General features: G+C 39.8%; 1 protein-coding gene across 2 annotated transcripts; it reads right to left on the bottom strand.

The window, feature by feature from the left end:
• Window positions 1-157,132: 157,132 nt before the first annotated feature.
• Window positions 157,133-288,148, bottom strand: gzl (godzilla E3 ubiquitin protein ligase). 2 transcript variants are annotated; one of them, XM_067158249.2, is made up of 9 exons: window positions 288,040-288,148; window positions 198,301-198,456; window positions 194,964-195,178; window positions 192,716-192,911; window positions 180,874-181,085; window positions 179,554-179,728; window positions 178,412-178,605; window positions 172,457-172,670; window positions 157,133-162,642 (listed from the first exon to the last, which is right to left on the bottom strand). In XM_067158249.2, exons 3-9 carry the CDS (start codon window positions 195,162-195,164, stop codon window positions 162,446-162,448), a joined length of 1,389 nt encoding a protein of 462 aa, XP_067014350.2. In that variant the 5' UTR covers window positions 195,165-195,178; window positions 198,301-198,456; window positions 288,040-288,148; the 3' UTR covers window positions 157,133-162,445. The 2 variants fall into 2 exon arrangements, with proteins under 2 accessions (XP_067014350.2, XP_067014351.2); XM_067158250.2 differs by lacking the exon at window positions 288,040-288,148 and adding an exon at window positions 287,855-287,983.
• Between the last annotated feature and the right edge of the window lie 210 nt (window positions 288,149-288,358).

Below are 288,358 nucleotides of genomic sequence, written 5' to 3'. Positions count from 1 at the left end.
TTTAAATGACGAAAAGTGTAGAAAATGCGCATTTTAGAATCGCTGGGGGAGAATTAAAGATCGTTGCCGCAAGCTTGAAGCATGAAAGCGAACACCGCCACTTCATCATATTGCGGCACGAGGCCTACATCACGATCAGTTGATTGTAGGGTAGTTCGAAATCATCGCACAGTGACATACGAATAGGCCTCGAAATCGGAACAAGAGCGTTACCCTGCTTTGCTGTTGTGGTTAAGCGTAAATTAGAATAAAAACGATGGACATAAATATTTATGGCAGGAAACCTTAAAATCATAGGGACCTATAATAGGTTACAACCTCATTCTGTTCATATTTTTAAAATTATTGCATCCTCATGAGTACTGTGTTCCTTTCTTCTGTTTACCCTCCCGGGTTGGTTTTTCCCACGGACTCAGCGACGGATCCCACCTCTACCACCTCAACGACAGTGTTCTGGAGCGTGAGACATTGGGTCGGGGGATACAACTGTGAGGGAGGGCTGTACCTGCTATGCTGAACAGGGGCCTTGTGGGGGGGGAGAAGGAAGCGGTCATGGCCTTAAGTTAGGTACCATCCCGGCATTTGCCTGGAGGAAAAGTGGGAAACCACGGAAAATCACTTCGAGGATGGCTGAGGTGGGAGTCGAACCCACTTCTACTCAGTTGAACTCCCCAGGCTGATAGAATCCCGTTACAGCCCTCGTGCCCCTTTTCAAATTTCGTGGCGGAGCTGGGAATCGAACCCGGGCTTCCAGGGGTGGCAGCTGCTCACGCTAACCAGTGCACCACAGAGGCGGCCCATGAATACTTTACCACAATAATCGTTTAGTGTAATTATTTATTATAATATGTTTCTCCCATTACCATAACATACTGGGATTACTAGCTGAAAGGTAAGCTTGAAAGTTGTCCATTATGAAGTGTGGCATAGTAAACCAAGGCAACAGACATCTACAATAAAGGCTGTATACATTTCAAAAATAGCAGTAAAATGCTGTATTTATCATACTTGGTGTACGTTTGAACGAAATAAGTGAGTTTTTGTGGTTACGTTTTCTTGGTGGTGGGCGCTCCATTTCCTTTATTTGTAAATGTGAATGAAAATTAAATAGGGCTGGAAATGTACAGAGCATAAGCAACTGAATTGAGTGGGATACCATTTATCGCTTTTCGCCCTCACAACGCATTGTTCGGTTAATTCCTTGTTCTTTAAATGAAATCTGAAACAAAATTCGACGAATAATTACCGTGGCTATCCGTACTTTCGCTAAGTAAACAATAAAATGGATTTAATAACAAACAGAAATTACAAAAATGAATCTCGGCTATAATTCAGTAATACTTACTTAAAGTACGATATATCCTGGGTTTTATTACTCCGATCAGTACAACCATACGCTGAGCTTACGGCTGGCATTCTTGAAAGCGAGAATCTATGTTTTCACTTCTTAAAACTTAGGGAATTAAATTGGCATGCACGATCTCCCTGTCACCTCAACATATGCTCTCGCGCCAATTCGCTTTGTTTTGACAACCGTTAACATGGCTGCCCCTTATCAACTTGCTTCAAGCAGGGAGCGCTGATGTCAGGTATACAGCCCCTCTATGTTATTCTAGCTCGTTGGCATTTACCCTAAAATAGCAGTGGGCAGGCCATGTTGCTCGGAGAACTGATGGTAGGTGGACAAAGCTTGTGCTTGAGTGGTGTCCGAAAGATCATCTCAGACCAAGGGGAAGACCACCGGACAGATGGGATAAAGACATCCGGAAGATTCCTGGGATCAATTGGCAGAACATCGCTCAAGACCGTCCCAGTTGGAGAGGCCTCACGAAAACCTACCTTGCTTCGGACTTAAAGAGGCCACATCGTAAAAACGATTGAATATGGCTGATAGTGATAGTGATAGTGACTACCTGTCAAACCAGAGAGTATAAACTTCCTCTGATCACGGAAGAACACTAGGCCTATTCCTTACTAGATACTCTGATTCTCTAACGTTTCCCAGCTTCCAAATATATTCAACAGATGGCAGAGTGTTCTCAATAACTTACATGCTGCTGAGAGAAAAAAGTCTACGTACAAACAGAACCAGGGACAGAACCCATCCTGAAATACGCCTTAGATGTTATATGGGAATACCTATCGAGCTACACCACAAAGAGTAAAGGCCTTGTATGTTAAAAAACTTCTCTGCGTGACAAAAAAACGCTCCTTCGTAAGCAACCTATGAGCTCACAAAACAACCGTTGTACCTATATAGAAGAACTGCGATTAAAAATTCCATACCAAGCTTTACATCAAGAACTGCATGATAAACAAAGCATATGGACATATGTTTACCAAGCAGAAGACATGATGACGTCACATTGTATGAATTCCAATTATGAACTACTACTCTTTAATTCATAGTCACCTACAATATTTGAATGTAATCTGGATGCGCTGTAAGAAGTCCGACTTGAATGAGCTAATGGTAGTACAAAATAGAGCTGTTAGAAATATACTTAATCTTCCCTACTTAACTCCAATAAAATATCTATACCTAAGTGCTAAAATACCACCCCTAAGCATGAGTGCAGAATTCAATACAGCTGTACTCATGTATAAAATTAAACATAAATTTATACAACACAACACTACATATACTCTGAATTCTGACAACCATCCATATAGTACTAGGCATGCAAATGACTTTGCCTTATACAATGTTTGCTCTTATAAATATGGTATAAACAGCTTGAAGTTCTCTGCGATCCAGTTATTTAATAACATCCCTGTGGAGATAAAAACAGCACCAACTTTGCCAAAATTCAAACAAAGAGTCAAACATTATTTTTGGGAAAGGTACAGTGCTGTTTAAATCAAAATATCAGATGTCATTTAAGGCATTCTCCCAAACAATCTTGCAAACTGTCCGGAACAATTCTTGTACCTCTACAACTTTTATGTTATGTAAATGTAAATACTCTGTAATCTGTTCTTGTACCTCTGCAACTCTGTGTTATGTATATATACTGTAAATACTCTGTAACTCTGTGTTATGTATATATACTGTAAATACTCTGTAACTCTGTGTTATGTATATATACTGCAAATACTCTGTAATCAATTCCTGTACGTCTGCAACTTTTGTGTTATGTAATTGTAAATAATCTGAAATCTATTCTTGTACTTCAGCAACTCTTATGTAAATGAAAATACTCCATAATTCATTCTTGTACCTTTGCAACTTTCATGTTACGTAAATGTAAATACAGTCAGAAATAATTCTCTGTAATCCTCATATTGATGATGTACATATTTTATATATTGTATGTGTTTATATGTTCAACCATTTACTAATTATCTTATATACACAAACTATATTTTGATGTGTAAGTGCCCGCCAGTATGTAATGTCCTGTACAATTCCTATGTATGAGCCTGCAGGCTCGTTGGGATTAATTGAAATGAATGAATGAATGAATGAATGAATGAATGAACTGCGGCATACCACAAAGCGCTTCTTATTAAATGCTCACGAAACCATAGAAAAGGGGAGGAAAAACAATGTGATTACGACAGGAATATCAAGACGAGTTATCTGACTTATATGTTGCGAATGCTGCGGCGTAGCACAGGTCCTCTGGTTTTATTTAAGTACTTCCCATCGCCAATAGCAACCGATATTATTAACGCAAAACCAACCAAATTCCCTCTACACAAGAGCGTTGTAATGGCATACTTATTCGAGTTGAAATGTAGAAGTCAATTTCGCATCTGAGACAAAGACGTACTAAAAATGAATATCTCATTCAGCGAGCTGACAACAGACATTCCCGCACAAAATGGCTCGTTCTAGCAACAAAGCTTATTTTCTCGATAAGAAATCACCACTTTCAACGGATAACGATCACTTTGGAGTATGATGACATTTTTCTGTTTGCATGTTGAATCATATTCAGCATGTGCAGCAGTGTCCACAGTGATGGACATCCCAGTAAATTCTGTTAAAAAAGAGGAACAAATCCAATTTCACCAGGGCCAATGACAGGGGTGCAACGAATATGATACCTACGGGCCCGCCGGCTAAAATAAAAAATCAGGCCCACTCGATTAAAATGTTAAAGGTGTGAATAATTTACATTAAATTACAACAGGTACGAGGGGCGTTCAATATATAATGCAACACATTTTATTTCTCAGCCAATTTTTAAAGAAATTGAATTTTGTTTGGGACATCTTTTTATATTCTAGCTTTGTCTCGTAGAGTTTCATTAAACAAACCAACCAACCAACCAACCAACCAACCAACCAACCAACCAACCAACCAACCAACCAACCAACCAACCAACCAACCAACCAACCAACCAACCAACCAACCAACCAACCAACCAACCAACCAACCAACCAACCAACCAACCAACCAACCAACCAACCAACCAACCAACCAACCAACCAACCAACCAACCAACCAACCAACCAACCAACCAACCAACCAACCAACCAACCAACCAACCAACCAACCAACCAACCAACCAACCAACCAACCAACCAACCAACCAACCAACCAACCAACCAACCAACCAACCAACCAACCAACCAACCAACCAACCAACCAACCAACCAACCAACCAACCAACCAACCAACCAACCAACCAACCAACCAACCAACCAACCAACCAACCAACCAACCAACCAACCAACCAACCAACCAACCAACCAACCAACCAACCAACCAACCAACCAACCAACCAACCAACCAACCAACCAACCAACCAACCAACCAACCAACCAACCAACCAACCAACCAACCAACCAACCAACCAACCAACCAACCAACCAACCAACCAACCAACCAACCAACCAACCAACCAACCAACCAACCAACCAACCAACCAACCAACCAACCAACCAACCAACCAACCAACCAACCAACCAACCAACCAACCAACCAACCAACCAACCAACCAACCAACCAACCAACCAACCAACCAACCAACCAACCAACCAACCAACCAACCAACCAACCAACCAACCAACCAACCAACCAACCAACCAACCAACCAACCAACCAACCAACCAACCAACCAACCAACCAACCAACCAACCAACCAACCGACCGACCGACCGACCGACCGACCGACCGACCGACCGACCGACCGACCGACCGACCGACCGACCGACCGACCGACCGACCGACCGACCGACCGACCGACCGACCGACCGACCGACCGACCGACCGACCGACCGACCGACCGACCGACCGACCGACCGACCGACCGACCGACCGACCGACCGACCGACCGACCGACCGACCGACCGACCGACCGACCGACCGACCGACTACTTTTAAACACATCACTCAAACACATTCGTCTACTGATGCCATTCCACGCCATCTCTCCACTGACAGCTCGGAACATACCACTTAGACGAGCAGTTCGTCTCCTTTCTTCCATGTCTTCCCAGCTCAAACTTTGCAACATTTTTGTAACGCTACTCTTTTGTCGGAAATCACTCAGAACAAATCGAGCTGCTTTTCTTAGGAAAGATCACAATATGAAGATAAAGTTGGAATTCAAGAGGACAAACTGGGGCAAATATTCGTTTATAGGAGGGGGAGTTAGGGATTGGAATAACTTACCAAGGGAGATGTTCAATAAATTTCCAATTTCTTTGAAATAATTTAGGACAGGGCTAGGAAAACAACAGATAGGGAATCTGCCACCTGGGCGACTATCCTAAATTCAGATCAGTATTGATTGATTGATATCGAAGGTCATCGGCCCCGGAAACAAAATTACGAACAACAAAAAGTACCGAGGTTAGTGGGATATAGTGGTCGGGGGGGGGGGGGTACATGCATGTACACTGGAAGAAAAGTTACAAAGTGGTAATTTCTTTTATGCTCTCCGGGCGAATTTCCACAGAGAGGTAAAGGTTTTACCTATTTAAGTGCGGTAATAACAGTTTTTGATATGTTGATTCAGTACTAGACTGCAATCAATCAATCAATAGTGATCTTTCCTACTTTTAAAGACGCCACTCAAACTTATTCCTCTACTAATGTCATTCCACGCCATCTCTCCGCTGACAGCTGGGAACATATCACTTAGTCGAGCAGCTCGTCTTCTTTCTCCCAATTCTTCCCAGGCCAAAGTTTGCAACATTTTTGTAACGCTACTCTTTTGTCGGAAATCACTCAGAACAAATCGAGCTGCTTTTCTTTGGATTTTTCCAGTTCTTGAATCAGGTAATCCTGGCGAGGGTCCCATACACTGGGACCATACTCTAGTGGGTGTCTTACCAGAGACTTATATGCTCTCCCCTTTACATCCTTACTACAACCCCTGAACACCCTCATAACCATGTGCAGAGATCGGTACCCTTTATTTACAATCCCATTTATGTGATTACTCCAATGAAGGTCTTTCCTTATATTAACACCTAGATACTTACAATGATCCCCAAAAGGAACTTTCACCCCATCAACGCAGTAATTAAAACTGAGAAGACTTTTTCCTATTTATGAAACTCACAACTTGACTTTTAACCCCGTTTATCAACATACCGTTGCCTCTGCCCATCTCACAACATTATCGAGGTCACGTTGCAGTTGCTCACAAGCTTGCAACTTATTTATTACTCTGTACAGAATAACATCATCTGCAGAAAGCCTTACCTCTCATTCCACTTCTTTACTCTACTCATATCATATAAGAAAACATAAAGGTCCAATAATGCTGCCCCGAGGAATTCCCCTCTTAATTATTACAGGATCAGATAATGCTAATACTCTAATTCTCTGAGTTCTATTTTCTAGAAATATAGCAACCCATTCAGTCACTCTTTTGTCTAGTCCAATTGCACTCATTTTTGCCAGTAGTCTCCCATGATCAACCCTATCAATACCGTTTAAGTCTACGCTCAGCCTCCACTGAGACGAGCTGAGAGGAGCTTATAAGTAAATAGTCTAAAATGACCAGGATTAGTTTAGGTAGCAGCCCTGCCCAGGGATTGGCGCCCCTGCCTATGTGAGTCCCAGAGCACACTGACCCGGTGTGTAACATCTGGTAAGGGTCCCAGCTCAGAGTTACGAGCGAAGACCTCAACGGAATCTACAGCGGAGATGATGGACTTCAGAACGGTGGAGATTGCGGAAGAGGCAGCCCAGTACTTAGGGAATAGTATGAGTACACTATCCAACAGCAGCGTCTATTTCCCAGGTGAGGGGCGGCTGCAAGGGTGTCCGTTCCCCATGTAAGGGGTAGCCTAGAACAAACTCTGGGGCTTACAACCTCAGTTTTAACTCTGAGGAGCAGGCTGTTCCTGCCCTCCCACCTAACTTCAACTTAAAGCATGATGGAAACGTCTTCAGGAAAAACTACTCCAGGGGGTGCCCATAAATGGAAATCCCCCACTGCCAAGAGCAGTGTAATCAGAGAGCCTAGAACATCATGTAGGGAAGAGTCGGAGCTTCCCAGAACTTCAGTGCAGAAGATTCGAACCAAGAAAAAACACCTTTTGGGAACAGTGAACATTAACACTCTTCTACAGGCCGGAAAATTAAAACAACTTACCAGTATTATAAAGGAACGGGATATCTGCATATTAGCGGTACAAGAGACGAGATTTCTGGACGAAAATTCATTCGAGTCAGACGGTTACAGAATGTATAAAGGAAAACCTGCAATAAGAAACAATTCTAACATACCAATTCTAGGAACGGCTTTTGTAGTCAAAAGGAGCATTACTGAGTCCGTCATAAACTTCACGTCACCAACAGAGAGGCTCTCAATTCTCTCCTTTAGATCTGGCAACAAAGCTTACACAATCATCAACGCACATGCCCCTATAAATGAAGATAACAGGAAACGTCCAGAAAAGGTGGATGAATTTTTGGAAACTCTTGAAGATATAACTTCCAAAATTTCACAACATAATGTAAAGGTTTTGGTCGGAGACTTCAACGCTCAGATAGGCAAAGAAAATAAACATAGACAAGTCGTGGGAGATTAACCAGCGCACAGAAGAACGAACAGAAATGGCGAAAGACTGGTTGACTACTGTAGACAATTCAACCTGAAACTCATATCCACATATTTCAAAGCTCTCCCAAAAAAGAAGAAAACCTGGGTCTCTCCTAATACAATGTTGGGTGAATTTCAGATTGACCGTGTTGCAATAACAACACGAAACCAGAAAGAAATCCTAAGTGTCAAAGTAAGGAAGAGCCTGAACATTGATTCAGATCACAATCTCTCTGAGATAAAATTAAGATTCCAGCCGAATAGATCTAAACCGAGACAGCAAAAGAAGCCCAAGATCAATATAGAGACTCTGGAACAGAATAAATTGGAATACCAACAGAACCTCTCCAAACTAAGGATGACCAACTGGGATGAAATCAGAGATTCCATGAATAAAGCTGCTGAAGGTTTGGGGAATCCTCCAAGGAAGCGGAAACATAGATGGTGGAACGAAAAATGTGACGATGCATTAGAAAGTAGACTAAAGGCCTGGAAGAAATGACATTCGAACAGCAACAGCGAGAACTTGGAAGACTTCAAGGAAGCAAGGAAGAGAACAGCTAAGAACAGAGAAGAGAAAATATGACAGGAATGGGATAGAGAAGATAGAAGAGGAATTTAAAAGCAACAACACCAGGGAATTCTACAAAACATTCAAAGAAGACCTAAAGGGATACACACCACCAAATCTGTGCTTCAGGCGAACAGACTGTAGCATAGCAACAAATGATAAACAAAACTGCCAGCTCTTGGCTAACTACTTCCAAACGCTGCTCAACTGTGAAGAACCGCATGAAACTATCCAAGTTCCAAACCACCAAGTCTAGATGAGATAAAATGTATAATAAGATAGCTTAAAACAACAAAGCACTTGGGTGGCATTGTGGCAGAAATGTGGAAGATTATAGAAGAAGTGGCTGCAGAAAGAATACATCACCTCATAAAAGAGATTTGGAAAACTGAAAGGATTCGAAACGATTGTAAATGTGCGCTTATCCACCCACTCCACAAGAAAGGTAGCCGAATGGGTATTAATAAGTACAGAGGTATCTCTTTACTTTCAGTCGCGTACAAAATATTCTTCAAAGTGCTACTGAACAGGGTTGAAGAGCAAATAGACTCCCTCACTGGAGAATACCAAGCTTGTTTCAGGAAAGGGAGGTCATGTACAGAACAGATATTCAACCTCAAGGGTATTCTAAGGACTAGCGCACTAGCGCATTGAGGGGCCAGAACACAGTGGTAATCTTCGTCGATTTCCAAAAAGCATATGACTCAATTGATAGACAGACATTATTCAATGTCCTAGAAGAGTTTGGAATCGACAGGAAAATGAGAGAAATAATAAAACAAGCCCTGACAGACACCATCTCAAAAATTAAATTCGCTGGAGAAATCTCTGATCCATTCCAAATAAAGACAGGAGTCAGACAAGGAGATGGATGATCACCCATCCTGTTTAACATTGTATTGGAGAAAGTCATAAGAACTTGGGCAAACTCTCTGAAAGTAGAAGGCATACAGGGAATTCATCTTGGGTGCAAGGGACAAAACTTGGAAATTAAATGCCTGGCTTTTCCTGATGATCTTGCTCTCTTAGCTCAAAACAGAGAGGATGCCCAAAGGATGCTGGAGCTTCTTCATGATATTGCGAAGAAAACAGGTCTCAAAGTCTCCTACGAAAAGACGAAGTACATGGAGTACCGACATCAGGGAGAGAAAAGCATGGAAGTGAAGTGCGGAAAGGTTAGAAGAGTAGAAAAATTTAAGTATTTGGGAGAACTGATCCAACCCAATGGACTAGACAAGGAGGCAAACAAGGAAAGAGCTAGAAAATTGGAACTGACCTACAGACTGACACAGAACAGGTACAATAAACGGGCAATATCCTACAAAGCCAAAATTAAACACTACAACGCTGTTGTAAAACCAGAGGGGCTGTACGGTTCAGAATGCCTTATATTAAATAAAAAAGGGGAACTTAAAGAAATTTAGAAGAAGGAAAGAAAAATTCTGAGGAAAATTCTTGGACCTCAGAAAACGACGGATGGTACGGGGAGGAAAAGGAGAAATGAGGGTCTCTACAAGTATTCCGAAAAGATCACGGAAACAATGCGAAAACGAAGACGGAAAATTTACGGACATCTCGTCAGAATGAATGACAACCGCCTGACTAAAAGGATATTTAAATATATAATTGGATTGAGAAGAACAACGAAATGGGTGGAGGAGGTTAAGAAGGACGCAGAAGAAATTAAAATAACACCAGAATTGATCCTCAACAGAAAGAAGTTCAGAACTCGAGTGGATGACCACAAATTTCATGAAGAGCAGCGGAAGAACAGGCCCAAATTAGTAATATCTGAGGAGCAGAGAAAAATAAGGAGTGAACGAATGAAGAAGTTCTGGGAAGAGAAAAGAAGAAGACTGGCCATAAAGCATTAAGTTTCACGCGGTCCACAGTTGGCCAAATTCGGAAGCAAGAAAAAGAAGAAGAAGAAGAAGACCAGGATTAGTGTTGAATCCACTGTTTTTGGAGTCGCAAGGCTGATTGGTGAAAATTTCAAGGCCAGTTGAAGTCGTGTATATCATATCTATAGCACGAAGGGTAAATGCATATAATTATCACTTACTATTATTTTGAAAGCATCCAATACTTCCACTCAGTTCGAGCTTCCACAAGGACAAAGTTTTACTCCAAAATTAATTAATCGAAAACTTGAAATCAAACACATCTAAATAACTCTAAAGCTACGTAATAAATTGTAAAACATCAATCAACATCTCAAAAAGGAATGCTATAAAAATTCACTTCACACACAACTAACTGGTAATAGAAATCTTAAAGGTATTCTTTCAAAAACTATCCGGGCAGCGCCGGGTACTACGGCTGGTAACTTATAAAAATGATTATACTTAATAATTATTGCTGGAAAATTCATCGTAAGCCAAAAATTACGATATACAGTATACGACTATATAATTCTTAGTAATATTACGTATTTTACATACTATGCGAAGAATGTAATAATTTTTTATATAATATAAACAACAATAAATTTATTTAGTAACTTTTTTTTTCATTTTCAGCGTATGAGGGCGACAGGAACTTAGCTACAACAATAAACTGTGTAAAATATATATGCGAAGGATGTTGATTACGTCCTTAATTATTTAATGAATAACTATACTTACTGTCAAAATTAGAAAACAGTAGACTTCGTAAATTATCTAGCCGGGCTGAGGCGCTGGCCCTCTTACCCCAACTTGGAAGGTTCGATCCTGGCTCAGTCTGGTGGTTTCTGAAGGTGCTCAAATACGTCAGCCTCGTGTTGATAGATTTACTGGCACGTAAAAGAACTCCTGCGAGACAACATTCCGGCACCTCGGAGTCCCCGAAAACCGTAAAAGTAGTTAGTGGAACGTAAAGCAAATAACATTGTTATTATTGTTATTATTATTATTAATACTATTATTATTTATTTATTTATTTATTTATTTATTTATTTATTTATTTATTTATTTATTTATTTATTTATTTATTTATTTATCCTCCAGGGTTGTTTTTTTCCCTCGGACTCAGTGAAGGATCCCACCTCTACCACCTCAAGGGCAATGTCGTGGAGCGTGAGAGTTTGGGTCGGGGGACACAACTGGAAAGGATGAGCAGTACCTCGCCCGGGCAGCCTTATCTGCTCCGCTGAATAGAGGCCTTATGGAGGATGGGAAGGTCGGAGGGGATAGACAAGGAAGAGGAAAGGAAGCTGCCGTGGCCTTACCATCCTGACATTTGCCTGGAGGAGATGTAGGAAAGCACGGGAACCACTTCGAGGATGGCTCAGGTGGCAATCGAACCCACCTCTACTCAGTTGACCTCCCGAGGCTGAGTGGACCCCGTTCCAGTCCTCGTACTAATTTTCAAATTTCAAGGCAGAGCCGGGAATCGTAACCGGGCCTCCGGGGTGGCAGCTAATCACACTAACAGCTACACCATAGAGGCGGACATTATTATTATTATTATTATTATTATTATTATTATTATTATTATTATTATTATTATTATTATTATTATTAGCCCGCCTGGTGGCCATGATCGTTAAGGCACTGAAGTCTAAACGGACTGACACCGAGGTTAGCCGGTTCGAGTCCCGTTGGTCGAAAAATTTTCACCATCAGAATGTTGGCCGGCAGGGTAGGGGAGGTGGTGGTATACAATTTCTAATCACTAGATTGCGTGACAGAAGCCTGGATTAAATTCCAAACCTCTCCGCAGTGCTCATATGGAGTGATGGCATATGACGCTGTTGATGGTGATTTGTCCGTCGGATGGGGACGTTAAGCCTTGAGCAGATCCCTTGGTGCTATTCGACAGGAGGAGGCTATGTGCCGGCACCGGGTTTCACCCTCTCCCTACTATCATATATCACGTCATTCATTTCATCTCATTAACTCATCTGATGAGGTTGACGTCAGGAAGGGCATCCGGTCATAAAGAAAACCCGCCACGACAGATTCATCTCACCTCATGCCCGACCCTGTAAGGAAACGGTACAAAGGTTGGGTAAACATTATTATTATTATTATTATTATTATTATTATTATTATTATTATTATTATTATTATTATTATTATTATTATTATTATTATTATTAAATTATCTAAAGCAACAATGACAATTTAGTTGTAAAATATGGAGTACTGGTATTTTCAACAATTGTATTATCTCATACCTTAACGATAAATTAAATAAAAGGAATATATGCACGTTTGTTAATATTGAATGCACTAACACTAGTACATATTTATTTCACTGATATTTACTACATTTTTTAATTACATAAATATATATTCCCTAGTCATCCATCAGAAAATAATGCCTTCAATACTTTGCCATTTCTACACGGGTCTTCATTAAGATGATCTGGGTTTAATAACTGACAGTTATGTAGAAATAATTGATTAACTTGAGAAATGGATACGGCAAGTTTTCAAACAGTGCGGTCCATGTGGTATACAATTTCTAATCGATACATTCTGCGAGGTCAAAATATTTGTCGGCCTGGCTCAGCAGAGTCCTAACAACTACTCTTGACAATACCTATAATGAAACATAATGACTAAACACTCCCAAACATATCGCTCTCAATCTCCTGATTGACAAGAGTGAAGGAAGGCGAGACAGCGTTAACATTCAACATGTTAGCTCTTGTGTTCTTCCACTTTCTGCTACTTGATTGTGGTAGTACGACTGCTAGTGTTCGTATTTGTAAGTATTGGCAACTGTTTTACGCATCACTGAATGGTATCATATTCTAAAGGCTAAACCTTGTCGTTGTCGTCCAGGGTTGGGGCGTAAAGTTAGAACCTGTACGAACTGCGAGGGCTCCTGCAACTCCTCGCAAAAAATAAAACTATTACTCTATATATCTAATGCAGTGACGAATTTCGCATAGATGCGATTGGTGCGTTACAAAATATTAATTTTTTCATATTTTAATGGAAGTTATTTATATAAAATTCAAACGCACTGTTGTCGATACTCAGAGATGGATGAAACCAAATACAGTAGAAACAATACGCGACACTCAGAGAGATATCGAGGGACAGCTATTAGAGCTCTCTCTAGCAGACGGACCTGAAAACTACTGATTCTGTCATAAGAGCACGCGTATTTGTGTGTGAAGTTTTTGGTGTTATTTATGCGTTTTCAGTGAGTTGACATAATTAAATAGTAGCGTGTGTCGTTCCTTGATATCTCCTCTCAACATGAGGGGAAAGGTATGTTCTGTGTTTGGCTGCAGTAACTATAAAGTAGAGAAGAATGCGCGGTCTTTCTTTCGCTACCCTCGTGACAAGAAAATGTAAGTAATATTGTGTTTGCATATATGTTCTTCCAGTGACAAAGAGATTTTTATAGCACTTCATAATCTTCTGACCTGCTCGACCAATATTTTATTGTATAGTGCAGCAGTTAACCTTCAATACCGATGTGTTGTTGTAGGTGTGATCTGTGGGTTTTGAAATGTCACAGAAGTGATTTGGATAAGGTGTACAAGAAAGAAGGGACGTTACGCTTATATAAGAATTATAAGATCTGTTCAGATCATGGGTGAAAGAAATGTACACATTTTGTTGAAGCAATATGATGATGCAAATTTGCTTTACCCTAATGTAATAGCAAGTATTGCTTATAGGGAAGTTTTGAATGTTTTGGAGGTTAATTTTATAGATTTTCTTTCTGTTAGTAGGCTTCATGTTAAGAGGAAAATTGTCCCGCTTTTAAATGTTAATTCATTGCATCATGTGTGTAAGGAATGTGACGATATTTTTATTGACAAGTGTCTTCATGTAATGATAAAATGTTTTTTAAATGAGAAAAAAAGACAAATCTAACTGTAAAAGTTCAGGCAGGAATGACAAGCCATCTTTAAATAATAACCTGTTAAATAATATATTCTTCATTCATTTATCCAGAATTGCTTTAGCAACTTCGAAGTTAATATCTCAATAACACTTTCTTTCTAGACGTAATTTATTTATCCATTTTCGTATATGCATTTCCATTGATATTTGAATTTAGCGCTACTTTTCAGGTCAAGTCACTAGGAGCGCCACCGTCGAAGTGTCTCCCATTTTAACAAGGCTAAATCCGTAAGTGTCGCGTATTGTCTCTACTGTATTTGATGAAATGAGCGTTCTCCGGCTACTGACTGCTACTAATTGCCGAACTACTCCAGAGATGGCACCACCAGCATTGGACCCTTGTTTTTGTTTTTTTAATTTTTGCTAATTGCTTTACGTCGCACCGACACAGATAGGTTTTATGGCGACAATGGGACAGGAAAGGGCTAGGAGTGGGAAGGAAGCGGTCGTGGCCTTAATTAAGGTACAGCCCCAGGATTTGCCTAGTGTGAAAATGGGAAACCCTTGTTGTTTGTTGATCTCATTCGTGGGGTTGGAATGCGGAACGAGCAGCCACATCCATCAAGGAGGAGGTGCAAGGTGGAACCCTGTACTGTAAGCAAATACAGTAGAGACAATACGTGACACTTCCGGATTTAGCCTTGTTAAAATGGGAGACAAGTCGCAAGTGGCGCTCCTAGTGGCATGACCTGAAAATTCGCGCTAAATTCAAATATCAATGGAAATGTATATGCGGAAATGGATACATAAATTACGTCTAGAAAGAAAGTGTTACTAAGATATTAACTTCAAAATTGCTAAAACATTTGTGGATAAATGAATGAAGAATTATTTAACAGGTTATTATTTAAAGACTGAAATTAGACATATAATCAAGATGTAAAATGGACTGCTGTGAAAGGGCTTGATCTTTCATTTATGCATTACTTTTTTAGCTTTAGAGTTCCTGCCTGAACATTCACGGCTAGATTTTTCTATTTTCTCATTTAAAAGCATTGTATCATCATATTAAAACACTTGTCAACAAAAATATCGGCACATTCCTTACACACATTATTCAGTGAATTTACATTTAAGAGCTGGACAATTTTCCTTTTAACTTGAAGCCTACTAACAGAAAGAAAATCTATAAATTTAGCCTCAAAAAATTCAAACTTTCCCTATAAGTAATACTTGCCATAATGCCATTACATTAGGGTAAAGCAAATTTGCATCATCATATTGTTTCACAAAATATGTACATTTCTTAAATCACCCATATTTTGTTCAGTGCTTGACAACGCATTACGGCATTCCAAATGGGGTAACTTGGAACACAACCAGCCACACTCATATGCATATGTATTAAATCAAACCCACAGATCACGCCTACAGCAACACATCGGTATTGAAGTTTAACTGTTGCACTATAAAATAAAATATGCGTATTATATTTTAAGCCAGTTAAAATATGGGTCGAGCAGGTCAGAAGATTATGAAGTACTTAAAAATATCTTTGTCACTGGAAGAATATATATGCACACACAATATTACTTACATTTTCTTGTCACAAGGGGAACGGAAGAAAGACCGCGCATTCTTCTCTACTTCATAGTTACTGCAGCCAAACACAGCACATACATTTCCCCTCATGTTGAGAGGAGATATCAAGGAATGATACACGCTACTATTTAATTATGTCAACTCACTGAAAACGCATAAATAATACCAAAAACTTCACACACAAATACACGTGCTCTTACGACAGAATCAGTAGTTCTCAGGTCAATCCGCTAGAGAGATCTAATCGCTGCCCCTCGATATCTCGCTGAGTGTCGCGTATTGTCTCTACTGTATTTGATAACGTCAATGCGTTCTAGATTTAATTCGCCTCTTTCGGCACTGTATACTGTACTAAAGTTCTTTTTTTAAAGCTGTTGATATGAGTAGAACATTTCTTTCCGATTAATTTGATGTATGTTGCGCATATATTGTTTACGAAACGTCCGTATATACGAACGTTGGGATTTCTTGCACATACCGCCGACATCCGTATATATGGACGCTGGGAGCGAAAGGGTTAAAATCCTTTCAGTCTGTCGAACACACAAGTTAAATAAAAGCATAATTTTTCAATATACCTGTGAAAATACTTATTATTAAACAAAGAATGGCATGTTTCCTTCCACAAGAACATCCTCAGGTTCTACTAAACGACATGAATCATGCGTATACAGTATGTCCCAGGAGGAATGTTCACTACTCAGGGATATGACAGAAACGATCAATTGAAGCAGGAAAAATCAACTTCATATGCCTTTTCCAAATGCTTTCCAAGATAGAATTCATTTAATGTACATTTTTCTTTGAAAGCACGTGTGTGTCTTACTCACTCAACGTCTTTGACATTTTATTCTAGCCCAACCCTCGTTCTTGTTTTCAGCCTCTTTGCTCGGAATGTCTTTCTGCCATTAAACCAGCCCGTTGAACGCGCAGTTGTCCATGGTGTGTTGTCAATGAAATAGTATGGCCTCAGCTACTGTGTGCAGACATTTCAATTTGACGCCATCTGGCTGTCTGCTCGTCAATTTCGACGTTCCGTTTTACTCTAGGCCTACTAGATGGCAGACAGAGTAAACCGGATCTCTCTTGGGCGTCTGTGACTGAGGTTTTAATGAATTTTGTCGGGTAAACACCAAATGTGTCACCAGAGATCTTTTACATGCCGACATCGTACGACATGGAGTGTCGAATGGACATTTTTCCGCCTTTCAAAAATCCGACTACCTCTGCCGTGTTTGATCTTAATAATCCGGAGTCCGGTACACTACCACCGATCCACAGAGGCAGCTAGTGAAGTAGTGCGAGGGATGGTGAGTGTATCCGAGAGAAACATGGGTTAACTGTGTTTGTACATGAGCTGGTTAAAATGATACAAATCTACACTAATGAAAAATATGCAGATGTAATGTATGTTTACGGCTCCTGCTGCTGTCGAGGAATACCGTGGGCATATTCCGATACGTCGAATTCCTGATCGCAGAGTGTTTACCAGAGTTTTCAGCACATTCCGTGATCATATATTCCTATTTTTCTTCTGAAAGTGTAGTACAACAACCTGTGCAGGAACAAGCAGCACATTGTTGAAATGGTGCAGCGTAGTCCTGCTACTGGCGCACAGTGACTTTCTGCACCTATCAATGTCCCACGAACAAGTGAATGGCGAAAATTACATGCGGAAAATTTGTACCAATTCCAAAGTGTCAAAGAGGTTATGTGAGTCTCTCATATAAACCCAGACTGAACGTGTTCGACCTTGCAAACATGAGTCGCCAGTCTGAATCTCAGCTGTTAACAAGGTGAGACAGTTATCAATGCAACACCGTATTTTCGTATGTAAAAGTTTTGCTTTGATTTTAATGGTCGTGCGAATAGTTATTACTCTTGCTATTGGTGTGCAGAAAATCCTAATGGTGTTTATGAAGTCCCTCATTATGACGAGAAGATTGATGTTTGGTGTGCTGTTGGTGCAAGACGAATAATTGGGCCTATTTTTTCGAGACGACTGTAAATGCAGAGAGGTACTAATATGACATTTTGATGCCGCTCTTCCATCAGTAAATGGAAGAAGAAAAATCGCGTGGGTGGTTGTAACAAGATTCAGCCCCTGCTCATACAACAATCTCGGAAGTGTTTGCATACAGAGTGATTAGTGCTAGTATATCCCCCCCCCCCGCACTAGTTCACAAGATCTAACAGTGTGTGAGTTTTACTTGTGGGGTAAGTTGAAAGAATAATTGTAACGAACAAATCCTCACACATTGGAGGAACTGAAAGGAAACATTACAGTGGTAGAACTCACTCACGTCAGTCAGAATGTGGTTACCAGATACAATGCCTGTATAACCCAGGAAGAACGACACTTCCAGCATCTTTTATAAGGCAAGACTGTGCCAAGGATCATATAAAAGAAATAGATCCGTCACTCCTGTATAATAAAGTTGGCTGAGAAAACAGGTCATGGAAGCTACAGTGGCCACTTTCTCTCCGCCAACATAAGGAAATAAATCCCACGATAGTACCTCGTAGTAAACACGATGATGATAGTTGTTACTTTGTTAAAATTTTAATTGTGATAGAGATAATGATTGTATTTCGGTAGGAAAGTTGTATCTAAAGCTTCTCTCGTGTCTTTTACTTGAAAAATTGCAATTACCGTATTTGTATGTTGGCAATACTGTTATAACGCTAGCTTGTATCGTTGTTTCACCGTTCGCATTTTAATGTAAATTTACATCTATTAAGTGATAAATGCAACATTGATTACTGAAAATGTTAATGCAATTCATATAAAACCCCAAAACGCCCATACTTGCCTAAATCACGATCTAACATAACCTCATTCTTTCGTTCGTTCGTTGAACCCTTCCCACGACTTTTATGTATGGGAATGGAAAACACGAGAAGGAAAGGATGAAAGTAAAACACAGCATAATGCACACAGTTTATATTTTGAATTTATTTATTCCAAACAGCAGGTAAGAAGCACAATCACACAGACGTTTACTCGCAACAGCTAGGTAGTTCAATGTGAAGTACGTTCATGATCATAATACTATTTCTTCACACTAAGAACGCGCATAATTATAATTTCACAACATACTCTCAAAAAACTGGATAAAAAATCTCGTCCAATGCGAAAGAATCTCAACAAATTTTCGTCTAACAAGCACTATTACATACCGTACGACCAAGGTCCCTTCGCGCGCAACGATAACGGTGTTGTGTTTTGAATTTGCTGTACCACGCAACTGAATGTGTAATGCCAACCTCTGCCTTCTAAATTAACCCTCTAAAAGACAATTTTAGTTTTCATTAGTTGGCGGAGATCGATTGGCCCATCTCAGAACTGCTTCGGACGCTCCCTATGAAGTGTCACCCCCCTGGACTGTGCACACGCTTAAAGCTGCGCAGCCACACACGTCATAGCTGCCGTTGCGTAGTGTTCAAACACCGTGCGTTCGGTCTGAGGTAATATGAGAGACCCTGTATGTGTACGCATCTAGCCCAAACACAAATATACATTAACTGTGTTCTATCTCGGAAACAATTCGGAATAGGGCATATGTCCATATTGTACACTTTGGATGGCATGTATGGCGGTGATCGTCCAGTAGATTTGCCTCGAATTCTGTAAAGAAATAATACTCACCGCTCACGTAGAAACTTACCTCCGGGATGGTAATTCCATTTTCCTGGAATTGTAGGGCCAATTGGGGATTCAAACAACTACTACGGGTCAAGTTACTCTACACCCAGACTGATTTAAAACAATTAATAAAATTTATTGACAATAAAAAATGAAATCAAACATAATTAAACTCAACCAAAATTGAAATGAATTTAATCCCGCTCAAAAGAGCGCAAATACTGTAGAATAATAATGATTCTGAAATTAAAAGGTATCCTTAATCTCTCTAAGGTAGGCCTTCGGTGTTAGCTGAGAAGTACTATTAAATTTCTTGGGTTAGTTCTCAGTGCTTCGCAATATATTTACTATGTGCGAGGTACCGAAGTTGCGTTGCACACTCCCCTGGGTTGTTTGTTCTCTCCTACCAACAACAACTTCCGGTGACTCAATCGAACTGACAGGTTTATTTTGTGGTACAGGCTCTGTTTGTTTTATCGCCAGCCGTGTGGAGTTTTGTTTGTCCACCATTAATTTGACTAGGGTAGATATATTTTCTCCCTGAGTCTGGATTCCTTGAATCCTATAATCTATGACCTCACTCACTTCATTTCTGATGGACCCTTCATTGAATACCATTTCCCTTTCCGTGGTTTTCATTTTCGCTGGTAATTATTCTATTTTGGAAGGTAGGTCCTGAGTAATTTTTAAAGTATCAGCTTTTAAGGTCGAAATTTCCTTACTTAATTCTTCCTTATCAGCTGTACGGGTGTCTACTATTTCCTTAAAATTTTCCTCTAATTTTGTGGAAAGTTTAGTTATTTCTTTCCTAGTTTCCACCTCTACGGCTCCTGTTTTATACTCTGCCGCTTCGATACCTTTTGAAAACTCTGTTTCCTGTTCTTGAATCAGGGATATAGTTTCCTTTACGTTTTCATTAAATAGCCTATTGTTATCAATCAATTGTTCTTGCATTTGATATTGAACATTTTCCTGCCTCCGAATTTCATACCTACTTTCTTCCCTGTTACTATTACACGCCTCCATTAATTTATCTTGTTTAGCCTGCAATTCTTTCTTGAGCTCTATTTGACTCCAAAAAACTTTTCTTCTAACCGTTCCTCGCATTGTTTAAGTTTAGATGTTACTTGTTCACGGATAGCCTTCATATCGTCCGTAACTTAAATAAGCATGTAGTCTAACCTAACCTGTGTTTGGATAGTTAACACTTTTGCAAGAGTAGCTTGACTAGCTTCTATCTTATTTGTCAACTCAGCTTGACTCGCTTCGAATTCGCTTGACAACTCGGTCTAGTTTATTTGTCAACTCAGCTTGATTCGTTTCTAGTTTATTAGCACTGACACTTAAATCACTAATTGTTTGGATCAGTCGATCCTATTGTTCTTGAATAATTGACAATTATTCCAGAGAGACAAACGAGGACTTAAGAATACAGCAATATACAACCGAAATTACTCAAGACATTGCAACATTCACTGAAAAAATGTATCCCTTAAATTAGGATAGTTAGCAAAATGCATTTAGCAATGATTATCACAACACAATGCCAAACAATAACTTCACAGGGTTGATACTGCACCCGCCACCTACAAGTATCTAAAATATATTTGTTGTTGTTCTTGTTGTTGTGTGTTCTTGTTTTCAGTCTGGGTCTACGAAAGAAAATCTATCACTATTGGCTTGCCCACAAATATACACCACGCTTGGTGTGTTTAATAACGAGGAAAATCGCAACACGTTCGGGCGCCAAGAAAAACCTGATTACTCACCTCCTTTTGATGGCCTGTGTGGCGGTGGTCGTCCTGTAGATTTGTCTCAGATTCTGTAAAGAAATAATACCCACCGCGTACGTAGAAACTTACCTCAGGGAATGGTACTTCCATGTTCCTCAATTTTTAGAGCCGATGGGGGATCCAGACAACAACTACGGGCCAAGCTAATCTACAATAACGTAGCCCATACCGATTTAAATCCAATTAATAAAATGTATTGACGATAACAAATTATATCAAACAAAATTAAACTCAACCAAAATAGGGAAATTGAAATGAACTTAATCCCGTTCAAAAGAGCGCAAATACTATAGATTAATAGTGCTTCTGAAATAAAAAAGTATCCTGAGATTTAAGCCAAATTCAAAAGAAAAAGCATCACCTAACCGTATTCAAAAATTCAACTTCAATTTAATAATTAATTACACTCAAAGAAACGATAATGAGATTAATTCCAAATGTTTGAAGAGTCTTAACACCAATTAATTCTTAAGACCAAACATCATCAATGAAACTAGTTCATTACAGTAGTAATCTAATTAATTTCAAATAGTTAGGTAACATACCATTGCAGACTGTTAACCGATGAGAAACCATTTCGCCCATGAACACACACTCTTATCTGATTTAGTGTTATTTTACTCACACACTGTTATCAAATAGCTTGTTGTTGCCTTTCATGTCTGTCTTTAAATTTAATGCAATGAGCAATTAAAACAATTCATCAGCCATTAAAATATAAAGTTGCTCATTGTCACAGTCATTGGACACTTAAAAATTTACGAGTACTTTCGGTTCTGCTAATGATCAGCTGAACTCGCCTTTCTACACGTGTAGAAATTATACCGCTGATTACTCTAAGTAACCCTTCTGATATACAACCTATTACGTTATGTACTGTTGTGGGAGGTTACCGCACTCTTAACCAAAAACCTTGCGGCATTTATTTTGATATTAAGTTCATTTATCAAGGTCGGTTGAATGACATGACATAATTTCTCAGTTACATTTAATGCTTGTGATGATTTATTTTATGATGTCTTTTACTAAGTTAAAGAGAAATGTTGCAATCTAATAACGATAACCACCGGGTTGTCCTTTCTTAGTGTAGCTAAATTAAAGGATCAAATCGCCCTAAAATTTATACACAAATATACACAACGCTGTCAAACAGTGTTGATAAAAATAGAATAAACAAAACACATCATCCTGAAATACAATATCTACACTGAATTTACAGCATAATTTGACATTCACGCACCTTCCTGCATTGCTTCGAACAGAATTATCAGCGCCCTCTTAACTATCACCGTGTCAGATACAACAATGTCGGTTCGTTAACTGGCATCTTTAGTGACTCTCTTCTTTATCTCACTAAATTTATCAGTAGCACATATCTCCACCATTATTTCATGAGTATGTTAATCTCGGTCACGTAATTACATATTCACTCTATGATCAACGATAAATAGCAAAATTTACCACGTCAAACACAACACAAATTAAATAACAGTTTATAATATTGTTACCCGCCTGATTACAATTTACTTTTACATATTAATTCACATTGAGGTTCTACTGTCGGCAATCAATCCATAAATTATAATTCTCCAATAATTTTAATACATTCGTTTCAAAATGTCATCATTTAATCAACATCATATTACTCCTATCTCATTGCTAACTTGCTTATTGATCTCATTGGTCCATTTTGTTTTTACGATAATATCTACGAACACCTTCGTCTCTGAAATAACGACTTCATCTGTCATTCCTTTTTGTACCTTGTGATCCCTGTTAATTACTGGTGTATTCAACACCTCTCATTACGTTCATTTCATACTTATCCACATACATTTGAGCTCCGGTTGATGGAGCAAATTATTTTAAATTAACATGTCGACTTCTTATACCTTAAAGACGATTATCACTTATTTTCATCACGACATGGCCCTTCCGGTATCTTCTCTCGAATTTCACCTATTAATTACACTAGGGATATAATTTTTAATCGTGATCGTATAGGCCCCTACATCTCACTTATTTCCTCTCCTGCAAGTTAACAGTGGAGTCCATATTTACCAATACGGCATTACTATTTCTATTATCAAATTATAATTGCCTACACAATAGGTTCTTGCTTCTACATCTCAAACTCGCGGATAATTACACATCTTTCCTTATAAATTTCGACATAGGATCGAAGATTACGGTTAAGCCACTCAGCTAGAAAGGGTTGTGGGTAATAGGCTGACGTTGTTTCATGTGAGATGGATAGATCACAACAGAATTTGAGAAATAAATTACAGATGAATGCCTTGGCATTATCAGAGACTATATTATTGACAAGGACCAAAAGAAGCAATGATAGTGTTAAGGCAAGAAATAGTGGACTGAGCGGTGGCCAGCCTATGGTAGAAAACAGATATGAAAATCGTGTGAAACCATCTACGGACACAAGGATAAATTTGTTCCCATTCCCCTTAGACTAAGGGAAGGGTGCATTGGGAGAGATGCTTGATGAGATGACAATAGTCTTACCTTAGTAGACAATGTGGGCTTACTAAACAAGCAAGATTTACAAGCTTTAATCATCTCCCTAATCTCACTATCCATACTCTTTCAGATAAATATTTCCCTAATTTTCTCTCTAGTTTTGAAAATGCCCAAATGTCCAGATATTCCCCAGAAGAGGCTAATTATACACTGTAAGTACACTTACTCTTAATAATAATGTCAATGGCTTTACGTCCCACTAACGACTTTTTACGCTTTTATGAGACGCCGAGGTGCAGGAGTTCTCTTTTGCATGCCAGTAAATCTACTGACACGAGACTGACGTATTTGAGCACCTTCAAATACCACCGGAATGAGCCAGGATTGAACCTGCCACATTGGGGTCAGAAGGCCAGCGCCTCAACCGTCTGAGCCACTCAGCTTGGCACAGTTACTTTTGCCTCACTTGAATTGAAAATTTGCCGTCCTGTTTTTCATTCAAGCAATATGTTGGCAATATGGTCGTTGGTCTAGTATGGCGTGGAAAAGAAATTGCCCATGAATTTGGCCGTACGGTTAGGGTCGCGTAGCTCTGAGCTTGCATTCGGGTTATAGTGGGTTCGAACACCACTATCGGAAGCCCTGAATATGGCTTCCTGCGTTTTCCCATTTTCACACCAGGCAAATGCTGTGGCTGTGCCTTAATTAAATCCACGGTCGCTTCCTTCCAACTGCTAGCCCTTTCTTATTCCATCGTCACCGTAAAACCTATCTGCGTCGGTGCAACGTAAATTAAATTTGTAAATTTAAAAAATGGAAATGAATTACCTTTGCGAGAGGGGAGAAAGTAGAAATGATCTCCGCAGAGTGGCGCAATCTAACGGGGACATTTGGAACTGTTTCTCGGTAGGGGACTTGCTAGTCTCATGCAACTCCCTGAGACCGATACTGGCGAGCATGCTATAGATGCGAGCTGAAGAGAAGACTAGCGGGACGTGAGGTGGGACACGGGGGAGCAGCTTTCTCTCTCAGTCGTCTCGGCTATGGCTCTTCCTAAAAGTATCGTCAGCCAGCCAGCAGCCAGTCTCCCTTTGATGATACAAGTGGCCAGTTGAACAGTTCGGGAGTGTTGATCTTGTCTGTGTGTTGTAAGTGTTGAACAGGGTTTTATATATTGAGGCAAGTGACTTAGGGACACAAGAATTGATGACGCTAATTTAGGTCTACAGTCTATTGTTTTAAATGTTATTTTATTTCGTAGTTTTGTGTATCATCAAGAAAAGTGACATAGGGACACAAGGAGTGATGAAGCTAATTTAGGTCTACAGTCTATTGTTTTAAATGTTACTTTATTTCATAGTTTTGTGTATAAAAAGTGACATAGGCACACAAGGATTGATGAAGCTAATTTAGGCCTACAGTCTATTGTCATAAATATTATTTTATTTCATAATTGTCCGACTCGTTGGCTGAATGGTCAGCATACTGGCCTTCGGTTCAGAGGGTCCTGGGTTCGATTCCCGGTCGGGTCGGGGATTTTAACCTTCATTGGTTAATTCCAATCGCCCGGGGCCTGGGTGTTTGTGCTGTCCCCTACATCCCTGCAACTCACACACCACACATAACACTATCCTCCACCACAATTACACGCAGTTACCTCACATGGCAGATGCCGCCCACCCTCATCGGAGGGTCTGCCTTACAAGGGCTGCACTCGGCTAGAAATAGCCACACGAAATTAATAATTTCATAATTTTGTGTATCATCAAGTAAAGTGACACAGAGACACAAGAATAGATGAAGCTAATTTAGGCCTACAGTCTATTGTTTTAAATGTTATTTTATTTCATAGTTTTGTCTATCAAGAAAAGTGACATAGTGACAAAAGGATTGATGCAGCTTTTAGTCCTACAGTATTTTAAAATATTTTGTTATTCAATAAAATTCTATAAAATTGAGGTCTTTAGTAAACTAACTCGTCGAATAATGAATAAATTCCCTCTTCGCTCACCCTTTTCAGACTGTACAGCATTGGCTTTCTGAGCTTAAGTTGGTGGGTTCGATCTCGGCTAAGTGCAATAGTATTTGGAGGTGCTTAACTACGTCAGCGTCGTGTCCACAACTTTATCGACAAGTAAAATAACCCTTCGGCACAGAATTCGTGACGCACAAGCGAGAACATTGTTATACAGAACAGTAGAATAGAATACTCCCATCCCAAAGTTCCGGATCGCCTGGAACTCGGGACAGAGTAATCATTTATTGCTATTTTTGATATGTATGTTCTTGTATCTATCGCTACATTAAACATTATAGTTACTTCTAATCACTATTTTGACCCAATCTCTAAATTGCAGTTTTTAAATGTTTATTTATATTTATTTATTTTTGTCCTAGACATTAACTGTGTTATATTGTCTAGGACAACATATATCTTACCGGTATTCCTATTATTAATTAGTGTAAGTTTTTTAAGAGTCCGAACAGATTTCTCCTTAGCTTACAATAGACATTATACATTAACTGAATGGCTGAATGATTGAATGACTGCATGTCTGGATGAGTTGCATAATGGGATCGTAATCATAAAATTGTTATACGCGCTTCAGTCTGGTTCATTATTATTATTATTATTATTATTATTATTATTATTATTATTATTATTATTTTCTTCACGTAACGAACACGCCGGGACATGTTTGTGAGAGAGAATGCATTCGTAACTCGGCACACTGACGAACGAAAACTGACCTGCTTGTATCTCGCTTCATGTAACTTACTACATTTGAAATATAGGAAATAAATATCTTCTTCTAGTACTGTAACCGTCATCAGACGTTGGCGATCACTTTGTAAAAAGATGTAAAAAATATTATTATAATTAATACAGTATATATATATATATATATATATATATTAAAATAAAATATTAACAGAAGCTCTTTCGATTTGCACCTTGAGGATGGACTCTGCCCGTGATAAAATCTAATGTTGAAGATGGCATAAATTCCCAGTGTCAGTGGAAAATAACCTAGATTACTATTAGTCTGCCTTGTCTTAATATTTCGCTGGTCAGATGTAGTCTGTTAATAGATGAATAATGTTACACAAAAATACATCGAGTGCCTTGCAGGAAGAGACCACCTGAGAACACTGCGACTGCGAGGCGAACGTTTTCAGAAACGCAAGTACATACACAAGCTTGGTGACGAGAAGCCAGGGCAAGGGGAGAAGCGAGGGCTAACGCATTCCCGGCCACATTCCTTACGAAACTCTTCTCTTGAGCTCCCATCTATACCTGATGCTATGCAGGCTTAGGCTCGTCCCTGCTGGGGTACATTGCGCCGCGCTGTCCGCTAGGGAGTTGCAAGTAGGAAAGCCGACCCCCTGAGTTTGATTCGAAGCCAGCAGCTTTTGTTGGTCCGTTACGAAGCATTAGTACAGCGAACGACAGAAGATGGTTGATGTTAACATCTTTTCGAATACATGTTAGGTTTATTAAACTAAAACATTAGAAGAAAATACTACAAATGAAGTGCAAAATTATTGGGAGTTGTGCAACCGTGCAGCAACAGTACCACGCACCGTCCATGCTGAGACCACATTCTCTGATCCACGAATGTGTCGCAATACCCCACCGGGCGATTCGCCCTGCACGACGAGGCCTAGCCAAAACCCAGTTTAGAGCCTGATTGTCGGTCTCTAATTGGAAGGTAACATGTTCAAGATACAGGCGGAATTCTTCCAAGACAAACAGGACCACCACCCCTTCTAACTCGTATAATGAGTACTTGGCTTCTCGAGCCGATACTGTTCTAGAATCATAGGCAATCGGCCGCCTTCATTTTCCAGGGTGAAATGACCGAGAAAAAGGGATAAAATAAAATGAAAGTGGAGCGAGGACGGGATGAAGATAGAACTAAACGAAATTATTTCTAACAAAATGACAGCAAGACATGGTGCTGAGGCTTCTTGTTGTGCCAAGATAGTCTGGGAGCACTTACAGGTGCTGTGGCTGTGGTTCTAACTCCACAATTGGAGAGATTAAAAAATATATCAGTTGGTTACTTATATGAAGGATCTAGATAAAAACTTCATGCCCCTGAGGAGGAAAGAATTTTTTACAATTAGCATTCGCTTTGGCCGAGCATGTAAATCTGCCTCACTAGTTGAGCAAGGAAAACAAAACTAGTTTTATAATGATTATTATGTAAATACTAAGGAGATTGAAGGCAACACAGTATGCATTATTTGTTGTGAGTCATTTGATGAAGACTGGGTGCAATGTACGAAATGAGAAGACCGAACGCGTGTTGTATGAGTAGACCAAGGAAATATTTTGTACTTTATTTGTGATTATTGCAAAAATTAAACTAAACTTGAAGTTAGTGGATGTCAGTTCCAATTAATCTGTATTTTCGAGTTCACTGTGTAGTTGTTTGACGTTAGTAATTTATAAGACATATAGAGAGGTGTGAAAATTATGAGACTCAACACTAAGTTTTCCATATTTCCACTGTCGCATTACGTATTACTAGCCTGTCGGAAAAAATCTGTGTGCAGCGAAGCTCTTTTACGTTTTACATGCTGTCTGTTTAAAAGTAAATTCCAATGTTGAGTGTTTTTTAAATTTACCTTTTGAGCATAATTAGATAAAAATGGAATTACATCAAGTTGTTCTGAAATGTTTTGCTTTACTTGAGAGCTGGTAATTCGCTGTGCTTTGTACCATTTACTACCTGAACACTTGGAAACTGATGTTGTAGGATTAGCAACATACCAAACAGAAATGTTAAATCTGAAAATTATACGAATAATACAGTATTTCACAAAGTTTAATAAGTTGGATGAATATTTGACTGAAAGATAGGGAGTTCCATGAAACAAATTAGAAAGACAAGTGATTGCATAAACTAAAATAAGGCAATTCAATTTTTTGTCTTCTCCTTTGAGTCTAATAATTTTCACACCTCTGTATATCTTAGAAAATAGTAACTGGGCGGTACTGGAAGAATATTTTTCTAGTCCTTGCAAATTAAGTTTTTTTAAGGCACTTATGATAAGATTTTATGAAAATCATATGCTGCCATTGCAAAAGCATTTAATGAACTACAAGATTACTGTATTAAAATCTCATACCATATAACATTTTATTTTTTATAAGAGGAAAGTTAAAGTGAGCGGTACTGCAGGACTCCCCCAGAATATATTCGTTATTTTTATTAATACTTGTCTGAAGAATGCCTAAGCAAATTGTGGGGTTGTACCTTGATTAATGCCACGGCCGCTTCCTTCCCATTCCTAGACCTTTCCTGTCCCATCGTCGCCATAAGACCTAGCTGTGTTGGAGCGACAAAAAGCAAAATAGTAAAAAAGAAGGTTATACATTTATTTAATAACTGTCGTGAACATTGTTTTTATTCTCAGTTTGACAGGATTTTTTTAAAGTACTGGTACATCCTATCAATGTTTCTTTCAGCATTGGGTGATAAATGCTATGCTGGCACAGAAATTCTATCGTCATCTCATCGCTGTTCCTGCAACGCATATGGTTTCGTCGACTTGTGTACTCCAAGAGAGAGCGATAATCAGCCTGATGAAGAGAAAACGGATGACGGAGAAGATGGAACAGTTAATGATCCTTCGGTGCTCATTGCTGAAAACGGTAATAACGTGTTCACTTTAACTGACATGACGGGCGCATATCCACTAGACGCAACGATTCTCAACCTTTGTGATGGGGGGGGGGTTGAGGGCGCCCCCATGGGGAGGCGTGGTGAGCAATGAAAATCGCACACGAATTTACAAAACAGTAAAAAGTTGTGAGAAAGAAAATAATTTTCTACAAAAACTTATCCTCGTCACCGCTGAATCGTACACGTAGAAAAATGTTTTTACTATAATGATCATACTTTATAGTAACGTTGGGACAAGGAGTTTTTGCTTACGGGCTGTATAATTGAATGTATTAAAAATGATAAAAGTACAAGAATTTTTATCATGAATTATAGTAAAAAATTATTGCATTTTTGTAATTTTTACACACCTTTTTCTACGAATATAAGAAATGAATTGGTTCATAAAGAAAGGGATTCAGTCCATTTTAGCTCAGGAAATCAAGGAAAACTATCTGGACAACTTACTATCATAATAGAAATATAAATATTGTTACTATCAAATAGAGAATGCATATTAGGATTCCTGCGAAAATATTTCAGGACTTTATCATCAGTAGTTGAATTATGCAGATGTTTTAAATCTTGTGGACTGATGACCTTTCTTTAAGAAATAAGTTTACAACTGAGCAGCTTTATCTAATCACTCAAATTTCCGTACAGCCTTTTTTGTTCACAGAAAAGTTTTAGAATATATAATATAACAAAGTTCTTAGTCTCAGGATGAAAAAATGTACTGAAACGAGAAGAAATCTTTCGTGTCCTGCTCTAATAATCGTCTTCATTATCATCTCCTCCCCTCACAGTATGCCAAGAAGTCAACTCCGTGAAGTACTCCTGATACTCATCAGGTATACACTACCGCTCATTAATTTCAATACACCCTGCTATTTGAGATTTAAAAAACAAATCAAACGTTATTTCTCACAAAAGATAATTATATTAACTTACACATATATAATACAATCACAATCATTATATTTTACTTTCATCAAAGTCTCCTCCTTTGGATTTAATGACTGCCTCACAAACTCGAGGCAAGCGGTCAATCAGTTTCTGTAGGTATCGTGAATCTATATGATTCCACACATCCTTATCAATATTCCAGAGATATTCCTTGTTGGATATATTAACTTCCATGATACGTATGTCCACTTCATCCCGACCATTTTAATGGGATTACAATCGGGCCTTTGGGACGGCCATACCATATCTTTCAGTACTTTCTGTTTTTCCTTTGATGCAATGTAGTTCGTACAGTAAGCCGACCGATGTTTTGGGTCATTATCCTGTTGTAAGGTGAACCCTTTCCCTATTAAGCGCAATCCACTTGGTACTGCATGATACTGAAGTATGCGGTGGTACTGCTTCTGATCCACACATCCTTCTATTTTCATAATGTCGCCAACTCTATCTCCAGCAAAACATCCCCAAACCATAATAGAACCTCCGCCGTGTTTAACTGTAGGTATAACACACTGCTGGGCTACCCTTTCCCCTACAAATCGGCGAACAAATATTCTCCTTCTGGTTCCAAAAATCTCGAACTTCGATTCATCGGTGAATAACACCTTCGTCCACTTTTCCAATGTCCAATTACGATGTTTACTAGACCATTCAAGTCTCTTCTGTTTATTTATGGGCCTTAGAAGGGATTTTCTTGCTATGACACATCCTTTCAAGCCGGCTTCAATCAGTCTCCTTTTTACTGTTGCAACATATATTTTTGTCGTATTCATTTTTACCAATTCTGCACGAATTTGGGGCGCTGTTTGGAATCTATTCCCCTTACTGGTAATTCTGATATATTTATCATCACTTTTAGTTCTTTTACGAGGTCGTCCTGGTCGTGGTATGTCCTTATTGCTACCTGTTGTCTTCTGGCGGTGAAGGGTGTATAGGGTGTATTGCACTCTCCTATAGACTCACTACACTGTTTCGCAATTTGGCGAAGAGATAAACCTACTTGACGAAGTGCTACAATTGCAGCACGTTTTTCTATGGATATCTCCACTCGTGGAGCCATACTAGCGATGTGCATACTTCAACTGTCACGAAGGAACTGACATGCAGGAACCACATGTTATGTATCGTAGCAATGTTTGCCGTTCGCTGCAGATATCACATCACTACAGGGAACAACTCAGATGCACCGTCGGCAAATAGGTAAACAAACATATCCGATAGGTACACAACGTTTATGTACACAACATTGGTTGTTGGGTACTATTGTATCTCGATGATCACAAACAAAAATCATGTCATGTGTACAACTGTTGTACTATTCCTTTGCTTCCTCAACCGCACCCACGGTATTAGACCTTATCTACAGAGAACGAGATGTCAATTATTATTGGGTGCATTGAAATTAATGAGCGGTAGTGTATACTTGACCAGTTTATTCAAATCACCAATTTTCCTCTTGTTAATAGGTATCCTTCCTGCTCGGTACGCAGAGTTTATTGGCAAAAATGATGGCACTCGACTGGAGCTACCTAGTCTGAAAGTGTTTATGCTCAAGCCATCAATGAATGATAGTTTCATAGGTTCTGTATAACGAAAAATAATAGAATACTTCAGTATACAATAATGATTCAGTTACACAGTCAAATAACCTCAAAAATAACACATAAAACAAGATAGTAGCGCGCTGTTAATCGTAAAACACCTAGCGCCTCTATGGGTATTTCATAAAAGTAGGGCTTCAGTCCGGATCGATGCCCTTCCTTTACAAAGCGCTAACTTTCCAATCGCAATATCACAGTGAAGGAGAGGCTGGGCTGATGACCATTCAAGATAGAAATTTAATGTTAGATCAATTTCGAAAAATGTAATTCATGCCCTTTATGAACCAACTCAAAAGTAATAAAATGATAAACAATGAAAATAAAGTAATAAACCAACTGATACATATGAATGTATAAAAATCTACAAGATATAATTTTAATATTTTTATTTTCAAATTCATTGTGCGGTTTCCATGAACATATCTATGTGAATCTGCGTTTCTACGATGGTGTACATCAATTCAAAATACCGAGCACGGCTAGATGTTGAAAGCGATCTGAGGTGTACTCTATCACAGTTGGAACCAAACATTTAAAAACGTGTGAAAAAAAAACAGTGCCAGCGCTTTCATTAATCAATAATTCTGTTCTTACAAAATCAAATCAAATGATGTAGTTTGAAATGTTAATTGCAGTGAGTGTAGAATCATCCGTAATATATTTACAGACATTCGTTTTATTTTCTTGTTGTATTTCTGTGTAAAGTGATTGCAAAATAATTATTACTTAAAATATGTAATATTACGTATTAAGCAATAACAATAATAATTATAAAACACTTTTTTGAGATACTAACCCTAACAGAAAAGTAGAACTTTTAAAAATCAATAATTATTTATGGGGACGCTCCACTAGAGCTAAGCAATGAGCGAGTCTTGAGCATTTCTTCCACTGCTCGGCTATAGTCCTCGGCGTATAAGGTTAGTCAATGAAAAACAAATATCGCCACCCTTTTCTCTTTTAATGGCTCATCACTGCTGACAACTCGACTAGTTACATGTTAAAATCACCAGACAAAAGAAACTAACATCATTGTAAGCATCAGTGATGGAGGTTGTCTTACCCAAGTAAACCATACAAGTTAAGAAGAAATAAAATAGCATATTCACAATCAGGGGCGTAACGAATGGACAAAATATAAAGTCGAGCCCCCTCAAATAAAATGAAAAACCTATGGATAACTTAATATAAATTTAATTACAGCAGGTAAAAATGATAGTCAAGTTATATGAACAAAGGGATTACTTGTTATTGTAAGATACTTATCAAATCATGTTTAACGGGTTTTATTTCACTGCCTCCGTCATTTAACTGCTAAGCCGCTGAACTGCCAAAGATGCGCCCCATATATGTTCAAGTAGTTGGTTTCATTTTTCAGTAACTACAGAACTATACTCTGTAACCGATACCGAAGTCTTGGCCATGTGCTTAATAAATAATTCGATTAAAATACAGAAAAATTGATGATCAAATTAATGTTTGAACAATATCAAACAGTTCAACTGATAAACCTATCATTAACTTCACGCAAAGAAAGCTCGTTCGAAACTGAGTTGATTGATTGTTTCTACAACAAATATTTATGCAATCAAACAGTCACTACTGATCTGCATTTAGGGTAGTCGCCCAGGTGGCAGATTCGTTATCTGTTGTTCCCATAGCATATTCTTAAATGATCGCAAAGAAATTGGAAATTTATTGAACATTTCCCTTAGTAAGTTATTACAATCCCTAACTCCCCTACCTATAAACGAAAATTGGTCCCAATTTGTCCTACTGAATTCCAACTTTATCTTCATATTGTGATATTTCCTACTTTTGAAGACATCACTCAAACATATTCGTCTACTAATGTCATTCCACTGACAGCTCGGAACATACCACTTAGTCGAGCAGTTCGTCTCCTTTCTCCCAAGTCTCCCCAGCCAACTTTGCAACATTTTTCTAACGCTACTCTTTTGTCGGAAATCACCTAGAACAAATCGAGCTGCATTCCTTTGGATTTTTTCCAGTCCTTGAATCAAGTAATCCTCTGGTGAGGGTCCCATACACTGGAACCATACTCTAGTTGGAGTCTTAATAGAGAATTATATGCCCTCTCCTTACTACAACCCCTAAATGCCCTCATACCCGTGTGCAGAGTTCTGTATCCTTTATTAAAAATCATGTTTATGTGATCACCCCAATGAATATCTTTCCTTATATTAACACCTAGGTTACTTACAATGATCTCCAAAAGGAACGTTCAACCCATCAACGCACTAATTAAAACTCAGAGGACTTTTCCTATTTGTGAAAGTCATAACCTGACTTTCAACTCCATTTATCATCATACCATTGCCTGCTGTCCATCCTTCATCATTAGCGAGGTAATTTTGCAGTTGCTCACAATCTTGTAACTTATTTATTACTCTGTACAGAATAACATCATCTGCAAAAAGCATTATCTCTGATTCCACTTCTTTACACATATCATTGATATATATAAGAAAACATAAAGGTCCAATAATACTGCCTTGAAGAATTTCCCTCTTAATCATTACAGGGTCATATAAAGCTTCGCCTACTCTAATTCTCCGAGTTCTATTTTCTAGAAACATAGCCACCCATTCAGTCATTCTTTTTTCCAGTCCAATAGCACTCATTTTTTCCAGTAGTCTCCCGTATCAACTCTATCAAATGCCTTAAATAGGTCAATCGCAATAAAGCCCATTTGACCTGAATCCAGCATATCTGCTATAGCTTGCTGAAAACCTACAAGTTGAACTTCAGTGGAATAACCTTTCCTAAACCCAAACTGTCTTCTGTCAAACCAGTTATTAATTTCGCAAACATGTTTAATAAAATAAGAAATAATGCTTTCCCAAAGCTTACATGCAATGTATGTCAAACTGAGTGGCCTGTAATTTTCAGCTTCATGTCTATCACCATTTCCTTTATACACAGGGGCTACTGTAGCAACTCTCCATTCATTTGGTATACTCCTTCATGCAAACAATAATCAAATAAGTACCGGTACATTAGATATGGTACTGTATCCCAACCCATTGTCTTTATTATATCCCCAGAAATCTTATAAATTCCAGCCACTTTTCTAGTTTTTAAATTTTGTATCTTACTGTAAATGTCTTTGTTATCACAGGTACATTTTAATACTTCTTTAGTATTAGTCACCTCCTCTATCTGGACATTATCCTTGTAACCAACAATCTTTATATACTCCTGACTGAATACTTCTGCCTTTTGAAGATCTTCACATACAAACTCCCCTGTTCATTAATGATTCCTGTAATGTCCTTGGAACCTGTTTCTACTTTAAAGTACCTATTCATACCCTTCCATTTTTCACTAAAATGTGTAGGACCACCCATTATGTTTGCCATCAAGTTATCCTTAGCTGACTTCTTTCATAGATTCAATTCCCTAGTAAGTTCCTTCAATTTTCCCTTACTTCCACAGGCATTTCTAACTCTATTTTTTTTCCAACCTGCGCTTCCTTCTTAGTCTCTTTACATCTCTGTTATAATATAATGGATCTCTACCATTCCTTACCACCTTTAAGTTTACAAACCTATCTTCACATTCCTCAACAATAGCTTCAAACCCAACCCAGAGTCTGTTTACATTTTTATTGACCGTTTTGCACCGGTCATAATTACTTTTTAAAAACTTCTCATGCCTGCTTTATCAGCCATATGGTACTGCCTAATAGTCCTACTTTTAAGACCTTCCTTTCTATCAAATTTATTTTTAAGTACGACACAAACAACTTCATGATCACTAATACCATCTATTACTTCAGGTTCTCTATAGAGCTCATCTGGTTTTATCAGCACCACATCCAGGATATTTTTCCCTCTAGTTGGTTCCATCACTTTCTGAATCAGCTGTCCTTCCCATATTAACTTATTTGCCATTTGTTGGTCATGCTTCCTGTCGTTCGCATTTCCTTCCCAATTGACATCTGGTAGATTGAGGTCAGCTGCTACTATCACATTCCGTTCCATATCGTTTCCAACATAGCTGATTATCTTATCAAATCATTCTGAATCAGTGCCAGCGCTTCCCTTTCCCGGTCTGTACATTCCAAAGACATCAAGTTGCCTATTATCTTTAGAGATGAGCCTTACACCTAGAATTTCATGTTTTTCACCTTTAACTTTTTCGTAGCTTACAAATTCTTCTTTCACCGGCATGAATACTCCCCCTCCCACCATTCCTATCCTATCTCTACGATAAACACTCCAGTTCCGTGATAAAACTTCTGCATCCATTATATCATTTCTCAACCATGATTCAACTGCTATTACAATATCTGGTAAATATGTATCTATTAAATTGCTTAATTCTATTCCTTTCTTTACAATACTTCTACAGTTCAACACTAACAATTTTATGTCAACCCTGCTTGATTTCCAGTTCCCTGTTCCCTTATCACCGCTCCCTAGGCCACCCCGTTTCCCTGAATGTACCTCCCTATTACGCTTCCAAACAAATTGCCTAACTTATACGTACCACTGCGGTTTATGTGAAGGCCATCTGAGCGCAGATCCTTATCTCCTACCCACCCATTAGGATCTAGAAATTTCACTCCCAGTTTCCCACATACCCACTCCGAAGTCTCATTTAAATCCCCAATCACCCTCCAGTCAGTATTCCTCCTACACAGTATTCCACTAATAACAATGTACGCTTACTTAAACTTCACCCGTGCTGCATTTACCAGATTCCATACATCTCCAACTATCGTATATTGGTACTTATATCAGCTTGCCTTACGTTGTTGGTACCAACGTGAAACACTACCACCTTCTGTTTCCTCTCCTGCCTCTCTTCTACTTTCCTCAACAACTGCCTCAACCTAATTCCTGGATAGCACTCTACCCTGGTTCCCTTTTCTCCACACACTTTCCCCGTACCGGCAAGTAGGGCCCCTAAAATGTAACATTATATAATCGTACGTTTCGAGAACCCAGTACATTCACTTCATCAGCAAAAAATACATCCCAAAATCTTGAGGAATTGATCATCACATCGTACAACATATTATAAACACCTTACCAATAAAATAAAAACTATTACTATAATTATTTCATCTATACACATAAAATCATCATGACCGTGTGTGTGTGACTATATTGACGAAATTATCGTTCGCTTCAGGTGTAGTAATGACCATCAGCATATTTTTTTACCTTTGGTGTTTGTTTGTTTGTTTGTTTGTTTGTTTGTTTGTTTGTTTGTTTGTTTGTTTGTTTGAGTTCTTAAAACTTGAAAACTACAGAATATAATTCTACCAAACTTCATATTTAGAATCCACCAGTCCTTCGGTAGGTTTTGGGTCGATAATTTTACTGAACCCCTGAATTTACTGGAGGTTTATACGGAACCGAAACCAAACTGAATGGAATCTACCTGCCTGACCCAGCTTAACAAAGGAAAAAATAGGTTAATATTCATTCGATTGTTAAATATGCTACAATTGTTGTTGACAATTGCTGCATATATACCAGTATTGACATGCTTCCTGGCAACCAGAAGCAACTTCAGTAATGTCCGAATTTAATAATTTTAATATTTTAAAATAAAATATTCAAAATTTCCCGCCTTTTTAACAGTATATCACTGTTTCCCTTATAAATTCCAAGTTTATAAGAATTTTCGTACTTTTCCTTTTATAAAGTGTGTATCAAATCTCCAGCTGCAAAATGAACCTCAATCATTAACGTAGTCTGTGATTTGGAATTTTTGTCGCGTTTTTATTCCGAGCACCAGAAAATATTAATAGCTTTTTAAATAAAAATATTATATAAAATCGATTTTAAATCCTATTGATCTGAATGAGGTAAATATTGTAGTACAACATTATGGGAGGAAACTCTGAAAACATCATAATTATCCGTGAATCAGTAAGAGAGTTATGAAGGAAACCGAGATATATTGTTAAACAGGCGGGAAATGTTGAACATTTTATTATAAAATGTTATAATTAGAATTTTGAAATCATTGAAGTTGCTTCTGATTGCTCTTAAGCATGCCAATCCTGGGGTATGTGCAGCATTTGTCAACAACGTTTGTAGCATATATAACAATCGAATGAATATTGGTCTATTTTCCCCGTATTGAGCTAGGTCTCCCCCCTTTTAATGGAAATCTATTTCTAAAATTTTCTTTCTCATTTGCATCATTTCTATACGAGGATTAATAAGGGAGATACCATTAACAAACTGTTAAATAAGGCTATCATGCCATTTCAAGGTGGATTAAAGCCATTTTACCCTTTTCGGTTGAGCAGATATTAAGAGAGGTTATCGTAAAAGTTTTTTTGTATGATTTTTCAGCCACAGCGCCACTGCTAGTTTCAGATGAACTACAACATGTAACCGAGAAATAGGAAGAATTACGTACAACTTCGGACCAGGATCTGTATCGTTCAATAAACTCTATGACCGTCCTCATTCTGTCTTTATCGTACTTCACTTTATTGCCACATGCTTTCGTAGAAGAATATCAGTTTAACATGCCGTATTATACGTTTGAATACAGGCATGTCACTTCGCATAAATTCATGAAGGAATAGTGAAATCGATTGCCATTTCCTGTGCGAAGAACGGGTACATATGCTAATCTTTTAAGGCGACATTCCGGAGATAAAATCGAAATTTTTGTCATTTTGGTGAATTTTTATGATTGAAATTGAAAGGACTTTCTTTTCTCTTGTCACAAAGTTACTCCGCTGAATTCAAACAATTTAACTCTGCAATAATGCTTTGTTTGCCAATTGTAATTTTACATTTAAATCCCATTTTCTCCCATAATATTCTGTCAAATGTAACAAAATTTGTATGGTATAGGTTCGTTCGTTCGTAATCTGTTTACCCTCCAGGGTCGGTTTTTCCCTCGGACTTAGCGAGGGATCCCACCTCTACCGCCTCAAGGGCAGTGTCCTGGAGATTCAGACTCTGGGTCGGGGGATACAACTGGGGAGGATGGCCAGTACCTCGCCTAGGCGGCCTCACCCGCTAAGCTGAACAGGGGCCTTGTGTGGGGACGGGGAGATTGGAAGGGATAGACAGGGAAGAGGGAAGGAAGCGGCCGTGGTCTTAAGTTAGGTACCATCCCGGTATTTGCCTGGAGGAGAAGTGGGAAACCACGGAAAACCACTTCCACGATGGCTGAGGAGGGAATCGAACCCCCCTCTATTCAGTTGACCTCCCGAGGCTGAGTGGACCCCGTTCCAGCCCTCGTACCACTTTTCAAATTTCGTGGTAGAGCCTGGAATCGAACCCGGGCCTCTGGGGGTGGCAGCTAATCACACTAAATGGTATAGGTATCACAGCTATATTAAGAACCTGCGTATGGAATTCTTGATTGCAGAATTTTTTCAAGTAGTATGGATTTTTAAGGGGCTGCCTGGCCGAGGCGGTAAAGGCGTGCTCGGTTCGCCCGGAAGGACGTGGGTTCGAATCCCCGTCAGGAAGTCGTAAAATTTAAGAAACGAGATTTCCACTTCCGAAGGTGCATATGGCCCTGAGGTTTACTCAGCCTACACAAAAAATGAGTACCAGGTTAATTCCTGGGGGCAAAGGCGGTCGGGCGTAGAGCTAACCACTCTACCATATCAGTGCCGCGGTTAACAATAGTGGAAGCCTTTACTTTCCACTCCTCCAAGGGGCTTCATGGCCTGTACGGAGGTGTCTTTGTCTTTTTATGGATTTTTAAGCCCAAAATTTTAGAACGTAAAAGTTACACAAACTTTAGTACGATATATTTCCTTATGTAAATTATGTGCAGAAAAATCGATACCTTCATACCACTACCGAAGAAGCCTAACTCGTCTCAGTGCGATGATTATCGTATGATAAGTTTGATGTCTCACGTGCTCAAAATATTCTTGCGAATCATTCACACTAGAATATACAAAAAATGTGAATCCCACATGGATCAGAATCAGTTCGGTTTCCGAAAGGGCGTTGGTACACGTGAGGCACTCTTCTCGTTAAATGTGTTGTTACAGAGGTGCAGAGATATGAATGTTGATGTCTATGCCTGTTTTATAGACTATAAAAAAGCTTTTGATTGTGTCAGGCACAATAAGTTGATAGAGATTCTGAGATCAACAGGTATTGACTCCGGTGACTTACGTATAATCAGTAACCTGTACTGGGATCAGTTTGCAAATGTCAAAACTGATCAAGGAACTTCAGAAACTGCTTCGATCAGGAAGGGCGTCCGCCAGGGTTGTGTACTGTCACCTCTGTTGTTTAACATTTACTCAGAGGCAATCTTTAAAGAAACATTGGAAGACTATGGTGGGATCAAAATTAACGGGAAAATCATCAACAACATCAGATATGCAGATGATACTGTTGTCATAGCTGATGACATGCCTGCCCTTCAGTGCATGATAAACTCCTTAGTTCAGCACAGTGAAGAGTTTGGATTATATGTTAACCCCTCAAACGAAACTGATGGTGTTCTCTAAGAAGACAATTCGGACAAATCTCACAATAAAAGATAAAATAGTTGAGCAAGTGTCTTCTCTCAAATATCTGGGTACCATCTTGGATGACCAATGTAACTCCAAACGGGAGATAATATCTAGAATTGAGCAGGCCAGGAAACAATTCATTACCATGAAGAAATTCTTTGTGAGGTCAGATCTCAGTCTCCAATTCGTATGATCCGCTGCTATATATTTTCTGTTCTCCTATATGGATGTGAAAGCTGGACTCTGGATCCAATCATAGAAAAACGTATTGATGCCTTCGAAATGTTCCTGTATCGCCGTCTCTTGCGGATATCCTGGGTAATGAAAATCCGAGGTCCTTCGTCGGATGAAAAAGCAAAAAGAACTACTGCTCACCATAAAACAGAGGAAAACGCAATATCTAGGACATATCATGAGAGGTGAGAGGTATCAGTTATTACAGCTTATTATCGAAGGGAAGATACAGGGGAAGAGATCTGTTTGGAGAAGAAGAAATTCATGGCTGAGAGACCTTCGAAGATGGCACTGCTGTACTTCAGAAATGGCATTCCATTCTGCGCTGTCAAGATCAGAGCTAGTTACGTGGATCCCCAACCTCCGCTCGGAGACGGCGTCTTAGAGAAGAAGAAGTGCTTATAAAAGAAGTGCTCTCTACCTAATTAGGAATTTACATTAATAGGTATGTTAAATAAATTTCATGAAAAAATGGAATAAATTGCAAAAAATGTATTTTGGAATAACTACGGTATTAATTGTATATGAAAGAAATGTTCGTGATATCTCTATATTCCCGCAAAGTTTCGTGAAAATCCATGCATTAGGTAAAATTATCTTTTTATGTCCGGAGTGTCGCCTTAGTAAAAACCATATGATTCCCACTAGCGGGATTACAATTAAAAATCTTCATCTGTTAGTTGTAAATAAAAACTGTTGTCATATGTTACTTTAAAATTATATAGATCACGTCTCTTCAATGAAATACAGTAATAAATTTACAGGGTCGAAAGTGAAAAAAAATGGTTTCAAATATCGCAAAATTCTTATATAAAGCGTCAAAGTGACCCAGAACACAGATATAAGAAGCACACCACAGAATAGAAGTGTATCTCTCCTGTCTCCAGTGAGGTACGAAAGGAGGAGGGAGGTTAATGATCCCAAATACAGTAGAGACCGCGACACTTACGGATTTAGCCTTGTTAAAATGGGAGACAATTTGACGGTGGCGCTCCTAGTGACTTGACCTGAAAATTCGCGCTAAATTCAAATATCAATGGAAATGCATATACGACAATGGATAAATAAATTACGTCTAGAAAGAAAGTGTTATTGAGATATTAACTTCGAAGTTGCTAAAGCAATTCTGGATAAATGAAAGAAGAATTATTTAAAAGGTTATTATTTAAAGACTGAAATTAGACGTATAAATTAGATATGAAATGGACTGCTGTGAAATGGCTTGATCTTTCATTTGTGCATTATTTTTTGCTTTAGCATTCCTGCCTGAACTTTTACGGTTAGATTTGTCATTTTTCTCACATTAAGACACTTGTCAATAAAAATATCGGCACATCCCTTACACACATGATGCACTGAATTAACATTTAAAAGCAGGACAATTTTCCTCTTAATTCTTATATAAGCGTAACGTCCCTTCTTTCTTGTACACCTTATCCAAATCACTTCTGTGACGTTTCAAAACCCACAGATCACACCTACAACAACATATCGGCATTGAAGGTTAACTGCTGCACTATACAATAAAATATGCATAATATATTTTAAACCAGTTAAAATATGGGTCGAGCAGGTCAGAAGATTATGAAGTACTATAAAAATCTCTTTGTCACTGGAAGAATATATATGCAAACACAATATTACTTACATTTTCTTGTCACGAGGGAAACGGAAGAAAAACCGCGCATTCTTCTCTACTTCATAGTTACTGCAGCCAAACACAGCACATACCTTTCCCCTCATGTTGAGAGGAGATATCAAGGAATGACACCCGCTACTATTTAATTATGTCAACTCACTGAAAACGCATAAATAAAACTAAAAACTTCACACACAAATACACGTGCTCTTATGACAGAATAAGTACTTCTCAGGTCCATCCGCTAGAAAGAGCTCTAATAGCTGTCCCTCGATATCTCGCTGAGTGTCGCGTATTGTCTCTACTGTATTTGATGATCTTCAGCTTGACCCAGGAGCTCGTTGGATAAGGGTGACGGGGGAGGAGGAGGAGGAGGGAGAGGAAGAAGAAGTTGCGTAACATAGTGTCGTCGTGAGACCTATAAGTCATTCCATGTCAAGAAAACAGTATTACTCTTATGACAACGGGGTTGCCACATGGAACGTCTATGCCTAACAGCAGCACTGGAAAACCGTGGCACGTAAATTTGTGACACTCAGTATTTAGGTTTAAGATAAAAGGGGGAAGAAAATAGACTGAAAATGATTATTATGAAGTCAAGCGGACTGGGAGGCTAGGAGCTTATTTTGGTATTCACATAATTAAGGGAAAATGGGAGCACATAAATTTATGAAACTCAGTTCTCAACTTCAAGACAAAAGGGGGAAGAAAGAAGCTGCAAATTAAGGACAGTTCAGGTACTTTTGTTTCTTCCACAGGCTCATCCATGAAGTAAATATTAATGTTAAAGAAAGAAGTCGCACACGTAGGCTAACTGATCACATAACACTCACTCACCACAAGACAAGTACGCACTGATATAGGGACTAAAAACATACGCATCATATAAACAGGGGACTGCTCTACAACAGTACTAAGCTGCCAGGATTCATACTCTAATGGTTTACGTGTTACATGTACCAGAGCGACACAGAAGGGAATTGAAGGAAGGCAACAAGGCGATGGCTGTTTCTGTCATTGTGCTTCCTCCCCGGGAATGTATTTATGAAATAGAAAAACTTTAGTTGTTATTTTTATAACTCACGGGGGGAGGGGGGTGGAAATGCCTCATACTTTAAAATGTATTATGAAAGAAAGAAAAAAGGGTATTATAATATTCCTTAATCATGAGGAATTAGGGGAGTCTAAGAGGGGGTGTGTTTACTCCTTGTAGGTCCATACGAACAATACTGTTTGTTAAAGCTATAGGCTGAACGACTTTTTTTTTTTTTGCTAGTTGTTTTACGTCGCACCGACACAGGTAGGTCTTATGGCGACGATGGAACAGGAAAGGGCCAGGAGTGGGAAGGAAGCGGCCGTGGCCTTAATTAAGGTACAGCCCCAGCATTTGCCTTGTGTGAAAATGGGAAACCACGGAAAACCATTTTCAGGGCTGCCGACAGTGGGGTTCGAACCTACTATCTCCCGAATACTGGATACTGGCCGCACTTAAGCGACTGCAGCTATCGAGCTCGGTGGCTGAACGACTTGCGTGGTGTCTGTAATGATGCCAGCGCAAAGGATTTCTAAGGAAAAGGGTATAGAGTGTAGTTGCGTTTAAAGACAAAATACCGGGCGAGCTGGCCGTGCGGTTAGGGGCGCGCATTTGTGAGCTTGCATCCGGGAGATAGTAGGTTCGAACCCCAGTGTCGGCAGCCCTGAGGATGGTTTTCCGTGGTTTCCCATTTTCACACCAGGCAAATGCTGGAGCTGTACCTTAATTAAGGCCACGGCCGCTTCCTTCCCACTCCTAGCACTTTCCTATCCCATCGTCGCCATAAGACATATCTTTGTCGGTGCGACGTAAAATAACCAGCAAAAAAGTAAAGAAAAAATACGAGGGTTGATGCATAAGTCATGGCATGACACTCAAGGTAGATGGGCACAGAAAGAGATGGCGACGGGATTGTATTTGTGTAGTTGTGAGTTAGGCTACATAAAGAGGAACTGCCGCCATACCCACAAGATCTATCTCCGTGCGATTTCGACCTCATCCCCAAAGTGAAAGAACCATTGCGTGGGAGGGGCATGAGAGGGCATTTCTAACGTTGTGAAACATGAGACTGAGGTGACTGGTATCAGACGTCTACCGCATTGTCGGCAACGTGTTGTAGATAATCTAGGGTATTCTCTTCTCTTCATACAATTTGCGCAAGAAAGAGACGCTATCGGTCCATGGACTGGTTTGATGCCTCCCTATCCTGTGCTAACCTTTTCATTTCTACCTACAACATCTGTCTGTCATATTCAGTACCATTATAATGTTCACTTTGAATGTGTATTCTGTCTTCTGTTTCAGAACTGATCAAGTCTTGCGTTCCTGGTACCCATGTTCGAACAAGGACGATTCGGTGTGTCTGTTCCGAAAATCATCAGTATGAGCATTGCATTCCTATTAGAGCTCAACTTCAGGTTGTGTCGAAAGGTACCGTACATTGTGTTCATTTTAGTCTTAAAGATGTTTTCTTTCTTTCACACTCGAAACAGTAGCGCTCATAAAATTACAATAATATCGAAAGGAAATGTCCACTTTATTCAGTACCAATCAGATTCTTAAAATCTCTCTTATTATTATGAGGGTCATTCAAAAAGAAATGAGCGGAGGATTTAAAATGGAAACCATTCAAAGGATCGTAATGCAATTGTCTGCAGAAGAAGATGCGGTGACTGTTAGAGCGCTGAGTCCTAAACTCGCCACTGGAGGGACATGGATGCATACCAAGTGTCGACAGAGCGAGCATGTGCATGTGTAGATTGTCTACTACACCCAGTCGTGCTAAAAACAGTGAAATGGAGGCTTCAAAAGAAGGGCAAAGGGGTGTAGGGCGTTTCCTGACAGCAGGAGTGAGGTCAACGAAACTTCATCGAAGAAGAGCACAAATATACGGAAAACATGGGATGCCCTCATTATGCAAGACCGGCGAGTTACGGTAGCAGCCATTGCAACAGAGGTCGGAGTGAGCGCCGGAAGTGTTCACGCCATCATTAAGGACAGATTGAAATTTCGCTAAAAGTGCGCTCAGTGGGTGCCTCGGAGTATTCAACCAATACAGGAAGCATGTCGAATGGACCTCTCTCTCTTGAACATCTGCTGCGCTATGCCAAGGAAGGGAATGAGCTCCTGTGATGGGTGGTCGTTGGAGACGAGACATGGTGTCATTACTTCGAACGCGAGTCAAAACGACAAAGTCTCTAGTGGAAGCATGCAGGGTCGTCGCCCCACCTACTGAAAAAATCTAATGCGAGGTAAAGAAGGCTCTGAGAGGAAAACGATTTACCTCGGACACTGCAGTACGTTCGGAACAGGTTCACAACGCAGCCACAGGAATTTTATGAGACGGCAATTCACCGCCTTGTGTCTCAGTGGGCCAAGTGCCTCAAGAGTGCTGGGCAATACTTTTGAGATAACGGTACAAGTTTTCATTTTATAGCTTCCATTTCTTTTTAAATGACCCTTATACTGTATTATTAAATTTTACAAATCGCAAATTTTTGGTACATGCTTTATTTTTGCGAACACTACAAATTTTATTCACCTAATATTTACGTTGATCCGTTTTGGCAGTATTTTTCTCTACATTTCAACATTGGATTAAAGATTTTTCTGGCCAGCCTTTTATATGAGTCTATTCCAATACATCACAACAGTTTAATAGACACTGTAATTAACTGTACGATGTTAAATCTAGTTACAATTTTATTTGGTACAAGTGTGAGAAAACTATTTTTATTTCTAAATTTGTCTAAATGAACACTTACATTTTAGTGCAATGAACAAATAGTATGGAATTCTTTTAATGTGCAGTGTCTGATGTTTCTTAAAAAAAGGTTCTGAACTGCTAGGGCCAGGATTTTGATGACCTAAAAATGTTTAAATATATCTATAAAATTACCATGAAAATCCAGTAATATGATCCGAAAACTAAATAATGATATAAATTTTCATTGATACTTCACAATCAATTTACTAATCGAGTTGGTATAGCCTATGTATGTTACAGACATTATAATAAGAGTTTGGGCTTTTGCCAAATCAAGAAAACAGGGTGAAATTCTTTACATTTTGCTCTACGTCTTTAGAAGGAAATCTCGACTGCTCACGAGGAGGACTTCTCCAATTGGTGGTGTCTCTCCTGGAATGTGGACATATCAAAAGAAGTGGTGAACAAAGTTTCTTTAGCCCCCAGATTGACAAAGCGTTGTAGAGATTCTCAATGTCTCTGTATTCATCCTCACTTAAAGTTGCGATAATATCCAATTTCAAACGTGCAAATGCTTCAACATCCTCAAACATGTACGAAAATGACTCAGAATTATGAAATGGTCTAATAAATTCCATAAAATGACCAAATAATGACGTATAATTTCAAAAATAACCTAGACACAAAATGGCAAAAAAATTACCCCAAAAGGCCTATAGCTCATTCCATGTTAAGAAAACTGTATTGCTCTTGTTGACATACAAGGAGTGAACACCCCCCCCCCCCCCCTCTGAGACACCCAGAATTCCTCGTAATTAAGAAATATTATAGTGTACTTAATATTGCATTAGAAAGAAAGAAAATGGATGAGGCATATTTTTGCCCTGAGTTATTAAAATAACTACTGAAGCTTTTCTATTTCATAATAAAACATTCGTAGGGAGGAAGCACAGTGGTGAGAACAGCCATCGCTTTGTTGTCCTCCTTTATTTTCCTTCCGAATTGCGCTGGTACATGTAACGCGTAATCCGTTACGCTATGACTTGCCGCCAGCTTATCTCTGTTAAAGATATGTCATCTATTTATTTATTGTGTGTTCTAATATTCTTGTACTTACAACAGTTGTTACTAAGGATTTTAATGGTGTGCAGCGATGCATCACGGCATGACTTGTACTGATACCGAAATTCGCTATGATTTTTATCTCTCTCGTTTTGTTAGGGGCTGCCTGGCCGAGGCGGTAAAGGCGTGCTCGGTTCGCCCGGAAGGACGTGGGTTCGAATCCCCGTCAGGAAGTCGTAAAATTTAAGAACGAGATTTCCACTTCCGGAGGTGCATATGGACCTGAGGTTCACTCAGCCTACACCAAAAATGAGTACCAGGTTAATTCCTGGGGGCAAACGTGGCCGGGCGTAGAGCTAACCATCCTACCACAACACGTGCCGAGGTTAACAATGGTGGAAGCCTTTACCTTCCACTCCTCCAAGGGCCTTCATGGCCTGTACGGAGGTGACTTTGCTTTGCTAGCCTCGTTTTGTTATTTAGCTTTTGTCTCTTGAATGCATTTTATTTTTGCACACATTTTAAGCACTTTTCTCATAAGCGCATTTAATTGTTACCGTTCTTTTTGTGGGGGCGATATGATGGTGCAGTAGTACTCGGCGTTTCCTAAGCAAATTTATTAAGTGCAATTAACTGCCTTGCCCACCCCGAGCCTATTAAAATTATCTGTTGTCTACTTTCTCCCAGTTTGTCTTGAGCTTCAATACGGAGGTTTTTGTATGTGTAGTAGTTTACCCATGTTGCCGTAAAAGCATTCCTATCTACGAAATGTCACTGTAATGTTTGTCCCAAATGGAACATAATAATTCCTTTTTACACAAATGGAGTGAAAAATCTGCGGTAAATTAAGAAATACCGTCGTTACTAGAGAAATATGTATACGTACTTACGGGCTGTAGACAGGACTCCCTTATGTTGTATTTCGCTGCTCGTGCCGTCTTTTGTTTCTTTCTTGAGGTCCAGGGCTAGGACTGACAAATGGGAATGTTATGTCTGTGAATTCTCATTCTCTTTGTCCATATGACTAGCGCGGGCAGTTCAAACAGCAACATAGCATGATCCCTGGACCAATAAATATCACCGCCGTTTCAATCTGTATATACCGCCTGCTCGGTGCCACGAGAATTGCGTTTACAGCGACATTGCAGATGGCAGCATTTACCGCACCCAGAGCACATGTTGGTTAAATGAGAGTTGGTCCGTGACACCAATATAAAATGAAAAATAATCCTTAACATGTTAATAATTGAGAAGGTAATGCACATAAATAAACTTACATTTCACATTTGAGCTTGGCTTAAGATGTATGTATGTTTAGTCATCAGCCCGAAGGCTGGTCGGATCCTCAACAGTTCCACCATGAGCTGTCATAGATGGCCTAGGCATCACTGAAGAGGCGTACTAGGGAAATGAGGAGTGAAGTCGTTTCCCGGTGCTTTCCTCACCGAGCCAGAAGTTGCTATTACATATCAGTCTGCCAAGCCCAATGAAATGCATGCACCAACCGACCCTATGAGCAACAGTTTCACACCATTCATAGCAGGGACTGGCTGCTTAAGGAATGGCATTACTAGCATCACTCATACCTTAGTCACTTTCATATTGTCAAAGCCAAGGATAAGATAGAGACAGATCAATGAAAGCAACAAAATTGCTCTAGCCCATACCAGAAGACATAGTGCACTGTAAACACTAGGTCCTGCCAGCAAAGGCATAGGCTTAAGATATAGAAACGTAAAATATATAAAATCTTACCAGTTACTGTAGATATAGTATAGGATCACCCCATGCTGCATGGTTGGCCCTACATAAAAAATTCAGAATTTTCTCAGCCCGAGTAACGGAGCACCTTTTCAGTCCTTTTCTTACTGTTATTTACCAGCAGTGGACGCAAAAATATTTCTATCACTATTTCGCTGACCCTTCGTACATGATTAGTTTTCATAATACGTTTTACAGCACACAATGCAGTGCGTCTATTTGTCATGTCATTAAATCCACCGCTCAATCTCACTGAACTAAATTGAGCTTCTTTTGTGTCTTCAGAAAATTATCTAGTTAGAACATAAAATAACCGATTTTGTAACAGATAAGACACGCATTCCACTATAGATTTCACAGTTAGCGAGGCAGCATCTGCCGTCTCATTAGTCAGACACTTCAGTTTTTCACGTTTTGATGCCAAGCGAATTATTTTAACGTACTCGATGAAATCATCATTCAACCATTGTAAGTATTTTATCTGCTGGTGAATAGAAATGTACACAATTTGGATTGTTTTGCCGAAAGGCATTACAGTAATAATTTCTGAACTAAAAGTGATAGATCGGAGCTTCTAAACCTTTAACGGGGAAGTAGGCAGCAGGACTAGAGAACTTATTTGAAAGTCGGATTACAAGAAAACACAATAGTTTATTCGCGAGAGCAGAAGATTTTACTATATCTGTGCCACATACACCTTCAAAATTGACCACGCAAACGAACTTGTTACTGGTTCGGTCGTAGAGGAGTCGTACCTAATTAGCCATTAATCGGCGATCACTGTTACACTTCTCTCTGTTGGTCTGAGAGTTTTCTGTACATTCAGCTCTAAGTCCTTCCTTCACTAATTGGGAAATCCCGACAAACACTATCAACATTTTTCCATTTAGCTACCTGTCCAGAGTACTTTGTGACGGATCTGACACTAGACCAGGAGTCCTGGCACATTCGTGACCGTTTTGGATATTGTTCCCCACGCCACATAATATCGCATGATTTGTTCTGACTGCCCGGATTTTGTCTTGCGAAAATTATGGATTTGATTTTTTTAACGGGTTTTTACCTTCATATTTGGCTGCTTCCTTTACTTTATTCAGACGATCAATTTCTGGGTTGTCTTCGAATTGTCTCTGTAGTCTTTTAACTTCATTATGGTTAGTCATCAGTTGTTATCGCAGTCTCAGAATTCTTGGTCGGAACTTCTAATGTCTGATTTTCTGATCACTGCTGTCATTCTTATTCGTTGGAATATTGACTTGGATTGATACATCGTTGTTCAAATAAATTTCGTACTCGTCATCCAATGTATTTCCTGCGGTTGAAGAGCTTGTTTCATCACAGATTTCTTCCAAAGAAATATCTTTTCGCTGTCTGGGTTTTCGTGGAGCTATTTTTATGGTTTGAAAGTAATGGGGATAATTCGAAGACCGGCTAGGCACGCTCTCTGGCTTCAATATATTTTCCTTTTAGTTTAATATTTTATCTCCATCTCTAAAATTCAAGCTACAAACACAAGAATAATTGACTTGAATCCATTGATTACCCTTGGTTGATCCTTGCCTTGATATATCGTTAAGCCAATTTTTCCAAAGTGCTTTACTTGGGGCGCGGGGGGGGGGGGGGATAACAGGAATCCTCGCACCTGAAGAATTTCCATTTTCTGCTTTGATATACAGAGCGGAACACAACAATTCATCATTTTACAACCAGAGATACACACATAAATGGAACACACTGGAACACCATAACGTGGTTACGGAGATAAGTTGGGAGCGTTAGCTGGCGCCCCTAGCGGAGGTTCGCGACACTAAGAACTCACGCTGAGAAGCATGTTAACCGCATAGCATAGAGCAGGCAGTATATAGGACAGAGACGGTGGTGATAAATGTATTACTTTTTGTTGAAAGGAAAATAGCATTGTGAAAGGAAATTAGCATGATCCGTGGAACAATCATGTATCATTTAATGGATGAGTTAGGGCACAAAACGAATGAGTAATATGAAGAAAACGACACCTAATTAATGCAAACAACTTGAGTGAGCAAAGACATCACACACGAAAATGTCAGACAAACGAAACACATACAGAAGCACTGCGACGTAGCAGAAAAAAAAATAATTGTAAGGTAGTAAAGTATGTATCCATATCATTCTCCGCAAGTAAAATATTTCCTTATTTACCGCAGATTTTCGACTTTACTTGTGTGAAAGCAATTATTAGGTTCCATTTGGGACAAATATTACAGTGACATTTCGTAGATAGGTATGCACTACGTAACCTAAAAACATAAATACCCCGCCCATTACAAACCCCTGTACCTTAGATTTTAAGAGTATTGGAGCTTTGGTCTTTCATTCTCGTATAATACACATGCTACCGTTTTCCCGTGATGCTGATGAACAGAGCCGTTCGATATGACAGCCCTGTTGTCGTAAAAACAATACTATTTTCTTAACTTGGAATGAGCTATAGTGCAGTACAGAATATAAACTGCTGATCTTTTGTCGTCTTCTTTTCTCATTAATTTCTTTAAACTCACACAAATGTTCCTAATATGCAGATGTGTTTTCATCGTTGTTATCTTCAACGTATTTAATGACAACGTCTAGATGGTCTTTAATTTCACCAAGTTTTGGCTTATCACCTGCTTGAACCTGGTCATATTCATCTGTTCCTGAGCTTTCTACAGCGATCACACTTCGATTGATCTCCTCCTCCTCTTTACGCTGTAATTGCATTATGTATAGTTATTAAGCGGTTGTCCGGATTAAGCCAAGTCCTGACTAATGGGGTCTGGATTCATAAGGTTCTGCTGCTGGTGAACTGTCAACCTTTTCTTCTCTGTTGAATTCACTCAGACACCACAAAAAATTATAATTATGTAACTATTTTTTTCAATGTTGATGTCTATTCAACCCCCGCCCCCCCCCCCCAAACCTGGGTACATTTTTTTACTATACATTTTTGTGCCCCGGCCCCAACCCCTCCAACGACTTCTAATTCCCATTCGCCACTACAATATACCACATTTTGCAAACTCTATCTATTATGGAAAAATATTTCATTCATTCATTCATTTATTTCAATTAATTCCAACGAGCCTGCAGGCTCATACATAGGAATTGTACAGGACATTACATACTGGCGGGCACTTACACATCAAAATATAGTTTGTGTATATAAGATAATTAGTAAATGGTTGAACATATAAACACATACAACATATAAAATATGTACATCATCAATATGAGGATTACAGAGAATTATTTCTGACTGTATTTACATTTACGTAACATGAAAGTTGCAAAGGTACAAGAATGGATTATGGAGTATTTTCATTTACATAAGAGTTGCTGAAGTACAAGAATAGATTTCAGATTATTTACAATTACATAACACAAAAGTTGCAGACGTACAGGAATTGATTACAGAGTATTTACAGTATATATACATAACACAGAGTTGCAGAGGTACAAGAACAGATTACAGAGTATTTACATTTACATAACATAAAAGTTGTAGGGGAGAAGAATAGTTCCGGACAATTTGCAAGATTGTTTGGGAGAATGCCTTAAATGACAACTGATATTTTGATTTAAACAGCACTGTACCTTTCCCAAAAATAATGCTTGACTCTTTGTTTGAATTTTGCCAAAGTTGGTGCTGTTTTTATCTCCACAGGGATGTTATTAAATAACTGGATCGCAGAGAACTTCAAGCTGTTTATACCATATTTATAAGAGCAAACATTGTATAAGGCAAAGTCATTTGCATGCCTAGTACTATATGGATGGTTGTCAGAATTCAGAGTATATGTAGTGTTGTGTTGTATAAATTTATGTTTTATTTTATACATGAGTACAGCTGTATTGAATTCTGCACTCATGCTTAGGGGTGGTATTTTAGCACTTAGGTATAGATATTTTATTGGTGTTAAGTAGGGAAGATTAAGTATATTTCTAACAGCTCTATTTTGTACTACCATTAGCTCATTCAAGTCGGACTTCTTACAGCGCATCCAGATTACATTCAAACCGCAGAGAACTCGACTTTGTCCTTTTCATAACTCTGTAATTCTAAATATACGTCTCAGCGAGTCAACACTGGTTACTGGAGGCTGTTACTGGTGTCGAGAGTGCCACCCTCGCTAGCCGAGTGGTAAGGAAGAAGTTTAGGAGTTTGATATAAAGAACACATGAATGCAGTGAAACACACAAGATATTCGGCTATGTGCGAACAAATCGCCGGCTTAGGGCCAGTATTATAATGAAGGTTTAAACTGAAGATTGTGTTAAACTGTAACTTGAGTTTAAACCGATGTTGAGTCTTACAATGGCCGGCCTAAGTTAAACTAAGGTGAAGAAGGAAACATACGTTCTAGTTAGCAGTGACTTGCATGAAAAGATGACTAACGATAATGTTTTGTTTACTTCTTGTAGGTAATATGGCGGATGAAAACAATAAATGTTGTCCTAATATTACTTGTAAGAAAATAGAAATGCTTGTGCAATTAGTACAGGAATATTTATATAGTCCGTGAAACAGTGGCCTTATGTATTTCTCTGAAATCTCTCATTGTAATAAACATACTACCGGAGGCATAAAACCGCAATGCTATTAGTAGCTGACTGAGGGGTTCTACAGCATGATTTATGAAATAGAAGGAAGTTATTTTATTTTCTAAAATTTACATTTTTGATATTCGAACAGTTCAAAAAGTCATTTTTACATTCTTACCTTTTCGTTTCATGTTTGATTCTAGCACCAATTTGCTGATATAGGGTTATGACAGTCTGTTTTGTAAGGCTAAACCTATTTAAAAACTCTATTTCATTCCATATATGAAAGTGACGTGCCCTTGCTCGAAAAACTCGTGGTGCCCGTGGTCGTTCAATGATTTGAACCACCTCTTCATCATCGGTTAGTATTTCTTCAAACACCTCAAAAATATCTTCGAGGTCCATTCGTTCGGCCATGTTATAAGGTTATGTATTCTTAAACTTCAGTTTAAATGGTAGATGAGTGGCAGTAAAATTAATCTCTAGTTAAACTTAAGATTAAGTTTTATAATACGTGACTAACAGATAAACTGAACCAACAGTTTAAACCTCTGTTATAATAGCGGGCCTTTTATTTCTAAAACCTCGTATCTCGCAATGCTCTTTCTACCCATTATTTCCCTTCATTGTGTTCACTTCCCTATGCTAGTGTGTAAAGGAAATTGAACCTTAAATGCATTCTACTGTAGGAGTGCCTAAATACGTGATGCAAACAACATCCCTACTATACGGTATGGCAAGGTCCGTTTTACTTTACACATCGGCATAGGAAATTGTTCTGATGGACTGCATATCCATATGTGGCCGGGAGGCGTGGCCAGCCTTAAGGAAAATAATGCGTGGGAAGAGCATCGGGGCATACGAGGTTTTAGAAGTAAGCCGTCGAAATACAGTCAAGACAATACGCGACGGATTTAGCCTTGTTAAAATGGGAGACAAGTCGCAAGTGGCGCTCCTAGTGGCTAGACTTGAAAATTCGCGCTAAATTCAAATATCAATGGAAATGTATATACGGAAATGGATAAATAAATTACGCCTAGAAAGAAAGTGTCACTAAGATATTAACTTCAAAGTTGGTAAAGCAACTCTGGATAAATGAAGAATTATTTAACAGGTTATTATTTGTGTCTGTCTGTTAGGTCATCAGCCCAGAGGCTGGTTGGATCCTCAAATAACACCACCAAAGGTTATGCGGTTATAAGGAAACACCAAAACCCAATGGCAGCACCAAAATGAGGCATACTAGGCAAGATGAGGAGTGAGGTAGTTTGCCATTGCTTTCCTCACTGGGTCAGAAAGTACTATTGCAGCACCACTGACCCTGTGAGCAGCACCTTTCATAACACTCATACGCACTGGTCGTTCTCCGAATGTCATTACTCAGCACTACCCATACCCCAGCAGCTACCATATTGTCACAGCCATAGATGTTGACTGGGACTTCGGTGGAAGCTACACCTTACTCTGGCCTGTGCCAAGAGATGGATGCAAAAGTACTGTATCCATCAAGAAATGACAGCAGGCAGGGTTATTATTTAAAGACTGAAATTAGACATATAATCAAGATGTGAAATGAACTGCTGTGAAAGGGCTTGAGCTTTCATTTATGCATTACTTTTTTGGCTTTAGAATTCCTGCCTGAACGGTCACGGCTAGATTTTCTTTTTTTCTCATTTAAAAGCATTGTATCATAATATCAAAACACTTGTCAAATAAATATCAGCTCATTCCTTACACACATTATACAATGAATTTACATTTAAGAGCTGGACAATTTTCTTTTTAATTTGCAGCCTACTAACAGAAAGAAAATCTATAAATTTAACCTCAAAAACATTCAAACTTTCCGTATAAGCAATACTTGCCATAATGCCATTGCGTTAGGGTAAAGCAAATTTGCATCATAATATTATTTCACAAAATAAGTACATTTCTTAAATCACCCATATTTTCTTCAGTGATTGACAACGCATTACGGCATTCCAAATGGGGTAACTTGGAACACAACCAGCCACACTCATATGCATATGTATTTTCCTGAATTAAATCAAACCCACAGATCACGCCTACAGCAACACATCGGTATTGAAGGTTAACTGCTGCACAATACAATAAAACATGCGTATTATATTTTAAGCCAGTTAAAATATGGGTCGAGCAGGTCAGAAGATTATGAAGTACTATAAAAATCTCTTTGTCACTGGAAGAATATATATGCAAACACAATATTACTTACATTTTCTTGTCACGAGGGAAACTGAAGAAAGACCGCGCATTCTTCTCTACTTCATAGTTACTGCAGCCAAACACAGCACATACCTTTTCCCTCATGTTGAGAGGAGATATCAAAGAATGACACACGCTACTATTTAATTATGTCAACTCACTGAAAACGCATAAATAACACCAAAAACTTCACACACAAATACACGTGCTCTTATGACAGAATCAGTAGTTCTCAGGTCAATCCGCTAGAGAGAGCTCTAATAGCTGTCCCTCGATATCTCGCAGTGTCGCGTATTGTCTCTGCTGTATTTGGTGCGAACATACAGTGGAACCTCGATATCTCAAATCCCCTCGGGAGCTACATTTTATTTCGAATTATCGAAATGTCGAGATATAGAGAATACCGTTTTTGAGCATGCATAACATAGTATCTACGGGCTTATACTGAATACATTATTTTTTCAGTACTTAAAATATACAAACAAACTCTATTTTACGGCATCACTTTATAATTAATCTTATTCTTCTTCTTCTTGCGTTCCGGCCTTCTAAGGACCACGTTACAATTTCAATTGCTCCTCCTTAGTTGTTCTTTCCTTTTCTTCCAGTATTCTTTCATTGTTTCACTGTGTTTCTTTTTCCTGTCTTCAGACCTCTTTGTGCCTGTTTTCTTTTCCTTCCTCCCTTGGAATCCTTCCATTTGTAAGACTTTCTTCCTAAAAATCTTTATTTCCAACAATTCTTCTTCTCGTATGTTGTTCCTTTCCAGGTCTTTCTTGACTTCTTGAATCCAGGTGGTAGTTGATTTCCTTTCCCAAAGGTACTTGAAGATTCGTTTAGTTAGTTTATTGTCATCCATTCTGTAAATGTGTCCAAGAAATAGCAATCTCCTTTTTCTTATTGTTTCTGATATGTTTTCTACGTTCTGGTAAATTTCATTGTTACTTCTTAATTTCCAAAACTCTGCAATTCTTAGAGGACCTAATATTTTCCTTATAATTCTTCTTTCTAATATTTCTAATTTATCAAGCTTGTAGTTCAGTGCTAGACATTCGCTGGCATAAAGGCATTCTGGTTTCACTACTGTGTTGTAGTGCTTTATTTTAAGTTTTCTTCATAAGCACCTTTTGTTGTAAGTATTCTTAGTTATACCGTACGCTCTTTCCATCTTTTGTATCCTCTCCTCTATAGCAGAATTTTCTAAACCATTTTCTTGAATTGTCTCACCCAAATATTTGAATTTCCTTACCTTTTCTATTTGACCAATATCCGTTACTAAAAACTTTGGGGCACTTTTTATATTATAGTAAATTTTTAGAAGAAAGGATACAGAACACACAGTAGTGAAACAAGAAACATACCTCAATTAACACCTTTGGAAGACATCCATTAGTCTATTCTGTTTGTTACTGTTAAACTTTCCTACCTTCACGAGCAAATTTCTCGTCAATACCACGCAGCCGAGATTCGTAAATGGAGCTTGTCATCCACGACTTCGGGGGGGTTGCTTTCTCACGTGACCTATAATAATTAATTCACATTCGAGAAAACAGCGAGGCTTCCCCGATTTCTCGATCATTAGGAGTTTTAAGTTTTTCGGTACCCGTCATATTAGCTCCCAGCATCACTGTGAACCTTTCTTTATTTGCTAACTGCTCCTCACAAACCACAAATGACCGAGCTCGTTAGCTGCAGTCGCTTAATTGCGGCCAGTATCCAGTATTCGGGAGATAGTAGGTTCGAACCCCACTGTCGGCAGCCCTGAAAATGGTTTTCCGTGGTTTCCCATTTTCACACCAGGCAAATGCTGGGGCTGTACCTTAATTAAGGCCACGGCCGTTTCCTTCCCACTCCTAGCCCTTTCCTGTCCCATTGTCGCCATAAGACCTATCTGTGTCGGCGCGACGTAAAGCAAATATCAAAAAAAAAAAACCACAAATGCCATATTGCACAGTTAATGTTGTACAAAATTCGAGTTACAAAGTATTTTTTGCTTCAAGTGAGAAACCTAGAAATTTGTGTAATCGCATTTCGACTAATAGAGAAGAATGGGACAAACGGCCAGGAAATTTAAGTTACTTCGAGATACTGAAAATTCGAGTAATGAAGGTTCGAGATATCGATGTTCGACTGCATTATGCATATATAACAAGTTTAGAAAACAATTAAGAAATTAAAATGAAGGTCCACATTTTAAATTCCATTGTGTTGAATGTGACGATGACACGACACTGTTCTGGGATTGACTTACTCGTGCATCACTAACATTTAATTAAATTTTATTTTTTTAGAAATATCTGAAGCCATCTTTGTTTTTTTGTTGTTTTTTTTTTTTTTTTTTTTGCTTAACGTCGCACCGACACAGATATGTCTTATGGCGACGATGGGATAGGAAAAGTCTAGGAAGTGGAAGGAAGCGGCCGTGGCCTTAATTAAGGTACAGCCCCGGCATTTGCCTGGTGTGAAAATGGGAAACCACGGAAAACCATCTTCAGGGCTGCCGACAGTGGGGCTCGAACCCACTATCTCCCGATTACTGGATACTGGCCGCACTTAAGCGACTGCAGCTATCGAGCTCGGTCCATCTTTGTTTACTTTCGACTCGGTTAATTTATAACTATTAGACTCTTCAGTCTGCTGAAACTAATTTTGAATACATTTTTTCCAAATTGTAACATTATGTCTACTATAGTGTTTTTTGTTTGTTTGTAAAATTCAGGATCCTTATAGTCACACACAGTACGTGTTGTGATGTCCTTGTGGCAAAAAAAAAAAAAAATCGAACACCAACTTGTTTATTTCTTTGTTGCAGGTCGTATTGTTGGCGGTCAAAATGCGACCATCAGCTCATACCCTTACATGCTTGCTTTTGAATTCGATGGTAGACTTCGCTGCGGCGCTACCGTCGTCGCAGCCCAGTGGGCCATCACGGCTGCACATTGCTTCGATGGTGGCTATCTCCCATTTACGTATATAATGAAGGTAGTTCCAATTCACCATCATCTCTATATTTTAATATGGGGCATTTTGTAATGGTGGGTAACGTTACTGAAGCTAAAAATGTTTTTAAGGAGAGTAGTTTTGACTGAATTGTGTATTTTGACAGGTAAATATCCTTCTTAGTCCGCCCCTGTGGTGTAGTGGTTAGTGGGATTAGCTGCCACCACCGGAGATCCGGGTTCGATTCCCGGCTCTGCTACGGAATTTGAAAAGTGGTACGAGGGCTGGAACGGGGCGCACTCAGCCTCGGGAGGTCAAATGAGTAGAGGTGGGTTCGATTCCCACCTCAACTATCCTCGAAGTTGTCTTCCGTGGTTTCCCACTTCACCTCCAGGCAAATGCCGGGATGGTACCTAACTCAAGGCCACGGCCACTTCCTTCCCTCTTCCTTGTCTATCCCATACCTCCGCAAGACCCCTGCTCAGCATAACAGGTGAGGCCGCCTGGGTGAGGCACTGGTCATTCTCCCCAGTTGTATCCCCCGACCCAATGTCTCACGATCCAGGACGCTGCCCTTGAGTGGGATCCCTCGCTGAGTCCGCAGGAAAACTAACCCTGGAGCGTAAACAGATTAAGAAAGAAAAAATATCCTTTTTATCTACCATCATATTCTTCTTCTTCTCCTTCTTTTACTACCGCTTCTCCCTCATCTGTGGGTTCGTGGGTGCGAACTGCGTCGAACATGTGGATTTGGCCCTGTTTTACGGCCGGATGCCCTTTCTGACGCCAACCCTATACGGAGGGATGTAATCACTATTGCATGTTACTGTGGTGGTTGGTGGTGTGGTATGTTGTCTGGATATGATGAGGGGATTGTTGGGACGGACACATACACCCAGTCCCCGAGCCATAAGAATTAATCAGAAGCCATTAAAATCTCCTATCCGGCCGGGAATCGAACCCGGGACCCTCTGAACCGAAGGCCACGACGCTGACCATTCAGCCAACGAGTCGGACCCATCATCACCATCTTCATCATCTAATAAAACCAATGTTGCTACATGAACCACATGCCAGTTCATCGACGAAGTTCCTGTTGTAATGATTAGCCAAGTTTCACACTGTTTTATACTTTCTGGGCATTTTAAAATATCTTTATGTAAATGAAGAAAAAATTAAAATTTCAAAGAAAATAAATATCAGCCCTAAATTATAAAAATAAAATCAAACATGTATCATTACAAAATCCTTTCTTTTGTTTGCTTAATACAATATTATGATCTGTGGCTAAGGGTCGTTGGGCATGCATGGTGTATACTCAAGGTGCCTCAGAAACAAAATGTTTGGGAAATCCTGCCGTACACTATTATAACAACTGTTCATAAAATCAGGCTGCATTTACTTTTCTGGGAAGCCTCCGTGGCTCAGGCGGCAGCGCATCGGCCTCTCATCGCTGGGTTCTGTGGCTCAAATCCCGGTCACTCGATGTGACATTTGTGCTGGACAAAGCGGAGGCGGGACAGGATTTTCTCCGGGTACTCCGGTTTTCCTTGTCATCTTTCATTCCAGCAACATTCTCCATTATCATTTCATTTTATCTGTCAGTCATAAATCATTGCCCCAGAGGAGTGCGACAAGACCTCCTCGGCAGCCGGCACAATTATTATCCTCGCCGCAAGATGGGGACTTCATTCATTCCATCCCTGACCGGGTTAATGACTGGAAAACAGGTTGTAGGTGTTTATTTACTTTTCTGTTACGAGGAAACAAGTGGAAGTTTGTATCTGCATATTACAAACTGTATTTTGTGGAGACAGCTTTAACAATTGACCTGTTTTCCCATTCGTAAGATTCTACTCGTCGTCGTCCGGCCCCGTGGCTAAATGGATAGCGTGCTGGCCTTTCGCCACAGAGGTCCCGAGTTCGATTCCTGGCAGGGTCGGGAATTTTAACCATAGTTTAGATAATTTCTCTGGCACGGGGGCTGGATGTATGTGTTGTACTCATCATCATTTCATCCTCATCACGACGCGCAGGTCACGTACGGTTGTCAAATAGAAAGACCTGCACCTGGCGAGCCGAACTTGTCCTCGGACACTCCCGGCACTAAAAGCCATACGCTATTCCACTTTACACGTCATCAAAGAAGCACTAAAATAGTTTGTTGACGATTTATCCAGGAGCGAGGAATAGTCGGATTTGGGAAATGGTAAGGATTAGGCCTGGACTTCATCGTGTGTCTATGTTGAAGGGACTAGGCCTTTTATGTGGCATGAAATCCTTTTCAAGGCACTGTTTACTACGTGTTAATGAACTTGACCATGTTAAATGGTGTATAAAATATTAACTCTAAGACATAGTGTTGAAATAAGCAAGCAGTGTGTAAACTATAGTGGATAAGTTACTATAAGGTAGATGAACAGGTGTAAGTGAGGAAGAGAGATGGAAAGATTTGGGAAAGGGAGGGGGTGGGGAGGGGAGAATAAAAGGTGGAAGGATGGGGTGTGACAGACCCATCCCAAGGTAAAAAGAACAAGCAAGTACGCTCATAGAGATACTGGAGAGTCAAAGATGGGAGCAGGCAATGTGTATGTAAGACGACTCGGATTAGTAGGCAGGTCAGTAGATAAGAGCGCGACGAGTCGCATGACGGTCTGGTATCCGCTTCTGCGGTTCGCCACGCAAAGAATGGGAGGGAAGCACATTGCCAACGAGGTTTGGTGGGGATGACATCTGACCCACGGGTGTGGCTGATAGTGGTATCATGGGCGGAAGGGGCTCTTTTTTTCCTTTTTGTTAGTTAGTTGTAGTTAGTAGAACAATAGTTTTCGTTAAGGGTGGCGCAGCTCATGGTCTGGTATTCCGCCTGAGCGGCGCCACCAAATTAGTTAGAGTATGCAGTTAAGTAGTTTTAAGAGATATATAGTAGATACTGTTTTGTTTAATTTTTTTGTTTCTGTGTGTTTCGCTGTCTTTATTGCCTGTAAGCCGATGGTGTATACTGTAACGTTCCAGACGTTACAGTGTAATTATGTTAATTTTATTATGTGTAATTAATTCAGGAATTTAACGTCATGATATTTATTTTGGTATGTAATTGTATTATAATTCATGTTTAATCATTTGCTCACTATCATTTCATTACTTTGTAACTACGACCTGTAAACGAGGGCTGAATATCCTAATATTCACTTAGATTCTTGCGACAGTTGGTTAAAATTAACTTGCAGTAGATTTCAGTTATCTTGCCACATCACCGAGGAGGAAGGGAGGACAGATTTAGACACCAAGTTCTGGGAAAAGCGAGCACGTGTTCACGCGTCCTAACGTAAGCTACCGTATTTCGACCAGAATTATTCGAACTGTTCACCGCCTATATTTTCAAAGGAGCGTCATGTTGCCATGGATACTGATTGAAAGGACGAATAGAAGAACAGTTGATATCTAGAGTGGGGAGAGAAGTGTCATCTGATTGGACCACGTGTAGCGGCCTGTAATTAGCGCGAGAGAAAGTTATAAAAGGGCGTGTTGGAGCTCCTGGAGGGTCTCTCTACAACGTCTTATTCGCTTCTGCGAGTCTCTTTACATTATTCTACGATCTTCTACGAGACTTCTACATTATGTTCTACTTGATTCTGCGTCTCGATACTTAGAAATTCTGAATGAGGTGTGTATAGCCACTCTCATGAGGAAGTACGTACAGCACGGCTACAAGACCGGTTTGAACCAGTCTAAGTCAATAGATAGTTTTAATCTAGATAGAAATGAAACTTCAGAGAACATTATCAGTAAAGTTGGAAGGATTCTTAATTGAGTATCCTCTCCATATAACCCAAGGTGGTTCTTCTAACTGTGACATAGGGCTTATCTCCAATCTATGGGATAAAGCATAATAGGGAGTGTTAGTTTTGAAGTCATCTTCCAATTAGTGGTGGGTGCAATTTGTAAGGCAGGAATGGTACTGAGCTGCAGATGAAGAGATATCAAAGACGACCGGTGATGTTCCAGCTACAAGGAGGGAAGCTTTCCAAGGACCAGCAGAACAAGACGACATGGTGAGCAAGCGAGTTAAAGATATTGCAAGTTTTCGCGAAGTAGAGTCATTCAATTTTTTATTAAATTCATTTTCTATTTTAAATTCAGTTCTCGTTAAACCGTCGTCATTTATATTAAATATAATAAATAGTATTTTTCTAGTTCATTGTAATCAATCTGCCTTAATTAGCCTTTTGATTTCTAATTCTCCTACTTAATGATTAGTGCACTGTCACCCTACCCCTGTGATAAGAGTCTGTCCAAGCTTGATTATAAATTTTATCTTTAAGTCCTCAACTTAAAGATTGGCGCCCTTTGCTTGCTTGGTTGCATTTCTCATTTGATGATTGTTCTCCGAGAGGGGAAGTCACATAAATGCCGCTCCAACGTGTGGCGAGAAAATCATTAAGTACGGAGCAGTTAATAACAGTAACAATATCAGAATTCGTATTGTGGGCAAAATTTGGATATCCACGTTTCATTAAGAGTGTTTGATTGTGGGAAGGGTCATGGCTGATCAGACGAAAGAAGAGAGGATGTTGCGCAGTGGACGGGCGATAAAAGGCAATAATGTATTGAGTTCAGAGGAAGAGTTGTGTAGTCTTGTAGAGGAAATTGAAGATAGAAGTGTACGTAGTATGGAGAGTGAAGGCAAACAGAAAGAAGTCAGTATGGAGTCAGATGATAGTAGGATGGGGGGCGAAGCGGAAGTAAACACTAACAATGAAAGTAATAATAATGATCAGTTAATGGGAATGATGCAGTTAATGTTAAGTAAGATAGAGGACAGTAAATCTGAAATAAAAAATGAATTGGAACAAATTAAAACAGATGCAGAACAAACTAAATCTGAGCTTAAAAGTGAATTGGAACAAATTAAAACAGATGTAGAACAAAATAACACTAAAATTGAGAGTATTAAATATGAACTTAAAGAACAGTTAGAGCAAACTAAAGCTGAATTAAGTAGGGAGATGAGGGAAAATAAGGAGGAAGCGAATCGGAGAATGGACGAACACAGTAGGCAGTTACGCGATCTGGTGGTAAAAAATGAACATTTTAATAAGCGATTAGAGGACCAGGAAAGTGAATATGTACGGCAAGGGAAAAAGGTAGAAGAAAAGTTTGCGGAACAGAGAAGTGAATTCCTGGAATTAATGGGGAAGGAAAACAACTCTACTAGGGAGGAAGTAATGAGGCAGGTCACTAGTATTGATAAGAGAGTTGAGACTCAAAGAGGGGAAATACGGATATTTAAAGACCACGTCCAACAAGAGATTGACACGGTAAAGCTTAGAATAGAAGATGAGACCCGGGCAAGTGAAGAAAGGTTTGCGATAGCTGAAGAGAATAAGATTGAAATTAGGACATTGAAAGAGAAGCAGGTTAATTTGGAGAGAGAAATTGATAGGAGAGACAGAGATGTAGAATGCCGGATGGAGAAAGCAGAAAATAAGTTAAAACAGGTGGCAAAGGATAAACAGGTTTTCACGGGAAGGCAATGTCTAGGAAATAGCTACATTAGGGAAATTGAACTACCTAAATTTAATGGGAAACAAACAAACCCGCTAGATTTCCTTAAGATGATAGAGAAACGGTTTGAAAAGCGTCTAGAGGAAGGGTCTATGGACTGGGAAGACGTTATGGAAAATATTGACCATGCTTTTGTAGGAGAAACTCGATCTTGGTTCATGGTATATAGGCAGACGATGACGAACCTGAAAGAATTCAGAAATAAATTTAGAGAGAAATTCTGGAATGAAGCGATACAAGCTAGGGAGAGAGAAAGGGTGGTATTTGGGAGGTACAAACAGCATGAGGGAGTTACTATGACCGAGTACTTCTTGGCACATGTCATGATTTGTCAGAACTTAGATGGTATAACCGAAGGGTCTGATGTAGTAAGACTACTTTTGAGACATTTTCCGGACAGGGTGAGAGAAGCGGCCTGTATGCAAAAAGTTGGAACTATTCAGGAGATGGAGAACCTACTAGGCAGTTTTGATGCTTTAGGTAACCTTAGGAGTAGAACGGAGAATATTCAGAACTTTAGTCATCACAACGGAATGAGACATAACGGTAGTACACAGAATCACGAAACTCGCAATCAGTTCAGACCTCAGCAGAACAGCAGGAGCGGAGCATCTGAATATAGGACAGGAAATTCCCAACGGAGGCCAGAGCAATGTACTAATGAGTCCAACGTCAATACACAAAGGGAACCTTTAAACTAACGAGAGGCTGTAATGTTAGGTCAGAATTCCAGCCTAGTAAGAAGGTAGCGAAGTGTCTTGCCATGAAAGTGTTACCATATGACCTCGATGTTAGAGACGATTTGTTGTATGAACCCGAGCAGAATAATGGAGATGCAAGTAATAAAGTAGTCAATCCCGTGGTTAAATTGAAAGTTTGGGGGGCGTGGGTTAAAGTTTTGATTGATTCTGGTAGCCAAATATCATGTATTAGTTCTCAGTGGTATGAGTCATTAGTGAAACAGGGTATTCAGTTGGAGGAAATGCCTGTTAAGTCTACTTTCATCATTACGGCTGTTGGAAAGAGGTCTAAGCAAATTTGTAAACAAGTAGCTGTCCCGATCTGTATTAATAATTTTATTAGCGTTCAGATATGTTTGGTAATTCCGCATTTAATATTTGATCTTATCTTGGGATCTGACTGGTTAACGTTAAAATTGGCTCAGTTAAATTACAATGATCTAGTGCTAAATTTGAGGTGGAATAATGAGGATATTAAGGTCAAGTTTGAGGAGGAAATTCAGAGGAAAACGGAAGTTAGTACAGTGTGGAGAATGAAAGAGGTTTCTAAAGTAAATGAAGAGGCTAGTGAGGGCCTGAAGTTGTGTCAGTTGTGGATTCATGAGGATAAAATATGTGGCTTGAAAGAAGCCGTAAGTAGAAATGAGTTGAATGAAGTCCAGAAGGACAAGTTATTTGAAGTGTTATGTGAACACGTGGAGATTTTCTCCGAGAAACCTGGTGTTACCCATCTGTATGAACATTCTTTTTCTGTGCTGGATAAGACTCCATTCAGCGGACCGCGATATCCGATACCACACAAATATGCAAAAGCCGTAGAGGATCAAATTCAAGCTATGTTAGCAGACGATTGGATTGAATTATCAAACAGTCAATATGTTAATCCCTTAATTGTTGTGCCTAAGTCTGATGGATCAATACGTTTGTGTATTGATGGCAGGGAGATGAACAGACGCATTGGTGCTGATCAGTTGAGATCACAAACCATTGAAGAGTTGATACAGAATTTTCAGGGTAAGAGTTGGTTTTCTACTTTAGATCTTAGGAGTAGTTTTTGGCAGATACCTTTAAGATCAGAAGATAGGCCTCTTACTGCTTTCAGCTATAAGCATAGTTTGTACCAATTTAGGCGTGTTCCTTTTGGGACCCGTACGAGTTCGGCAGCTCTTATTCGCGCACTTAGTATTGCCTTGGGAGATGATACTGGAGATTATGCTACTATTTATATCGATGATTTGGTTATAGGATCTAGTACCTTTGAAGAGCACTTGGACCACTTGGAGAGGGTTTTTTCTAAATTAGAGTATGCTGGTTTTACTCTGAAACTTGACAAATGTGTTTTCAGTAGACGAGAGGTGACTTTTTTGGGGCACCGTGTATCGGCAATGGGAGTGACGCCTGAGAGCACAAGAATTGAAAAAATATTGAATACTACGACACCTAGAAATATTAAGGAGCTCAGATCGTATATTGGTGTATGTAATTTTTTCAGACGATTTGTAGTGAGATTTGGTAACTTACTAGAGCCATTTAGAGAACTATTGAAAGCTGGCAGTAAGTGGGAATGGACACAAGATCATGATATAGCTTTCCTAAAATTAAAAGAAGGATTCAGGCAGGCGGTTGTTTTGAGATACCCCATGCCCGATAGGAAGTATGTGTTGCTGACGGACGCATCTCACTGTGGTATCGCTGGTGCATTATGTCAAGTAGATGATGATGGTAATTTAGGGATTGTGTCTTTAGCTTCCAGAGGTTTAAGTGCTGCTGAAAAGCGTTATACTATAACGGAACTTGAATTCTTAGCCATCGTATACTCCCTCAGTAAATTTAGGATGTATGTTTTAGGTACCGAATTTGAAATTAGGACGGATCATCATGCTCTTTCTTTTGTATCCAAGTGTAAATTATCATCTAACAGAGTTAGTAGATGGATACTCGCCCTACAAGAGTATGATTTTAAGGTAACTCACATTAAGGGAAAGAATAATGTCCTTGCTGATTTATTGTCACGTGATCCGAAGTTGTGCGAAGAAGGTAGCCTTCTAGAGCCACGTGAGGGCATTATTATATGTACATGTTTGTCTAAGGAAAATGAAACTGCTCTAAATAGACTACGTAACCTATTGGTTGAACAGTCGGTAGACGAAGAATGTCGGGAACCTTTGTCTGTACTTCAGGGAGGAGAGCAGCTCACCGTGTCGCATGGTAGACACACGTACAAACTGGTTAACGGGTTTCTAGCCAGGAAATGTGGCGAGGATCTCTGGGGGATTTGTGTACCCAAAGCGCTACGTGTGGAATTGATTTGGTTTATCCACAAGGAATTAGGACATTTTGGAGCTAATAAAGTTCTGTATGAGATCCGACAGAATTTTATATGGGACAAGATGGGAAGAGATATAAGAAAAATTCTTTCCACTTGCGATCTGTGTCAGCGTAGCAAAGTTCCTAACCGCTATTTAGAAGGACCTCGTCAGGCAGTAATCTCAGAAAGACCTGGTGACTTGGTGTGTACTGATTTATTTGGACCTGTGGTAAAGGGACAGTTCGGCTTCCAATATATTTTAGTCATTATTGATGCCTTCTCGAAATTGGTCAGATTATACGGTATGAGAAAAGCCACTGGAAAATCTTGTAGTCGTATAATCAAAGAGAAGTATATCCCTGAATTAGGTACTCCTCTTAGAATATTATCAGACAGTGGACCGCAATTTATTTCGAGAAAATGGAAGTCCATAATTAGAGAGCTAGGTATTACACAGGTTCATTCATCTATTAGATACCCTCAGGGTAATATGTGTGAGCGCGTTATGAAAGAGTTATCTCGCATGTTTAGATGCTTAGTGTTCGATAAGCATACAGCCTGGGTGGCTCATTTATCCCGCATAGAGACATGGATCAATGCTGTTCAACATGAAAGCACGAGATTGACGCCGTCACAAGTTCATTTTGGTTGTAAGCCTCAGAATGAACTAGTGAGAGTGTTAGGTTTGCCTGAGGAACCACCTCGTAATGCTGAATTTTACGTCCGACTGGCACGGGAGAACCTGATTAAATCTGGAGATAAACGTAAAAGGCAACAGAAACGTAAGGTACTGGATAACTTTGAGGTAGGTGATATGGTTTTGGTGAGAGTCCCCATGGTGTCAAACAGTGAGGATAAGGTAACGAAGAAATTTTTTCTTTTATATCAAGGCCCGTATAAAGTACATAGAAAACTTGGACCCTGTGCTTACAAGTTAGCGGATGGCGAGAGCGTAATGAATGGTTCATACAACATTAGTAGTTTAAGGAGATACCTGTCGTGTGAGGTGGCTGAACCGGATTGTGAGATATAGGTCAGTAACTCGGGGAAGTTGCTACTTGTTATGTCAGACTACGAGCGGTATGTGTTTACGTCTCAATTGTGGTGGTATTTCCTAGTTGTGTTTGTAAACAAGGGAGATGTTTTGTGTGACGGTAGATTTACGCTCGTTCATTAACGATAGATCATCTGTTTTCCGTATGTGAGGCCATGAAATTTTATATATATTTGTTTTCTGAGATGTTACATAAGGCTAATTAAAGCTGACGACGGCAAATAATTAATTTTCCCGTATGTGCATTTCTAACTTGCAATAGTTTTACCGTGAGCTTAAATCACGTGTGTATTTGTGTGAAGTGTATTGCATCCTGCTTCAAGATAAGGTTGAAACATTCGAAAGAGTGATAAAAGTGTAAATTGTTTGTATCATATGTTTTCAATTTTTTAATGTAAAAGATTGGAAGAGAACGTGTTACTGCTATCTAGCAAAGAATGTCGGAGAGATGGGGAGGAAAAGGACGGATAGACACTCGGCAGAGTTCGTAATCTGAATTGTATATATTATGTTATATTCTCTAGAATAATCTTGTTTTTTCTTACAAAAGTGAAAAGTTGCTCATGATGGGCATAATTTAGCATCTAAACCTCAAGATGAACTGAAATAACAGACAGTCGCAATGGGAAGCAGTCTAAGCGAGATATGGAAAGAGTGAGATATAATTAATTGTATGAAAATACTGTCGCTCGTTATGGGCAGGTAATAGAGGTATTTCAAGTCAATGTGGGAGTAAGTGTGTGAGTTCTCAACTCATGTAATATTTGTTAAGAACTCATGGGGGCGTATGTAACGTTCCAGACGTTACAGTGTAATTATGTTAATTTTATTATGTGTAATTAATTCAGGAATTTAACGTCATGATATTTATTTTGGTATGTAATTGTATTATAATTCATGTTTAATCATTTGCTCACTATCATTTCATTACTTTGTAACTACGACCTGTAAACGAGGGCTGAATATCCTAATATTCACTTAGATTCTTGCGACAGTTGGTTAAAATTAACTTGCAGTAGATTTCAGTTATCTTGCCACATCACCGAGGAGGAAGGGAGGACAGATTTAGACACCAAGTTCTGGGAAAAGCGAGCACGTGTTCACGCGTCCTAACGTAAGCTACCGTATTTCGACCAGAATTATTCGAACTGTTCACCGCCTATATTTTCAAAGGAGCGTCATGTTGCCATGGATACTGATTGAAAGGACGAATAGAAGAACAGTTGATATCTAGAGTGGGGAGAGAAGTGTCATCTGATTGGACCACGTGTAGCGGCCTGTAATTAGCGCGAGAGAAAGTTATAAAAGGGCGTGTTGGAGCTCCTGGAGGGTCTCTCTACAACGTCTTATTCGCTTCTGCGAGTCTCTTTACATTATTCTACGATCTTCTACGAGACTTCTACATTATGTTCTACTTGATTCTGCGTCTCGATACTTAGAAATTCTGAATGAGGTGTGTATAGCCACTCTCATGAGGAAGTACGTACAGCACGGCTACAAGACCGGTTTGAACCAGTCTAAGTCAATAGATAGTTTTAATCTAGATAGAAATGAAACTTCAGAGAACATTATCAGTAAAGTTGGAAGGATTCTTAATTGAGTATCCTCTCCATATAACCCAAGGTGGTTCTTCTAACTGTGACATAGGGCTTATCTCCAATCTATGGGATAAAGCATAATAGGGAGTGTTAGTTTTGAAGTCATCTTCCAATTAGTGGTGGGTGCAATTTGTAAGGCAGGAATGGTACTGAGCTGCAGATGAAGAGATATCAAAGACGACCGGTGATGTTCCAGCTACAAGGAGGGAAGCTTTCCAAGGACCAGCAGAACAAGACGACATGGTGAGCAAGCGAGTTAAAGATATTGCAAGTTTTCGCGAAGTAGAGTCATTCAATTTTTTATTAAATTCATTTTCTATTTTAAATTCAGTTCTCGTTAAACCGTCGTCATTTATATTAAATATAATAAATAGTATTTTTCTAGTTCATTGTAATCAATCTGCCTTAATTAGCCTTTTGATTTCTAATTCTCCTACTTAATGATTAGTGCACTGTCACCCTACCCCTGTGATAAGAGTCTGTCCAAGCTTGATTATAAATTTTATCTTTAAGTCCTCAACTTAAAGATTGGCGCCCTTTGCTTGCTTGGTTGCATTTCTCATTTGATGATTGTTCTCCGAGAGGGGAAGTCACAATACTAGGGTGGGCAATAAAGAGATGTTCTATTCTATTCTAATGAACTTGACCATTTTCGGTTCCTGCTAGATCCGTATTGACTGTTAATGATTTATCATCCTGTGAGAAACAGGGCTAATAAAGATCCGCCTGTCAATACAATTGATTATGCAATCAGTAGCGGCGATTGGGAATTAAAAGTGCGGGGGCAAAAAAATATTCAGGCAACAAACCGTACCAGGGTTTGTGGGATATAGCGGACGGCATCAAAACCGAAAAAAAAAAAAGTTACAAAATGGTAAGATGCTCTCTGAGCGAATTTCAACAGAAAGGTAAAGGTTGACAGTTTTCCAACTACAGTGCGGCAGTAATTTTTTTTGAGATTTTTGATTCATGATGATGATGATGATGATAATGATGATGCTTGTTGTTTAAAAGGGCCTAACATCGAGGTCATCGACCCCTAATGGTACGAAATGAGACGAAATGGAATGACAAATTAAAAGTCCAAAAGCCTCCACTGACCAGAATTCAAAACGTGAGGGCAAAGAATGAATGGATGGATATGAATTTGAAACCATCAGTGGATCCGACCCGCAATGTTTCGCATTCACAGAAACTGACGTGAAACAATAATATTACTGACCGAGGGACCGCGTCTAGAGCATAATACTAAATCGATAACGCTTTTAGTCTAAAGGGGTCCAAAATCCAAGTCATCGGCCTCTTATAATGGTACTTATGGTTAGGAAAGTAGAACCATGGTATTTGTCATGTTGTGGTACTAATCAAAAGTAGCTCGCGGCATTTCACACACACACAGTATGGTACTACTCACATTCACACAGGGAATACAGACCTATGGTGTTTCGCACACTGCCGCGCTATTTACAGGTAACGCAAACCTATGACGTTCCTCACAAAAGTGGACTAACCACAGGGACCCGCAATATCCCGGGGTGTTGCCCACATAGTGGGTACTAAGCATAGGCAAGGCAGAACCATGGTGTCGCTCATCCCACGGTGTTGCTCATGTAGGGGTACGAATCACAGGTACTGTAGATGCTGACAGCGTACTCCATTGGTACTAATCACAAAACCTATTTGGTACCTAACATGGTGGTACTACACGCAAGGAAAAGCGACCCATGGTGTTCCTCGGGTGGTGGTACTAAGCACAAGTAGTCTCATAGTTCTAATATGATTATCTCTTGGTTGCCCCTTTTAGTCGCCTCTTACGACAGGCAGGGGATACCGTGGGTGCATTCTTCGTCTGCGTCGCCACCCACAGGGAGTTGTGTGTTTGGTCCGCGAGAGGTACTTTATTTCCCTCAAGTCCGCCGGCAAGCCGGTTAGGACCACCCTATCCGCCACCTGGGACGCGCCACGTGGGAGTATCACCTCTCCCCCTGCTACGCCAGCGTGGGATTTTTGATTCAGTACTATACAATAAAACTTTCACCAAAGGAACAATATTCTGCATTTATTACAATTACGAAGTTAAAATCAATTAGTATTTCACTACCCACTAAGAAACTAAGACACTAAAGAGACTGACAAAAAGACGAATACGCGAGGTAAGCGGGAGAAACATACCTCAGTGTCCGCTGCAACCCCTGCCTCACAGCACATGTGAAGTCTCCACTACTTGCTGTGACGCTATACAGATCGGTTAGCCACAACGAACAGCATTAATATGTGCGTATTTCCGCTAATGAAATAATGAAAATCCACAGTCTGTTTCCAGTCAAAAATTCAAATTTCCCACCACTAGAGGTCAATGACCCCGTGGGAAAATGCTGACTCAGCAATCAGTGTTTTAGAATACACCTTGGTCTACTACTGTTCATATATAAGACACATTTTTCCCACCTTGTCAATATATTTAATGCATTTAATTGTTATGTATAACCTCAAATTCCTAACCTTGACTTCATTAACATAACAGTCGAACCTCGATATCTCGAACCTCCATTACTCGAATTTTCAGTATCTCGAAGCACTCATCAGATCTTAGCTCGCCGTGAAGCACACTGGACGTGAGTGCAGGCAAGCAAGCCGGCACTCCAAGGCGCACCAGTATTGTTCTAATTTTTCTAATAACCCTAGCATAGTTGCAGATCTGCAGTGACAAGTGTGTTCCAACAACACCGCACAGAGGGACATCGCCAGGCGGAATAAGAAGACAGCCCCTTGCACCAAGTAAGGCTTGGCTTTTAATCCCCCTCTCCAAGCGGAGACTTGGCACCAGGGAACACTGGCTGCTGGGCAAAGGGACGAACCTATGGCCCAGAGCCCAGACGCTAGTGGACCCGAGCCGACCCGGCAGTGACAAGTCGGACTGATCCCCATAATAATAAACAATGGCAAGGAAATGGTTATGGCTGCATGACACATCTTCCTAACTAACACAACCTCTGGACTTTTTCAGCCCGCATCCTTACATGTGCTATCAAAAGATGTCAGGTTTTACACGTAGGCTCTTTCTGCTTATGTGGTTTTTCCCTGACCCTTCAATACCATACTTCAACACCACCTTACCAAACACAAACTCTTGCCGTGGTAGCGAGTCTAACTCGGAAACCGGCAGATACTCCTTGTATCACTTTCCACTCTTCCCTGCTATCTCTTTTTTCTTAGAAATTAATAGCATGTCGGAGGCCATGTAGACTGAGTCGATGGTCACGGCGGGGGAGCGGGCTACGGGCCCCCCCACCGTAAAAAAAAAGCCGTGAAGCACGAAGGTCGTTTTGTGTGTGACGTCATGAACAGCGAGTTAGTCACTTGTGTTCTCTCGTGTGTACGGTGGTGCTACGAGTGAAGGATGGCCCCCTCCAGCACGGCAACAGTAGTAGTAGGTAAAGAGATTGAGGTTCCTATGGACGATGAATCCATGGATAACTCTTCTCTAGAACATGCTAATAAGGATCAATCCAAGTTCAACAAAGTGCTCAACTTGGTAAAGTGGCTCAGGCGACAAACGTGCAGGAGTATTACAATCAGTGTCATTATGGCCTATACATAGTGTTCATAGAATCTTCTAATGATAAAAACGTCGGTCAGTTGCAACCCATGGCATTAGGCAGACATTTCTACGAGAATGACTTATGTGTAAAATCCATATCACATAAGGGCAGAAATCGTATACAGTGTCGTAGGTACGGCATCGTAACTGACGTAAAACCTTCAATTATTATGTTTAATATATTTTAATTATAGTTTATTTAATGCTAAATTATCTTTTATTAAGTGTTAAACAGGACTAGTATATGACTCCTCTGTAGATATGTAGTATAGAATTGGATAACCTCAAATACGTATTGTTTAACCTCAAAATCCATATGGTCGAAAGGGGTAGAAAATTCCATAATGTTCGTATGTTAGACTTATTGTGCTATATTTGGTATAGGTGAAAGGTTCTGGAAACTTACAGTAAGGTTTTATTATCCAGATACATGTAGAGACATTACGAATGTTGTAGATATTTCCATGTACATTTTGAAATACGGAAGGAAATTTCGAGTACCCATTCGACTAGCTAGTCGATCGATGTTTCGAGTGTGTTTCATTAGATCGTTGTAAGAACTCTTCCAGAAGTCGATCTTTCTAGATGGTCGATCGAATGGTATAAATATCGAGCTGTCAGTCAGTGAAGGCAGTTCTCAGTTCTAAGTTCGCAGATCTTGGTTCTTGGGACTCAGGCAAGTGATGGACTGGGAGTGACTGTTGGGCTCCGAAGTGGAGTCTGAGTACTGGACTCAAGTGAGTCAGGCGGCAGATTCAAGAGAGTGTATGTTATAGTGCGCGCGTCAGTGTTGTTGATATCTGTTCTTGTCAGAATCGACTTCAGGGTACTCCGGTATTGGGTGTTGTGTATAGTATCATTTGCTAGTGTGTATAATTGTGTGTTGTGACGTACAGTATAAATAAAGTAATTTATGCAAGGAAGTGAACGTGTTCTCGTGTGATATTTATCTATATATATATAAAATAGCTTGTCCTGACTGACTGACTGACTGACTGACTGACTGACTGACTGACTGACTGACTGATTCATCATCGCCGAGCCAAAACTACTGGACGTAACGAAATGAAATTTTGGGGATACATTCATATTAAGATGTAGGTGCTTGCTAAGAGAGGATTTTTGGATATTCCGTTGCTAAGGGGGTGAAAAGGGGGGGTAAAGTTTTAAAATGAGTGCACCTATATCTCAAAACTTTACAAGTTTACAAATGTAAAAATTGGTATTTAGAATCTTCATTGAAAATAAGGAAACACGTATTTTTTTGTTTTCAGAAAATCCCAATAGGAGGGGTGAAAAATGGTGAAAATGGGGGAAAATGTGTTGAATGCCTTTAATCAGGATACCGGTACTTATATCTCAGAAACTGAAGATATTATAGACCTGAAAATTGGTACTTTTGATCTCTTTTAAAAATAAAGAAACACGTATATTTTTGTTTTTGGAAAATCTAATTAATGGGAGGGTGAAAAGGGGGTGAATTTTTAAAATTAGTGAATCTATATCTCCAAACTTTTAAAGTTTGCAGATGTAAAAATTGGTATTTAGAATCTTCATTAAAAATAAAGAAACACGTATTTTTTTGTTTTCGGAAAATCGCAATAGGAGGTGTGAAAAGGGGTGAAAAAGGGGTTGAATGCCTTTAATGAGGCTACTTATATTTCAGAAACTGAAGATATTATAGACCTGAAAATTGGTGTTTGGGATCTCCTTTAAAAATAAAGAAACACGTATATTCTTGTTTTTGGAAAATCCAATTAATGGGGGGGTAGTGAAAAGGGGGTTATTTTTTAAAATGAGTGTATCTATATCTCAAAACTTTTAAAGTTTATAGATGTAAAAATTGGTATTTAGAATCTCCTTTAAAAATAAAGAAATACGTATTCTTTTGTTTTCGGAAAATCCCAATAGGAAGGGTGTAAAAGGGTGAATAATGGGTTGAATGCCTTTCATGAGGATACTTATATTTCAGAACCTGAAGATATTACAGACCTGAAAATTGGTATTTTGGATCTACTTTAAAAGTAAAGAAACAGGTATTTTTTCGTTTTTGGAAAATCCAAATATTGGGGGGTGAAAAAGGGGGTGAATTTTTTAAAATGAGTGTGTCTACATCTTAAAACTTTAAAATTTACAGATGTAAAAATTGGTGGTTAGAATCTCCTCTAAAAATAAAGGAACACGTATTTTTTTTGTTTCCAGTAAGTCCTAATAGGAGGGGTTAAAAAGGGTGAAAAATGGCTTGAATGCCTTTAATGAGGATACACATATCTCAGAAACGAAAGATACTACAGAACTGATAATTCGCATATGGGATCTCCTTTAAAAATAAAGAAACACGTATTTTTTATTTTTTGGAAAAGCCAATTAATGGCGGTTAAACAGGAGTGACAAATTTGGATGAATTTTTTGAAAGACTATATCTACAGAATATCTTGGAATCGTAAAATGTTACAGACGTAAACAGTGGGTGTAAATCTCCTGTAAATGTAAAGAAATATAGGTTATTTGTTTTTGGAAACTCTACTTAAGGGGAACCCAAAAGGGGTGAAATTTTAAAATGAGAATTTTTACGGATATCTAAAAAACTTAACATGTTACAGAAGTGAAAATGGTATTTTTTTATCTCTATTAAACATAAAGAAAAGTGTATTTTTAGTTTTCGGAAATACCACTTGGGTGGAGGGCGGGGGGGGGGGTAAAAGTGACTGAAAATGGTGATGAATTCTTTTAATTAGGCTACTGATATCTCAAAAATGAAGATGTCACAGACGTGAAATTTGATATTTGCAATCTGCTTTAAAAGTAAAGAAACACGTATTCTCGGAAAATCCAATGAAGGGGGGGGGGGGTGAAAGAATTGAAACATTAGTTGACTTAATTGTATGAGAATACGTACATCTAATACTAAAGTTGTTACAGACGTGAAAATTCGTATTTGGATCTCCTTTAAAAACAAAGGAAAAGGCGTTTTGGTGGGGAAACCATCTTGGAGGGCGGGAGTGTAAAGGAGTTTAATTCCTTTCATGAGGACACATAAATCAAAAACTGAAGAAGTTAGAGTCGTGATAATTGGTATTTAGAAGATCCTTTACTATTAAAGAAACACGTATTTTTTGGCGGGAATATTCACTTAGTGGGGGTGGGGGGGGGAGTAGTGTGAAATGAAGTGAAAAAATAAATTATTTTTATGGGGATACTTATATCTCAAAACTGAAGGTAACAGACGTGAACATTGGTGTTTAGAATCTCCCTTAAACATAAAGAAACAAGCATCCTTTTAATTTTTTTCGGGGAGGGGGGGTGGCTGTAAATAAACTTAACGGCGGTGGGGTGTAGAAGGAGGTGAGACCAATTGATTTTACTGTTATTAATGTACTTATAAGGATCCTCCGTTGCTCAGGCGGCAGCGCGCCGGCCTCTCACAGCTGGGTTCCGTGGTTCAAATCCCGGTCACTCCATGTGGCATTCGTGCTGGACAAAACGGAGGCGGGACAGGTTTTTCTCCGGATACTCCGGTTTTCCCTGTCATCAGCCATTCCAGCAACACATAATAATAACAATAATAATAATAATAATAATAATCCGGACCGTCGTCAAATTGCGGACCGCGATGGAAACGGCTCCTGGACGGGTAATGACTAAGAATGCAGTCCGGTCGCGGGTTCAGTGCCGCCAAGGCACCCAGTATGACAGCACGCCGGATCTCCTGAAGGATTATATCCGTATTAAAATATTATAGGAAAAGATGGTAAAGATTTACGGACCCAACTGACCTGGAGGAATACCTGAGCCTAACCCGGGAAGTACGAAATCGATTGCTGGAAAGGAAGATTTAAAAATGGGAGGACACGTGCCGTAAAATAATAGATCGGGAATTTTGGTGGATTCTCGCAGAGAACGAGTCAGATCGCGAATTTCGGCGGATTATATATCTAAAACAATAAGCATTCAATTATAAATTTCAGTATAATACCGTAGCGAAGCACGGGTATCTTGCTAGTTTATCTATATATATAAAGTAACTTGTCCTGACTGACTGACTGATTCATCATCGCCGAGCCAAAACTACTTGACATAAAGAAATGAAATTTTGAGGATACATTCATAATAAGATGTAGGTGCTCGTTAAGAGAGGATTTTTGGATATTCCGTCTCTAAGGGGGTGAAATTTTAAAATGAGTGTATCTATATCTCAACACTTTAAAGGTTTACAGATGTAAAAATTGGTATTTAGAATCTTCTTTAAAAATAAGGAAACACGTATTTTTTTGTTTTCGGAAAATTCCAATGTGAGGGGTGAAAAAGGGTGAAATATTGGTTGAATGCCTTTAATGAGGATACCGGTATTATATCTCAGAAACTGAAGATATTACAGACCTGAAAATTGGTACTTTTGATCTCTTTTAAAAATAAAGAAAAACGTATTTTTTTGTTTTTGGAAAATCCAATTAATGGGAGAGTGAAATGGGGGGTGAATTTTTAAAATTAGTGTATCTATATCTCAAAACTTTGAAAGTTTACAGATGTAAAAATTGGTATTTAGAATCTTCATTGAAAATAAAGAAACACGTATTTCTTTTGTTTTCCGAAAATCGCAATAGGAAGGGTGAAAAGGGGTGCAAAATTGTTTGAGTGAATTTAATGAGGATACTTATATCTCAGAAAATGAAGATATTACAGACCTGAAAATTGGCGTTTGAGATCTCCTTTAAAAATAAAGAAACGCGTATTTTTTGGTTTTTGGAAAATCCAATTAATGGGGGTGAAAAGGGGTGAATTTTTAAAATGAGTATATCTATATATCAAAACTTCTAAAGTTTATAGATATAATAATTTGTATTTAGAATCTCCTTAAAAAATAAAGAAACATGTATTTTTTGTTTTCGGAAATACCACTTGGGTGGAGGGGGTAGATAATAATGACTGAAAATGGTGTTGAATTATTTTAATTAGGCTACTGATATCTCAAAAATGAAGATGTTACAGGCGTGAAATGTGATATTTGGAATCTGCTTTACAAGTAAAGAAACACGTATTCTCGGAAAATAAAATGAAGGGGGGGGGGTTAAAGAATAGAAAAATTAATTGACTTATTTGTATGAGAATACATAAGCTAATAAAAACTAAAATTGTTACAGACGTGAAAATTGGTATTTGGATCTCCTTTAAAAACAAAGGAAAACGCGTTTTTGGGGGGAAACCATATTGGGGTGCGGGGGGGGGGGGCGGAGTGAAAAGGAATTGAATTCCTTTCGTGAGGACACATAAATCTAAGAAGTTAGAGTCGTGATATTTGGTATTTAGAAGACCCTTTACTATTAAAGAAACAAGTATTTTTTGCCGGAAAATTCACTTAGGGGGGAGGGGGAGGAGTTTGAAAGGAAGTGAAAAAAGTGAATTATTTTTATGGGTATACTTATATCTCAAAACTGAAGGTAATAGACGTGACCACATTGGTGTTTGGAATCTCCTTTAAACATAAAGAAGCACGCCATCTTTCCATTCTTTTTTTTTGGGGGGGGGGTAAATAAACTTAACGGCGGTGGGGTGTAAAAGGAGGGGAGACCAATTGATTTTACTGTTCGCAATGTACTTACAAGGAGCCTCCGTTGCTCAGGCGGCAGCGCGCCGGCCTCTCACAGCTGGGTTCCGTGGTTTAAATCCCGGTCACTCCATGTGACATTCGTGCTGGACAAAAAGGAGGCGGGACAGGTTTTTCTCCGGATACTCCGGTTTTCCCTGCCATCATTCATTCCAGCAACACTGTCCAATATCAGTTCATTTCATTTGTCATTTATTAATCATTGCCCCAGAGAAGTGCGAGAGGCTTCGGCAGCCGGAACAATTCCTATTGTCGCCGTTAGACGGGGGCTTTATTCATTCCATTCCTGACCCTGTCGAATGACTGGAAACAGGCTGTAGATTTTCGATGTACTTATTCTGATCATAAACCGATCATTTCTAACCTTTCCTGGGTTCGTTTTCAAGAACCATCTTTTCCTTCGGAGAATGTTCTTAGATTACAGTAGATTCTCCTGGCATATAAATAAAAATTTAAACTAATTTGAAATAAACGTTTGGAAAGAGATTGACCGTCCGTTCGCCTCTATAATAAGGTCAATAATGCACGGAAGTATGTCATTCGTATCGCCAGCAATCCCGCACATTTGCCTACGCGCGACAATGGTGCTGGTCACATTGTCAACAATGACAATGGCAGCGGATGTAAGTTACCGCCAAGTAGCGGTCTTGCATCTTGCTGTGGGGTCCAGAACATCTATAATAATAATAATAATAATAATAATAATAATAATAATAATAATAATAATAATAATAATAATAATAATAATAATAATAATAATAATAATAATAATAATAATAATGTTCTGGACCGTCGTCAAATGTGCGGACCGCACTGGAAACGGGTCCTGGACAGCTAATGACTAAGAATGCAGTCCGGCCGCGGGTTCAGTACCGCCAAGGCATCCAAGACGACACCACGCCGGATCACCTGAAGGATTTGATCCGTATTTAAAATGCTTATAGGAAAAGATGGCAATGATTTAGGGACCCAACTGACCGGGTAGAATACCTGGACCTAGCCCGGGAAGTACGAAACCGATTGCTGAAAAGAATGATTGAAAAATGGGAGGAAACTTGCCGTAATCTATTAGAAAACGAGTCAGATCTCGAATTTTGGCGGATTCTCGCAGAAAACGAGTCAGATCGCGAATTTCGGCGTATTATATATCTAAAACAATAAGCATTCAATTACAAATTTCAGTATAATACCGTTGCGAAGCACGGGTATATTGCTAGTGTCAAATAAAATCGCAACGTAGAACGATAACCGGTGTCTTTTCAATCAGCCGCACAGGCAAATGCCTTCCTGCGCAACCCTATTCTTGAAACTCTTAAAGTGAAGGCTTATATTCCATCCACCAACGTCTTACGTGTCGGACAAATACGGGGAGTTGAAAATAATTTGAAAAATGAAGAAATACTCCAACACCTCGAATCGACTGTCCCGATTAAGACAGTTCAAAGGCTAAATCGAAAAGTAGTACAAAATGATAAAATCGAATACCTCCCCACTGGATCTATGAAAGTCATTTTTCGTGCGCAGAACTTGCCGCACAAGTGTCCTTGTATAGAGTTTATTTAGATGTTGAACCTTTTATTTGTCGGAAATGCCAGAGATATGGCCACACCGAACGACATTGCAAGGCACAGGTCTACAGACGTGGTAAAAGCGCTCAACAACATGCTACTAACCAATGTACTGAACATTTAAAAAATGCGTGTATTGCAAACGGGACCATTTGACTGGATCTCCAGAGTGTCCAGAACACAGATATCAGTTGCAATTGAAAAAAGTAATGAGTACTGAATATATCTCTTTCGACGAAGCGAGATGTAAAGTGGCACTTCCCGTATATTATCCTCCACAAAACCCACAACATTTTCCCCTTTGTCTCAAGAAAATACCCCTCCTCCTCCTGAAAATCCCCGGAAGAGAAAATTCACACAAGTTATCATGGACTTCCCTAAGCCTACTCCTGCTCCAGGTTACGATAGAACAGGGTATATGGCTCTTCTTCGTAATGGAAACATTCCTCCGGAAAGACCCGTTTATCTGCCGGCTACTGTATCTGCCCCTTCAACACCACAACCTTCGACACCTGCTACGCAAAATGTGTGCAATAGCGATATGTAGAGCCCGGATTTTTACGCATTAATAGGTTTGAATGCAAAGTTTCTGAAGCGAGCAGCAAGCATAGTCTACCTTCATAACGATTATGCTATGGGGTTTGCATAAACATTAGGGTTACAGCCCATCGGAACTCCTATAATTTATGTTACTCTTGCTACATTATGGAAGAGCGGGTGGCCGACACTTCCAATTAACCAAATTTAGTTTGCAATCTAACCTGTTACGGCTTGAAAAATCCGGGCTTTAGTGATATGTCATCACATCAGGAACACCAACTACAAAGCAAGGAGGATCATCTCCAAAAAGAAACTCACCAAATTTTAATATTATTATTACAATCACTTGGCAATGAGCCGCAACTTACTCATGTCGTTTATCAATAATATTACGGGACTGTATAGCTAATATCCTTAAGTTTTATTATAAACGTCCTACAATGGAATCCTAGGAGTGTAATTCCTAAAAAACCATGAACTACAATAACTTCTTCAAGAAACCTTTGCTCATATTATTATGATCCGGGAAATAATATCGAGTGACAAGATGGACCAGGCTGTGCTGGTGTAGCGATATATATACATAATTCATTTTCATATCAGCCCTTATCCATCATTCGTAAGATCCTGCAAACTTACGTTGTTGGTATTACACATAATAATTTACATTTAGTTAATATATACTGTCCCCCTGATATATATATTTCGACAACACAATGGTCGTCCTTATTTACTCAACTTGATTCTTTATCACACGTTATTGTGTTTGGAGATCTTAACTGCCACCATACTGCATGGGGAAATATAAATGATACCCCGAAAGGTTCACATCTCCTTTTCGCTTCACAACAGAATTTTACGATCCTTGATGATGGATCCCCCACGAGACTCTCCCCACCAGGATCTCCTCCCAGCGCTGTGGATTTAACTTTGTGTCATGCTTACATGGCCCCCATGATTACTTGGAATACTTTATCAGACACGTATTCTATCGACCACTACCCAATTATCATTACATACGGTATTGGTAGACCACGTACGTCTATGCAATAAGCTGAACAAGCCAGTAATATACGATCTTTTAGAAACTTTGGTAACGATACTTACATCGCATACCTAAACAATTATTTTAATAGTCTTCACGGACTTACAATAACTTATTCGATGCTGCTTACAATCCTTAATAATTGTATTACTACTTTCCATCCATATAAACTAATAATCCTGTCTTCCCCCCAGCCCTTTCAAATTGTACATTGGTGGGACAAAGAGTGGCATGATCTGATTAGACAGCGTGAAATTTTATTTAAAACTTATCGTCAATCATTAAGGCAAGCGAATTATTTGAATATAAAGCGTCATACCGCTCGAACTAAAATTATATTTCATAATAAAAGAAGAGCTGCTTGGAGAGCATTCATATCGTCCTTAACCACTCATGTCCCGGAGTCCCATTTGTGGAATGTGGTACGAATGCTTACAAGAGCCTCAGAAAATCAAAAACAGCAACCTATATCTCGAGATATACTCTGTGCCTTTCTTAATTTCCTTACTCCTGATTATACAGTGTTGGATGCACTTGTGAACGGTTGGGTGTTGAGAGAGCTCTTGCATTATTGTAGTGATAAAGTGGTTAAAACCTATTGAAATATGATAGCTTAATTTTGTGTGTTTGTGATTATTTTAGTGCTATTTATATACTGGTGTTTAGTGCTTGTTGGTAGAAATTGGGAGTCGTGACATTTATTTAAATTTTATAACAAGTAATTCAGCTGGGTATCCATCTCTTGGCACAGGCCAGAGCAAAGTGTAGCTTCCATTGAAGTCCCAGTCTCATTCATGGCTGTGACAGTATGGAAACTGCTGGGGGTATTGGTGGTGTTGAGTAATGACATTTGGAGCACATCTAGTGTCGAGTGTTATGAAAGGTGTTGCTCATAGGATCAGTCGTGCTGCAGTAGCACCTTCTGGTCCGGTGAGGAAAGCAATGGCAAACTATCTCACTTCTCATCTTGCCTAGTATGCCTCATTTGGGCTCTGCCATTGGTTTTTGCGGTTTTCCTTGCATAGCCTTTGGTGGTGCTATTTGAGGATCCAACCAGCCTCTGGGCTGATGACCTAACTGACTGACTGAATTCAGCTGGTGTTCAGTAAATTAAGTTTCCCAGGATAAGTAGGCTAGCTAGGTATACCTTGTTTCAAATTTAGGTTTAGAAAATACTTTAGGATATAATATTAACTTTAAAAATATTTGTAAATATCTGTAGGTTCGTTGGTATAATAATTACAGAGGAACAGAACTGGGTACACCATTCCACAACGGTGATTTTAATGGACACTATACCCCATAAACAGTCTCCATTCTCTATTGGATGTCCACCGGTGTTTGTCCATCGGCAGCCAAGAACAGAATAATCACACGCTGGTCCTGTTTGGATGCATTTTATAGTTAAGTCGCCATAGATCACGTGGCCGCAATTAATGCATGCACCTCGACATGACGCTGCCCTTTGCCTATATGTCCATGCTTATATACTGCATCAGAGTCATGCTTGGTTGCACATCTGCTGCAGCAACACCCTCAAACGCAAACTTTTTGAATACGCCTTCTATATGAATGTATGATTAAGTTGCAGTCAATATGGACCTAAATGGTTAACCAGTATGGGGTTAAAATGATTAAAACTGTGCGTCAAGCCAGGCTGGATAGGCATTGAGTAAAACAATACCTTGCTTCCATATAACGGCCACATTTTAGCGTACACTCTGACTGACAAAGAAAAGGTCCATGGATACCACAAGAAACTCCTCCATCTGAGTGAATTTTAATTATTTGAATCAGTATTGGACTACATAACCATCTGCATAACCATAATGGTGATATTTTAACCTTTTTTTTTTTTTTTTTTTGCTAGTTGCTTTGCGTTGCACCGACACAGCTAGGTCTGATGGCGACGATGGGACAGGAAAGGGCTAGGAGTGGGAAGGAAGTGGCCATGGCCTTAATTAAGGTACAACCCCAGCATTTGCCTGGTGTGAAAATGGGAAACCACGGAAAACCATCTTCAGGGCTGCCGATAGTGGGGTTCGAACCTACTATCTCCCAAATACTGGATACTGGTCGCACTTAGCGACTGCAGCTATCGAGCTCGGTATATTTTAACTTCTAATGTGCCACACTGAACTTTTCTGTCTGTCATGTTTTTTAATCCACTTTTTTTTTTCTCACTTTGGATATTTTAAGATGTCTTGTTTCCAGATATACCAGCCTAGTCTCAGTACTCTTTATGAGTGTACTTTTTTCTTTTACAATTGGCTTTAGGTCGCACTGACACAGATAGGTCTTATGGCGACAATGGGGTAAGAAAGGGCTAGGAGTGGGAAGGAAGCGGCCATGGCCTTAATTAAGGTACAGCCCCAGCATTTGCCTGATGTGAAAATGGGAATCCACGGAAAACCATCTTCAGGGCTGCTGACAGTAGGGGGTTTGAACCCACTATCTCCCGGATGCAAGCTCACTGCTTCGTGGCCCTAAGGCCCCATTCACAATGCAAACGTAACCGTAAACTTAACGACGTAACACAACCGTAAAATTAACGTAAAATTTGTGGTATTCACAATGGAGGAACGTAACATTAACGTAAAGAGTACACAGCAGCCAATCAAAACACTGCCATGTTATTTAGTACGGAAGTCAGGTTTTGGGCTATCTCGCAGTTTTATATTTCAATACCTCGATGGAATCAAACAATGTGGTAGCAGAATTCATATTACTTCAAACATCTATTGCTTTGCTCCTGGGAGCTGTGTAGGCCTACGGTACCTGAAAAGGCGATCTAAACAACGATGCAGAAAATGGGTTCATCCCTTGAATCAAAGAAGGTTATCTCAGGGCGATTTCGGTAATCTACTGTAAGAAATGACCCTCATCAGTTCGTTTTGGACATGCGGATGAAACCTGAACAGTTTGCCTTTCTTACGATTTGCTTCCCCTTTTGTAATAAAAAAAATGTAAGGTCCCCTTTACCGACATCTATGACCTTATCTATCACCCCGATGAGATGTTTGGATCTATTTGTTTGGATGATATCGTCTTCGTAAACTAGTAGTGCGTCATAACGTTAAGAAATATACAGGGACACTGTTTTATTTATGACAGGGATTGTCTCTCGTCCGTTCGCCAGCGCTGCAAGCTTGTCTCCCGCCATTTACCGTCAGATTTCATTGCTACAGGATATTTATTTCCACCTATTATTTTTCGGTACAGCGTATTTGTAATTCTTTTTCCTTCTATCATACATAGCCTATACACAAAGATTATTTTGAAAGAGAATTACAAGTGTTTCATCGAAAGAAGTCATTATATCGTGCACAACACACAATGTTTACCTCTGCTCTGATTGGCTGGTTCTTAAAGTTAACGTAAAATTAACCGCAAGAGCTTGGAGTTTGCAATCCCTTAATTTTACGGACTCGCAGTTAAGTTTACATCGGCGCATTGTGAATGGTTCCATTAGATAAGACGGCCGCTAACTTGTAAGTAAACGTTAATTTTAAGTTTACGTTACGTTATGTTTGCATTGTGAATGGGGCTTAACCGCACGGCGAACTCGTCCGGTATATGAGTGTACAAACCATTTAGTTTTAAGTGGTTTACATCAGAATTGCATTTAATATATTCTTCTAAGAATTTAAAAAATTAATAAAGAAATCAATGTTTTAGTGAGTACCCCCTGTAGTGGGGGACACAGACGAAGAATACACCCACAGTATTCTCTGCCTGTCATAAGAGGTGACTAAAAGGGACAACTAAGAGATGATAGATCTTGAACCATGAAATTATCTGTGATTAGTACCATCACAAGAGGAACACCATGGGTCGACTTTACTTGCAATTAGTACCAATATGTAGGAACACCATAGGCCTGTGATTAGTATCATCTTGGGTGGATCGCTATGGGTTTACAGTACCTGTGAGTAGTACCACTATATGAGCAACACCATGGGTGTGCGTTGCCTATGATTAGTAGCACTATGTAGGGAACACCATAGGTCTGCGTTACCTGTGAGTAAATAATAATAATAATAATAATAATATTAGATTTACATCCCTCTAACTACCTTTTATGGTTTCTGGAGATGCCAGAATTTAGTCGCACAGGAGTTTTTTTTACATACCAGTAAATCTACCGACACGAGGCTGACGTATTTGAGCACCTTCAAATACCACCGGACTGAGCCAGGATCAAACCTGCCAAGTTGGGGTCAAAAGGCCAGTGCCTCAACCGCCTGAGCCACTCGGCCCGGCACCTGTGAGTAGTACTTTCCCTGCGATTAGTACCATTACGAGGTGCCAATGACCTGGATTTTGGACCCTGTTAGACAACAAGCAACATCAATTGAGGATTTCACTTTGGGAGCAATCCCTTGTTCAGTTTATACAATTGTTTCAAGTTATTTTATGGGAAGGTGGGGCATTGCGGGTCAGATCCACTGATTGTTTTAAGTTCATAATCATTGTTCATCGCAGTCTTTTTGAATTCTAGTCAGTCGATTGATTTTTGGATTTATTTTTAATTTTTATAATTTTTCATTCTTTATCAACAGGTTTTGAATTCTGGTCAGTGGATGAATTTTGGAATTGTAATTGGCATTACATTTCGCCTCATCTCATACCATTAGGGGCCGATGACCTAGATGTTAGGCCCCTTTAAACACCAAGCATCATCATGATTATCATTATCATCATCGTCATCATCATGTTTTACTGAGTTATAACAGTTTTCTGTGCCTGCAGATACGAGCTGGTTCGTCAAAGTTACAGGAGGGAGGTTTACTGTTCAACGTTGCCAAGGTTATTATTCATGAGAAGTACAACGAGCACGCCGGGGACTACCACTACAAGAACGATATAGCTCTCGTCAAGGTCCACAGGTCTTTCTTGAGAACGAGCAAAATTATGATTCCAGCCGAATTACCCGACTCGAACCACACAATCTACGCTGGGACGATGGTATGTAGTAAAATAACAATCACACTAACATTCCAACACATCTTATATGCTGACAAGCTAATAGCAATGCCATTAAAACTTCACAGTGATGAATTAATATTTACCATTTTATTTATTTATTTACATATTTTGTGCCCATATTGGGGTAATTAAATCAAACCAAATACATCAAAGGTCCAGTTTATCAACCTAAGTTAACATTTAACTGCATGTTAAAATAATTAAACAGAGAACATTTTAATCAACATTGGTTAAGACTAATAATCTGTTAAACTCTCAGTTAACTTAACTGCCCAGGTTCAAGGAGTTAAATTCTCTGCTAGCTTAGAATATGGCGGGTGCATTAGATGCAGAACTTTGAATATTTGGAATATGATAGGCCTTTTCCAGAAAGAGTTAGGAACAGAAGAGATGAATTTCATGCAGCTGTTTCAGTTGCTTGATCGTACATTGGCTAACATCAGCACGCACATTGAATTCACTAAACATTTTCTGCCAAGCATCACTTTCAGCTGTGAGCACGGATCCATCAATTTGCTTACTTTCTGCAACAGGTACATACTTGGATATAATTTCCAAAAGAAGAAAAATTTAAACCACACATTCTCTTCTTGGCTTTTTACATATTGGTGTATAGAGCAATAGAAAATTCACCATCAAGACAAAAAGTTCAAATAAAGCTAATAAAGGTAACTAGAATTAAAGTTAGGCTACTCCGGCGGTTGAAGCTTCCATTGGCTGGAGCACTATGACGTCACGCGATTTAGTCCGATTTGTTGAGTAACGGCACTTCCATTAGATTTAAAAACGTGAAAATGCGTTAAATTTCGTCACATGCTGAGGAGGTAAAACATCAACTATCAAATACACGACACATGATACGATAAGAAATAAAATATTGCCATGCAACTCAAAATAATTAATTTATTTCCTGATGAAATAAATATTTATATCAAATGGCATAGGAAAATATACATCATATCGACATCTTTATGGAATTATATTAAATTACTAGCAAGATACCCGTGCTTCGCTACGGTATTATACTGAAATTTATAATTGAATGCTTATTGTTTTAGATATATAATCCGCCGAAATTCGCGATCTGACTCGTTCTCTGCGAGAATCCACCAAAATTCCCGATCTATAATTTTACGGCACGTGTCCTCCCATTTTTAAATCTTCCTTTCCAGCAATCGATTTCGTACTTCCCGGGTTAGGCTCAGGTATTCCTCCAGGTCAGTTGGGTCCGTAAATCTTTACCATCTTTTCCTATAATATTTTAATACGGATATAATCCTTCAGGAGATCCGGCGTGCTGTCATACTGGGTGCCTTGGCGGCACTGAACCCGCGACCGGACTGCATTCTTAGTCATTACCCGTCCAGGAGCCGTTTCCATCGCGGTCCGCAATTTGACGACGGTCCGGATTATTATTATTATTATTATTATTACTATTATGTGTTGCTGGAATGGCTGATGACAGGGAAAACCGGAGTATCCGGAGAAAAACCTGTCCCGCCTCCGTTTTGTCCAGCACGAATGCCACATGGAGTGACCGGGATTTGAACCACGGAACCCAGCTGTGAGAGGCCAGCGCGCTGCCGCCTGAGCAACGGAGGATCCTTATAAGTACATTAATAACAGTAAAATCAATTGGTCTCACCTCCTTCTACACCCCACCGCCGTTAAGTTTATTTACAGCCACCCCCCCTCCGCGAAAAAAAATTAAAAGGATGCTTGTTTCTTTATGTTTAAGGGAGATTCTAAACACCAATGTTCACGTCTGTTACCTTCAGTTTTGAGATATAAGTATCCCCATAAAAATAATTTATTTTTTCACTTCATTTCACACTACTCCCCCCCCCCACCCCCACTAAGTGAATATTCCCGCCAAAAAATACGTGTTTCTTTAATAGTAAAGGATCTTCTAAATACCAATTATCACGACTCTAACTTCTTCAGTTTTTGATTTATGTGTCCTCATGAAAGGAATTCAACTCCTTTACACTCCCGCCCTCCAAGATGGTTTCCCCACCAAAACGCCTTTTCCTTTGTTTTTAAAGGAGATCCAAATACGAATTTTCACGTCTGTAACAACTTTAGTATTAGATGTACGTATTCTCATACAATTAAGTCAACTAATGTTTCAATTCTTTCACCCCCCCCCCCCCCCCCTTTCATTGGATTTTCCGAGAATACGTGTTTCTTTACTTTTAAAGCAGATTGCAAATATCAAATTTCACGTCTGTGACATCTTCATTTCTGAGATATCAGTAGCCTAATTAAAAGAATTCATCACCATTTTCAGTCACTTTTACCCCCCCCCCCCCCCGCCCTCCCCCCAGTGGTATTTCCGAAAACTAAAAATACACTTTTCTTTATGTTTAATAGAGATAAAAAAATACCATTTTCACTTCTGTAACATGTTAAGTTTTTTAGATATCCGTAAAAATTCTCATTTTAAAATTTCACCCCTTTTGGGTTCCCCTTAAGTAGAGTTTCCAAAAACAAATAACCTATATTTCTTTACATTTACTGGAGATTTACACCCACTGTTTACGTCTGTAACATTTTACGATTCCAAGATATTCTGTAGATATAGTCTTTCAAAAAATTCACCCCAATTTGTCACTCCTGTTTAACCGCCATTAATTGGCTTTTCCAAAAAATAAAAAATATGTGTTTCTTTATTTTTAAAGGAGATCCCATATGCGAATTATCAGTTCTGTAATATCTTTCGTTTCTGAGATATGTGTATCCTCATTAAAGGCATTCAAGCCATTTTTCACCCTTTTTAACCCCTCCTATTAGGACTTACTGGAAACAAAAAAAAATACGTGTTCCTTTATTTTTAGAGGAGATTCTAACCACCAATTTTTACATCTGTAAATTTTAAAGTTTTAAGATGTAGACACACTCATTTTAAAAAATTCACCCCCTTTTTCACCCCCCAATATTTGGATTTTCCAAAAACGAAAAAATACCTGTTTCTTTACTTTTAAAGTAGATCCAAAATACCAATTTTCAGGTCTGTAATATCTTCAGGTTCTGAAATATAAGTATCCTCATGAAAGGCATTCAACCCATTATTCACCCTTTTACACCCTTCCTATTGGGATTTTCCGAAAACAAAAGAATACATATTTCTTTATTTTTAAAGGAGATTCTAAATACCAATTTTTACATCTATAAACTTAAAAAGTTTTTAGATATAGATACACTCATTTTAAAACTTCACCCCCTTTTCACCCCCCCCATTAATTGTATTTTCCACAAACAAAAAATACGTGTTTATTTATTTTTAAAGGAGATCCCAAACACCAATTTTCAGGTCTGTAATATCTTCAGGTTCTGAAATATAAGTAGACTCATGAAATGCATTCGACCCATTATTCACCCTTTTACACCCTTCCTATTGGGATTTTCTGAAAACAAAAGAATACGTGTTTCTTTATTTTTAAAGGAGATTCTAAATACCAATTTTTACATCTATAAACTTTAAAAGTTTTGAGATATAGATACACTCATTTTAAAAAATAACCCCCTTTTCACTACCCCCCCCCCCCCATTAATTGGATTTTCCAAAAACAAGAATATACGTGTTTCTTTATTTTTAAAGGAGATCCCAAACACCAATTTTCAGGTCTATAATATCTTCAGTTTCTGAAATATAAGTAGCCTCATTAAAGGCATTCAACCCCTTTTTCACCCCTTTTCACACCTCCTATTGCGATTTTCCGAAAACAAAAAAATACGTGTTTCTTTATTTTTAATGAAGATTCTAAATACCAATTTTTACATCTGCAAACTTTAAAAGTTTGGAGATATAGATTCACTAATTTTAAAAATTCACCCCCTTTTTACCCTCCCATTAATTAGATTTTCCAAAAACAAAAATATACGTGTTTCTTTATTTTTAAAAGAGATCAAAAGTACCAATTTTCAGTCTGTAATATCTTCAGTTTCTGAGATATAAGTACCGGTATCCTGATTAAAGGCATTCAACACTTTTTCCCCCATTTTCACCATTTTTCACCCCTCCTATTGGGATTTTCTGAAAACAAAAAAATACGTGTTTCCTTATTTTCAATGAAGATTCTAAATACCAATTTTTACATTTGTAAACTTTTAAAGTTTTGAGATATAGGTGCACTCATTTTAAAACTTCACCCCCCCCCCTTTTCACCCCCTTAGCAACGGAATATCCAAAAATCCTCTCTTAGCAAGCACCTACATCTTAATATGAATGTATCCCCAAAATTTCATTTCATTATGTCCAGTAGTTTTGGCTCGGCGATGATGAATCAGTCAGTCAGTCAGGACAAGTTATTTTATATATATATATAGATTAAAACGTACGTTTCAGAAGACTTAATTACTTGATGAACCAGCCCAAAGCTTAGCCTTCTTATTGGCATATTTTCTCAGTGCTAGCTCCTTACTCTTTGCATTAAAATGCCATTACTATTATAGAAATTGATAAGTATTGGAAGGTGGGAACCTACTCATAACTTAACCTTAGTTGTGTTGAGCCAATACAGAATAAATATGAGATTTATAAGCTGTTAAAATGCCATATCCTAATAAATGTCATGGTCCTTAAGTAGAGACAAATTATTTTTTCATGGAATACAGGAAATTTTGACTTAACAATAGAAATAAGAGTTTTCATTACGTTTTTGCATCTGGATACAGTCTTACCGTGAAACACAAAGCAAAGCAAAGTCACCTCCATACAGGCCACGAAGGCCCTTGGAGGAGTGGAAGGTAAAGGCTTCCACCATTGTTAACATCGGCACGTGATGGGGTAGAGTGGTTAGCTCTACGCCCGGCCGTCTTTACCCCCAGGAATTAACCTGGTACTCATTTTTGGAGTAGGCTGAGTGAACCTCAGGGCCATACGCACCTCCGGAAGTGGAAATCTCATTTCTTAAATTTTACGACTTCCTACCGTGAAACACACCAAATGAAATTTCGAACTGGACTATGTTTTTTAACCACTCATGACTGGGATGTGTGAGGCCCCTTTTTCAAATAACCGAGATCCAGTAACAGGTCTCTTCTCGCACGACATTTTTGTCTCTTTCTTCATATTTACTGTATATCGGATCATGGATACTGTATTATTTCACGAGCTTTGAAATATATTCAGAAAAATAAGTTATTAACACATAGTAATATTAATGTTATTGGATTTTACGTCCCACTAACTATGTATTTAAGCATCTTCACCACCTGACTGAGACAGGATCGAACCTGCCAAGTTGGGCTAAGAAGGCCAGTGCTCTACCATTTGAGTTGCTACTCAGCCCGGCTGTTAGCACATAACAATAATTATAGAAAATATGATTTTCATTCAGTCATTTATATCTGACACCTTTTTACCGTACGAGCTGTAATATTGGAGATATTCAAGAGTTTATTACAAAGTGTTTCAACAACCAAGCATTGTTGACGAGGAAGTATTGTTATGCCATCACAGTAGGAACTAACTGGCTATGATGGTTGATGTCGTTATTGTCTTTATAATATGCAAAATAATAATAATGTTATTTGTGTTACATCTCACCAACAACATTTATGGTTTTCTGAGACTCGAGGTCCCATAATTTTGTCCCACGGGAGATCTTTTACTTGCCGACAATTTATAGCACCACACACGTTTCCATAATATGTTGACTGCATTTTAATCAATACAGTGGTTCTACTTCAGATACTGACAACACGAACACTGTTCATGTAGTGAACCACTATAAAATTATTATGTATCCGTGATCCGATATACAGTTACTATGTAGAAAGAGACAAAAAAGTCGGTCGGTCACTTGCTTTCTTGGCTTACGCTGCGTGAACCATCAACTATAGAAGCCAAGTGTAAGCGTACGAATTGTAGAGCATAGAAACCTCTACAAAAGTTCGCGATGGCATATACCTATTTCCAACTGGCTGGCCTCTAGAAGTGATTTCATTCTATAGTCCGCGGTAAAAAATATAACTCCTTAAAATTAAATAAATATTTCAATATTATCCTCGAGGTCCTCATCAAAATAAATTGTTTGACCTCCTCCAATATTTTATAAGGATTACAACAAGCTTTCCAGGACATTGTGTGCATGAATGGTTCAGAAGTTATGATCATTTTAGACTGTAGTGGTAATATGTGTCAGCAGGACGGGCGAGCGCTGTCTCATATCACATGATGTCACGCAGAAGACGGCCAGGGAGAGAAACAAGTGAGCACGATGCGGAAAGAGACCCCCCTGTGTTGCAAGAGTCAACACCGTGTTAGCTAATATTTCCAAAGAAATGTTCGGATAAATACATGAATATTAACATGCTGCTAAATTATTTATGCTGTGTTAACAAACAGTATGTTAGTATTCTTCTAACTAAGATTGGATAAACCGGACGTAAGTCTTCAATTAAACTGGAAATTCAGTTTTCACCATCTTCCTCCTCTCCCTAAACCTCTTCATTCTTTATGACCTGGCTGCCCTTTCTTCATCAGATATGACATCATTTTATCTTCTCTATTTGCAATTTGTTGTATTGTAATATTCAATTCTTCTAAATCATCTTGGACTTCTTTGAACCAATTATTTTTGCTTTACTTTGCCAAAAGTAGTTAAATACACTAATGTTCATAAAAAGCAGAACACCTTGAAAGACTAGAGATAGGAAGTTTATATTCACAGGACATATGTACTAATGTGTTCTGAAGAAATGATTAGCATTTGAACCATGTCAGTCCATGTCAGCGAACAACCACCGACTGGTAAAACATGCCTGCGGCTCTCGTTGTTGCTATAAACCGAAGGTAATGGATCAGTGTGACTGGAGCAGACATGCAAGATGCCTTGCAGATGTATGTGGGAACAGTACCATCAAATGAGTGGGTTTGAAAGAGGGCGCATTATTGGCATGAGAGAACGTGAGCCATCCACCCAAAAAATTGCTGCTCATGTGGGACGAATTGTGTCGGTAGTGCAATGGATGTGTGCAGAATGGTCCACAGAAAGCCGTAGAACACGACAAGATAAGTTTGGTCGCACCACCCAGACCACCCCCTGACAAGACCGACACCTCATCCGAATGGCACTGCAGGACAACCTCGTCCTCCTCGGCTCTGGCGCAACAGTAGAACAGTGTAACACATTGTACACTATCAGGAGTGACAGTCCATCGCCGTTTATTTCAGTCTGGGCTACCGGCGCATCGTCCACTTCTTTGCCTACCTTTGACTAATGTGCATAAACATGCTAGACTGCAATGGTGTATGGAACAACGTCACTGGGGACAGGAATGGCAGCAGATAGTGTTTTCGGACGAATCAAGGTTCTGTTTGTTTGAAAATGATGGCCGCATTTTGGTTCGCCGCAAACAGGGCGGAGAAGCATCACATTGACTGCATTCGCACAAGACATACAGCACCATCTCAAGGCCTTATTATTGGGTACAACCCAAAATCACAGTTGGTGCGTGTCCAGGGCACTGTGACCAGTTTGACCTACGTGAATTACCTACCCTTTCTGCACGACATCCCAGACGTCATATTTCAGCATAACAATGTGTGACCACATGTTGCCGCACGAACACGTGCCTTCTTGTTGTCACAGGATGCCAGACTGTTTCCCTGGCCCGTCCGATCACCGGACTTGTTGCCATTCGAATATGTGTGAGATATGGTGAAACGATGGGTGCAGCGCTGAGACCCAATGCCAACCACCAAAGATGAACTGTGGAACCAGATGAATGCAGCATGGATGGCTATACCCCAAGACGCAATTCGTGCCTTATACACCGGAGAGAGGGTGTTGATGAAAGAGGATAACTCCTTACCCTTTCTGTGGGAGATCACACCACTTACTAAATTTAGCCACTCTCAACTTGGTTCTTATTTTCTGGCGGGTCTAAAAGAACCAACATTTTTTATTCAATATGCTGTCATCTGGTGTTAGACGAAGCCTCTTCAAATGGTTGAGGCTTTCTTTTTCCTTTGGGTTCCCTTGTATTTAGTATGCAAGGAACTCTGGAATTAAAGAATATTCTAAGGCCATTAATACGTTGAAGAACAGCATCTCAACATAAATGGAATAGCCCTAGTCCCTTGAATTTCCTAGGACTGTGCAGCATGGTGTCCGGCATATCAACGGGAACTCGTAAGATTTCTTTCAATGTGCATCTGATCATTTTATCTGAATTTTTGAGGAATTTTACAGGAATTTGTTCAGTGGGAACTGTTTGGAACTGGTAAAGATTGTCCAGCCCTCCCATTTTCTGATATTATTGTTTCTTCTCTTATATCAGAAAGATGGGAGGACTATCCCTTAATCGACCAGCATCACCACTTGTCTACTGCGATTGAGTCCAGAAACGTTTTAACTAGTACACTACTTAGTTACATATGCAACTTTGATTTAGAGGTAGCTTCCACCTTTCAATACTTACATGTGAATATAAGAAAATAAACAACACTTAATGTACACGGTGGTCGGGAACGTGAACAGTGTATATGAGCGGTAGAGTGTATCGATATCTCGCACTGTTGTCATTTTATCAATCAGATCGCTTTGCGCGGCAGCGTTGCTACATTTGCATGGTGCGGCCCGACAGCCATACCAAGATATCAGCATCAAACACAAGCAGACCGTGGGTTTCAGCCAGTGTACTTGCTATAGCGCGATCCTGTCAGCTCTGAAATCCGTGTTCATATCATTCCTTCTTCGATGATTGCTCTAAACCCAATCTTAAGCCACGTGCAGCGATCTCACTGGCTCATACACCCGGTTCACATTGTTTCTGAATACCCTGTAAATTTCTATCTTTAGCGGCCTATACAAGGACGAACATGGTCTTTTTCAAAGTTCACGAACCAAAATCACTTGTGTGTTCGTGGCAAACATGAATTTCTGTCAAGCTGAAAAACTTCGTTCGTGGAGTTGCCAGCGATGAACCATGTTCACGCACGTGTGCAGTGGAGGGTGCGAACAAGGTCTTCCTATCAACTGTAGAAACCGGCTTTTGACCGGCTGAAGAGTTGACATGAGACCAGGCACTGGCAGTGAGTGTTCGATAAGTACAGTAGTCACGATGGCAAACAGTGCGGCCTTCATGAATCCTTGCTTATTTATAAATTTTATAGTGTTCCAGAGTCTTTCCATGTCTTTGGAAAGTGAAGTTAAGTGAATATATAGACAGATATAAGCAGATATAGGCATTTCAGGAGCTACTGAGAAAGACGCGAGGAAAGATACCTGAGGCAGATTTAGAGTTTTTAGCTGCGAGAGTTAATTCATTGAAACGAAGTTTCCATAGGGAAGTGAGGAAAGTTAAAGAGCCAAAAAGTAAAATGGGTTTGTTGCAAGAAAGTGTCCATGTACCAAAATTATGGTACTTTGGTCTTCTTTCATTTCTCACGGACCAAGAGGAAATATGAAACTCGAAATCCAACACTGATGTTCCAGTCACTGAGGAAAGGGAGCTGGATGATGACAGCCAGTACAAGGAAAGTCAACTACTGGAATCACAGATAATAATAATTTGTTGCATTTAAATATTCGTATTTATTAAATAGATTTTAACACGGATTTAAAAACTTAATACATTATGTTTCATCTTGTTCATTTTATATTGAGGATACCATTCGGTCCTTCCAGGCAACTTTTCCCCAGGCATTAAAATAACTCACATAATCCAATCTGCTCTGCTTTTTAACTTATTTCTATATTCCCCATCTGGTATTCGCAGAAAATTTTGAAAGAATTTTTTTTTTTTTTGCTAGGGGCTTTACGTTGCGCCGACACAGATAGATCTTATGGCGATGATGGGATAGGAAAGGCCTAGGAGTTGGAAGGAAGCAGCCGTGGCCTTAATTAAGGTACAGCCCAAGCATTTGCCTGGTGTGAAAATGGGAAACCACGGAAAACCATTTTCAGGGCTGCCAATAGTGGGATTCGAACCTACTATCTCCCGGATGCAAGCTCACAGCCGCGCGCCTCTACGCGCATGGCCAACTCGCCCGGTGAAAGAATTTTTGAGCACGTTTAAAAGATTTATATGTGACCACTTGTCCCTTTTTCATAATCAGTCCTTACACCACGTTCTTCTTTTCTTCCTCTTCTTCCCAAAATAACCTAACTCGTCAAGCACAATAACGATAGCAGCAACTTTGAAAACGCTCATATCCACGACAATTGTGAGACCGATTTCAACGTGCTGGGTGAACGAAACAGAAGCGAACTTGGTTCGCGAACCAATTTCAGGAACCAAGCTCGCCGAGCCATGTTCGTATGTGTATAGAGCACTTTAGGACATGTTTTGACTCTTTTTGGAAACATCTTCAGCTAAAAACATACAAAATATAACAAAAATAAATGTCAGTAACCCTAATATCATTTCAACAAGGTTTCTTTGACTTAATACAACTCACTTTTCTCTTTCTTTCAAACTCCTCAGCATAATTATTATCTACAGATAACATAACAGGTTATACCAAAATTCAACCAAGGTATAGAGGCGTTTCTCCTGCCAATTGAAATTAGACGGTGCCATTAGATTTCAAACAGATACAAATAACATATTAGAAGTATCCAAATAAGTCTGAACATACTATATCAGCATACATTACCAAGGACAAAAACACTTTACATCCAGAAGAAAAATAAGAAGAAGAAACTGCAAACATAAACAAAAGGGTCTCACCTTGCGCCCTTACTTTTTACTCTCTACATAAATGACATTAAAAATATACTTAAGAATTCTGAATTGCTTTTGTTTGCTGACGATGCAAAAAATTTTATGCAAATTAATTGTCCACTTGATTGTTTAAAACTTCAAGAAGATTTACATCATCTGGAAAAGTATTGCATACAAAATGGGTTGAAACTTAATCATAAGAAATGTAAAATAATATAGTTTTTTAAAAACAAGAAGAAAGTATCATTTCAGTACAAATTTAGTAATAACAACATTCTAACTCCTGTTTCACAAGTTAATGACCTTGGTGTTTTATTCAGTTATAACCTATCGTTTAATGAACATATTGAAAATATTTGTACGAAAGCATTTCAAAGATTGGGTTGCATTACTAGATATTCTAGAGAATTTTCAAACTTAGCTACCTATTGATTGCTGTATGTGTCTATGGTATGCCCTATACTAGAATACTGTACACCTGTTTGGCACCCTTCTCATCAGACCTCTATCCATAGATTAGATTCAGTACAACATAAATTACCGGGCGAGTTGGCCGTGCGCGTAGAGGCGTGCGGCTGTGAGCTTGCATCCGGGAGATAGTAGGTTCGAATCCCACTATCGGCAGCCCTGAAGATGGTTTTCCGTGGTTTCCCAATTTCACACCAGGCAAATGCTGGGGCTGTACCTTAATTAAGGCCACGGCCGATTCCTTCCAACTCCTCGGCCTTTCCTATCCCATCGTCGCCATAAGACCTATCTGTGTCGGTGCGACGTAAAGCCCCTAGCAAAAAAAAAAAAAACAACATAAATTTCTTCGTTTATATTAATTTAGAGCAGGATTCTCATATGATAATGTTGATTATACATCCTTACAACAGTCCTTAAATCTGCATAGCCTGTCACAACGCCGTGAATTATTGGATACACTCTTCATTTTTAAATTGCTTCATTCCTTGGTGAATTGTCCACAACTCCTTGCAAAAATTAACGTACATGTACCAGACAGACGCACAAGGTTCAAGAATACATTGTCTACAAATTGGCATAGAACTAACTACGCATTCAATGGGCCAATTGAACGAATGTCAAGATCTCTAAACAAACTGGATATTGATATTATTATTACTATTATTATTAATCGATACGGCCACCTGTGGGCCACGTTTACACAATCTTCCTTCTGTCACGCAGACTGATACCCTTCTCTTTACACTCTCGCCAAAGATTGTTGAGTCTTTGACTTCTTCTTGCTCGTTCTTCCACCGAGATGTTCCGTGGCTTCGCATGTTGCTCTTCAGACGCATCCCTCAATCCCGCAAACTTCTTCCTACATGATGTCCTTTCTTTTATATCCTCCTCCTTGATACCTATTTCTATCAAGTCATTGTGCACGTGTGTAAGCCATCCCGGTTGTTTTTTCCACCTTTCCTGCAGAAGAAGTATCCTGTTGGCCAATCTCTCAGGGTTCAATCTTTTGATATGTCCATAAAACGTCAGTCTCCATTTTCTCATCACAGTCGTGGTTCTTTCTACTGTCTTGTAGAGCACAAATTCGATCTTAATCGGAATGTGTTTGGGTCACTCGTCGACTTTCTAGGGCCTAAGATTTTTCGCAAGAATCTTCTTTCTCTTTTTTCAAGGACTGGGTCAGCCATCCTCGTCAAGGTTTCTGCTCCATAAAGGCACTCTGTTCTAACCACTGTGGATATTGATATATTTAACTGCTCATTGTCAAAATTGAGAAATCACTTAAATAATCTCCAAATTTGACTATTACTTTCCTGTGATTACTTGTAATATAACCTGTGTATATATCTGTACATATTTTTCTATTTATACTCCATTGAACTTTCTTTTTAGTGTATTTTGTTTTGTTTATTCTTCTCTACTGTTATGTAAAATGGTATTACCGTTATTAAAGTATTAATTAATTAAGCTTATTATCAGTGTTTAACAAGTTTTTAACAATTTTAAATTTCTTTAAATGCACTTTTTATTGTCTGTGTCATTTTTTGTATGTCTTTAGCTGAAGATGTCTCCAAAAGTGATGAAACTTGTTCTAAGACAGATGTGTTTATTAAGTGTTAGTTGGGGGTGAATATAAGAAAATAAACAAATGTTGAAAGGTGGAAACCACCTCTAAATAAAAGTTGAATTAGAGTCAATACAGACCAGGTCATTATGCTACTTAGGTTCCAGAATGGGTAAAAAAAAAAGAGTAAACAAACGTTAAAAATTAAATAATTGAAGTTCAACCAATTCAATACATAAAAGAAAGAAATGTAGTAATTACATTCTTATTTAAATGGGACCGGTTTCGACCCTAGTCCAGGTCATCGTCAGCCGTAAAAACATGTAGGCAAAATCACACAATGTTTATGAATATTGGAGAACGGTCAAATGGGTCAGTTTCACACTCTGTCAGGCACAAAGTCACAACACTATTAAATAATATATGAAGATCATAAATAACTTGAAGTCGCAGACGAATAGATTTGTAGAAGCAAACCGCCAGTTCCCGGTGATCAGCGCGGCACATTCAAGGTCATGTGCTGCGGTCTCGAACGCCAAAGTAGAGTGGAGAATGTCTTGAAGGTCCAATCTTTGTCTCGGTTGCGGGAAGTTAAGTACGTATATAAAAAATATACGACGCAAATCAGTATAATTGAATGAGTACTTGTGCTCCTGCTAAGTTCTTGGAAAACAGTTGACTTGAAAAAACAATTGTAAAGAGAAAAAAATGTAGTAAACAAATGCAATGTAAATTTTAATCTTATACCAGTTGTATAGTATCATTTGAAGTAATTCCACATACTGTAAATCACCGGGCGAGTTGGCCGTACGCGTAGAGGCGCGCGGCTGTGAGCTTGCATCCGGGAGATACTAGGTTCGAATCCCACTATCGGCAGCCCTGAAAAGAGTTGTCCGTGGTTTCCCATTTTCACACCAGGTAAATGCTGGGGCTGTACCTTAATTAAGGCCACGGCCGCTTCCTTCCAACTCCTAGGCCTTTCCTATCCCATCATCGGCATAAGACCTATCTGTGTCGGTGCGACGTAAAGCCCATAGCAAAAAAAAAAACATACTGTAAATCAGTTGACTATATTTGTAAGTAGTACAGGAGATATTATAAGTAGAATTTTGTAAACAATATAAATTTATTAAGAATGAGCTGTGTGTTTAATAGAAAAAATTGTTAGCATAAATTGTATAATATTGTATTTTGGAAAAATATTCTTCTCTTGTTAATTTAATATCTAGTGCTTGACAATAATGTATTTTAGTGTACCATTTGCCACCGAGGTAGACACCTCATTTGCAAATAAAGAGATTTTGATTTTGATTTGATTTGAGACCATTACAAGAAAATGTGAAAACTGGTTACAGATCACCGTACTCGGCTGGGGAAGCAACACAATAAATGGTAAAATGGTGCACCAGCTTCAAGAAGTACAGTTACCCATAGTTTCAAGACAGAAATGTCGGGACACCCTGGGGAAGGAAATAATCACACCCGAAATGATATGCGCTGGCTTCCCTGAAGGTATAGTATTATTTTTATTTTTTTTGCTACTTGTTTAATGTCACGCTGACACATCAAAGGTTTTCAGCGACACAAGGATGGGAAAGGGTCATGGCCTTAATTTACGGTACAGACTCAGCATTTGTTTGGTGTAAAAATGGGAAACCATGGGAAACAATCTTCAGGGTTGCCGACAGTGGGATTCAAACTCAGCAACTCCCGAATGCAAGCTCACAGTTACGTGACGCTAACCGCACGGCGAACTTAGTTGGTATTACTCATCTCTCAGTTACTACTCCCTACCAAACAAGTTCGCTTGGTGGTTCAGGTTGTGCAGCTGTTAGCATGCAAGAGCTGTATCTTAATCAGTCTAATTTATAACTGTTAGGTTCTTCAATCTGTCAAAACTAACTTATGACTAAAAAGAAACAACTTTCTCTCTGAAAATCAAATGATCATAAATGTGCCTTTCTGTTAATGGCTGTTACTTTCAGAAGACCACCAGCCATAAGACATAGCCTGCACAGGTGCTAGAGTTACACATTTTGTGACGCTAACTTCCATAACGCAAATTTTCAGATCATCCGCAAGCATAAGATATTTAGATCAATAAACTTAAAAACTACGTGAAAAAGAAAACATATAAAACAATTATATCAGATAAAGAAACAAGTTAGCTAAAAATAGAATTACAGTATATGAGCTTCCATAAATCATCAGGAAGTCTCGGAGGTCTTTGAATTTTGCACACCTTAAACTACTTCTCCACATAGTTGTTGTAGTAGTTAGTGTCCACACACTTGTGGGGGGGAACAGAGTGGTTTTGGAATGAAACTGGACTATGACACAGTAGCGGCGACTGCCCCCCATCCCCACGTTGTGGAGGAAACATTACAGTCTTATTCCATTTTAGCAGATGAAACTAGGAATTATTTTAAAAAACAATTTTTTTTATTTTATTACATTATTAACAAAATTATTAGCGGAAATACGTGAAGTATTTCCTTCAATGCTGCTAACCATTTTGTTTAGTGCCACAGCAAGTATTGCAGACTTTGCACGTGCTGTGAGGAAGGGTAGCAGGGGTATAATTTTTTGTCAAGATCGTGGACAATGAGGTATGATTCACCTGCTTGCCGTGCGCATCCGTCAGTCCGGTATTCTCTTTTTCTTGTGTCTGTTAGTTTCTTAGTGTGTAGTCAAATACTAAATGATTTTCAATTGTATAATCACATAGTACTACTTAATTGTAATGCATGTGTAATATTGCTACTTTGGTGAAAGTTTTATTGTATAGTATAGAATCAAAATCTCAAAAATCTATTATTAATGCACTTAAATTGGTAAATTATCAATTATTAGCCCTCTGTTGAAATTCACTCAGAGATCATAAAAAAATATACCATTTTGTAGCTATTTTCTGTTTTGATGTACCAGATGTATGCATAAGTCTTTTCTGGTTTCCCTAAGAGATGGTGCCAGCAGTAACGTATGAATTTGACACATACCCATATGTGAGGTTGTTCGTCTGACATTCACCTACCAGCACACACAAGTTGAGTCCGTCAAACACTAGCATCTGTGTTGTTTTGTTCAGTGATCGTGTCAACGTTTGTGCCTGAAAAAGAACATTTGCGGCAACCATTGCTTTTCTTATTTAATCAAAAGAAAAAGGCTCTGGAAAGTCATAATTTGCTGGTAGAAACATATGGTGAACACGCTCCATCGATTTGAACTTGTGAGACATGGTTCCGACAATTTAAACATGGTGATTTCAATGTGAAAGCTAGTACGCGCTCTGGTAGACCACAAAAGTGTGCAGACGAGCGATTGCAGCAAAACCGTTAATGCTCAACGCTATCGCTAACAAATGATTTATTTAAATCATGTATAGATTAAAATATGGCTGGAATGGGCCAGAAGACATGGCAAAGTAATTTTGTTACAAGACAATGCACTGTCTCACACAGCAAAACCAGTGAAAGACTCCTTAAAATCGCTGGGATGGGACATACTTCCACACCCGCCGTACTCCCCGACTGGCGCCATCTGACTATCACCTCTTCGCATCAATGGGGCACGCACTCATACAGCAGCACTTCAGCAATTTCGAGGAAGTTGGAAAATAGCTCGACAAATGGTTTACCTCAAAAGACAAGCAGTTTTTCTGACATGGTATTCATAACTTACCTGAAAAATGGGCGAATTGCATAGAAGCCAAGAGCCAATATTTTGAATAAACAAAACATGAATTTTCCTTGAAAATTGTGTTTTTCCTTTACCACAAAAACTGGCAAAAACTGATGCATATGCACTCCCCCCACATCGCCCACTACATCCCATAAACCCATAATTCCTAATTCCTAATCGCCGCTACTGCTACCACAAGGAAGTGTGCTGGCACCACTGTTATTCATAATGATGAAATTGTGAAGGAGGCAAAGGTAAAATCTGCTGTTTGCAGATGATATTGTGGTGTGGGGGGCTAATAGAGAGAAAGTACAAGACAACTTGACATGTTGAGTAAGATTATTGAAAATTAGTTTGGAAAATAGTTAGACAATGATAATGACTATATGATTTTTCACGAGAGTTTAATCCTGATGTAAACAAGGCATGTCCACGCCTCAGCCAAAGAAAGAGTTGTGATTTGCTGAGCGTGTAGTATTGACCTCCGTCCCGTCAGTGTCTTGTGTTCGGACATACAGTGCTGCGCATATGACCTAAAATAGACGAGGAACAGTTTTTGAGCTGTGTGAAACTAAACAGAGGGGTCTGAAGGGAGATTCTGGATTCTGTTCACTTATTTCATTAAAAACATTCACAACGCACTGCCTATGGTCACTTCTGAGCGGTTTTCCTCTTTTGTGGTTCACTACAGGTGATGGTCCTACCTCTTGCTCCATTTCTCTCACTATGAATACCGACACTGACAGCTGCTGCAAGATGCAACACCTTATCTCCACGCTGTACAGCTTGGGACTTTCCCTCACTATGAAAAGACTTCCTGCATTACACCACGCCTTCTGCCTTCATATCTAGTTATTTAATCACTGTTTTATTAAAAAAAATATAGATATATACCGGTATATATGACAACCATATTTTAATTTAATTACGAACTCCTTCAGACTATCTAAATGTAATAAACTAAGATAAAATTAAATTAATGCGGCATACTAATTTTCTTCGAGCTCGCATACAGTCCAGTGAGTGCGACGGTTGATTCTCCAATCAACTACGTGTATGTCCACGTGCAAAGCCAAGATGCTCCGCCTATTTGTTTACATCAGGATTAAACTCTCGTGAAAAATCATATAGAGGAGAAAGGGAAGTAAAAGGAATTATAAAAATAAAGGGACAAAATCTTGAAATGGTGGGGAGCTTCAAGAACTTGGGAAGCGAACTGATACAGGATTCAGGGCTGGACATGGAGAAATGGATTCTACCAGAGTGTGAGAAACCTGGTGTGAAGGAAGTGTAAATAGGTGATCTATAAGATGTACTACTGCCCAATACTGACATATGAAGTGAGAACTGGACATTGACATAAAGGCAGGAGAATAAAATCCAGTCCAGTGAAATAAAATTGAATCACGACTTGTTAAAGTAGCTCAAGTCCAGTTTTTAGCAACTTTAAGTTAAGTATCAATACATGGTCTGCAGACCTCAATACACAATGTTATGTTAAAACAACTTTAGTTCTGGAATCCTGCAGCATAATATTGAAGATGCTTTTCGGAGATAAAGTGTTAATAGGATTTAAGAAAACAACAGTATCACTGGAAACCATGAAACGTTCTCTCCCACATTCTGAGAAGATAAGTTTCAAACCTGCAGAGTACATGGACTTCAAATACTCTGCCGATATGAAAGGTTGTGTAGTTACTTCTCCATACATGAGCATTCCTGTTTGTCATACTTTCAGACTTGCACAGCCAGGAGTACAGGCAATAATTCTTCCAAAGACTTTAGCTTACCCATAGGGTAGCGTTTCAATCAACACAAAAAAAAAAAAACCTAGCTGATATTCAACAGGTGCTACCGTACATTGCTTGTGGTAGAGAAGAAGACACATTTTACCAGGAAATTCTGCAGTGGAACAATTAAGACAGATCGGGTGCTGTTAGTGACGAAGACTAATGAAATATATTGTAGTTAGCCTTTGATGTCTTAATACTTTGCAAATGACAACATTTTATATGAACCTAATAAATACTTTTACCATTTGTCACATATCTGTAAAAAGTGTGTCTATGTCAGTTCAGTGGTATTAATATTAGAAAACAGGCGTAATGAAACTATTTACTTGTGTATGGCTTTAAACTATGTCATATACCAACAATATTCAAGAATGAATTCTTAAAAGCACTTAAGTCCATGTACTTTAAACTCCTTAATCTGTATGTAAAATTGCATTAAAATTAAAGAACTTACATCCTACATGTTACACATTACAGGTTGAATCATGAGAATAGTGCAATTTACAAGAACAAAATTAAACAGTTGATAAATAACACATTTATGTCTCTTCAAATTAGGTTCTATGGAATTACGCCCTTTCATCAAGTTATCATTCAATTTTTAATAAGTATGATATGTAAGACAAGAAAGGCCATGAGGTGGATGTCAGGAAGAAAATCGGAGTGGAAAAACTTTGCGACAGAATGGAGAAGGATAAAATTAGATGGTTTGGTCATGTTAAGAGGATGGACAGCAAAAAACTGATGAGGCACACCTAGCCTTCATCAACCTAGAGAAAGCCTTTGACACCATTCCGAGGGATGAAATTTGGAAGGCACTAAGGCAAAGAAGTGTTAATGAACAATTACACCAATTCAAAGCCTGTACAGGAAATGTTGAAATTATGTCCGTTCCTCCAACGTACAGAGTTCAGAATTTGAGACTTCAATGGGACTTAAACAAGGGTGCATTCTCAGCCCACTTCTCTTCATTATCCTAATGGATGACATTGTCAGGTGTAGAAATTCAAGCTTGGCTGTAAGTTTTTGATGCCAGTGTTGATGACATAGTACTACTGGGAGACTCAGAAAGAAACCTGCAAAAGAACTTGTTAATCTGGGAAGGAAAGCCGGAAAAGAGGAGCATTAAAATCAATGCTAAAAAGACTCACTACACCAGATCACACTGAAGGACAGTCCTGTGCATCTAGATGGTAGAATGGATGGTGAAATCACAGCTTGATCCCAAGCCTCAGGATGGCTCTTCAATGCACTGAACAGAAATTTTATCAACCCATCTGTGACTAAATCCATGAAACTTCATGCATACAAAGTGAAATACAACCTGTGACAATAAAGTTCGGTGAAGTGTCCTGTACTATCAACATAGATGAACAATGCACGACAGGGACCTTATTGTCCTTTGAAATAGTCCCCTCCCATAACTATGCACTGCTGAGATCGGTGATACATGTCCTGGAAACTTTGTAGGAAGGCTTCCTTTGGGATGGTGTTCAAAAGCCTCATCATGTTTCGTTGGATGTCAGGAACATCATCAAATCTCTTTCCTTTCAAAGCGAGATTGAGTCGTGAGAATAGGAAGAAGTCTGGAGGATTGCGATCTGGCGAGTATGGAGGATGTTCAAATTGCACCAACCCCTTCTTTTCCATGAACCATTTGACGATATTGGCTGTGTGTGGGCGAGTATTGTCATGGACAAAAAAACCATGAACCTCGTTGTACGTACTGGGGTCGTACCCTGCACAGATGTTTCATGAAACGGGTCGAAATGTCAATGTACCATGCAGCGTTCAACGTCGTTCCCTCAGGTAGAAATTCCTTGTGGAAAATGCCTTGACTATCAAAAAAGGTGATGAGCATCGTTTTGATGCGTGACTTTCGGCTCTGACCTCTTTCCAACAAGGGGATCCCGGAGAACACCATTCCATGCTTTGCTGTTTCGTTTCAGGGTCGTACCTGAGACACTAGGTTTCATCCTCAGTGACAATACAGTTGAAAAGAAATTTGGTGTCGCATACGCCGTTTCGACAAAATCCTGTGAAGCTTCTAAACGTGCCTGCCTCTGATCGTCCGTCAAGTGATGTGGCACAGGACGAGAATACGTTTTCCTCTTCCCTAACTTCTGGGTAACGATTTGTTGCATGGATTCACGGTTAATCTGCAGTTTATCCATTATCATGCGCACAGGTAATCGCTGATCATTCATGATTAATGTCCTCACCTTCTCAATGTTTTCGTCACTGACGGTGGCCGCCGGTCTTCTGCTACGGGGGTTGTCAGAAACACTTTCCCAGTCTCCTCAAAAATGGGCGAACCACTCGTACACACACTTCAAGGACAGTGCTTGATCTTCATAAACACGTACCAGCATCGCATGCGTTTCTTTCGGTGTCTTGCCGAGCTTAAAACAAAACTGTACATTGATTTTTTGGTCGTTCATGTTCCAGTTCGCAGTTCAGAACCAACCCACTAAACATGCACTGTGTCAAACAGGTCTTATACGGCACACACACGATGCTTAACTGAACAATGTTGGGAGCAGGTGGTCACAATCTGCTGCTACGCAGGTGCAGCGTTGTGTTTCGCCAGTGTTGCTGGATCAACCCTTCTGACTTCATTCACCGAACTTTATTGTTACAGGTTGTATCTCCCTACCTCGCTCTACAGCTGTGAAACTTGAATTTTGATCAGCAAACATCAGAATAGAATTCAGGCATCAGAAATGTGATTTCTCTGCAAAATAGGGGGGAAACGAGAATCAGGAACCAGACCATCAGAACTAGCCTTGACGTCTCACCTGTATTCAAGAAATTTGAACAGAGCCAGTTACGATGGTTTGCACATAGCCAAAGAATGGATGACACCTAATGGCTAAACAAGCTTTGGATGCCAGAATGCAAGGAGCATGAAAAACCCAGAAGAACATGGGAAGAAGACATGAAGGTGGCTGTAGAACCAGGGGTGGAGAGTGAAGGAGCTGGCTGGAGACAGAACTCACTGGAGGACCCTCTGGAAAACCTCGAGGCTGCAAGGTAGAAGAAGACCAACTAAGTAAGTGGATGGAAGAGGGAAGGATCATTACAAATTTCTCTTCATCAAGAAGGTACTAATTATTAGGGATTTGCTAAGATGTGCAGCATTTTAATATGTTTTAACCCCGTTCCATTCAACGATACACATTCTTCAAATTTAAACTGCATGAAAATGTACACCTCCCTTAACGTTTAGTAATCTAATGGGTGCTTATGATGCACTAGAGGATTGGCGCACTCATCACCAAATTTACGTGCAGTGTTTTAGCATGATATTCTTTTTAACCTCTTCGGGCCCCATGTAACCTATAGGTTACATAGGTTACCAATTTTTTCTTTTGGTCGCCAAGCAGTGTTGCCCACTGCTAATGATTCCAATACCATCTCAGAGAGTGCGGCACTGGCTATACTGATGTTCAGAAATTTATCTCACCAAGTAAGTACACTTTTCCAATAATAATAATAATAATAATAATAATAATAATAATAATAATAATAATAATAATAATAATAATAATAATAATAATAATAATAATAATAATAATAATAATAATAATAATAATAATAATAATAATAATAATAATAATAATAATAATAATAATAATAATAATAATAATAATAATAATAATAATAATAATAATAATAATAATAATAATAATAATAATAATAATAATAATAATAATAATAATAATAATAATAATAATAATAATAATAATAATAATAATAATAATAATAATAATAATAATAATAATAATAATAATAATAATAATAATAATAATAATAATAATAATAATAATAATAATAATAATAATAATAATAATAATAATAATAATAATAATAATAATAATAATAATAATAATAATAATAATAATAATAATAATCTAAAAAGAATAGTAATGATTCTAGCAGATCACACAAATACGTAATTCATGTATAATTTTGTACAAATCAGCAAAGCATCACGAACATCTTGTAATGATGTAATCTGTACGTTGCAGTGGATCTTAGTTAATGTAATATTTTATACGGTTCAATGTTTGTTTATTCTCTGTTGTTTTAGGCCTCAATTCCAATTCGATTCTGGAAATTGTCATTGAAAATGTGTCCGATATTTCAGACCTTCCTGACGACGACCGTCAACTTGACTAACTACAAAAGTTTTCATGCAACCCTGGAGGGGTAGGGCGGATCTCCTAGAAGGTAACGTCCATTCTCAGGCCAGGGGGATTTGGAGCAGTGAACGAGATATGTGGCGAATGTAACCTAAGCTTGGAATTCTCCCGGTATTCGCTTGAGTTCAGGAGAACGGAAAACCACGGGAAACCATTCTCACGACAGCCCCTCTTTGTTTCCCGAACACTGAGTCGTGGCTTTCTGCTCTGATGATGATGATGATGATGCTTGTTGTTTAAAGGGGCCTAACATCGAGGTCATCGGCCCCTAATGGTACAAAATGAAATAACAAAAAATTCAAATTCATCCACTGACTAAAATAAAATAAAAAATGTCATGAAGAATGAATGGATGGACATGAACCCTACAAAAAAAACAAAAACAAACAAACAAACAAACAAACAAAAACAGTGGATCAGACTCAAAAAGAAGGTAGTTAATTAGAGTATTACTGACCAAGGAACCATTTATAAAGCACAATGATGCTTGATGTCTAAAGGGGTGCTAAATTCACGTCTAAGGACCCACAGAATGGTACATGTCACGAGTAAAGTAGAACCATGGTATTTGTCATGATCAAAAGTAGCGAAGACTCACGGTGGTCCACACAAGATGCTACTACTCACAAGTATTGCAATTCATACAGGGAACGCAGACCTATGGTGTTTCTCACACAATGGCGCCACTCATAGCCAACGCAAACCGGTAAGATTCCTCACCTAGGTGTACTAGTCACAGGCGCCGGTATTCCCATGGTGTTCCTCATATAGTGGGTACCAATCACAGGCAACGCTGACCCACGGTGCCGCTCATATAGCGGTACAACTCACAGGCTACGCCCAGACCCGCGGTGTTGCTCATATGGGTACAACGCACGGGTACTGGAATCCACCAGGCCAGGCTTTTTACTGCAACTAATCACAAACCTATTTCGTACCAATTTAGTGATACTACTCGCAAGTCCATGCAACCCATGGTGTTCCCCGCATGATGGTACGAATCAAGAGTAGTTTCATGGTTCTAATTCAATCATCCCTTGGCCGCCTCTTACAACAGGCAGGAGATACCACGGGTGTATTCTACATGTGCGTCCCCCACCCGCAGGGGGTAGTGTGTTTGGTCCGCGAGAGGTATTTTATTTCCCTCAAGTCCGCCGGCAAGCCGGTTAGGACCCCCCTATCCGCCACCTGGGAGTATCACCTCTCACTCTGCTACGCTTGCGTAGCAGGTTCGTGACTTTCTGCTCTGGTACACTCGCTAATGAACTAAAAATTACAAGTTAAGATGGACGAGGAAGATTATGATACAAACAAAACGGCATTTGGAACGGCGCCCCAAAAATGGAAGGCAACAATATCTCTGCATCCTGACAGTCTCCGCAAAAAGAACGCAGATCATCTGCCGGAAATCTCTGAATGTGAAACCTTCCCACTACCGCCTACCAGGATATGACAATCCAAAATGCAAGGTCAAATGTTCCACCTGTAAGGTGTTTCTCTGTATGAACGCCAATCAGAACTGCTACAAACTTTTCTGAGTTATGATTTGTTGTATTCGGTCTGTGTACTTTTAGTGTGTTGTTAATTCATTTAACCAAAATCTGTATTAACTCTGTATGTAAGTAATTTTTTAATCTATTTATTTTGAGGTATAAATATAAAACTAACTAATTTCTTTAACATTTCTATCAATCAATTTATACTGATCTGCATTTAGGGCAGTCACCCAGGTAGCAGATTCCCTATCCATTGTTTTCCTAGCCTTTTCTTAAATGATTTCAATGACATTGGAAATTTATTGAACATCTCCCTTGGTAAGTTATTCCAATCCCTAACTCCCCTTCCTATAAATGAATATTTGCCCCAATTTGTCTTCTTGTATTCCAACTTTATCTACATATTGTGATCTTTCCTACTTTTAAAGACGAAACTCAAACTTATTCGTCTATTAATGTCATTCCAAGCCACTTCTCCGCTGACAGCTCGGAACATACCATCCATAATACCAATATAAATGGTCCATTACTGGACATTATAACTTTTCCAGCTAACTCATTCCTGGTTGCCAGAGTTTTGCCCCTGTGTGCTAGGCTGGGCTCGTCAGTTGGTACCTAGCACACCTACCAAGACGCATGGCTAGTGGGTAGAGCATATTTCCCACTTTACCCTTCTGCCGATCATCTTATCCAACCTTGCATCTTGCAATATTTCACTTTCATCCACAACCACATAAGTGGAGACAATACACTTCCCTGTCTTAATCCAGTTTGGTTTCTAAATAAATCTGTTCTTCCCACTGGAGTCTGGACTCAACTGGAAGAGTTTTTATACATTGCTATGTTAATAAAATTGTGTTAATTACATATATTATATGAAGGTTGAACAACCTGCATAAACAGAAACGCTTCAGGAAAAGGAAGAAAAAGAAGATATGAAGGTTGGAACTTTAATAGTGACAACAAGGTTGTAGAGATGCCATGCAACAGAACCTAATAATGTCGCTGATAGGACACATTAGTTACATACCTCCCTTACCTCAAAGCACATGGACTCTCCCTTCCCACATCACACGCATGTGAACTGCCAAGAGGAACACAGCCTCGTGTTAGCTGGTAGTCTAGGGTAGTGCTGTCACAATGTTTTCTAAACAGGAACTATGGATTTGGATACAGATTGAACATGCCAGAGGTCATACAGCACGATAGTGTCTTCAAGGTCTTCAAGGGGCTTGCAGGGAATCTGCACTGACTTACAAAAGAGTGGCACGGTGGGTAAAAGCCTTCAACAAGGTACGACAAAATGCAACAGACACACTCAGCCAGATCGTCTTAGTGTCAGTGAAGAAGATATAGAAATGCATGCTGTTGCCATGTTACAGGACACTGATCAATGCCATGTGATTCGTAGGTTGGCCCTAGACATCGGATTAGCATATATGACTGTGCTTCACATAATGAAGGAATGCCGGGCATGACAAATATTGCATCACGATGGGATTCACATTATTTGACAGAAATGGTTTCAATACCATGCTGCTCGTAACCACTTGGACTGCTACAAGCTTTCTCACACTGTATCATTATGCTGGATGAGACATGGGCCAAATTGTACGACCCACAACTGAAGCATCAATCAAATGAATGGCATCATTATGGGCCACCACGAAGATGGAAAATTCGTCAGAACGCTAGCTATGTGAAAGTTATGATTATTCTCAAGTACGACTATCATGGTGTTATCCTAATGCATTACATTCCTCCACGGCAGACCATGAATGCACAGTATTAATGTTCATTTTTGAACCACGACCTGCGAGCAGCTTTGAGAAAGAAGCGGCGACACTTCCTGCAGACCTCACCCATCATTTTATATGACAATATTCAGCTGCATATAGCGTAAGCTGTGGCTGATTTGTTCGGTCGATGGAGCTGGGAATTGCTGTACCATCCACCATATTCTCTGGACTTAAGCCCTCGAGACTTTGACTTTATTCTTAAGATGAAGGAACCACTTCGTGGCATTCGCTTCAGAACTGTTCCAGAGATTTGTCAGGTGGTAGACCACTCCATGTGAGCTACCAACACGACAGGCACTGCTGAATGTATCCTACGACTTCCACATCACTATAAGTTAAGAACTTCATTTTCCCGTATTGAACTGAGATTCACAATTAGAACTGAGGAAAGGTTCAATCTATTCAATACCATGTCATAAACATCTTATATGTCATACTTAGTATTGAATAGGTTGAACCTTTCCTCAATTCTAATTGTGTTCCACATCACTGGCAACACGTTGTACACAATGCTGGTGTCTATTTTGAAGGACAGTAAAACTTTGTAACATGCGTCTCTTTTGTATCAATTGTAATTTAATAGTTGCCACTATTAAAGTTCCAACCCTCATATTTTTCCTATACCTAATTTACAGCAAGAATCATATTTTTGGAAAAAAATATACCCTTCATAATAACAGAAGGCAAATCTTGCCAACTGCTCTTTTTGCATATAAATTACTTAATCAACTTTTATTCTCCTCCCAGGTGACAAGGATGCTTGCGTAGGAGATTCTGGTGGTCCCATGCTGCTGAACCACACTCTAATAGGCATCGTGTCATTCGGAAAAGGCTGCGGTCAAGCGAATCTACCGGGAGTATATACAAGAGTTTCAGCATTCCGTGACTGGATTGACAAACATATTGGAAGACCATTTTCAAACTGAAATTTGTAGAGAAAAAATAAACAAGACAGGTTTCGGAACATGAAAATGTTGACGTGTGATGTATTTAAAGTATGAGAGCAACACAAAAGGCTGTGTCATCTATACTGTCGTTGTGTTGGGCATGACATCAATCCGCGACACAACAAATGTAACTCTATTTACAATGCAATCTGATAGATAATGAATTTCTTAGGTTAGAAACATTTGATATCATCATGATCATCATCATCATTTCCCTTTATCCATCTGCACCCAGGTAGGGGCAGATATGGTTCCTCTCCACTTTCTTCGGTCTTTCCATAATTCCTCCTCCAACACTGTGTCCCAGTCCAGGTTTTTTTCTATAATCGTGTCCGTCCATCTCAGTTGTGGTCGTCCGCGGCCTCTCCTTCCTTGCATTTGCATTTCCATCACCTTTTTTGGCATTCTTTCATCACTCATACGCTTTATGTGCCCAAACCATCTTCTCTATTCTATCATTGAGTTTTTCCACTCCAATTTCTTCCTGGATTTTCTCATTCCTTATTTTGTCTCTTCTACTCTAGTGTATCATACTCCTCAAGAACTTCATTTCGGCTGCCTGTAATCAACTCTCATCCTTCTTTGTCATTGTCCAGGTCTCTGCCGTGGAAGTTGTTATGGGTACATAATACATCGTGTACATAGTTTCCTTTGCTTCCATTGGCACATCTTTGTCCCATAACATATTTCTTACACTATGATATTACCCTGCAACTAACAAAAGAACCTGCGCAAAGCTCACTTCCCCGCGCATTCTCTCCGAGTGGATGTCTGACATCGTAGGGAGTAGTGGAGGGGGTCACATGCTGTCTGGCCACCGTACTGTGCACACTGTGAAGCGCGGTTACACAAGAGTTTCGCTGTCACTTCTGTATCCGTTTTAGCGCTCTTGTTGTTTTGTCAGTTTTATTCACATTTCTTTCTTTAGTTGTAGTAATTGTAGTCCTATAATTCCTTCGCGTGTAGCGTTTACTGTATTGGTAAATGTATTTAAGTATATAGTGTTAAACAGTGTTACCTAGCGACCTTCAAGGGTCATTACTCATTACGGAGCACATTAACCAGGTGAATAAACTAAATTCTTGACTGTGTAAAAAACAGAATTAGAAGTATCGGCAGTTGCGCAACTGGTATGCCAACACACACACACATCTAAAGCCGCTCAGCAGCGAAATAACTGATGGCAGCCCAGTCTTTCAGCTATATAGTGTTGTGTACCATGTTATTCTAGTGAGAGTGTCATTTGAATGTACAGTAGTTATGGCTGCTACTTTGAAGTCTGGTAGCAAATCTGAACAGCCTGTAAGGGGACAAGCAAGAGAAATAGAATATAATGTAGCTGCTCACTTACGAGAACAGAAAACAGTTCATAAACTGAATTATAATGTAGTGGCTTCAACAAGTGAAGCAACAGGGGTTTCAAAGCCACTGGTGAAACGTATTTTAGCGGAAGGGAAGACGTCTATGGCCAAGGGTCGTTTGCATTTTTCTGCACCTGATGGCAAGAAAACAGTCTACAAGAAAAGGATCGAAACAGACGACTTCAAAAAAGATGAGATATGTCAGAAAGTAAGCGAATTTTTCGTCATGAAAAAACTGTACCTACACTGGACAAATTGAAGCGTGTATTAAAATCGGAAAAGACACATGACTGTAGCAGAGAATATTTTTGACGATTATTTTGTGTTGTTCATAATATGTCCTCTGTGTGTACGCTTATTGGAACAGCATATTTTTATTTTTAAAAATATGGTTTACAGCTTGGGTATTGTAAGTAGTTCCATTTAACTCAATGCTTAATACTTTTGGCCACTTTACATTTACTTTCGTTCTTTTAATTGCTTTGCGTTTCCGGCTTTAATGAAAGAATAACCTCAATCGAAGAGCCTGACTGCAGCTACTTGCAGTATGTGTTAACGCCAGCTTGACAGCCGGCATGCCTGTCATGCAGCTGCGTGTGTGCTTGTCCTTGATTCGTCGGGTAACATCGGGATGAACCGAAACAAGCTGCACGAACCGAAGTAGCTGAGGGTTCTTTTGTTTGTTGTCGGTTAATAGAAACTACTTCCAACTCGAATCCTCTTGTTAATCTCAACATCCAGTCGAGCATTCTCCATTAATTCACCACCCAGGTATTTGAACGTTTCCACTACTTCCAGGGCTTGTCTGCAAGTTTAATCTGACCTTTCCCTTCTTTCTTCCCTCCAGTCATAACAAGAGTTTTACTCTTTTCTACGCTTATTTTCAATCCACATTCTTCGATTTTCCCATTCACCACATCCAACTGTTCTTGAACCTTCCTGTCGTCTTCTCCCTGAATCACAATATCATCTGCAAATAACAACATGTTTGCTTCTCTTCCTCCATATGCTGCTTTTGCTGGTCTCATGATGTCATCCATTACTGTTATAAACAGGATTGGTGATAGAACACTTCCCTTTCTCAGCCCATTAGTAATTTTGAATGAACTTGTCCTGCCAACTTGTGTTTGCACTCAACTACAACATTCCTTGTACATTGCCATGATAATTTTTTTAAATCCCTGTCCAATTCCTTTTTTCACCAGACTGTCCCAAAATTTTATCCTGGGGACACTGTCCTATGCCTTTTCAGTGTCAATGAATGTCATCACCATATCATTCCCGCACTCCCATTGCTTTTCCATTAGTTGCCTCATAATGAAAATGGGCTCTATTGTTGACCTTCCACTTCTGAAACCAAACTTATTTTCCTGTATCTGATTCTCAACCCTCAACCTTATCCTACTTTCCAGTATCCTCTCCATTATCTTAGCAGGGATATTAGAGTAATTCCCCTGTAATTCTTCAATACTTTCTTATCGCCCTTCTTGAAAACTGGGATGATTATTCCTTTTTGCCAATCCTTAGGGACCTCCTTATTCTCCCAGACAATCCTGAGAACCAGATAATGTCCACTGCAGGCCTACAGCTCCAGCTGCCTTTATCATCTCCACTGAAATTTCATCTATTCCAGCAGTTTTTCCATTCTTCATCATTCTTACTGCCATTTCAATTTCATTCATTGTAACTTCTTTATCCATTTCTTCATCAACTAATTGCCTTTCCTGGTCATCCATTGAATGACTGTCATCTGTTCTTAGGTTCAGCAACTTCTGAAAATACTCTCTTCATCTATTTCTTATTTCTTCTGGATTTTTTAATATTATGCTGTCTTCATCCTTCACAAATCTTGTGTTTACTTGATCTCTCTTTTTATTTCTTAAGATACCATGCAATAATTTCTTGCTGCCCTGCATATAATCTCTCAATTTCTTTGTGAATAAGACCCAGCTTTTCCTCTTTCCTTCCTCCACTACTTTCTTGGTCACATTCTTTGCCTCCGCATATTTTCTTCTACTTTCTTCAGTCTTAGATGTTTTCCATGCTTTCCATGACATTTTCTTTTCCTTCACTTTAATTTTTACCCTATCATTCCACCAGTGCCTCTCTTTGTCTTTCACATTTCTTGATGTTTTACCATATCCCTTTCCTGCACATCCAACCAGTGCTTCCTTAAATCTTTTCCATTAATCTTCAACATTCCCCACCTCCGTCCTGGGTACCGAGGGTATTATTTCCCTTTGAAATTCTTCCTGTATGCTTTTCTCCTTCAACTTCCATACTTTAATTCTCTTCTCTCTTCTTAATGTTTTTTTTTTTTCAATCTTTCCCACTTTCAATTTTCCTATCACAACTCCATGATCTCCCCACATTTGACATGACATAAAGAAGGCAAATAATATATATATGAAATAAATTTTCATCAGATTTTCACATCCTCCTTGTGTTAATGGTTATGAATTTCATGTTTTTGGTCCGTATTGAACTGAGAATAATATATAAGTAATAATAATAACAACGTAAACGTTTCCACCTTTTCAATACTAAAATATATTCACAAAATTATAAATTACACGGTACTAGTTTTGACCCATAATAACTTCTCTTTTCACTTGTTATTCTTTAAAATAACATTTTCTTAGGATTTCGCCAAAAATTATCTTTGCTCCAATACGGCTGATGATGACCCCTAGATGGGTCGAAACTAGTACCGTGTAATTTATAATTTTGTGAATATATTTTAGTATTGAAAAGGTGGAAACGTTTACGTTGTTATTATTATTACTTATATATTATCCTCCTTGTGTGTTAGATATTGTTTTTTTGCCTCAGTGGTACTTTCTTGTTGTGTTAAATGCCACGACGAGGGAACAGTGTCCTAGGATTTACTTGCCAGCATGCCACTACAAACATGACTTGATCAAGGGAGGTGAGATAGGATAGATGAAAGTAAGGAGTCTGACACAAGTAAGCGGAAGGACTCAGCCAAGTGCCCCGAGGTCGCCAATCCACGTTCCCTTGTTGCCTCTCACGACAGCCATCTCCACGCACAACAGATGGAATGCATAATAGCAAGTAAAACATTGTTTTTAAAGTCTAAAGAGAGCCCTGAATTGGCAGAATTTATGATTGTGTTGACAATCTGGATTTTCCTCAAGAGGGAAGAAAGGTATAGTGTAAGAAGTGTGCATAGTAGGCATTAGATAGCAGACAAACGTAGTGGTTACTCCTGGTGGCAGAGATAAACATTCCTTGGAATATCACTCGAATTTCAGTGAACAAAGTACTATCAAAGTAGGGATCAAGGTATGTCATTCGAAAGCTCAAACTTTCCACCTCAAGGAGAAGTTAATTCAGACAAAAACAGCTTTGATCGTAACTGCTAGATTGCAGTACAACACATGCATGTACCGTACAAGCAGTGCTCGTTATTCCACCGTGTGCAATGCTCGCTACGGGATGAGCACTGTTCTGCACTCCACATGACAGGTTAAAGAATTGCTGTACCATCCACCATATTGCCCATAGTGATAGGCAGTCTGAGACAAGATCTCCAGATTTCTCAAATTTTCCTGAGACTAGCGCAGGCACTACTTCTGGTGAGAAATTTCGAGAGATCTTGAGAGCGTTGTCCCCGTATTGTGTGGCGAGCAGCGTATTGTAGGCCTAAAGTTAGACGGAGCTGAATGTTGTTTGCGCCGAGTATGCGAATAGCAAACCACGCACCTTCTCCATTCCGTAAATATGTGTCAACAACCGACTAGGGCGTTCATTTCTAGCGAGATCTATTTTGATGCAGTATAACATCATTATAAAGAATTCGCATCCTGGCATTGTATGCACTGGTAGGTACATGAATGAATAGGCTAAGTACAGAAACTGATGGCTACTGTAAGTACACGTACCTGGATACTAGAGGTGTGCATTATTCGAACTCGAGACGAGGCAAGATGCGCCCTGCTGCATATGCAACCACCATTACGCATGAATGGAATGTGTAATCTAAAATGCTTGAGTTTTCTCCAATTCCTTCAACAGGTAGGTGTACATCGTTATCAGACCCCACATTCAATATCATATTATGACCACTGCTTGTGTTTACCGATATTTTGGTGACAAAGGAAATAATTTCTTACAGTGTTATAGAGTATTCGCATCATATGTAAAGTTAACATAATTACCCAACACCAACAACAATATGAGTACAACAAGCTATTCCATGGAAAGGAAATATTACAAGAAGTACTACTAGCTTAACATTGTAAATCCAGCATCATCATACACAAACAATGTACAGGATACAATAGGTGTAAAAGAGGGATGGGAATGAAAGGGGGAAATTGTAGAAGACAGGTGGTCTCATGTTCTGGGGAAGGAGATTGCAGGCTAAGGGCTCTATTCAGGATCAGAATTCAGGACAGGTTACTGCAAGTAGAAAAACCAAGGGAACGTGAGAAACAGGGAACTGTTGCTGAGAAGTGTGGAAGTAGGAGAAAGGGAAAAGTCAGGAAAGGTAAATCTGGAGTAATGGATAGGAAAAGACAGGTGGAAAAGGGAGGAGGAAGTACCTTCTGCAGCTGTCAGGAAATATAGGACTGACCAGGAAGGGAGAGGATCAAATGAGGTGGGTAGGGTTGAGGCTCTGGTCATGGGGTATTACGTTGTTAGACCTGTCAGGAAAGTGTGTGGAGGAAAGGGTACCAGGGTAGAGTGTTATCCAGGAATTAGGTTAAGCAAATGTCGGAGAAATTAGAAGAGAAAGGAAAAGGGGGTAATGTTTCATGTTGGTACTAACAACGTAAGACAAGCAGGTATAAGTACCAACATAGTTCGGGATGTGTGGGATCTGGTAAATGCAGCATGAGTGAAGTTTAAGGAAACCAAAATTGTTATCAGTGGAATACTGTGTAGGAGGCATAGTGGCTGGAAGGTAATTGGGGATTTAAATGAGACTATGGAGTGGGTATGTGAGAAACTGGGAGTGAGATTTCTAGATCCTAATGGGCGGGTAGGAGATAGGGATCTGTGCTCAAATGGCCTTCACTCAAACCGCAGTGGTACATATAAGTTAGGAAATTTGTTTAGAAGAGTAATAGGGAGGTACATTCAGAGAAATGGGGTGGCCTAGGGAATGGTGAAAAGGGAACAGGGAACTGGATATCAAGTAGGGATGACATAAAAATGTTAGTGCTCAACTGCAGAAGTATTATAAAGAAAGGAATAGAATTAATTTAATAGATATCTACTTACCAGAAATTGTAATAGGAGTTGAATCAAGGCTGAGAAATGATATAATGGATACAGAAATGTTCTCACGGAACTGGAGTGTGTATCATAAGAGATAGGATAGAAATGGTAGGAGGGGGGAGTATTCATTCTGGTGAAAGAAGAATTTGTAAGCTACCAAAAAGTTAAAGTTGTCAAACATGAAATTCTAGATGTAAGGCTCATCTCTAAAGAGAATAGGCAATTTGATGTCTTTGGAGTGTACAGACCGGGAAAGTGTTGTGCAGATGCTGATTCAGAATTATTTGATAAGATAATCAGCTATGTGGGAAATGATAAGGAAAGAAACGTGATTGTAGCAGGTGATCTCAATTTACCGAATGTCAATTGGAAAGGTAATGCGAACAACAAGAAGCATGACCAACAAATGGCAAGTAAGTTAATATGGGAAGGATAGCTGATTCAGAAAGTGATGGAACCAACTAGAAGGAAGAATACGCTGGATGTGGTGCTGGTAAAACCAGATAAGCTCTATAGAGAAACAAAGTAATAGATGGTGTTAGTGATCACAAAGCTGTTTTTGTCGTAGTTTAAAAAAAAAGTGATAAAAAGGAAGGTCTTAAAAGTAGGACTATTAGGCAGTACCATATGGCTGATAAAGCAGGCATGAGACAGTTTAAAAAAAGTAATTATGATCGGTGGAAAACGGTAAATAAGAATGTAAACAGACTCTGGGGTGTGTTTAAAGAAATTGTTGAGGAATGTGAAAACAGGTTTGTACCTTTAAAGTTGGTAAGGAATGGTAAAGACCCCCCTTATTATAATAGAGAAATAAAGAGACTAAGAAGGAGGTGCAGATTGGAAAGAAATAGAGTTAGAAATGGCTGTTGAAGTAAGGAGAAATTGAAGGAACTTACTAGGAAATTGAATCCAGCAAAGAAGTCAGCTAAGAATAACATGATGGCAAGCATAATTAGCAGTCATTAAACTTTAGAGAAAAATGGAAGAGTATGTATAGGTAATTTAAGGCAGAAACCGCTTCCAAGAAGGATATTCCAGGAATCATTAATGAAGAAGGGGAGTGTGTAGGCGAGGATCTTCAAAAGGCAGAAGGATTCAGTCAGCAGTATGTAAAGATTGTTGGTTACAAGGATAATATCCAGATAGAGGAGGTGACTAACACTAAAGAAGTATTAAAATTTACCTATGACAACAATGACATTTACAGTAGGATACAAAAGTTGAAAAGTAGAAAAGCAGCTGGAATTGATAAGGTTTTGGGGGATATACAAAAGACAATGGGTTGGGATATAGTACCGTATCTGAAGTACTTATTTGATTATTGTTTGCATGAAGGAGCTATACCAAATGAATGGAGAGTTGCTATAGTAGGCCCTGTGTATAAATGAAAGGGACATAGGCATAAAGCTGAAAATTACAGGCCAGTAAGGTTGACATGTGTTGCATGTAAGCTTTGGGAAAGCATCCTTTCTGATTATATTAGACATGTTTGCAAAATTAATAACTGGTTTGACAGAAGGCAGTTTGGGTTTAGGAAAGTTTATTCCACTGAAGCTCAACTTGTAGGATTCCATCAAGATATAGCAGATATCCTGGATTCAGGAGGTCAACTGGACTGTATTGCGACTGACCTATATCTATTGACCTATATCTAAGGCATTTGATAGGGTAGATCATGGGAGAGTACTGGCAAAAATGAGTGCTATCGGAGTTGACAAAAGAGTGACTAAATGGGTGGCTATGTTTCTAGAAAATAGAACTCAGAGAATTAGAGTAGGCAAAACTTTATCTGTCCCTGTAATTAAGAGGTGAATTCCTCAAGGCAGTATTATTGGACCTTTATGTTTTCTTATGTACATCAATGATATGTATAAAGAAGTGGAATCAGAGATAAGGCTTTTTGCAGATGATGTTCTTCTCTATACAGTAATAATTAAGTTACAAGATTGTGAGCAACTGGTCGTTTCTTTTTTTGCTTTATGTCGCACCGACACAGATAGGTCTTATGGCGACAACAGGATGGGAAAGGCCTAGGAATGGTAAGGAAGCGGCCGTGGCCTTAATTAAGGTACAGCCCCAGCATTTGCCTGGTGCAAAAATGGGAAACCACGGAAAACCATCTTCAGGGCTGCCGACAGTGGGGTTCGAACCCACTATCTACCGATTACTGGATACTGGCCGCACTTAAAGGACTGCAGCTATCGAGCTCGGTCAACTGCAAAATGACCTTGATAATGCTGTGAGATGGACGGTATTCAATGGTATGATGATAAACGGGGTTAAAAGTCACGTTGTGAGTTTCACAAATGGGAAAAGTCCTCTCAGTTTTAATTAGTGCGTTGATGGGGTGAAAGTTCCCTTTGGGCATCATTGTAAGTACCTAGGTGTTAATATAAGGAAAGATCTTCATTGGTGTAATCATGTAAATATGTTTGTAAATAAAGGGTACAGATCTCTGCATATTGTTAGGAGGGTATTTAGGGGTTGTAGTAAGGATGAAAAGGAGAGGGCTTATAAGTCTCTGGTAAGACCCCAACTAGAGTATGGTTCCAGTGTACGGGATCCTCACCAGGATTACTTGATTCAAGAACTGGAAATAATCCTAAGAAAAGCAGCTCGATTTGTTTTGGGTGATTTCCAACAAAAGCGTAGGGTTACAAAAATGTTGCAAAGTTTGGGCTGGGAAGACTTGGGAGAAAGGAGACGTGCTGCTCGACTAAGTGGCATGTTCCAAGCTGTCAGTGGAGAGATGGCGTGGAATGACATCAGTAGACAAATAAGTTTGATTGGTGTCTTTAAAAGTAGGAAAGATCACAATATGAAGATAAAGTTGGAATTCAAGATGACAAATTGGGGCAAATATTCGTTTATAGGAAGGAGAGTTAGGGACTGGAATAACTTACTAAGGGAGAAGTTCAATAAATTACCAAATTCTTTGCAGTCATTTAAGGAAAGGCTAGGAAAACAACAGATAGGTAATCTGCCACCTGAGCGACTGCCCTAAATGCAGATCAATAGTGATTGATTGAACTTGTAAGACAGCTCATAATAAACTACCTTGTTCATTGAACGAAGTGCCGCACGAGCCGTTTCCGTGAAGACAGCACAAATTGAACGACAAAATAAGCTTGCACGCGAATGGGCTATGGCGTGCCATGTTAATGGTCACATGACAGCACATTCCCTCTCACACTTCTCAACTGGAGGAGAAGGCGTTATACAAAATTTGAAAGATCTGTCTCTCCGTCTCTCGTAGATACCGCTATGCATTGTGTAGCTGTTTTCTGTTCGTCTTTATAATTAACTCGTTTTTTGAACCAGGGGCCCAGCGGCCTGTTCCACGAACGAACTTTACACCTTTTCAACTTCTCACTTTTCAGTTCTTGCAAAGTGCTAAGTCTTTCTGTTCCATCATGATCTAGGTTGTACCAAATACAGATTGTACTTTTCAGTTTCTTCATAAAGTGAAAAATCTTTGCGAATGAGTGATCCTATCAAGTTTATTCCATGGGCATACTGTATAGGCCTACTACTCTATGATTTTAATACTTTATTTTTTGCGGCGAACTTGATGGTATAATTGTGGTACCATTAGTTTTAAAGTTTTTATCATGGGAAAGAAAGATTATTACAAGATGCTGGCCGTGCTGGAAGTTGTCAAGGAGAAACGGGACATCCTTTTTGGCAACTTTAAAAATAACTTCTCAAATGATGACACGCATGGAATAAACTCGATCAGCTCACTCATTCGCAAAGACTTTTCACTTTGCGAAGAAATTGAAAAGTACAACCTAGATCATGGTGGAACAGAAAGACTTTGCACTTTGGAAGAATTGAAAAGTGCAAAGTTGAAAAGCTGAAAAGTTTGTTCGTGGAACAGGCCCCAGATTTGAACGAGGAAATGCCGTAAGAGTTGTTTCTATGACATCACCTCATGAACTAGCTGCCTCTGTGGATCAGCGTTAGAGTGTCGGCCTCCGGATCCCAAGATAGCGGGTTCAAACCCGGCAGAGGTTGTCGGATTTTTGAAGGGCGGAAAAAGGTCCATTCGACACTCCATGGCGTGCGATGTCGGCATGTAAAACATCTCTGGTGACACATTTGGTGTTTGTTGTTGTTTGAGTCGTCAGTCCATAGACTGGTTTGATGCAGCTTCCATGCCACTCTATCCTGTGCTAACCTTTTCATTTCTACGTAACTACTGCATCCTACATCTGCTCTAATCTGCTTGTCATATTCATACCTTGGTCTACCCCTACCGTTCTTACCACCTACACTTCCTTCAAAAACCAACTGAACAAGTCCTGGGTGTCTTAAGATGTGTCCTATCATTCTATCTCTTCTTCTCGTCAAATTTAGCCAAATCGATCTCCTCTCACCAATTCGATTCAGTATCTCTTGTTTCATGATTCGATCTATGCATCTCACCTTCAGCATTCTTCTGTAACACCACATTTCAAAAGCTTCTATTCTCTTTCTTTCTGAGCTCGTTATCGTCCATGTTTCACTTCCATACAATGCCACACTCCACACGAAAGTCATCAAAAACATCTTTCTAATTCCGATATCAATATTTGAAGTGAGCAAATTTCTTTTCCTAAGAAAGCTCTTCCTTGCTTGTGCTAGTCTGCATTTTATGTCCTCCTTACTTCTGCCATCGTTAGTTATTTTACTACCCAAGTAACAATATTCATCTACTTCCTTTAAGACTTCATTTCCTAATCTAATATTTCCTACATCACCTGCCTTCGTTCGACTGCACTCCATTACTTTTGTTTTGGACTTATTTATTTTCATCCTGTACTCCTTACCTAAGACTTCATCCATACCATTCAGCAACTTCTCGAGATCTTCTGCAGTCTCAGATAAAATAACAATATCATCGGCAAATCTCAAGGTTTTGATTTCCTCTCCTTAGACTGTGATTCCCTTTCCAAATTTCTCTTTGATTTCCTTTACTGCCTGTTCTATGTAAACACTGAAAAGGAGAGGGGACAAACTGCAGCCTTGCCTCACTCCTTTCTGGATTGCTGCTTCTTTTTCAAAGCCCTCGATTCTTATCACTGCAGACTGATTTTTATACAGACTGTAGATAATTCTTCGTTCTCGGTATCTGATCCCTATCATCTTCAGAATCATAAATAGCTTGGTCCAATCAACATTATCGAATGCCTTTTCTAGATCTACGAATGCCATGTACATGGGCTTGTCCTTCTTGATTCGATCCTCTAAGATCAGACGTAAAATCAGTATTGCTTCACATGTGCCTACATTTCTTCTGAAGCCAAATTGATCTTCTCCCAACTCGGCTTCAACTTGTTTTTCCATTCTTCTGTAAATAATACGTGTTAAAATTTTGCAGGCATGAGATACTAAACTAATGGTGCGGTAGTTTTCACACCTGTCAGCACCGGCTTTCTTGGGAATAGGTATAACAATATTCTTCCGAAAATCGGATGGTACTTCTCCTGTCTCATACATCTTGCACACTAAATGAAATAACCTTGCCATGCTGGTTTCTCCTAAGGCAGTCAGTAATTCAGAGGGAATGTCATCAATTCCAGGTGCCTTGTTCCTGTTGAGGTCACTCACAGCTCTGTCAAACTCTGACCTCAAAATTGGGTCTCCCATTTCATCAGCATCAACAGTCTCTTCATGTTCCAGAACCAAATTATTTACATCTTTACATTGATACAACTGTTGGATATGCTCCTGCCATCTTTCTGCTTTGTCTTCTTTCCCTAGAAGTGGCTTTCCATCTGAGCTCTTAATATTCATAAACCTAGATTTCCTTTCTCCAAATGTTTCCTTGATTTTCCTGTATGCAGCATCTACCTTACCCAGGACCATACAGCCTTCGACATCCTTGCACTTCTCCTTCAGCCATTCTTCCTTAGCTACCTTGCACTTTCTATCCACTTGATTTTTTAATCGTCTGTATTCTTTTCTGCCCTCTTCATTTCTAGCATTCTTGTATTTTCGTCGTTAATCGATCAGGTTCAGTATCTCCTGAGTTATCCACTGATTCTTAGTTGATCTTTTCTTCCTTCGTAACATTTCTTCAGCAGCCCTACTGACTTCATTTTTCATGACTCTCCACTCTTCCTCTATAGTGTTTCCTTCAGCCTTTTCATTTAGTCCTTGTGCAACATGTTCCTTGAAACAATCCCTTACACTCTTTTCTTTCAACTTGTCTAGATCCCATCTTTTTGCATTCTTTCCTTTCTTCAATTTCTTCAACTTCAGATGGCATTTCATGACCAACAAGTTATGGTCAGAGTCCACGTCTGCTCCTGGGAAAGTTTTGCAATCCAACACCTGGTTTCTGAATCTCTGCCTAATCATAATGAAGTCTATTTGATACCTTCCAGTGTCTCCAGGTCTCCTCCACGTATACAGCCGTCGTTTGTGGTGTTTGAACCAAGTATTGGCAAGGACTAAATTATGATCAGTGCAGAATTCAACCAGCTGACTTCCTCTTTCGTTCCTTTGTCCCAATCCAAATTCTCCTACTGTATTACCTTCTCTTCCTTGGCCTACCACTGCATTCCAGTCTCCCATCACAATTAGATTCTCGTCACCTTTTACATATTGTATTAAATCTTCTATCTCCTCATATATTCTTTCGATTTCTTCATCATCTGCTGAACTGGTAGGCATATAGACCTGCACTATTGTGGTGGGCATTGGTTTGGTGTCTATCTTGACGACAATAATTCTTTCACTATGCTGGTCGTAGTAGCTTACCCGCTGCCCTATTTTCTTATTCATTATTAAACCAACTCCTGCATTTCCCTGTTTGATTTTGTGTTGATAATTCGGTAGTCGCCTGACCAAAAATCTTGTTCTTCCTGCCAACGTACTTCACTTATACCAACTACATCTAACTTTAGCCTATTCATCTCCCTTTTCAGGTTCTCTAACCTACCACAACGATTCAAACTTCTAACATTCCACGCTCCGACTCGCAGAATGTCAGTATCCATCTTCCTGATGATCGCCCCCTCTCGTGTAGTCCCCACCCGGAGATCCGAATGGGGGACTAGTTTACCTCTGGAATATTTTACCCGGGAGGAAGCCATCATCAGTACATCATTCATACAGAGAGAGCTGCATGTCCTTGGGAGTTAGTTACGGCTGTAGTTTCCCGTTGCTTTCAGCCGTGTAGCAGTATCAACACAGCTAAGCCATGTTGAGTATTATTACAAGGCCGTATCAGTCAATCATCTAGACTGCCGCCCGAGCAACTATCGAAAGGCTGCTACCCCCCTTTCGATGAACCATTCGTTAGTCTGGTCTCTCAACAGATACCCATCCGATACGGTTGCACCTGCGGCTCGGTTATCTGCATCATTGGGACACGCAAGCCTCCCCACCGCGGCAAGGTCACATGGTTTGCAGAGGAGGATTTGGTGTTTACCCGACAAAATTCATTAAATCTCAGCCATAGACGCCCAAGAGAGTTTCGGTTTACTCGGTCTGCCATCTAGTGGGGGCCTAGAGTAAAACGGAACATCGAAATTGACGAGCAGACAGCCAGATGGCGTCAAATTGAAATATCTGCACACGGTAGCTGAGGCCATATGATTATTATTATTATTATTATTATTATTATTACTTCATGAACTCAATCATGAACTACCTCGTCATTTCAACTAGTTCTACTGAACGGCTCGAAGCGACGTACGGTATTGAATAAATAATAATATAACAAATGCGCACATTTGTGCATTTTTAAATAGTTAGTTCTCCTTGCTGTACTCTATGAGAGATTTCACTCTTTTTGCACAACTGAGTAGATGGTATCTTGTACATGTTTTGTTGCAAAGTTCACATTTACGCTTATCACCTGGCGCATGGAATGACTTGATCACGCATATTTTATGATGGAGGCCAATGACCGCGTAACGGGTTACCATATGCCTAAGCTCATAGTTTGCCATCGTCCAAGCTCTGTTCATCATGGCTTCAGTGCTGTAAAAATCTTCCCAAATACTTGATCTCTTTTCATATCTCTCTTTTATATGTTTCTCTGATGCAATCGTGTACGGAAGTCCTAGTTTGGATTTGATATCCTCTATATAGAAAGACTCCTTTGCCAGTCAATATACCAGCCTCGTTTGTGTGAATGCTGCAGAGAGGATGGGATGGCTGTATGTAGGTAAGGTCCACCCATCGATGAAAAATGAAGATCTAATTGAATATCTGACGGACAATGGTGTGCAAGGGAAAAGAGTGTGAACAACTCGAAACAAAAGGGTACCGGTACAACAAATCCTATAAAATTGGCATACCGATCGACAACCTCCAGTTAGTAAACAAACCAGAATTTTGGCCAATGGGGATAACAATAAGACAATTTAATTTTCGAAATCAAAGGGAAACTGGATTCAGGTTTCATGGCAGACAGGAAGACCAAAATAATGAAGAAACTGGAAACTACTAACAGGAAGACTATATCGCTGCTTCTATGGAACATCGAAGGTTTGAAAAGTGCTATAAACTTAACAGAGACTTTTCTTACAGAACATATTCATACAAATGGATATTACAGCACGCACAACCTGGCACAACAGGGTCAACGAGGCAGACCCAGTGGTGGTATCACGCCATCACGGTATTCAACAAACCAGTTCGGCAAATTAACTAACTGGACCCATTCCTATCCCAGCTTAGAGTTGGGTCGTTCATGAACTAACTAGTTCATTTGAACGACTCGTTTATTTGAACTAGTTCGAGTTCGTTCAAATATTTTGAACGAGTCTTTCACGCGAGCATACAGCATATTAAAGGAGGACGAAGACGTAAGCAAGCACCATCTATTGTAAATCTTACGTACTAGCTCACGTCCAGCACGGAATACTATTTCTCTTGCGCCGCTGGTGCTGTTGCTAAGATAGCTTTACCTAGTTTAGTTCATTTGAACGAAATGCCGCGAGGGCTGCTTGTATGAAGACAGCACAAATGAACTACCTCGTTCATTTGAACGACTTCGTTCATTTGAACTAAATGCCGCGAGAGCACAAATGAACTACCTCGTTCATTTGAACGACAAAATAAGCACGCACGAAAATGGCCAATGGCGTGCCGTGTTAATGATCACATGACAGCACATTTCTCAACTGGTGATGGAGCAGGGAGAAGAGTTATAAAAAATTAGAAAGTTTACCTGTTTCTCTGTCTCTCGTAGATGACTTTTCCCCACCTAGGCAGGCTGGCGGCGCCACTGGGCACTGGGCAGCTGTTTTCTGCTCGTGCTAGGCGCTCCGCAAGACGATGAAGTACCGAGTTCACAGAATGTCGTACTAGTCGCCTAGCTTTGTAACTGAGCGTATGTTGGTTCGAGTCCGGTCCTATGCAAGATAGGTCCACGAAACACACGATGGGGTGATAATGTCGCTGGTTTACCTCTTATAACAACGATATCCCACATAATATTAACGAACAATACCGTATTCGAGGTTCCTCAGAATTCCATTACGAAAAAAATAAAATAAAAAAAAACGTGTTCTTTGTCTGGCACTTACGTAAGCGTTCTATCATACACGACAGTTGTGGGGAATAATACACGGGCACCGGTAAATAAATACTCTGTCTACACACAAAATAAACAATGTCAACAACGAAGTCACACGCATTTGGAGCGGAATAGCAAAACCTGCTAGCACATGGTAACAATTACAACACATCAGTACACATAAGTTATCTTAAGATGCGATTGACACAGAATACGCGAAAGTTTTCATCATTTCCATCATCATAAACCACATAAAAAATACGCCTTAAGAATATTTTCTCTAAACAAATACATCTTAAGCAAATAATACCGTAAACTACGCTAAGGTGAATCAGGAGTGAAAATTTGGCTATTTCCCTTCAAATAGGCCTATCAATATTTCAGTTTTGGGCTTTAAAAACTGTTCAGTTTCCCTGTATAAAAATGTAATTACTATCACCCTACCACCGTTTTTACAGCTCCAAGCCCAAATTTTAAATTTTAAAAGGAAGTGGTCATGTGTGTAACAAGTGCACTCATTCAATTGCTGTATTATAATAATAATACCGAGCTCGATAGCTGCAGTTACGTAAGTGTGGCCAGTATCCAGTATTCGGGAGATAGTAGGTTCGAACCCCACTGTCGGTAGCCCTGAAGATGGTTTTCCGTGGTTTCCCATTTTCACACAGGCAAATGCTGGGGCTGTAGCTTAATTAAGGCAACGACCGCTTCCTTCCTACTCCTTTCCTGTCCCATCGTCGCCATAAGACCTATCTATGTCGGTGCGACGTAAAGCAACTAGAATAATAATAATAATAATAATAATAATAATAATAATAATAATAAGAAGAAGAAGAAGAAGAAGAAGAAGAAGAATGTCCACCTCTGTTCTGTGGTGTGGTGCTTAACGTGATTAGCTGCCATCCCCGGAGGCCCGGATTCGATTCCCTGCTCTGTCACGAAATTTGAAGAGTGGTACGAGGGCTGGAACGGGGTCCACTCAGCCTCGGGAGGTCAGCTGAGTAGAGGTGAGTTCGATTCCCACCTCAGCTATCCTCGAAGTGGTTTTCCGTGGTCTCCCCACTTCTCCTCCAGGCAAATGCCGGGATGGTATCTAACTTAAGGCCACGGCCGCTTCCTTCCCTCCTCCTTGTCTATCCCTTTTGACCCCCCCCCCCTACTAGGCCCCTGTTCAGCATAACAGGTGAAGCCGCCTAGGCGAGGTCTAGTCCTCCTCCCCAGTTGTATCCCCCGACCAAAAGTCTCAGGCTCCGGAACTCTGCCCTGAGGCGGTAGAGGTGGGATCTCTTGCTGAGTCCGAGGGGAAAGCCAACCCTGGAGGGTAAACAGATAAATAAATAAATTTATTATTATTATTATTTTAAGTACGCTTCAGCTACCATGTACAGGCATTTTGATTTGACGTTCTGCTTTATTTCACCAGGAGGGTGATCTGGCTGACTTAAGGTAAACACCATATGTGTTACCAGAGATCTTTTACATGCCGATATCGCACGATATAGTTTCGAACGGATTTCTTTCCGCCCTTCAAACATCCGAGTACTTCTGCCGGGTTTGAACCCCCAATCTTGCGGATCGGAAGTAGACTACTGATCTACAGAGGGAGTTTTGCATTCCCATTAACCTATGTACGTATTTATTGTCACTTTGTCGCATACAAAATATTTTTCTATCATATTCCTTCGAAATTACCATACATTCTTATGATCAAGTGAATAGAGCAAAGAACTACGCTTTAACAATGATGTGATGAAGACAAATTGAAATTGTGTATCTTCTACATTTCTTCCCTGACAACGAAACTATTAATTACCGGTATGTCTGGGTTAAGAATCAGCTGACCGCATTTCAAGTTCATAATGTCAGTCACAACTCACTGTAATATGTTGTAATATTAATGGGGAATGTTTATCGATGAGGGAATTAGATTTTTCATACCAATAGAGCACATCAAAAGTTAATTGGCTTCTGATAAATTCACGTGCATACACCCAATCATCGTCAGTGGATAGGGCCTGACACATTCCACTCTGATGAGTGTAATGTCAGGCCTAAGACGAAACTCTAGTTTTATACAGCAAACGCCGTAAAGGACTTACATCTGACATTTTATTAGTTAGCTATTCAGGAACATCCCTTATTAACAGGACGTTTCATACGGTTCGTCCTCCCAGCTCTTTAACAGATAAAAAGGACAATTATCGCCTTAGTGCAATGTTTTCCCGTGTATAAAGGCAGTAAATACAGTAGCTTCTTCTCTCTCAAACAGCTGATTCATACGCCCCTTAAAACCACCGAGCTTTAAACAACGTAGGAGGTGGGGTGGGGTCAAGGCTGTATGGTTTGCCATTAAATTAAAGGAAGACGAAGACGTACGCAAGTACCATCTGTTATAAAATTTACGTACTAGTTCGCGTGCGGTACGGTAAACTACCTCTCCTCACGCCGCTTGTGCTGTTGCCAAGAGAGCTCATAATAAACTACCTCGTTCATTTGAACGACGTGCCACGAAAGCGTTTCCATGAAGACAGCACAAATGAACTACCTCGTTCATTTGAACGACTTCGTTCGTTTGAACGACTTCGTTTATTTGAACGAAATGCCGCGAGAGCACAAATGAACTACCTCGTTCATTTGAACGACAAAATGAGCTCGTTCAAAAATGGCCAATGGCGTGCCATGTTAATGGTCACGTGACAGCACATTTCTCCCCTGCTTATGAACTACCTCGTTCATTTGAACTAGTTCATTTGAACGACTCAAGGCGATGAACGGTATCGAATGAACTAGTTCAAGCAAATGAACTGACTGGACCCATCCCTACCCAGCTGCTCCCAGCGTGACGTCTGGACCGCTTGCGATAATTTACAGGTCACTCACTAGATCGCAGTAGCGGGAACAGCGGGAATCGCTAGTACCTCGAATGGTGTGCAAGTACGACAGTTCGTTGAGAAATGAAACCATAGATAGCTCTGCTAGTTTAGATTTGACATTCTTACAGATAGGTTTCTCGAAAATGAATGCATATTAAGTGATTGGAACAAAATTCGTCCATATATAAATAATAGTATATTATAATGTACTACTATAGTGTAAATCTAAATATACACAATATTGTAACAGTATGATATTCTCTGTTGCGAATGAACTGTGTACTATGCACCGGCCTTCAGTACTTTCGTTTGGGATATAGTTTGCAGTCCGATAAACTATTCCACATGCGCCTCTATACGAGGTGTAAAATAAACACATTATTTTTGGAAAGACTTGAGGTGAGAACCTTGAGTCTCATTACATTATAAAATAATAATTTTTCAAATGAATGGTTGTTAATTAGTAGTGGGATGGGAATGGGAAATTGTTTTATGTCAATAATATGTACCGAAAAGAACAAAATATTGGTACTCGACGAAGTTTTCAATAAGGCAATCAGATAGGTCTATCTGGATGGGTGAGTCGAACCAAATACCTCTATTTATTTGGTCAATCTGTCGAAGGAGCGGGTTTTCTTGGGAATCATTCATGTGCAGTAGAGATGAGCTTAACCGATATTTCAGAATATCTGTGACTTTTATCGGTGTTTCTGTCTCAAGTAGCACGAGCATTTGATCATCGGCACGGTCACTCTTTGCATGTGCAGTCTATCGCCATGCGACTCTGACCACACAGCCACGTGTTGCGCAGTATACTACGCAGACAGCTGTCTAAATTGGGTGTGGTGGAAATGGTCGTTAGTGCCGCCACGTGACGGTTTCGAGTAATTAAGTCCGCCTCCGCAGCGTAACGGTTAGTGTTATTAGCTGCCGTCCTCGGGGGCCCGGTTCGATTCCCGGTGCTGCCATGAATTTGAAATTGGCAGGAGGGCTGGTATGTGGTTGAAATGGTACATGCAGCTCACCTCCAATGGGGGTGTGCCTGGAAAGAGCTGCACCACCTCAGGATGAGGACACGAGTTTACTTTTTTTTTTACTACCGGTAAGCCTACCGATATTTACTAAAAATTCAGTATTTCCAGTGTTAACACTACCCCTTACAATACTATAGGTTGAGCTTTCTACTAGCTTAACATTACAAGTGATAATAAAGTGAAGTTAAACCATCATTACCCTACTATAACAACGAAAGAAAATATGACAAGAAATACCACCTAGTTTAACTTTCTAAATCCAGCATCATTATACACGAATTCACACGCAACTTAAGTATTTCCATTACTTAACACTACGGCTTACAATACTATAGGTTGAACTTACTACTAGCTTAACACTACAAGTGATATTAAAGTTAAAACAATAACTACCTAACAACTACAACAACAAGAGTACAACAAGCAATTCCATCGAGAGAAAATATTAGGAGAAACACTACCGTACTAGTTTAACATTCCTAATCCATCCGTAGCGTAATAGTTAGTGTTATTAGCTGCCGTCCTCGGGGGCCCGGGTTCGATTCCCGGTGCTGCCATGAATTTAGAATTGGCAGGAGGGCTGGTATGCGGTTGAAATGATACATGCAGCTCACCTCCAATGGGGGTGTGCCTGAAAAGAGCTGCACCACCTCGGTATGAGGATACTTTTTTATCCAGCAGAAAATCACAAATTCACTGTCCATCGTTTACAGCTTTTACTTTACACTAGCACTAATCATCTTCTTAAACGATTTGATACCGGAGGGGAATCTATTTTACGAAGGAAAACTTGCCCACATCGGTATGCTGGTTATTATAACACTACTGTAAGTGACCATTGCCGCCGGGATATTTCTCATTTGCGATGTACTGGTTAATAATAATTAGGTACTTCGGTATAAGACAGTGGAATGTGTAATTGTGTCTAGTTGTACGCGACAACTTGAAGACGATGTCCGAAACGCAACGGAAGTCGTGGATGTCGGTTACTTTGAAGAGATACCACATAACACAGCCCGCTGTGTTGTTTATTCAAAAGAAGTAAAATATGTCAGCAGAAATACTTCTAGGATGATCCGACGCTTAAAAACGCATGGTATAAATGAATAGGAATAGTCACAGAACACCTCCAGCCCGGTCTGAATCACAAGAAGCTACCCTACCGACAACGATTGTGAGGCATCCAGGTAGGTGTACTGTACATCCTAATAACAGTGTGATAGTACATATATCACACCCCCGAATTATATGTAGAAGTTTGAAATATTATTGTCAGTATTCGATTTATTATTATTATTATTATTATTATCAGTATTCCATTTGTATATGTTGCTATTTATATTTATAAGCTGGAAGATATCCACATATGTAGGTATGAGTAATTTGTTTTGCATGAGTGGGAAAACATTGCTTTAATAACTCTGGTAATTTGAATGAGTCATATGGCTACCCCAGTGTCTGTTGTGATGTACTTGTGTCGGGAAATTCATGAGTCATGTATATATCACAGCCTGATGAGATGAGCTTGTTGTTGTATTGGGAAAGTTTGGTGATTCATGGAATATACCCCAGAGTTTTTTATTGTCTTGGGAGTAAGAAGTAGTTCAGGGCTTGGTCTTGACAAGAGGTTCACTCATGATTGGTGGGCAAGCACCAATCCAGACGTATCATCTGAGAGGAGGGGGATGTTGATGTCTATAAAGGTTGATCATACGGCAGGAACCAGGATGATTGTATGAAACATTGTAAGAGACATTGTAAGGGTGATTGTAGAGGTGATTGTAAAGGAACGAGAAGGAAGATAACTACAACTACAACTGAGGCACTGTACGGGAAGGAAGTGGTGCTGATACACGGTACTGGAGTGACACGGCTGCAATGGACTGGACTTCAAACGTTCGTGGAGCGTAGTCTTGTTATGTTTGTGGAAAGTGGCCGATTGTGAAGAGTGCTTGCGCATTAAGTAGTGTAGCACTTGTGGCGGCCTAGCATTATATGTTGGTGAAAGCTATCTCAGACTTTCCATAAATTTATGTTGAGGATCGACAGACGTGTGTATATATCTCTACAACAAGTGTTAAAATATGTGAACACAGTAGTACAAGGTACAGTATCTGTGTGATGTGATAACTGCCGATTATGAGAATCGGTAAGTCGAATTGATATAGAGACAGTGAAGGGTATTTATCTTCATACATGTACATTGTTCATCGGACCATCTACAAATGGTAACTTAGTTCTCGCTTTCGTTTTCCCACGATTTTCATCATTATTGTTGTTGTTGTAAATATGGAGTCTTCCAGCAATATTTTATGTGTGTATTATATGTATAATGTTGTATGTTGATGAGGTGCTCATGCACGGAATTTGTTCAGAATATAGTTAGCTATTTTAGAATCAGTGTTATTGATGAACCTAGGTGCAGTTCCTACCTAATTAGTCGTTTTCAGGAGGTTAGGTAAGGCCTGCAGCAGATGTACCAGTACGCAGCATTATGTATTATCCGCGCACTTTTTAGTGATAGATTTTTGTACTCGTTGGAGAAGTAAGAAGGGTTCCGTTAATACTGCCAACTGAATGGAAATGAAATCTGAATTGAATCGATAATATGATCGATCGATATGAATTGTATAAACCTTTATTATTTAAAGCAAATAACTGTGTCTCACACACACAATATTTAATACTATATAACATTTCCCGTTGCGAAACGTGTTCCTAGCATGAATTCTATAGTTTGGCTTTGCTGTGTAAACAACAACAGTACGAGTACTTAAAGTGTACGCCAGATGGCGCACAGCGATGATAAGCGATTCTTAGTTTGTGTTTCAAAGGTTGCCAATACGAATCTCGAAGATAACCAAAGTCGACCGCTTCAGCACTAGGGTGTAAATCTATCACTAAAAAGTGCGCAGATAATACACGCCCTGGGATATAAAGTTTATCATGCTCTTATCTAAATTCGAGGGATCCATTCTGGTGAACTCTGGCGCCCATACTACGGACATTTCGGTTAATTATGCTTATTAATTTTATTAAGTTTTTGAGTAATTTTATTTATATATTTTTATTCATGATATTAATTATCAGTAGTCATCAACTTGTTACAACAGTTATTAACAAATTATACGGGTCATTCAGCTAAGAAGTCCACCTGAAATAACTCGTGAACAGTTTAAGATACTGGCATTCTGTCTTCACTTTCGTTAATGGTATTAAGTAGCGATGGGCAACGCTCTCGCTCGAGACTCTCGAGACCAAGTCTCCTGTAGTGCGAGCTGTGCGGCGTACCAGTAACTAAGAGGATAGTATATCATCAGCAGCTATTGCGAGAAATAACGTTCTCATACGGAAACGTGTGAGCCAATAAATTTTGTCAAAAGCCTGGAAAAGTGTTGCATGTTTAACTATGAACCCCTTAATACCATTAACGAAAGAGAAAACAGAATGTCAGTATCTTAAACTGTTCACGACTTATTATTAGCTGAATAACCCTGCATAATTTGTGAATAACTGTTGGTAGGATGTACACCTACTTGGATACTGGAGGCGTGCATTATTCGAACTAGACGGGGAAAGATGTGCTTTGCTAGATATGCAACCACCATTACACATGAATGGAACGTGTAATCTAAAATGTCCGAGTTTGCTCCAATTCTTTCGACACGGGTGATGGGCGACGCTCTCCAGACCGATTCTCGTGTGCTGCGAACTGGGGGACGTCCCAGAAACTACAAGCGTAAGCTTCATAGTATAGCATCAGCAGTTCTCATATGGAAACGTGTGTGACGATATTGTCAAAAGCCTAGGAAAGCACTGCTTGTTAAACTATGTGCTCCTTCATTAACGAAAGTGAGAACAGAATGTCAGTATCTTAAACTACTCACCAGTTATTTCAGGCGAACTTCTTAGCTGAATAAAACGTATGATTTGTTAACAACTGTAGATAGGATGTACATCTACCTACCTTGCAAACGTTGTCGACAGGGTAGCTTCTTATGACGCAGACCGGGCCATCCTCTGTCCACATACTTTTTTCGGCTGGGTGGTGCTCTTCTCCTCACTCTCTTCGCTGTCTCAGCCGGCCCAAGAATAATTTAATGGGCAGACGCCTAGTTGGTTGTCGCCTCCCTCCAACATGTCTTCCTGTCTCGTCAAGAATGTGGACACCGTTCATACACCTCAGGACATCCGGTTCTCACTTCGGGATAGCAACACTGCGACTAAATGTGTTCTCCGTCTCCAAGATGCCTCATCTGGGCAACCTTCGCCCGACGTTTTGGTCTTCTTTGAATACGCCCTGCATGGACCAAGGCACCATCCCTCTCTTTCAAGCTCAGCACAAAGTTCTTCCCATTCCCGACTACCTCTTACAACAAGTGGCCTCTGATCCTGCCCTCTCTGCCCGAGTTCCGACTTCCTGTCTCCCTTCGTCCACTACCACCGCCATCTCTTCTGTCCATCGGTCTTCGCCTACCCTTACTACTACTACTACGTCCACTACAGTCACTACCTCTGTTCAGCTTCTCCCGTCTTCTTCTTCCGCCACTCTCACGTTCAGTCATCCTTCTCCTATCATGTCTACCACCACCCCCTAACTACGACCCTCCCCAGTCCCCAACTGAACCTTGCTGATTCACAGGATACCGCCACTACTGCTCAGCCAGCCTCCCGCGGAGCATCTGGCGCTACCACGACCAATCAACCACCTTCAGTGCCGAGTTGTGTTCTTCGTGGCGTCGACCCGGCGATTTCTGAACAGGACATCTTTAACAATCTCATCATGGCAGGGGTTCTGGCACGGCGCGTCTTCCGTATCTTCAACGATTGCGGTCCGACGTACATGGTACGCCTTCAGCTTCCCACCAGGAAGGAGTCCGTCTTCACCGTCGCACTTATCGTGTGGAGCCTTCCCGATCCTCACCCCGCGTTGCACGTTCTCCCCCCTGTTCCCCCCTTCTTCGCTCTCGTCCAGACTCACCACCCCAGATGATTTATCCACCTGTTTCCCACCCCACATTCAGCCTCCCGCCTCTTACCATTCTCGAACTGTTCCGTCTACTTGCCACCTCCGTTACAAACCTTACAACTAACCTATATTATTTCCTTCTCCAATATTACCCGTGTCCATCTAATTATACCTTCCTCCCCCACCCCCCTCTCTACCTGTTTCTGCCCAACATGTAATCTAATAACTTTTTCATGCACTTGTCGCAACTCACTGTATTCACTTTTCTCATATGCGCGCCCGAGAAACGCCGTCAAGTCAATTAAATTCTCCTCCCGTCTCCTCTGGTATTTGTAGGGTCTTGCCCGGGAGGGGTGCTTTGCGGGTCGCTCCTGGGCCCGGCTTGTTGTCACGGTATCCTCGAGCCTCTTCCATTACAGTTTTCTTTTCCGGTATGTACGACACATACGGCTATAATGCACTTTTCTCACTTTCTTCCTTTCCATTTGGCCTAAGAGCTACTAGTTTAGCTGTGGCCCGCCCACCTCAATTGCAGGTGGGAATGAAATAACTTTTTGATGATGATGATGATGCAGACCGGGCCGGAGATGTTCTGTGGCAATTCCTCTTCCTTGATATTATGCGTTTTGAAGGGCCGGATCATTCCAGAAATATTTCTGCAGACGTGTTTACTTCTTTTGAACAAGCAACACAGCGGGCTGTGCTATGTGACATCTCTTCAAAATGAAATGAAATGGCGTATCGCTTTTAGTGCCGGGTACGTCCGAGGACATGTTCGGCTCGCCAGATGCAGGTCTTTTGATTTGACTCCCGTAGGCGACCTGCGCGTCGTGATGAGGATGAAATGATGATGAAGACGACACATACACCCAGCCCCCTTGTCAGCGAAATTAACCAATGATGGTTAAAATGCCCGACCCTGCCGGGAATCGAACATGGGAATCCTGTGACCAAAGGTCAGCACGCTAACCATTTAGCCGTGGAGCCGGACTCATCAAAATTACCGACATCCATGACTTACGTTGCGTTTCGGACATCGTCTTCAAGTTGTCGCGTACAACTAGACACAGTTACACATTGCACCGTCACATATCGAAGTACCTAATTATGACGCGAATACTCTACAGCATTGTAAGGAATTATTTCCTTCGTCACCAAAATATCGGTAAACATAAGCAGTGGTCATATGATATTGAATGTGGGGTCTGATAACGATCTACACCTACCTGTCGAAAGAATTGGACCAAACTCAAGCATTTCAGATTACACATTCCACTCCTATGTAATGGTGGTTGCATATGCAGCAAGGCGCATCTTGCCTCGTCTTGAGTTCGAATAATGCACGCCTCTTTTATCCAGGTACGTATACTTAGAGTAGCTATCAGTTTCTGTACTTAGCCTATTCATTCGTCTACCTACTAGTGCATACAATGCCAGGTTGCGTATCCTTTATATTTATGCGTCAAAATAGACCTCGGTAGAAATGAAAGCCCTAGTCGCTTGTCGACAAACATTTAACGGAATGGAGAATGCACGTGGTTTGCTATTCGCATACTCGGCACAAACAGCATTCAGATCCGACTACCTGTAGGCATACAACACGCTGCTCACCACCAAATGCGGGGACTAACCTCTCGAGATCTCTCGAAATTTCTCGCGAGAAATAGTGCCTGCGCTAGTCTCAGACTGCCCATAACTAGTATTAAGGAGCTCATGGCTCAACATGCAGTGTTTTCCTAGGCTTTTGACAAAATTTATCGACACACACGTTTCCATAAGAAAAATGCTGATGATAACTATGAAGCTTACACTCGTAGTTAATGGGACGTCGGACAGCTCGCAGTACACGAGAATCGGTCTCGAGAGCGTTGCCCATCAGCCCTGCTGAAAGAACTGGAGCAAAGTCGGCCATTTTAGATTACACGTTCCACTTATGTGTAATGGTGGTTGCATATGTAGCAAAGCACATCTTTCCCAGTCTCAAGTTCGAATAATGCACGCCTCTAGTATCCGAGTACGTGTACATCCTATCTAAAAAATAATTTTAAAAATCCACAGCCTGTTTCCAGTGATTCGACCGGGCCGGCTGCCGAAGCCTGTCGCACTCCTCTGGGGCAATGACACATGAAAAGTTAATGGCCGAGCTCGATAGCTGCAGTCGCTTAAGTGCGGCCAGTATCCAGTAATCGGGGAATAGTGGGTTCGAACCCCACTATCGACAGGCCTGAAGATGGTTTACCGTGATTTCCCATTTTCACACCGGCCAAATGCTGGGGCTGTACCTTAATTAAGACAACGGCTGCTTCCTTCCCATTCCTACGCCTTTCCTATCCCATCGTCGCCATAAGACCTATCTGTGTCGGTGCGACGTAAAGCAAATAGCAAAAAAAAGTTAATGGAGAGTGTTGCTGGAATGATAGATGACAGGGAAAACCGGAGTACCCGGAAGAAAACCTGTCCCGCCTCCGCGTTGTCCAGCACAAATCTGACATGGAGTGACCTTGATTTAAACCACGGTATCCAGCGATGAGAGGCCGGCGCGCTGCCGCTTAAGCCACAACATCCTATCTACAGTTATTCACAAATTATGCAGGGTTAGTCAGCTATGATGTCCACCCCAAATCAGTCGTGAGCAGTTTAAGATACTGCCATTCTGTTTTCTCTTTCGTTAATGTATTAAGAGATTCATAGTTGAACATGCAGTACTTCTCCAGGCTTTTGACAAAATGTATTGGCTCACACGTTTCCATATGAGAACGTTATTTCACGCAATAACTGCTGATGATATACTATCAGTTTACACTCGTAGTTACTGGGAGGTCGCACAGCTCGCAATACAGGAGAATCGGTCTCGAGATCTGTGACGTCAGTCTCGAGAGTCTCGAGCGAGAGCGTTGCCCATCACTAGCTCATAGTTCAACATGCAGTTCTTTCTAGGCTTTTGATAAAATTTATCGTCACACGTTTCCATCACTCCTGCTAAAAGAATTGGAGTAAAGTCGGGCAATTTTAGATTACACGTTCCACTTATGTGTAATGGGGGTTGCATATGTGGCAAAGCACATCTTCCCCGTTTTAAGTTCGAATACTGCGCGCCTCTAGTATCCAAGTAGGTGTACATCTTATCTACAATTATTCACAAATTATGCAGGGTTATTCAGCTAAGATGTCCACCCCAAATATGGTGTGAACAGTTTGAGATACTGACATTCTGTTTTCACTTTCGTTAATGGTATTAAGAGATTTATAGTTAAACATGCAGTACTTCTCCAGGCATTTGACAAAATGTATTGGCTCACACGTTTCCATATGAGAACGTTACTTCACGCAATAACTGCCAATGATATACCATCAAGTTTACAGTCGTAGTTACTGGTACGTCGCACAGCTTGCACTATCGGAGGACCGGTCTCGATATTCTCGCGAGTCTCGAGATCTGGGACGTCAGTCTCGAGAGTCGCGAGCGAGAGCGTTGCCCACCACTAGTACTGTAAAACACACACCGATTCACCCTTTGTTGTTACTAATAGCAAACCTATTGTGTACCTAACATAGTGGTACTACTCGCAGGTAAAGGCGATCCATGGTTTTCCCTGAGTGTCGGTACTAATCACAAGTAGTATCATGGTTCTAATACAATCATTCCTTGATCATCCCTTTTAGTCGCCTTTTACGACAGGCAGGGGCTACTGTGGGTGTACTGTTCGTCTGCGTCTCCCACCCACAGTGGGATAAAACACTTTTTGAGCTGGAGGCCTTTTTCTTGCAATACTCTCGTCCCTTGATGAAGTTCAATTGATATCTGTACACTGTTGACTTTTTTAAAATGCTATTTATTCGGGATGTCGACCTAAGAAGATCTTTTGCCCCCACTTTGCACCATGTTATGAACCTGCGTGTACGTGGAAATTGCGGAAGTGTAATGTGTTGAATGTGAGGAAAGGGACATTAGGGACGACACAAACATCCAGGTCAGGGATATTAATCATACACAATTAAAAACCCCTGACCGGGCCGGGAATCGAACCCGGGACCGCCGGGTGACAGGCGGACGCGTTGGGCCTACACACCGCTTACTTAATTATTATGTTCAGTCATAGGTTGACACATGCAAGTTGTTATTGAAGTTGAACTGTCTGTTTTCTAGTGTGTAAAGCGAATAATGAAAATGAAATCAAAAATTAAAAAAGGGTGACTGACAGGAAACATTTAAGGTAAGTTTTGACTTTACAGACTAGAAAACAGACAGTTCAACTTCAATAACAACTTACATATGTCAGCCTATGACTGAACATATTAAGTCAACAGTGTACAGATATAAATTGAACTGCATCAGGGGACAAGGAGAATATTGCAATAAAAGGCCTCCAGCTCAAAAACTGATTTAATGACCAACATCTCATATTTTTAATTAGCTTTTTTTTAAGGAAAAGCTCTTTGACAAGCACTTCATATTGTGTGCCTAATGTTTGTAGTTTATTATATACTGAGAATGACCCTATGCCGGGTCGAAACATGTCTATCTAAAATTTCATCTTAATTGGATATAATAGTGACTACTGACTAGGAGGATAATCAACACAATTTTATATAATATGTAAGAACTTGATTGTGATACTGTATGGCCCCTCACTGCATATGACAGAGTTAATTTTAACTACACCATGCTAAATGTTATTTAATAGAATATGGACTAATTTTATTAATCAACATAAAACACTTCTCAGACAACAGATAGGCAACACTTGCATTTGAAACAGATGTTGAATTCATCACAATGAGCCTTCATGCATTTCCTATCACAGGGGCTGGTGTCGCCAATGCCCAAATCTCCATTTTTGTGTGTGTTAAGAAATAGTAGGTTCTACGCAGGTGCTAATCAAACTTACCCACGGAAGAGTCGGCAGAGGCCCAGCTTGACCGGCCAGCAAACCAGAGGAAGTAAACTACGCGTCAAATGAAAACATTGCCCCACTAGCAGCATGCTGCGCTAGTACCAAAACTGAATGCATAACAATTCGAAGTGCCAGTACTTTTAAAACCATACACCCTCAGCATTTTAGAGCCAGGCCATACTGAGATACGGAACAATATTGCCCATGTGCCTGCCAAGTTCTTGTTCAAGGCCCTTTAAGTTATCGGGTAGTCTAGCAAACTGATAGACGTATCTTAAATATTATTCTTTTTTAATCGTTTACCCATTCAATACAAAAATACGTTAACATTTTATTTAACTGAACATTCACTAAAAAGCGTCCTCTTGGCTGACAGGAGAACAGGAGACCGGGGTCAATGGGGAACATCATTTTAATTTCACGTTATGTTACGTTCCATATCAGCAATGAGCTTTCCAAGGCTTTTCTACACATTAAGATTTCAACAAAGCTGCTATCTATATATTTAAAAAGTTTACTAAGAACAGGTTTAGCCAGTCCGTCTGTCTGTTCACTCCACTGGACCAACCTGCTTCATGTTTGTTTTATTCTATCCAAAATTATCTGCCGGAGTATCATCAAGCACTAATACGTCTCTATATTCAGTCAACTTCGAGTAATCCTAAAATAAAATCATTAAATGATCACTCCAATAATTGCAGGCAAAAGCTTACCCTAGCTCACAATACATTCTGTACTTAGCAGGTTGCATATCAGATGCAAGGCTTTTCAGCCATTTGCTCTATTAACCAGCGTTTCATCTTAGGTCTGACACTAGACTCATCAGAGTGGGATGTGTCAGACCCTACCCACTGACGCTGGGTGTATGCAGGTGAACTTATCAGAAGCCTATATAAGAGCCACATTCTGATAACTGCATATGGGAGATAAATCTCCACAAGGTAATTATTGCCCGCCTAGCAATTCTGAATAGAAAATTCTAAGTTCCCAAGGAGGGAATTAGATATTTTTCACCAATAGACTTCTGATAAGCTCACCTGCATACACCCAGCATCAGTGGGTAGGGTCTGACACATCCCACTCTGGCGAGTCTAATGTCAGACCTAAGACGAAACGCTGGTTAATAGAGCAAACGCCTGAAAAGCCTTACATCTGATATGTTTTTGACATGCTCTCTCTATTGGTGAAAAATATCTAATTCCCTCCATGGGAATTTACAATTTTCCATTCTTAGCATGTTGCACACAATTCAGGAGCAATATCTTTGCGTAATGATGCCGGCGAAGCTAAACAATTAAAAATGACTGACAATACACAAGCCTGCAATTCCAACTAAACGTGGAATATATATGAATACTATCTGGAGAGAAATATTGTGGGAATAAGACACACCTAGCACCCGTAGGGGTGGAGTGGAGAGGGAGTGACATCTAGATATCATCGAAAAGGACCTATATAGTTTTCGGGGTTGCTGAGATGAATAGTGACACTCCGGATGACATTTAAGTCTGAATTCAGCCACCATCGGCACGAGGGCTGATAATGGGTGAAAAAGGAAATGTCCAAATGTCCAAAAATTCACTTCATGCATAATTAACAGGTGCGCAAATCCTGAAAGTAAACGTCCGGAAATTACCCGGGCAGCAAATGGAGCAGCAAGGGTTCTCTAGTATATATGAAGATCGTTTAACCAGTGTTCCTCATCTGGTTCTCAAGGACTTTTTAAAAGGAAGAAAATGTTAATGTGTTTCAGTTATAACGAGAAGACTGTTTTAAAAAATTAGAAAATGGGACTTGAATATTACTTTTTTGTAAATATTATATTGGTTAAGTACATAACAGTGTAACTTTTTATAACTAGAAGTGAATTTTATCTGAAGATGATCCGGACGGCTTCTACACGCAAGTGCAGATTATCGACCATGGAATTAGAGGATGGTTTTTTTTTCTTTTTTGCTAGTGGCTTTACGTCGCATGGACACAGATAGGTCTTATGGCGACGATGGGATAGGAAAGGCCTAGGAGTTGGAAGGAAGCGGCCGTGGCCTTAATTAAGGTGTGAAAATGGGAAACCACGGAAAACCATCTTCAGGGTTGCCGACAGTGGGATTCGAACCCACTATCTCCCGGATGCAAGCTCACAGCCGAGCGCCTCTACGCGCACGGCCAACTCGCCCAGTAGAGGATGTTTTAGGAGAACAACCCATTGGTTCAGAATCAGATACGAGTGACAGTGCGGAGAATGGCAATGTGTATGTCATAGCTAATACATTTAGATGTGAGACGATGTCTAATTACTTGCGTCAAATAGAACAATTTTTAGGCAACCTCAGCCCTTAGAACAAAACAGTTGGGGAATGTGATGGTGTGAAGGGAATCTCTGCGCTGAGGGATGTTTCAAGATGTTTCACATCAAAATAAACTTTTTTTTTTGCTAGTTGCTTTACGTCGCACCGACACATATAGGTCTTATGGCGACGATAACTAAACTATTAAATTAAGACATATTTTCTAAAATAAGAGTTTTTTAACACATTGGAGATGTCAATCGTAGAAACTAAGGGTGCTCTACATCATTGCTGCTGACAGAGCTCCGAAAATCTACGAGCATGTTTTCACTTGACATAGATGTTGATTCCCACAGGGAATCTGAAATATTTGTCCTGAATGAGTAAATTTATAATACCAATATAAATGGTCCGTTATTGGACATTATAAATTTTCCAGCTAACTCATTCTTGGTTGCCAGCAGGCATCAATTTTTGATAATGAGACAAAGTCTCTTTGTGCATTGGCACTGCCGGTGGCTCCAGTTAGCCTACGCAGTGGCCTCCACGGTATGCACTAGCCGGCGTATTGGTAGGTGTGCTAGGTACCAACTGATGAGCCCGCCCTAGCACACGAGGGCGAAACGCTGGCAACCAAGAATGAGTTAGCTGGAAAATTTATAATGTCCAATAACGGACCATTTATATTGGTATTATAAATTTACTCATTCAGGACAAATATTTCAGATTCCCTGTGGGAATCAACATCTATGTCATCTGATGGCCAAGCAGGCATCAATTTTTGATAATGAGACAAAGTCTCTTAGTGCATTGGCACTGCCGGTAGCTCCAGTTAGCCTACGCAGTGGCCTCCACGGTATGCACTAGCCGGCGTATTGGTAGGTGTGCTAGGTACCAACTGATGAGCCCACCCTAGCACACGAGGGCGAAACGCTGGCAACCAAGAATGAGTTAGCTGGAAAATTTATAATGTCCAATAACGGACCATTTATATTGGTATTATAAATTTACTCATTCAGGACAAATATTTCAGATTCTCTGTGGGAATCAACATCTATGTCATCTGATGGCCAAGCAGGCATCAATTTTTGATAATGAGACAAAGTCTCTTAGTGCATTGGCACTGCCGGTAGCTCCAGTTAGCCTACGCAGTGGCCTCCACGGTATGCACTAGCCGGCGTATTGGTAGGTGTGCTAGGTACCAACTGATGAGCCCACCCTAGCACACGAGGGCGAAACGCTGGCAACCAAGAATGAGTTAGCTGGAAAATTTATAATGTCCAATAACGGACCATTTATATTGGTATTATAAATTTACTCATTCAGGACAAATATTTCAGATTCTCTGTGGGAATCAACATCTATGTCATCTGATGGCCAAGCAGGCATCAATTTTTGATAATGAGACAGTCTCTTAGTGCATTGGCACTGCCGGTGGCTCCAGTTAGCCTACGCAGTGGCCTCCACGGTATGCACTAGCCGGCGTATTGGTAGGTGTGCTAGGTACCAAATGATGAACCCACCCTAGCACACGAGGGCGAAACGCTGGCAACGAAGAATGAGTTAGCTGGAACATTTATAATGTACAATAACGGACCATTTATATTGGTATCATGTTTTCACTGTAGCTAAAAAATAGTAGCTGCCGTTTCAATGAGCTGCGACTTCACTAGGATACTGTTGCATGCTTCCATAAGCATGAAATGTACTAGTTACGAGCATAAGTTGAGAGCTCTTCTTTCAAGGCGTTGATAACACAGCCACGTTCCTACATAACCTAGGGCTGCATCATCGTTGATTCTCAGCTGTGAAATGAGCGGGTAAGTACGTACAGTACCTGCGAACAGGAAGAGTGTGTATTTGAGAGGCAGTCTTGTTTGTATAATTCTTGTGAATATGTAGTATGTCTAATTCAAGTGTACGAAATTTCGACAACGAATCCATAATGGATGTTCTTATGGAAGACACGAGTACTGAAAATGAGGATAATAATTACACACTAAGTAAACATGATGATTTTGGCACTTCAGGCAAGTAAATGTAGATAATGAGCTATTTTCAAATTGGTGTGAAGTGTAACATAGTTTTATACCGCTTCCTGAAGTGGGTTCTTTAACACAGTTTTATACCACTTCCTAAAAAAAAAAAAAAAAGGGGCGTTCCCCGTATACAGCTCTAATGAAACCCTGCCGCCCAACAACGAACAGTGGGAAAGCAAATTACTGGTTGTAAACGAGGATACTGGTGCCAATTGACCAATTAGGTTAGAATCTGTATTAGTGTATTTCAGTAGGTGTGTCCACAATATTAGACAAATTTCGAAATATTAACCTGACTGGCAACCATAGCAGCGTCAGATTTTTTGTTTGTAAAACTTATCATGAATTTATATTTAAAAATTGCTGCACTATTATGATAATTAAAACTCATTTTTGTGTAGAAGAAAGTGTGATTAGCGTAGCTCAAACTGAAGGAATGTGTTTTGGAAAGGGCGGAGGGGAGGGAAGAATGAGTGAAACCATCAAATTATAGTTTTAAAAATTTTTAGCAGTTAAAAAAAAGGCTTATAGCTAAAAATACTTTTGATGTTGTATATAAAATGCAGTTTTTGAAAGTTATGTGATCCTTATGTTAGCGTGAGTCTTATTCTGGGAAAGTGATGAGTTTTTGTCGTCTTCTTATGGCACTGGATTTTGTTTTGAAAAAAAAATTAAAAATATTAGTTATGCGTGTGTTGACAAAATTAATAACGTCATTGGAGTTGGCATTCCAAAGGAGAATCCTTAATTGCAACCCGATCCCTCAACATCCAGTGTTATTTTTCCTTTACATTTGTAGGGAGTAGAAGAAAAAAAAAAAAAAAAAAAAAAACACACACACACACAAGGCCGAGACAACAGCCGGGAGAATACTCCCTAGATATGCAAAGGAAAAATAACACTGGATGTTGAGGGATTGGGTTGCAAACCATCAGCCAACTTATAAATGCAGTCAAGTCCCAAACAACCCCCAAGATTCTCCTTTGGAATGCCAACTCTAATGAGGTTATAAATTTCATGACACACGCACGATATAACTATAATTTTAAACACTTTTTTCAAAACAAGATCCAGTGCCATAAGAGGACAACAACTTATCACATTCCCAGAATATCCGAGACTCACGCTAAATTTAGGATTATGGCCCACTGACGCAGTCATGGAACCGTTCCGTGCACCTCTGCTATGGACGTGAGGCAGAACCACAGAATTGTTCCGTGTTCGTGAATTATGATGCAATTTAACCGATTCCGCAATAGATGGAGATAACTGTGACTCCGTATATAGGTAAATGACATCTCTTTTCATATTCTTTGGATACATATATTGATAATTAACATTAGTTTGACGTCATTTGATATTTTCGAGTGGTTAGTCCTCGACTCAGACACAAGTAAAGAAATATGGCAGCTAGGTGGCGGCTGAAAATAAAAATAAAAGAGTGAATCTTTGGTTGAAACTGATGATAATAATATTGATGAAAGTACCAGTGAAATGAGTAGTATCAGTTCTAGTTCTGATGAAAAATTTAATGGTGCCGTAAATGAAGAGGAGGAGGGGCAAAGAGAAGATAAATGTGACGTACATGTGCCAACGGACTGGATATGGGTGAAGGTCGATAACAAAATAAAACATATTCCATATTCTGCAGTTCGTAGAAAATATGTTTTAATATGCAATGTTCTGTGTTTTATCATATTCATTTTCTTGTTGTGTTTTGAAAGTCTGAAAGTTCTCTATAATTTTTTCACGGAAAGCTGTAGACAAAAATTTCCTTTAAAATAATTCCTGCTCCACGGCATATTCATTGTGCCAACAATGTCTGCTTCAATGGGTTAAAAACTGCACGGTATATGACATCAAAGGTATTTTTAGCTATAAGCCATTTTTAACTGATAAATATTTTTTAAACCACAATTTGATAGGTTCACCCATACCTCCCCCACCCTCTCTATAACACATTTCTTTAGTTTGAGGTATGTCAATTACAGTGAAACCTCGATTCTTCATTTTTGGCGGGACCACGAAAAAAAACAAAAGTACAACACGGGAAAATGGAAAATCCGAAAATTAATTAAAACCATCAAGAACTTAGCTAAACATCACAAAAATTAAATGTGTATAATTTTAATCTTATTAACACTCCTAAAACCAACAAAACTACAGCACCAATGGGTCTTTGCCTGCCATGCGACGGTTGCTTAGCCTGAAGGCCCGCAGATTATGAGGAAACGCATAGTCAGTGTGACAAATCCTCTCGGGGAGCCGACGACCTTCGATGTCAGGCCCCTTTAAACAACAAGCATCATCACCATCATCAAATCCTCTCTGCCATTTGTCCTGGCTCTCTAGACCAGGATCGCCACATCACCTTTAGATAGCTTCTCAATTAAAGGTAATAACGCAGGCTGAATGGACCTGGAACCAGCCCTCATATCCAGGTAAGAATGCCTGACCTGACCGGGAATCGAATCCGGACCCTCCAAATGAGAGGCAGGGAAGTTAGACCGCAGGACCGGCTTCAAACATTAATCACCGGTACACGAGTTAATAAACCTCTTTATTTTATATTCGGTTTTACCGGGGAAACCTCGTCAGTTTCCCGTAAAATCTTCAATCAGTTCAGCAACTTTGATCAGCCAAACTCTTCGAAAAATCTAATAACTCCAAGCCAAACAATCGACCACAAGTAATTTTAATTCTCTGATCTAATAAAATAAGGCACATTAGATACAAAAACGCCCAACATGATGGCAAAATCCCTTCTTTCCTTAATCTTCCATTGTAATTTGGTCACCGGTATACTGTTCATAGTTTCTGGAATTTTGTGCCGCGTCCGTGTAAATTAGGCCTACATCAACTTTTAAAGGTTATGTTGAACTCGAGAACATGGTTTTGAATGTAAGTATCTATTCTCAAAAGTTCTTGAATGCATTATATTCAATTCTGCTCGTCACTAATCACAATCAAATTGGAAAGAGAAAATATATCGCCAACACTTAAGAAATTATGGTTATTCGTGACCTTCAGCTGAGCTGGTAAGCGTGCTCGCTGCAGAAGTTAGTATGAGTGGAAAATGATACAATTTGTTAAATAATAATAATAATAATAATAATAATAATAATAATAATAATAATATTATTTGCTTTACGTCCCACTAACTACTCTTTTATGGTTTTCGGAGACGCCGAGGTGCCGGATGTCTGTCCCGCAGGAGTTCTTTTACGTGCCAGTAAATCTACCAACACCAGGCTGACGCATTTGAGCACCTTCAAATTACCATCGGACTGAGCCAGGATCGAACCTGCCAAGTTGGGGTCAGAAGGCCAGCGCCTCAACTGTCTGAGCCACTCAGCCTGGCACAATTTTTAAAAAATGTAATGTGGGAAAATAAAACAACTGCTTATTTTTATGGCATTTTAATGTTAGGACCAGAACAGTAACAGGCAATCCCAAGACCTCCCATGGCTTTATGTACCGTATGTAAGGTGGAACATCTGTTCTGGTCTCTCTACATAATCGTATACGATAATATTAAAATACTAGATGTGTGTTAAGAAGCAGTTTTGATTCCTGCCTGAAAGCCCAGTGACTATACATACAATGCCATGAGGGAAGTTCAAAAACCTGTTTGGCGATACAATCGAAAAAAGTAAGGAAAAAAATAAAAAAATAAATAAACATCTATAACCCTGGACGTAATGTGGAAGTTTGACAAGTACGAACATCTGGCGAAACTCATTCAGTCTTCAAGTAGAGCTGTCGAAATGTGCTCATTCTCCTTCCAATTGTGGCCACACACTGCTTTATGATTTCCGAGGATTCTCTAAACAATACTACCCGAATGCAATGCTAAGATGGTCCCTTATCCAAGTTCACCACTGATCGCTTTTCCAGTACAGTCATCGTCATCATCATCATCATCATCATCATCATCATCATCATCATCATCGGATTGCCCTTCCAGCGAGCCAGGTAGGGTGTTTGAAAACGAGTGTCTTCCAAAGTTCCCTATTCAGAAAGATTTTGTTGTCCATGACAGATTCCCAATTCCATCATCTTCTCCCCAAGTCTTTCCTCAGTTCGTCCATTAATCTTCTTCTTGGTCTTCTACCTGTTATTCTCTTTTCCAAATAAGCACATGGTAACCTTGTGCTATGCCTTTGCTGACAGGACCTAGTGTTTACAGTGCACTGTGTCTTCTGGTATAGGCTAGAGCAATTTTGTTACTTTCATAAATCTGTCTGTCTTCTCCTGGACTTTGACAATATGGACTTTGACAATATGAAAGTGACTGAGGTATGAGTGATGCTAGTAATGCCAATCCTTATGCAGCCAGTCCCTGCTATGAATGGTGTGAAAATGTTGCTCATAGGGTCGGTTGGTGTATGCATTTCAGTTGGCTTGGCAGACTGATATGTAATAGCAACTCTGCCTCGGTGAGGAAAGCAACGGGAAACTACCTCACTCCTCATTTCCCTAGTACGCCTCTTCAGTGATGCCTAGGCCATCTATGACAGCTGATGGGCAGAGCTGTTCAGGATCCCACCAGCGGAATCGCTGACGGACTGAACATACATACAACCTTGTGTTATTCATTCGTTTAACATGCCCAAATCATTTAAGTCTAAGATGACCTAAGTCTTTCCTCCATTGATTCATTTAGACCTAGGTTAGATCGGATCTCATCATTTTTCATGTGATCAAGTCGTGTCTTTTGGAGGGCAGTTCTAAGAAATTTCATGTCACAGGCTTGAATCCTACCAATCCTTTGATGTCAGTGGGCAGGTTTCCAGAGAATATGTAAGGATGGGATTGAAATATGACTTGTACAAAATAATTTTTGTTCTTTGTGGGACTGTCTGTAGGGGATAAGTACAGTGGGGACTTTTGAGGGTCCTGGGACTGCTACGGTAGCTGTGAAAGCCCTTCAGGAACTCTGAAAAGTGGTGGCAAAAAGGGCTCTGGTCAAGACGCAGCATGTCGTTATGCTACTTAGGTTCCGAAATGGGTTTAAAAAAAATTTAAATAAATCCAATGTAAATTTTAATCTTATACCAGTTGTATAGTATTATTTGAAGTAATTCCACATACTGTATACGAGTTGACTATGTTCGTAAGTACGGAAGATATTATAAGTAGAATTTTGTAAACAATATAAATTTATTAAGGATGAGCTGCGTGTTTAATAGAAAAAATTGTTAGCATAAATTGTATAATATTGTATTCTAGGAAAATTTTCTTCTTCTCTTGTTAATTTAAAATTTAGTGCTTGGCAATAATGTATTTTAGTGTACCATTTGCCACCGAGGTAGACACCTCATTTGCAAATAGAGATTTTGATTTGATTTTTTTTATTTGACCTTCTCATCCCATAGTAGGTGTATAACGATACTGTTAAAGTTAGAGCCTTTGGTTACTCTGCTTGTTATTTCTATCTCAGCTCTATTATTACTAGCTGTTACACTTCCTAAATACAGTAAAACCTTGTTAATTCAAAGTTGTTGGGACTCAAAAATCGGACTTCGAATTAACCGCCAATTCGCAATTCAGAAATACCAACCCTTGCCGCGTTACGAAATATTCTAAGGCCCGTTACTGCATGCAGTTAACCTTAATTCACAGTTTATACCTTTCAAATGCCATGAAAAAAGAACTATTTCCAAAATGTATCCAAAAAGGTGCATTTACAGTATTCAAATAATGCACTTCCATATCTCACTGGCAAATATAAAAAAAAAAGCACGATTCAAAGACGAGGAGAAATCTATGCTGGCTCCCATGTGCAAGTGCTTTATTCATTGGAGTACTATACTGTATGCATTTTAGATGCCTTGTATTTACACAGAAATGACCCGATGCCCTTAAAATCAAACTTTCCTATGACTCTATCCTTATACGATTTCCCGCCATGGCACTTCTCTCGTACTTCAGAAATGTAAGCACTTGCCGCGTCACAAAGTATTCTAAGACCCATTAATACATGCAATCACCTCGATTCACAGTTTAAACCTTTCCAATGCCATGGAAAAACTATTTCCGACATTTATCCAACAAGGTGCATTTACAATGTTCAAATAATGCACTTGGATAAATCACTGACGAACATAACCTCACGCAACGAAAAAAAGAAAATCACACAATTCAAAGACGAGGGTAAATTATGCTGGTTCCCCTGTGCAAATGCATTATTTTTTGGGTATCTGAACTGTTTGCATTTTTAGATGCTTTGTACTGGGATGGGAAGTGCCCGACGCCCTTAAAAACATTGTAGCTTATCGAACTTTTCTATGACGAGGGGATAAAGTTTCTCGCTTCCATGTCCATTACAATTGCAACGCACTACAATGACCCCCATCCCCGACCCTTGTACGATTCCTTGGCTAGCACTTTCTCCTTTAAAACCATAAGACCGTTTGGGCTCGCATTAAAATAAAGCAATGCAGTTTCATTGGCAATGACAGTATTGTTCGGTGCCTTCGAATTTATTACGGTATATGAGCCACGCTTTTTCGTCAACTGTTGGCATCGCCAGTATTCGTACATTATGTTTTCCCGCACACTGCCTGTTGCGTGATATTACGGCGTTCCTTAAAAGGTTGAATACAAAAGAATTCCGATTTCATTCAACTTGGCAATCATGAAGCGCACTGTAGACCCACCGAAGTGAGTGTAAGTGCGGAAAGCTACCCCTCCACGTTCCGGAACACACGTTCTATTATGACACGGATAAATTTCAAGTTGAAATTACTCTGTAACATACTATTGTTTTAAAATGTAAAGGCAGTTTCGAATTAAAAGTCTGAATTTCGGTAATGGGGCCGACATTGTACTTCGAATTATAAATTATCCGTATTTCGAATTAAACAATTTAAATAACATGCAAAACTGTATCTCATGTTTCCGGGAACGAGAGCTTCTTCGAATTACGTGGGATTTTGAATTAACAGATTTCGAATTATCGAGGTTCTACTGTATCTGAATTGGTGTACTACTTCAAATTGATGGTCCTGTAGTTTTATGTTCCATTCTGTATTATGTCTGCTGATTTTCAATGCTACTGCTTTTGATGGGTTCAATTTCATTCCATAATCATCAAACTTTTTACACCATGCATTCAGATTATTTTGTACTCCCTCCTCAGTTTCATCACATATTGCCACATAGTCTCCAAACACCAGAGCCTGAAGATCTTTATTACCTTTTCCTTTTAGTTCTTTTAAAATCGTATCCATAACTGCTATAAATAGAAGAGGTGATAAAGCACTTCCCTGTTGTACTCTTTTGGTTCTAATGAACCATTCAGAGTGACCATCTCCAATACTGAAACACCTTTTGTAATTAGTGAATAGCATTTGGATCTTCCTAATTAAGGTACTTTTTTGCTAGTGGCTTTACATCACACCGACACAGATAGGTCTTATGGCGACGATGGGATAGGAAAGGCCTAGGAGTTGGAAGGAAGCGGCCGTGGCCTTAATTAAGGTACAGCCTTTTTTGCCCGGTGTGAAAATGGGAAACCACAGAAAACCATCTTCAGGGCTGCCAACAGTGGGATTCGAACCCACTATCTCCCGGATGCAAGCTCACAGCCGCGCGCCTCTAACCGCACGGCTAACTCGCCCGGTAATTAATTAATTAAGGTACTCCGCTACACCAAGTTATCTAAATTTTTCCAAATAGTTGATCTAGGAATATTATCATATGCTTTTTCAAGGTCCACAAATACAACAATTAGGTCTTTTCCTCTTTCCCAGTGTTTCTCTGCCAACATCCTCAAAGCAAATATCAGATCTGTTGTGGTGCTTCCAGCCCTAAAGCCTTGTTGTTCCTCTTCTAAGATAGGCTCTAGTATATTCCTTACTCTGGCTTCAAAGATCTTCTCCATAATGTTAAGGCCATGTGATAGACGGGTAATGCTTCTGTAATTTTCACTTTTCCTTCTACTCCCTTTCTTAAAGATAGGAACTATCATCCCTTTTGTCCAATCTTCAGGTATTTTGTTATTCTTTCATATTGCTCTGAGAACTCTATACAGCCACTGTATACCTGGTGGACCAGCAGCTTTAATCATGTCAGCTGTAACTTCATCAGCTCCTGCTGACTTACCACTTCTCATCTTATTGAGAACTTGCTCTACTTCTGTCCATGTAATTGGGATATCTTCCTCTATTGTTTTCTGTTCCACATCCTCAACAGAGATCTCATTAGGACCATTTAGGAACTTGTCAAAATACTGTCCAGTACAGTACTGGCTCTAATTATTGAAATGATGGGGTGTTAACACCAAGATCTGTAAATATGTCATAGCCACCCTTTTGTAAGATACAGTTTCTTGAAAAATGCTTGATCGAAGATTTAGTGTTGATGGGACAAAAATTTCTGGACAGTTGATCTGGGAAATTGTTTCTTCGAGGAACAGATAATGCGGGATCTTTACAACATGATTTAATTAGGATGCTCACGGGACCATGTAATTTGAATAAATAATCCAGGAAAACATAGCTTCCGGGAACATGTAATTGAGATTCCACTGTATTTTTAAGGTTTTTAAATGTCTTTAAGATTAAGAAGAGATGAATATGTCCTTACTTCTAGTAAATATTACACCTAAACAGGACGTAGCTGATGTCTGGTTACTAGAAGAAACATGTACTACAGTTTTTAGTTTGCCAAAGGCAAATACATAGTATTGATTAGGTGGAATTACTGATTTATTTATTTCAATTGTGTATCACGTCCTTCAGCGTCAGTCTTCAGGAAAAAATCAATGAGTGGAACAGTGAATAAAGGCTATCTTGCCAAGAAGCTCTGATAATATCAATAATTTACCAACAAATTCATCTCTAATCACTTAGGTACAATAACAGAAATATATAAAGACAGAACTTGAAATAAATTTTAATTAACAAAATTTGTCTTTTTTTAATAACACTGAACATTCATTGCCATAATATTTCAGTCACTAAAACACATCACATTCCATTAAAAATAATCCAACATCACAATATATACATACACATAACGATCGTAACAACACGGACAATTCCTGTAGACCTCAACTTGCACAAGAAAAAAAAAAAAAACCTCTTAAAAAAATGTCCTTTTTGAATAAGGCGCCATTTAATGGAGAATATCAGACAATATCCCACCAGTAAGTCTCCAAAACTTTCAATATTAAATGTGAAATAAAACTACTGTCTAAATATATATCTTTCACTTTGATGGCAAGTCTTATGAATGGACAAGATCAGGAATTATTAAGAAGGTAATTTCAACACTTGCACCTTTAACAATCGTCACAGAAACAATCAAGGGAAAAGTTTAGCTTTTCCAAATAATCCATTACATGCGTGAAATATTTGAAATGCTGTAAGAAGCTAGATTTCTCACTCTGACATGCAATTTCCAAGTTTCCCAACTTTTGTTATTTTGTCTTGTGGCATAAAGGATACTTCCATTTACATGGGATATCCTACAAATCATGCTCGACTTGTGGAATTATAAAAAATGGAATGAGTACTAAAATTTTTCTACAAAATTCATGAAAATTTTAGATTTAATACTTTCTTCATAGTTTCCTCAAAATTTGGCAGCAAAGATTTGGAATGTGGGTATTATTTCTTTCAAGGTAGGTATCCTACTAATCACTTACTTGCACTATAAAAATGTGGGCAAATTATTAGAATAATACTGATCAATGAGAAAATATGTGTTCTTTAAGTGTGTGAGAGTTCTTGTTTGCAACATTCTTTACCAAAACAGGTGAAATTTTCGTGTTTGGAAAAAGGCTTTGACTACCACACATGAAAGTACTGCATATTTATTAGAACTCGGATGTTTTAAAAAAATATGAAAGAGGAAATTAACATAGAATCATGCCGGTCCTGGAAACGGGACTGTAGTTGTTGCAAAGCTAAGAATAGGTTTGAGTTCTTGGCTACCCTGAGAGTATATTCCTTGAATAAACATGGACTTTCGGTAACCAAGAAAATGTGCTTATTAGCCCAAAATCCAGAACTCCATGCAGAATTGCAAGACAGCTGTGAGAACATGAAATGTGACATTCTACTACTTAAAGGTTTGGAAGGTGGAGGAGGAGGCAACATGGTAAAATATTCATACTTAATACTGCAGATAGATTAAACATGAATGACTAAGCTGGTGCTTTGTTTTTTTTTTAAATGATAAAATGTCATATTCTCTGGTCATAAATCCGGGAACCAGTTGAAAATACAAGGGATCATTTTGAATTAAAGATCTGGGTAGGTAAAGTGTGTGATATTGTTTAATTCATATTTGTAGTTAATTCAATACTTTATCTTGGAGCTTTCAGATTCAAATTAACTAAGTTCTACTGTATATGAGGCTACCAGCACAACAGTGGCCTAACCAATATTTCTTTTAGATAAAGTGCAATATCGACCTATAACAGGCCTTTAGGGTCCCAGAATCCATTGCACACGTTCTTGCTATTTTGCTTTACATCACACCGGCACAGGTAGGTCTTACGGCAACGATGGGATAGGAAGGGCCTAGAAATTGGAAGGAAGCGGCCGTGGCCTTAAGGTACAGCATGTGACTGGTGTGAAAATGGGAAACCACGGAAAACCATCTTCAGAGCTGCCGACAGTGGGGTTCGAACCCACTATCTCCCGGATGCAAGCTCACAGCTGCGCGGCTCTAACCACATGGCCAACTCGCCTGGTTATTGCACATGTATGTTGTTGTGCTGTCACATCATGAATGTTGGCGGCAGACAACTCTGGCCACTGTAGACAGTTAGGCCATAAAGGACTATAATTGGCTGATACTGCAAGTTAATGCTGGTTAGGTACTAATAGCTTCATATAATAATCACTTGCAATTTAAGATAAAACCAGAATCAAATTTAAAAAAATTACATTCCTAGTATTAGGGTGCAGAGCTAATTCACGTATATATAAAATAACTTTTCGTCCCTAAAGTTTCATATGAAATGCTACAGGCACATGAGGTTCATCTACTGCTATAAATGACTTTGGTTGGCCAAAAATAAAACAATAAAAACAAGACATAACAAAAATTTCAATAATTAACCACTAAACAACACTTTCGTAGCTTAGATGAAGTCTAGTGGTTCATCAAGAAGAAAATAATGTTTTCTTTCTTGTCACAAATGAAGACAATTTAACATTTTAATCTAGAATATTCCGCAAGATATTTATTATCTTTTTCTATCTTTATATATTTTCTTCTCTGTTTTGTGCTTAAGAGTTTAGTTCAGAGTTGTACAAAATAGGGTCTGTCTTAAATCACTAAAGATGGTCACAGACAATAATCTCGCTAAGTGAAATGACGAGGCTTCAGTTCCTCGACAATATTTTTATGATTAGAATGACTACTTGTCTTAAAAAAAAAAAAAAGGGAAAAAAACCTACTCTTCTGAACCCAGTTAGTGACAGAGTCACTGTGAGCGATCCTAAAAATATTCACGGAACTTGCTAGTGCTGCACTGAGCGAATTGTAGCGAGCACTATGGACCACAAATGGCGTCAGGCTGTCGAAAACATTCATTAGCGTTTTGGCAATCACGCACTGGCGACTTTCGTTTTCAACACACTGTTGCTTATTCAGCGATTTGTTTTACTGTGCCACAGAGACAAGCATGGCGGTGATGATTACTTATCAAATATTAGGGATAGAGATTCAGAATTTTCATTTACTGAATCTGGGGATAAAATTTCCTAAAAGGACAAAACTACAACAGTACCTGCAATTAAGAGGACTGTAGATTTCTCCTATATCAGTTTGGTTGCTTAAAAGTTTGGCACCATGTACCACGTGAATATATTTATGTGATCCCAAAATGAATCAACTTTCAAAAATGTTTTTATAATTCTGTAGTGATTGTTTCTTAAAATCAAGAAACAATTTTCTATTGGTGTAAAAACTTACAGAAGGTTATGTACTTCACTTTTTGGCAAAGTCAGTTAATTCTAACACCAGGAGAATTAAGACTTTTCCTGAAAGCAGGCATTATTTACAAAAACCACTAGGCACTTTTGGAACACATTTTTGCCTGGTACTAAGAGGGTTAATATTGCACTGAACTATAAAGACCAATAGTACTTTCCTCGTTCTAATTACTCAAAGGTACAGGAATACTGTCTTCAATTTCTTGTACCTCTCATGAATTAAGGACTGCAAAAGTTGCAGCAATGAAAATACAAGGTCTGTTTTTACACACAGTAAAACTTCAATAATTTCACCAGTGTTGAGTCTAGTTGCCAGTATATCAAGATTGATAACAGCATACCAGTTTTCACCAACATTTTTGATTGTTAAATGCATGATAAATTAACTATTTATTCATTAAGATAAAATATCATACTATATAATTTTATCATTTCTATATTTACTAAAATAGAGAACTTCACAGGTCTTAAACTTCAAATGCAAATAAAGAACTGTCTAGTGTTTAAATTACTCAAGGGTATTTTATATATGGTACTATTCATTTATGTTAATAATATTTATAGACTAAATTCACTCTTAAAAATAATCATTTTAAATCTAAGTTGATTTCATTGACAAAACAGAAATTCTTTAATTGTAGAATAATTTTACTAAAATACTCCAAAATGCATCATTTTTAGATTTAAAGATTTTTGTTCTGTCAATGATATCGTCTTTATGTAAAATAAACATCTTAAAAGTGCTATTTCGTTATGTTTATCTAAGAAAAATACGTGCAGGTAAGTGAACTTATATTTAATTTGAAACAAAGAATATTTCCTTTAGGAAAAAAATCCCTTTGATTCAATACACTTCTATCAGCGTGGATGCTCCTTTGGTGTAGACATGAACTCACCTTTCCCACGGCTTTGTTAATTGAAATGATGTTCAGTACTCTAACGGAAATAGAATTTTCACGGTATTCACATTTATTGGTAAAGTTAGATACGTCTTAATTGTTGTATAAAATGAACAATGAATGATATGTATATATAAACAGAGTTACTTATGTCGTTCATGAATTGTCCAGATTATCACAATTCCTGTTATCTAGATCGAACCAGATTCCACTAGAGCTGGATAAACAGGGGTAGTAAGTTGTCGTCATCTACAAATTTGTGTTAAGCATTCTACTCTATCCCTCAATTTTCAATTATCTATATTTGTATTTATTGAGGTAGTTTCCAATCCAATATATTTTCATTAATGGACATTCTACAGTAGTCTTTGTTTGGCTATTTGAGATACAGTATTAAAAAACCTGTGCATTAGACATCCAAAAAATGTAAGAATTAATTTAGCCTACAGAGCTCACGATCTTCAACCGTTTCTTTGAACCTGACCCCCAACACAGTACAATTTGTGTGCTCATGAAGAGATATATACATGTAAAAAAAACATTCCAATACTTAATGATACACTAATAACTAAACACGTTTGATATTTAGTTTGGAGAAAAGGTTAACCCCAACATATTAATATTTTCCCAACTGGTATATCAATTCTGAATACCTTCTTCTTTACTTGGCATCAATACAATTATTACAGAAATAATTTAAAAAGAGAAACTATTATAATTTCCCTTTGATTGTTCCTGGCACAACAAATTAACCACAGGGTTGAGTTTGAACTAATAACGGACTAGAAAAGTTAACTGGAAGAACACCTGAGGGCTGAATTACCTGCTAGAAATATGTCCATACAGAAGAATGTCATCATATATATACTGTACATATAAACACAAATGAAAACCATACAGAAGCAACCAGATCTTTTAATATAATGGCTCCATTCTTTCTCTATAATATGAACTACTAAATTAACAGAAAGTATTAAAAGCTAGTAATATCAAATTATGTTAGATATGACACGGATAAATGTATTTAAATAATGCAAATATATCAACGGTCCTTGATTATTTTTTTCTCTCTGTGTGGGAGTTCAGAAATAACAATTTCAGTCCTCAATTATAACATACAGGAAACCAGGATGAGGTGTGCAAACCTTAGAGAACATTTTTCCTCTCCTGATATAGATACTTTATGCCTCCGAAAATGGAGGACAAAATGCAAATGCTGGCATGTACATTCTCAGTGGTGGCTACTGGTACAAACCTAGCACACTAACGTGGCATCATACTCCTGCAGTGGAAGTATTTTTCGACAAGCATCCTTTAGTAAAGTGCCATCAAGATCACACGACCACATCCATCTCGTGCTCTCGCCTCTCGCCGTTGCGGCCCACGGCGGAAGCTACGGGTAGAGGTTCCAATCCTGCTTCAGCTTCCTCGCTGTGACTGCCTAACAGGGCAGACTGCGAGGCTGAACGTCTGTTGATAGAATGTTCCCCGGATGAATTGAAGTTGAAAGACAGAGCCTCTTCTTCGTCACCTGGAGTTGGAGGAGAAAAGATTAAACCGACTTCCAGTAAATGAAGTCATTACAGTCACAGTAGGAACAGTAACAAACAAGTGAGAAATCAAGTAATGTACGGAAGGGTAGGAACAGGAAAAAAAAAAAAAAAAAAAAAAAAGGCAGATTTAACATCTTAAAACAAACTACAATCTGGCCAGTTCATCCTGCTATAGTATGGAGTAGACTGCACAGCTGGTGGTTGTAGTGATTGTTGATTTTTTTTTTTTTTTTTTCCAAGTTGCTTTACGTTGCACCGACTCAGATAGGTCTTATGGCGACTATGGGGGCAGGAAAGGGCTGGGGGTGGGGGAAAGAAGTGGCCATGGCCTTAATTAAGGTACAGCCCGAGCATTTGCCTGGTGTGAAAATGGGAAACCACGGAAAACCATCTTCAGGGCTGCCAACAGTGGGGTTCGAACCTACTATCACTGGATACTGATGCACTTAAGTGTCTGCAGATATTGAGCTCGGTGATTATTGTTTTAAGAGGAAGTACAACTAGGCAACCATCCTCTATATAATACTAATCAGAGAGAACAATGGAAGGGATACAACACTTCGAAAAATGAAGTTATTACCCAAAGAAAGACAAGGAACATGAAGGGCACGAAAATGAAAGATGCTCTAGGATTCGCAAACCTACAAGGGGCATTCAATATATAATGTGACACAATTTCGGTTTCAGAAAACTGGAATTTCGTTTGGGACACCTTTAAATATTCCCGCTTTGTTTCATAGAGTTTCATTAATTTCCCATAGGTGGCAGCGCTATAACTAGCTTTCAAAATGGCATGGGTGCATACCAAACAGAGAGCAGTTACTGAGTTTGTTTTGGCGGAAAACCAGGGCATCACAGATATTCATGGGCACTTGCAGAATGTCTACAGAGACCTGGGAGTGGACAAAAGCATGGTGAGTCATAAGGTGAGGCATGTTTCATTGTCACTCTGAAGGGGTTATTCTGTTTGATGTCCTCCCTCGTGGTGAAACAATCAACTCTGAAGTGTATTGTGCTACTGTAAGGACAATGAAGAAACGACTTCAGCATGTTCGTAGCCACAAAAATGGAAAAGGAACTTCTCCATGGCAACGCAAGACTTCACACAAGTCTGCACACCCAACAGGAGCTCACAAAACTTCAGCGGACTGTTCTTCCTCATCCACCCTACTGCTGGGATCTCGCACCTTCCGACTTCCATCTGTTTGACCCAAAGAAAGATGCATTCCGCAAGACTGAGCGAGATACATAGGTTTCAAACGATAATGTCCATGATGCAGTGTGCAAGAAGAAAAACTGTACCATGAGGAGGACAACAAACACTGCCTCGGTGCAATGCATACAGAACAGCTTGCAGTGAAGTGAAGATCGATGTCGTGACAGAATCTGCATGCAAAACTTGACGTGTGAAGGAAAGCGAGGTATCTACTGACTCACTAAATCAAGTCATCACAAAATGAAAGACGCCCAATGATTGTATGGTGTCAATGATGAACACGGTAACTTGCTGGCTGATTGGAAAACAGCACGAGAATACTGGCAAAACTACATCCCGAAGATCTCAACTGAAGAAGTACCCAACCTGCCAATCCCCACTACTTCTGCTGTTTGAGGGCCTGAGAGAGAAATTGAAGACTAAGAGATCAAGGCTGCTCTGAAGAAAATAAAGCCAGGAAAGGCCACCGGTCCGGATGATCTTCCAGCAGAACTATCGTATTCTCACTACTGGGATGCAGCAGGAAGGTTAGCACAGCTCTTCACCATGAATGACTGGCAACGGAGGATCACCATGAAAATGAAAATCCACAGCCTGTTTCCAGACATTCGACCGGGTCAGAAATGGAATGAATGAAGCTCCCATCTAGCGGCGAGGATAGGAAATGTGCCACCTGCCGAAGCCTGTCGCACAGGATCACCACATACATCTTTATAAAAGAAAGGAAGTCCTGCTGAGAGTGCTAATTTTCGCCCAATCTGGCTGCTGTGTCGCACTATGAAGGTCTTTGAATGTGTTCTAGACAAAATTATTTGTGAGACTGTTAAGCTTACCAGCAAACAAGCTGGATTTGTGAAGAACTGCACTACAACAGATGCAATTCATGCTGCATGGCTCTTAGTCATGAAATACCGTGAGAAAGACAAGCCGCTTCAACTCGCATTCTTGGACCTCGAGAAGGCCCTCAATAGGGTACCACACAGTGTGGCAGAATATCTTCTCAACTCGGTGCCTTATGCAGAACTGAGGACCTACAGTATAACCCTGATTTTGCATGACCTTGATTTAACGTAAACCCGCATTTAACGGAAGATATTTCCAGTCCCGAAAATTATTCCGTAAGAACAATGCAATTTTATATTCAATTTAATATAATTCACAACCGGGCAAAACCCGCATTTAGCATTAAGGAAATGTTAAAAATTCTCAAATAGTATTTATTTATATTCGTTTTGGTTATGGGACATTAAGAATCTATGAAAAAGACGTAAAAAACTTGCTAAAGATGATTCAAGGCGGAAGAGGAATTTAGAGCACGGGCACTTTAACCCCAGTTTTAATGACAATGTTACTAAAACATTCTAAAATTCCCATATTAATATGTGCAATATCCTTCGGTTACAATGAGAACCCACTTTAATGAGTCATAGGTTATTACGGGCAAGTTCGGGCGTGTTAGTTTTTATCTGTTATCAATATTCATACACTCTACTCCAGAGTTTATACTGAATGCGATCGATCGTCTTCTGTATCGATTCCTTGCTACGCATGAGCGAGTCGATCTTGAGTGAGCCTGAGGTCTCCATTGTTAACTCCTCAGAAATAAGGGCTGAAGTAAATGATGCCTAATTTCAATACTGTGTACTGAAATAAAATAAGAATGTGCTACTTCTCCATCTCGAGATACAGTGGTGTGCATAACTAATTTCAGAGGTTAGGTTATGTACTTTAGAGTCTTGTTAAATTTCAGAAAGGCTGTTCCTGTGTAAATTTATAGTGAAAATGTTATTCTACAGGGAGCTTGAAATATGTTTTCATAATACATGCGCAGTAAACCTAGGTAAGGTGACGCCATTTGAAGTAAGAAAATGGAAATGTTTGCCACATGCCTCTGGAGTAATGCTATTACAATTTTTAAGAATGAAACTGAATATGTGTATTCAGACTATTGAAATTAGAAAATACCTGTTAATGAGTAAGCCGCTACTCGGAAAATATCCGTAAAAAACCGATTGCTGTTTCATATCGATTTTAATGTGTTTTTGTGCAAGTTTGGTATCATTCCCGACTTTTATTGAAAATCATGTTTAACATTATAAGAACAACCTTAAACTGAAACGGTTTTGCACTCACCGACAAAAATCTGTCAAAATGAAACACAAACCATAACTAGACTACAGTGTGTAGGGTAGATATCTCCTTGCTGTCAGTGTGTAAATAATGTACGATTGTACAATTTATGTCAATACAGGCAAAGATCTCTGGAAACGGTGAGCTTTCTACTGAAACCTCGATTTAAGGTAAACCCCCATTTAGGGTTAAAAAATCAGGTCCCTGTAAAAACGTTAAATAGGGGTTCTGTTCTACTGTACATCCAAACTACTGCACAACCATCAAAACACTTTGCCAATATAGTCAGTGTACATCAGGGTTCTGCCTTACCACCACTCCTGTTCAACTTAGCGATTGACACCGTGACAGCTGACCTGCCATTCTCTATGCTGATGACGTCATGAAATGGGAACCATTCAAGTAGATGGTGATTAGCACTTGCGAGCGAAAAATACAGTAAAACCTTGTTAATTTAAAGTCGCTGGGACACAAAAATCGGACTTCGAATTGTGATATCGAATTAACCGCCAACTCGTACTTCAAAATATTCCCACAAAATATTCGATGATCCGTTACTGCATGCAATTAACCTTGATTCACAGTTTAAACCTTTCAAATGCCATGGAAAAAACTATTTCCAAAATGTATCCAACAAGGTGCATTTACAGTATTCAAATAATGCACCTGGATAACTCACTGGCAAACATAACCTCATGCTATGAAATAAAAAAAATAATAAAAAAAATAGAAAACATGATTCAAAGACTAGGAGAAATATCTACTGGCTCACCTGTGCAAGTGCTTTATTCATTGGATTACTGTACTGCATGCATTTTAGATGCCCTGTACTTACACGGAAAGTGCCCGACACCCTTAAAACATCGTGTTTTTTCTAACCTTCCAATGACGAGGGAAGGAAGTCTTTCACTTCCATGTGCATTGCAATGAAGTACAATGACACCCACCCTTGTATGATTTTCCAGACTGGCACTTCTCTCCTTAAAACTAAAAGTCCGTTTGGGCTAGTCATTAAAAAAAAAATGCAGTTTCATCGGCATTGACAATATTGTTCGGTGCATATGAATTGATTACAATTGTGAGCCACGCTTTTTTTTTTGCCAACTATCGGCATCGCCAGTGTTCACGGATTTTGCTTCTCCGCACAATGCCTGCTACGTGATATTGTGGCGTTCCTTAAAATGCTGAAAACCAAAAAAATTACGATTTCACTCAAACTTAGCAAATATGAAGCACAACTGTAGACACAAAGTGAGTGAAAGTGCGGAAAGCTACCCCTGCACATTCCGGAAGATGCTTTCTTTCATGACGCGGAGAAATTTTGAATTTAAAATCTGAATGGTCTGTTGTTCTGTTAAGAGGCCCTCAGGTTCGATTCCAGCTGGGTTGGAGATTTTAACCTTGTCTGGTTAATTCCTTTAGCTTGGGGGCAGGGTGTCGAGTTCGTCTGTATGTGTACATCTTCATTTACATACAACATATCACACTACAAACCACCAAAGAAACACACAACCCCTCCATATAGGAAAGTGTATCTGGTCATAAAACTGGGATAAATCCAGATATATAGCCGACCGAGACTGATAATTACCACCACTCATTTTAGGCTAGTTACGATGGGGTCGCCACTCCCAAAGGCATTTTAGACCTACTGGCAGCAATTAATCAGGCTGCCCCTTACAAGGGGAACACACGTCCTTGCAGCCGCCTCTAACATGGGAAACAAATGCTACTGATGAATAGCGCATCCATACTATTCCCCAAGTACTGGGCTGCCTCTTCCGCAATTACCACCGATCCAAAGTCCATCCTCTCTCTGTTGAAGATTTCATTGAGGTTTTTGCTCATAACCCTGAACTGGGACTCTTACCAAATACTACGCAGCAAGTCAGTGTGCTCTTGGACTCGCATAGGCAGGGGCACTACTCCCTGGGTAGGGCTGCCTCCAAAGAGAGTCCCTACCTCTAAGATAGAAGGAAAGAGGACAAGAGGGAGACCCAGAGCAAGATGCATGGATTCTGTCAAGAATAGCCATCAATACCCCAACCTGACAGGAGCTGGACAAGGGGAAATAAACATGATGATGAAAACAGCTGGCCATAGTTAATATAAAAAGGTCAGGAATAAAAATATTATAATAAAAGTAATAAAATAAAAATAGAAGGAAAAATCCCCAAGGCCCTCGTTAGACACTGGAAAACAGGCATGGTTTAGTTAAATTTTATATGGTATGTTCAGTGTTATTCCGTAAGAAATTGCAAAAATGTGACTGGACTAGGCCAGCACACTACTGCCATGAGAACAGCTCATGCAATACGACCGCGGCAAATAACCCTTGTAAAATGTAATATCGTTCTCAGAAAAGCCAATGATTCTGGATTGAAAACAAATTTACAAAACTATACTTACTAACAACATCCAACACTAAAAGGAGAATAGACAGTAGAACCTCAAATTACGTTCCCGTAAACTACGTTTTCCTGTATTATTAGTTCAAATTACGTGTTCCCATGAGCATCCTAATTAAATAACGTTGTAAAAATCCCACATTATCCGTTTCTCGAAACGATTTTCCGGATCAACCGTCCAGAAATTTCAGTCCCATCATCGCTAAATCCTCGATCACGCGTTTTTCAAGAAACTGTATCTCACGAAAGTACAGCTGCAGCATACTTAAGGATCTTGGTGGTTAACGTCCCGTCATTGCGGTAATTAGAGGAAGTAACGTACTGGAAAAGCGATCAGCGGTGAAATTCCATAAGCAACCATCTTAGCATCGCATTCGGGTTGTATTGTTTAGAGAATCCTCGGAAATCATAAAGCAGGGAATGTCCACAACAATTGGAAAGAGACAGAGCGCATTTCGACAGCTCTGATGATGATGATGATGATGCTTGTTGTTTAAAGGGGCCTAACATCAAGGTCATCGGCCTCTAATGGTACAAAATGAAATAACAAAAAGTTCAAATTCATCCACTGACCAAAATAAAATACCAACAAAAAACAGTGGATCAGACTCAAAAAGAAGGTAGTTAATTAGAGTATTACTGACCAAGGGACCACTTATAAAGCACAATGATGCTTGATATCTGAAGGAGTGCTAAAACCACGTCTAAGGCCCCACAGAATGGTACATGTGGCGAGTAAAGTAGAACTATGGTATTTGCCATTTTGGGGTACTAATCAAAAGTAGCAAAGACTCACAGTGTTCCGCACAAGATGGTACTACTCACAAGTATTGCATTTCGTACAGGGAACGCAGACCTATGGTGTTTCTCACACAATGGCACCACTCATAGCCAACGCAAACCGGTAAGGTTCCTCACCTAGGTGTACTAGTCACGGGCGCCGGTATTCCCGTGGTGTTCCTCACACAGTGGGTACCAATCACATGCAACGCTGACCCACGGTGCCGCTCATAACGGTACAACTCACAGGCTACGCCCAGAGCCGCGGTGTTGCTCACATTGGTACGACGCACGGGTACTGGAAACCACCAGGCCAGGCTTTTTACTGCAACTAATCACAAACCTATTTCGTACCTAATTTAGTGGTACTACTCGCAAGTACAGGCAACCCATGGTGTTCCCCGCGTGATGGTACGAATCAAAAGTAGTTTCATGGTTCTAATTCAATCACCCATTGGTCGCCCCTTTTAGTTGCCTCTCACGACAGGCAAGGGATACCGCGGGTGTATTCTACATGTGCGTCCCCCACCCGCAGGGGGTAGTGTGTTTGGTCCATGAGAGATATTTTATTTCCCTGAAGTCCGCCGGCAAGCCGGTTAGGACCCCCCTATCCGCCAGCTGGGACGCGCCACGTGGGAGTATCACCTCTCCCCCTGCTACGCCTGCATAGCAGGTTCGTGGTCGACACCTCTACTTGAAGACGGAACGAGTCTCGTCAAATGTTCATACTTGCAAAATGTCTACATTATGTTCAGGGTTAGCTGTTTATTTTACTTTTTTCGACTGTATCACCGAACAGGTTTTTGGTACTTCCTTCAGGGCACTGTAGTGACTAGGCTTTCAGGCAGGAATCGGTACTGCTCCTTCTTAAGTACCGTAACATAAATTTAGTATTTTAATATTATCAGATACCAGTATGATCATGTTATCGAGACCAGAAGAGATGTTGCACCTTACATACAAAAAGCCATGGGAGGTTTCGTGATTGCCTATTACTGTTTTGGTCCTAATATAAGACTGGGAATTTCACGTTTTTATGTTAAAATGTTATAAAAACTGCAGTCGTTTTATCTGCGCACATTACATTAAAAAGTTCGTATCATTTCGCACTCGTACCGACTTGTGCAGTGAACGCACTTTCCAGTGAGCTCACGGTCACAAATAACCGTAATTTCTTAAGTTTTCATGATATTTTTTCTTTCCAATTTGATTGTAATAAGCGACGGGCAGAATTGAATATAATGCATTCGAGAACTTGAGAACTAACACTCACATTCGAAACCATGTTCTCGATTTCAACATAACCTTTAAAGGTAGGCCTAAGTTACGTGGTACAAGATTTCCATAAGCTGACTACGAACAGTACACCAGTGACCAAATTACAATGGAAGATTAAAAGAAGGTATTTCGTCATATTGGGCACTTTTGTATCTAATGTGCTTTATTTTATTAGATTAGAGAATTAAAAACTACTTGTGGTCGATTGTTGTTTGGCTTGGAGTTACTGGTATTAAGATTTTTCAGAGTGGCCGATCAAAGTTGCTGAACTGAAAGAAGTTTTCAGTGGAAACTGAGGAAGTTTCCCCGGTAAAACTCAATGTAGTTTCGAGATTTTTAAGTCGCGAACAGGTAATTAATGTTTGAACCGGCCCCGCGGTCTAATTTGCCTACCTCTCGCCCGGACGGCCTGGATTCAATTCCCAGCCAAGTCCGGCATTTTTACCTGGATATGAGGGCTGGTTCCAGGTTCACTCATTTTACGATTACCTTTAATTGAGGAGCTACTGAAAGGTGAGATGGCGACCTCGGTCTAGAGAGCCAGGAATAACAGCCGAGAGAATTTGTCACACTGGCCATGCGTCACCTTGTAATCTCCAGGCCTTCGGACCGAGCAGCGGTCGTTTCGTAGGCGGAAGGCCTATTGGGGCTGTAGTTCAGTTTGGTTTAGGAGTGTTTGTAATATTATACATATTTCATTTTTGTGATGTTTAGCCGAATTGTTGATGGTTCATTCGTTCCCAGATTTTCCGTTTTCCCGTGTTGTACGTTTTTTCCCCGTGGTACCTCCCAAAACGGAGAATCGGGATTCCACTGTATTATTAAGAATAAAAGGGCCTCCGTGCCTCAGGCGGCAGCGCGCCGGCCTCTCACCGCTGGGTTCCGTGATTCAAATCTCGGTCACTCCACGTGAGATTTGTGTCATATTTCATTCCAGCAACACTCTCCATTCTCATTTCATAGCATCTATCAGCCATTAATAAATCACTTTGGGAGTGGTGACCCCATCGTACTAATAGCCTATATCATTCGTTACATATCTGACCCGGTCAATGACTGGAAAACAGGTTGTAGGTTTTCATTTTCATTAAGAAGAAGAAGAAGAAGAAGAAGAAAGAATGACGAAATAACACATCACTCAGCGCTAATGGCTGGCACAGGAAGGAGGTTATTGGCTACAAAGAGAACACTATACTGATCTCAGAGTCACGGGAACCCTTCAACAATGAATCACTGTCACTATCACCAGTTCGCAAAGATATTATTAAACTTTCGATGCAGTTCTCCACTACACCTTCATTTTCCCACACCTCACGTATTATTGTTTGTATATGGAGCACACCTTTCCTCCAGTCATTGGCACTGATATTCACCACAGCTTTAGCTAACAGGTTTTCCATTTCGGGAACAGTAAACCACTTAGTATACTAACCAATACATGATTGCAAATAAAATTACAGCTATTTTTATACACTGAACTAGTAAACCTGTATTGTACTAACTTACTCTGTGCTAAACTGTACATTACACTGTGCTGAACTATACTAGAGAGATAAAAGACAAATATGAAAAACACTAATTACTGAAGAAAAATGCACAAGATCGCGAACCGTGCCGAATACCACCAACGCTGAGTGAGATAGGTTAACCACGTGGTGAATGTAAATATTAGAGTTGGCAACTAGGTTTCGAGATCGCACTCTGTCGATGGAAGTCTATGTGAATGGCAGCTTGGGACTGGTTGGATGTCTACATTTCAGCACATAACCACCAGACAGAACTAAAATCGACCAAAACATCAATTTAGAAGTAAAGCAGAGCAGAGTATAGGCACACAATAAAGTTTAAAGTGACTGGATGGAGTACAAACGGTTAAAATAATGATGACACTTATTGTTCAAAGGGGCCTAACATCTAGGTCATCGGCCCTTCAAGGGTTAAAAGAAGGTTGATATGAGTCTCTGGATATATAGCTCTCACCATGTGCAATAGGAGTGCTGGTTCGCTGAATACGACTGGTGCTGGGTGGCGTTCCACTGAGAGAATCCCCATCAGATGGTCCTGGAGTCTGTTTGGGCGGAATGGCAGCGGTACCGGTTTCAACGGCAGGTTGACCGTGATGACTGCCGAACGACGACATAGACGACAGGGAACCTGAGGGATTAAGACGGGCTGCTCTCTGCAGTGGATTTTCCTGAGGAGATAAAACATCAACTTAATAGTAGAAATCATTTGAAAATAACAACTCTAAAAGCAAATCTCCTTCACCGGTTAGTACTGACAGAAACAACAGCAGAACAGTAAATCTCTTGCACGTCAGAGCAGCCACAAGAAAACAAATAACAAAAAAAAGTAATTTACAACTAGACTACTCTCTGAATTCATCATCATCATCATCTGAAGCAGTTTACAACCACAGGCTGGGTCTGCTTGGAACATAAGCCTCTCCAATGTTTTCTGTCCACCCACCACTTCTCTTCTCACACTGTCGTCCAGTTCTGTCCTCTTGCCTCGATACTCTCTTTACACCTCTCAGCCATCTGTGCCTCAGTCTTCCTATAGGTCTTCTTCCCTTCAACTCCATTTCAAACATCTTTCTTGGTATCCTCTCTTCTCCCATTCTCTTAACATGTCCATACCACCGTAGCTCTGATTTATCTTATCTTCTCCTGTGGGGTTCCCTCATTTACCATCTCCCGAACTCTCTCATTTCTTACTCTGTCCATCCTTGCTAAACGTATTCGACCCTTTGAAACTTCATTACCACTGCTTGTATTCTACTTTTATCCCTCTCCTTCATCATCCATGTTTCTGATCCATATGTCAAAACTGACAAGATAATTCCTTACATCTCTGTGGTACATCCCTGTTCCATATCAATCCTCCCACACTCTTAAAGAAGCCATTTGCACACCTTCCTCTTTCACCGATTTCCATCCTGTTTCCTCCATATTCAGAAAATTAAAAAGGGTGTGTAACATTATGGTTCAAAGTGAAGACAGGAGTGAGACAAGGAAGTGTATTGTTGCCTGTATTGTTTATCATTATAATATGGAAAGAGTTAAGAAAGGACAAGATAATAATGGCAGGACAAATAAAACAATACTATATGCAGATGACTTTGTTATATTAGGGAGATAAGGAAGAGGAAGTTCAGCTGTAAATTCAGTGATAGCATCAGGATATTGAGACTTTTGCAAGGAATATATACATAGCTATAACCACTGCTCTTTCTTGTAGTGGTACGGAACAGTGTGCAGTACCGGTACCTTTTTCTCGAAGGAAACAAAAAATTGAATTGGATGTTATTCGGAATATTCCTATCACATTCCCTATGAAATGCTGGCTTATGGCTTAAAAACAAGCTTGTTTGTCCGCTTTTGTAACGTTTCTATAGATATAATGCCTATGAGCCCATCATTGATGTTTCTGTAAACAACCGTTCAAAAATAATTCGGGGCTGGTTTTTCTCACCCTTCTACAAACAAACTCTTCTTGTCAAGGACAATCTACAGTAATGATATCCGTACTGCACCAAGCAGTAAACAACTAGTAAATAGCTAACCATCATAGTTGATTTGGGGTTGATGTATGTTTAAATTTAACTGCTTTTGTTGTTTTTAAATAATTTGAAAAGCATAAACACTTATTTTGTGCTGCTGAGGTAAACAAGTTCATGAGAAACGAAATTAACAAAATAACTAATTATTTTGTTCAGCTGGCAATAGCAGAAAGCATGACAATTCTTTTGAAGCATCTCCTGAACGTGTGAACAGTGAATCAAGTAAATGTGAAGAAACTATCGCAAGTACCGATAGCTGCAGTTCTGACCATCATGGGCTCAATTGTTGGGCATCAATTCAGAAAAATTACTCCACCTAGAGAAACAAAAGCACTTTAATTTTTGCATAAAGTCAATGTTATAAGGTGTGCCAAGATTGTTCAAGTGTAGGATAAGGAAATTTCTTCGGATCGAAGTAGTAGATAAATCAGCGCCTTTGAAAGAGGAGACGATGGTACATCTGGAGATGTGAAGAAAGTGAGAGTTGAAGAAATTTGGATGAGTACTGCCACATTTTTCTTTTTAAAGAAAAAGCACTAGCTATAAGTAAGATGATGGTAGACATGTGGAAAGAGAATAAGAAGGGGTATAGTAAGGATCAGAAATTAACCCCTGAACACAATCAACAGCTTTAAATATTTGTCAGAGGACAGAAAGCTGCATAAACAGATAAACACACAAAACAAACATCCCATTAAGTTCAAGCAGAATGTGAGAAATTGTCTGGGACGAGAATATACAATGGGGTTCTCTGCAAGACATATTTTGCACTGATACTGACATATGCTTCAGCAGCATGGACAATGACTGGGAGAAGCAACAGTAGTATCCAATCAACTGAAATGAGGTTCCAGAGAAGTATCACAGAAAAAAACTAGACAAGACAGGGTATGCTATGAAGTGACAAGACAGAGAATTGGTGCTGGGAGATTGCAGGACAGGACTGACTGGCACATGCAAATACAAAGAAATGATGACAGGGGAAAGGGCTAGAAAAAAATGAAAGGTCAACCCAGAACTAGATGGAAGAATACTGTATCAGCTAACTTGTTTCCCGCTACACCCATGTGACTTGAGAGTCACAAGAACATGATTCTGGTGCTAGCACTCCCAACACCACACTAGCAGGTCCTGGATCCGCTACACCAGAAGGTGCCGAGGGAAACATGCATCAATAGATCGTAAGAAGTTCAATGACAGACTAGCAGTTGATCAGGCAGCTCCTAACATGGAGTATACAGATATCTCTCGCACCCGTCCCTAACCTGGGATCAAGTGAGTTTCACTGTCATTTCCTAGAATGAGGGGGACCTTTACCCTACCCAAAGAACTCGTCTGCCCCAAGTCGTTGGTCCCCTTATGTAGTCAGGTTATTTACATAGCTCAACACTCGGTGTTAAGATGTTGTCTGTAAGGTCGTCTACTTTATCATAGCGGGGTCTCTCTTCGGTCTGTATACCCTTGGCAGGGTGTGGGGGCGGGGGTATCTCACGTTACTCACCAGTAATATATGTCTGTCATAAGTTATGAATTTCATTATGGTCCGTATTGAAAATTGATCAGTATCAAATACAATACCCTTCTCTACCCTTTGATAGTATTTATGCCTGTGTTCTGTAGTTAAGAATGTCCGCCAGCATAATGGTTAGCAAAATTAGCTGTCATTCTCGGGAGCCTCGATTCCCGGCAACGTATTGCCAGAGAAGGTTGATATGCGGTAAAAATGGTACATGCAACTCTCTTCCACTGGAGGCCTCTCTAAAAAGAGCTGCACCACCTCGGGATGTGGAAACGAGTTTACTCAAGTTAAGCAATATTAACAGTTGTTACTATTAATATAACAGGCGAAATCATTTACAAAGTGATCGTTTAATACCTCGTAACTGGGGCCAGGTTTTTTTTTTTTGGAGGGAAGTAGGTTTAAAACTTGATAAAAACAATCCAATCTTAACGATTGTTTTACTCACCAACGTACCTCAAAAGAAAATAATAATACTAATAATAATAATAATAATAATAATAATAATAATAATTTTACGTCCCCACTTAACGATTTTCAGGGACGCCAAACAAAACATGGCACTATGCATTAATAAAAAATGGAGACAATGATCGTATGAAATTAAACATTATGATAATAAAACGCATTATCGCCACACCTGCAGATATCCATAAATGCGGTAAACTTTCCTGTTATTTATTTTTAATCTTCCCGTCGTGGAACTTCTGGCACTATGTGGGCACTTGATAGCATACCTAACCTAAACAAAGCAGTCTCTCTCATCTCATTTACAGCAGTTTAGGTAAATCTTGATGTGATAAATGTGGAGAACAAGCATGAAATATACTTTAAAATAAGAGTTTGACTTTCAACAGCAGCAGTTATCCAAAGAACGCTTTCAGTCACTATGTATTACATTCAGAAGTAGATCTCGTAACATATGCTAGTTATCAACTGGTTGTTTGGCATGCTTTTTACAGCATGGCTTTATTCGAAAGGAGTGGCTTCTGCTTCACATACACCAACTGGGAATATCAGAGACCATCTCCAGAAACCACTTGGGAATAGATTCTCACTGTATGGATTCTATAATCGGGAAAGGAACGCATCCTCTCGGCCGTTAATCTGGGCTTTTGAGACCGGGCCGCCATCTCACCGTCCGACAGCTCCTCAGTTCTAATCACGTAGGCTGAGTGGACCTCGAATCAGCCCTCAGGTCGAGAGAAAAATCCCTGACCTGGCCGGGAATCGAACCCGGGGCCTCCAGGCGAGAGGCAGGCACGCAACCCCTACACCATGGGGCTAGCCTGGTCCCCTTCTCAAGAAACCCTGCTTTAACAATAGCCACTCACTAAGGAAACCATCAGAATGCACTGATAGGCCAAGTATCACCAACAAACAGATTCAACAATGTATTGTATGTGATGTTTCAAGTGCCAACATACATACAATACATCTGGACCTGTGGCATGGTCAGATTATGCAAAGTTGAACCCTCGACGATCAAATTAACAGTGTACTACTGTATCCATTTCAGTCAATTTTTAAGTATAAATTTTTTTCAAAGGCTGATTGTTACAAGTCTCTTATAAAAACTTGTTTTATATTATTCTCATATATCTGGCACTTATATCCGATTTCCTTACACATTACTACTGTCTAGATCTATCCCGCCTATAATTTTATTTTTTTATTTACAGTTCTGTTCTTACGTCGCACTGACACAGATAAGTCTTATGACGATGATGAGATAGGAAATGGCTAGGAGTGGGAAGGAAGCAACCATGGCCTTGATTAAGTACAGCCCCAGCATTTACCTGGTGGGAAAATTGGAAACCACAGAAATCCATCTTCATGGCTGCCGACTGTGGGGTTCGAATCCACCATCTCCCAAATTCCTTCTTGGGGATAGCTATACAACAGCTCATTTTAACCTATGATAAATAGTGTGAAAATTGGTATGGCATCAAGTTCATTACTATCACTTTTACACTGTTACCGTACAGTACCCCTTGTTCTAGGACAGTGGTGGTGGTGATGGTGGTAATTATTGTTCTAAGAGGAAGTAGTACAACCAGGCAACCATCCTTTATTAACACTAATCAGAGAAAAAAATGGAAGGGCTCCGACACTTCGTAAATTGAAGGCATCGGCCAAAGAAAGACAAGGGCCATAAAGGGCGTGAAAATGAAAGACTCCCTAGGCCTTGGGTACTCTAATACCATCGGTGTCGGAAAAGAACGAGAGTTGACCAAGGGAGGTAGGATAGGATAGATGAAAGTGAGGAGTCTGGCACAAGTAAGTGGAACCAATGCCAGGATTCAGCTAAGGGCCCTGTGGTCGCCAACCCATACTCTAAAATTGAGAACCCCTGGGGACCCTTTTAGTCACCTCTTACGGCAGGCAAGGGACACTGTGGGTGTTTGTCTACCCGCCCCCCCACACACACACGGACCTTGTTCTAGGGCAGCTATCCCTTGTGGATTTTCCCTCCCCCCTTTCTCTACTTGAATGAATGAATGAACAGAATACCCCTCTCTCGCAGTCACGGATGACCACCAACTGGGAAGAGAATATTCATTTATTGTAAACATAACTTAATACTTGCAGGTAGACTTTTTAATGGCATTTTAAAAAATTACAACATCTTAAAACCTTCACCTTCTGAGACATTTCCTAGACCTTAACCACGTTTTCTATTTGGCATATACAATTAATAATTGATCTATTTGTTGTTCTTTACCACACATGCATCAGGGCCTGCCTTTTATTTTATATGGTAGAAATATGACTTGTATGTATGTATGTATGTATGTATGACAACACCCTGCAGAAGATAATGACACTCGAGACGGCCAACATAGCTACATACCCGTTGTGGCACGAAAGTTCCACCTTGAGTGCCATATGATCCTGGCCGGACCAAAGGGGTAGTGTCGTCTGTCTCATCTGTATCGCTTTCCGTATCGGACACATGCTCATCGTGGGCAAACACTTTTCTCTTGCAAACGGGACACACTCGGCGATTGCGCGTCAGCCAAGGGTCTATACATTTAGTGTGGTACGCTGAAAAATATACAGAATGACTCAACAATACAAACTTTATAGGACTTTCAATCCTAATAATAACAAATCCAATATCCTTATGCTATGTTAACTATGTAACAAAAAAAAACACACACAACTAATTATTTATACTAATACAATGAACCCACTCTTCTTAATACAATTTCCCCTTGAAAAAAATTGCACCAAATATCAAATAAAAATGGCAAAATATATTAGTATTCTATCACTCGAAACCAATAACACAAATGCAAATAAATTATGATCATGCAATCAACAAAATATAACAATAAATCCACCTGGATAAGGGAAATTAAAAGAGGAAAATGTGGGGCAAATTTGACAGATCTTCCATTTTGATGTGGGATATGTAGGATAAAAAGAAAGCTAGCTAAACACAAAGCCTGTCCTCCCTTTTACTGTAACAAGAGTTCATGCCAGCCCTCCTGATGAAGCATCGAAGCAGCAATGAGCTCATCAGGGGGTTGACAGGAAGAGAGCAAATCTATTTGAAGATTTGGGGATTGTCCTTACATTTTTTTGTGTTTTCATGTTTGTCCTCATCTCTTTTATTACTCCATTTTCCTACATTGATATGTCGCTGTGTTTCTTCTGGCATGTGTTTCTATTATTTTAAATATTATCTGATAAGACACTGTTTGTTCCTTTCCGTTAACTTATTTTGTTTAAAAATGTTATTAGATGTCTCCTAATTCCAATAATCACAGTAAAGGTAGAAGACAACCTCAAAAGCTTTCCATCTGGCTGAAAGTTGTAAAAAATCATTAAAGTGACCCAACAAAGATGTGCACCTTGGAAACAGTTTTCAAAATCTCGGCGCAGGGCAAAATTGGTACAAAGGAAAATTTCGTCAATATGGAAAACCCAAATATGAGATTTTTATATTGCAAAATTGGTAAACTCAGGAGAAAAAAAAAATGTACTCACCATGAGAACAGGGGAGAATACGCAACTTCTCGCCTTCTTGGTAATCCTCCAAACATATTGCACATGTCTCGTAAGGATCACCTTTGGCGAACTTCGCAGTCGGAATCTTGCGTAGCGACGAGGACGGCAGTCGGTGCCGTCTCTGCCGCCTTCGTTCCTTGATGCATTTCACAATCTGAAGACACGTACAAGTGCATGTTCAATTAAGAGTCCCTTGGTAACATTGCTAAAAGAAAATAGATTATTAATAACTATAAAAGTTTACTAATTATTTGAAGGTGAATATCTTTGCTGACTAACGCCGTAAATACACATACATCATCTTGACATCCAAATTTTTTTAAAATTAACTGATACCTGGCTTTTATATTACAAAGGGAAAGTCGTGGTCAGCTTAATTTTTGCCCGTCACAGCCAACCGAACATGAAAAATGACACCGAATAAGAACACTATTAAAATTTTTTTAAAAGCAGTTTGGATGAAAATATTGATGTTAATAAAACTATTTTGCTTGTCTAATTTGTTCTATACAGTAAGAAGCAACAGTGATATAAAAATATTAGTTTTTGTTGCTGAACTGAAATCTTCCTCCGTACTTTTTTTTTTTCAGGAAAGTATGTACTAAAATGCAAGTCTCAATAATAAGTTATAAAACCTGATTTCTCAAGTTAGCGATTGTATTTTTTTTAAAGAGTAAGTCAGCAAAGTTTATAATTAAATAAAAAACAGGATGTTTATTTGAAGGTGAAAATTGGATATAACATTTTATAACTCACCAATCAGATAAAAATACGAAAATGCACACATTGTATTTAGTTTAGTCTTCACACAGTTTTCTATATTTCCTCAAAAGTTTACTCAATATGACACATGCCCCTTTAACAAATTCTATTCATGTGTACTGGACCTCCAGTTTTACCTAGTTACGGAATCCCACAACACTGGCATTCGAACTATGGCCAGCATAGTAAGAAGTCTTCCTACCTTCTACTGCTATAATGTTCAGTTCCATGGCTAAATGTTTAGCGTGCTGGCCTTTGGTCACAGTGTTCCCAGGTTCGATTCCCGGCAGGGTCGGGAATTTTAACCTTAATTGGTTAATTTCGCTGGCATGGGGGCTGTGTGTATGCGTCGTCTTCATCATCATTTCATCCTCATCACGACGTGCAGGTCGCCTACGGGAGTCAAATAAAAAGACCTACATCTGGCGAGCCGAACTTGTCCTCAGACACTCCTGGCAATGACAGCCATACGCACCCCCCCCCCTTTTTTTTTTTACTGCTATAATTACGTAGTACTTTTGAGCAAGTCTTGCTTACCATGAAGATGACCAGGATCATGAAGCATACTCCAACGACAATAGCAAAGGGCAAGAGAAGGTTGGCATTAAAGTTGAATGGCAAATCGTCGTTGATGAGAACGTAGTAACCTTCGTCGTACTGGTACGAGTCCCGAATAACGTGGCCAGCATTCTCGTTTATAAATACTGATGGTATGTGGATACCCTCTGGATGATTGGCGGACATAGGTTCTGCACAAAATATTTAAAAAATAAACATATCAACAGACAGAAAATGGTACTGTAATAACATACAACACAAGAAATGCTACAAACAGGTTATCACAAATTATAAAACTTTATGATATGAAGACTTTATCTACACTAATACTCGAGTTCATGGTTTGTACAGTAAAGTGTAAAACTGAACCTACAGAAATTTAAAAATTAAACACAAAATAAGCATGAATAATTAACAAGTTTTATTTTCAATAATCATGTTAGGAGAGTGGAATGCTTAAGTATGCATTCATGCCTTAACCACTACCCTGAAAGAATGTTTCTCTGAATGCTGGCATATATGATGGCTTATAACCGGTGATTGAAAATAAAGGCTAAAATATGGAAAATAGGGCAGCACGGACAGCGGTATCAAACGAGTGTATGAGCCAATGACGCAAACAACAATGACAAAAATGCAGTAAGGCCTCCCAGCCCCTTTACTTCACCATCCACTCAACTAGTGCTGGGAATAAACGGAGCGGAGCCAGAGGTTCTTGCGCATTGAATAGGAGGCACCGAGTACAACTGCAACTGAAATTGTGGCAGGAACACAATCGTTTCCCCCAAAACCTCCGTTTCCTTTACATATACACTGGAACCTCGATTCTCCGTTTAAGGGGGAACCGCTGACAAAAAGTACAACACAGGAAAACGAAAAATCCAGGAACCAATGAAAACCATTAACAATTTGGATAAACATCACAAAAAATGAAATATATATACATATATATAATGTATAATTATAATCTTACAAGTGTCCGGCTCCATGGTTAAATGGTTAGCGTGCTGGCCTTTGGTCACAGGGGTCCCAAGTTCGATTCCCGGCAGGGTCAGGAATTTTAACCATCATTGGTTAATTTCGCTGGCACGGGGGCTGGGTGTACGTGTTGCCTTCATCATCATTTCATCCTCATCACGACGCAGGTCGCCTACGGGTGTCAAATCAAAAGACCTGCACCTGGCTAGCCGAACTTGTCTTCGGACACTCCTGGCACTAAAAGCCATACGCCATTTCATTTCATTTCATTTCATTTCATTTCATTTCATTTCATTTCATCTTACAAGTGTCCGCCTCCGTAGCATAACGGTTAGTGTTATCAGCTGCCGTCCTCGGGGGCACAGATTCGATTCCCGGTATTGCCAGAAATTTAAGAATGGCAGGAGGGCTAGTATGTGGTTAAAATGGCACGTGTAGCTCACCTCCAATGGGGGTGTGCCTGGAAAGAGCTGCACCACCTCAGGATGAGAACACGAGTTTACTTTTTTATCTTACAAGTAGGCTACTCGTAAACCAAACCAAACTACAGCCCCAATGGGCCTTCACCTACCAAACAACCACTGCTCAGCCCGAAAGCCTGAGGATTATAAGGTGACGCATGGCCCAGTGTGACGAATCCTCTCGGCCGTTACTTCTGGTCCTCTAGACCGGGGTCACTATCTCGCCATTCGATAGCTCATCAATTAAAGATAATCACGTAGGCTGAGTGGACCTGGAACCAGCCCTTATATTTAGGTAAAAATTACTGACCTGGCCGGGAGTCAAACCCGGGTCCTCCGGGTGAGAGGCAGGTAAGTTAGAGCATGGTGTTGGCTTCAAACGTTAATTACCGGTATGAGAGTTAAAAGTATTTTAACTTTATATTCAGTTTTACCAGGGAAACTTTGTCAGTTTCATGTGAAAACTCCTTTCAGTTAACTTTGATCAGCCAAACTCTTCAAAAAATCTATAAACACCAAGCCAAACAATCGACCACAAGTAGTTTTTAATTCTCTAATCTAACAAAATAAAGCACAATAGATACTGAAGAGCCCAACATGATGGTGAAATCCCTTTTTTTCTTAAATCTTCCATTGTAATTTGTTCACCGGTATCGTGTTCGTAGTCAGTTTCTGGAAATCGTGTGCTGCTTAACTAAGTGGTATGTTACAAGTTAGAACTTCATAATTTGTCCGTACTGACTTTGAGATACTCTAAAAGACATGAGGACTGAAAAGGTGGAAATCCTCAACTCTTTTATTTCAGAGTAAGTGGTATGTTCCGAGCTGTCAGTAGAGAGATGATGTGGAATGACATGAGGAATTAGGGATTGGAATCACTCATCAAGGAAAATATTTCATAAATTTCCAAATTGGTTAAAATCATTTAAGGAAAGACTAGGCAAATAATTGATTGGGAATCTGCCACCTGGCCAACAGCCCTAAATGCAGATAAATGATGACTGATTGGGGCATCCCAGTGTGGCTGAAAACTGCAAGAGTAATTAGTCGGCTGTACAAGAAGTATCATCATCACAGTCATGAAATCAAACGTAGAGAAAAATGTACAAGGTAAAATAACTCTGCATTATTGTTATTGTACCGGGGGTACATCTTCCCCATCCATTTGAACTGCGCATCTTCTAGAAGGCCATCTACGCTGTGAATCCTAAACTATGTACCTGGAGATACTTGGACCTTTAATCTTTAGATGTCTCTACTATCGGCCTATGTGCCCCCTCTGGCAGGAGGACGGACAATTAATCTTTAAGGGAATTTTCAGTTTTCAATACTGATAAACCTCAAGTGCTTGTAGATTTATTTTTTTATGTGCTAAGGTTATCAGCACTTCTATGGCTTCCTTCTTCCTTAGTTATTAACCAATCAGGAATTTTGTGTATTTTTCTCTAGCCAATTAAAATTGGGGGTGTGTACAGGCATTCTGCCCAGCTCAAGAGAGTTCTGGAACTTTCCCCTCTGAGTTGCTCTAAAAGCTGGGCGCTTTAGGGCCGTATTGTCATCCTCATCGCTCTGGTCTAGTGTGTGCGTACGGCGTATTTAGGAGGCAGGGGCAGCCTTGCCGTCGTCGGAAGGCCCAACAACTCAAGGTAATGGCAGACATCTCTTTACACGTAATAGCTCCAGGCAGTTAACTTGAGGGGAAGGTTTCGAACTTCTTTCATTAACGAAAATTCTAAAGACTTAGTAAACTAATGTAAATTTTTGGGAAGTCTGAGGACTTTGTTCAAATTCCTTCTGGGAAATATGACTTTAGGGAGTGAAGAGTGTTCACCCTCTATTAATTCCCTCGACTTGATATGGAGTGACAGATTTTCTAAACCTTCAAATTCTTCACACGGTTTCGGAACTTAATTTTTGCATCTAGCCACCCCTCTGTAGTATAGGCTTAGCCTCTGCAATATCGGGCCATACACCCATGTTGATTTTAAGTGTCTTTCAAAAGGAGTGCAAGTGTTTCGCCTCCTAGCATTTTGTTTATGGCCGATCGTCTTAAACCTTTTATTTTGTACTTTAAGGCCATTTAGAATGGGCACTCATAGCCCCTGCTTAACCCTTTCCTGCTCACATTTTCACTCCGCTTATCCCCAGGTTTCAACCTATTATTTAGGAAAAAATGAAACAGAGCGCATTGTTTCAGAAAAACTTAAATGTAATAAAATCTATTGATCACAATGAATTCAAATTTTCAATAATATTAGAAAATATACCAGCACATCCATTTCTCTATTCACAGTTGATTCAAACAACCCCCCTCTGCCACGGGTGATACTCGACACAGAGGTAGGCTGCAATTTGTCACATTCCCATGTTGTCTGAATCCTTCCAAACCAATAATCACGTGATTTTGGAAGTGGAATGAAGCCCATTTATATAAGATTTTATTTTATCTGGGCAAGTGTCTTCCTATTCTGTATCTATTTTTACCGGAATGTGCCTGTTTGAATGCTGCATTGATATATATGCAATAGGCTATGTCACTGAATAGTTTGTCTACTCCTAACATACGTAAAAACTATCTGTTTCTCGCAATACTCTCTCCGAATTATGGACAGTTTCAACATCATCCTTATAATCGTTCGGAGTAACGAAACTAAATGTTTGTGTTACCTGAATTGCAGCGGCATCGCTATCAGGTCCGATTTCTCGATATTCACTTTCACTTATCACTGTTATCACTAAAATTATCTTTGTTGATATGTTATTCACTCACTAAAAATTCTCCTCCACCTCTATTCAACGATTCTGTGTCACTTTCTTTGCCTATATTCAGGTTAGTTTCAATATCCACGGTATTCAATCCCACCATGTTTACGAACGAAACAGCTGAACCGCGTTCGCGGAAGTTCAAGACCTTTGCCAAAGCAATGTCAAGACAGAAAATCGCTTTTCTTTAATTTCATAAGCCTTGTACATTGTACTGCGTGTTCATAAATGCCTTATAAACACTTCACTGCTGAAAAAAATTACAAAGCTATCGCACAGATCCCAGACATGTCCAGATAATGCAGCTGGGCGCTTTCGGGCGCTAAGGCTAAGTGAACAATTGGGCTCTTTCGGGTGGTAAGGGCCGGAAAGGGTTAAATTGTCATTATTTATAGACGAGTGTGTAATAGACTGTTGAGAAGAAATGACAGTAAACACAGTTTTTGAAGTTTATCTAGTGTAAATTTGGCAAGAAGCGTATGCCTCTAAGGGGCTGGGCTTTAGTAAATTTTGGAGCTTAGTCTCCTAGAATGCAAATGAATGGAGCAAATATGCTCTTGTAAAATATTGTACCTTTCGAGTTCCTTGTAAACTATTGTGTCAATAATTTTCTCTATTGTACCTGATTTTTGGACTTTAAGTCATTGTTATTGTAGGAGCTGATGAGCTCATCTCATGTTATTGTTCATCCAGATTTTCTAACCATAAAAAAATAAAAAAATAAAAAAAAAAATAAATAAAATTTTAAAATTTAGTGCTTTAACTTCTGCTCTGATCACTTCACTGCCCACCCATTCACACCTCTGCGTTCCATGGGAACCCCAGAACAATTATTATTATTGAAAAGTATCTAGGATCACTCATCTCTTAACATATTCGCTCCCATATGCGACCACAGTTGGATTAGGTTTCACGTGTGTAAAATACCGTATCCCTCCCGGGTCGGATCTGATTTTGTACCAATTTTTTACGTTCAAATGTACCTTAGATGACACAATATATATTACTCTGACGGTAGAAAGTGGGCAGCTGGACATTTTACTGCAGCTTGGGGTAATTTCTTGCACTGTGAGGTGTGATCTAAATAAACACATGCCAGCCCTGAGGTCTTGAAGTGCGCAGCTGGAATTCAAGTGGTGCTGAGTGATATAACGAATAGTCATGGCAAGCAAAACATTGTACAGTACTAAATCATCTTATCAAGGTAAATGCAAATATTTTAGTTTCTTATATTTTTAATATAATAATGCTATTTTCTTTACGTCCTACTAACTACTCTTTTACGGTTTTCGGAGACGCCGAGATGCCGGAACTTAGTCCCACAGTTCTTTTACGTGTCAGTAAATCTAACGATACGAGGCTGATGTATTTGAGCACCTTCAAATACCACCGGACTGAGCCAGGATCGAACCTGCCAAGTTGGGGTCAGATGGCCAGCACCTCAACCGTCTGAGCAACTCAGCCCGGCACTTCTTAGGATTTACAGTATAGGAGTGATACTAAGTTAAAGCTGTGTGTTACATGTTGTCAAGTGATTCATAACGGCACCTAAAAATCGCTGGGCTGCATTTTCAAGAAACGAAAAAGATAAAACTTGAAGATCTTAAATTTATTTAGGTATTCTCATTCAATATCATACAAAAATAAAAATTTTACGTAATGATCATTTTCCTGATCAGAGGGTAATCCCAAAAATAAGGTCTCCTATTCTTTTTATAAATACAGAACTGTTCATGTGGCTGTTGGTCACAATATTGTGAAGTGTGTTTCCCACGCTGGCATGTAAGCATGCGCATGCTGCGCCGAGACACTCAGTCTTGGCTTGGCAGCCGTTGAGAATGGAGCTCCCGTTTGATGTTACCGCCAAGTCCAAAGTGTGTGCAGTTATTCGGTTCTTGAACGCAAAAGGTACTGAACCGACTGAAATCCATCGCCAATTGATGGAAGTGTACGGTGAATCATGCACAGATGTCAAAAATGTTCGTAAGTGGTGTAGAGAGTATGCAGCAGGCCGGACTGAAATCCACGACGAACAAAGAAGCAGGAGACTGTCAATTTCCATCGAGACAGTCGTGAAGGTTGAGCAAATCATGCATGAAGATCGGCGGATCACCCTCAATGATCTCTGCTATTTGGTTCCTGAGGTTTCCCGAAGCACCGCTCACAGAATTTTAACGGAAAAGTTGAAATACCGGAAGGTGTGCGGAAGATGGGTGCCACACATGCTGACGGAAGACCACATGCAGCAACGAGTTGGTTCTTCCCGCGCATTTCTTCAATGCTTGCATTCCACTTTACACTTGAGACCAAGCAACAATCACGCCAGTCACAGCGTCTACAAAAATGCATCGACCTAAATGGTGATTATGTAGAAAAATAGCTAAATGTGCAAGCTGTAAAATGATGTAAACCACTGTAGAAATAAACAGGTCTATGTATTTATAAAAAAATAGGGATTGCCTTCATATATCAACTAACGTTTCTTTATTCATTGATATGGTGAATTATGATATAACACTTCTTTAAATTTGTGCCAAAGAAAAGAAAGTTGTCATATTGTTTTTATTCTTTGATTGGACTTTACAGATGAAGGGAATGTACCATGTTCCTGAAACATGTCAGAATGAATGATTTTCAATTATACAAGTGTATTGACAAGGTGACCAAGCACATACTATTTTAAATAGTTTTTAATAACTTTAGACTACAGGAACAAATACAAATTATGGTTATGTTTATCAACAATGGATGGGAGGAGTCGCTCTGTTGGACAAAGTAAAACACAACCACATTCATTTAAGTTCCAAAGTCAAGTTCATTGCTGACATACTGTACGTTCCAAGGGAAGGCTAGGAGAGTAAGACCATATCTTTCTTATTATTATTATTATTATTATTATTATTATGTGCTAACATTTGGTTCCCTCAGCCAAAAATCTCTACAACTGCACAAACCCCCACAGCTTTTCTGTAGGGTAGCATTTCCCAACATGGGTTCTGTAGAACCCAAGGGTTCCACAATACCATACAGGAGCTTCCACGAAATTGTATGAAATATTTTAAGAACAATCACAAACTAACAGTCTTTCTGTAGTGGACAGTGCTTGGGAACTTCAATGATTTGACAAAGCGGACTTACTGCCATTGGTGAAAAAGGTTTCCCACTATCCCACAAAAAGCTTTAAAAATATTATTTTCTTTTTCAGGGTTGTTTTTTGTACATTCCGTACAGTTTGCAGACATTTCAAATACATTGCAGTGTTCTTTGTCAAGGAGACTGAAATACCCCTACTCGATCCGAAGTAATCAGTCTCCCAGGCAGCTAAACAATTAAATAACTCTACAACCCGTGGAAGATACAAATCTTTAAACATATTACTCCAATTCTCCACATTTTATCTTTGTGAAAAATGGTTTTTGTGTTTGAACATTAAAACCAAACAACCAAATAGACAGATATCAGCTGAAGAAAAATGTTGTGCTTGCTTACCTATGACAGGTATGGTGAAGAATAAAACTGTGTCCAAAAGACTAGTCCAAGAATCATACTGAACTGTCAGTATCAACAGATGTAAGTATTTGAAGAGCTATTCGCTATTTTTGCTTAAGAGTGAATTTTTAACAACAACAAAAAAAACTTTGCAAAGACCGAGATCTCTTTATCTGAAATGCTTTTGTATAAATTGCTTCTGTTAATAATAATTTTTATAAGTTTAAAATTAAAGGGATGTATTTGTTTGTAGAGTATTAGGTAAATGTTGCAATAAACTTTATTGAAAAGATCATGAATTGTGATTTGGCTGGACCTAGGTTAAAATATGAGGCAGCTAGGTCCCAGAAGGTTTAGTTAAATATTTCTAGGATTACAAAAAAAAAAGTTGAGAAACACTCCTCTACAGTAAATCAATCCTTTCCACAAAGCATAATTCCACCAACAATAACACTGTGTTACACATTCAAAAGCTAGAAGTTTCCTTTGAAACAAACCAAGTAGGCTCTTCTTCACATACACAGCATCTTCATAATATTTCTTAGTGTCCAGTCTTGTGGCCTATCCAAGACCTTCTCCACTGAGTCGCACGTCACCTATATCTAGTATACAGCTATGTCAATAGCAGGTCTTATCTAAGATGCTATTTACTCTCCAACATGAATCACTACGCCATTCTACCCACGCTCTGTTTGCCGTGTTTCCCAAACATTTATGACGACGTTCACAAGCTCTGTCAATAGTCTATTTCACAAGTGCTTTAAGGTTTATACATCACAAGCTTAATGATAACTAGGAAGCAGATTTTTTTATGTTCTAAAAAAGTGAAAAAAATTATGTGCTAAAAACCAAAAAATATTTGATAAAATGCTAAAAATATTCTGCTTTAAATATCACTAATCACTCGCGTTCAAGAGGTAAATAAATATACAGTTTCGTATTAAAATACGGTGTTACCAAATGTGCTCCTTAAGGCAAATGGATGTCGGTATATGGAAAAGTACAATACAGTATATTAATTTTTGATGTGCCCAAGGAGATATAGTATTTCTCCAAATCCAGATTTTTTTCTCAGAACCTCAAGTGAAAAATCAAGGGTCGTCTTTCATTCGCGACCTAACAGTTAAAACACCACTGGCAGCTACCACGGCAATCACGCTGCTTCCTTTCATACCCCTGCGCGCACGCATATAACTCTATGAAAAAATTGTACCAGTTCGTACTCACCAATCATACGCTGGAGTATTAGTTGCCAGAAGTAGTCTCTGAATTGCTGTGAACAACAAAGATCATCTCCAAATTGTCCATCACAAATGCATGCCGATTACTTCTGAAGAACGCCTTATGCTGCGAAAACGATTGCTATCGCTCCACATCACAGAACGTCAGACATGCATGGTTAAAGAGAGGAATGTCACCAACACTAATGCCATTAATTTGACCAACATGACCACCCTCCACTACTTTAGCAACCACACATATTGTTTTAAAACCCTCTGTTTTACCAGAAGAAAGTTTGATATTTGACCTTTAACAGTCCCTGTACCCATAAAGCCAAGAGGAATCTAATTTATTTTCAATAGCACTCACTTCCTTGCTATTTCAGAAAATAGGTTAGTAGATAATTCAAGTATGTCTATGGTTTTACACATGAAACTTAGATGGCAGATATTAACACCAAATTATTTTTCCAAGACCTGTCTTTCATTAACTCCTGAATAACCTCAATTGACGTTGCTTTCACCTAATGCATTCACAACGGATGCGAAGCTTTCAAAATTGTCTGCACTGTATAGTGCTGTGCCAAGCCAGGTACTCCACCGCGTGAAAACAGGCAGAGGAGGAAACGCAAGACCTGGGTTTTTCTCTTTAAACTGACCGGTTCTTGAGGGTGCTGAGCCCGTACTCTTTCAAATAACCTGTGCAAGAGCATGAACTACGCCAGTTACATGTATCATTTTTGGAAAGCTTAAAGAAAGGCCTTCCAGCTGCTTTTTTTCATGTAAGCTGCACTACAAGTAAGCAGAAGCAGAATCTAGTCATATTTTACACCATTTGGCCAAAGTAAGTATATGGCTTCATTAAACAACGTAGCCACAGTGACATGGTTTGCAGCAGGCATTTCTTTACACGCTAGCAAATAATGTTCAGAAGCAGTTCTGCCATCCTTCAACACACCAACTACATTTCCTATTTTCCCACCACTTGAATCAGTGGTTTCATCAATGCTCACTCAGTTTTTCGCTATCACATACTGCCTGAATTCTTTATAAAGTTTCTTCATAACATTTTGGGAGATAATTTTTCCTTAAATTGGATTCATCTGGAGGCTCAAAATTACCATATTTCGTTAAGAAATTTCAGAGTCTCGGATTACTTATTTTGCCAAGAGGAATATTGGTGCAAACAAATGCTCTATGTAAAGTTAAATTAATACTGGAAGTATTTGGAGTAGCTGGTTAATCTATTAGTAATTGTCACGAATGCATATTCGAAGCAGATGCAATGTGTTTATTTCCAGACAAATGCTGAGTTACTTGAGAATGTTGAACTGCAATTACTGCTTTACCACACAGTTGAAAAAATCACAAAAACACACTGGCAAAGTAGTAGCGCGCAACTCTCAAAAATTTCCGAAAAAGGCTATTTTGTAAATGTCAAGAAAAGTTACGAGAGATTTAGCATGCCAGGTACCATCAAGCGAGAGATTGTGCCGCGCAGTGGTCGAGTGGTTAAGGTTCTCCACTTCAGTTATGAAGATGGCAAGTTTGAGTCACGCTCGTCTCAACCTTTTTTTTTCACCCCCTCACATTTGCTGTTCCCTTTTTTTTCCTTGTGTTGCGAATGAGAGCAGCAGTTAGTCACTGTCTGACCACGTTGTTTCGTGTAACGGTTGTGCAATGTACTCATCACAAGTTCAATCACTTCTAAGAAGTATAACATCGTGTATAAAGAACTAAAGCGAAAGCTAGAAGGGAACGTCAAACTTTAACGTATCACACGCTCAGTGACACACAGGACACGCCCTCCCACTTCCCCTCCACATAGCAACTACCAGTAGCTGTTTTGAATCAGATACACACTCACCCCAGCAAAAGAGAGTCATTTTCTGCACATCGGGGCCATTAACAAGGAAGTAACACAATTTAAATCATATTATATTATTTCATCTTCCATCTCTCTTTACGTACACTTAGGTTTTTTTTTTTTAAATTTCAGACAGAATAGTATTCAGTTCTACAAATAACTTTACTGCTTCGGCCCCGTATTGACTTTAAATTCTGAAGCATTCAATCTTATATAAAAATTAAGGAATGTCCATCAAAGATTTTGTAGATCTTTCATCAAGAAATACTTTAAATCAAGAGTTCTTACAACAACGATAATTTCAAGACTTTATGAATACGACTGTTAGTTCCCACAAACTTTATCATGAAGAGTTTAACGAACAATTCAACCAGTTTTATTGATTATATGACTTGCAACTTTAACAAAGGTGGCCAATATTTTATTTTAAATGTCCTATCATACAACAATGTTTTTAATGCATCATTCCAATTTAATAATGTAAGGTTGGTATTCTGATATATGATTGTAGTTTATTATAGCTGATGATGTCCCTCAGGGGACGAAACATGTACTAAATGTAATAAATTATATATGTATTGAATAGGCGGACAACTTAAATATAATATTTAAGTTAATCTTAAATATTCGCTATTTGATTTAAAGTGTACGATGCAGAAATTTGATCCCTATGTCTTTCTCTTCCCAGACCAAGCGTGGTTTTACTTGCGTAGGTATGTAAATGCTCAACAGCCAATATTGGAGGGCTGAAAAACCTGATCTACTTCACAAGGAACCTCTTCACGATCAGGGACAAGTACTTTTAAAGTGCATTAGAATTCACCAGGCAGTCACTCTAGCTTGCTCCCATACTTTCCAGTTGGCAGGAAGCGATAGCTTGCTGAACCAGGGCTCAGCTGCGCTTCTGCATTAATTGAATGACCTGTATATACTTGTATGCACATTTTCCAAGCAAACAGAGTATTAATCAACAAGCAAATGCACACAAGAAAGAGGAAGAGGAGAGAAAACAACAAACTGAAACTTCAATGGGAGATTCTCACCCAGGTCACTGGAGTTGACATTATGCACAATGGCAGCACTATAGTTAGCCTTCTGTGCATTGCGCACCTTCTCTTCGAATGAGCAATCATATCGGCGAATTAGCACCACCCATTTGCCGAGGTAGTTGCCAGTGTAGTTGGGTGGAGGCTGGATTGGAGCGCACGCATTGGCAGGTTCTGCATACACAACCATACCCTAGAACAAAAGGACATAAATGAGTATACCAAGAAACAAGAAAAGACATATAGCGACTGATTGTGCCGGTGATTGTTTTAAGGAGCATAACGAATTGAGTATAAGGCTCTCTTAAATTAAGTATGTTTCTGGATAACACCACTAAGCACTGCCCTAGGAAATAATTTTATATTTACATGGGGCTCGCTTCACTATAACTTCCATGTTTCTGTTGTCAGAACTGTCGTAAATAAATAATACAAATCACCTTCAAGGTTGCTGATGAAGGAGTGCAAACTGACCATATCTGCTCACCGCTACAAAACCTGTATTGAGCAGCCAATTAATTCCAGACAAGTCTAGTTTCTTCAATGCTACATACACTAGGCACAAGTCTTCCTACATTAATCGTTTAACTGCTGCAACTGAATATACTCGATCTGCACAAAGTGGCCTGCCAGTAAGCTCTACCAGTTGCTGTGGTAGAGTTAACTCAATTTGAAAGCTGCTGTTTCGGTGCTGCCGTAGAATACTCTTATTTATTTGAAACGTGTTTGGATGCTGTTACAGCCTGTTTGCTACATATTCAAGTGCAGTCAAGACCAATTTTGTTGTTGTTGCTAAACACGTCATATTTGTAAGTTTTAGGCTGCACTCCAGCATGGTTAATTAACAGAATAAAGTTAAAACTTCAAAAAACATAAGTGAAGTAAGTACTTTACTTGCAATAGAGTATTTGAGGGTGGGACCGAGAGAAACTTTCTTGTAATGTTTACACAGTACGTACAGGAATAATATGTAAGCAAAATATAAAATAATAAGTGAGGAAAAGATGTAGCAACAATGTAAATCCATCAATAATGTCGCACATGGTCTTGGCTAATAAACGAGATGTTCCCTCTGTCCTCCTAAGTTGTGGAGATAGTTGAGGGTGATGCACCCAATTCCTTGGCAATGCTGATGCTTGTTTCTCCATTTTGTAATCACCATATTATTAGGGACCTTTCTTCAATATTAAACACTTTCTTTTCCAGCATCTTCACAGCGATGCCTGCCTAACTATTTAAGAGACAGAATGATTTGAAATCTACTGTCTACTGAAAACAAGACTTTGAAAATAAGCTTTACATTGTTGTCAGCAATCCCCAACAAGTAACAAACAAAAATCAACATTGGGTGTTACAGTCGATACATTTTTCTGAAAACGTGATAAAAATACACCATTTTACACAGCATGTCATAATAAGTGATGATGTACTAAGCAATTTATTAAACACAGTGTTTACGCAGGATATAAAAAGGACCGTTAGATTTTGTCGTTAAATCCAATACATCGTTAAGAGTGATGTTGCAATAAATGGTTTTGACTCTACCTCATTTCTTTAAGGAAAGATGGTGGTGGAATAAATAAGTATCTTCTGTTACCCGGATGTGCATCATAGTTTTCACATGCAATCGTACTATAAGCCCTGAGGAAATTCCCTTTGTTTTTGGAGAATACTGATTCAGATTATGAAGTTTCTGATAATGGTGAAAGCAATGCAGGGAATGTTAGGGAAATTTGGGAAGTGATAGCAGTGACAGAATTCCCTGGGGGTAGGGAAGGAAGTGGTCATAAAGTCGATTTACTGATCAAATGGACTGATCGTTAGTTTCTGCCAATGACACCTGATTTCCAGGAGCCAAACCACAAGTATGTCAAATTTTAATTTAGCTCCAGATTCCCCAGAACTACATTATGAATGTTTTGTGAACAAGAATTTTTTTATGAATGTTGTAGACAAAACGAATAGACTTTATGAACAGACAGTTGAAGATAAGGTGATTGTTGTAAGGAGCATAACGAAATGAGTATAAGGCTCTCTTAAAATAAGTAAATGAATGAATGAATAAATAAATAAATAAATAAATAAATAAATAAATAAATAAATAAATAAATAAATAAATAAATAAATAAATAAATAAATAAACAATAACAACAACCAGGACTGAGGGTGCACAGCCTCATCTGAGAATCCAGCATGGAAAAGGTCAATTTTATAAATATTTCAAGAAACCTTGATAGCCCCTTACCTTCAAACCCTCATCAGGCAGCAGTCCCCCGAAGTGTGCGGGCATATCACGAAAATCCACCTCCTCGCGGTTGTAGGAGACGGAGTAGACAATCACGTTGGCACCAACCCCTACAGAATGGCCGAAGAGAGCCACACAGCTGGCCACCGCTACCAAGTACAGAGCAGTGATGTGGCGGGGCAGCGGACATTGTGGGTACATAATTTCTACACAGCCTGTTCGCAAACACACACAGTAATTCCATAAGGCACAACTAATTATGTAAATATTAAAAGTAATGAAAAATGGAATATAATAAAGAGTAAAATCTTGATCAAGTTTTAAGAACAAACAAGCAATTGATAGAAATATACAAAAGTTCCCAAAACATTCCCAGGGGGAACTTAGAGCCCCTGAAACAAAACAGCGTAGTACAAAGGAGAAACCATTTTTTCATGCAGAAGGGAAACTTTCTTTACCAAAGAGATGTCTTATCGTTTTTGTGGGCTTAAAAGTTCCCTCTACGTTCAAATAAATTTTTACCATTGAATCACCAGAAAATGTTGCAGGAAATATTCGAGATTATAAAGTGATATGTATATATCGTCGATCAAGGAAGGAAAAGCCACTGAAGTGACTCATTAGTTGGCAGTAGGTGAGGGGAGCATGCTAGAGATATTGTTTACTGTATAGCAAATTATGACAATCTGGATTAATAGGGGGTTGTTCTGTTCGGGTCATTAAATAACAGGATTAATTAAAACCATCCTGAATAAACTTGAATAAGGTAGGTACACTGAAACCATGAGCTTAGAAACAAATGTGTGTGTTCTGACATTTAAAGTAATACAAACATTAGTTAAATCTATAGGTAAAAAAAAAAGTATGTACACACACATTAAATGCACGCTGATGAGCAGGGCCTGGAGTTTGATGACCTAATAAAACTCAACTTTTTTTTTCTATTTGCTTTACGTCGCACCGACACAGATATGTCTTGTGGCGATGATGGGATAGGAAAGGCCTAGGAATGGGAAGGAAGTGGCTGTGGCTTTAATTAAGGTACAGCCCCAGCATTTGCCTGGTGTGAAAATGGGAAATCACGTAAAACCATCTTCAGGGCTGCCGACAGTGGGGTTTGAACCAAAACTCAAAAATGACTTAAAATGACCAAGAAAATAGCCCAAAACTATGAAGGAAAATATTTATATATTTATCCAAAATTATAAATATGTGTACTGTCCACATTACCTTTAAATCGTAATGGAGTGGATAAATGACTAATAATAATAATAATAATAATAATAATAATAATAATAATAATATGCAAGACTTCTACAGGACTTTCGCAGGAAGAATCTGAGGATACACCCCACAGAAATTTGTGCTTCCGAGAACAAGACTGAAAACTCGCACTGTATAACCAGGATAATTGTAAGGAGTTTGCTCGATATTTCTCTGAATTACTCAACTGCCAGGAGCCAACATTACGATGGCCCAAAGAAACTAAGGTACACTTAAACCCTGAATCTCCAAATCCAGAGACATCTTCAGACTTAAAAATAACAGGGCATCTGGAGAAGAAGGCATAGTTGCAGAACTCTAAAAGAACATAGGCCCAAATACATTTGAGGAGCTAACACTAATAATCATGGAATCTGGAAAAAAGAAAAGCTACCTGAAGAATGGAAATGTGCACTTATCCATCCGTTAAACAAGAAAGATGGCAGAACAGATGTAAACAACTACAGAGGGATTTCTCTCATTCAAGTCACCTACAAGATTCTCTCCACGTGTCTTCTTCAAAGAGTACAAGAACAGCTTGAACACAAAATTGGAGAATATTAAGCCGGTTTCCGACCTGGGTGTTCCTGTGCTGAACAAATTTTTAACTTGAAGACGACACTGAATTATAGAGCAACCTGAAACTCTCCAATATTATTTGTAGTTTCATGGACTTCAATAATGTCTGATTTACACTTATTCTTTTGCTTCCTATTATATATAGGTAATGTATCTAGTGGAATCCTTCTGGGCATAAGATTTCAACTCAGCATTTTTCCAGTGATAGAGTGCTTGCATTCTTGTTTATGATTACATACACATTTTTGTGCAATATCACCTTTCAGAATGATGTTTCAGTCAATCACCATGGATCAGCATTTAGGTCTGCCACCCACGTGGTAGATCCACTATCATTTGTTTACCTAGTCTTTTCTTAAATGATTTCAAAGTACAAGGAGGGATCAAATCTAAACAGGATTTTATTTTAATTCATTTATTGAAAAAAACACAAGGTAATTACAATTTCTTTTCCCAGTTTCCTGCTTTGAAAATGCATTTGTCCTAGCCTATGGGGAACAGGGTCGTGTCATCAGCCGGTTGCACACAAAGTCTTCCACACTCTATTCATCTTCAAATCATTGCCCTCCTAGAACTTCTTTAAGCGGTCCGAACAAATGGAAATCGCAGGGCGATAAGTCCAGGCTGTAAGGACGACGATCAAACCTTGCTGTAAGCCTCTGACAGACCTCCAAACGTCTCAAATTCAGATTTTCGGTCAAAAGGCGAGGGATCCATCTGGAACACACTTTTCGGAACTGTGACGATTGCTTGACAGCACGCATAACTGATTCAGACTTGTTCTGCAATTTCTCATACAGTCGCCTGTCGATCTACTACGAAATTGAATACATTAAAAAAACTTCACTTAAAAAGCCATCATTATATGAGTAACTTAATTTAGCTACAAGTGAAAAATGAACAATAATGATGGCCTTCAATGTATTCAATTTTGTAGTCGATTTTAGATCAATTTTAACCAGCTACCTGATATGGTTTGAGGTGATGATACGGCTGATGATGCCCCATAGGAAAGGGTGACACATGTTCCAATTCTTCTTTTAATGAGGATTTAACTCTTAACTTTAACATATTGATATGTATTGAATAGGTGGAAGAGAAATAAATTTCTTACTTTTAACATAAGATTACTTTCAATACGAATTTGCAATGATTTTCATTACTTGTAATATCTGTAACCTTACCAACAAGAGGGATAGAGAAGTTGGCTCTATGCCAGGCTGTCTTTGCCCCCATGAATTAAACTGGTATTAATTTTTCATTTAGTGTGAACGAATCTAAGGACGTTGAACCTCCATAAGTGGAAAACATAATTTCTAAATTTTTTGACTTCCTGACTAAACAGCCTTTGCAGGACAAAATAATGCCACAGTGAGTGATGGACTTTTCCCAACTTCAAAATAAGATACAATCTTACTACACGATTTTGTTAACAACATAATTGGACAGTAATTTTTCAAAATATAATCAATATATGAAAAAACAAGGGACTCACCTTAATACTAGAGTTGTAGACTACTTTCGTTGATTAGCACAATTTGGGCCGACTCTGGTGATGTGTGGTTGTTACACGGAAGGACTCGAAAACAATAAAGGCAATAGTACGACATGTCAGACCTTTAAAATGGAAAGCTTCTCCGGAGGAGCACACCTGCAATCAAGAAATATTCAATCAGGAGAACACACTATACAAATTTCAGAGAATTACAGAAGATACTCAACTACATCTGCATTTCAGAGCTCACGCGTTGCAACTCGCAATTCTCATACTTTTCAGAAGAGGAGAAAATCACTTCATTGCGCTCTAATTACCAGCCCACAGTTAGTACATTACATTTAGCAGTTTACTTCTTCACTATTTTAGTTACTTTTTTTTTTCATTTTAAACATACTATTTGTATAATACAATAATTATATACCATGAAGTGATATGAGAGATATACTACATTTTATACAACCTAAAATGAATGTGATTAAAGTTTGTACTGCTGTACACCTTCAAAGAGGTTTCCTTCTAACAATTCTTACAATATCAGAACCTCTAAATCACTAAAAAATGGAGTTAAAGCTGAAAAAGTATGAACATTTTTAATGCCTCATTTTTCAAAGTACTTCACTTAAAACAATTTCCTTCCACCCATTTGTTTGTACGTACACTGAATAAATCTACACTAAATTTCAGCCAAAATTCTGAATTTATTATAATTATTTTAGATAATAAGCCATGGCACAAAAAAAAAAAAAAAAAAAAAATGGGAAAAATGGGTGTATACTGTTTTTAGTTGCCAAGTTTCAGATTCCTAGGTTTAATAATAGGTGAAGAAAAAATATGAATTTCAGTGGTGTAATTCTGCCGACATCTCCCCTGAAGAACCTTGATGCCTGAGTTTGGAAAACAAAGCCTACATACAGAAGGATGCAAATACATTTATTTTAAAGATACCCGAGTATGTAAATCTTCCATTTTAATGAATTGACACACCCTTGATAGCAGTGAGAATCAGATTTGAGAAGTGCTACAAGAAAAGGACAAAGCTGTGTTTATACGGAGGCTGAAAATGAATTTCATTACTTGAAACAACTGATAGGAACCTGCCAGTAATTTTTGTTCATCTTCAACTCTTGATAGCCTCTTTAAACAACAGCGATTTTTTAACGGCTTGCTTTAAGTCACACTGTCGCAGATAAATCTTGATGATGATGCTTGTTGTTTTAAGGGGCCTAACATCTAGGTCATCGACCCCTGATGGTACGAAATGAGACAAAATGCAATGACAAAATAAAAATCCAAAATCCTCCACTGACCAGAATTCAAAATGTGAGAACGATAAATGAACGGATGGATATGAAGTTAAAATAGTCAGGAGCCGACCCGCAATGCCTCAGTCTCAGAAACTGACGGAGAACAAGAGTAATACTGACCAAGGGACTGCTTCTATATCTCAATACCGCATCGATGATGCTTGCAAACTAAAGTGGTCCAAAATATAGGTTATCAGCCTCTCATAATGCTACTTATCGCTTGGAAAGTAGAACCATGGTATTTGTCATAGTGCGGTACTAATCAAAAGTATCGCAGACTGGCGGTATTCCACACATTATGGTACTACTCACAGGTAATGAAATTCACACAGGTAATACAGACCTATGGTCTTTCACACATAGCGGCGCCATTTACAGGCAACACAAACCAATGGTTTCCATCACGTAAGTGTACTAACCACAGGGACTCGTACTATCCCGTGGTGTTCCTTATATAGTGGGTACTAATCATAGGCAAGCCAGAACCCTGGTGTCACTCATATAGTGCTACTAATCACAGGTACCGTAAAAGCCTGACCGCACGGTGCTCCTGATTGCTACTAATCACAAACCTATTTGGTACCTAACATAGTAATACGCGCAAGTAATACCGACCCATGGTGTTCCCCACGTGGTGGTCCTAATCACAAGTAGTTTCATGGTTCTAATCCAATCACACCTTGGTCGCCCCCTTTAGTCGCCTCTTACGACAGGCAGGGGATACCGTGGTTGAATTCTTCGTCTGCGTCCCCCACCCGCAGGGGGTTGTGTGTTTGGTCCACGAGAGGTATTTTATTTCCCTCAAGTCTGCCGGCAAGCCGGTTAGGACCCTTCTATCCGCCACCCAGGACGCGCCACGTGGGAGTATCACCTCTCCCCCTGCTATGCCGGCGTAGTAGGTTCATGGATAAATCTTATGGTGGTGATGGAATAGATAAGGGCTAGGAGTGGGGAGGAAGCTATTCTTCTTATTTGTTTTTACGTTTCACCGACACAGATAGGAATAGGACAGTACTAGGACTGGGAAGGAACTGTCCATGGTCTCAATTAAGGTACAGCCATAGCATTTGACCAAAGGGAAAATGGGAAACTATCTTCACTTCAGGGCTGCTGACAATGGGGTTCAAACCTACTACCTCCCTAATGCAAGCCGACAGCTACGTAACCCAAACCACGTAGCCATTCGCTGATCTTACAGATTCCGAATGAATTTACTGTTCCTTTGTAACAACTGAATTCCTTCCACTTGTCCTGGTAATTCAAAATATTGCCAACAAAGCCTGCAAAAATCTCTCTTTTTGGTTTTGCAATTTTTAATACTGCTAAATTTGTTTCCAAATTTACTAACTTATGTTGAACAGAGGCCATTCGCACGTCGCATCCATACAGTAGAAAATAACAGGGAAGATCGGATAATTTTAAAGGTTGTATACTTCACACTTCCATCGGTTAATAAAAATTCAAATTCTTGAGCCATTAACCAACCTGTTATCAACCGCAGGGCCAGCTAACTGCTTTCTGAGAATCATTTGAGATCAACATACACATTGTTCGAAAAAGGTGTTTCTGAAATTGCTTCATCACTATAAGGAATAGAATTCAATATTCGGCTAAAGATAGCAAATTTGCCAGAACCTTACATATATAACACTTTATGTAGTTTTATTGTTTAATTGATCTTCGTTATACAAAACTTTGACTGTGTATCATACCTTTTCGTTTCAATATTAATCTATGTATCACAAACTTGAGTAATGAAAGAGGAGGTCCAGAATACAGGCATGTTAAATGAAATTCTTGAGGAGCAGAACAGGAGTTACAAGAGAAGGAGGGAGAGAGAAATGAGAAGGTGAGGAATGTACTGAGAGAGGAACTATAAACAAAATGTCATCTGTGATGGTAGGCACATTTCAAATGAAGAAAGAGTCCCACATGTTCAATACACATATATTACAGTAAATATAGGTTAAAACACCATGGTACTAGTTTTGACTTTTCTTGGAAGTCATCTTCAGCCATAAATCTTAAAAACTGACATGACAATGACACAGTGATATACAATAAAGAACAATAACATCCAGTGATGTTTTAAAATTTAGACAAAAATACATATTCCTGGTTTATAGGTTATGTTATTGTGATTATCAAAATCTATTTAAAATGTCAAGAATTCTATAATAACACTTGAAGATAACATATGTAGTTTGTCATATGAAAGCAAAATCTTCTAGAGATGTGTTATATGATAGCTTATCATATAATGTGAAGGTATTTGTATTCTTGAAGGTGCCAAATACTTAATGGTCAGCCAGAGAACATTTTACCATGATACACTGAAGTACACAAGTACAATCCAAGTTTATTTTCAATTCAAACCACGATAAAGCAAGAAAGGCATCCCTATTTAATGCATTGTCCAGCATGTGACACAAACTACAAGAACAAGGTTGATGATTGATGTGGATAGGAGAAAAACAGGGAATGGGAAGTAAACTATAAACAAAAAATACATATTTCAGTTTATTTTTTAAAACATTACCAGATTTTATTGTTCTTCATTGTATATCACTGTGTCATTGCCATGTCAATTTTTAAGACTTATGGCTGAAGATGACTTCCAAGAAAAGTCAAAAATAGTACCATGTGTTTAAACTCAGTTACTATAATAAATTTGTACTGAATAGGTGGAACTCTTTCTTCATTTGAATTGTAATTATCTTCAATAGGGACCACTATGAAAATTATATCTTATGACTTAAAAGCCAACCAGGTAGGCACATGTCAAACAGAGGACTCAACGATAACCATAACATGGAGGTGGGTGGAAAGATGTCAAGAAAACCAAGGGACAAATGGCTGAAAAGACAGAAGACTGGAACAGTGCTGACACAGATCTGGTAGAATGACAGTAAAAGATGGGCAGACATATTCCAAACAGACCCTGCCAGTGATTGGAAACTGTGTTAGATAAGTCTGTTCTAATGACCAGACACAAGGAAAAAAGAACACTTGTTGTGATGATGGATTTGAGTGCACCATCTTAGGCCAATGATTTAGTTACTCCTTGCCTCACAGGCAAATACAGGGCTCTCTTATAACCTCAGACGGAACGCATGGTGTTTGTACTCTGGGAGTATGCTGCAGTATGGGAGGCACACGCACAGTTCTTGACCTTGCATGCAGCCTGTACGTGTTTGACCTGGCAAGCATGAGATTCCAGTCTGAATCTCGACTGTTAACAAGCTGAGACAGTTATCATTGTAACACCGTATTTTAGGATGTAAAAGTTCTGGTTTCATCTTCATGGTCATGTGAACAGTCATAACTCTCACTATGGGTGTGCAGAGAATCCTAATGGTGTTTATGAAGTCCCTCGTTATGATAGGAAGATTGGTGTTTAATGTGCTGTTAGTACAAGATGAATAAATGGGCCTTTTTTTTTCAAGACGACAGTAAATGCAGAGAGGTACCACCGAGATGACATTTTTGTTAACGGAAGAAGAAAATTGTGTGGGTGGTTTCAACAAGATTCAGCCCCTGCTCATACAGCAGAAGATTCCTTTCTAACAACATCGGAAGTGTTTGCAGAGTGATCATTGGTCATCTACTTCTCCAGATCTAACAGTGTGTGATTTTTACCTGTGGGTTAAGCTGAAAGGAAAAGGGTAACGAACAAATCCTCACACACTGGAGGAACTGAAAGAAAACATTACGAATGAAATCAGAAAAATTACATTGGCAGAACTCACTCGTGTCATCCAGAATGTGGTTACAAGACACAATGCCTGTATAACCCAGGCAGGATGACATTTCCAACATCTTTTGTAAGGTAAGATTAAGATTGCATACACACTTAAAGCAGGGTGGCTGCGCACGATGTAAGTTTGGCTGAGGCCGTTGCGCAGAGTACAAACACTATGCCTACGATCTGTATTTATAAGAGGGACCCTGTACAAGTCCAGTGTGGTTGCTGCATGCTATGTTTGTGTTTGCTCAAAGTTTAACATCCCTATCTGACAGATGAATTGTCGTTAAGAGCTTCATATGCCATATGAGCACTCTGCAGGGGTTTGGAATTCAACTCAGGCTTTCGACATGCAATCTACAGATTACAAACTAAACCACCACCTCTTCTACTCTGCCACCCAAACCGCCGATGGCAATTCTTTTTTATTTTTTCAAGCACCTATCCATGGTGTCAGACCCAGAAAGATTTGATGCCTTAATGATAACGGCCGCTTGGTGGTTTCTGTGCAATATGATGATGACTGAAGTTTTCTCTTACCTTCAAGCATACTTTACACACAATAATGGGCAATCAACTTTCTACGCGGCATTTTACACTGGTCACTCCGAACTTTCAGAGAAGGTACAAAACAACTCTCCACTTCAAGATGGTTTAAGCAATGCCAATAAATACTACTCAAATGAACAAGCAGTTCAACAAAGTAAGACCACATGACCAGTAATCTTATCATTTTACTGTTTTATTCCTATTTCCCTTGGCATAACTACTAGAATGACCCTGTTCATTCTGATAATTATATTCACACACACTTTTTTTAACAATCAAACTTAATTTGATCATAACAAAAAGTTATTACAGTTGATAGTAAAAAAACAAACAATACAAATCTGTACGTTTTATTGCATTTTTATAGCTCCCGAAGCCTGTTAGAGGAAATCCCCCTCACACAAGACGTTGCATCGCACATGTTGCCTCGTCCACATCAACTGAGTCAAGAGATACCCGAACAGCAGCCAGAGAAGGGGGTTCACCATCCAGAATATTCACGGTAAATCAATGTCTTACAACACAAATCAACAAGTACTATGACCACCTGGTTTTCTTGCCTTATTCAGCAAGCACACGAGTCATACTGCACAAGGGGAAGTACTGTGCTAGTGTTGTGTACCAACACAGATTCTGATCAGTCTCACACATGGACACTTCAGAAGAAGCAGCTCTCAGTTTAATGTTGAAAATGGATCAGTTTAATATTTTCTTCTTTTGTTTTGAACATCACAGCATAAGAGTTCTGCCATTTCAAAACTGATATTAAATCATCCGCAACATCAGCCAATCAATGACACTATCAATGTGTAGTAACAATCCTGTATTAATCTACAGCCCACAATATGCTTTAAAAATTCTACAGACATATGTTGTAGGTGAAAAGCCTAAAAGACCATAACATTGAATTCATACACCACAAAGAGAAGATGTTCTACTTCCAGAGAGATGACAAGGCTAATGCAGCCTGACCTCTGATGGTACAAAGTTACTCTTCTGTCTCTAAGTGTCTGTTCACTTCATGATAGGCTATTAAATATATGGAACTGTGCCAAGCCTCTGCCAAACAGCAGAAAACTCTTATCTTTAACGCACGTCCACCATTCAAAAAACAAATCGGCTTTTTATCTCCCATGCTTCAGCTCTCCTTAGAGGAACTGAAGAAAAGTTTTCAATGTGGTATGTGGACAGGTGATGCCATGTGGCCACCGGAGAAATCCTAGTTCACACCTATGGGCAACCTACATATCAGGTTATTATTATTATTATTATTATTATTATTATTATTATTATTATTATTAAGTAGGGATAGGATGAAACCCAGTACTGGCACATAGCCTACTGTTGATTAACACCAAGGGGGTCTGCTCAAGGCTTAACGCCTCCATCCGACGGTCGAATCATCAACAGCGTCACAAATGCACTCACTCCATTTTGGAATTGAACCCAGGCTTTTGGCAAGTAATTGTATGCAATCTCCCTTCCTACTCTGCTGGTTAAGATTCTGTGTATGTATCCAACCCTTATCCTGGGTTCTCTTCATAATATGAAGTAAGAATAATCTTCGAAGCGAGTTGTTACCGGCCGGATTGAGTGGCTCAGACTGTTCAGGCACTGGCTTTCTGACCCCAACTTGGCAGGTTCGATCCTGACACAGTCCAGTGATATTTGAAGGTGCTCAAATACCTCAGCCTCGTGTCGGTAGATTGGGTATTGGCACGTAAAAGAAGTCCTGCGGGTAAAATTCCGGCAACTCAGTGTCTCCAAAAACCTTCAAAAGTAGTTACTGGGGCATAAAAACAATAACATGATTGCTACGATCGGAAGCTCGTCCTGACGGCAACCTCTACTACTACTACTACTACTACTACTACTACTACTACTACTAAAATGTTTTCATTCCTCCCCTGAAGCGGGCCTCCTAGACGGTAGAGACCAGTCCCTCTCCGTTTCCCGAATGCAGAGGCGCAGCCACCCTTCCTCTGCTCGGTTGGTCAATCGGAGTGCAGGGAGGAATTAATGAGATTAAGTGAATGACCTGATATATGGTAAGCATGGAATCAGGACTATTGATAAACCAATTATTTCTTTAGCAGCACACTCAATGAATTTGTCAATATCATCTAAGAAATCTTGGTGAAGTTTCGATAAAGGGGCAAGTTGTAATGGATAAATCCGGCTTGGCCAAATGTGGTGATTCATTATGTTTATTTTCTGATCAGTCTTAAGAAGCTCTTAAGTTCACGAGTTTTGTTACACTGTTGTTTTAACTTATAGTATCATTTTCGTCAAGGATGATTTCATAATAGAACGTTATGCCCAAGTAATTAATTCTTCTTTCTTTCGATTTCTATGATGTCAGCACGCTTATGAGCCTTTAGATGAAGTATATGGCACTTCTTCAAATACTTCAAAAACTTGCTCGACTTTTTTTAGGCAACTAGCAATACAGCTCTGGAAGCTGTGGTGCATATTGTTTTTCAATACATCCCCTTTGCGGAAGAAACCAAGAACATGGGTAGGGTTTTATTCTCGTTACAGTGACGGCAACGGGTTTCTACCAGGGACACTGCGGACTGCGATGACGTTACAATTCACTAGTTATTTTTTTTTCACGAAAACCTTCCCCTACACCGCGGGGCCGGACTGCATTAACCTTAGTGATGGAGAAGGTTACGAACCGTATTTTTCACACTAATCCATTAATTTCTATTTTTCCGACGAATGAATCGGCACAGTTATTATTTCAATTTTGAACTATGATAATTTACCTTTCGTCGTAGATTGTAAAATATTTAATCTCTTCGAGAAAATCATCACTTGAAACTTATTTATGTGTGCTAAAGTTTACAAACAGTGGAACTCATAACTCGTATGAACTGTGTTACGCAAATATCTCCAGTGCAGTGCTGTAAGGAAGTGTCGTTCAGATTTTATTGACATTCTGTTCGGTGTTACACGCTTCTTTACTCCCTTCTGGGGACTTAAGTGGAATTCAATCATTAACTATACATTCCACGCTGCACTTCACCTGTCATCAGACTCCGTGGTTCGAGCCTCTACCGGAACTTCCAGAACCGTCGACCACCGAGGGATTACGCGGTTCCACGGAGCAGAGAGGTGTTCAATGGTAAGGGGAAGGAGCTCGTCATCACGGGACATCCTCGACGCCGACGCCGTCCTCATTTCCCAACCTGGACTCTGTAAAATCAGCTGTTCATCTATGACAAGTTGATATGATTTGCTCGTTTCTTTTGAATAACCAAAAGTTCAAAACTATAAGAACTTATTGTACCACCCTCTCTGACGTTTCCTAAGCATGGACCGTACACGCCTTGGCGTCAAACCCATGCATTCCACCGAATAAAGTATGGACGTCGTCGATACGGTTACAATTCGTGCAATTAATTGCAGAACACGACTTAGGCATCTTTCCTTATTGACAACTAACAGCTGACGAGTCCCACCAGGAAACATGGCGAACGTGTTACAAATTTCCTCAGCTAAAAACACTAATAATAATAATAATAATAATAATCGTATGGCCTCAGCTACCGTGTGCAGACATTTCAATTTGACGCCATCTGGCTGTCTGCTCGTCAATTTCGACGTTCCGTTTTACTCTACGCCCCCACTAGATGGCAGACCGAGTAAACCGAAACTCTCTTGGGCGTCTGTGGCTGAGATTTAATTAATTTTGTCGGGTAAACACCAAATGTGTCACCAGAGATCTTTTACATGCCGACATCGTACGACATGGAGTGTCGAATGGACTTTTTTCCGCCCTTCAAAAATCCGACTACCTCTGCCGGGTTTGAACCCGCTATCTTGGGATCCGGAGGCCGACACTCTACCGCTGATCCACAAAGGCAGCTGCTAAAAGCACTGTATGAGGTCCATTCAGCCAGTTTATGTAAGTATAATAGGAATCAGTCGAGGAATGTTTCCATCATTCAACGCTTTATATAATATATAACATTTATTAAACTGAATGATGGAACATTCCTCGACTGATTCCTATTAATATAAGTCAAACGTCAACATGGAAATGAAAGTTATAAATTATGATTATGATATGTAAATATAATGTAGGTCGTTGGTAGTTCCAGAATAAAAGGTACGTTTGTTATGGTAACAAGGAAATCCAGGAAAAGACAACTGAATTTCACAACACGCAATATCGCACTGTAATAAAAACAAACTTTCCGCGGTGATCGCCATGCGCCATGCTTGACCAACCGGAAATGACGCTTCAGAGCCTTCTACAATGCCGCTAAGTGCGATACCGTCAACTGCCTCAGTGAACAGATGTAGAGTTCAGCGAAAATGAACACCATGAAAAGAAGGCGTGGCACCTGACGAGCATGTATTAGGAATTTAGTGCACTTAAGCACTGAATTCAGTTAACCCTTTACTGCTGTTGCCATAAGGCAACATATCACTTTCCACCTATGTAAGTGAATACAGAATGTGGACACAACTAGTTTTACGGCACGCCTTCAATGGTACAGTCAATCAAACACATGTCTTGGTTTCTTTTTACATAACAGACGACAAAACAGCCCTACAGCCCGTCAACATCCACGCGTACCAACCAGCGTTTATTTCCGTGGACCCTCCCCATCACATTACCACAGACTTCAGGAGAACCTCTGGTCAAAGACAATACTGACGTACGACTTGCAATACGTACCATGGCCAGTAGGCAGTAATGATCGGTCTCAATGTTAAAAGCTTAGCATAAAATCGCCAATTCCAATTGAGAGGTTTGTATTCCCCTCCTCGATGGAGAGAGGGTGGGCCACTTAGAAGGTGACGCCTCTTCTCTGGCTGGATTTAGAACATTAAACTAACAGTACTTCTTGTAATATTTTCTTTCCATGGTATTGCTTGATGTACTCCTGTTGTTTTTGTTGATGTTGTTGGGTAATTATATTTTAACTTTATTATCACACTACTTTGAGGAGAAGAAGCAGCTCTTAACTAATAAATCCTTAAATACTGAACAAAAGAAATTATTTATCAAAACGTTCATTTGGAGTGTGCTGCTATACGGCTGTGAAGGATGGACTCTCTTGAAGGAGGACGTGAAACGACTAGAGGCAGTGGAAATGTGGCTATGGAGGAAGATGACAAGAACTAGCTGGATTGAGAAGAAAACTAATGAAGCAGTGCTTAGAGAAATAAACACCCAGAGACATTTAATAACAACGATAAAAAGGAGAAAAGCGTCAGTTTTCGGTCACCTTCTCCGGCATAATAACTTCATAAAGAACTTGTTCGAAGGCAAGGTGATGGGAAAGAAAGGCAGAGGGAAACCACGGAAGAAGATCATTGAAGAGGTAGTTGAGATGATGGGATGCCAAGGTTATGGAGAGATGAAAAGGATCGCAGAGAGAAGAGATCAATGGTTGCAGCGACAAGGCGAAGCCTTTAGATAATGATGATCACACTACTGTAAGGGATTGTTGTCACCGGTTTATTTCCAAATTGCGATGTATTATTATTATTATTATTATTATTATTATTATTATTATTATTATTATTATTATTAATAATAATATAGCAAAATGGTACGGCCTTTCTTGAACATGATAGGAACAAAATCTCAGGTTAATATTACGTTGGCAACTGTACTGATATTCCTGCAAACATTTGATGTCTTCGATTACCTTGGGTAGGAAGGCTTTTCTTAAGAAAAGAAATTTGCTAACTTCGAACATTGATATAAAAATCAGAAATATGTTTTTGAAGATTTTCATATGGAGTGTGGCATTGTATGGAAGTGAAACATGGACGACAACTTGCTCAGAAAGAAAATACGCTATTGAAATGTGATGTTACATAAGAATGTTGAAAGTGAGATGGGTAGATAGAATCACGAAGAGATACTGAATCGAATTGGTGAGAGAATGATTTGGCTAAAATTGACGAGAAGAGATAGAATTACAGGACACATCGTAAGACAACCTGGACCTAGTTTGTTTTTGAAGGAAGTGTAGGCGGAAAGATAGTGGGGGTAGAAGGGGTAGACCAAGGTATGAATATGACAACCAGATTAGAGCAGATGTAAGATGTAGAAGTCACGCAGAAACGATAAGATTAGCACAGGATAGGGTAGCACGGAGAGTTGCATCAAACCAGTGTATGAACTGATAACTCAAACAACAATCTTGAGAAGTACCCTATCCGAACCAGGAGCTATATCTTCATTCAATCCGTTTACTGTTAACTTAATTTTTGTGTCGGTTACACAACAGTGAGAATTATCTTCACCTTCATGAAAATGATACGCATCCAGAGTAACAGGATTTCCTACGCTGAGAATACTGGAAATTTTCTTACTTATTTCCTCATTTTTTTTTTTAGATTTAGGGCTTGCATATCGTCGAAGCGTTTCGTAAAAATTCAGCGAATTGGTTAACAATGTCTTCAAACGTATTCTCATTCCTGTCTTTGTCCAGGAACTCTTAAAAAAAAGTATCCAAAAGTATTAAATCAGAAACACCCGAATTAACGTTTGGTTTATCATCTGGTTTACAATCTGATGTGAATATGTATGCATTCGCACAACATTGCTACGTAATTCCTTTCCTTTAGACACCAGGATGGATGTGCGCGGGCGATATGACCGTTTGAACTACGGAAAGATTTGCCACATTAAGACATATTTCATATCTCGTGAGTTTACCTGAGTTTATCTTGAGCAAGATTGTTTCCTTTGTGGATGACAGGCCCCACAAGATGAGATCTCGAGTGAGGGTGGCAGCATCAATTCATCATCAGGCGATAAATAAGACGGGCCAAAATACCTTCCAATCTTGGTACTGATACCAACTAGTATTTAAAGTTGATGTAGATGGTCATCATCAAGTACGAACGGTAATATTATTTTGATCCGCTGTTTCTAAAGACAGTTTTACGCTGTGTAACTCTGACATATGGATGTGCAAGCCACATGAATTTTTGATATTCTGTTGCAGTGTGAGAAGTGCGTAAATGTAGTACTTCTCTCTACTAAGTCAGAAACATATAAATCAGATTTAATTCAAAGAATTATTTATGAAACTGATTACATCAGAACTAATATAAAATTACTGTACGCATGAAAGCTTACTGATCAAAACGGGTTCGGAGGCTTAGGCCAATGACCAAAAGTTTAAAATATGCAAGCAAGTCAGTCCTAAAAACAACCTAAATATGACCTAAAAAATTAAATATGACTCAAGGCTTAAGCATTTTATGAATATATAGCAAATATTATATTACTATCGTTAAACGTGACAAAAAGTGATAAGCGATAATACCGCACACACATTCAATCATGCAAACCGAGCGAGCTACAGTAGGTATATTGAAACTAGCACCCGGGGGCGAAACGCTGGCAACCAGGAATGAGTTAGCTGAAAAATTTATAATGTCCAATAACGGACCATTTATATTGGTATTATAAATTTGCTCATTCGGAACAAATATTTCTGATTCCCTATGGGAATCAACATCTATATCAAACTTTACACATTCATTCAGTATCGCATTAACATAGCCAGAATAGATCGATTGGGGTGGGAATGGGGAAGTATTATAGTTACAAAATGATGATAGAATATAATAAAGGTGCTTGTGCGCGTGTGGTGCGCGCATGCATGAGTGTCCTTATAGTGACACTGATACAAGTTAAATATGTTGATATTCAGATTGTAGAACACTACAAAATCTTGCATTAAAATACAGAACAAGAACCATAGACGCCCGAAGGATCTTTTCCAGAGGGGGGGGGGGGGCACATTAACAATTTTCTTTAATATAAAAACCAATATAACGTCAGCAACATTAAATTGTTTACATAAATTTCCGGTTATAACAGGTGCTAGATGACTGTCAGCAAGTTCAGTTTATGAAATAATCTGGTATGATATTAAACAATTGAACATCAGCCTTTTTAGAATTTCGGGGGGGGGGCAACTGCCCTTGCGGGCGCCCATGACAAGAACAATAACGATTAAGGTCTACAGTTTTACAGTGAATGGTATGTTCAGATTACAATGTAAAATCCAACTGTTGGTGCTTCTTAGAAAATAAATAATATAGAGATCTATCTTAGAAGTGAAGCTTCCACGGTGTGAAGAATTATTTAATTTATTTTCCGGGTTGAACCGTGTTGTACTTGTACGCATATCACGTACAGTTTGCCGACGTTTCGAATACATTGCAGTATTCTTTGTCAAGGCGACTTTGTCAGGGAGACTGATTGTGTATGTATGTTTAGTCCTCAGCCCGAAGGCTGGTTGGATCCTCAACAGTTCCGCCATAAGCTGTCATAGATGGCCTAGGCATCACTGAAGAGGCGTACTAGGGAAATGAGGAGGTAGTTTCGGAGACTGATTACCAGTGTAATTTCTGCCTGGGAGACTGATTACCTCGGATCGAGTAGGGGTATTTCAGTCGCCTTGACAAAGAATACTGCAATGTATTCGAAACGTCGGCAAACTGTACGTGATATGCGTACAAGTACAACACGGTTCAACCCGGAAAATAAATTAAATAATATAGAGATCTGTTGGTTTTACAATTATGTCCCTGTGAATGTTCAAAAGAGCCAACCCGCTGAGTTGACTTTCACTGGTTTATTGTCAGTTTCTGTTTATTTTCTTTCGTAAAAATTGAATTGGGGAGGGGGCGGACGGGGGAGGTGTTCCAGCCCACCAGTAACCTTCTATTCTGTTCTGCTAAAAATAACCAAAAATGACGTATTAGCATGCTCTTTTGGTATCTGTCGGTGTACGTTCGTACAGCATCTCTTTCTCGGAATCATGTCTTCTAAACCTGCTACCTCTATCTCTTTCGGGAAAAGAAAGAAAAATACATCCACTGCAGTATTTTGAAATCCTATGTTTGAAAAACGACGCAGATAATATACACATGCTAAAAACGGCGTCTCAATTTGAACAAAAAATGTAAAAATATAACCAAATATGACCTTATGTTATGCAAATTAGCAAAATGTGACCAAAGCAACAAAAATGACCAAAATATGCGTTTATATGCAACATAAAATTGCTTTAAATGGGGCAAGGGACCCATCATTCACAATTATTTCTCAGATTTTGGTTAAAATGACCTCGGGGATTAAAGATGACTCTTCCTTAACATCCAAATCTCATTGAATAATACTGAATATTAAGTTTGGTATTCCATGGACACGTGATCGTTGAGCAAAGTATCGATTTCCGGACCTTTATGTCCCATAAGCCTTTACCGTGTGAGGAAGCATAAAGGAGGTATTCGCGATTATTACAGGTTTTTCCCAAACTCCTAATTCTCCACACATACTACCTATATGTAACAATTTAGCCCACAAACTTTTACCATACGATACAAGTTATGACAACGGGGATATTAAGGAACTAAATTATTGCTAAGTCCGTGAATTGAACGTGGAAATTCAGTGACGGGTAGTGCTGCTACTACATAAAGTACAATACGAATTTGTAAAACACAGCTAACAGTCAGTCTCACAATACCCCAGGACTCTTTGTCAGTAGTCAAAAGTCTGTAAGCCTGCCGGCGAGAAAATTACATCTTAAGTTAGTCCTCCCACGTGTACATTTGGTCAAATCTCACTTCATCACGCGTTCGTTCAATCACAGGCCGTGACCCACAATAGCAGTTCTTAATGTCCTCCCACATAAGAGTCTATTCTAGCGGGAAGCTTAGCATAGACTTGACAAGTCAGGAGAAATATTTTAAATTTGAACCTACTATTTTTAATGCCTATCCACATGCGGATCAGTAAGAATATGGTTATAAGTACAAGGAGGAATGAGGAGAACTTCATGATCGGCCAGGAAAACATCGAACAAATGTCAACTTTCAAATATCCTGGCAGCAGAACAACAGAGGATTCAGTACGGCAGTAAGGACTCGCAATGCCATTATTCGGGAAGCCTTCAACGTAACAGTATGCAGTCGAGACCTGGACGCTACGGAAGGAAGATAAAAGGAGACTAGAAGGCTTTGAGGTATGCAGACGTAACAACTTTCAAAAGTCAAAAATCAGGAGGTGTTTTTCTTTTTTTTCGGCATATCCCGACATGTTACGACACATCACTGATGACGTTACTTTGAAGAATATTTAACACATTATACTACTCAAATGTGTAATTTTTCTTACTAATTAATTCATTCGTTTATAAATACTGACGTACAGCATGTATTTTATAAATACTGAAATACTGCATTTATCTGAGGTTTAAAACACATGACTCTTCATTGTCACTGCCTTAGGCCTCTTCATAACTTTCTGAACTAGATTTATACTCGAAGCACTGGCCATGTTGAAAGGGTTTTAAGCTTTAATGTTATTTTTCTAGAAAACGTTTTTTGGGAAGCTTTAATCTGAAGAGATATGTTGTCGTTGTAAATATGTTAAAATAGTCTCACAGTCGGCAATGCTACGTGGAAATGATAAAATAAAAAGTATTACGTTAGAGATTCTGTCATATTTAAGAACACCACCAGTTGATTGCATCTGTCTTGCCAGTGCCCACAGAACATTCATTCTCTCCAGCTACTTAAAGAACGAGGAAAACCCCTGGAATTTTCAAAAAATACAGGAATACTAAATCTGTTCTCAAAATCGGGAGATAAGTTTCTGCGATCAGGAGAGAGGGAGAGAAGACCAAATATAGGGAGTCTCCCGCTTAAATCGGGGGTACGGAATGGCTAAAGGAGGTTCAGAGGGATCTACAACAGATCAACATAGCGAATCTTCAGGACCGCACCGAGTACCGAAACAAAATTACAAATGTAAATGTAAAATTTGAGTCAAGAATATAACGACAATCGGGAAAAAAAGTGGACAGAGGAGCGGAAGAGGAAGCACTCAAAGAGGATGACGAGATTATGGGAAGAAAAGAGGAAAAACGCCGGAAGATGACATTATTATGTATTCAAGTTCAATCACTCTCCTTAAGGGGAACAATCGTGTAAATAAATAAATATTATTTGTTTTTACGTCCCACGAATTAGTTTTCTATGGTTTTCGGAAATGCCGAGGTGCCGGAATTTTCTCCGGTATGAGTTTTTACGTGCCAGTAAATCTACCGACACGAGACTGGCGTATTTGAGCACCTTCAAATACCACAGGACTGAGGCAGGATTGAATCTGCCAAATTGGGGTCAGAAGGCCAGCGTCTCAACCGTCTGAGCCACTCAACCCGGCTTAATAGCTCTGTACTTGCGATACACGTCAAATGGACACAAGACTAAAAAACAATTCTGACATATACACGGAAACAATAAAACAATTATAAGCTCAACGAAACCTTGACCATAGCTTTTGTAGATAAGGCACTTGTATAACAGTGTCCTCGGTAAGCGGGTTGTCGAATTGTAGACCTACGTTAACTAGAACTCTGGCAGCAGTGGCAGCTCGTTCTTTAGCCCGGCGTTTTCGAACTCTCCTATTTACAGGCTACTAAGAAGAACCGAAAACATTACGGACAGTTGTGCGATAAGTGATTATGGCCTACGGTTCCCATACGTACCGAAAAATCGGGAATATCCCGACTGCATGTGCCGAGAATTGTGTTCCGCCATAAATGATAAAAATCCCGATTTTTGAGTTTACCTAATAAAGGTAGGATTGATCAAGAAGTTAGAACTGGTGGAGCGAAAAATTCTAAGGAAGATACTGGGAGCCCAAACAACAGAGGATGGATCATACAGAAAGAAAGCAAACCAAGAACTGTACTGCAAGATAGAAAAGATCTCAGACACCATCCGGAAGAGGAGAGCCATGTTCTTTGGACACATCTACAGAATGGACCCGGGAAGACTGAGCAACCAGATAGTAGGCCTAAGGTTTGTTGAGACCAGGAAAACTGTGGTACGCTGGCATCAGGAAGTGAAGAAAGACCTGACAGAAATGGGAATACAATAATCGGAAATAAGAAACACGGAAACTTACAAGTTGAAAATAAAGAACACAAAGAGTTTCCAAGAAAAAGTTGGTCTGCGGACCCAAACACCATGGACGGAAGAGAAGCAGTATAACGGAAGCAGTTGAAATCTAATTAACGTGGTCCACAGTTGGCCAAAACGAAAGAAAGAAAAAGAAAAGCACATTATATTTATCAATATGCCGCGTATCAATACAAAAAACACGATACTGGATTTTAAAAAATGTTTTGCAGTCATGCAAATATCCTGAGCAGTTTTCAGAATTACTGAAATTAGCCGAGTTTTATTTCTGATTCCTACTTATAATACCAATGCGGAGAGGATATTTTCCCCTCATAAACACTCAGCAGTCTGAAGAGCGTAACAGATTAAAAGTACCATCGATTAAGGCAATATTCTTATTATGAAAAACTTTACGACTATATTTTGGAAAAATAAGACTGGTATGCTAAAGCATGTTAAAAAAGAACTCGTACAGGTATTTGTTTGTGGGCTTTATCCCTCCCAACTATCAAACACTAATCCAGAAAAGTTACATCGATTTCTCTTGTATACCAGTTGATTCAAAAGGGTGTGCAGAAACAGACGTAGGCCCTTAGAGGGTTCGAAAGACAGCTTTCGAAAATGAACGGAATGGACAATTTTTTACTTATTTATTTGTCCAAAACGCTCTGCATTCCTTACAATACAGAACTAACAATGAAGTTTTAAGCACAGAGTCAAGTTAGACACTGGACATTGAATGTTGCTGACTCGAACTGTCGCCCACCACATTCAATTCATGAAAATTTCCATATTATTATCTGCCTTCTTAATAGCTCTGATTGTTCCAAGTACTGAACACAATACATTACACTATAAGACCTCCAAGCTTATATACTTTATTACATAAATATGTATATTCAACCCTCATCCCGTGACGGGGCTTGAAGCGAGAGGAATCTTCGTGACGGGTTTTACGGCCGGATGCCCTTCCTGACTTCAACCTCATGATAGGAGTTAATGAGATGAAATGAATGACGTGATATACGATAGTAGGAAGGGAAAGGGTGAAAGCCAGTGTGGGCACATAGCGTACTTCTGTAGAATAGCACCAAGGGGTCATCTTAAGGCTTAACGTCTCCAACCGACGGACGAATAACCAACAGCATCATATGCCCTTACTCAATATGAACAATGCGGAGAAGTTTGGAATTGAATCCAAACAAATATGTTATACTGAATAAATGCAATGAGTAATCTGGGGATGTGATAAAATGTAGTCAAACGTCTCCGGACATCCCAGTTAATGTGCTGTACTGTACGTGATGTGCGGGTATGCATCCAATGGTATACAACTTCAGGCACAATGCGTCATCATGGACGTGTTTTCTATCAGAATGAGTTAACCTACAGAATTGAGTGAATTTGAAAAACACATTATAGTAGGGCCCTACAAGTTCGGGTATTCCGTCAGAGATTTCACGGGAGTTACACGTGCGCAGGTCCTCTGTTAGCGATGTTACTCATCGCTCTGGCAGGCCTAAGAAACTAACTGCACAGACATATAGATCTAAACTGGCAATGAGCAGCAGGATTCTGAAGCCGGAAGCGTGCGGCCGCGGCCATCTTACGTCACTACACTACCCCGATGCACTAATGTGAACTAGTAGGCGAAACGGAAATATTGGACAGGAGATAATTAAAATAAGTAAAAGCACAACGAAATAATGAAATGAAATGTCGTATGGCTTTTAGTGCCGGGATATCCCAGGACGGGTTCGGCTCGCCAGGTGCAGGTCTTTCTATTTGACTCCTGTAGGCGACCTGCGCGTAACGAAATAATAATAATAATAATAATAATAATAATAATAATAATAATAATAATAATAATAATAACACCACTAATTAATTAGACCTATTAGGTCCTTCATTTTACTGTTAAAGAAAGAAACACTGGTACATCAATTTACGAATGCTTAAAAATAGCCAACCTGTTTTAGACCAATCTATGGTCAAATCTGTTTCCATTCAACTCTTACAGCATGATTTACACGTGTTTTCAGGTTTGTTTGTCCAACCCTTGTTCCTTTTTTGAACAGGGTCGGATATGAAGTGAGATGAATCTGTCGTGGCGAGTTTTTATGACCAGATGACCTTCCTGACGTCAACCTCAACAGAGTAGCTAATGAGATGAAATGAATGACGTGACATATGATAGTAGGAAGGGAGACGGTGAAATCCAATGCCGGCACATAGCCTTCTCCTGTCGAATACCACCAAGGGGTCTGCTCGAGGCATATCTTCCCCATCCGACGGCCGAATCACCAACAGCGCCATATGCCCTCACTCCATTTTAGCACTGCAGAGTGGTTTGGAACTTAATCCAGGCTTTTGGCACGCAATCTAATGATTGGATATTGTATACTAACACCTCCCCTACCCTGCCGGTCAACATTCTGAGGGCGAATTCTTTTTTCGATCAATAGGACTCGAACTGGCTAACCACGGTGTCAGAATGTTTAGACTTCAATGCCACCAGGCGGGCTCTGACACGTATTTTCAGGTACAGTAATGAAATTACAGTAATAAGGCGATAGACGTGCGTGTCCTTTGAGTTTATATCTAAAGCATCTGAGCTTAAACTTGAAAGAAAAAACCCACTGTTTCTTACAACTTAGCTGTGACTCCATTAGGTATGTTTCCTTTCATGACTGAGCTTAACGATTACATGTGTTTTCCCCGAAATACATTTCAGTAAGTTTGCGCACATGAACATATTTCATAGGAATATGCAGATTACCTCCATTCTTGAAAGAAATGAATGGATAAGGATTTTCTAACAATAATGAAAACCTACAACCTGTTTTCCAGTCATTGACCGGGTCAGGAATAGAATGAAGCAGATATAGGCTGTTAGTACGATGGGGTCGCCACTCCCAAAGCGATTTATTAATGACTGATAGATGCTATGAAATGAGAATGGAGAGAGTTGAAAGATGACAGGGAAAACCGGAGTACCCGGAGAAAACCTATCCCGCCTCCGCTTTGTCCAGCACAAATCTCACATGGAGTGACCGGGATTTGAACCACGGTATCCAGCGGTGAGAGGCCGACGTTTCTAACAATAATATTGAATGTTATTTATTTTACGTCTCACTAACTACTTCTGTTTTCGGAGACGCCGAGGTGCCGGAATTTTGCCCCGCACAGTACAGTACAGCACATTAACTGGGATGTCCGGAGACTTTTGACTACATTTTATCACATCCCCAGATTATTCAGTATAAATATACCGACACGAGACTGGCATGTTTGAATTAGTGTTGGCTACTGAATGTATGATTCGAAGCAGTGTATCGATTCATCCAAGTGTCCGAGTGAATCGATTCACAGGAACGGCGAGCTCACGGCACATGATTCAGCTTACTCCCAGCGGACAGTGCTGAGTGGCGCACTCACTGGACGTTGACGGGGAGCCGAGCTTCCGCTGCAGCGAGACAGTGAATCAGTGAATCATGGCACATCGAAAGAATCGTGAACGACCGCGGCTCAGTGAGACACATGATACACACGGCTCCTTATCGGCTCACTGGACACGCGGCGAGCCGAGCTTCCGCTGCAGCGAGACATACAGTGAGCCATGGCACATCGAAAGAATCGTGAACGACCGCGGCTCAGTGAGACACAAGATACACACGGCTCCTTGGCTCACTGCAGCGAGACATACAGTGAGCCATGCTACACTGAAATAATCGTATGCTATAATGGACTCTCGAGCTCAGCTCATTTGAAAATAATACCCATTTGCATTCACTGTACTCTTCTTACAGGGAGGTTTAAATAATAGATGGATTTATTTGCAGTGTTAAAAAGGTAGTCACAACATAATTCTGAAGTAGCTAGTAAGTAGGTAGGCTATTAGGTTATACTGTTTATTAGTTTAATGAATCTTAGTATTATAACTTAGTTGACATTTGACAAACTCGACTCTAGCCTGCCCTATGACTATGAGTCATGCTCATGACCACTCAAACGTCCCTGTTTTATATTGGGAAGAATGGCTCAGTATTCTCTCAGTTCATATGTCACATCGTTGCACAAGACTTCAATCATATGTGGACAGACGCAATAACAGTATGTTGAATCAGAAAACCAGCGGGCTACTGTACATCTCGGGTAGCCTATACAAAATATGACTATGAAAAAAAAATCCTCAGCTGATAGAAAAATATTTTTAAAAAATGACTGAGCGAGTTGTCGTGCGGTTAATATCGTGTGGCTATGCGCTTGCATTCGGGGGATGGTGGGTTCGAATCCCACCGTCGGCAGCCGTTAAGATGGTTTTTCCGTAGTTTCCCCATTTTCTCACCAGGAAATGCTGGGACTGTACCTTAATTCAGGTCATGGCTGCTACCTTCCTAATCCTAACCTTTCCCACCCTGCGTCACCGGAAACCTTCGATGTATTAGAGTAACTAGCATTTTTTCTAAGAAAGGAGTTCATAGTATGAAGACCAGATGGCAGCTGCGAACGCAGATTTCTGAACATTGACCATAAAATAATCCAGGTCGGTTTATAAAAAAACTTGTTTGGTTTAATCGTATTAGAGTAACTAGCATTTTTTCTAAGAAATGAGTTCATAGTATGAAAACCAGATGGCAGCTGCGAGCACTGAATGCTGTTGCTGCTGTCTTACCAGCACATACTACACAGATGCAGTAGGAGCGGTGACCAATGAGCCGTGAATCGGATCACTGTATCGATTCAGTAACGTGAACGGAATCAAATGAATCGATTCAGTAAAATGAATCGAATGTCCCATCACTAGTTTGAATGCCTTCAATTACCATCAGACTGAGCCAGGATCGAACCTGCCAAGTTGGGGTCAGAAGGCCGGCGCCTCAACCGTCTGAGCCACTCAGCCCGGCTAAGGATTTTCTTTTTGTACAATAGTTTCCTTGCAAGTATCACACGGTAACTAACATCTTTACCACCAAATCCTGAGATATATTCAATAATATTCTGTGATAATAAACCTAACACCTAATTTGATTGTTACAAGCTTACCAATCCTTCCACTCTAATTTTAACAGTAATTTTGATATCCTTACAATGTATCTTTAAAGAATAGAAGAGATCGAGGCCAATATTATTCCATTATTAACACCACCGACACAAAAACTTCAGTTATAACCCAATGTATTATTATTATTATTATTATTATTATTATTATTATTATTATTATTAAGTCCTAGCCTCACTCCATTGCGAGGGGGCTAACGTCGACAAATATACAACGGAAGGAAGTGAATTAGGTATCTTAAATAGTAAATAAAATTGTATTAATAAGTAGGCAACAGGTGTACATGAGCACATGTACGCCACTTACCGATGGATTGACACTCCTATTCCTTCCTTATTCTTTCTTCGTAAATAGGAAAAACCTCACCCAAACACTATTTAGGTATTCACCATTATGCCATACAGTAGTTTGCCGAAGCATTAATGTGAAATCTGCATTAAAACAACATTTAAAAAAACTGCACGTAACACAGTAACATACATGTTTACAGTGGCTCTGTAGTGACGTAAGATGGCGGCGGCCACAAGCTTCCTGCTTCACTTGCACCAATGCTACGAGATAGGGCGCTGCCAGTCTATTTACTATACGTCTGTGACTAACCGACAGGGACCCCCGAACCAGGGTGCGAAATCCCGGGGGGAATTCTTTCGTTATAAATAATGAGAAAAATTAAGAACAAATAAGTGAGCGAAATTAATGTTTTTTACTGGGCATATTTCCATATCATCATCATCAACAATACACATAATATAGAAATATTAAAATGACTGCCAGACCTTGAACAATAAAGCAAAGCAGCGGTGGCAACTCCGCACCTGCAGCCTACTGTTTGTTGATGTTCACTCTGGCAAGTCCGTATGAAACTCAGGCAAGAATATAACTTATTTGAAGCAACTCATAAGGCCTGCTCCCAGCCGTGAGAGAGAGAGAGAGAGAGAGAGATGAGTGAAGCTTCGCTTCTTAACATACGGGCTTTTACAGGAGGGATTTAATTTAGATTTTTAGTGATTTCATTTAGAATAGGCCGAAGAATGGGGAGGTATTAAACTGGCCTTTTCAGGGGGATTTAATTTAGATTTTTCGTGATTTAGTGATTTAATTTAGAACAGGCCGAAAAATGGGGAGGTAATGAGTTAAAACAGGTCGGTAAGTAAGCCAAGGCCCGCGATGTTTGAAACGAGTGTTCGGCTTCTTGGTTTTTACGACCAGTTTTAAGAGTAGGACCATTCCTTTCTGATTTCGCACTCTGCCTCGAACTCCAAAGCGAACCAATCGTCAAGACATCCCTGTCAATTATTGTATAGGACGTCTGTTGCAGGCGGTTGAGGTGCTGGCCTTCTGACCCAACCTGGCTCAGTCCGGTGGAATTTGAAGGTATTCAAATGCGACAGCCTCGTGTCGGTAGATTTACTGGCACGTAAAAACCTGCGGCACCGCGGCGTCTCCGAAAACCGCCAAAGTAGTTGGTGGGCCGTAAAAACAATAACATTGTTATTTATTCCATTGCAGAACAGTGACAGTGTCTGGAAGCCACTGAACACATGAACGAATCAGCGACGTCGCTTTATGGTTCATTGGTCTACAGAGCAGCGGAAGGTTTTAAGGAGTGGTGAGTCACGGTATATGCTGTGGCACTGTGTGGACCTGGCGGAAGGTTGGCCGTGCGATTAGAGTCGCTCGGCTGTGAGCATGCATTCAAGAGATAGTGGATTCGAACTCCAGTGTCGGCAGCCCTAAACATGGTCCCCATTTTCACACCAAGCAAATGCTGGGGTTGTACCTTAATTAAGACTACGGTCGCGTCCTTCCTATTCCTAACCTTTTCCGCTCCCATCGCTGCCGTAAGACCTATCCGTGTCAGTGTGACGGAAAACAAATTGAAAAGATGATAACCTATCCTCCTCCATTCGCCTTACACGACCCCCAAGCGGAAGTCAATTTATGCGTGCCGCTTTATCTCTTCAGGCTGTGTACTTTCCTACCACTGTTGCCACCTGCCTAACACCGATCATTATCGTTATTTTCATGTCTGTTATTTCTAACTTATAAATAAGGAATCCTGAGTCCGCCCAATTTTCACTCCCGTACTACTACTATGTTGTAATTTTGTTCTCCAGGAATTCGTTAACGTTCCAGAACATTAATAATTATAAGAAACTTATCAGATCAGCACCCCGATTATTTATAACTGAGTTAGAAGTAATCTTGAATGTGTAATCAAATTACTAATCTGCAGCTGGCCGATAATTTCAAACAAGATAACATTATTTAGGTCAGATTTGTGTTCAGGGGCTAGGCCACTAGATGCACGATCGCTAGCAATAAATACTTCATTGATAAAGGACATGTATAATAATTATTATTTCACACTGTGACGTCATTGCCTTCTTCCCGTACTCAAAAGAGTGCGGAAAATAACACTTTACCGTACTGTGTCCGACTCGTTGGCTGAATGGTCAGCGTACTGGCCTTCGGTTCAGAGGGTCCCGGGTTCGATTCCCGGCCGGGTCGGGGATTTTAACCTTCATTGGTTAATTCCAATGGCCCGGGGGCTGGGTGTTTGTGCTGTTCCCAACATCCCTGCAACTCACACACCACACATAACACTATCCTCCACCACAATAACACGCAGTTACCTACATATGGCAGATGCCGCCCACCCTCATCGGAGGGTCTGCCTTACAAGGGCTGCACTCGGCTAGTAATAGCCACACGAAATTATTACCGTACTGTAATTACTTCTACACTTTTTAAAATTAGAAATCGTCTCTGGTTGAACTTTGTTTCATGGCAACGAAAACACGCATAATAAGAGAGAGATCATGAATCAAGGAACACCAAACTTAACCTGGCTGAATTGTTTCTCCGCCTGAGTGCAGCACCGTGGTTCCGCACTCATCTACCGGTACAAAAAGAATGGCGTCTCTGCATTCCCGGCTCAAGTAATCTGCCGCCGTCCCAATACTAACTAATGTAAAGGTTAATCCGCTTCCAACAAATAAAAATGTCATATCACGGTGTATAATAAATTCTGTATTACCTTCATTAATCCAAGGCCAGAGGACCGTGTTTACGACTCTGGTAGCTTAGTGGACTGTTCGCTGCTTCAAATAACATTCATGTTTCCCCATGTTCACGCCTGCTTTCTTTCATAGTAAGACACGAACAACAAAACAAGAAAATGTCTATGCATGGATCAAATTTGACAGACTTGCGTCGCGACGAATAAAATATTATGAAACTAAGAACTGTGCCGACATTCGGCTTAGTGCAGGAGAATGGAAAACCACGGAAAACCATTCTCACGACAGTCGACGGTTGAGGCCAGCCGTGAGATCCAGCCCTGTCCCGTCTCCCGAATGCAGAGGCGTGGCCAGCCTTCCTCTGGTCGGTTGGCCGGTCCGAGTACAGAGCTGTTGGACAACCATGGCGACTTATGGGCCCAGACCCACTCTGCATCTACCGACATAACTCATTTTTGCTATCTGCTTTACGTCGCACCGACACAGATAGGTCTTATGGCGACGATGGGATATGAACGGCCTTGGAATGGGAAGGAAGCGGCCGTGACCTTAATTAAGGTACAGCCCCAGCATTTGCCTGGTGTGAAAATTGGAAACCACGGAAAACCATCTTCAGGGCTGCCGACAGTGGGGTTCGAACCCACTATCTCCCGATTACTGGATACTGGCCGCACTTAAGCGACTGCAGCTATCGAGCACGGTCCGACCTAACTCAGCCCCCTCGCCGTTAAGGGTGCTTGTGGTGTCTTTCCCCCACGAAGTTTGTTTTCTGATACTAAGTCATAAGTGTACCAAGTTTGGTTGAAATCGTTCCAGTGGTCTAGGAGATGTAATACATACATACCCACCTATAGACCTACAGATAGATTACACAGACTCGCCTTTGCTCGTTGGGAACCCCCAGATGCTCTTATTCGGTAATGTAACAGTTTCTTAAATTATTTTACATATCTAATTCACAACTACATTCTTCAAACTGGGCAGATCTATCAATGTTGGTCCTATGACTTGAAAGTGCATCTCGATCACGGCATGTTGGATTGCTATTTCAAAATAATAGGCATAAGAATGAGCCTCCTATCAAGAAAGGTACTTTATAAAACATGGCGGCGTGTTCCCGTCCTATACACAGCATTTATTACCGGAATAAGGGTCTGTAAGGGGTAGTGATGTGCATTCCATAACCTCTCCTACCCAAATCTCAACCTCACCTGCCCGTGGTACAGTAACCTGCTTTTACAGACGAGGCTCTGGGGACCGAGTCATGGCGGTATAACCATTCCATCTCCGTACTGAGGAAATGCAGTGCCGTGCAGCTGGTTCAGAAGCTGAAAGGTGACAGAGCCGCCACTGAACTTACCTTGACAGCAACTAGTTGGAGGGGGGGAAGATTTCCTTGCTTTCAAGTCTATCAAAGATACAATTGCAGAATGAAAAAACCGCTTAAAGAAAGCACTATCCCCAGGTGGTAGCTCGGAAGAGAAATCCACCATTGCGTTGTGCAATGCATCGGGACCTACGGTTCTGGGGATGCCAACATCTGCAATGAGGATGAGTCGGAGCGTCCTTGGAATCCTTCCACACTGGAGATTGAATATAAGTATTACAGCATGAATAAGGTTACGGCGTGAAAGAAAGAAAACATCCTGAAGTTTGCCACATGCAATGTACGAGGTATAGCTCATAAAGAGGAACAGCTAGACGAGATTTAAAAAAGAAAAAAAAGAAAATCTCAATTGCCGTATTATCAGAAACAGAAAAGACACTACGAGGTACAAAACAGATACAAAATTACCTACAGTTATACGCTGGTGTAACATCCGAAAATCGAGCACAAGCAGGATTAATGATAATACACAAACGGTTTAAATGTGCCATTACAGATTACACCTTCGGGAATGAACGAATAACAGGGATACGCCTGAAAATATCTAGGGCTCTCTGTAATTGGAGTATATACCCGAGAAGAAGGTGAAGAAGACAAAAATGAAGATTTCTACAACAAACTGCAACAGGTTTTGAATAAAATTAATAGGAATGATTATTATTGATGGGTGACTTCAATGCAAGAGTAGGTTATGCGAAAGTTGGGCAGTCAATTGGCACATTTGGTGAACAAGTCTGTAAGAACAACGGGATTAGATTAATAGACTTCTCCACTTACAATCAGTTAAAGGTAATGAATATTTCTTTTTTTTTTCAATCATAGAGACAGCCATAAATACACATGAGAAGCAAGAGGCATGAAATCAATACTAGATTATATGCTATTTGCAATTTCAAACTAGCAGAGATGGTTTTAGAGACAAGAGTTTTTCGAGGACCAGAATTAGAAACAGATCACTACCTATTAATCTGTCCCATTAGAATAAAACCTCGATGGCACAGCAAGATGAAGAAACCAACAAAATCAAATACAACCCCTCTCTACAAAGTACATCTTCATGATCCTAGTATTAGATATGGCTCTACCAACAACGACTAGCTGAATTAACGCAATCAACTCCAACAGTAGAAAATGTTGAAGAGGAATGGAAACACCTAACAACCATCTTAAAACAAGCAGCCAAAGAAAGCCTTGGCACCAAAACGAAATGGCAGAAGAACAGAGGACTAAGAATATGGGATGAAAACATCAAGGAAATTATCAAAGACAAACAGAAGGCCTACAGGAAGTACTTATGTATTAAGTAAGATTAGGATAAAACAAAATACCACAGAAAGCGTGCAATTGCAAAGGGAGGGAGGAGTGCGCAAATACCACAGGACGAACTGGGAAGAATTTGTATCCCATTTAGAAAAGGACATAACCAGACCTCAACCACAGACTTACAAAATTTTGAAAAATTTAAATAGGGAAACTAAAGACACACTCAGAATCAACACAATCTCCTGCAACACTTGGTCAAATCACTTTCAAAATTTATGGTCACAGAATGTCTCACCTATTCAGACACTTCACTCTGACAATCCACACATCAAACGCATTACAATGGCAGAACTAGTTGCAGTCCCGAAAACACTAAAGTGCAATAAAACAGCTGGGGAGGATGGCTTAAATATAGAGTTATTCAAATATTCATGCGAATCTTTTCAAGAAAGATTCACTCAGTTCCTAAATAGAATTTGGAAAGAGAAATCCCACCTGAAAACTGGAATAAAGCAACAGTTATACCCACTTTCAAGAAAGGTAACAAAAATAATTGGGAAAACTACAGAGGCATACGCTTACTAAATTCTTGTTATAAAATATACGCCATCATTAAAAATAAACTGTACAAACACTGTGAGAACATTCTGGGAGAGGAACAATTCGGCTTCAGAAAGGGAGGATCCTGCTGCAATGGCTATTTCACAACGAAAATCCTTCTAGAAAAACACAGGGAATTTAATGTAGAAACACATATTGTCCTTGTGGACTTGAAGAAAGCTTTTGACAAAGTAAACCGCAATACCTTACTTAATATTTTAATATCTGACCACACCCCACAACAGATGGTACAGAACATAAATAACCTTTACAAACATAACCTGATTTCCGTGAAGGTCAATGATAAATTATCAGAGTGGAAAACAATAAAAACAGGAGTAAGACAGGGTTGCGGTCTTTCCCCTCACCTGTTCATAATCTATATGAATGCTCTCATACAAGAATTTAGAGAAACTAGACATGATTCCATCCGCATTAACAGAAATCTACAGCTGGACACAATATTATTTGCAGATGACTTAGTGCTGGTCGCCACCTTAGAATATGATTTACAGCGTTTAATGTATAACATAAACCCAGTCTCAGAAAGGTACTCAATGGAAATATCCCCTGAGAAAACTATGATAATAGCTTTCTGTGGCAAGGAACCAGTAAGAAGCAGGATCTGCTTAAATAACAACATTCTGGAAAGAGTAAATGAGTTTAAATACTTCGGCTACAAACTGTCTTTCTTTGAAGAACTGGACATACCCGAGAAAATCTCCTTATTTAACAATGTTTGGGAATCATCAATACAGTTTTTAGACCATCATTAGTTCAAAAACACACCCGCACGAGAATCTACAAAACCTTGGCAAGTGAAGCGTGGACCCTGAGGAAATGCGATGAGAGAAGAATAACTACAGCTGAAATGAAATACATGCGGCGAACAGCAGGAGTCAATAAGTGAAAGAAAAAAAAATAATACAGATGTGCTGAATGATCTTAAAAGCAGACCTATATTGGAATAGCCTACATCTATGAATACCAGAGAAATTGGCTAGAACACCTAAACAGGATGGACAAAAGCAGGATCCCCAAAGCAGTCATACACTACAGCCCCGGTGGGAAGAGATCTCTGGGGCGCCCCAGGAGATGGCGTGAAAATGCAAATCTTTTGTATAGACTGTAATAGTTCTTCTATACGACTAATACATGAAAGGATGATGATGATTACCGGACTAAAATTATACAGCGTAAGCTGCTATCGCCTAGCGACAATCTGTCCATAAGTCGATTCCATTTTGGTGCAGCTTTGCTGTTTAATAAAATTACAGAAAAGTATCCATTATAAAAAACTATCCATCGGTTTTCGTTCAAACCACTTCATAAACACTCTGAGAAGTAATAAGAACAGTTTGTGAAATTTTCAGCGAAATCGTTCCAGTAGTTTTTGAGTATATTAATCTCAAACATACCAACATCCAATTTTATATATATATATAATAAACTCATGTAATTATAATCGGTCTGCGTTTAAACACGAAAAAGACCAAGTAATGGTCATAAGCAAACATGTCATTCAACTTGTCCACCTTATAATAGCTGGCATATCACTGGAGCAAGTCCAACGCTCTCTTGGTGGGTTGCCTCCTTTTCTTGGATTTTTACCTAAATGATTAATTATTCAAACCTTAACTGATATAAATTATCAATTAATTGCAGTCATCATAGTAATTATAACTCTCGTAACATTATTCTCTTTAAGTATCTCGACAGCGTACTTGATCATAGCTGGAACAATACTGTAGAAATTAGGCCCCGGATTGAACAGGCAAGGACTGCATTCAAAAAGAATGAGCAAACTTCTCTGCAACAGGGACTTCGAGACCAATCTTAGTCTCCGTTTACTTCGGTGTTATGTATTTTCTGTCTTACTTTATAGTGACGAGACTTGGGCCCTAACAGAGAACACCAAAGAACTTCGATCTTTTGAGATGTGGTGCTACAGACGCCTGCTCAGAACACAATGGGTTGACAATACGTAACACTAAAATACTCCAACGACTGAATAAAGAGCTAGAGGTCAGACACATCAAAAAGAAGAAACTTTAGTACTTTTGCCACATCATTCGAAATGATATAGAGTCTTTCAGCTTATCTTACAAGAGAAAACTGAAGGAAGGAGAACTAGAGGAAGAAGAATATTTTGGCTACCGTATCTACGAGAATGGTACGGACTCAGTACCCCCACTCTTTTCCGAGTTCCTGAGAATAAGAACCAGATCGCCCTGATGACAGCCGCCGTCCAATGAAGATATGGTACAAGAAGAAGGAATTCATCATACCATGAAATAAAATATTGTATGCAACAGCCACTAAAGTGAGAAGTTTACGTCAATCGTTCCGAAATTCCGCCCTAGTTTACGACTCGGGCGTAAACATCTCACTGGTAACGTAAAAGATCACTTTCCGTGGCTGTTGCGAAATAACTATTACAATACATGAACAAATGAGAAGGAAAGGAATAATATTTTCGCCCTGTATCGTACGGTATTTTGTGAAATACTACGCAAATTATTCTCAGTACAGAGCCCACCATTCAAACAGTCGACGGCGCTCATGAAAGAATCGATTTAACTCAAGAATCGTATTGAATGGGAAGCGACGATTACCAGTCGGGTCGGGGATTTTAACTGTTAATTTCTCTCTCTCAGGGACTAGGTATATAGTTCTTGCAATTTCCTCGTTAACGACCGGCACGCTTTTGAAGCCTAGCTGTCCGGCTGTGTTTACATTCTTAGTCCGCGATTAGCAGAATTTCCCCCAACTCGAAACAAAGCACTGTCCACTCTGCACCGAACAGTGTAGGTTGGAAGATAGCTGGAGACCTGACAAGTGAACCGGCTCCACGACCGGCGCGAAGTCCTCCACGTGACCTGTCACTGACAAAGCAAGGATGCTATTGGTCAAGAGCCATCTGCTATTGGTCTCAGGCGTAGCGACTGTAAACAGTCAAATCTGGTTACTGTTGGGGGTGGTACTGCTTAACGTTTGAGTCGCCGGTGGTTAACGAGAAAATTGAGAGAACTATAACATACCACATTTGCCAACCATCACACAAGCACGCAATAGTGAATAGATTCCACCTCCTTATAGTGTAGGCGTAATGAAGGGGATCCGACCGAAGAAATGAGCCAAATTACATGAAGTATCCAGCCCAATAAATTGAGGAAAAGGCCAAAAAGAAGAATCAATCAAAAGTTCTAATGACTCGCCCACATGGCGCAGTAGCCATTCGGTACGTATCTAAGTAACCGTTCTGCATGCATTGAAAAAGGTTCCTGATGGTATTTTTTATGTTGTTAGAAGTTAAGTGCGGTAACACCACTCGGAATGCAAAAAAGCGTACACCCAGATACCTCGGGAGTCTAAATGATTTCTGAGGGCCCCTGATATTCGAGTAACATGGGCAACATAATTTGGAAGAAAAACGCCGAAAATATTGCATTCTGAGAAGTGCCAACTTTCAAAAGTAAAAAAATCAGGCGACCTTTTTACGGTATATTACGATATGTTAGAACACATCATTGATGACGTAACTTCCATTAATTGAAGACTTTTTATTTTATTTTGCTTTACGTTGCTCCGACAGAGATAGGTAATATGGTGACGATGGAATAGGAAAGGACTGTGAGCGGGAGGGAAGCGATCGTGGCTTTAAGGTACTGCCCCAGCATTTGACTGGGTGAAGACGGGAAACCACGGAAAACCTTCAGGGCTGTTGACAGTACGATTTGAACCTATTATCTCCCAAATGAAGAATATTTCACACATTACATTAATTTACTGCATAATTTCTCTTATTTGTTTTATAAATAATAAAATACTGCAGATACCTGAGTTTAAAACACGTGAATTAGACCTCTACAGAAATTTTAAGTTTTTTTTTTCCAGAATTTAGCTTCCGGAATGATAAAACAAAAAGCATTACATTAGATATTCTGCCAAATTTAAGATCACCACCAACTGGTTGTACCTACCCTGCCAGTGCCCGTTCAACATCAATTCTCTCCAGGTACTTGAAGGACAAGTATAAAAGTGGGATTTTCAAATCACACAGGAATACTAAATCTACTCTAAAAATCGGGAGGCAAGTCTCAGAGATCAGGAGAACGGGAGGAAGGACCAAAAATATGGAATCTCCCGCTTAAATCGGGGAAGTTGGCAATTAAAAGAATGTTAAAAATATTTTGCGATATCTGCTACATAGTTATTCTACAATTTAGACATGAACATTCTAATACTCGAGCGTGACCAGATACATTATTACGTCATTTTCCCCGCCAGGAATCTTTGTGCCCTGGTGAGCGAATACTGAAGCAAGCAAAGGCGCGGCAAAGCATCCTCGATACCTAATACCGTCAGGGTCGGAAAAGAAGAAGAGTTGACCAAGGGAGGTCGGATAGGATAGATTAAAGTTAGAAGCCTGGCACTAGTGGAAGCAACGCCAGAACCCTTTTCAGAGCCTTGTGGTCGCCAACCCACGCTCCCAAGTTAAGAGCCTTTGAGACCCCCTTTTACCCGGAGGATCCGGATTCGATTCTTGGCCAGATCAGTGATTTTTTTATCTGAATGTGAGGGCTGTTTCTTGGTCTACTAAACCTACATGAAAAAAAACAAAACAAAACTGAGGAGCCTATCTGACTGTGAGATCGCGGTCCCGACCCAGAAGGCCACAGATAACGGTCAAGAGGATTCATACCGTAATCTGCAGACCTTTGGGCTGAGCATTAAAAAGAAAAGTCTTTCATTTTCACGCCCTTTGTGGCCCTTGTCTTTCTTTGGCCGATACTTTTATTTTTCGAAGTATAGGATCCCCTCAATTTTCTCTCTGATTAGTGTTTTACAGAAGATGGTTGCCCAGTTGTACTTTCTCTTACAACAATAATCACCACCACCGGGTAAGAGGTGTGCTCGCTATTCCCAGACCACAGGGCTGACAATGTAATGTTCGCAATTCTTAAATAACTAACAAAATAAATTAAACACCCACCACTGACGTTACCACTACATAGCCTTCTATTCTCATAATGCTCCTAAGAATAGGTAACTTACTTTACGGAGATATGCTGAATCGCAATCGATGCATTCAACAGAGTCCAACCGTAATAGCTTCCAGTTACTTATGACACAAGACCCTGAATAGGTATGACGTATTCAAACAATGTCGGTTTCACTGAAGGTGTTCCTGAACAAACAAGCAGAATATTCTATATGTTGAAGCTCATTCCTAACTTAGCCTTTACTGTATCTCCCCACTCCGAATACACTCCTGCCACGGTTCCTACCTTTCTGAATCAGCAATCATTCTCACTACTAACATGCCATAATACTTCCAAATTATAAATAAGATATCCAGAGTCCAGTGATGAAAACATAATGTCATACAATAGGGCCTACTGCGATTTGGGGAGAGTACAGTACTTACCCTAAATATTTGAAATGATCCGACTATTCCAGTCTAGTATTTCCCACCCGACACTAAATCCTGTGAGGTTTCTTCCCAACATACATCACTTCAGTCTTGGGAATGCTAACTTCCCTACCATATTAGCTGCATCTCTTTTCGAGCTCCACGTTAATATTATTAATATTCGTATACTGCAATACGATCCCCCATAGGCTAAGCCGCATCCCTCTCTGCCATTTTGTACCTTCTATTTCAATGCCAGGGAAGTCTTGCAGAAACGATACGCTGCAGTCCTGGATCTTGAACAACCATATGACAAGAAGTTCGTCATGTTATGCTATATTTTGCCAGAGGAGTACAACCTGCTACAGCGGTAAAAGGTACTGTAAGTTTCAAAGTGAAGGAACGGTAGTTCAACTACTCAGTTGTAAAAATGGCCGAGTGTGGAGTATTTTTCCGCAGGAGAAATAAGACACAAAGAAAACAACATTCATTCTGGCGAATGTGGAATTACAAAGATGAGAAAAGTGGAAAGAAATCGCATTAACGAATGATAGGCGAAATTACTTGTAAACATATTTGAAACAAGTTTTGAGTCGTCGTCTTTTTGTGCTATTGGAGACTGTCGTACAAGGAGAAAGAAACTAGCGAAATTAACAGCATACCTTAACCGAATGTACAAGAGTTCCGACCACTTGAAGGTAGGGAGTAGAAGGTAAGTGCCTTCACATTGCCTCAACGTCTAATGCCTTCGCAGTCAGGAGAGAATAGTCATAGATCATTCCATGTTGTTAGGAACCTACACGGAGCGAACACCCCCCCCCCCCCTCTTAGACACCCATAATTCCTCGTGATTTATGAATATTATTGTACCGGGCGGTACACCTCTACACCGTTTATTTAAAAGTTGCGCCAGTTGAAACTCCTCTCCTGGAGGAAGGTTGAACTTTATCTACTCTATTAATTCTCTACTTTCTCAGAAGATGTCACCACGTGGAAAATTTTGAGTTTTTGAACTGTGTCACTTTTGATGTGTTTTTGTTTCGCTTGAAGTAAGAAGTGTGAACTTTCTCTTCTAGAGGACACTACTGAAGATCAACAATAGTGCACCCTAGTGCGGAGTCAAAGAACTATTTTGTTGGAGAAATTTTTATTTCAAAAGTTTGTTTCTTGTTAAATTTCTTTCTGTTATGGTTTAAGTTGGCTGTTTACCCCTCTTTTTCCCCTTGTTTTAGATTTATCCAATCCCGAATTTCTTTTAGTAATTTCTGACCAATCTGGTGTATTTTCCCCCAACTTGTATCTGTTGCGGGGTCCTATCCAATAAAAACATTGTGGGCGGGTGTTTTCTTTCCCCTAACGCCTAGAAACTTCCGCGAGAGTATTTAAACTGCTGATTTTTGGGTCTCTGGGCCACTTCTGTTCCATCTTTCAGTGTGTTAAGTACCTAGCAGGAGGCGGGAGGCGCTTCTTTCTTCGGCAGCGGTCAACAATTAGGTAATGGCCGATTAAATAAATTCTTTCTTTTCTTGCTCAGCAGTTTAACTCTCGGGGCGGGTGCGAAGCGTTCCACCATGTAACCTTTTCCTAAAATGTAACTAGTCTTTTCTTCTATTCTCTTGAAAAGCTACATACTGGGATAGAGAGTGCTAACCCTCTCGAGCTCCCACTCATAATGTTTTGAGGTGAACTTATTGTTTCTCAACCTATTCTTCCGTAATGTAATGTAAATTGCTATTAAGTCACCTCTGTAGTATGGGATTAGCCCTTGTAATAACGGCCTAGTGCCAAAGTAGGTTTTAAAATCAAAGTGTATTAGGAGTGCAAGTTCGCCTCCTCTCAAATTGTTTTAGAGGTCATTTAATTAACCTGCTTTTCATTTAATAGACCTCAGTAGATTGGGTATTTTACCCCTGGGTTTGTGTCCGTTGTGGACAACTTGAAGGTGGAGTTTGGTGTGGCCTGGGAGAGGCTTAAATTAAAGAGCGGGTGGCTCTTTTGGAAACGGAGTGTTGTGTGCCTCGAGGAGGCTTAACTGTGTAATTTGGAGCAAGTGCTCCAGGGTTTGATTGGGGTCTTCTGCCCCTTTGTTAAAATTTGTATATCGGAAAGTTGGGCTAGTTGCTCAAGAATTGTGAACTCTGGGCTCGAAGCCCAAACTCTGTAACCCCTGTAATTTTACATTTCAAATTGTGTTTTGGCTACTAAGTACCTGTTCTTTGTTATTACTTAATATTGAAAAGAAAATATAACCTCGTTAAATTTTACATTAACTTTGATTTCGTAGTTTAAAAACCCATTCACGCCCGCACCTTCTTACACCTCTACCTACCGCTAAAACACGGTAACAATTATAATATACTTTATATTGTATTATGAAAGAAAGAAGGGCGAGATTTTTTTTTTTTTTGCCCTGCGTTATTAAAATAACTACTTCAGCTTTTCATAAATACAATCGCAGGGAGGAAGCACAATGGCGGAAAGAACCATCGCTCTGTTGCCTTCCTTCAATTTCCTTCCGTGGCGATCTGGTAACATTCGACGCGTAATCCGTTAAGCCGCGTGCACACCGAGCGCGCTTCGCATAGTGTGTCGCGTGTTGCTTAACGCTAAGCGTCACGCTAAGCATAACCAGTGCTTTGTTCCTAAGCCAGGTGTTCACACCGTCCGCGCTCTGCTGCGCTGAACGCCTACCTTACAGCTAAGCGAAGCGCCAGACAACGCGCAGTGTTGGTTAATTGCTTAGCGTTACCTAGCTGGTTCTGAAGCTATGGAAGAAGAAATTATTCACGCAGTGTTTCAAGGAGAAGAAATATGAAACCCAAGACACAAAAACTATAAAAATGTTACTGTTTTGCAAAATAAGTGGACTTAAGTATCTACAACAGTTTTATCGCATTCCTACAGTAAACATATACAGTAATATTACTTCTACGGTCACGCTTTACTGGGCTTAACGTTGTGACAGGATGAAATTACGTATGGATTTTTTGACGGAAGTGTCCAAGGACAAGTTCGGCTTGCCAGGTGCAGGTCTTTTGAATTGACTCCCGTAGGTGACCTGCGTCGTGATGAGGATGAAATGATTATGACTACACACATACACCCAACCCCCATGCCAATGGAAATTACTAATTATGATTAAAATTCCCGACTCTACCGGGAATCGAACCCGGGACTCCTGTGACCAAAGGCCAGTACGGGTAACCATTTAGCCATGTAGCCGGACACTTTGTGACAAAGTGCATAGGATCTCCCAGACTCTGTCATATCAGTTTATAATTTTTCCAGTGGAGGGTGGTAACATGAAGGCTAGTAGTGGGCTTGGAAGTAAATATTTCTGTTTATGAATTATAGGCCTATTTGTCACACATTTTCTCCACTTTTGTTTCGACGATAAATTGTGTATGCTAACTGTAAAAATGCAAAATACTATTTATAATTATTATATAAAGAGCGCGATTTAACCGGAAATTTAATTTCCACGTGTTTGCTGCGTGGTGCTCCTAGACAATTGGGAAAATTGAATTTCTCCCAATACTTCTCTGCTACTTGTCGCCATATTTCAGTTGCAGGCTTCGGAAGGTCAAAGGTATTTTTTGTCATTCTTAAGTAATCATAACATTTATGGCGATAAGTCATGCATCTCTGTAAAAAGATGAAATTCTCTGAAAGTAATTCGTTCTTCGTTAAATTCATGAATCCACTTTCGATTCTGCTTTCTAATTTTCAATTCTGGGTAACTGTTATCCATCAGTAAACTGTTACTGGCGTACTTGGATAACGGCATCAGTTTGTGACCACCCTAAAGAGCCTCGCGCCAAACTAAGCTGAGAGCACGGCGTCGAGTTTTCGGTGTGAACAGCAAGCACGCTTGCGCTATGCATAGCATTTCACGCGACACACTATGCGAAGCGCGCTCGGTGTGCACGCGGCCTTACTCTGTGAAACGCTGGCAGCTTATCACGTAGAGAAGGTCGTCGGTTTTCTTTTTATGTTGGGTAGGTTTTTTTAGTCTTTATATTAGAGCGTACTTGTGTTGTGTGATTAATTAGCCTACGTGTGAAACTTATTTCTTTAACATTAACACAGTGATTTATTTATTTTATGGACGAGGCTAAGGAAGAAACAAAAGTAAAATAGGCTTAATTTGCAGCTTATTCCCCCCCAAAATCAGCCCGCCCTAAACACCCAGAACCCTTGAGTTCATAAAAATAACGTTCAGCTTAGTTTCTTACCCCTTTTATCTTGAATTTAAATACCGAGTTTCACAAATTGACGTGCCAAAGTTTTCCCGTGATGCTGTTGAGCAGAGCCGTTCGATATTGCTACCCCGTTGCCGTAAGGGCTATACTGTTTTCTTAGCACGGAATGATCTACAGAAGCGTTAAAGATATCAATTCGGCTGCCAACCTCCCACGTGTTCGAGCGTGAACGTGACACACAGTTTGCCTTTGGTTTACATTTTAGCTGTACACAACGAAAATGGACAAACGTACCCTCGAAATGTCTCCCTCCAATTTGGCGGCACCATTCAAATCGATGCAACAATGATTCGCGTAGTCCCCAGCAATTCTCGGCCACTATGGCCCAGGTTCAACGAATGTTAAGTGTTAACAGTGATGGTAAGGATATTTAACACACAATTTAACAAAATAGTCGTCTCATCAAGAATAATTGTTAACTCTAACAAATTGTTAATACTTGGGTTAAATTAACATGACCTGTGTTAAACCTCTTAACAGCTGTTAAAATTTCAAAATGGCATGTAGAAGCTTTAGTTGGTAGCTTTACTGTTGTATGAAGACTATTTATAAACTACAATAGGCAACGGAAGACACATACTAAGGAAAAGCGCCTTTTTTGAGTTGTCAAAAAAAAGTTTTCTACAAAGATATCTAACTGCCAAAACCAAGGAACTAGAGGGAATTTAAAATAGGTTGGAGTTTCCTCACAGAGTGAAATTTATTAGTGTATCCAGTGCAACATATGCTTATAGTTCTTAGATATTATGCTTCGGATTCTTTTCATGTAATTGTAGGCAACAACGATCATGAGTGCAAGACAAGAGTGTGTAGAATTTTCCCCGTAGTAAAAGATTGCCCGAAAAACATTCAAGACATCAATTATCACACTTTTCCGGTGATGTAGGAGGCTTATATTGCACCCACATTAAGAATATATTGAATGTTGTGATGTAACAATTCGTTCCTTCATTTTTCAAGCACAGTCTCATACTTTCAAATTAAATTTATAACAGCATTTGTCTCCATGCGTCATAATAACGCTTTTGTTGCCTGTTATTTGACATGTTTACGTCTAAGCGGTCTCCGTTTTTTTTTCTAGTGGTTTTACGTCGCACCGACACAAATAGGTCTTACGGCGACGATGCGATAGGAAAGGCCTAGGCCGTGATCTTAAGGTACAGCCCCAGCATTTGCCTGGTGTGAAAATGGGAAACCACGGAAAAACATCTTCATGACTGCCGACAGTGGGATTCGGAGCCACTATCTCCCGGATGCAAGCTCACAGCCGCGCGCTCCTTACCGCACAGCCAACTCGTCCGGTAGCGGTCTCCGTTAACCAAAACCAATAATAATGTCAACCACGTGCGACAAAATACTATTTCAACAGTCCGCTAGGAGCGCTTTATGTAAAGAAACAAGACATTCACTGCAAAACGCGTTCAGAAATCTCACGGAAACGTGTTAATTTGCCTCTAACAATTATTTCGTAACAAATGCTGGAAATGTGTTCGTGAAACACGGTACTTCGAACCGAAGTGTTAAATTAATAACAATCGCTAGTTAACATTTAAGTAAAATAGAACACAGAGTAAAAGAAACTGGGCCTATGTGCAGGAGTGGCGACGGCCAGACGGAAGGACACAAGGAAGACAGATGGAAGGATCCAAGGACAACGCCTCAGCAAAGGTGTGGTTCGTTAAGGCTCGAGTGTCTGGGAGGTCGGAAGCCGAAATTAATCAAAGCAGACATGGTTCCCAAGTTCACAATACTCGTATCTGTACCTTCTAACACAGCCTTAATTTACGAAACAAAGATTTTCTGGACTCTGTATTTCCATGGCGTGGCTCAGTCCATGAAGCCTGATATTCTGCCAAACCACAACGTACATGCAGTTTAATAAACACATCGCATACACACTATAATACTAATCTGTACATAAGTTAGTAGTAAGCTCAACCTATAGTATTGCAAGCAGTAGTGTTAAGCTCTGGAAATACTTAAGTTGTGAATATGAATTTGTATATGATGCTGGATTTAGAATGTTAATAAGGTAGTAGTAATTCTTGTTATACAGTATTTTCTTTCCAAGGAATTGCTTGCTGTACACTTCTTGTTGTAGCGTAATTATGTTCTAACTTTATTATTACTTGTAATGTTAAGATAGCAATAAACTCAACCTATAGTATTGTAAGCAGTAGTATTAAGCACTAGAAATACCTAAATTGTGTGCGAATTTGTATATGATGATGCCGCATTTAGAATGTTAAGCTAGTAGTATTTTTGTAATATTTTCTTTCCATTGAATTGCTTCTTGTACTCTTGTTGTCGGGTAGTTAGGTTTTAACTGTACTTTATTATCACTATCCGGCTCCATGGCTAAATAGTTAGCGCGCTGGCCTTCGGTCACAGGGGTCCCGGGGACTGGATGTATGTGCCGTCTTCAACATTATTTCATCCTCATTACGACGCGCAGGTCGCCTATAGTAGTCAAATCAAAAGACTTACACCTGACGACCCGAAGTCCTCGGACACATCCCGGCACTAAAAGCCATACGCCGGTTCATTTATTTGTAATGTTAAGCTCAACAACCTATAATATTGTAAGCAGTAGTGTCATGCTCTGGAAATACTTATGTATGAAATTGTACATGATGATGCTGGATTTAGAATGTTAAGGTAGTAGTAATTATTGTTATATTTTCTTTCCAAAGACTTGCTTGCGTACCCTTATTATTGTTGTATAATTATGTTTTAACTTTATCATTACGCTACTGTAAGTGACCATTGCCACCAGTATATTTCCCAATTGCGATTTATTTGATGATGATAATAATAATAATAATAATAATAATAATAATAATAATAATAATAATAATAATTTTTGAGTCATCAGTCAATAGAATGGTTCGATGCAGCTCTCCATGCCACCGTATCCCGTGCTAACCTTTTCATTTCGACGTAACTATTGCATCCTACATCTGCTCTAATCTGCTTGTCATATTTATACCTTGGTCTACCCCTACCGTTCTTACCACCTACACTTCCTTCAAAAACCAACTGAACAAGTCCTGGGTGTCTTAAGATGTGTCCTATCATTCTATCTCTTCTTCTTGTCAAATTTAGCCAAATCTATCTCATCTCACCAATTCGATTCAGTATCTTTTCATTCGTGATCCGATCTATCCATCTCACTTTCAGCATTCTCCTGTACCAACACATTTCAAAAGCTTCTATTCTCTTTCTTTCCGAGCTAGTTATCGTCCAGGTTTCACTTCCATACAATGCCACGCTCCAGATGAAAGTCTTCAGAAACATCTTTCTAATTCCTATATCAATGTTTGAAGTGAGCATTTTTTTTTTTTTTTTTTTTAAAGAAAGCTCTTCCTTGCTTGTGCTAGTCTACATTTTATGTCTTCCTTCTGCCATCATTAGTTATTTTACTGTCCAAGTAACACTATTCATCTACTTCCTGTAAGACTTCATTTCCTAATCTAATATTTCCTGCATCACCTGCCTTCGTTCGACTGCACTCCATTACTTTTGTTTTAGACTTATTTATTTTCATCTTGTACTTCTTACCCAATACTTCGTCCATACTATCCAGCAGCTTCTCGAGATCTTCTGCAGTCTCAGATAAAATAACCGCAGAATAGGAGCCACTGGGACGTTTTTTTTTTTCATTTATCATTTTTTTCATTTTAAATATCCCATTTGGATTGGCAGGGTTTCGAACCACGACCGCTTAAATTAGAAGCGACGATGGATGTCACTCCAGTCTGAAGAGTAAATGAGTGTGACTTGCCGAGTGAGTTGGCCGTGCGGTTAGGGGCACGCAGCTGTGAGCTTGCATTCGGGAGATATTGGGTTCGAACCCCACTGTCGGGTGTCGGCAGCCCTGAAGATAGTTCCCCGTAGTTTACCACTTTCACACCAAGCAAATGTTGGGGATGTACCTTAATTAAGGCCACGGCGGCTTCCTTCCCACTCTTAGCCATTTCCTGTACCGCCGTATATTTCAGTTAAAACAAGGTGTGCCCACGGCAACTTCCAAGACTAAGTGAACACAACATTCCAGTTGAGGCACTATGCGGGCACTATGGCTCATGCTGTCGACAGCAAATGATTGACCTTAGCGGACAAATATACTCCACCAAGCCCTAAAATGTAGTCTACTTCATTTCCTAGAATTACAGGCAGTTTCGTATGAGCTGAAACTAGGCCGTGGATCCCTGTTGCGCACTTGACTACGGGCCTCTTCAAAGGGAACTACTTAAAAGAAACTGTAGTAGCCTCCAGAATAGTAAACTGGATGACTAAGCTACTTGAGTTGACCGTAGTCTACACAATGTCTACGTAGTTCTGAGTAGCGACTGTGTAGTATTATGGTCAGGGAAATGTCCAATTCTGCTAGAAAAGAACCATAGCACCCCCTAGGGGTGAGGGAATGGAGAGGTGACATAAAAAATGTGTTTCACGAAAAAAAAAAAGGTGGAGGGGTGACATAAAAATGTGAGTTTCACGAACAGGAAGAGTCCTCTCAGTTTCAATTACTGCGTTGATGTGGTCAAAGTTCCTAATGCGGATCACTAGGTGGTGATGATAATGATGCTTGTTGTTTAAAGGGGCCTAACATTTAGTTCATCGGCCCTAAGGGTACGAAATGAGGCGAAATGCAATGACAATTTAGTTCAAAATTCATCCAGTGACCAGAATTCAATACGTAATGATCAAGAGTGAATTTCTCACGTAGCGGTACTAATCGCAAGCAACTTACTCACGGTATTCCTCACATTGTGGTACTACTTACAGGTAATGTACAACACACAGGTAACGCAGACCTATGGTGTTTCTCACATAATGGCACGACTCATAGGCAACCTAGGTGTACTAATCACTGGGACCCGAACTATCCCGTAGTGTTCCTCACATAGTGGGTACTAATCACAGCCAACGCCCAGACCCGTGGCGTTTCTCACAATGAAACTAATCACAGGCAACGTAAGTTCGTGGTGTTCCGCTATATAGTGGTACTAATAACGGGTACTGTAAACCCCACACTGATTCACCCTCTGTTGCTACTAATCATAAACCTACTTTGTACCTAACATAGTGGATACTACTCGCAAGTAAAGGCGACCAATGGTATTTCCCGCGTGATGGTACTAATCACAATTAGTCTCTCGTGGTTCTTAATCAATCATCCCTTAGTAGCCTCTTACGACATGAAGGGGATACCGTGGTCGTATTCTTCGTTTGCGGCCTCCACCCACAGGGGGTTGTGTATTTGGTCCGCGAGAGCTATTTGATTTCGCCCAAGTCCGCCGACAAGCCGGTTAGGACTCCCCTATCCGCCACCTGGGAGTACCATCTCCCCCGCTGCTATACCAGCGTAGTAGGTTCGTGGCGGATCACCAGGTAGCTAGGTGATATACGGAAAGAACTTCATTGGGGTAATCACATAAACAAATCTCTTCATATAGTTATAAGTAAGGGGTGAATGTTGATCGCCTAAAAGTAATCACTGAAAATGATCAACGAAATGCCGTAATATTTAAATAAAAAATGACTTAAAAATATAAAGGAATATATCCCTGTTCTATTCACCACACAACTCTTGTCTTCACAGAAATAATTGTCTTCTAATTTAGAGCACAATTTACAAAATAAAACATGTTTTCTTAACGTAAACACGTCTTTTCGAAATTCATTCATTAGCCGATTTAACAATATACTTTGTGGCAGTTTCACTTTTGGCATTTTCCTTGCACAGAAATATAGTACGGTACACACTTGGGAGGATAATTCCGTACTGAAGCAAAAAATTAACTGTTGTTTCCAAACCCTTCTCCTTTCTATTTTTTCTTGGCTTTGACGCATGCGAGGGGTGAATGACTGGCTGTAGGGGGTGGGTGCGAAGCTTGATGCATATCTTGTGCTTGAGACACGTTAAGACTCATACAAGGAGTAAAAAAATGTCTGTACACCGATGCCCATTGTCCTATTTTGGGTAATATCGGATTCTATAGCGCAATGACGCAGCGCATGTGACAGGGACGATGTTCAGACCAGTCCTATGTATATTTACATTGTGTTTACATCGACCAGTAAAGCTACCTACTGTAGACATGGTCTTATACACACGTCCAATGCAACAGGTAACCAGGAGGAGCCTTCGTTACAGAGCACAGTCGTATACAGTAGCAGACGCGTTCCATGCTGGTGGTGTTAAAGCACAGAAGTAATACTGTGTTGTCGGCGGTTGAGTCCAGGCACAGGAAACTCGCTGTGGGTGAGTGGGATGGAAATACCTATACCAGCGGTGGCCAGGTATGTAGCATCTGTGCAGAACACAGATATGCCGTGCAATAAGCCAAATACTTGAATATTACAATACCGGACAGCTTGCGGTCTTCAGCGAGACAGTCGATAGTGCTGCTACCTACATGGCTTGGTGTGAGCAACTCTTCAGTAACATGTTGCCACTTGTATGATTCTTGGCGCACTGGCGTGTTGTTTATATTGCATCAGTGTTTGTCACTAAATAATCTTACATTGCAGTTATATTACAAGAATGCGCTGAAAAAATTATCCAGCAAAATAATGGCATGGGAACTGATAAGGACCACAAGTATTAAAAAACTAATGACCTCGCATCTGTGCTAAGGTTACATTCTAAGCCCCTTATATTAAGAAATCAAATACTCTATTGAAATGTTAGTGGGACGTAAATCCAATGACATTAACAAATACGGAACTCTAGTATATTCAAACTTGAGGTCCGCATTGTTAAAAACTTCTAGGTTGTAGCGTAAAGACAAATACAGTAGAGATAATACGCGACCTTCCGGATTTAGCCTTGTTAAAATGGGAGACAAGTCGCAAGTGGCGCTCCTAGTGCCTTGACCTGAAAATTCGCGCTAAATTCAAATACCAATGGAAATGCATATACGGAAATGGATAAATAAATGATGTCTAGAAAGAAAGTGTTACTAAGATATTAACTTCAAAGTTGCTAAAGCAATTCTGGATAAATGAATGAAAAATCATTTAACAGGTTATTATTTAAAGACTGAAATTAGATATATTATCAAGATGTGAAATGGACTGCTGGGAAAGGGCTTGATCTTACTTTTTTAGCTTTAGAATTCTTGCCTGAACGTTCACGGCTAGATTTTTCTTTTTTCTCATTTAAAAGCATTGTATCATATTAAAACACTTGTCAACAAAAATATTGGCATATTCCTTACACACATGATTCAATAAATTTACATTTAAGAGCGGGACAATTTTCCTTTTAACTTGAAGCCTACTAACAGAAAGAAAATCTATAAATTTAGGCTCAAAAACATTCAAACTTTCCCTATAAGCAACACTTGCCATAATGCCATTACATAAGGGTAAAGCAAATTCGCATCATCATATTGTTTCAACAAAATATGTACATTTCTTAAATCACCCATATTTTCTTCAGTGTTTGACAACGCATTACGGCATTCCAAATGCGGTAACTTGGAACACAACCAGCCACACTCATATGCATATGTATTTTCCTGAATTAAATCAAACCCACAGATCACACCTACAACACATCGGTATTGAAGGTTAACTGCTGCACTATACAATAAAATGTGCGTATTATATTTTAAGCCAGTTAAAATAAGGGTCGAGCAGGTCAGAAGATTATGAAGTACTATAAAAAAATATCTTTATCACTGGAAGAATATACATATGCAAACACAATATTACTTACATTTTCTTGTCACGAAGGAAACGGAAGAAAGACCGCGCATTCTTCTCTACTTCGTAGTTACAGCAGCCAAACACAGCACATATCTCCCCCCTCATGTTGAGAGGAGATATCAAGGAATGACACACGCTACTATTTAATTATGTCAACTCACTGAAAACGCATAAATAACACCAAAAACTTCACACACAAATACACGTGCTCTTATGACAATCAGTAGTTCTCAGGTCAATCCGCTAGAGAGAGCTCTAATAGCTGAGTGTCGCGTATTGTCTCTACTATATTTGGTAAAGCCGATCGCGGTAGTCTTGAAACTGAAAACTGAAGGCCATGAGAATCGAATCCAGTCAGCCTTTTTTACTGTAAGAAAATGTCCGGCTCCGTGGCTAAATGGTTAGCGCGCTGGCCTTTGCTCACAGGGGTCCCGGGTTCGATTCCCAGCAGGGTCGGGAATGTTATCCATAATTGGTTAATTTCCCTGACACGGGGGCTGGGTGTTTGTCTCTTCATCATTTCATCCTCATCACGACGCGCAGGTCGCCTATGGTCGTCAAATCAAAAGACCTGCATCTGGCGAGCCGAACTTGTCCTCGGACATTCCCGGCACTAAAAGCCATACGGCATTTCACTGTAAGATAATAATAATAATAATAATAATAATAATAATAATAATAATAATAATAATAATAGCTTTACGCCCCTCTTAACTACTTTCACAGTTTTCGGAGTTGCCGGAATTTAGTCCCGCAGGAATTCTTTTACGCGCCAATGCCGGTAAATCTACCTACACGAGGCTGACGTATTTGAGCACCTTCAATTACCACCGGACTGAGTGAGGATCGAACCTGCCAAACTCGGATCAGAAGGCCAGCGCCTCAACCGTCTGAGCTACTCAGCCCGGCGTAAGGAAATTATTTCAGTGTATTATTGGCATAAGCTTTAGCACCAGTTCAACTAATTTAATACGTGTGTATGGTAATTCTTCATGCAGAAATCTGTGAAAGAGACTTAGGAAATTCTGAACACTTCCTCCTTGTCAGGAACATCGTAGTTTACTCACATAACCCCAATATGTATGATATATATACAGATTATGTATTTTTGTCTTCAGAGGTAAAACAGAAAATTCAAAGTACAGCAAAAGCGAGGCAGCAGCGTGACGCAAGTTCCCCTGTAGAGTTCGGGAAGATCGGCCGTACCGAAGAAGTCAAAATACTTGACCAAAACTCCCCAAATCTTAATTATTGATGCTGCTAAGTTATCTGCCCCTTCTGGCGCTTTGGCTGAATGGTTAGCGCTTCGTGGCCCCCTTTTTTTTTTATGATACCTTCATTCTTTGGAGTGTTGGACCTTTTCGATTTTCCTTCTGATTAGTGTTAATAGATGATGGCTGGCCAACTGTTCTTCCTCTTAAAACAATAATCACAATTCCCGGTCGAGTCGGATATTTTAATCGCGTCTGTTTATTCCTGTAGATCGGGGGCTACGGGTTTGTGTTCGTATTCAGAAGCATCTTCAAATATATACACCACCTCACACGAAAAACAACCGCAGAAATACGCAATAGTGAATATATATCCCTCCGCATGTGAGTGGTGTTAGCAAAGGCATCCGGCCGCAAAACTAGGCTAAGTCTATAGGCTAGAAAGAAGAGAGTAGTTGTTAACTATTTCTCCCAGAGGCTGGGTGGATCATCAAACAAATTCGGCTGGTAAGCAGATTGTGTGGCGAAAGCCCAAAAAACACTAACAGACCAAGAATGCATGCCCTACGGTCAAACATGGAGGGGGAGGCCTCCTAGTTTGGGGCTGTATGAGGGCTGCTGGGGTGGGAAACTTAGTGGTCATCGATGGAATCATGGACTGACGGGAGTACTTTAACATTCTAAAGAACAATCTACATGCCAGTGCTGTGAAACTCAACACGGGGAAGTCATTCATATTTCAACAAGATAATGACCCCAAACACACCGCCATGAATGTCAAGCTCCAGTTGTTGTACAACACCAAGAAACAGCTCCATACTCCTTCCCAATCCCCCGACATGAACCCCATTGAGCATTTATGGGATCCGATGAAATGAAATGGAGGTTGAAGCAGAACAATATCAGGAGCAAACAGTAGTTACGGGACAAAATTGTAGAAGAATGGAGTAACATTGAGGCACAAACAACTTTTTTTTTAAATGGCTCAAACTATGCCTAAAAGACTGAGGAAAGTGATAACAACAAAAGGAGGCCGAACAGAATCATTCAGGTGGTGTTTGGCGTACACATTGGGTGCAATATACGGAGACTCATTTGATATGTGTTTTCTGTTTCGAAGTTTCGAATGTACGTAATTTTGAAGGTTTTGTTCTGATTTTTGACACAGTCAATAGGCATTGTACATGAACAGACCTATACATAACAGTGTTGTACATGTAATTATGTAAAGATTACATTGCTGGCTGTGTACGGAGAATACACTAGTGGTTGTTTACGGAGACATTTTTTACTCACTGTACGTATAAATACTTTCCTTACCCTTTCTTAGCGAACAACTGCTGATCAGTTTACTTGGCCATGAAAGATATTTAGCAACTTTTATATTGTTACTTGTGCTTATTTATCAGTCTGACAAAGAAAAAATACACGCATGAATTAAAAAAAAATTAAAATGAAAACATCTTCAAAATGCTATATACTGACCTAAAACCTTCTTAAAATATGAAATAATGACTGACCAGTTCAAATCGGCAACAAAAAAAGCAACATAAAAACACGTAATTTTCCTTCGTTATATCACAGAATGATTTTCTGTAGTAGTGAACGAAGTTCTAATGCAAAGGGGAAAAAGATGACATTTCAACAACGTTCGCCCCGCCCTCCTAGTTGTGAGAGTATTTAAAATTTAAGGGTTGTAGTGGCGGTGCTGCTGGTGGTGATTGATTTAGGAGGAACTAGGCAACCATCCTCTATATAACACTAATCAGAGAAAAACTGAAGAGGTCCGACACTTCGAAAACTTAAGATATCGGCCAAAGAAAGACAAGGGCCACGAAGGGCGTGAAAACGAAAGACTCCGCAGGCTCGCTAACCTAATACCGTCGGGGTCGGAAAAGAACAAGAGCTTGACCAAGAGAGATCGGATAGGATAGATGAAAGTGAGGAGCCTGGCACAAGTAAATGGAATCAATGCCAGGACTCAGCTAAGGGCCCTGTGATCACCAACCCACGCTCCCAAGTTGAGAGACCCTGGGGCCCCTTTTAGTCGCCTCTTACGACAGGCAGGGAATATCGTGTGTGTTATTCTACCATCCCAACCCAAAGGGAGAGGGGCTGTAGTATGGATGTAAAGGAGAGAGCATATATGTCATCTACAAACAATTTCACGCGTCAACGTTGAAGGTTTTCTTCAGTTTTACAGGTTTTACTTTATAACGATCTGTAGAAATTTCTAATAAATTCCAACTATTGATCTTCGTCAGTTATTCAACCATTCTTTCCATCCATTGCTATAAAAATATTATTTCTTTCCCGCCTGTGGTGATCATTCGTTTAGCCGACTTTAAACTCGTTCTGTTCTCAATACTGGTTCTTATTTATGTTTCTCGATATCTGTTGTCATTCTTCAACATCTTACATAACTCGGAATAACCTTGTCGGTGTTGGTTTCAACTTTCAGCTCTCTCCTCTTCTTCAGCAAAGCTCTATGTTTAGATGCCACTTGTGATATGGATTTTATCTCGATCAGTTTAGTTTTAGATCAAGATACTACAACCACAGGGATTGTTAATGGACTCTTCAGTGACGTCAATGTCGGTAGAAACGCGAGAGACGAACTTTCTTCACGCTTGAAATATGAAAATACTGTATTTCTATAAGAATGGAGGGGACTTCCGGGTGAACTGCCCCCACCCACTCCGCCTACAAAACTGCTGCATTTTATATCATTTGAAAACGGATGAATATTATTGTATGAAACAGCACAGGAAGAAAAAATTCAACTAATGCTAGGAATGATTTGATCAGCGCTGGGTAGAGTAGAATTAATTATTTACCACTCAGACAAGTAAATTTCTTTACCTATTTAGGAAGTAAAATCACTTCAGATTGAAAAGTTCAGCAGAGATAAGGAGCAGAATTGCAGAGGTCGCCTATTAAAGGAAAAGTGCTGCTTACATCAAGGAATCTAAATGTGGGGACTAAAAAGAGATTTATTGAGTGCTATGTCCGAAGTGTGGCCTTGTATGGTTCAGAAATGAGGACCATTGGTGCATGCTATAAGAAACGTTTAGAGGTGTTTGAGATGTGGTGCTGGAGGATGGAAAAGACCTCAGGTACAGCAAAACTGACAAATTAAGATGTTCTTAGCGGAATAAGTGAAAAAGAAAGATCTTTATTATCAACTATAAGGGAAGAGACCAATTAATTGGTCATCTCTACAGGCACAATGGTTTTATATTTAATGTCATGGAAGAAATTATTCAAGGCAGGGCAAGAAGACTGAGACTGCAATACTCTTGACAAATCAGAGAAGATGTAGGAGCAGACTCATATGAGGAAATGAAGAGAACAGATTACAGAAGGCAGGAGTAAAGGAGAAAAATTGCTGCCAACCAATCTTCTGATTGAGAATTAAGAAGAAAGGTAGAGTGGTTACTGTAGTAAAAAAAAAAAAAAAAAAAAAAAAAAAACTAAGTGGAATCAGGATCACTCGGGTGGAAGCGAGTAACCCAGTATTTTGTATTGGGGACAATGTCGGTGGGCTCTCAGGAGCACATGAGCACGTGAACACCCAGTTCTAATGCATATTCACGCATTCATGGATAGCGGTAATTCAACATTGTTTCCTTCATTTCGACCTTATTTCGTCAACCGATCGAAAGCATTCGACTTATATCGAAGGTCCGTTACACTGACAGCTGCTCGTTTCGGCTGACAATGCGGGGAGCACACTGGAGATTTTGCTACGAGCTTAAAGACTATACGCGTGCGCATTGAGATGACGTCATGGTTTACGCACAGATATCTCCATAAGCGAGGAGCACGGTAAGGAATGTGCCGTTTCGTCTAAACCACACTCAAACCAGAGATAATATTACAGTTGACCACAAGGGTCCGCCACCACCCCTGTTACTGTTGGCCACAGCTCCCAGACGTTACTAAAGTATTACATCGCCGGAAGATTTCGCTAGTAGCTAATTCTGAACAAGTGTTCGTAATCACGGGCTCAAAGCCAGAGCCTCAAACGTCTGAGCGACTCAGCCCGGCAGTGGTAATTTTGTTTTGTTGTGCACTCACAGATTAGTCACGGAAAACTGCATCCTCGGTTATAGGGGAACTTTTAGTGAAATGATTTAAGTTATTTTGTCTCTACTTTGGTATATTTGAAACGTGAACTCAAGTTTTGTTGTGAACGCCCCGAAAAGCTGGTCACGAGCCGCCACTGATCAATCAATCAATCAATCAATCAATCAATCAATCAATACTGATCTGCATTTAGGGCAGTCGCCCAGGTGGCAGATTCCCTATCTGTTGCTTTCCTAGCCTTTTCCTAAATGATTTCAAAGAAATTGGAATTGTGAATCATGTCATAGTTACGTGTATTCCAGGCAGTACTCTGTGTCAAGGTACTGAACGTTTTACTCCATTACTTACGGACAATTTTGCTGTGATTGCTATTTCCACTCTGTCATTGCCTCCCGCCCACCAAAAAGAACGTCCCCGATATAAGAGTATCTACTATTGACAGAACAATCTACACGACTCACCAAGATATTTATGATGAATCCTAGCGCAATTGATTGCTATTTAAGAGCGGGGTGAGGTCCTGGGTAGTCTTCTCGCTTTTCAAGTTTGGGGTGCGTCATATACAAAGACACAATGTTTTTTTTTTTTGCTAGGGGCTTTACGTCGCACCGACACAGATAGGTCTTATGGCGACGATGGGATAGGAAAGGCCTAGGAGTTGGAAGGAAGCGGCCGTGGCCTTAATTAAGGTACAGCCCCAGCATTTGCCTGGTGTGAAAATGGGAAACCACGGAAAACCATTTCCAGGGCTGCCGATAGTGGGATTCGAACCTACTATCTCCCGGATGCAAGCTCACAGCCGCGCGCCTCTACACGCACGGCCAACTCGCCCGGTAAGACACAATATAAGCTTCTGGGAGACTGAACAGAAAGTCTTGCACACAGGTTATTGGAAAGAGTGACCGCCTGCCATTCCTCCTCGCAGTAGCGAGGTGATGGTTTTGATTCAGCCATACGAGCAAAGCTTTTCCTTACCATGAAAAAGGCAGGAATTGATTGGAAAGATAGAAGCCTCATACCAAATTTGTACAGAATGCACAACACTGATTTTGAAATCAATGGGACAAAGAGAAATGGCAAAATAGGAAGAGGAGTTAGGCAAAGATATCCACTCTCTCCTTATCTCTTCAATATGTGAATCGAAGAAGCCATTACAGTCATGAAAGAGAAAAACAGCTGGGATCAAACTGAATGGTAAACAAGTACATTCTATAAGATTTGCTGATGATATTGTCATACCAGTACAAACAGGCAAAAGTATGCAGAGAATGATCGACATACTAGTAGAAACTTAGCAAATGGAACCACAAAATTAATGCAGAGAACAAAAACCATGACATTATGTAAATCCAAGGAAACGCCTATAACACACATCAAAATTGGCCCTAATAAAATTGAAGAAGTGAACAGTTTTGCTACCTAGGAACCCTAATCAAGAGTGATAATCGGAGCATATCAGAAATCACAAAAAGGATAGCAATGGCTATGAGCCTTCCAAGATAAAAAGCATCTGCTGGCCAACAAACATATTGATATTCGAACTCTGAAGGCCTTTGCAATAACCTCTGTATGGAGCGTGCTTCTGTACGGTTGCGAAAGCTGGACATTAGGAGAGCAGGAAAAGAAAAGACTAGAGGCAAATGAAATGTTTATCTGGAGGAGAATGCAGAGGATAAGTTAGACTGAAATGAAAAGTAATACCAAAGTCATTGCAGAGATAAAAGGAAAACTGAGTCAGGTAACAAATTGAAATACCGAGCTCGATAGCTGCAGTCGTTTAAGTGCGGCCAGTATCCAGTAATCGGGAGATAGTGGGTTCGAGCCCCACTGTCGGCAGCCCTGAAGATGGTTTTCCGTGGTTTCCCATTTTTACACCAGGCAAATGCTGGGGCTGTACCTTAATTAAGGCCACGGCCGCTTCCTTCCAATTCCTAGGTCTTTACTCTCCCATCGTCGCCATAAGACTCTGTGTCGGTGCGACGTAAAGCAAATAACAAAAAAGAAAAACATTGAAAAACTGAAAATAAAATGTATTGGTCACATTCTGCGGCATGAACAGTTCCTTTATAACATCACTGAAGGCAGAATTGCAGGTAAAATAGGAAGAGGACGACCCAGAGTGTCTTATTTCAAGAACCTGACCCAGAGAAAACTGCAAGACATACGCCGAGTTGAAAAGACTGGCTCAAGACAGACATCTATGGCTGCGACGACAAGCCGTAGCTTTTAGAAGATTATGTTGACACGAGCATATAAGCTATTTCATTGTGTTACGGAGGCTGTTTGAGGAGCGCATGCTGCTTAAATGTACAGTCATTCAGAAAAAGAATGAGCCCAAGGTATTTTAATCATTTCCTCGCAGGTATAATTGTCTCAAAAACAACTGAATAGATATGTTTGTTTGTTGTAGGTATCCGCAGGGTTTGTATCTACATGGGAGTATAATAATAATAATAATAATAATAATAATAATATGAAGAAGGAATGAAAGAAAATAGAGTGAATCATGAAGACAACAGAACCAAGTTCCGACACCATATCAGTAACTTCAAAGGCTTTCGTGAAGAACAGCAGAAAGAAGATAGGCTGCCAGAGGGAGAATGAACCGATACGGGGCTACAAAGAAAGCTCCTAAAAATGTGTAATTGTTTATTTTGGTCTCTAATGGCCGTAAACGTCTTTAAAAATTACTTTACGTCCCACTAACTACTTTTACGGCTTTCGGAGACGCCGAAGTGCCGGAATGTAGTCCCACATGAGTTCTTGTAAATCTACCGACAGGAGGCTGATGTATTTGAGCACCTTCAAATACTACCGGATTGAGCCGGGATCGAACCTGCCAAGATGGGGTCAGAAGGCCAGCGGCTCAACCGACTGAGCCATTCAGCCCGGCGGAGGTGAATTATACTGATGGGTATTTTCATAATAATTGAAATTAAATCTGATAAACTATTGGATGCGATGAACATGCAATACAGTGCACTTATATTTTATTTATTTGTTTATTTAGTCTGAGCAACTGTACACACTGACGTCTCTGTGAGAACATGGAAACCTTAGGAGTCCGGCCACAAACACAACCATGTTGCTTGACACGACAGTGACAGTGGATATACAAAATACCATCTATTTAAGACAACGACTTAAACCGGACGCTCGACTCGCTATTTCCTGTAGTTATTGCTGCTTGGGAAGTCCCCCAGTGCAGAAGAAACAACCTTGAACATTCTATACTGAAAGTCAAGTGAAGAACTTAGGAAAAGTATCCTTCCGCATGAGTGCACGTCCCCTGTTCCCCCCTTCCCATCGCCGTTCTCTATCTCCGCCACAACCAGCTTATTAACGTCGTGCTTCTATCTGACAAGTAGGGCCTACTTCATTCACAAATAGTAAAGCATCAAAAGAAATCACTTCCTTTCACATAGCTGTACTTTGATTACGTACCATACCTATTTATTCCTTTATTGACCAAGTAAAACCTACAGATTACTGACGAATACCGAGGCAAGAGAAGCAAGGTTTATTTTTATTTCATAAAGCAATTTGTGTGAGGCACATGGGGACTTACGACATAAGTTACGATTTCGCTCTCGTGCTACGACTCTCAGTGGCTGTGGTAGAATAACACCCCCGGCATCAATATGTTTGTTGGCCAGCAGATGCTTTTTATCTTGGAAGGCTCATAGCCATTGCTATCCTTTTTGTGATTTCGTAAGAGGCGACTGAAAGAGGCACCAGGCCTCTGAACTTCGGACCGTGGATTGGCGACCACGGGGCTCTAGCGGAGTCCTCACATTGTTTCCACTTGTGCTGGGCTCCTCGCTTTCATTTATCCTATCCGACCTCCTTTGGTCAACTCTAGTTTTTCTCCGACCCCGATGGTATTAGAGCACTCGAGGCCTAGGGAGCCTTCCATTTTCACGCCCTTCGTGGCTCTTACCCATCTTTGGCCGATACCTTCATTTTTCGAAGTGTCAGATCCCTTCCATTTTTTCTCTCTCTGAACATAAAAAAATGGGGTGTGTTAAATTTATTTTTCTGCAGCAATGGAAATGAATACTAAAAGGAAACTAAGTATGACAAAACATATTATTCCTTAATAATATGGCTACATAATTTAGAAATCTATAAACACATGTCATTATCATTATTAAAAATGGCGGTATATTATGGCCACTATTTTGCCGTTTCCCTGATAATTCCAAACACAGAATATTTTTCTATGATTTTTTATTATGATTAGTAATGTTATAGCTACAACATGTACTAGAATCAAAGTCCACCAAGTATAAATATGTTTTCATGAATTTATTATCAAATAGTCAATTTGTCACTAATTTTCATTTGAAAATATATATTTTTAAACTTAACCAATGAAGCTAGCTCAATTCTAGTATAACATCTTCTTTACGAAATATGCATTCATGCAAAATTTCATCTTAATATCCGAAAAACTTTCAGAGTTAAAACAAAAGTTAAGGGAAACGAGCAACAAACTTACCGATAAATGGCTTGCTTGGGTGACAGGGTGTCACAGTTTTGGTCATAACTCCGAAAGTATTGGGAGATATTAACAAAAATTTTGCACTGTTATAAAAAGTTAAATTTTAAATGAAAAATAAATAAATTGAAATATCCCATTTTTGGTCGGACAAAGGTATTGGTCCCTCCTTAATAGAGAATGGTTGCCTACTTGTACTTCCTCTTAAAACGATAATCATCACCACCACCACTTCCTTAAAACTCTCTTCGCACAAAACCGAGTCATATCACACACTTCGGAAAGTCTTATTGCATATAGCACATTCCTCTGTACTCGTACTTGCTAACGCATTGAACGAATTGCAAGCAGAAACGTATTTATGATTAACTACCGCCGACCAAGGATCAAAAGCTGTCAATGTTGCCACATGTCATAACAGGGTAAGTTGTTTATTTTGCATTTATGGGCTAAATGTTATTCCTAAAAATATTCAAGACCTGTCATGGCGTTTCCGCGATTCTGAGGTGCCATTAACATGACATTGATTTGTGCTTGATATACAAGCCCTATATTATAACTCGGTAATGTGTCGAAAATAGAGGTAAAAAGAAAACAAAAAATGGCATGATACTTAAGACAAGGTCGAAGAAGAAACTGCGATTCGCAAATGAGGGCCGAGCGCGTTGCCGTTGTAAATACACCTTCGTGTTGACTTTTCATGAGAAATGTCAAACACATGATGTCACGGTGCCACTTATCTTCTATCACCTACATAACTACTTATCTGTAGAGGCAAAGAGCGAGTAGAGGTCAAGGCCTCGGCAAGGACAACACCTATAGGTCATGCCAGCAGCTACCTTTCGGACAGTGACATGTTGAGGCAAGCAAATCTCATGAAACTAGGGCCAATGACCTCTATGGAGTATCAACGTTATTACCGGAGGAATTCCCACCCTCTCCAGAATTAGGGTAGCAGGCAGAGGGTCCAGTGAATTGCCACAAAATTCTAACAGGTATAGATATTTGTAAAATGGGTGGTAGTTCCATACACGGTTCGGATGTTGGAATAATATAAATGATTTAGAGTACTTGGAGTACCAGAGAGGAGATCCTTCCTCGACGCCTACTTGTGGCCGACCCGCCCGCGCTCACCCACCCAGATTTTTCGTCGGATTTATGGCGTGAGCCACAAAGTCGCGAATATTGTGTCCTGTCGACGGAAACGGGTTTGAAAGCCCTATCTTAATATGTAAATTCCCTGGCTTGTCAAATAACACATTTAGTTAAACAGTAGAATTAAAACCGGGACAACCTAAAACTGGAGATTGGCGCCATTTTCTTTCTTCCTAAGGACTAGCTACGATCAGCTGTGTTTAGCTTTGACAAAGGCAATCGATGTTCATAGAATTCGCATACGCGAATGGTTAATCGCGGATATTGCACCCAAGGTATTGAAACGGATTGATGTGTTGACATAATACGATAGGTCTGATATCTGGCAGCAGCTACGCCACAGTAACCGTTCCTTTCTTCCACTAACTGCGGGCAGGAGTGAGTCAGGTAGTCAATTTTAAGGGCCGTATCACCACAAGCAAAAAACCGCATGGAATGTATGAAAGACCAACTTTGTTGAGATTTCTGGAAAATCATTGAACAACATTATTTAACAAAATTACCCGCCACAGCCATACAGTTTGCATCCGCCAAGACACAAACTTCGCGGATATCCGCATCCGTGCAGGGATCTACGTATAGGCTTTTCCCCCGCGCCAATGAAGGTACAGTATGTCACTTTCCTTTCCATACACAACCCATTCCGTTATAAAGCGTTCCACGTGCCTTTATAATTATGGAAATTATTGATTTATAGTTGTGTGTCGTGAATGTAATAACAAGACGTAAACATTCAATGCACAATTTTTTGTGAGTACAAATAATTTGTGTTTACACACATAAAAACAGCATACACTCCAAAAATTCAAGTCACTTTATTATTCATACACTAGCATACTTGGCGTCATCTGACAACATTGAACGGGGCATACGCAAGTAGGTGTGGTGCGAGGAGAGGTGTTGCTGGTTGTGTTCGTCTTAGACCTGTGAATGCTGGTGGAAATGGGTAAGAAGCCTTCCATTTTCACGCCCTTCGTGGCTCTTGCCTATCTTTGGCCGATACCTCCATTTTTCGAAGTGTCAGATCCCTTTCATTTTTACTCTCTTTGAACATTGAAAAATAGGGTGTGTTAAACTCATTTTTCTGCAGCAATGGATTGTTTTAAGAGGAAGTACAACTAGGCAACCATCCTCTATTAAGGGGGGGGGGGGGGTGACCAATACCTTTGTCTGACCAAAAGTGCGGTTTTTCAATTTATTTTTTTAATTTCAAATTGAACTTTTTAAACAGGGTAAAGAGCTTGGCTATGAGCTGAAACAGACAATTGTCAATCTAGCACTTAGAGGGTACTACATGCGAAAAATAGGACTCATGGTTAAGAAAAGTCATGCCACTCTTCAATATGTCGTGAATAACTACGTACGAAGGGTCAGCGAATAATGCGCCAAGAAAACCCAAACAAAAGCAACCAAGTCCGCAAGCAGAAAGATTTACTGTGAGGCGAGTGAAATCCAACCCTCTCATAAGTGCACCAAAGCTGCGGTCAGAGCTGGAAGCTGCTACTGGGAAGAATATGTGTACTCAGACGGCCCGGCGAGTTTTACATCGCCACGGTTACCATGACCGTGTACCAAGGACGAGTCCGGCTCCATGGCTTAATGGTTAGCGTGCTGGCCTTTGGTCACAGGGGTCCCGGCTTCGATTCCCGGTAAGGTCGGGAATTTTAACCATCATTGGTTAATTTCGCTGGCACGGGGGCTGGGTATGTGTCGTCTTCATCATCATTTAATCCACGACGCGCAGGTCGCCCACGGGAGTCAAATCAAAAGACCTTCATCTGTCCTCGGACACTCCCGACACTAAAAGCCAAACACCATTTCATTATTTAGCAAGGAAGAGGCCGTATGTTAGTAAGAAGAACCCTGCTGCAAGACTGCTCTTTGCGAAACCACACGTAAACAAGGGCCAGGAGTTTTGGAATAATGTCATCTGGTCCGATGAAACTAAAATCGGCCTGTTTGGTTCCGATGGTGCCCGTAGGGTGTGGAGAAAGACCAATACGAACAACGATGTGGCCAATACAATTCCCAGAGTGAAACACGGATGTGGATTAAAATGATGTGGGGGTGCATTCGGCACAAGGTGTAGGTAATATTAAATTTATTGAAGGCACGATGGACAAAGTAGTGTACAGTAACAGTTTGAAGAACAATGTTAAACGAAAGTGCTGAAAATTTGAGAAAGCTACCGACTTACATATTTCAACAGGATAATGACCCCTAAATGTACCGCTGCTCTGAACAACGACTGGTTAATTTGGAACATTCCAAAATAATTAAAAACACCTCCCAAGTCTGCTGACTTAAATCCTATTGAACATTTATGGGCGTTTCTGAAGTGTAGGGTTCACAGTAGAAAGGTTTCATCCAGAGATGAGTTAAACGGAGTGGTGACCCAAGAATGGTACAGTATCAACCATGGAACGTGTGCGAGGCTAGTAAATTCCATGCAGCGTAGGTGTCAAGCTGTAATTAAAGCCAAGGGTTACTCCATAAAGTACTAGGATTGATGCTATAGTTAATTTCATTCATATGTTTAGTTGAAGAACTGGCATCTGTATGAATAACGTGACGTATTACATTCTTGAGTATTTTGTACTATATGTTATATTATTTTCGTACGGCATTGTAAAGAAATGACCAGAAATAAATTTCTTAAAAGACATTTACTATAACATCCATTTGAATGTCCAAAATATACCGCTCTTTTCACAATTTGAAACTGTATGAATAAGAAAGTGACATACTGTAAGTGAGCGTGTGCTACCTTTTGTCGTTTAGTAATTTGTGTTCCGAAGATGGTCTTGCCACTAGCCGGACTTAACCAATCCAGACCAATGGTCACGTCACGCGCGATGTGTTTTAAATTATTAAACAAAATCATTTTTCTTTTCTCTGTTTATTTCCTTTTTTTGTGGTTTATGTAAGTCATACGCTAAATAAATAACCATAAACGAATGCACGTAGCCTGACCTCCACATTCTATTTTCTTCGTACCTAGAATTCCTACCTTTACACCCAGTGGGTAAAGGCTACACAGGACGGAGACAAGAGTAAAATGGATGCCCCCTTACACCATGCAAGTCTAAGGAATACGAAAAAATCAGATAAAGACAAGCATGTGAACACCCGGTTCTCATGCATATTTACGCATTAATGGATAATTTAAAATCCTTTCCTTTGCTTCAACCTGTTTTCAGCATCGATCGAAAACATTCGACTTATATCGATGCTCCGTTACAATGACAGCAGTTCGTTTTGACTGTTGTAGGGAGCACACTGGAATTTGTGCTACGATCCTGAAGACTATGCGCAAGCGCAAGTAGACGACATCGTGGTTTATGGACAGATATCCCCATAAGCGAGGAGCACGGTAAGGTATGTGCCTCAAAAGACCAGCGATAGCATTACAGCTGACCAGAAGAGCCCGCCACCTCCCCTATTACTGTTAGCCGCTGCCTCCCTTACCATACCGAAATATTTCACTAGTAGGTAATTCTGGACAGGTGTTTGTAATCGCAGCAAGAAATTTGCTTTACGTTGCCGGTGGAGAACCGTTTCAAGTGAAATTAATTTCAGTACCGGTAAACGTGGTCGCATAATTTTTATGTTTCTTATAGGCTACCCGAGTGAACTTCGTGCTACGTAAAAACCAAGAATAGTGCTGGCATCCTTTAATAATTGCTGCAATACACAGAGCAGAGTAGCTTCGGCTAACCGTGGCCACGGCTTTTCAGTTCTGTATTCGGGAGGCTGGTTTCACCGCCGACTTTCCTGAGAGTGGTTTTCCATGATTTCTATTCTCCTGACAAAGACTCAGGTAGTAGTAGTAGTAGTAGTAGCAGTAGTAGTAGTTACTGTTTGATTATGCTTATTGTTTAAAGGAGCCTAACCTCTAGGTCATCGGCCCCCTAATGGTACGAAATGAGACGAAATGCAATGACAACTTAAAAATCCATAACCCTCCACTGACCAGAGTTCGAAACGTGAGGACGAAGGAGTGGATGAATATGAACCTAAAACAATCAGTGGATTCGACCCGCAATGCCCCACATTCCCAGAAACTAGCGTTAAACAATAGGATTACTGACCAAGGGACTGCTAAAGCACAATACTGAATCGATGATGCTTGCAGTCTAAACGGGTCCAAAATCCAGGTCATCGGCCCCTCATAATGGTACTTATCGCTAGGAAAACAGAGCCATGCTATTTGTCATGTTGCGGAACTAATCAAAAGTAGCGTAGACTCCCGGTATTCCACACATGATGGTTCTACTCACATGCGCACATGTAACACAGATCTATGGTGTTTCGCACATTGCGGCGCTATTTACAGGTAACGCAAACCTATGGCGTTCCTCACATAAGTGGACTAACCACAGGGACCCGCACTATCCCGCGGTGTTCCTCACATAGTGGGTACTAAGCATAGGTAAGGCAGAACCATGGTGTCGCTAATTCCATGGTGTTGCTCATATAGGGGTACGAATCACAGGTACTGTAAAATGCATCCTGAGCCACACACTGTCGCTACTAATCACAAACCTATTTTGTACCTAACATAGTGGTACCACGCGCAAGTAAAAGCGACCCATGGTGTTCCCTGCGTGATGGTACTATTTACAAGTAGTCTCAAGGTTCTAATTTGATCATCCCTTGGTTGCCTCTTACGACCGGCAGGAGATACCGTGGATGTATTCTTCGTCTGCTGACTGATTATGAATCAGTGAATCCGACCCGCAATGCCCCACCTTCCTAGATGCAAACTTAAAACAACGGTATATACCGACCAAGGGGCTGTTTCCAAAGCACAATCCTGAATCGATGATGCTTTTTGTCTAAAGGGGTCCAAAATACAGGTTAACGGCCCCGCATAATGGTACTTATAGCTAGTAAAGTAAAACCATGGTATTTCTCATGTAGCGGTACTAACCACAGACAACGCCTATACCCGTGGTGTACCTCGAAACACAGACCCATGATGTCCACAACTATATGCTGAAACACCCCAACGAGGATAGCCTCTTTATCTCCTCGCGGTGTTCCAATCGCACCTGGACAAAGGGGAGCCTCCGGCATAGTGGCGGATACTATACACGGGTAATGTAAAGCCACAGTGATCCACCCACAGACACGTGGTGTTCCTCACATGGTGATACTAATCGCAAGAAAAGTCGACTCATGGTGTTCCTCGCGTGATGGTACCAATCACAACTAAGGTCATGGTTCAAAATTCAGCATCCCTTGGTCTTCCCTTTTAGTCGCCTCTTACGACAGGCATGGGATACCGTGGAGGTACTCTTCATCTGCGTCTCCCATCCACAGGGGGGTAGGAATGGTGAAGGAATCATACACAGAAATGTTAGTGAAATTATTTAAGTATGTTCTTACTAATTTGCGTTATACCCTGATACATTGGAGGCGTGAACAAAAATGTTGTGAACCTCCTGAAAACGTTGGCACGAGCCAACACTGAAAATAAAACGAAAAAGAGGTCCCCAGTATAGTGTATAACACATTTAAGTTAAAGCTACGCTCAGACAACATGGGACCCACTAACATCTAGGAAGCCTTGAGCCCAAGACGAGGTACGTTGACTCTCACTAGCATCTCATCAGTATTCTGTGCTCATAGCTCATTATCAATGGCAACTACCACAATGACTTGCAAACTGGAATATGGTATATAAAATATCTGCTATAATCGAGATACCTGCTTCAGAGAGGGGCTGCAAGGATACAGTGGCATCAAAGCGAATGGAATGACGATTATCATCAGATATGCTGACGACACTGTCCTTATGGCCAACAGCGCAGCGCCAAGGAACTCCAGCAGATCCTTCGAAAATAGTAGAGACATGTGAAAACCTTGGGGTAAACTTTAACATAACGAAGACCAAATATATTGTGAGCAAACACCCTGTCGTAGATCCCGATCAATGCGTCAACGGAGTTCCGAACAGACGATGGAACAAATCATGTATCTACAGTTGGGATACCTTCAGATTCACCGGAAGTCGGAGCGTTGACGCCAAGTTGTTAACGAGAACGATCAGCTGATACAGAACACAACGCTCACTAAGCCTGTCTGCCATTATCATTAATCCTTTACAAATTGATGGTGACTGTCAGCAGGAGCTGCGTACGCAATTGTAATCAATACTTCCCACATAGACTTCTACTGGCGGTGGGAACGGGGGCCTTCTCCAACTCTTGTGAAACTGGCGTTAGTAAGGAGGGCCTACCATTATAATGAACAATTTCCTTTTCGATTTGACTGGCAGAAGGTAGAGGAGCATGCACTTTTTGTTCAAAACTCCCCTACCCGACTGTGTCTGACAGCAGGCAGGGTGCCCACCATAATGAAGAAATTTACCCTTCTAGAATGTGACTGGCATTAGGTAAGGTGCCCTGCTATTATAATCGAAACACACCAACTCGAGTGTGACTGGCATTAGGAAAAGGAGCCTATCATTATAATGATAACGGCAAAACTTCATTTTTACTGGCAGTAGAGAAGGTGCCTACCATTATAATGAAAACTCCTCAAATGGAATGTGTCTCGAAGTAAGAAAAGGGGCATGACAATTTAACGAATGCTCCCTAAATCGATTGTGACCAGCAGTGGGCAAGAGGGCCTGCCATATAATGAAACTTCCCAACTCGACTGAGAATGGTAGTAGGGCAAGTGAGCCTGCCGTTAACACAAGTAGCACCTTACACGGGAAAGAACGTATGGGGGACCTTCCCATGGTATTTCTTCGATAACGCTAAGAAACATGCAATTTAATAAAATCGCACTCACCGCGTGTATAGTAATTTACGTAGAAATCCGTATACAATGTAGAATACCGTAGCGAAGCAGGGTACATTTGCTGGTTTTTCTCTATTTGTGACAGATACTCTACGCCTGAACAAAACTCTCAACAGGAGGTGCTAGGCTAAGCAAAAGATCAGCAGGTGGTGTAGCCTGAGGCGCGGCTTGCTACCAAGGTCAGTGCAAAGTGTGATCTGTTATGACCGGCCATTCGATAATACGTCCCATTTTGCAGTACAGAGAGGACTTAAAAGGGTTGTGCCAACGGAAGTGGAAGTTGTTCTGCGTTGTGGACAAGACATAACAGAAAACAACACTGACTACATTAATATTTAAATTATAATATTGTTTTTTTAAGTCCCACTAACTACTTTTACGGTTTACGGAGACGCCGACGTGCCGGAATTTAGTCTCGCAGGAGTTCTGTAACGTGCCAGTAAATCTACCGACACGAAGCTGACGTACGTGAGCAACTTCAAATACCACCGGACGGAGCCAGGATCCAACCTGCCAAGTTGGGGTCAGACGGCCAGCGCCGTCTGAGCCACACAGCCCGGCTGTTAATATTTTAAACTTGGACAAAAGAAACTATACAGTAAAAATACATCGTTCAAGGAATGTGTCATTATGTACCCACATGCAGTAGCGGCGATTGGGAATTAAAAGTACGGGTGGCAACAAAAAAAAACCAAAAAAACAACAACAACAAAAAAACAGACAAACAGTACCAGGGTTACGGGATATAGAGAACGGAGGTGGAGGTGGGGGGTTATGTACATCAAAATTGAAGAAGCAAGATAGAAAATGATTAGTTTTTTAGTACTCTCTGAGCGAATTTCCACAGAGAGATAAAGGTTGACAATTTACCAACTGAAGTGCGGTAAAAATAGTTGTTTACGATTTTGATTCAATACTACATAATAAAACTATCACCAAAGGAACAATATTACGCATTTATTACAATTAAATAGAAGTACGGCGTGATTATACAATTAAAATCATTTAGTATTTGACTACACCTAAGAAATTAAAGAGAGACTAAAGAGACTGACAGACTGACGAATGCGCGCGGCAAGCGGGTGAATCATACCTCAGTGCCCATGACCTTGATAATAAATATATATACCACTGATTCTTTGAATTTTTCTGTAACCGCAAAACAAAACCCAACTGGTTTAAAGAAACTGAAAAAAAAAGACCTAGTATAACAGAAAATTCACTATTCGATCAAACAGCTAAAGTAATAAGACAAAAACATAAGGTTCCAAGACAAATCTACGTTATAAACCAAATATATTATCTCGGAAGATGAGAGGAAACTAAGAAATAATGAAGAAATATTTGGCACTATGGAAAGAACATACAGTAATGAGTGATTCAACGTACACCAAAGACGGTGAAACGTAAGAAAATACCCCATGCTACCCTTCCTCAGCACATGCACTACTTGCTGTGGTGCTATACATATCGGTTAGCCGCGACGAACGACATTTTGTGCGTATTTCCTCTAATAATTGTGTTGACGATTAACGAAAATAAGGAAAGAATTAGCTGGTAAGACAACAGGCCTTGTACAAATTGCTTTTTTAAATAATTCCTATAATTCCTAGTTTCAGCCGGCAAAAATGCGAACAAAAATGTAATATTTTCTACAAAAAGTATGCGGGGGGCGGGGGCGAATTCCCCCTCGCCCCCCCCCCTAATCGGCACTACTGCCACATAGAGAAAAAGGAGTACAGTACAACCAGGTACGTTCCAATACACTATAATATTGATATCTTATTCGATATTGATACTTAATGAAAGTATCATATGCCGACATTATCGAAGCAAAATATCAATATATCTCGATATTTTTCTTTTCAAAATATAAGGATTTGAAATTATATTGAAGTACACCGAGCAGTTTCCTCTCACCGCTGGATACCGTGGTTCAAATCCCGGTCACTCCATGTGAGATTTGTGCTGGACAAAGCGGAGGCGGGACAGGTTTTTCTCCGGGCACTCCGGTTTTTCCTGTCATCTTTCATTCCAGCAACACTCTCCATTCTCATGTCATAGCATCTATCAGTCATTAATAAATCACTTTGGGAGTGGCGACCCCATCGTACTAATAGTCTACATCTGCTTCATTCATTCCATCCCTGACCAGGTCAATGACTGGAAAACAGGTTGTAGGTTTTCACACCGAGCAGTTAGAGCTTGAAAGAGCTCTGCATTCGGCAGGTGGTGGACTGTAAACACAAAGCTCTCCTCTTCAAGTCCTTTGCGCGCTCTTCAAATCTCATTCAGTTCAAGCTCCCTTCTCACCTTCACCTCGAATCACCGCTGCACATATCCCGGTCTCCTTCGCAGATGAAGGTCGCTGTTATTTGTTCATTTTCTTTACGAAATTTTTAGGGTTTTCTTAAATTTTAAAAATCTATACGACGTTTTAGGATCCGGCAATTGAAAGAAAAGTGAGATGATTAATAGAATCAAATATAATTATCCACCTTTTTCTGTAATAAAATACTCCGTGTCTTTCTTTTAGGGTTATAATCGAAAAATGAAAATCCCCAGCCTGTTTCCAGTCAGTTGACCGGGTCAGGAATGGAAATGAAGCCCCCCTTCTAGCAGCGAAGATAGGAATTGTGTCGCGCTCCTCTGGATCAATGATTAATGGACTGACAGATGAAATGAAATTATCTTGGAGAGTGTGGCTGAAATGAAAGATGACAGGGAAACCGGAGTACCCGGAAAAAAGACTGCCCAGCCTCCGCTTTGTCCAGCACAAATCTCACATGGAGTGACCGGGATATGAACCACGGAACCTAACTGCGAGAGGCCGGCGCGCTGCCGCATATAATATGGCTTATAATATGTAATTATACTTTCATTAATAAATATGTCGTAGTCATTGTTAGATTAATAGTGCCATTCCTTAATTTTTCTAACGATTTTTTCGATATCAATTTCATCAAATAATATCGAAACCAAATATCGATACTAAATTGTCGAATATTGATAGAAACGTGTCGATGTTTACTCATACCGTTAACATCGCAACATCTCTGTACAACGTGCTAACCACCGTGACTCACTTCTTATCAGTTCTTATCACGGTTCGGCGAACTTAGTTCCTGAATTTGGTTCGCTTGTTTCGAGCACGGAGACCTCACTTACGGAAACGAGCATTTCGAAAGTTGCGACTGTTATTACTGAGCTTCACGAGTAGGGTTTTAGGAAGAAAAGCATTACGTGGTGTAAGGAATGGTTATGGAAAAGAGACAGTCGTCTCTATGGCATTATTTCAGAGAGTACTTTAATGATGCTTCTGGAATGCTGACGTTCAGTTCAGTAACGGAAATTCAATTCCGACTACCTATGCAGGGGGCACCAGGAATCAGCTTCACCCCTTAGGCCTATTTAATTATTTCTCATTCTTAACTAGCAATTTATATGATGTATTGCTTCTGATACGAATAAATAAATAAATAAATAAATAAATAAATAAATAAATAAATAAATAAATAAATAAATAAATAAATAAATAAATAAATAAATAAATAGGTATTCTTGAAGAATGCTCAAAATTCCATGAATCGAGAGAGCGACAAAAAGGAGGTAATGCAAGGACCAGAGGAGGTAAGGACTTGTAAAAAACAATGAAAAGGAGAAGACATACTTGGATGGAACATATTTTAAGACATGAGGGACTGACTGAATGGCCAGCAGCATATTCTCCTTAGGTCAAAAGGTCCCGGGTTCGAATTTTGACGGGGACGGGTATTTTAATCGCTTCTCATTAATCCTTCTGGCTCGGAGACCGAGTATTTTTGTCTGTCCCAGAACGCTCGTCTTCATATTCAGACAACACTACTAACCATCCATATAGCGTTGGCATCAGCAAGGACATCCGGCCGTAAAACCGGGCCAAATCCACATGTGTGCCCCTATAGGCGTAGAAGAAGAAGGGCTGTTACTATATTGGCGGCTGAAAGGCTCTGTGAAAGGAACCAATGCTCGAGACAGACCCAGGAGGAAGATAAACAGGTTATGGAAGACTTCGGCTCCAGGGCGTTCATACAGCAAACCCCTGTGGATGGGGGCAGTAGAATAACACCTATGTTATCCCCTGTCTGTCGTAAGAGGCGACTAAAACGGGCCCAGTGCCTCTGAACTTCCATCTCCTCTCCGAACTCCGTAGTGTCACGAATCACTCATCCCGAACTTTTTTTTCTCGGCCGAGTGGCCCACATCTCTACTCGCAGCCTAGCCGAGCTCAATAAAGCACAAATAGGCAGACGCCTAGTTGGCAGTCGCCTCCCCACTACCACTAAAACATGCCCTATGTACTCCTCCCTTGGGTAGATCTCTCTATTCCAGAGATAGAAATACACCAAGCACTCAAAACGCAATATGCCCACGTTATGAACTCTTTCCGTGTAATAGATGGCCGTACGAAGAAACCCTCAGAGCACCTACTAGTGCAAGTCATGACCGACCAAGATGTGCGCCGCCTAATGCTGGATGGAGTCAACATAAGGAACCACAATTACGGGGTAATAACACCGCCGCAGACCATCCTCGACCAATTTCAAGCTAAGCCCGAATATATTCCCATCCTCCATGAGCCTCCAATAAAAACAATACCACTCCCACTCTCCCTCCCTATCACAACTACCACCACAACCATCACAACCACTGCCAGCACCCATGCCACAACTATAACCACCACCAGCACAACCTGCCATTCCTCCCCGGTCATGACAACACCCCCCCCCCCCATCTACCAACCCTCCAGCCCTCAGCAGACAACGTCTGAAATAACCCTACAACATTATACCGCTGACCACATAACGCCGACCGAGCAGCCACCATCTTCCACATCCACTTACAGCTGTGTTCTGCGTGGCATCACCCCGGACATCCCTACAAGGGACATAAGGATACGTAACAACCATAGCCCTACTTATATGGTCCGGCTCCAACTACCAACTGAACGAGACGTACAACAACTTATCACCACCGGAGCACAAATTTACGGCGAACACCACCGAGTGGAACCCTCCTATTCACCACCCCCATCCACCCGCCAACCATCAGCCACTATGCATCCTCGCCCCCGGCCACCCCCCACGCCAATCCCACCATATCGGCAAGCTCTCCCTCACTCCAGCCCCTACCATCCGCCAACACCCACACTGGATCTCCTCAACCTCCTCATCTTTTCCCTTCACAACTGTACAGCCACCCTACAACTCCTAACCTCACACCTACTCCCAACCATTGTCATCCCACCATACCCACAGTCTAGTCTAATTCAAAATCATGTATATTAACAATTGTAACCCTAATGTAAGCACAAATAATTGTAACCCAAATGTAAAATATGTAAACATGTAACACCTTTGTATTTAAACCAATAAAAAGCACAAGAACAGACACTGCACCCTTAACCAAGAGGCCAAACCCCTTCACATCTCCAAAATCAAAGCTTCTTCCTTTTTAACTTCAAACCACCACCAAATCCCCAAACCCCGCCAAATCTCCTGGCCAGAGAGAAGGCGTAGCCTTCTAGGTGGCCCGCCCCTCCCCTTTGGGGAGGGGAATGAAAACATCCCCCTTGGCCCTTGGTCTGAACTTCGGAGCGTTGGGTGGCAACAACGGGGCCTCAGCCGAGTCCTGACATTGCTTCCACTTACCTGTGCCAGGCTCCTCAATTTCACCTATCCTATCCGACCTCCCTTGGTCAACACTAGTTCCTTTCCGACCCCGTCGGTATTCCATATGGAGGCCCATAGAGTCTCCCTTCGTGACCCTTGTCTTTCTTTGGCCAATACCTTCATTTTTCGAAGTGTCGGATCCCTTCCATTCTTTCTTTCTGATTAGTGTTATGTAGAGGACGGTTGCCTAGTTGTACATCCTCTTAAAACAATAATCACCACCACTACCGTTCATATAACATATGAAAAGACTGGCTGAAAACAGCGCAGCACGGAAAACTGCTGCCAATCAAAAGACTGTAAACCAAAGAGATAAATAGATAATGTTCAAAGAGCACAAAAACATTTACTATTCAACATACTTTGAAAGAGATTGTCGATAATGATGTGCAAAATCTGGCAACGCATTGAAAGTGCACCAAAACACACCAATGAGTAGCACACAACGCTACAGTTCAGTGACAGCTGCTCACCATCAGACTGGGAAGGTTCAAGTCTGGATAACAGAGAATAGTATTGAAATTGAACATATCCGCTAGCGTTTTCTCAAGATCTATATAAATAAAAATTAATCGCTAAATGCACGGTTACTAGACTAGACGGTAAGGGTCACGCGCAGGCTCGCTTTGGCTGATGACGTCATGTGGCCTCCACTGCCGAGCTTGCAGTGAACACGACCCATTGTAATTGTGCGTTTCTGTTAGTGATTTGCTTGTTTTTATTTTAACCACTTGATTGATATTTTTCAATTTTGTCAAATATAATTGACAGTTATGTGTAGATAATTATATTGTAATTTATTTCAGTATTTTTCAGAGCATTACAAGTAGTACAGTATAATAACACTGCTTAACACGAACAATTCTAGTAGCTTTCTCAGTACTAAATTATCTTTCGCCACGCAGATAAAGTATTTACGTTTCGGTTTTCGTATTTTCTATCCATCCAGTGATTTCAGAACGATTTTACACGGAGTTTTATTTCTAAAACTTCTTCTTCTTCATAGTACCGTATCAGGTCCCCCTGACGTTGGCGATCACTGTGGCGAATGCAGAACGATCTCTAGCTAGGTGGAAAAGTCTTTCAACACTGTGAATTCCAGTCCATTCTTTGATGTTTCCAAGCCATGATGTTCGCCTCCTCCCGACACCTCTTCGACCCTGTATTTTGCCTTGTACAATCCGCTGTAAGATGAGGTAACGGTCATTTCTAAGGATGTGGCCAAGGTAAGAGATCTTCCGGAGTTTTATTGTTTGAACGAGTTCCCGACTTGCTCTTGCCCTTCTGAGTACTTCTTGGTTCGTTAGTCGAGCAACCCACGAAATCCTGAGCATCCTACGGTGGATCCACATTTCAAAGGCTTCCAAGCGTTTCACTGATATGTTGTTGAGAGTCCATGTTTCCACACCATATAGCAAGGCTGACCATATATAGCACTTGACCATCCTCTGTCTAAGTTTTAAATTTAAGTAGTCGTTGCAAAAGAAAGATTTCATTTTTGTAAATATTTTTCGTGCTATTGCTATCCTCTGTTTCACTTCTTTCTCGGGATCAAGTTGTTCAGTGACAATGGCACCCATATATTTAAAAGTGGTTACTCTCTCAATCTGTCGGTTGTTTAGTTGAAAGATTGCCTCATCATTGTCACGTCTGCTGAAGATCATGAACTTGGTCTTGTTTACATTTATTTTTAGTCCCATGTCCTCACTTACTGCACTGATATTATTGAGCAGGAGCTGGAGACCTTCAAAATTGTCACACAGGATGACTGTATCATCCGCATATCTTATGTTGTTAATTATGCCGCCATTTACTTTTATTCCATATTGTTGATTTTCTAAAGCTGTTTTGAAAATTTTATCCGAGTAAAGGTTGAATAACAATGGAGACAAAACACAACCTTGTCTAACTCCTCTTTGGATGGCTATCTCGTTTGTAGTTTGATTTCCGATTCGGACAACTGCCTTTTGTCTCCAGTAAAGATTTTCAATAATGCGGATATCTTTGCTGTCAACTCCTATATCCTTTAGGAGTTCTACAAGTTTTGGATGTTGTACTCTGTCAAATGCCTTTTCAAAATCAATGAAACAAGCAAACACCTCTTGCTGTTGATCTAGACTGTTCTGAATTAGGATATTTAGCGCAAACAATGCTTCCCTTGTACCAAACGAATTTCTGAACCCAAACTGTGTTTCGTCGAGGTCTTGTTCACACTTAGTCTTGATTCTGTTATGTATTACACGAAGGAATACTTTAAGTGTGTGGCTCATGAGGCTTATTAGCCTATAATCATTACACTTGCATGCCTTTTGCTTCTTTGGCAACGTGATGAATGTAGATAACAGCCAGTCATGGGATGTCTCCAGTATTATATATAGTATTGAACAACTTTACCAAGAATTGGATATTGTCTTCGTCAATCATTTTAAGAAGTTCTACAGGGATGTTATCTGGACCTGGTGATTTCTTGCTTTTTGAAACTTTCACAGCATATAGCACTTCTGATTTAAGAATGTCAGGGCCTTCACAATTAGCTCGTTGGTTAGATTCCTCACCTCTCTGATCACAGAAAAGTTCTATCAGATAATTTTCCCAAGTATTTAAAACTTCTTCTTCATTAATAATAGGCCTGTTTGTAACATCAACCAGTACAGAAAGGTTACGTTTTCTGTACATGCCAGCTATTTCCTTTAATTTTCGATGTATATTGAACAGATCATGTTTAGACTGAAAGATTTCCATTTCCACACATTGTTCTTTCATCCAGTTCTCTTTCGCAGCACGTATTTCTTTCCTTATGTAGCGTTGTAATTTTTTGTATTCCTCTGCATCATTTTTTACTAATCTTCGTTGTTCCATTAGTTCACGAATATCATCTGTCATCCATTTCTTTTTCTTCATTGGATGTATCTTTTGATCTTTGTTTTGAAGAAGTATTCTACCCGACTTTTAAACTGATTCCATAAATCATTTGCTGTTTCACAGTTATTGGTATTGATTTCTTTTAAATGCCTATTCAAATCCTGAGCAATTTTCTGCCGAGCTTCACAATTTTGCAGATTAGGTGTATTTAGTACCTTTCTTCTAGGCTTATTCTTCATGATTTTCGGACGAACTCTTACGTTAGCTATCAATGGATTATGATCCCAGGAAATATCTGCACCTGGATATGCTGCGACTCTTTTGATGGAATTTCTGAAACGCTTATTTATCAGAATGTAATCAATTTGGTTCCTTGTTGAGTCAGGATTCTGAGGATCATCTTTAGGAGCTTTCCATGTGTATAAACGACGTTTTGGAAGTTTGAACCATCTATTGGTGAGAACCATTTGATGTTCTACACAAAATTCGTACAGCTTTTCTCCCCGGTCATTGCATTTACCAAGCCCAAATTCGCCTACCAAGTCGGAACGACGCCCTTGACCAATTTTTGCGTTGAAATCACCCATTATGACAGTTATTTCATCCTTCTTCAAGTCTTTAAGAACAGTTCCAAGTTGTTCATAGAATGTTTCTACTTCGTCATCGTACTTTTTGTCCGCTGTTGGTGCATATATCTGCAAGATGTTTACGTTAAAAGGTGAGCATGAAAGCTGTAATAACATGATTCGATCAGAGACTGGTACAAAGTTGCTGACATACTTCGTAAGTTCAGAATTTATAAAGATTCCGACTCCATTTCTATCTTCGCTACCAGAGTAATAGAATGTACCATCATCACGATGGCATTTACCTGCACCCGGCCAGAGAACTTCACTAATTCCCATTAATGGTGTTCTTAATCTAACCATTTCGTTGATAAGATTGTCAAGCTTCTGACGTTCCAAGTCCCCATTCTTATTGCGGAATTCACTAATTTGAGCCGGGAGATTCTTAGCACCACTCGCCCATTTAAGGGCTGCCCGGGACTAGGGGCCGTTTCTTTCTGATTCCTCGCCATAGTGATTTCCTGGGAATTTATACCAGTGTGGTTTCCCCTTGCCTTCACTGGTGTAGACTCAGCCGCCCCTAACATGGAGAACAGACGCTGTTGGTAGCCGCTCCTAACATGAAGTACAGACGCTACCTGATGGATTCTAGTGGCATTTCCTCCACTAAGGGACCATCACCCTCCTAAGGGAGCTCGTCCGTCATAAGCCGTTGGCTCCTTTAGGGTGTCAGGTTATTTCCCGCCGCCCAACACTCGGCGTTGAGTCGCTGGCTGTACGGTCTACTCCATACCGTAGCATGACCAATCGCACGGGATGCTTTTTACAGTTGTTTTGGCGGGTTGTCAGTATTAAGTTGTAGTGTAAAAACCTAACATATTATTGTATAAGTAATTATTTATAAATGTGTACTGGCCGGTGGAATGTTGGTGAAAAGCCCCTGAAGAAACGTCAACCTCTTCCACCATGACAGGGGTCATTCGTTTTTAGGGGAAAGAGGCTTCCCATGGTGAAAATTAATTCGAATAATTTGTCAAGAGCATGATTTTGTTGCTCTATACAATTCCCACAGGCACTTTTTAAGCTGTTGTTTGTACCACACACGTGGACACGGGAGTTTAGGACGTCAAATCTATTATTAATAGTGATTACAGTCTCTCCTACATAGCTGACCTCTGTAAAGTTTTGGCATATTGCTTTACCCACAGTCACTGATAACAGTTCAGCGGCTTTCCATACATTTTGCGTCTCCGTTCACAAGAATATGCTTTACTGAAAGAGTATGCGCATATTGCAGGTCTTCGCCCTCACTTTGCATTTCAATTAATTTTGTAAATGCTTCCTTTGAAACAGATTGCCCACTTTTCTGTTGATATCCTTGCACAGTAATTCAAGTGCATGAGGCACATCGCAAGAAAACCACATGTTACGTTCTTTATCGATGGGTTTTCCAGCGAGGGTTTGTCCAACGAAATACTTAGATTAGTCATACATTTCCTATTTGAAGGTCCCATGTCACATACAACTGCTCTAACTTTAAATGCAGTGGTTTCTATGATTTGAATTACTTCTACTAACAGTTCGCTTGACATCGCTGTATCAAAGTTGTAGTATCGGTACTAGAGATGTTTTATTCACATTCATTTGATTCACTGTTCGCAGGTTCAGGAGATATTTCAGAAGAATCGCCATGCTTTCTTTATTGCGCACCTGTACAAAATAATTAGTTACAGTATTTTATTCATTTCACTTTAACTTGCGAACCACGTGCACCCCTTGCTCCTACTACATAACTCGTCAGCACAAAACACGTGTTATGCTTTTTCACATTATTTAAACACAACGAAAACAGTTAAATTAACTATAACGGTTAATTTTTTTTTTTTTGACACTGTATGGGCTTTTGGGCTTATGCCGTGTCAAGAAAATAAGGTGAAATTCTTTACGTTTCGCAGAGAACTGTGCTCTGCGTCATCATAAGAAAATCTCGACTGTCCACGAGAAAGGCTTCTTGTTTAAGAAGCCCAAAAGCCTATACAGTATTATATCTATAAGTACAGGCCGTGAAAGCATCAATGGCAATATTTATTTGTTTGTGGCTACGTGCATTTCGTGCAATACCGTTAGATTGTCCTTGAGAGGAACAGTTTGTTTGCTGAAAGATGAGAAAACCAACCCCCTATTCTATTTTATTCCAGTAGCCAAAAATGTGGAAGGACAAAGAACTCGGAACTGACGATACGAACTGGTTAATAGGATAAGAATGATAATTTTTGAGTGGCAGTTTGCAGAACCTTCAATCATGTACTCGTACGCATTATATTCACAAAAACGTAATAAAAGCTGACAAACAAGCCTGATTTTAAGCCATAAGCCAACACTTCATAGCAATAGAGGCCATTGGGGGGGGGGGGGGGGAAGTCACCCCCTCCACTGTGTGGAGTTTTTCTTTCATTTTAACCGGCTGAAACAAGGAATTATTAAAACAAGCAATTTGTACATGCCCTGTTGTCTTATCACCTAATTAGTTTCTTTAATTATTAAGAAAATTATCAGCGGAAATACGCACGAAATATCGTCCGTTGCGGCTACCCGATTTGTATAGTGCCACAGCAAGACTGTGTATGTGCTGTGAGGAAGGGCAGCAGGGTTTTTTTTTTTTTTTTTTTTTTTTTTTCCTTGCCAGGGTCATGGACACTGATTTGATTCACCCGCCTGCCGCTCGCATTCGTCAGTTTGGCAGCCTCTTTAGTGTGTAGTCAAATTATTTTAAGTGTGTAATCATGCCGTACTTCTATTTAATTGTAATACATGTATAATATTGTTCCTCTGGTGAAAGTTTTATTGTACAGTATTGAATCAAAATCTCAAAAAACTATTATTTTCGCTTTTAATGGTTAGTCCACACCAAAGTTAATAAACAATGTTAACAAAACAAAGTTAATAAACAATGTTAACGAAAACATTTCTAAAGATGTTAATAAACTCTTGTTAACAAACCTCTTTAACATTGTGTCCACACCAAATAAACTTTTGTTAACAAACTTCTTTAACATTGTGTCCACACCAAAATATCTGTTTGTGAGGTTACAATGGATAAGGTCAGGAAGAAGAAAATACAGCTGCAGCTTTCATTATTTTAATGAGTGCAATTAGAGAAAAATGCAGACGCAAAGTGTGGCAAAGAAAAATATTGGAAAAGCGTTTAGAATTAAGTCTGGAGAGGACACTTAGGCCTATGTCAGAACTTTTAATTCATGATACAGCAGGCTTTCAAAACTTTCTGAGAATGTCCCCACAAGACTTTCAGTTCTTGTTGACAGTAATTGAGTCTGAAATTGGAAGAAAGGATTCAAATTTATCGGAATGTCATCTGCATTAATGTTAGACTAAGTATAACTTGAAGATTCCTAGCGACTGGTGACTCCTACCAATGATCATGTAAGAGTGTAAGAGAAATACTCCTACACTTCACTTATGTATTTTTATGGTGTATATGAGTTGCTTGCAATTCGACAGTCGATTTCAAAAATTAATAAAAGTATTGTATTCCGCGCTACGAATTTGCGTGTTCTAATTGCGTCTTTGCGCATGTGCGAACCGAAATGTTAACGAAAACACGAAATGTTAATGAAAAGTTTCATTCACAAAAGTTAAAGAAATTTTGTTTATCAACACGCTCGAAAAGTTAATGAACACGCTATTTTGTTTATTAACAGACAGAAATGTTCATGAACATTGTTCATTAACAATGTTTATTAACAAAGTTAACGAAAACATCTTGGTGTGGACGCACCTTAAGTTGGTAAACTGTCAACATTTACATCTCTATCGAAATTCGCTCAGAGAACATTAAAAACTTACCAATTTGTAGCTTTTTTCTACCCCCCCCCCCCCCCCCGGCTATGTTCCACAAACCGGATAGTTTTTGTTGTCTACATTTTTTTGCCCCTCCACTTCTAATTCCCAATCGCTGCTAGTGCTTCATAGGGAATGTGATAGGAATATTATGAATAATATCCAATTCATTATTTTTGTGTCTTTCGAGAAAAAGGTGCCGAAACTGCGTACCGCCACGCAAACAAGGAAAACACTGGGCGTAGCCATGAAAAAGGATAATACCGCTCGACAGCATGTCCGGGCGTTTTGACTTCATGGCGTGCCTCAATTTCTGCAACGTGTCTTCAAAGCGCTGTGCATTAATTGTGGCCCGATGCTCAAGCTGAAAAGAAATCGTGGAAATCGGTAGAGGCCTGCGCGGATATACAAAATAATATCCGCATCCGCTCCGCACTTCCTTCAATCATCATCCGCAACTGCGAATGGTTATCCGCATCCGCAAAATGGTTATCCGCGGATAATTTAAATATTTAACTACAGTATATTACACCCAAGGTATTGAAACTGATAGTTCTGTTAACATAACCCCTACAGTCGCAGGTTTATGAGGGATTTTCTTTTGCGACAACTACCGACGTACTGACCTTTGTCCCTTCCTTCCATTAATTGCGGGCAGGAGCCAGTTAACACTTACGTCAGATTTACGGCTCTATGGTTTCAAGGCTCTTTATATATCACTATTCTCCCATACCAATGTCAAGAGTCGCCTAACCACGAGCAAATTCAAGAGTACACCTGAGTGAAGATCAAAAACGTCATTATTTAGAAATTATCAGCAAAATTATCCGGACTGCCGTACAGTTTGTATCCGCCAAGACAATAACTTCGCGGATATCCGGATCCGTGCAGGGCTCTTTACATCGGTTTGCATCGGACGACGTGTGGTTCCGTCGATAGCCCACTAGCTTTTTCAAGAATGGGACGCGGCTGTGAGCTTGCATCCGGGAGATAGTAGGTTCGAATCCCACTATCGGCAGCCCTGAAAATGGTTTTCCGTGGTTTCCCATTTCACACCAGGCAAATGCTGGGGCTGTACCTTAATTAAGGCCACGGCCGCTTCCTTCCAACTCCTAGGCCTTTCCTATCCCGTCGTCGCCATAAGACCTATCTGTGTCGGTGCGACGTAAAGCCCCTAGCAAAAAAAAAAAAAAAAAAAAAAAAAAAAAGGAATGGAACTGAATCTGATTACCCTTTGGGACAGAACAGTTTTGATGACAATTTTGAGGTACGAAATGTTGTTTTATACCTTTTTGGTAGGTGACTAGTTTTCATCTGACTGCCCTTACAGATAAATATTGGTAGCTATTGTAAGTATAAGGGACTGCCTGGCCAAGGCGGTAAAGGCGTGCTCGGTTCACCCAGAAGGACGTAGGTTCCGTTTTCAGTCAGGAAGATTTCATAAACGAGATTTTCATTTCCCGAGGTGCACATGGCCCTGGGGTTCACTCAGCCTACACAAAAAAAATGACCACCAGATAATTCCTGGAGAGCAAAAGTGGTCGGGCGTAGAGCTAACCACTCTACCCTTCCAAGTGTCGAGGCCACCCGTCCCAGCGCCTGTACGGATATAGCCTTTTTAAAATAAGTATGTTATATACTGCTCAATTTAACATTTCTGTAGCTCTTTCCTCTTATAGGGTCTTCCAAGAGATTACAAGAACAAACACGATGGCCTTATCAGCTTCAGAAGTAACACGAAAGATAGTTCTGTTGGTCAGCACAGGCAGAACAAACATTTCCCGGCCAGATCATTAGAAATAATTTAAGAGCTATCGGTTTTAAGTTTCCGAGTACTGTTGTACACTGACTGAGCAAATGTCACGGGATAGCGTGATGCGCAGGTGTGTTGTCTGCGCACCACATGCCCCCTGTGCCAGCGGCAGTTGTATAGGAGACCTTGTGAGCAGTGGCTGTGCATGTGACAGGTGTAACATGGAACGTCGTCGTGAGCTGACACCGTTCGAACGGGGTATGGTGGTCAGTGCCCGACAGATGGGAAGTGCGATTTCGGAAGTGGTGCGGGAATTCGGCTTCACACGATCAACCGTGTCCAGAGTGAATCGTGAATGGTTGAATGCGGGTGTCACCGTCCACAACAGACGAACGACCGGCCGTCCAGCCACCCTCGATGACCGTGACCGGCGACATCTGAGACGGGTAACCGTGCAACAAATCACGGCTCAATTCAACACAGGCCGTGCTAGGCACGTCTCCCAGTGGACAATCAGTAGGAACATGGGTTCTATGGGGTATGGGAACCGGCACCGCACACGGGTGCCACTGTTAACCCAACGTCATCGGGTACAACGACGCCCATTTGTCGCCAGTCACCAGGGATGGACACTGGAACAATGGCGTAACGTGATATGGTCGGACGAATCATTATTTCAACTGCACCATGCCGATGGGAGGCACCGTGTATGGCGCAGACCACATGAAGCGATGGATCCCGCCTGCCTCGAAGGTGTGGTCCAGGGCGCTGGTGTCTGTGTTATGGTCTGGGGTGCATTTTCCTGGTATGGAATGGGCCCCCTAGTTGTTCTGGAAAAGACTTTGAATGGTACGCGGTATGTTGAGCTGCTCGGAGAAAATCTCCACCCATTTTTGGCCTTCCAGTGCCCAGACGGTTCTGCGGTATTTCAAGATGATAACGTACCGCCACATCGCTCCCACATCGCCCGGGAATGGTTCCAGGAACAAGCAGCGGAGGTCACCCAGGAGCCCCGATCTGAACCCTATCGAGCATATCTGGCATGTCCTGGAACGCAGGCTCCGTGCCATGGTTCCTGCACCCACGAACAGGCCAGCATTGGTGACCGCTCTGCAAAAGATTTGGTGTCAGCTGCGTCCAGAGGACTACCAGGGACTTGCCGACTCACTTCCACGGCGTCTCACTGCAGTTCGCAGGGCCAGAGGAGGCCCCACACGCTATCAGGCGACTATCCCATGACATTTGCGAAGTCAGTGTACATTACGTAGTGATATTCTGTACTGCACTTCTACATCCTAGCGTATATCCTGCGTAATTGTAGGGTCCACTTTTCTGCACTTTGCTGTCCATCGCTTACGATCCTTGGCGTCATCTGGAGTAATGCCCGCCGAACACATATCCTCCCATAGTGCATCAAGCCATCTCTCCCTTGGCAGTCACCGTGGTCGATGTGACATCTTCAAAACTGAGGTACTATTGCTGCGCAATACGTGACCATACCACCTTAGGCGAGTTTCCCGCATTTTGTCAGTAATTGGAGCCACTCCAAATGCCGCTCTGACATCCTGGTCCCTTAAGCGCCCCATACACATACGAACATGGTTCGCTACAAACACGTTCATCCAGTACGAAGAACTCTGTCTCACACTTGTATAAATGGGCGTTTTCAAAGTTGCGGTTGCTATTATTGTGCTTGACGAGTTGGGTACGAAAAGGAACACGTGTTGCAAGGACTGGTTACGAGAAAGACACACGTGGTCGTATATGGATCTTTTAAACATGCTCAAAGACATAAGTGAAAAATACTTTAATAATTTTCTGCGAATGCCAGATGTGGAATATAAAAATTAGTTGAGCAGATTGGATTATGTGCGTTATTTTAATACCCACGGAAAAGTTGCCTGGCAGGACCGAATGGTATCCTCAATATAAAATGAACAATATGAAACAATGCATTGAATTTGTAAATCCTTGTTACAATCAATTCAATAAGTACTATTATTTAAATGCAACAAATGTTTATTATCTGCGATTCCGATAGTTGACTTTCCTCGCACTGGCTGTCTTCTTCCTCAGTGACTGGAACATCAATGTTGGATTTTGAGTTTCGTATTTCCTCTTGGTCGGCGAGAAATGAAAAAAGAGCGAGGTGCCACAATTTTGGTACATGGACACTTTCTTGCGACGAACAAGTTTTACTTTTCGACTAACTTTTCTAATTGTCCTACAGAAACTTTGTTTCAACGAAGTAACTCTCGCAGTTAAAAACGCTTCGCGTATCTTCTCTCGCATCATTCTCTGTAGTTCCTGTAATGCCTCCTCCCTGTTATATTTGTCTCTACACTCACTTGCCTACACTTTCCAAAGACAAGAAAAGCCTCTGAAAGACTAAAATTTGTCAAGAAGCTAGACGTAGTATCTGCCGCGCCGACTACTGTACTTATGAACCGCTCGCTGCCAATGTCTGGTCTGATAACAGACGGTCAAAACCGGTGGGCTATATACTGCTTACAGGTTTCTTAGATTCTGCACTTCCTATGCGTTTGTTGACTGAATAGAAATTGCTCGGTGTTATACTTGTTTGAAGTTACAAGTGCATCTATTTGCATGTGCTGTACTTTTTGATGTTAGCGAGCGACTGTAGCATAATCCTAAAACACTTCTATGAAAAAAAGAGAGCTAATTAATTTTGCGGTCGTGTAGGCAGCGTAAATCAAATTATTCAGTGGCACAAACAGACTGGCCCCATTTCAGCTAAGACAAATGCAAACTATGGCAGGTAAGGTAAATCTTCCCCAAAAGAGAAGCCATGAGTAGAACATGGCGTGGATCAAACGACGTCACAGACTGCTACACACGGGTGCCAGACTTAAGAACTTAGGTAAGGTTAGTGACAAGAACATGACAGAATAAGAGATACGTCCAGGTAGTGACAAGATCATTGGGCTGGGGGCAAAAGCCAGCCGCCAGATTAGAACCACGAAGCAGCCTGCAGGCCCCTAGTATCCCCTGCAACAGTATTGGCTAGTGACAAGAACATCACACCACAAAATGTCCAAACTCACCAATCTATGTTCCGGATTATTTATATTTTAAAAATTTGAATTTGTACTCTACTGCGTTGTTGCAATTTTTTAAAATATATATATATGGGTGAAAGGAAGGTGGTCAAGCAACATGGTCACCTTTTTATAGAAGGAGTGTGTCACGGTATTGAAACTCAAGATTTGGTTTTCATGTACTTTTTATAGTTTCTTTCTCAAAGTTATGTTGACAGCAATTCAGTCGTATGCAACAGTGACATTGTGGTAAATACACATTATTTTGCAATGCCACCTGTCTTACTGGTGATGTACTATGTATCCGTATAGCCTATGTCATCGTTTTCATTTCCCCTTGTCCAGCTCCTGCCAGGTCGGGGTACTGATTGTATACCATCACTGATTTTCAGGCTATTGTTACAATGGGGTCACTACTTGCAAAGGATATATACGACTTTTAAACATTTACCTGTCAAGTGACACGTTAACCGAGCAGTGAAACTAATAAACCATGGGCTTCGAGATTGGTGGTGTGCTTCACCCTGTCGCCAGGAATTTATGACAGGCAAATTCAATTTGTATAAGATGTAAATAAATGGAAGATAGTATAAGAGGAGACAGGTGGAGTGAAGGCAGCAGCAGGAGGAGAGTGAAGAGATAAAAGAAAAGTAAATCAGTAAAACCATTTACTAATTTTAGTTTTTCGCCACCTGAAACCCATACTACCCAGACAGGTCCCGCAAGTATGATGCCACAGATGTGTTAGCACATTCTGGCCTTGTTCTGTGAAATATTGTGCTAGTTTCTTTTTAATGTCAGATCCAATCGCATCCTCCACCCACCTGTATGGTCACATGTCTCTTGCGAAGATTGGCTTAATCAGTCATCAGCATCATCTCCACAGAGCAAACAGACTTTGAGAAGAATTGCAGAAGAAAAACAGATTCTCAGCAAAGAGTAGCAGCCGACGATGAATGTTCATTAAATAAATCTAGTGTCTGCCTCTATGCTATAGTTGATAGTATGATTAGCTGCCACCCCGGACACCCGTGTTCAATTCCTGACTCTGCCAAAATATTTGACAAGTGGTACGAGGACTGGAATGGAGTCCACTCAGCCACAGGAGGTCAACTGAGCAGAAGGGGTTTGATTCCCACCTCAGCCATCCTCAAAGTGGTTTCCCATGGTTTCTACCTTCTCCTCCAGGCAAATGCCGGGATGGTACCTAACTTAAGGCTACGGCCACATCCTTCCCTCTTCCTTGTTTATCCCAACCTTTCTATCCCCTACAAGGCCCCTGTTCAGCATAGCAGGTGAGGCCACCCAGGCAAGGTATTGGTCATTCCCCCCAGTTGTATCACCGACCAAATGTCTCGCGCTCCAGGACACTGCCCTTGAGGCAGTAGAAGTGGAGTCTCTTGCTGAGTCAAAAATCAACCCTGAAAGTTAAACGGATAATGAATAAAATGATAAATAAATGTAAGTTTACCTTGTTATATTACAGTCATTCTTGAGCAAATTAAGTTATTCGTACCAATTTTAGGTTTTGCCTGTCAGGTAATCAGTTAAGAGGTTGGTCGGAATCTGAAATAGCACGACCGGAGGTTATGCAATTATAAGGAAGCCGCAAAAATCAATGGTGGAACCAAAACGAGGCATACTAGGCAAGATGAAGAATGCGTTAGTTTGCCATTCCTTTTCAATGGACCAGGTAGTCCTACTGCACCACAATTATTTTTGCTATTTTGCTTTACGTCGCACCAACACAGATAGGTCTTATGGCGACGATGGGACGGGAAAGGCCTAGGAATGGGAAGGAAGCGACCGTGGCCTTAATTAAGGTACAGCCCCAGCATTCACCTGGTGTGAAAATGGGAAACCACGGAAAACCATCTTCAGGGCTGCCGACAGTGGGGTTTGAATCCACTAACTCCCAGATTTGAGCTCACAGCTGCGCGCTCCTAACCGCACCACCAACTCGCCCGGTACTGCACCACGACTGGCCCTCTGAGTAGCATCTTTCTTAACACTCAGAAACACTAATCATGCTTTGAACGTCATTATACAACACCATCCCTACCCCTGCAGCTTCCATACTGTCACAGCCATGAATGAGACTGGGACTTGGATGGAAGCTACATTTTGCTCTGTGCAAAAGTAGTGCATCCAACAACTTCCTTAATACAGAACCTAAACAGAGCTGTATAAGAACAGACCATTTTCCTACTCATAGTCAAGACAATTACATGTAAGTAGACTTTGGCCGACACTTTGCTTCAAAGTGGCCAACGGCCCGTACTTTGACTTCACAAAGTCAACTGTAGAGGATAATACAATGGCAGACATTCTAAACATAATCCAGTTTGTAGAAGATCTTGGTGGTGGTGATTATTGTTTTAAGAGGAAGTACAAGTGGGCAATCATCCTCTATATAATACTAATAAGAGAGAGAAAATGGAATGAATCCAACAATTCAAAAAATGATGACATCAGCCAAAGGAAGACAAGGGTCACAAAGGGCGTGAAAATGTAAGACTCCCTAGGATTCGCAAACCTAATACCGTCAGGGTCAGAAAAGAAAAAGAGTTGAACACGGGAGGTCTGATGAGATGAAAGTGAGGAGCATAGCACAACTAAGCGGTGGCAATGCCAGGACTCAGCTAAGGGCCCCATAGTCGCCTATGCACGCTTCCCAAGTTGAGAACCCCTGGGGCCTCTTTTAGTCGCCTCTTACAACAGATGGGGGATACCTTGGGTGTTATTCTACTGCCCCCACCCACAAGGGGTGGAAGATCTTTAAAATGTCCAGGAGATTATCGAAGCCACACATACTCCTCGTCGAGTTATACGAGATGCGCAAAACCCGACAGAGTTCTTCAGGGACAGCAAATTCAAAATTAGGTAGATTCGATAAGTGAGCTGTATTGGACATCTTTGCGATGTTTGAAGATGTACTAATAACAGAAAATCAAAGAGGACTACATATTCCTCCAATGGTACAAATGCAAATTGCATTAAAATATTATGCCACAGGTAAGTGTGAATTACTAGACTTATTAATTTATAATTTTTTGTAATACTTTTACATGTAACTGGCTGAGGTTATGTTAAATGAATAACCACAATGTTCTAGTTATAGAACTAATTTTTTATATGCAAATTTCAACTAGTTTCTGCTGACTTACAAAGTGTAAGCCAGTAGAATAATTAGAACAGTATCTGTATTGATTGCCAGGAAAAACCTCAGTTTATTAAGTTTTCACAAGCTGAAAAATAAAGAATCTTTTCTTCTATGGTTGAGTAAAAAACACAAAAGATTACGATATGCTAGGCCTCATCAGATATAAATAAAAATGCTGGACAGAAGCCACTCTTCTCTTGTTTCTATTAAATAATTATATATTAATCGTCGGGACCATCTAGGACCACGTTAAGTCTTGATACATTTGACAGTTTGCTTCGCTTTCTTTTGAGCCCAGAATTCCCTCATTCTCTGTGAGTGGGCCAGCTTGTGTTACTCTGTCCAGATGGTACCTTGTCTTCTTTTCAGTTGCTTGTCTCAATTTAGCCCATTCATCAGTATCTTTTTTGTGGAAGAGATCTCTATTGAAGGCATCTTTGGGTTTTGTATGCAACGTTTTGAAGGTCGTCTTTGGTTTTCATAAACGGGTTTGGAGTAAAAAAAAAGTGAAAGATCTGTTTAGTCAGCCTGTTTCCGTCCATTCGTTTGAGATGACCGTAATATCGCGCCCGTATCTTATGGATTGTTTCTGTAATTTTTTCTATTTTACTGTACACTTCTTTGTTTTTATAACGAATGCCTTTCTTGTAATTGGATACCATGATACTTCTGATGATCTTGTGCTCTTTTTTTTTTTTTTTTTCTCCAGTTCTTCGAGGAGTCCTTTATTAGCATTTAGGGATAGGGTTCGGCTGCATACATAACTACTGGCTTCAGAACACTTTCATAATGATTTATTTTAGTATTTTGGGCCCAGCACTTTTTGTTGTAGATAGAGCGCGACCTTTGATAGGCTATTTCAAGTCCATGTACTTGTTCGTTTATTGCTTCTTTGTCCAGTCCATTTTTCATTATGATCTCACCCAGATACTTAAATTTTTCCACTCTGTTGATCTTCCCATATTTTGTCTGGAGTTTTGCTGGGGCATCTTTGATGTTAGTCATTACTTTGTTTTTTTCAAGAGATATCTGCAAGCCAGTTTGTTCAGCGATTTTGTTTCGAAGGTAGATTTTCATCCTAGCAGTTTCTACATCATTTGACAGAATGGCAATGTCATCAGCAAATGCTAGACAGTCGATCATGAACCCCTTAGATTTTGTTCCCATTCTCAGAGGACTTATTATCAACTTCTACTAATTTTGTTCACCGGGTCCTAATGACCTTTTTGAGCACGCAGTTAAAAAGCATCGGAGAGAGCCCATCACCTTGTATGATTCCCGTTTTTACCTTGAAGGAATCTGACAGGCATCCTAGGAACTTTACTTTGGATTTCATGTCAGTCAGGGTGGCTCTAATCAATGCCAGCAGTTTCAAGTCAACCCCAAATTCGTTGAGGATGTTTGATGATGATGATGCTTGTTGTTTAAAGGGGCCTAACCTCTAGGTCACTGGCCCCTAATGGTACAAAATGAGACTAAATGAAATGACAAATTAAAAGTCCAAACCCTCCACTGACCAGAATTCAAAGCATGAGGACGAAGAATGAATGGATATGAATTTAAAACGATCAGTGGAACCAACCCACAGCGCCTCACATGCACAGAAGCTGGCACAAAACAATAGTATTACTAACCAAGGGACTACTTCTATAGCGCGATGCTGAATCGATTATGCTTGTAGTTGAAACGGGTCCAAAATCCAGGTCATCGGCCCCTCATAATGGTACTTATCGCTAGGAAAATAATAGAACCATGCTATTTGTCATGTTGCAGCACTAATCAAACGTAGCGTAGACTCGCAGTATTCCACACATTATGGTACTATGCACAGGTAGTGTAATGCGCACATGTACACAGACCTATGGTGTATTGCACATTGCGGCGCTATTTACAGGCAGCGCAAACCTATGGCGTTTCTCATGAGTGGACTAACCACAGGGACCCAAACTATCCCATGGTATTCCTCACATAGTGGGAACTAAGCATAGGCAAGGCAGAACCATGGTGTCGCTCATATAGTGGTACGAATCACAGGTACTGTAAGACCCTCATCCTGATTCACATACTGTCGCTACTAATCACAAACCTAGTGCGTACCTAACTTAGTGGTACTATGTCCAAGTAAATGTGACCCATGGTGTTCCCTGCGTGATGGTACTAATTACAAGTAACCGCATGGTTCTAATTTGATCATCCCTTGGTCGCCCCTTTTAGTCGCCTCTTACGACAGACAGGGGATACCGTGGGTGTATTCTTCGTCTGCATCCCCCACCAACACGGGGTGAGGATGTTTAGCAGAAGCGGCCTATCGAATCGTAGGTCTTCTTAAAGTCCACAAAGACTGACACGTACTGTTTGGACCTGAGATTACAATGCCTGATGATCATTTTGAGGTTGTGGACATGTTCAGCAGTTGAACGATCCTTATTATTATTATTATTATTATTATTATTATGCTCCAAAAGAACAGTAGTTCTCTAGTTAAACTAAGCAATTAAGATAATTTTATCTTATCTATATGCACAGGGTGTGCTATCCTCCTATAATAATCATTATATTATTATTATAATAGACATTATCAATGCCAACCTCAAATAGAGTTTACAAAATCTCAACTTTGCAAAGCCTGCTTCAGCCAAAGTCGATTTCGAAGAAGGCAGCGTCTATGAAACAGGCTTCTTACAGCAACGTTAGATTTTCCTATTAAAGCAGACTGTGTAAAGTATCCACTCAAAAGTCTTGTTCTTGAATAAGACCCTTAGAGCCTAAAGGTCTCTGGTAAAGAATCATCAAAACTCCAACAGTGAAATCATGTGAAATGTAATCTGTGTATGCCAAGCAAAGCAAGGCGTAAGGGATTAAGACTTTTTTAGGGGGTGTGCGAATAAACATTTAAAGAGGACCGTTGGTCAAAATGGATAGTCACTGCAAGAAATAAATTTAATAATTAATCTGTATTGTCAACCTCAACAAGATAGGTCTTAATAACTAACTCCACCTTTACAATACTGTACAGCACAGTACTATACAGTGGAGTTACTCAATTATTAAGACCTTCTATCTTGATGGATAACCAGTCATACAAACTTACAACTTCAACAAACTTCTGACTTTGTTGTCATGCACTCCTAAAATCAAGACCAAGTCCAATGTTAATGAAGTCAGCTTTTTTTGTTTTATTTTGGTGCTACTTTTAGTATAATATTGGAACAGCCTATGGGGAAGAAGTACACTCCAACAGCTTGCTCTGTGACCCCATGGTTACTGCGAGAAAGATGAGGGGCAGGAGCTCATTTCTGCTAAATTTAGAAATATATAAAAGCATAAAGAAAAAAATGGCACATGTATTTCCACGGCCAACCAAAAATCTTGGTAGCAATACTTGCCACGACTTACAGCAAAAAATACAACCTTTTGAAGTGGTTTTCTAATATTCAGAAATTCTAAACTCCTACAACACATGGTCAAACTTAATTACACTCTGTGACATATATGGAATTAGATGAAAGTGTTCAGAGAAAAAATTACAGAGTTTCTACAACAGACGTTTAGGTTCGAGGTGACATTTCTTGTCTGTTAAACACATACCACTACTTCAGAAATATATATATATATACTGTATATAGATTAGTTAGTACTTCAGTGCATAAAACAAGGTTTCAATGGTTAGTTTAATTCACTTGTCGTTAAAACCATAATCATCACCTTGGCATTGATTTTCTAACAGCACACACGTATGTTAGTACACCACAATCAGACCTAGAGAGACAATTTCAAAACATTATGGTATCATGATACTATCAATACAACACACTTGCACAAAATGAAAGGGATAAGGAATGTCACTATGTAAAACAAGAAATAAAAAATTAGAAGCAGCCTCTTTCACTGCAGATGAACTGTGGTACTATTATTTTTCTTACATACCATACATGACTTCCATTCAATAATCTTAATCTTTCTCTACCAGATGCACTATGATATCCAGAACACACACTAATGGACAGCAGCAAAATAATATCCATATACACGGGATTGAAGTTAAACCTCATAAAGAGCAATCATCCTGAATTAGAATGACTGAATATAGAGAGAGACTTAAAAAATCGTGTCGATTTACTTGCAGATTACGAAACATCATGTGGCATCGACTCTAACCTATATTTATACGAAAGAAAATCAAGACTAATCTGTAGCCGTACAATGGGTAGTGCAACATTTCACAACCTGATGATTATAAAATTACATAGTGACAATGATCTGATATTGTTCCTCTTATACACTATTTCACCGATAAAATAAATATTAAATACTGGCATAGCGGTTTAATTATGTGCGTGTATACTGCAGCTTGTCCAAATTGCTATAAAACTGAAAGAGTGGGTTAATTACCAATAAAATACTAATGAAGTAGATAATAAACAGCAATAAAGATTACTGTACTAATGGAATCTACAGAACTCATAGCTAAATAAAATCGTCCAGGATATACAAATCATCGTCAAAATACCTGTTTTCCTTGCTCCAACGTTTAGAATCCATGTTAGACATTATGTAGAACCAATGTTTTCATTCGCAGATACCACAGGAAGTATTCTTTGGAGGATGACAATTGCACGAATAACATACATCTCAAGATTCAAAGCCAAAAATACCATAAACAATTCAAAAATAAAAATTACACAAAACAAATACCTTAAGATCTTCCGATTATGCACATAAATCACACAAATAAATTTTAACTCTAATGAACAGAAAACGTCACACCACAGACAAGTAAATGTCCTTCACGTGATCGAATTGGATTATGGGTAGAGAGGCATTAGACTGCGGGAGGCAGCGGGAAATTCGAATTGTAGCTGCAGCCATGTTAGTAACCATTCACTGAATTCATTCTTAATGTAAGTGATGAACTTTGAAAGACTAAAATTCATAGTAAAATGAATGCTTTATGACTGATAGTTTCTATTCTAACGATCCGAATTCAACTCTATAATTCCTGACGACCAATCTG

The sequence above is a fragment of the Anabrus simplex genome, chromosome 14, assembly GCF_040414725.1.
Source record: "Anabrus simplex isolate iqAnaSimp1 chromosome 14, ASM4041472v1, whole genome shotgun sequence".
NCBI lineage: Eukaryota > Metazoa > Arthropoda > Insecta > Orthoptera > Tettigoniidae > Anabrus > Anabrus simplex.
This window is presented reverse-complemented; position numbering and strand designations above follow the sequence as displayed.

Coding starts and splice junctions, on each gene's coding strand:
- gzl (XM_067158249.2), bottom strand. CDS start 195,164: ATGTACCCACAATGTCCGCTGCCCCGCCACATCACTGCTCTGTACTTG. Junction 179,729..180,873: donor TGATCCTGGTCATCTTCATG/GTAAGCAAGACT, acceptor ACGTGTCTTCAG/ATTGTGAAATGCATCAAGGA. Junction 162,643..172,456: donor CAGCACTCCTATTGCACATG/GTGAGAGCTATA, acceptor CTCCAACTCCAG/GTGACGAAGAAGAGGCTCTG.